The sequence below is a fragment of the Chiroxiphia lanceolata genome, chromosome 6 (assembly GCF_009829145.1).
Source record: "Chiroxiphia lanceolata isolate bChiLan1 chromosome 6, bChiLan1.pri, whole genome shotgun sequence".
NCBI classification, from domain to species: Eukaryota; Metazoa; Chordata; class Aves; order Passeriformes; family Pipridae; genus Chiroxiphia; species Chiroxiphia lanceolata.
This window is the reverse complement of record NC_045642.1, coordinates 699,663-961,017: the sequence shown is the minus strand read 5'-3', so window position 1 is coordinate 961,017 and position 261,355 is coordinate 699,663. Positions and strand designations below refer to the sequence as shown.

General features: G+C 54.8%; 19 protein-coding genes and 2 long non-coding RNA genes across 38 annotated transcripts in view; 9 read left to right on the top strand and 12 right to left on the bottom strand.

Moving 5' to 3' along the window:
• The window catches only part of LOC116788683, a 7,402-nt gene extending 2,148 nt beyond the window's left edge, over nucleotides 1-5,254 (bottom strand). The window contains exons 1-2 of one of the 4 annotated variants that reach the window (XR_004357715.1): nucleotides 4,888-5,252; nucleotides 318-447 (exon numbers count right to left, since the gene is read on the bottom strand). This is a non-coding gene — a long non-coding RNA (uncharacterized LOC116788683). Of the gene's footprint in view, nucleotides 1-310; nucleotides 448-4,887 lie in introns of those variants that run through there. The other 3 variants (XR_004357713.1, XR_004357714.1, XR_004357712.1) reach the window with 3 other exon arrangements.
• Nucleotides 5,255-18,054: 12,800 nt separating this feature from the next.
• On the bottom strand, nucleotides 18,055-42,907 carry RMDN3 (regulator of microtubule dynamics 3). 5 transcript variants are annotated; one of them, XM_032690923.1, is made up of 13 exons: nucleotides 42,382-42,907; nucleotides 40,954-41,123; nucleotides 36,172-36,373; nucleotides 35,103-35,249; nucleotides 31,247-31,520; nucleotides 30,409-30,511; nucleotides 29,261-29,321; nucleotides 23,157-23,232; nucleotides 22,313-22,390; nucleotides 21,984-22,082; nucleotides 21,319-21,372; nucleotides 20,241-20,321; nucleotides 18,055-19,524 (listed from the first exon to the last, which is right to left on the bottom strand). In XM_032690923.1, exons 1-13 carry the CDS (start codon nucleotides 42,885-42,887, stop codon nucleotides 19,471-19,473), a joined length of 1,905 nt encoding a protein of 634 aa, XP_032546814.1. In that variant the 5' UTR covers nucleotides 42,888-42,907; the 3' UTR covers nucleotides 18,055-19,470. The 5 variants fall into 5 exon arrangements, with proteins under 5 accessions (XP_032546814.1, XP_032546816.1, XP_032546815.1 ...); XM_032690925.1 differs by having other exon boundaries at nucleotides 20,256-20,321; XM_032690924.1 differs by having other exon boundaries at nucleotides 31,253-31,520.
• Nucleotides 41,948-48,958, top strand: GCHFR (GTP cyclohydrolase I feedback regulator). Its single transcript, XM_032691715.1, has 3 exons — nucleotides 41,948-42,070; nucleotides 43,343-43,437; nucleotides 48,109-48,958. The coding sequence occupies exons 1-3, from the start codon at nucleotides 42,035-42,037 to the stop codon at nucleotides 48,230-48,232; spliced, it is 255 nt and encodes an 84-aa protein (XP_032547606.1). The 5' UTR covers nucleotides 41,948-42,034; the 3' UTR covers nucleotides 48,233-48,958.
• A 257-nt stretch (nucleotides 48,959-49,215) lies between these two features.
• Nucleotides 49,216-65,403, bottom strand: DNAJC17 (DnaJ heat shock protein family (Hsp40) member C17). Of its 3 annotated transcripts, none has more exons than XM_032691632.1 (11): nucleotides 65,245-65,403; nucleotides 63,360-63,429; nucleotides 62,037-62,095; nucleotides 60,679-60,766; nucleotides 60,082-60,164; nucleotides 59,465-59,561; nucleotides 58,718-58,767; nucleotides 58,129-58,206; nucleotides 57,153-57,233; nucleotides 56,134-56,262; nucleotides 49,216-49,421 (listed from the first exon to the last, which is right to left on the bottom strand). In XM_032691632.1, exons 1-11 carry the CDS (start codon nucleotides 65,320-65,322, stop codon nucleotides 49,299-49,301), a joined length of 936 nt encoding a protein of 311 aa, XP_032547523.1. In that variant the 5' UTR covers nucleotides 65,323-65,403; the 3' UTR covers nucleotides 49,216-49,298. The 3 variants fall into 3 exon arrangements, with proteins under 3 accessions (XP_032547523.1, XP_032547522.1, XP_032547524.1); XM_032691631.1 differs by lacking the exon at nucleotides 65,245-65,403 and adding an exon at nucleotides 64,837-65,065 and having other exon boundaries at nucleotides 62,037-62,145; XM_032691633.1 differs by lacking the exon at nucleotides 65,245-65,403 and adding an exon at nucleotides 64,837-64,973.
• C6H15orf62 (chromosome 6 C15orf62 homolog) lies at nucleotides 50,912-53,301 on the top strand. The gene has a single exon (XM_032691692.1). The coding sequence runs from the start codon at nucleotides 52,076-52,078 to the stop codon at nucleotides 52,589-52,591; it is 516 nt and encodes a 171-aa protein (XP_032547583.1). The 5' UTR covers nucleotides 50,912-52,075; the 3' UTR covers nucleotides 52,592-53,301.
• A 1,390-nt stretch (nucleotides 65,404-66,793) lies between the features above and the next one.
• On the top strand, nucleotides 66,794-68,042 carry LOC116788624. 2 transcript variants are annotated; one of them, XM_032691640.1, is made up of 2 exons: nucleotides 66,794-66,893; nucleotides 66,979-68,042. In XM_032691640.1, the coding sequence occupies exons 1-2, from the start codon at nucleotides 66,816-66,818 to the stop codon at nucleotides 67,822-67,824; spliced, it is 924 nt and encodes a 307-aa protein (XP_032547531.1). In that variant the 5' UTR covers nucleotides 66,794-66,815; the 3' UTR covers nucleotides 67,825-68,042. The 2 variants fall into 2 exon arrangements, with proteins under 2 accessions (XP_032547531.1, XP_032547529.1); XM_032691638.1 differs by having other exon boundaries at nucleotides 66,957-68,042.
• A 777-nt stretch (nucleotides 68,043-68,819) lies between these two features.
• On the bottom strand, nucleotides 68,820-79,633 carry LOC116788248 (SITS-binding protein-like). The gene is made up of 12 exons (XM_032690907.1): nucleotides 79,553-79,633; nucleotides 78,717-78,866; nucleotides 77,440-77,923; nucleotides 75,517-75,688; nucleotides 74,596-74,800; nucleotides 74,274-74,424; nucleotides 74,003-74,182; nucleotides 73,293-73,561; nucleotides 72,707-72,843; nucleotides 71,542-71,663; nucleotides 70,207-70,386; nucleotides 68,820-69,731 (listed from the first exon to the last, which is right to left on the bottom strand). The coding sequence occupies exons 3-12, from the start codon at nucleotides 77,896-77,898 to the stop codon at nucleotides 69,558-69,560; spliced, it is 2,049 nt and encodes a 682-aa protein (XP_032546798.1). The 5' UTR covers nucleotides 77,899-77,923; nucleotides 78,717-78,866; nucleotides 79,553-79,633; the 3' UTR covers nucleotides 68,820-69,557.
• A 5,773-nt stretch (nucleotides 79,634-85,406) lies between these two features.
• Nucleotides 85,407-92,759, bottom strand: LOC116788627 (ras-related and estrogen-regulated growth inhibitor-like). Its single transcript, XM_032691644.1, has 5 exons — nucleotides 92,660-92,759; nucleotides 88,437-88,493; nucleotides 87,879-87,952; nucleotides 86,898-87,379; nucleotides 85,407-86,019 (listed from the first exon to the last, which is right to left on the bottom strand). Exons 1-5 carry the CDS (start codon nucleotides 92,754-92,756, stop codon nucleotides 85,809-85,811), a joined length of 921 nt encoding a protein of 306 aa, XP_032547535.1. The 5' UTR covers nucleotides 92,757-92,759; the 3' UTR covers nucleotides 85,407-85,808.
• Nucleotides 92,760-99,340: 6,581 nt separating this feature from the next.
• MRPL21 (mitochondrial ribosomal protein L21) lies at nucleotides 99,341-111,178 on the bottom strand. The gene is made up of 7 exons (XM_032691687.1): nucleotides 111,104-111,178; nucleotides 109,066-109,126; nucleotides 107,682-107,770; nucleotides 105,576-105,739; nucleotides 103,929-103,981; nucleotides 100,154-100,257; nucleotides 99,341-99,571 (listed from the first exon to the last, which is right to left on the bottom strand). Exons 1-7 carry the CDS (start codon nucleotides 111,132-111,134, stop codon nucleotides 99,507-99,509), a joined length of 567 nt encoding a protein of 188 aa, XP_032547578.1. The 5' UTR covers nucleotides 111,135-111,178; the 3' UTR covers nucleotides 99,341-99,506.
• A 240-nt stretch (nucleotides 111,179-111,418) lies between these two features.
• On the top strand, nucleotides 111,419-138,258 carry IGHMBP2 (immunoglobulin mu DNA binding protein 2). The gene is given in 25 exon segments (XM_032691718.1): nucleotides 111,419-111,496; nucleotides 112,567-112,736; nucleotides 112,963-113,155; nucleotides 113,794-113,891; nucleotides 119,519-119,682; nucleotides 120,431-120,631; nucleotides 123,530-123,677; nucleotides 126,310-126,435; nucleotides 126,438-126,477; nucleotides 129,300-129,319; nucleotides 129,962-129,985; nucleotides 129,988-130,068; nucleotides 130,071-130,132; nucleotides 130,750-130,867; nucleotides 131,945-132,042; nucleotides 132,343-132,466; nucleotides 134,555-134,901; nucleotides 134,904-135,035; nucleotides 135,037-135,093; nucleotides 135,095-135,350; nucleotides 135,353-135,376; nucleotides 135,789-135,866; nucleotides 135,869-135,936; nucleotides 135,938-135,961; nucleotides 137,814-138,258. Coding segments are annotated over 25 exon segments (2,925 nt in total). The 5' UTR covers nucleotides 111,419-111,422; the 3' UTR covers nucleotides 138,012-138,258.
• Nucleotides 137,191-146,667, bottom strand: SYT12 (synaptotagmin 12). The gene is made up of 7 exons (XM_032690963.1): nucleotides 145,918-146,667; nucleotides 144,359-144,552; nucleotides 143,685-144,077; nucleotides 141,806-142,021; nucleotides 141,585-141,705; nucleotides 141,243-141,376; nucleotides 137,191-140,556 (listed from the first exon to the last, which is right to left on the bottom strand). The coding sequence occupies exons 1-7, from the start codon at nucleotides 145,952-145,954 to the stop codon at nucleotides 140,383-140,385; spliced, it is 1,269 nt and encodes a 422-aa protein (XP_032546854.1). The 5' UTR covers nucleotides 145,955-146,667; the 3' UTR covers nucleotides 137,191-140,382.
• A 5,360-nt stretch (nucleotides 146,668-152,027) lies between these two features.
• On the bottom strand, nucleotides 152,028-188,098 carry PTDSS2 (phosphatidylserine synthase 2). 2 transcript variants are annotated; one of them, XM_032690951.1, is made up of 12 exons: nucleotides 187,827-188,098; nucleotides 178,631-178,732; nucleotides 173,456-173,538; nucleotides 168,071-168,138; nucleotides 166,218-166,352; nucleotides 164,073-164,123; nucleotides 161,961-162,074; nucleotides 160,937-161,055; nucleotides 160,139-160,253; nucleotides 158,252-158,397; nucleotides 153,971-154,156; nucleotides 152,028-152,910 (listed from the first exon to the last, which is right to left on the bottom strand). In XM_032690951.1, exons 1-12 carry the CDS (start codon nucleotides 188,012-188,014, stop codon nucleotides 152,766-152,768), a joined length of 1,452 nt encoding a protein of 483 aa, XP_032546842.1. In that variant the 5' UTR covers nucleotides 188,015-188,098; the 3' UTR covers nucleotides 152,028-152,765. The 2 variants fall into 2 exon arrangements, with proteins under 2 accessions (XP_032546842.1, XP_032546843.1); XM_032690952.1 differs by lacking the exon at nucleotides 187,827-188,098 and adding an exon at nucleotides 185,420-185,502.
• A 3,785-nt stretch (nucleotides 188,099-191,883) lies between these two features.
• Nucleotides 191,884-195,596, bottom strand: LOC116788699. The gene is made up of 4 exons (XR_004357736.1): nucleotides 195,193-195,596; nucleotides 193,496-194,102; nucleotides 192,750-192,902; nucleotides 191,884-192,076 (listed from the first exon to the last, which is right to left on the bottom strand). It is a non-coding gene; the product is annotated as an uncharacterized LOC116788699 (long non-coding RNA).
• Nucleotides 195,597-197,433: 1,837 nt separating this feature from the next.
• ANO9 (anoctamin 9) lies at nucleotides 197,434-207,944 on the top strand. 2 transcript variants are annotated; one of them, XM_032690921.1, is made up of 21 exons: nucleotides 197,434-197,549; nucleotides 197,748-197,797; nucleotides 198,040-198,098; nucleotides 198,309-198,391; nucleotides 199,598-199,732; nucleotides 199,842-199,938; nucleotides 200,242-200,302; nucleotides 201,265-201,347; nucleotides 201,612-201,716; nucleotides 202,492-202,656; nucleotides 202,743-202,779; nucleotides 203,335-203,446; nucleotides 203,625-203,682; nucleotides 203,855-203,952; nucleotides 204,128-204,294; nucleotides 204,773-204,925; nucleotides 205,206-205,308; nucleotides 205,975-206,094; nucleotides 206,298-206,391; nucleotides 206,495-206,607; nucleotides 207,174-207,944. In XM_032690921.1, exons 1-21 carry the CDS (start codon nucleotides 197,539-197,541, stop codon nucleotides 207,199-207,201), a joined length of 1,932 nt encoding a protein of 643 aa, XP_032546812.1. In that variant the 5' UTR covers nucleotides 197,434-197,538; the 3' UTR covers nucleotides 207,202-207,944. The 2 variants fall into 2 exon arrangements, with proteins under 2 accessions (XP_032546812.1, XP_032546813.1); XM_032690922.1 differs by lacking the exons at nucleotides 197,434-197,549; nucleotides 197,748-197,797; nucleotides 198,040-198,098; nucleotides 198,309-198,391; nucleotides 199,598-199,732 and having other exon boundaries at nucleotides 199,816-199,938; nucleotides 205,206-205,353; nucleotides 207,174-207,941.
• Nucleotides 207,945-209,509: 1,565 nt separating this feature from the next.
• On the top strand, nucleotides 209,510-214,779 carry SIGIRR (single Ig and TIR domain containing). 2 transcript variants are annotated; one of them, XM_032690967.1, is made up of 11 exons: nucleotides 209,510-209,737; nucleotides 210,208-210,314; nucleotides 211,509-211,633; nucleotides 211,898-212,084; nucleotides 212,175-212,305; nucleotides 212,485-212,625; nucleotides 212,719-212,862; nucleotides 212,940-213,042; nucleotides 213,122-213,272; nucleotides 213,901-214,081; nucleotides 214,226-214,779. In XM_032690967.1, the coding sequence occupies exons 3-11, from the start codon at nucleotides 211,627-211,629 to the stop codon at nucleotides 214,417-214,419; spliced, it is 1,239 nt and encodes a 412-aa protein (XP_032546858.1). In that variant the 5' UTR covers nucleotides 209,510-209,737; nucleotides 210,208-210,314; nucleotides 211,509-211,626; the 3' UTR covers nucleotides 214,420-214,779. The 2 variants fall into 2 exon arrangements, with proteins under 2 accessions (XP_032546858.1, XP_032546857.1); XM_032690966.1 differs by lacking the exon at nucleotides 210,208-210,314.
• Nucleotides 214,780-215,055: 276 nt separating this feature from the next.
• On the bottom strand, nucleotides 215,056-223,973 carry PKP3 (plakophilin 3). 2 transcript variants are annotated; one of them, XM_032690883.1, is made up of 14 exons: nucleotides 223,876-223,973; nucleotides 222,489-222,672; nucleotides 221,440-221,516; nucleotides 220,523-221,241; nucleotides 219,985-220,108; nucleotides 219,650-219,854; nucleotides 219,224-219,398; nucleotides 218,879-218,996; nucleotides 218,454-218,621; nucleotides 217,972-218,157; nucleotides 217,550-217,703; nucleotides 217,097-217,289; nucleotides 216,598-216,685; nucleotides 215,056-216,311 (listed from the first exon to the last, which is right to left on the bottom strand). In XM_032690883.1, the coding sequence occupies exons 1-14, from the start codon at nucleotides 223,885-223,887 to the stop codon at nucleotides 216,276-216,278; spliced, it is 2,439 nt and encodes an 812-aa protein (XP_032546774.1). In that variant the 5' UTR covers nucleotides 223,888-223,973; the 3' UTR covers nucleotides 215,056-216,275. The 2 variants fall into 2 exon arrangements, with proteins under 2 accessions (XP_032546774.1, XP_032546773.1); XM_032690882.1 differs by lacking the exon at nucleotides 223,876-223,973 and having other exon boundaries at nucleotides 222,489-222,711.
• A 3,691-nt stretch (nucleotides 223,974-227,664) lies between these two features.
• B4GALNT4 (beta-1,4-N-acetyl-galactosaminyltransferase 4) lies at nucleotides 227,665-250,255 on the bottom strand. 2 transcript variants are annotated; one of them, XM_032690844.1, is made up of 20 exons: nucleotides 250,100-250,255; nucleotides 241,218-241,327; nucleotides 238,808-238,918; nucleotides 238,630-238,725; nucleotides 238,263-238,353; nucleotides 237,816-237,916; nucleotides 237,468-237,535; nucleotides 237,021-237,099; nucleotides 235,564-235,630; nucleotides 233,724-233,867; nucleotides 233,413-233,522; nucleotides 233,062-233,162; nucleotides 232,693-232,775; nucleotides 230,853-232,071; nucleotides 230,410-230,717; nucleotides 230,163-230,316; nucleotides 229,765-229,837; nucleotides 229,527-229,680; nucleotides 229,034-229,160; nucleotides 227,665-228,514 (listed from the first exon to the last, which is right to left on the bottom strand). In XM_032690844.1, the coding sequence occupies exons 2-20, from the start codon at nucleotides 241,218-241,220 to the stop codon at nucleotides 228,400-228,402; spliced, it is 3,204 nt and encodes a 1,067-aa protein (XP_032546735.1). In that variant the 5' UTR covers nucleotides 241,221-241,327; nucleotides 250,100-250,255; the 3' UTR covers nucleotides 227,665-228,399. The 2 variants fall into 2 exon arrangements, with proteins under 2 accessions (XP_032546735.1, XP_032546734.1); XM_032690843.1 differs by lacking the exon at nucleotides 250,100-250,255 and adding an exon at nucleotides 248,483-248,641.
• A 725-nt stretch (nucleotides 250,256-250,980) lies between these two features.
• On the top strand, nucleotides 250,981-252,512 carry LOC116788641 (interferon-induced transmembrane protein 10-like). 2 transcript variants are annotated; one of them, XM_032691670.1, is made up of 3 exons: nucleotides 250,982-251,552; nucleotides 251,973-252,125; nucleotides 252,162-252,512. In XM_032691670.1, the coding sequence occupies exons 1-3, from the start codon at nucleotides 251,043-251,045 to the stop codon at nucleotides 252,174-252,176; spliced, it is 678 nt and encodes a 225-aa protein (XP_032547561.1). In that variant the 5' UTR covers nucleotides 250,982-251,042; the 3' UTR covers nucleotides 252,177-252,512. The 2 variants fall into 2 exon arrangements, with proteins under 2 accessions (XP_032547560.1, XP_032547561.1); XM_032691669.1 differs by having other exon boundaries at nucleotides 250,981-251,552; nucleotides 251,973-252,512.
• A 2,039-nt stretch (nucleotides 252,513-254,551) lies between these two features.
• Nucleotides 254,552-255,869, top strand: LOC116788668 (interferon-induced transmembrane protein 5-like). Its single transcript, XM_032691711.1, has 2 exons — nucleotides 254,552-254,740; nucleotides 255,434-255,869. The coding sequence occupies exons 1-2, from the start codon at nucleotides 254,552-254,554 to the stop codon at nucleotides 255,596-255,598; spliced, it is 354 nt and encodes a 117-aa protein (XP_032547602.1). The 3' UTR covers nucleotides 255,599-255,869.
• Nucleotides 255,870-256,632: 763 nt separating this feature from the next.
• Nucleotides 256,633-257,898, top strand: LOC116788667 (interferon-induced transmembrane protein 5-like). The gene is made up of 2 exons (XM_032691709.1): nucleotides 256,633-256,791; nucleotides 257,679-257,898. The coding sequence occupies exons 1-2, from the start codon at nucleotides 256,633-256,635 to the stop codon at nucleotides 257,895-257,897; spliced, it is 378 nt and encodes a 125-aa protein (XP_032547600.1). The 3' UTR covers nucleotide 257,898.
• A 1,726-nt stretch (nucleotides 257,899-259,624) lies between these two features.
• Nucleotides 259,625-261,355, bottom strand: part of PGGHG (protein-glucosylgalactosylhydroxylysine glucosidase) — a 7,605-nt gene continuing 5,874 nt past the window's right edge. For both annotated transcript variants that reach the window (XM_032690898.1, XM_032690899.1), the window contains exons 12-13: nucleotides 260,104-260,315; nucleotides 259,625-260,012 (exon numbers count right to left, since the gene is read on the bottom strand). In XM_032690898.1, coding sequence (XP_032546789.1) covers nucleotides 259,948-260,012; nucleotides 260,104-260,315 — 277 coding nt within the window. In that variant the 3' untranslated portion in view covers nucleotides 259,625-259,947. The remainder of the gene's footprint in view (nucleotides 260,013-260,103; nucleotides 260,316-261,355) is intronic.

The following is a 261,355-nucleotide window of genomic DNA, read 5'->3' as shown; positions in this document are numbered from 1 at the left end:
ACTCAGCTGGTGAGTTTTAGAAGCCAGGCATTCCTTGCTTACAACACCCTGCCATGATCCCAGCCCGCCGGGTGTCCTGGCAATCAGCTCCCAAAGGGCACACGGGGGTGTCTCCACTGCAGCTGATGGGAGGGGTCAGCACTACATGAGGGTTCATTTTCCTTCCCTGCATTCCTGTTCCATATTCAGGACATTTTCCAACACTTACTACCATACACACCTACCCTTATAAGGTTGCTGAGGGGCTTCCCAGGTCTTCTCTGTCTGGAGCCCTCAAAGTCCTCAGTGCCTGCCTGAGGAACCTCAACACAACTCACCTGCTTACACAGGAACTTGGTGCTGCTTGGCTGATGCCTTAGTTCCCTTCTTCCTTGTTTCTTCACCTCCCTTGCTTGGTCCCTTTCAATCCCTTGGCTCAGATCTGGGCAGTTTCCAGGCTACATCCCACTGCAAAAAGGATTAGCTCTTGTTACATCTCAACACTCGAACAGCATTCCACCTTTTTTCTTGACACCTGTCCATCAGGGCAGTGTCTCCTTATTTAAAGCATAGTTTGACTTCTCAGTGACAACAACTGACAGCCCTGAATCCTAACACAGGCTGAGACACAATCACGGATGGGAACTCTTAAGGATCCACTTTGTTCTGCTCACCAATCAAAAGGAGCTTTCCTAACTCAAGAAGAAGAGACCCCAGGTCCTTTTTCTGCAACTTCAGCTGCTATAAATGTGATCAACAAGACCTGCAAAGGCCCTTTCCCCTTCACCTGCAGGGCTGGCAGTGCCACCACTCGACACGGCCCCAGTGGCTGGGCAGGAACGGAGGGGCTGGGGCGTCCAATCCATCGGTCCAGGCGGCACCAGGAGTTCCTGGAGTTCCTGCAGGGGAGAGCCTCAAGTCATCAGAGAATTATGAACATCATTTTTTCCTTTAACAGGTATATCCCCTGGAATATGGGGAGTTGGACAAGGCCTACTGGGGCAACAAGGACACACACAAGGCTATCTATTCAAAGGATCTCCTAGCACTCCAAAGCTATCACTGTCCTTCTGTCAGGGGGAACTCAGCAAACTCTCTTTGCCAAGAACCTCCAGGAGCATTTCCAGCTTTTGGGGCTCCCTTTTAACCATTTTTCCCATCACTGTAGCTGGGACTATCACCTGCCCTACAGGGGGAACAGCCCACAGAGTTCACTTGCAGGGGTGCCATTAACTCAAAGTCCCTTGTCAGGGGGGTCACTGCACACCTTGGCCTTTCTTTGCCCTCCCCACCAAAGATGCTTCCAACAGTTCTGACACATCTGGCAGACCCAGAGCTCTCCTCAGGGAATGCTTCAGCTGCTTAAAGGCTGCCCTTGCACCATCTAGACAAGGCAGTAAATGCTTACAGGCTCTTCTTAAAAGTTGCCATAACAGTCTTACCACACCTCCAGAGGGAGCAATCCAGAGTCCAGCCCGTCCCACCATTCCCAGGGAGGCAGTTCCTGGGCTGTCTGGGGCTCAGGGAGGAGTCACGGGGCTTCTTTGCTTCCTTCCAAGTTTCTGGATTTTCTCCTGCAAAAGCAAAGGTTTCTTGGCTTTCCTTGCTCAAGGAGATGCAGAAAAGGCCATCTTTGCCATCTAATCCTGGAAACTACTCCAGGTTGTCATTTCAGGGGGGTTCTCTCAGGTCCTGCACTCATCAATCCACTTGGCCATTGGTTTTCTTGGCAGGTTCTTGCATTCACCTTCTACAAGCAAACCAAGAGGAGCAAATTTAGCTGTTCCTGCAGCCAATCCAAGCTGGCATTCTGATTTTAAAGGATACTGGCTTGGCCTGACCAGTACAGATCCCACATTAGAGGTAATACCTACAGGTTCTGCCCTCTTCCACTCTCCTGCAATTCCACTGGCCCACACCACAGGAACAACTGCAGCTGCCACTTCAGTCGGGACCTTGCTGCTGACAGGAGTTATTCCCTGCACAACAAGAGCTGCTGCTTGGACACATTAAGTTTCAGCAATTACAGTGTCAATAGCCCCAGTTTTCAATTCCATTTCTGCCTCAACTTCTTCAGTCCATCTCATCCTAGCAGAGGTTTGGGCAAATTTGGCAAATAGAGAAACTGAGGTTTAACCAATGTTTTCCCAGTTTAACCCCTGTCACACCAATCACCTTAACAGTGCCAGTCCTTAATTCTTCCTCTATTGTGTTAAAGACTGAGGAAGTTGGACCTGTGTCTGACCAGGACATGTGCAAACCAAATGCTGGGGACTGGAACACACCCCTTGCACTCCTGCAGCTCTTACAGTCACATTCCAGAGAAAACAGCCAATTGTGCCATCACTGCTCATTTCTTAATCCCAATCCCACCCTTCTTTGGCACTTGGAGCACCACTTTTATCACCCAGTTACAGCCCATGAGAGAGCTCCATGTCCAGCAGGGCCAGGTAGCCCTGGGATACTGTCAGCAATGCCTGAATCCATTGCAGGGACCTTGCTTTGAGCTCCCCAGGGCCGGGCACCCCGAGGATCTCCCCGAATAATCCTTTCGGTGCACGCTGGAGTCCTCGGGGTGCCCCAGCCCGGGGGGCACCAACAGCACTGTCCCTCCAGGGGGGCCCAATTTGGTCTTAAAATGCAGGGGGATCTTGCCTGTGTCCCAGACTGGTCCGGGGATCTGAGGCCCTTCCCGAGAAAATCTCGGTGCCGGCGTGAAGGCCCAGAGATCCCTTGGAGCCACGGGAGAGAAGGCACAGAGTCCCTCCTGGGGGCCAATTCTGCTGCCTCAACTCAGCTCTGCAAAGAAGCCTCTAAGGCTCAGCTGGTGAGTTTTAGAAGCCAGGCATTCCTTGCTTACAACACCCTGCCATGATCCCAGCCTGCCGGGTGTCCTGGCAATCCGCTCCCAAAGGGCACACGGGGGTGTCTCCACTGCAGCTGATGGGAGAGGGCAGCATTACAGGAGGGCTCATTTTCCTTCCCTGTATTCCTGTTCCACATTCAGGACATTCCCAACACCTGTTACCATATACACAAACCCTTATAGGGTCTCTGAGGGGCTCCATCAGGGGTCTCTGGTGCTCACCTGTGCCTGCAGACCCCAATGTTCTGAGTGACCACCTTATCAATTTCAAGACAACTTACCTGGTTTTAGAGGAACTTGGTGCTGCTTGGCTGCTGTTTCAGTTCCCTTCTTCTTTGTTTCTTCACCTCCCTTGCTTAGTCCCTTTAAATCCCTTGGCTCAGCTCCATGGAGTTTCCAGGGTACATCCCACTGCAAAAACTACCAGTTCTTGGTACATCTCCAAACTCAGATACCAGGGAGCGAGGCGGAAATCAACTAATCCAGGGCACTGTCTCCACTACTGGGACAAAAATACCATAACATTCCATGGCCTCCCTTGGTAAATAAACCCCAAACAGCTCAGACACAAACAATAACCTGCACACTACAACCATCTGGCTCTGCTGGTTCAACCAGGCCAAGTCAGTTGGGAAATTACAAATTACACAGGGTGAACTTTCTTCCCAGTTCCAGTTATGATACAAAAATCAGGGAGATCAGAGACTCCCCCATACAATTTTACTCTGAGGAGATAAAGAAACCAAAGCCATCCCCAGGGCTGCAATAGCTCAGGCTCACAAAAAAGTCCAGGGGCTGTGCTGGGGCTTTTGGCTGCCCCGGAGCACAGGGAGGAACACGATGTCACCACCCCCCTTGCACAGCTGAGAACCCAAAGAGCAGCCACACCAGCAGCTCCTGGAAGCCCTGCTGGGCTGGGCCTTGGGGAGGAAGGGTACTGACCTTTCTGCCTAGGAGGAAAGAGCCTCCTTGCTGAGAACTTCTCCTGCCACGGGCATCACCTCTGAAGATCCGCTCAGATGGGAAGTTCATCAAGTGCAACTTCTTGGAATGAGAAAGATTTCTGTTTCCTGGACAATCTCTTTCCAACTGAACTCAGAAGTACACACTAGAGATTCAGGTGTTGCCTAAAATTTCTTACAAGAACCTCTAAGACTCAGCTGGTGAGTTTTAGAAGCCAGGCATTCTTTTATTATTATGCTCTTGAATCATTCCAGCCTGCCAGGTCCTTGGGAATCAGCTCCCAGAGGGCACACAGAGCTATCACCACTGCAGCTGATATGGCACCATTACAGAACAATTCATTTTTGTTCCCTGCATTCCTATTCCATATTCAGGACATTTTCCAACACTTATTACCATACATACCTACCCTTATAAGGTTTCCAAGGGCCTTCCCAGGTCTTCTCTGTCTGGAGCCCTCGAAGTCCTCAGTCCCTGCCTTCGGAACATCAACACAACTCACCTGCTGGCACAGTAACTTGCTGCTCCTTGGCTGATGCCTCAGTTCCCTTCTTCCTTCTTTCTTCACCGCCCTTGCTTAGTACATTTAAATCCCTTGGCACAGCTCTGTGGAGTTTCAGGGCTACATCCCACTACAAAAAGGATTAGCCCTTGTTACATCTCAACACTCAGTTAACATTCAGTCATGTTAACTGCTATAAATGTGATCCACAAGACCTGGAAAGGCCCTTTCCCCTTCACCTGCAGGGCTGGCAGTGCCACCACTCGACACGGCCCCAGTGGCTGGGCAGGAACGGAGGGGCTGGGGCGTCCAATCCATCGGCCCAGGCGGCACCAGGAGTTCCTGCAGTTCCTGCAGGGATGCCATGAACTGAAAGTCCCTTGTCAGGGGGGTCACTGCACACCTTGGCCTTTCTTTGTCCTCCCCACCAAAGAGGCTTCCAACAGTTCTGACACATCTGGCAGACCCAGAGCTCTCCTCAGGGAATGCTTCAGCTGCTTAAAGGCTGCCCTTGCACCATCTAGACAAGGCAACAAATTCTTACAGGTTGTTGGAAAAGTTGCCATAACAGTCTTACCACACATCCAGAGGGAGCAATCCAGAGTCCAGCCCGTCCCACCATTCCCAGGGAGGCAGTTCCTGGGCTGTCTGGGGCTCAGGGAGGAGTCACGGGGCTTCTTTGCTTCCTTCCCGCTTTCCCCATTTTCTCCTGCAAAAGCAAAGGTTTCTTGGCTTTCCTTGCTCAAGGAGATGCAGCAAAGGCCATCTTTGCAATCTAATCCTGGAAACTACTCCAGGTTGTCATTTCAGGGGGTTCTCTCAGGTCCTACACTAATCAATCACCTTGGCCATTGGTTTTCTTAGCAGGTTCTTGCATTCACCTTCTACAAGAAAACCAGGAGGAGCAAATTTAGCTGTTACTGCAACCAATCCAAGCTGGCATTCTGATTGTAAAGGATACTGGCTTGGCCTTACCAGTACAGATCCCACACTGGGGGTAATACCTACACGTTCTGCCCTCTTCCACTCTCCTGGAGTTCCACTGGCCCACACCACAGGAACAACTGCAGCTGCCACTTCAGTCGGGACCTTGCTGCTGACAGGAGTTATTCCCTGCACAACGAGAGCTGCTGCTTTGACACACTGAGTTTCAGCAATTACAGTGTCAATATCCCCAGTTTTCAATTCCATTTCTGCCTCAACTTCTTCAGTCCATCTCATCCTAGCAGAGGTTTGGGCAAATTTGGCAAATAGAGAAACTGAGGTTTAACCAATGTTTTCCCAGTTTAACCCCTGTCACACCAATCACCTTAACAGTGCCAGTCCTTCATTTTCCCTGTGTTGTGTTAAGGACTGAGGAAGTTGGACCTGTGTCTGACCAGGACATGTGCAAACCAAATGCTGGGGACTGGAACACACGCCTTGCACTCCTGCAGCTCTTACAGTCACATTCCAGAGAAAACAGCCAATTGCACCGTCACTGCTCATTTCTTAATCCCAATCCCACCCTTCTTTGGCACTTGGAGCACCACTTTTATCACCCAGTTACAGCCCATGAGAGAGTTCCATGTCTAGCAGGGCCAGGTAGCCCTGGGATACTGTCAGCAATGCCTGAATCCATTGCAGGGACCTTGCTTTGAGCTCCCCAGGGCCGGGCAACCCGAGGATCTCCCCGAATAATCCTTTCGGTGCGCGCTGGAGTCCTCGGGGTGCCCCAGCCCGGGGGGCACCAACAGCACTGTCCCTCCAGGGGGCCCAATTTGGTCCCAAGGGTTCAATGGACATCCCAAAAGGCATTTCAAGAGGCCTTCTTGGGAACCCACCAACGTGTACGGGTAGGAAGCCCCAAGAAGGCCTCATTTCTAAAGGCAGGGGGATCTTGCCTGTGTCCCAGACTGGTCCGGGGATCTGAGGCCCTTCCCGAGAAAATCTCGGTGCCGGCGTGAAGGCCCAGAGATCCCTTGGAGCAACGGGAGAGCAGGCACAGAGTCCCTCCTGGGGGCCAATTCTGCTGCCTGAAAATCAGCTCTTCAAAGAAGCCTCTAAGACTCAGTTGGTGAATTTTAGAAGCCAGGCATTCCTTGCTTACAACACCCTGCCATGATCCCAGCCCGCCGGGTGTCCTGGCAATCAGCTCCCAAAGGGCACACGGAGGTGTCTCCACTGCAGCTGATGGGAGGGGTCAGTACTATGTGAGGATTCATTTTGGTTCCCTGTATTCCCGTTCCACATTCAGGACATTTTCCAACACTTATTACCATACACACTTACCCTCATAAGGTTTCTGAGGGCCTTCACCGAGGCCCTTCAGAGGTCTATTCTGTCTGGAGCCCTCAAAGTCCTCATTTTCTGCCTTAGGAACCTCAACACAACTCACCTGCTTACACAGGAACTTGGTGCTGCTTGGCTGATGCCTCAGCTCCCTTCTTCCTTGTTTCTGCACCTCCCTTGCTTGGTCCCTTTAAATCCCTTGGCTCAGTTCGGGGCAGTTTCCAGGCTACATCCCACTGCAAAAAGGATTAGCTCATGTTACATCTCAACACTCAGACAGCATTCCCCCTTATTTCTTGACACTAGGCCATCAGGGCAGTGTCTCATTATTTAAAGCATAGTTTGACTTCTCAGTGACAACAACTGACAGCCCTGAATCCTAACACAGGCTGAGACACAAACACGGATGGGAACTCTTAAGGATCCACTTTGTTCTGCTCACCAAGCAAAAGGAGCTTTCCTAACTCAAGAAGAAGAGACCCCAGGTCCTTTTTCTGCAACATTACTTGCTATAAATGTGATCAACCAGACCTGGAAAGGCCCTTTCCCCTTCACCTGCAGGGCTGGCAGTGCCACCACTCGACACGGCCCCAGTGGCTGGGCAGGAACGGAGGGGCTGGGGCGTCCAATCCATCGGCCCAGGCGGCACCAGGAGTTCCTGGAGTTCCTGGAGTTCCTGCAGGGGAGAGCCTCAAGCCATGAGACAATTAGGAACATTATTTTTCCCTTAACGGGTATATCCCCTGGAATATGGGGAGTTGGACAAGGCCTACTGGTGCAATAAGGACACACACAAGGCTATCAATTAAAAACATCTACTAGCACTCCTAAGATATCACTGTCCTTCTTTCGGGGGGGGAACTCGGCAAACTCTCTTTGCCAAGAACCTCCAGGAGGATTTCCAGCTTTTGGGGTTCTCTTTTAACTATTTTTCCCCATCATTGTAGCTGGGACTATCACCTGCCCTACAGGGGGAACAGCCCACAAAGTTCACCATCAGGGATGCCATTAACTGAAAGTCCCTTGTCAGGGGGGTCACTGCACACCTTGGCCTTTCTTTGCCCTCCCCACCAAAGATGCTTCCAACAGTTCTGACACATCTGGCAGACCCAGAGCTCTCCTCAGAGAATGCTTCAGCTGCTTAAAGGCTGCCCTTGCACCATCTAGCCAAGGCAGTAAATGCTTACAGGCTCTTCTTAAAAGTTGCCATAACAGTCTTACCACACATCCAGAGGGAGCAATCCAGAGTCCAGTCCGTCCCACCATTCCCAGGAAGGCAGTTCCTGGGCTGTCTGGGGCTCAGGGAGGAGTCACGGGGCTTCTTTGCTTCCTTCCAAGTTTCTGGATTTTCTCCTGCAAAAGCAAAGGTTTCTTGGCTTTCCTTGCTCAAGCAGATGCAGCAAAGGCCATCTTTGCAATCTAATCCTGGAAACTACTCCAGGTTGTCATTTCAGGGGGTTCTCTCAGGTCCTGCACTAATCAGTCACCTTGGCCATTGGTTTTCTTGGCAGATTCTTGCAGTGACATCATGCAAGCAAACCAGGAGGAGCAAATTTAGCTGTTCCTGCAACCAATCCAAGCTGCCATTCTGACTGTAAAGGATACTGGCTTGGCCTTACCAGTACAGATCCCACATTAGAGGTAATACCTACAGGTTCTGCCCTCTTCCACTCTCCTGCAATTCCACTGGCCCACACCACAGGAACAACTGCAGCTGCCACTTCAGTCGGGACCTTGCTGCTGACAGGAGTTATTCCCTGCACAACAAGAGCTGCTGCTTGGACACATTTAGTCTCAGGAATTACAGTGTCAATATCCCCAGTTTTCAACTGCATTTCTGCCTCAACTTTGCTAGTCCATCTCTTCCTAGCACATGTTTGGGGGAGTTTGGCAAATAGAGAAACTGAGGAATTACCCAATGTTTTCCCAGTTTAACCCCTGTCACACCAATCACCTTAACAGTGCCAGTCCTTCATTCTCCTTCTCTTGAGTTAATAACTGAGGAAGTTGGACCTGTGTCTGACCAGGACATGTGCAAACCAAATGCTGGGGACTGGAACACACACCTGGCACTCCTGCAGCTCTCACAGTTATATTCAAGAGAAAACAGCCAATTGCACCATCACTGCTCATTTCTTAATCCCAATCCCACCCTTCTTTGGCACTTGGAGCACCACTTTTATCACCCAATTACAGCCCATGAGAGAGTTCCATGTCTAGCAGGGACAGGTAGCCCTGGGATACTGTCAGCAATGCCTGAATCCATTGCAGGGACCTTGCTTTGAGCTCCCCAGGGCCGGGCACCCCGAGGATCTCCCCGAATAATCCTTTCGGTGCGCGCTGGAGTCCTCGGGGTGCCCCAGCCCGGGGGGCACCAACAGCACTGTCCCTCCAGGGGGCCCAATTTGCTGCCAAGGCTTCAATGCACAGCCCAAAAGGCATTTCAAGAGGCCTTCTTTGGAACCCACCAACGTGTACGGGTAGGAAGCCCCAAGAAGGCCTCATTTCTAAAGGCAGGGGGATCTTGCCTGTGTCCCAGACTGGTCCGGGGATCTGAGGCCCTTCCCGAGAAAATCTCGGTGCCGGCGTGAAGGCCCAGAGATCCCTTGGAGCCACGGGAGAGCAGGCACAGAGTCCCTCCTGGGGGGCCAATTCTGCTGCCTGAAAATCAGCTCTTCAAAGAAGCCTCTAAGACTCAGCTGGTGAGTTTTAGAAGCCAGGCATTCCTTGCTTACAACACGTTGCCATGATCCCAGCCCGCCGGGTGTCCTGGCAATCCGCTCCCAAAGGGCACACGGGGGTGTCTCCACTGCAGTTGAAGGGAGGGGTCAGTACTATGTGAGGATTCATTTTCGGTTCCCTGTATTCCCGTTCCACATTCAGGACATTTTCCAACACTTATTACCATACACACTTACCCTTCATAAGGTTTCTGAGGGCCTTCACCGAGGCCCTTCAGAGGTCTATTCTGTCTGGAGCCCTCAAAGTCCTCAGTGCCTGCCTGAGGAACCTCAACACAACTCACCTGCTGACACAGGAACTTGGTGCTGCTTGGCTGATGCCTCAGCTCCCTTCTTCCTTGTTTCTTCACCTCCCTTGCTTGGTCCCTTTAAATCCCTTGGCTCAGCTCTGGGCAGTTTCCAGGCTACATCCCACTGCAAAAAGAATTAGCTCTTGTTACATCTCAACACTCAGACAGCATTCCCCCTTATTTCTTGACACTAGGCCATCAGGGCAGTGTCTCATTATTTAAAGCATAGTTTGACTCCTCAGTGACAACAACTGACAGCCCTGAATCCTAACACAGGCTGAGACACAAACACAGATGGGAACTCTGAAGGATCCACTTTGTTCTGCTCAACAATCAGAAGGAGCTTTCTTAACTCAAGAAGAACATACCCAAAGTCCTTTTTCTGCAACATTAACTGCTCTAAATGTGATCAACCAGACCTGCAAAGGCCCTTTCCCCTTCACCTGCAGGGCTGGCAGTGCCACCACTCGACACGGCCCCAGGGGCTGGGCAGGAACGGAGGGGCTGGGGCGTCCAATCCATCGGCCCAGGCGGCACCAGGAGTTCCTGCAGTTCCTGCAGGGGAGAGCCTCAAGCCAACAAAGGATTAGGAAGACCATTTTCAACTTTAATATGTGTATCTCCTGGAAGATGGGGAGTTGGACAAGGCCTACTGGGGCAACAAGGACACACTCAAGGCTATCTACTCAAAGGATCTACCAGCACTCCAAAGCTATCACTGTCCTTCTGTCAGGGGGAACTCAGCAAACTCTGTTTGCCAAGAGCCTCCAGGAGGATTTCCAGCTTTTGGGGCTCCCTTTCAACCATTTTTCCCACCACTGTAGCTGGGACTATCACCTGCCCTATAGGGGGAACAGCCCACAAACTTCACATGTAGGGATGCCATTAACTGAAAGTCCCTTGTCAGGGGGGTCACTGCACACCTTGGCCTTTCTTTGCCCTCCCCACCAAAGATGCTTCCAACAGTTCTGACACATCTGGCAGACCCAGAGCTCTCCTCAGGGAAGGTTTCAGCTGCTTAAAGGCTGCCCTTGCACTATCTAGCCAAGGCAGCAAATTCTTACAGGCTCTTCTTAAAAGTTGCCATAACAGTCTTACCACACATCCAGAGGGAGCAATCCAGAGTCCAGCCCATCCCACCATTCCCAGGGAGGCAGTTCCTGGGCTGTCTGGGGCTCAGGGAGGAGTCACGGGGCTTCTCTTCTTCCTTCCCGCTGTCCAGATTTTCTCCTGCAAAAGCAAAGGTTTCTTGGCTTTCCTTGCTCAAGGAGATGCAGCAAAGGCCATCTTTGCAATCTAATCCTGGAAACTACTCCAGGTTGTCATTTCAGGGGGTTCTCTCAGGTCCTGCACTCATCAATCACCTTGGCCATTTTTTTTTCTTGGCAGGTTCTTGCATTCACCTTCTACAAGCAAACCAGGAGGAGCAAATTTAGCTCTTACTGCAACCAATCCAAGCTGGCATTCTGATTGTAAAGGATACTGGCTTGGCCTTACCAGTACAGATCCCACACTGGGGGTAATACCTACACGTTCTGCCCTCTTCCACTCTCCTGGAGTTCCACTGGCCCACACCACAGGAACAACTGCAGCTGCCACTTCAGTCGGGACCTTGCTGCTGACAGGAGTTATTCCCTGCACAACAAGAGCTGCTGCTTGGACACATTTAGTCTCAGGAATTACAGTTTCAATATCCCCAGTTTTCAACTGCATTTCTGCCTCAACTTTGCTAGTCCATCTCTTCCTAGCACATGTTTGGGGGAGTTTGGCAAATAGAGAAACTGAGGAATTACCCAATGTTTTCCCAGTTTAACCCCTGTCACACCAATCACCTTAACAGTGCCAGTCCTTCATTTTCCCTGTGTTGTGTTAAGGACTGAGGAAGTTGGACCTGTGTCTGACCAGGACATGTGCAAACCAAATGCTGGGGACTGGAACATACACCTTGCACTCCTGCAGCTCTTACAGTCACATTCCAGAGAAAACAGCCAATTGTACCATTACTGCTCATTTCTTAATCCCAATCCCACCCTTCTTTGGCACTTGGAGCCCCACTTTTATCATCCAATTACAGCCCATTAGAGAGCTCCATGTCCAGCAGGGACAGGTAGCCCTGGGATACTGTCAGCAATGCCTGAATCCATTGCAGGGACCTTGCTTTGAGCTCCCCAGGGCCGGGCACCCCGAGGATCTCCCCGAATAATCCTTTCGGTGCGCGCTGGAGTCCTCGGGGTGCCCCAGCCCGGGGGGCACCAACAGCACTGTCCCTCCAGGGGCCCAATTTGGTCCCAAGGGTTCAATGGACATCCCAAAAGGCATTTCAAGAGGCCTTCTTGGGAACCCACCAACGTGTACGGGTAGGAAGCCCCAAGAAGGCCTCATTTCTAAAGGCAGGGGGATCTTGCCTGTGTCCCAGACTGGTCCGGGGATCTGAGGCCCTTCCCGAGAAAATCTCGGTGCCGGCGTGAAGGCCCAGAGATCCCTTGGAGCAACGGGAGAGCAGGCACAGAGTCCCTCCTGGGGGGCCAATTCTGCTGCCTGAAAATCAGCTCTTCAAAGAAGCCTCTAAGACTCAGTTGGTGAATTTTAGAAGCCAGGCATTCCTTGCTTACAACACGCTGCCATGATCCCAGCCCGCCGGGTGTCCTGGCAATCCGCTCCCAAAGGGCACACGGGGGTGTCTCCACTGCAGCTGATGGGAGGGGTCAGTACTATGTGAGGATTCATTTTGGTTCCCTGTATTCCCGTTCCACATTCAGGACATTTTCCAACACTTATTACCATACACACTTACCCTCATAAGGTTTCTGAGGGCCTTCACCGAGGTCCTTCAGAGGTCTATTCTGTCTGGAGCCCTCAAAGTCCTCATTTTCTGCCTTAGGAACCTCAACACAACTCACCTGCTTACACAGGAACTTGGTGCTGCTTGGCTGATGCCTCAGCTCCCTTCTTCCTTGTTTCTGCACCTCCCTTGCTTGGTCCCTTTAAATCCCTTGGCTCAGTTCGGGGCAGTTTCCAGGCTACATCCCACTGCAAAAAGGATTAGCTCATGTTACATCTCAACACTCAGACAGCATTCCCCCTTATTTCTTGACACTAGGCCATCAGGCCAGTGTCTCATTATTTAAAGCATAGTTTGACTCCTCAGTGACAACAACTGACAGCCCTGAATCCTAACACAGGCTGAGACACAAACACGGATGGGAACTCTTAAGGATCCACTTTGTTCTGCTCACCAATCAAAAGGAGCTTTCCTAACTCAAGAAGAAGAGACCCCAGGTCCTTTTTCTGCAACATTACTTGCTATAAATGTGATCAACCAGACCTGCAAAGGCCCTTTCCCCTTCACCTGCAGGGCTGGCAGTGCCACCACTCGACACGGCCCCAGTGGCTGGGCAGGAACGGAGGGGCTGGGGCGTCCAATCCATCGGCCCAGGCGGCACCAGGAGTTCCTGGAGTTCCTGCAGGGGAGAGCCTCAAGCCATCAGACAATTAGGAACATTATTTTTCCCTTAACGGGTATATCCACTGGAATATGGGGAGTTGGACAAGGCTTACTGGGGCAATAAGGACACACACAAGGCTATCAATTAAAAACATCTACTAGCACTCCTAAGATATCACTGTCCTTCTTTCGGGGGGGGGGAACTCGGCAAACTCTCTTTGCCAAGAACCTCCAGGAGGATTTCCAGCTTTTGGGGTTCTCTTTTAACTATTTTTCCCCATCATTGTAGCTGAGACTATCACCTGCCCTACAGGGGGAACAGCCCACAAAATTCACCATCAGGGATGCCATTAACTGAAAGTCCCTTGTCAGGGGGGTCACTGCACACCTTGGCCTTTCTTTGCCCTCCCCACCAAAGATGCTTCCAACAGTTCTGACACATCTGGCAGACCTAGAGGTCTCCTCAGGGAATGCTTCAGGTGCTTAAAGGCTGCCCTTGCACCATCTAGCCAAGGCAGCAAATGCTTACAGGCTCTTCTTAAAAGTTGCCATAACAGTCTTACCACACATCCAGAGGGAGCAATCCAGAGTCCAGCCCGTGCCACCATTCCCAGGGAGGCAGTTCCTGGGCTGTCTGGGGCTCAGGGAGGAGTCATGTGGCTTCTTTGCTTCCTTCCCGCTTTCCCCATTTTCTCCTGCAAAAGCAAAGGTTTCTTGGCTTTCCTTGCTCAAGGAGATGCAGCAAAGGCCATCTTTGCAATCTAATCCTGGAAACTACTCCAGGTTGTCATTTCAGGGGGTTCTCTCAGGTCCTGCACTAATCAGTCACCTTGGCCATTGGTTTTCTTGGCAGATTCTTGCAGTGACATCATGCAAGCAAACCAGGAGGAGCAAATTTAGCTGTTCCTGCAACCAATCCAAGCTGGCATTCTGACTGTAAAGGATACTGGCTTGGCCTTACCAGTACAGATCCCACATTAGAGGTAATACCTACAGGTTCTGCCCTCTTCCACTCTCCTGCAATTCCACTGGCCCACACCACAGGAACAACTGCAGCTGCCACTTCAGTCGGGACCTTGCTGCTGACAGGAGTTATTCCCTGCACAACAAGAGCTGCTGCTTGGACACATTTAGTCTCAGGAATTACAGTTTCAATATCCCCAGTTTTCAACTGCATTTCTGCCTCAACTTTGCTAGTCCATCTCTTCCTAGCACATGTTTGGGGGAGTTTGGCAAATAGAGAAACTGAGGAATTACCCAATGTTTTCCCAGTTTAACCCCTGTCACACCAATCACCTTAACAGTGCCAGTCCTTCATTTTCCCTGTGTTGTGTTAAGGACTGAGGAAGTTGGACCTGTGTCTGACCAGGACATGTGCAAACCAAATGCTGGGGACTGGAACACACACCTTGCACTCCTGCAGCTCTTACAGTCACATTCCAGAGAAAACAGCCAATTGGACCATCACTGCTCATTTCTTAATCCCAATCCCACCCTTCTTTGGCACTTGGAGCACCACTTTTATCACCCAATTACAGCCCATTAGAGAGCTCCATGTCTAGCAGGGACAGGTACCCCTAGGATACTGTCAGCAATGCCTGAATCCATTGCAGGGACCTTGCTTTGAGCTCCCCAGGGCCGGGCACCCCGAGGATCTCCCCGAATAATCCTTTCGGTGCGCGCTGGAGTCCTCGGGGTGCCCCAGCCTGGGGGGCACCAACAGCACTGTCCCTCCAGGGGCCCAATTTGATCCCAAACTGCAGGGGGATCTTGCCTGTGTCCCAGACTGGTCCGGGGATCTGAGGCCCTTCCCGAGAAAATCTCGGTGCCGGCGTGAAGGCCCAGAGATCCCTTGGAGCCACGGGAGAGCAGGCACGGAGTCCCTCCTGGGGGCCAATTCTGCTGCTTGAAATCAGCTCTTCAGAGAAGCCTCTAAGACTCAGCTGGTCAGTTTTAGAAGCCAGGCATTCCTACACACTCGAAGATATTTTAGGAGCTTACTGAGTGAAAAAACATAAAGTTTTTATCATGGACAACTGACCTCCAACAGACAGTTCCTTTCACCTTTCAGTACAATATTATTTTCATGGGATCATTTAATAGGAAGTGCCCAGGAGCCCCAGACTGTGCTTTCTAGAACAGAAAACAAACAGAAGGGAGGATCTTTGCACAAGTGTAACATGCTCCAGAACAGATGTGACTTTAGTTCTACTCTTTGAGTTCAAATATAGCAGACAAAAGCTCCAGCAGGGGAGCTGGCACATGACCCATGGTACCCTGAAAGTCCATCTCACAAGGGCTGTAGGAAAATCACAGCTGTACGAGTCCCTTGTGCCTGCAGATACCTGGGGATCCTCTCCATCCACCTCGTGCTCTCCCAGCAGGAGAAAGGGTGACCTCAGGGACACGGTGGCACTCGACATCCTGCTGAGAGAGTAAGGAAACCTTTAGCATAAAGCTTGGGAGAAATCCAAAGCTTCCTTTGCTGGGAGTTTTGTGAAGTTTGCAAGTAAGAGGGGGAAAATCTGCATTTCCTTTGGTGCAGGTGTCAACAGAGTCTGACAGAACTTTTGCCTTTTCAGACAACTGTGCCCTTTTTGGCTCCCTGGCAGCTCCAACGGCACCAGAACCCCCTTCCTGCACACCCACAGGTGTCACACACAGGCACCCACACACCTTTTCTCCAGCCCACACGGGGTCAACATTTCCTCACCCTGGACAGCCCAAGGGGAGTATTTTTGCTAGAGAGCACAGCAACCACCTTGTCCTTGCAAAAAGGGAACCGATTCTCCTGGACATTTCTCCAACAGCCGAGATCTTTGGAAGCTGCTCTCATGGCACCAAACCTGCTCGGGGTCTCTCCCAGCTGTTGGCTCTCCGTGGAGTTAACAGGCACACACTCCATTCCATCCTCCCCCAGCCAAACCCAGTTCTCACCGGCAGGACGGGCCCTGCCCTTACCTGTCCAAGCTCCCGGGCTCGGCACAGCCGTGGGTACAGAGCAGCTTCCCAAGGCAGCTCCCGCCCGGCAGGAAGCACAACTCGCCACACTCCACCAGCCGCGGGGCACTGACCTGAGCTGAGCCCCAGCGAGGGCACAACTGCACAGAAAAGGAGCAAAAAGCATTAATGCAGCACCAAGAAACTGAGAGCAGTCTTTGCCTCCTAACCCTGCACGGGGAAAGGCTTTGGGATTCCGAGGCAAACCCTGAGACACCCAGAGAGCATCAGCCCCGCAGCCCTGCCACGGCTCCCCCCGGGGGCACCCGGCAGATAACGGGCTCACCCGGCACCCGCCACCCGGCACCCGCCGCCCAGCACAACGCGCCCCTAAACGCCCCCAGCTGCCCCGGTCCACAAACCCAGCGGCCAAGGCGCTCTCCCCTCCGCAGCCCGGGCAGCAGCGGGGCCGCACCCTCAGCCCTCACACACAACCGCCCGCACCTGCCCCGCCGGCCCTTATGTATCGCGGGCCGGCAGCGCTGCCCAATCAGCACTCGAGCGCCTCCGCCCAATCCCAGCCCGCCTGGCCCTGCGGCCCCGCCCCGCCCGCTCAGCCCGGCCCCGCCCCTCGGCGCGGCCCCGCCCCCCGTCCCCTCAGCGCGGCTCCCGCCGCCGCCGCAGCCCCGGCAGCGCTGCTGGGGCCGGGGAAGGGCGGGTGGGAGCTCCGCGGGCACGGCCCGGCCGGGAGCTCTCCCGGGACAAGGGGAGCGGGGCCTGCGGGGACAGCGGCGTTCTTGGGGGCGGGCAGGGCGGGGCCGGGCGAACCGGGGGGCCGGGGCCGTCGCGATCCCGCGGCGCTTCGCTCTGGGCTCTGGGGCTGTTTCGGGCTGGTTTTGGGTGCGGGTGTTGGGGCCCTGCGCACACCCTCCCCTGGTCACAGCCCCGCCCCAGCTCGCTGCGCTCCCCGCACCCCTCGCTCAGCTCCGCGGGGATTTGTGCCTCCTCTGAAGGTGACAAATGTCTGCAAAGCGAGTCGAGAAGCCGCTCCCAGTCTTCCTCTTCCAGCCTTTTCTGCCCAGCACCGCAGTGGTCGAAAAGGAAATCAGAAGAACAGGAAAAAAAACCCCCAAAACCGCACAGTGCCAACCCCCAGCTCCTCCCGCTAAGCCCAGGGACTCCCCCTGGAACAATCTTGGATGTTCCTTTGGCATCCAAGGACTGGCACAGCTCAAACCGATGCCATTAAATTCTCCATCTCCCAAATCCAGGTTCTCCTTTGCTGCGGAGTTTTTGTCTGTCCCACAGTCCAGAGGGACGGGACCTCTGGCAGCTGCACTGCCCGAGAGCTGCTGTAGGACTGCTGGGGAATGCACCACTGGAAGCTGTGGGAAAGCACCCGGAGGGATGGAGGGAGCACGATGCTCCTCTCCTCGCTCCATCCCCAGCACAGCCCTCGGGATACTCGGCCCCACAGCTGGCGGAGGGCCCTGGGGGTGCTTCTCTCCATCCCCATGGATCCTGCTGCCCATCCAGAGCCAGAACCACCTCTGGAGGGGGGATGAAATGCCAGGCACGTATGCTCGGCTGGAAGGCAACACGTCCCCAGCAGCACCCAAATTCCTGCAGCTCCATGTTTGCTGCTGCCCAGCTCAGCTGATCCCCCTCTTCAGCATCCCTGGACGTTGTCCAGCAGCACCTGCCCAAGGGGATGCGCCATAAAAATGCCCCTTCTCCAGGTAAAACTGCCCCCTCTCCTGAAACTTCTCCTTTGGGAAGGCAGCAACACAGGGAACGGCAAACATCACCTTTGGGATGTGCCTGAGGAGGATTTCCCGACTTCCCTTGAGAAACCCACACAGAAAACAGCCCAAAAACTTGTGTAATTATGCACACTCAAACCAAATGAATACTCAAACCAGGCTCAGGCCAAGGGCAAAAGGCAGCTTCAGCATCCCACGGAGGAACAGGAGAGCAGCTCAGGATGTATAGAAATGTCCCAAACACATCCCAGAATTACAGAGTTAGAGACAGGGATCAGCTTCAGCCCCTCATCATTTAGTTTTCCATTTATAAATACCAATTTTTATTGTTTTAAGCAAATACAGTTAATTGCACACATGCCTGGTTGGCAGGGGAAGAGTCCAGCACCAACATTTTAGAGTTTAATTTGGAGAGGGGGAAAAAAAAAAAGCTAAAAATTGCCAAATCTATAAACCAGGAAGTTTTTACACTTGAGTTTGCTGTATGTTTCCCTTCCAATGTTATTTTCAGGAAGTAACAAAACCATCACACGTGAGGGACTAAAAAGGTGATTTAAGGAATGTTTTACTCTCACACTTTCTCACTCTACCCCTCACAACCACCACAGCATGGAACAGATGCTCAAAAATCAGTATTCAGTAGCTGCCATTGGAATTTTAAAGGGGCATCGAGGAAGCCTTGATAAATATTTGGGTAATTTCTCAAGACGGGTTTTCCTTCTCCATCTGTGTCAGTGTCCAGCACAATTCCCTGTTCCTGCTTGGTCACCAGGAGCTGCCAGAGGAAATGTCAGTCGTCGGCTTCACCTCCTCGGCGTCGCCTCATTAGTCCAGAGGTTAATTAATTGGAAGATAATAAATCTGCTAAGTGGTAGGAGAGGATCACAGCGAAGCCTCAGCTCTGCCCCAGGATATTCCTGCTCCTGGAATCCGATCCCTGATCAGTAACTATCCTCCAAACTCAGTTATTCCAGCTAAACCACAGCAGCACAATTTGGAGGGACACAAGTTTTCGGCCTCGTGGGAGTGAGGGGAGGAACTTCTCTGGGAAGAAATCCTCAAGTTTAAAATCTTATTCCTCACTTCTCTGACTAACAAACCTCTTAAAATCCAGCCTGGATGGTGCAGGAAAGCTCCTTGGTCCCGCTTGGAAATTGCTCTCCCCTAAATACCTACAGAAGGCATTATCAGTTATTTCAACTGATTCAATGAATCATTAAGGAAAAGAGGAAACAATTAATCTGGAAAAAATTTTGGCTGAAGTTTTCCTCAGGAATGAGCTGGGAGATCAGCAGCAAGGCTGTCTGACAGGCAGAGTGTGTGATATAAAATATATATGTGCATACATAAATATATATATTAATATCACAAAGTATATATCTCACATATATCTACCATATATATACATATGACCACAAATATTTCTCTGTCACAAACTCTACCTATAAACTCCCCCACGCACACCTGCTTTCAGGAATGTGACATTTTTAGGGATCCTCAAATCAAACACATGCAGTGCTGTACGAGGGAAAACAAACCACGATTTTATCCCATTAAATCCAAGGTGTTCTCCTGGATGTGCTGCTGGGTGTGTTTTCCTGTAAGCTCTTTTGTCTTATCCACGAAGTGCACTCGGAATTGTCAGGATCATGAAACCCCTTTGGCATTTTACTGTCTCTGCAGTACCCACTGGGATGAGTTTTTCCAGAATTATTCCTTCCAGTCCAAGCGCATCTCCTCGAGATCCCTCTCGCTTTCTGCATCCTGGAAATGCAAGAAGGGAACAGATAAATGCACAGCTCAATTGAAACAAGTAAAAAAAGACAATTTCCCTTCTTTCTACAACCCTAAAACAGTTCTTAAGCGTATCAGAGAATCAAAGAATCCTGGAATGGTTTGGGTGGGAAGGGACCTAAAGCCCACATCCAGTCCCACCCCCTGCCATGGGCAGGGACACCTTCCACTAGCCCAGGTTGCTCCAAGCCCCATCCAACCTGGCCTTGGACACTTCCAGGGATGGGGCAGCCACAGCTTCTCTGGGCAACCTGTGCCAGGGCCTCCCCACCCTCACAGGGAGGAATTCCTTCCCAATATCCCATCTAACCCTGCCCTCTGCCAGCTTGAAGCCATTCCCCCACGTCCTGCCACTCCAGACCATTGTCCAAAATCCCTCTCCATCTTTCCCGCAGGCTCTCTTCAGGCACTGGAAGGCCACCACTGGGTCACCCTGAAACTTCTCCAGGCTGAACAATCCCAACTCTCCCAGCCTTTCCTCCCAGCAGAGCTGCTCCATCCCCGTGACCATCTTGGTGTCTCTCCTCTGGATTCGCTCCAACAAGTCCACGTCCTTCCTGTGCTGGATCCCAGAGCTGGATGAAGCGATCCAGGTGGGATCTCAGTGGAGCAGAGGGGCAGGATCCATTTCCTCTCTGTAACCAATTTCTCCCTGCTCATCCCAGAGCCCCTGCTGATCCTGTTACCTCTTTTGTGCTCCCTGGCAGCTCGGAGGCGAGGCTCGTCCAGAGTGCAGCAGCAGTGCTGTTCCCCAGGTCCCTGTAGCACTGGGAAGGGAAAAGAACAACAGGAAAAGGGTTAAACAGGGAAAAACAGGCAGCAAACACAACTGGGCCACTGCTAAGAAGACCTGTTTCTGCCTCTTAACCATTAGCACTGACATTCCCTGCAGTCTCCTCCATTCCTTAGAATCACACCAGATGGAATATTAAATATATTTAACTTCCCTTATGGTTTTGCTTGTTTGTTTTGTGGGCAAGGAGATTGGGTTTTGGTTGGAGATCTTAAGGTGCTCCCGTGGTTTTCATCATTTCCAAAGCTCTGTTTTGATTTCCACCTACTATTCCCTCACTCCAGTTTCACCACAAAACCTCTCTACTGAGAGGGAGCACACCGTTCTCCAGGCTGTTAAAAATGAGGCTCAGCTGCAAGCACTGTAATAATAAATCACATTTACAGGAGTCTCAGACTGTCAGACCAGATGCAAACTAGATGGGAGTCCCAGACATCCTCAAAGGCTTTGAAATCGCTGAATATCAGTAAAAATGTCTGTAGAACACAATGAATTTTTATTGTGAAGCTTGACCCATCAGAGCAGCATCTCCTTCCAAACAATTAGATCCTAAATGCCCCCTTTAAAATGTTGTGATGAAGGATGTGACCCAAAGTGACAGAGCCCGAGATTAGGGGAAAAAAATACCCTAAACCAAGTGGTCCTATTCACCTCTAAGGTAATCTGTACACTTGCAGAGTGTTTCTGGAGCTCAGTCACACCTGCCAGGCACCATGAGCCCAATAAAAACCCATCACCCCAGGTAGATCCCACACAAGGAACCCCAAATTTTAATAGCAACGCTGAAAGTCTGTTCAGGTTAAGACTTCCATGGATTTATTGCTGCAACTCAAAAGAAATATTGTGATCTTATAAAATCTGGCTCCTGCATGGAGTATTTTCCACCTGCTCAGCACTTTACAGCCAAAGATGATTTTTAATATAAACATTTCTTACCCTGGGATCTAAAGAAGCAAGAAGTGGGTGGTTACCTTCGCAATGTAAACTCTTCCTGCTTTGGAAAATCCTGGGCTCAGCTCCTCGACCTGCAGGAAGAGAGGGAAGGTGTGACAGGGACGAGCAGACATCAGGATATGCAAGGACACAGTTCATTCTTACATCAGGCTTATTGCAGCTCTTAAAGGAAAAAAACAGAGGGAGAAGGAGAAAGGGAGGAAGGGAGGACTCCTAATAAATAAAGCACTGTGCCCCTGAAACCTTCAAGCAGTTGTTTTGAAACGTTTGAAATGGAGAAGTCAGCCAGGCTTTTAATAAAATAATACCAGGGAAATTAAAATGACAGGATGGATCTCCGCGAGTGTTCCCAGGGATGAGCTCGGACAGGTCTGGGACTCTAGAAGCACAGCCCAGATGTGATTAGTACTGAGCAATTAATCACTGTACAGCTTTTACAAGGAACACTTTGGGTCATAATTCTGACGTCCTCAACATCCCAGTCTTTTCTCTGGCTATTCTGGAACGCAGGCTCCACAATTTTGCCTTTCACCAGCTTTCCTTCCACAGGTTCCAGGAGATGGAGAAGCATCACGGAGCACTGGGGGAGGGCTGAGGTTAAGCAGGACACAAGCACCCCCTCTCCATGCCTGTGACCCGTGGAGGTCAGTGATCCACCCCCTTTCCTGGCAGATTCCCTCACCCGTAGGAAGTTCTGGAGCGCGTCCTGCACCGTGGCCGTCGGAGGAGCCTCGAACAGTGCTGACACCGTCTTCTTCTCCAGCCATCCCAGGTGGGCAACCTGCAGAGACAGGAAGGGCAACCTGTCCCACCCACTGGAGAGCCAGCCAGGACCTGCCCAGCCTCTTGGAGCTGCTCGTGCTCCTGGGAGGAGGCCAAAGACCTCGGCAGATTCTGGACGAGTATCCAGGTCCTCACACCTGGTTTGCATCCACCTCTCTCTCATTCAGACATGGAATTCAGTTCCAAGGAGGAATTAGACAGCACTAAGCAGTAACAAAAGCATGTTACCTGGTAACACCACCTGCCCATGAGATAGTAGAGCTGGGGGTCCTCTGGCTTCAGCTCAATGGCTTTGTCAATGTGTTCCTGTGGGAAACCAGCACCAACACACGTCACACCTTCGTTAAAAGCAAGTGAACATCCACGAGAGCAGGTGGAGAAAGAGGGAAGGAAGGAATCCACAATTTAAGTGTTGTGATCAGTAGAATTACAGCTACAGATCCCCAGTTTTCTCAGAGTGGCTTCAGTGAGCACAGAAAAGCAGCACTTCACCAGGCTCAGGGACAGGGATTATTGCACACACACAAAAAGCGAGCTGCCCTTCAGTTTATTCCACCTCCAGAGCTCTGCCATAACCACCTTACTGGTCATGCCATGAGCTGATGGGACAATAACTACCTGTGGCCTGTTCCAGGTACATTCCCTTCCCCTGAAACATCCCCAAGGGAAATAAAGGAATGTGAGGCAAATTAAATCCTCTTGGAGTATTAGCTTTGCCCTTCTGGAAGGGTGCAGGTTGCTCACAGGCAGAGAGACAAGCTGGTGCTGTACCTTGTCACCACACGATAATTTCAGGTTCCAAGCTCTCTTTGTCTCATCATTTACACAAATTTTATTTGAAAGACTTCTTTTTTTCCCCTGAGATTATGGTGTGTAAAACTGCAGAGCCAGCCCAGTCACTCTCGAAAGACATTGCTGGAATCACCTTCCTCAGCCCAAAACACCCACTCATGGCACCTCTGAGACCTACTACTGCCCTAAACAAGACCTGGAGCCAATTTTCCCAACTTCCTACCACAGAAATAAGTGTTGTTTGATACTTACACAAACCTGGGATGTCCTTTCCACTCACCTTGAAAACACACCCGGCCTGGATGCGCTTGGGAATGCTCTCGCGTTCCGACAGCTGCCCACAAAGGATGGCAAACCTGCACAGGGAGACACCTGCATGAGCCAGCCAGGATTAAATCCACATTTCATCCACATTTACCTGCTGTCCATGTCTTCAGAAGGAAGACACACAAGTGTTCAAAGCCAGGTTGGACAGGGCTTGGAGCAACCTGGGATAGTGGAAGGTGTCCCTACCCACGGAAGGAGGTGGGACTGGATGAGCTTTAGGGGCCCTTCCAACCCAAACCATCCCAGGATTCTCTGAAGTGCATTAAAGCTCCACACCTTGCTGGGGAACACAAGGAATACTGGAAACCTGTAAAAACTGCAATAGAAATTCCGTGCCTAAGAGGGGTTTAGCTTGAAGGACGAGGCAAATCAGCAGGAGGGGTCTGACGTGACACACAAACTCGCTGCATTGATGGCTAAAAACCAGGAGCAGCACACTTCCACAGCTGGAATTTCTTCCCTAAGCAAGGAAAGTGTGACAAGACAGAGCAGTGAAAAGTGAAGCTATTGCAGCAAGAGCCAGACTACGAGCAGTTCTAATTCACTACAGGGAGCAGCGATCTCTGCATGCAGCAGCCCAGCTGCAGCACACAGGGCTCTACTTCCAGGGAAATATTGGGAAAACCTACCTATATCCTGCAGCTGGGAAAGAGAAGAACACGTTTTCAGTGCTGAAAGTGCAAAGCCACCCAGTTTTGTCCAGTAGGACATTGTGAGTTGTGAGCCTGAGAAGCAGGGTCCTGGCAAAGTTAGTTATTGCATGAGCCATGAAATTCAAGGAAGGTTTAACTCCCTGTGGATTTGCACCCTCCCCACACCAGTGGTTCAAGCCCTCCCTCCCTGAATCACTTCCCAAGAAACAATCACTCTCAGAGCTCTCAAGGGCACTGCTGTGGGACAGCACATACAGACTGAAGTTTGGTGTCTCTCATCCCACTCGGGAGAGAGCTCTGGGAATGGAGGACACTTCCATCCCTTCTCTGAGTTTGGCTCAAAAAATATTAGGTGGAACAGATGGACAAATGAATAACATCTCTAGTTCTTTCAAAAAATAAAGCTGAAAAGAAGAAAGATGCAAGTAAAGCTCCCTTTTACTACACCCATATTCCAGTGCTGCTGGATACTCTGCCATTGCTATCCCAAGGCATCCCTAGGGACAGTTAAACACTGCACACGTGCAGGAATCTGTCAGAAGACTTTTAAATCTCCAACTACACTTTCTCCAGTGTTATGAAACCCCAGGAACTCCCTCACACCTCACTGCTCCTGCCTGAGCTCCATTTCCAACGTCTAAGTTACAGCACAAAGTCGCATCTCCTGAATATTTACAATTTTGCCTTAAATCCCATTCCTTTACTTTGTTAATTTTCTTGTGGGAAAGCTCTGGTTCAGTTCTAAAATTCTTCTTTTTCATGGTAATGGCAAAGATTACCAGATCAATGTGTTACTGGATAAAAATCCTTTCCCCTAGTTAGAAAAGCCCCACTCTGATGGAATAAGTGTTTTTAGGATCTTCTCCAGTTTGTTTCCCAACAAAACATCAGCCTGGACCAAACATCCCCAACCACGACACAACTGGGGTTGAGAAATACAAGCCAATAAAAGGCTTATTTTCTACAATCACAAGATCAAACATTCCTAGACAATAAATCCCCACAGTTGCCTCATGTCAAGAAATATAAATTCCAGTTTTTTTTTTTTTTAACAGCCTAGTGGAATGTTGGTGAAAAAGCCATAAAAGCAGCAGTAAACTGTAAATTTCAGTTGTGAAATAAGCTAAAAAATGTATATGGGACGAGATGCCTGAACTGGTTTTTCACTGTATTCCCAGGAAAGATGATTCTTCCCAAACAGCTTTGCTGGTCCCAGGTCCACTGGAGGTTTTCACACCCACAACTCTGCATTCCTGGGATTTTAGGCTCTGATTTCTGCTGTTCTCTCCTCTGCTTGTTTAGCTTGGCACAGTGGAGCTATTTATTCCAGCTCATTCTGTGGAATGCCTCGGGATGAGAGTCACCAGAGACACTATGGAGGTGCAGGAGGGATGAGCAGCAGGACCAGGAGACCTGAAAAATCATGATTTAGGGGATTTTCATTCCCTGTGACCTCTGCAGCACTGCTCAGATCCATGTCTCAGCAGCCATCCAAAGCTTCCATTAGGATATCACTCAATTAATTATTAACCAGACTCCTCATTAAGCTGCTGACAGTGGGAAAGCTGCAGTTCCCACAGGAATCTCAGCTCAGGATTTCCCCCTTTATTAGAAAATAAACCCTGTGGAAACAGATACCCCCAAGCTGAGAGAGCCTGTTCTTCCAGCTTAAATCTCCAGGCTCAGGACTTCCAGGAAGTTCACTGGGATGCTGCACTCTGGCTGACTTCCCTGGAAGCAGGACTCTTGCCCATGGAATACAGTCTCCAGCACCTTCCCTCCGTGGTTAGGATGCTCTGCCAACCCAAACACAGCTCTTCCAACCATTTCAAAGACAGTTCTTCCAATATTTTATGAGCATTCCCAGCTTTTCACCTTCCTGTGCACACAGCAGATGTACGTCAGCCCCTCCGCTTGAGGGAAGGAGACACGGAATTAGCAGGCAGGTATTCACACTGCAACAGCCAAACATTAAAATAATCACTCACTTGGGAATTAGTACCCTGGGAGAGACAGCAGAATTCCCAACCTGAAATTAATGACCAGCTGATCACAAGGAGGTTGGGGGGGGGGGAAAAAGCTTTGGCTTTTCCAAGGGGAGACAAGATGGAAGGAAAAAGTGAGGAAGGCAGATGTGCTCCTTTCCTTCCTGCCCACAAACATCCACATGGGAGAGCTCCTGTGTTCTGGATGTTCAAGTTACTTCCTGAATTAACCTCCCAGGGCACACAGGTCAGGGGGATGCCACCAGGCAGCTCTAATCCCATGCTATTTTTCTTCCTCTGCATTCTGAAATATCTCCTAACTATTCCTACGGCTGCTGCTCCATATTGTCAGTAAATTCCCTGTTTAATCTGCCAATGGAGCAGAAAACACTCGGCTCACAAATCCAGAATCTGGCTCAAAATTGGCCAGGTCTGGGCAGTGACCCACCAAGAGTTAAATCCCGAAGCACTGCCAGTTGTTAAATCAGAGCTGTCTCCCGGGCACATCCAGAATGCCGTGACTTTTCAAAAATCCAGGATCTGCCCACGGACAGCCAGATGTACCCACGGAACTGAGAAGGGCTGGTGATCAAGTGTGCAAGATGTTCCACCAAACTGACAGACTCTCTAGAAGAAAGGGCACATTTTGGAGGCTCATCCAACCCAATCCCACTTCTCCATAACACACAGGAATAATAATAAGCCAAAGCTTATTATTCCTTCTGCAACAGTCAGCACTGCATTTCCAGTGTAAAATATTCCACTCAAACTAAAACCAACACCCACACAGTTTTCCCCAGATTTCTCTGAAATCCCTCTGGTTGCACTTCCAATATTTCTTTTAGCAACAGGAATGGGTGGCAAGGCAAACCTAGAGCTCGCTCTCCTTTCCTGATCCCTAAAGATGCTACTGGACTGGAAACTCTAAAAGGCCACAGTTGTTTCTCACTTCATTTGTAAGATGTCACATATTCGTGTCCAAGCAGCAAAGCACAGAGATTTGTACAATCATATTTCTATCATATTTCTTCGTATTTTGTATCTCTTCCACCCCTAAAAGCAAGAACAGACTTGGGAACTTGCTCTGTCCTACTCGTGGGCTGGAATCAGTTAAGGGAGAAATCAGTTTAGCTGGACATAAATTCTACCTGCTCAGAGATCTTTTTACAATTACAGCAGAGACTGATTTTGATGGCTGAATCCCACGTAAGAACCAGGTCCTTGTAAGTCAGGAGTGCAGGGGCTTTAGATCACTCGCCCCAATATCCCTCAGCCCTGGATGCACAAATAAATCCACTCCAAAGGTACTGAGTGCATTTAATACCCAACACAGCTCCCACACTTCTGTTCCTCCTCACTGATTCCCCAGCAGGAATCCTTCCCTTTCCCAAAGTTATTTCCTTTGCTTGTTGCTTTAAAATGTCAGCAATTACTGCAACAACCATGAGGCACCGAGGGGGAAAAGCTTTCCTTGCAACGATCCCTGAGTGAAAAGTACCTTCTCTCTTCCTCAGCCAATAAAGCTGGGAATGATTTGGGCAGAAGGAATTAACAAGCACAAAAGGCAAAAAAAAAAAAAAAAAAGGACCAAAAACCAGCACGATTTCAACTGAAGGAATCCTGATAAAATAGAGGCAACTGGTAAAATAGAAAGTCAGCAGGAAATAATGCACACACAGAGAGAGAAAAAATACAGGCCAGACCTGCACAACGAGGCTTCACACAGCCTGTGTGGAGAGGCAGGAAAAAAACTGGGAATATTTCTACTAAAATGGCCATTTGGGATGTAGTGGGAAAGAGAAGGATGATGTTTGGGATGCTGTATATGGAAGTAAGAATTCAAGGGACCATCCCATCAGCATCACACAAATCCATCCTGCTCCCACAGATTGTGTCCTGCACTGGATTCCCCCCACTTCTGTCTGGAAAAATATATGGAAGAGGGAGAATAATATGGGAAAGACAACGTGGGTAGTGAGAGATAATCAGTTATTCCCTATGAGAAGAGATAATAACGGATTAAGGTTTTCACAACAGGAATCAGGCACTGGAGAGAGAAATATGACAGAATAAAACTGTAATTTAAAGCAAGTGTGAACAATGTTCTCCATAAACCAAGAGCTGGGGCACCAAATCCACCCCCAAAAAGCTTTAAAGACTCTACTGGTTTTTTTCTCCTCCTCAGGATAAATTCAATTAGCATAAAAAAAGGCTGCAATTAAACCAGCTTGTGACCACCTCAGAGCTGGGAAGAGAGTAATTTCCTGTTCTATTCATGGCAGTAAATAATAATTTCGGTGCTGATAAAGGGAATTACATATTCATTCCCAAGAAATCCCACGCCTCCCACAGGCTGCTCTGCTGTTTCCTTTCTCCAGCTGCTCTGAAGAACTAAAAGCAAGATGTAGCTGTGCAGGAGCCTTATCCCTGTCTGGGAAAAGGGTCTGAGAGGCCCAGGACTGTCCCAAAATCTGAATTACAAAGCAAAACTACCAATATGGAACCCTGGAGTAGAACCTTGCTTTGTAAAATATCAACTTTAAGATCTACCCTGGCAACTAAAATCCATTTTTTCAAAGTGTTAAGCCAGCAGAGCCCAATACCATACTCTGCTGGAGATTTTCCTGCCCCAAAATTCATCCTTCCTATCAAAGCTTTAATTGAAAACAGCAATTCATTACTAACAACTGAAATACAGTCTTTTTAAGATAATAAAGGCACTTTTTCAGATGCCAGTAGTCCAAAACAACCCTCCAAATAAATCTGCTCATTAGAAGAGCGCAGACCTTGTTTGGTAAAGATACTCAGCATCTTGTTTTCCCAATAACTTCCATTAAAAAAGTAATTTCCCTTTTATTCTAATTTATGTGCTGTCAGTCCTTCACAGTAACTGCTGACAAACACTGTTCATGGAGGAATTCCCCAGAAAAGCACATTATCTTACCTCCACAAATATCTGAACCACTCCACAAACTCTCTTTGGGAGTCATTTTAAATAAGGAGAGCAATCCTTTCAATTTTATCCATGAGTTGGAAGCAGAGCCTTTAGGGAGTGAGCTCCTTCCCTGTCACCTCCCTCCTTACTGAAATCTGGGTATAAATGTTGGTCACAACACCCTGCTTGGCTAAACTGCAGATCATTTTCTCTTCTGTCGTGAAAAAAAAAAACCCATAAATTATCTTTGTTTAAATTAAAAGCAGAGCCACACGCTGCTGTCTCTCTTAATTTCCAAGCTTTTTGGATGGAAAATACCCTCAGTGTAGGACACTGCAAGCAAGAGCAAATAAGTGTTTGGGATTTTGTTGGGTTGGGTTTTTTTTTAATTATTACTTTTTTAACTGCAGCTCAGCTCCCAACAACCTCCAAGTTCTTTTCCTACACTTTTCATAAGCAAGAAGTGGAAAAAAAAATCACATACCACTGGTGGCACTCAGCACTTTGATCCCATTTCTGTAAGGCAAGTTCCAGCTCTTTCTTCCCTGGAAAAAAAAAGGTAGCCAGAGGTAAGAAATTCAGCTGCTTTCTCTCCTGACTTCTTTCTTTGAGGCTGCTAGAGTACAATAACAGATATACAGATATATATATAGGTATAAAAATATTTGTTAATTTTATACCACATGTGGTTTGAAAATGCCCTGTAAATAATTTCATCCTTTTGCAGACTCAAAAAGCTGCAAACTAAGCATTTACTGCAGACTAAGAGGACCACAGAAAACTTAAAATTCCAAGTTTAAATGGCTACACTGATTTCCAGAAAAGAATAAGTCTATTAGCTATAGTATTCATTGATTCAGTTACGCATGTAACAAACAGGGCAGAAGTTATTTAGATGAGTACCTTTTGTTGCACATCTCAACCTTAATAAAGATGATTTCTGTTCTACTGTGACTCACCAAAAACCTTGTGAACACATCTGAGGTGGTAAAGAACGAGGGAACGAAATTGAAGTGACTCTTCTAAGCAAACAGCTGTCTAAAAATACATTTCTTTTTTTTTTTTTTTTGTATCTGCATGTGCTGGCAACACAAAAAAATCAAACGTGTTGCAGCCAAGGCTTTTAATTTTTTTTCTGTTGTTTATTTTTGTTTAATTTTTACTTTTGTTTATTTTTATTTATTTTATATTTTATTTATAATAATATAGTTATATTTATAATATTATATATTATTATATATATAATATATTTATATTTATAATATTATATGTGATAATATGTCTATATTTATAATATTATATATTATTATAATAATATATTTATAATAATATTTTTATAATTAATTTTAATATCAGAGAGGATATGGATGACAGGTTAGAGAAACAAGCTTCTATGGCTTTCAGTAGGCCTTAGCCTACTTACACTCTTTCAGCGAGCATAAATTTTAAATTTATAAATAAAAAAACCCCATAAATTATATTTCTAGATTTATATAAAAGCCTCTGCTTGTATTTTGAGCATAAAACACTCCAGCACTGCTGCCCACTCACCTAAAAAAAAGCAGATTACAAGGCAGAACAATAAATGCCTCAAGTGTCAGCCTTCCTTTGCCTGGGCACAGAATTCCTTACCCTCGGAGGCGTAGGATTGCTTCTCCTCCTCGTCCTCCGTGAGCTCCCACATGTCGCTGTGAGCCCGGCCCAGGCGCCACAGGAATTCCCTCTGCTCCCCGTACTGCAGGAAAACGGGAATGTTACGGATCCAGGCCCGTCTGCCACGGGCAAAGGGAATTACAAACTGACATGTTAGAAGTTAGGGGGTTTTGGGGTTTTTTTAAACGTTTTTTTAAGCCTTAAAATGCCCCAACTGTGGAAGAACCGAAGCAGAACCACAGCAGAGAGAACTGAGGGGAGGCAAATTTATAACGAAGTGTGGGCACAGGACAGGGCAGGGATTCCACCTCAAATCCTGTGTCCAGCTCGTGGCATGAAGGATATCAAGGGGCTGGAGTGAGTCCAGAAAAGGAAACAGAGCTGGGGAAGGGGCTGGAGCAGCAGGAGGGGCTGAGGGAGCTGGGGGGGATCAGCCTGGAGCAAAGGAGGCTCAGGGGGGACCTTCTGGCTCTGCAACCCCCTGACAGGAGGGGGGAGCCGGGGGGGGTCGGGCTCTGCTCCCAGGGAACAAGGGACAGGAGGAGAGGGAACAGCCTCAAGTTGTGCCAGGGGAGATTCAGGTTGGACATCAGCAAGGATTTCTTCATGGAAAGGGTGGTCAAACATTGGAAGGGGCTGCCCAGGGAGGTGGTGGAGTCCCCACCCCTGGAGGTGTCCAAGGAAGGACTGGACGTGGCACTGAGTGCTCTGGGCTGGGGGACAAGGTGGGGATCAGCCAAGGGTTGGAGCCTCAGCAAAGAAATTCCTCCTGATGTCCAACCCGACCCTCCCCCAGCACAGGGACACCACAAGGCACCTTTACCGCCAGCTTGTTGTTGAGGAGCAGCTGGAACCCCTCTCTCCTGTCCTGCTCGTCCCCAGCGTGCAGGCGGTCGGCCTGCTGCAGGAGCTGCCCCAGCCCCTCCTCCAGAGAGGAATCCAGGGCCAGAGGGGCTTCATCCTCGGTGACCAGGTCCAGGGAATCCCGGCGCACCGTCCTCACTGTGTCACAGCTCACTTCATCCTCCCCTTCCTCGCTCTCCCTCTCCGACTCCCGGTCATAGTCGGACTCGGCGTTGGCCGTGGTGTAACTTTGGGAGGAAAAAAAAAGCGACACAAAATCAGTTTTGGGAGCTATTCCTAACAGAGGAAGAGGAGCATCTCAGCTTATCCTGCACGACACAAGTGTCTCAACCTTGGATTTCTTGGAACAGTCACTATTTCTCACTTAATATATCAAAAAAATCCGAAGGAAAGCACAGAATGCTGAAGGATGAAGGTCCCTCAGAACTTAAGTCACAAGTGGGTTTTGAGCAACATGGTCTAGTGAACAGTGTCCCTGCCCATGGCAGGGGGGTGGAACTGGATGAGCTTTAAGGTCCCTTCCCACCCAAACCATTCCAGGATTTTAAGTGTCCCCACCTCACTTGCACACCCTGCCAGCTCCTCTTAGCTCTTCTAACTGCAGTGTAACAGAATTAAACAGCTGAAAGCAGAGCCAGGACTATTCAGTTAAATATATGGATTACAAAGGAGAACTTCAACAATCCATCTGGAAAGTATAACCCGAGGGATTTAGCCTGCTCCAGGGAATTTTAGGCACAACAGCTCTCCTGGCAACACCTCATCCCTCCATCATCCTGGTCACCAAATGCCCCACAGCTCGTTCCCACTGCCAGGTGAAAAGGAGAAGAACAGCAGGAAAGCCACCAAGACTCTTTTCCAGCAGCAAGAAATCCAGCAAGGAGCAAGAGGATGAGCCACAAAGAGACACCACACGTGAAAAACCCAGGGAATGATTCACAGTTGAATTAGTCAAAAGAACCAGGACACGGTTTAGGGAGGGTTTTGGTGGTGCCACAAAACCATGGTTGGACTCTATGACCTTGGAGGTCTCTTCCAACCTCCTTGATTCTGTAAAGCTCAGATCCAAGCTTCTGAAAATGGCTAAAATTAAGCTCCCCCACCACCTAAGGTGGGAATTTAAAATTTAAACTGGCATCATACAGTGGCACCACTGCAGAGGGGGAGTCTGCTCACAAAGCCAATTTCTTTTAAAATAAGATTATTTGTCCCCCTCACACTGACCTGCAAGCTCTTAACTGCAGAACAGGCACAAATCAGGCAGTAATTTCAAAATTACTGCACTCTAATATGTGGATTTTGTTGATTTAGGTGAACAACAAGACGACTACACCAGTTCTGCCAGAATTAAATTCACTGCAGTCTGAGGGCACCGGGTACCTCCAGCACTGTGTCCTGGCTGGATTCCTCTTCCCAAGGAACAGCCCTGTGATCCTGCCTTTGTCTGGGGACACAGATATGTGCCCACAGCCTGTATCTGAAGGAGGCAGTGACAGCACTTCACCCACACCTTGATAACAAGACACATCTGGTTATCAAAGCTTCACTTTTCTGAGAACCATCCATAACTTTCAAGCATTTCCCTCTCTGGCAGAGGGTGAACCAACACCCTTGCTCAGCACAGCCTCCAAACCCTCGTCCAGAAATTTAAAACCCACCATTTCTGTACTGCAACATTTTAAGGCAGGGGATAAAGAGTCAGCAGAGGCAGGAAAGCAAGGATGCCATGCTGGAGATGGATAATGCAGCAACACAGGGGTAGGTGACACTGGCAGGTGACACTGGCTGAGCTCTGTTTCACATTAAAAGCTTCATTTCTTTACATTTCTTAAGATTAATTAATAAGATATTAATATTAAGGTGTTATTAGTTCTCTAGACTACCCCATTTTCAGTAGTTGGACACAAACTCCTGGAATTCCCAAACTTCCCCATCCTAACCCCCAACATTTTCCTGGTAGTTGCCAAGGTTTCAGTCCTTCAGCTCAAAAAAACCCCAAGTTTTCTCCCAGTTGCTGCAGTTCAAAAAGACAAGGAACAGGACAAGCTCAAAGCTTTGAGGGAGATTAAGGGATTTAGATGTTATCAGCCTCTTTTCCTGAATTTACAGTGATGGAACTGGAATACTTTAGGAGGACCTCTGGCTAAAGCACATCCTGAAGGAAAACAGAGTCTGGAACAAAAAAGCCCATGGAAAGGAGACGCAAAGAAGCCCAAAAGCCAAAGCCACACTGGGAAATTAAACAGCCCAAAACCTCTGAGAACTCGCTGATTTTTGGGAATTGTGTATGGAACAGGAGAAGCTGCTCATGTCCATGTGGTTCACAAAATAAAGCTGAAATGGGAGTTCTTTGTTCTGAATTCCATAAAAATAATTCAACTGTCAGCAAGGAACATCCAGATGAAATTTATCTCATTCCTCCTCCCAGTGGTTGCTCCAAAGCTTCAATTGTTTTTTCCAAAATTTACATTTCCTATCCTAATTTTAACCCTGAAAATGTTACTTTTCTATTACATTTACATCTGTATCAGACAATCCTGCACACTAAAGGCAGCTGGTCCTGACCAGACTGACATTATCCCTATGGTCCTCCACAGGGAGAAATTACATTATTCCAGTTTTTTTTTTTAAATCAGATGAGAGTTCTAGTTACAGATTTTAATTACAATGTAAGAACTCCTCCAACCATCACTGGATTCCCAATAAATTAATGAGGTTTTGTAGTAAAACACACCCCTGTCCCCTAAGGAGGTGCCTTTTCTGAACCTTTGAATTCCTGGCCTCTGCCACAACTTACAGTTTTCTATCAGCAGAGGACACCCCAGGCTGGGATCAAGGTGGACAAAACCCACCTTTTCCATCAATTTTACAAAAGCCACTGTCACCCTGATGATTCAGTGCATCTGCTGTCACCCAAATAGCAAATGTCTCGTCTTCAGAACCAACTAGGTATTTTAAAATCTGTTCTGCACCCTATTACACCACCATGAATCACTCACTGCCTCATTCCCCTCTCATTCCAACACCCACTCCGGATGAATGAAGCTCTACAACCCCAGTGACATCATCCCAGCTCTCTCCTGCCACACCAGCTCCAGTTAGGAGAGAGAAAACACTGCAGTGACACGATTTTAGGGCAGTCTAATACGAATATACCTAAAACCATATTGTCCTTTTTAATGATGTTCTTAAACTACTCAGTACTTTCCTGCCCTGTGCAGGGCCAGGAGTTGGACTTTGATGATCCTAATAGGTTCCTTCCACATCAGGATATTCCCTGAGTTTATAACTTTCACCTGATTTTAAACTCTAAGAACTTAAAACAATTGATCTCACACTGAGAAAAAAATCCCAAGAAATACCCTAGTTGAAGACATTCAGTTAACTGAAGACATTCAGTTAATTCATTCTGAACTCTCTCAAGTTTTCCAGGCACTCAAAAATATATTATTGTCTTGAAATTTTATTTCTAAACATTCTCACTTCGGTCCCAGGCTGGACTTCTACTTTCCTTCTTTCTACAACGTTCCTTAATCAAATTATTCCTTTAAAACCACCCTCCCCCCTTCTTTTATATATATATATATATATATATATATATATGATTTTTTTCTTTCTCTCTAAGTCAGGACTGCTGCAGATCTCTCAGTCTGGCCCTGGCAGTAACACATTTACTGCAATAAAAGCAAATTATAACAGGCTGACAGACACCCAGTGGGGAAAAAAAATTCCCTTAATTTCTGTTCTAAACTGCTCAGAGGTGGCACGAAAGCCCCTGAAAGCTGCCCCTGGCCTGGTGCTCTGCTTACCCCCCTTCACTCTCTCCATCATCTGTGTTGGCATTCCCTGAGCTGGCTGTGAAATAAATGGAGCTGGAGCCTGTGGAGTCACTTCTCTCCCTGGGATAGGGGAACCTCCTCCGGCGGTTCAGCCTCTGGGTTTCTTCCAGGTGGGACCTGTGAGGAAGGGAAAAGGAAAAAGAAATGAATATTTGGTAGTGAAAGAGCTGCTGTTTCCCTTCCCTTCTCCTCTCCAGCAGACTCCATCCAATTCCCTTTACATCCAAAGAATTCACAGGGTGATTTACTCCGGCTTATACAAACATCCCACTCCCAGGCAGGTTGTATTCTCCAGGTAAAGCAAGTCTTGGTCCATATACAATCCATATATAATCCATGTCTAATCCATATATGCAATATTCATCAGGTCTCTTTATCAGGAACTGGAGTAGCAGGACAAGGAGTAAAGGGTTTGGACTGAAAGAGGGGAAATTGAGATTGGATATTGGGAAGGAATTCTTCTCTGGGAGGGCGGTGAGGCCCTGGCACAGGTTGCCCAGAAAAGCTGTGGTTGCCCCTGGATCCCTGGAAGTGTCCAAGGCCAGGTTGGATGGGGCCTGGAGCAGCCTGGGCTAGTGGAAGGTGTCCCTGCCCATGGCAGGGGGTGGGACTGGATGGTGTTTAAGGTCCCTTCCCATCCAAACCACTCCAGGATTCTCTGAGGAACAACCAACCTTCCCAGATGAGAACATGAAGCAGGTGTCACTCTTGATATTCCATAAGGAAAATGCCAGCCCTGCCTGAACTGTTTTCATGTTGATCCCACGGCAAGTCAAGGCCAGTGGAAACTGGAGAGACTCCTTTTCCACTTTTGAATACTACATTTAACATAATCATGGCATCCCTGGGAGTGTCCAAGGCCAGGCTGGACAGGGCTTGGAGCATCCTGGGCTAGTGGAAGGTGTCGCTGCCCATGGCAGGGGGTGGCACTGGATGAGCTGTAAGGTCCCTTCCCACCCAAAGCATTCCATGACTGTGGGATTCTCTGGGTGCTCTGCTGTGCTGTGGGGTGAGGGAGCAGGAGGGGCAGGGCTGGTACCTGACTTCCCCCACGATCTCCACAGCCAGGTGCTGGAGGCTGTTCCGCAGCTCCTCCACCTCCTTCCTCAGCTCCACGAGGTTCCTCACCACGAAGTCCAGGCGCTCCAGCAGCTCCAGCTGCTGCTCCTGCCCCAGCAGGGGTGTGTGGGTGGCTCCATCCCCCGCCTCCGCAGGGATCAGCGCTCCGGGCGCGGTTTGGGCTGGAGGAGAGCGGAACAAATCCTTTAGACGCCCGTGGGAAAGGATCCCACGTGGGAAATCTGACTGCAGTTCTGCTGGCAGGGGACAGGGGACACGAGGCTTGATCTTGATAGGGCCACCAAGATGGTGAGAGGGATGGAGCAGCTCTCCTATGAAGAAAGGCTGGGAGAATTCGGATTGTTCAGCCTGGAGAAGGCTCCAGGGAGACCCCAGGGCCCCTGCCAGGGCCTAAAGGGGCTCCAAAAGAGCTGGAGAGGGACTTGGGACAAGGGATGGAGGGACAGGACAAGGGGGAATGGCTTCCCACTGCCAGAGGGTGAGGATAGATGGGATATTGGGAAGGAATTCTTCCCTGGGAGGGTGGGGAGGCCCTGGCACAGGTTGCCCAGAGAAGCTGTGGCTGCCCCATCCCTGGAAGTGTCCAAGGCCAGGTTGGATGGGGCTTGGAGCAACCTGGGCTGGTGGAAGGTGTCCCTGCCCATGGCAGGGTGTGGGACTGGATGAGCTTTAAGATTCCTTCCCACCCAAACCATTCCAGGATTCTATGAGTCTATGATCACTGTGAAAAGACACAGTTTCACTTTCTATTCCTGAAGTTTTGCACAGACGTGCATAAAACCCAGCAAGGTCAGGGTTCTGAACTGGCATCAACATCCCAACCTCATTTCCCCCATTCCAACCAAATTTCCCCCTTTCCCAACTGCATTTCCCCACTGATCCATCCCCCTTGCCCCTGCTCCATCCCCATTTCTCCTATTCCAGCTCCATTCTCCCTACGTTTCCCCCATTCCAACCCCATTTTCTCTATTCCAACCCCCTTTCCCTGTATCCCAACCCCATTCCCTCTATCCCAGTCCCATACCCTCTATCCCAGTCCCATTCCCCCCATTCCAACTTCATTTCCCCTAGTCCAGTCCCATTCCAACCCCATTCCTCCTAGTCCAGGCCCATTCCCCCCATTTCAGTCCCATTCCAACCTCATTTCCCCTATCCCACCCCGGTTCCTTCTATCCCAGCCCCATTCCCCCCATTCCGACCTCATTTCCCCCATCCCCTCTATCCCAACCCCATTCCTTCTATCCCAACCCCATTCCTTCTATCCCAGCCCCATTCCTTCTATCCCAGCCCCATTCCTTCTATCCCAGCCCCATTCCTTCTATCCCAGCCCCATTCCTTCTATCCCAGCCCCATTCCTTCTATCCCAGCCCCATTCCTTCTATCCCAGCCCCATTCCTTCTATCCCAGCCCCATTCCTTCTATCCCAGCCCCATTCCTTCTATCCCAGCCCCATTCCTTCTATCCCAGCCCCATCTATCCCAGCCCCATTCCTTCTATCCCAGCCCCATTCCTTCTATCCCAGCCCCATTCCTTCTATCCCAGCCCCATTCCTTCTATCCCAGCCCCATTCCTTCTATCCCAGCCCCATTCCTTCTATCCCAGCCCCATTCCTTCTATCCCAACCCCATTCCTTCTATCCCAGCCCCATTCCTTCTATCCCAGCCCCATTCCTTCTATCCCAGCCCCATTCCTTCTATCCCAACCCCATTCCGGTCCCATCTCCTCCATCCCAACCCCATTCCTCCTATCCCAACCCCACTCCTTCTACCCCAGCCCCATTCCGGCCCCATCCCCGCTATCCCAACCCCATTCCTTCCACCCCAGCCCCACTCCAGCCCCGTCCCCTCCATGCCCAGCCCGCTCCGGGCCCGCGCCGGGGCCGCTCTCCCCGCGCGTACCGGGGCCGTGCGGCGCTGCCGCCTCCCTCCAGCGGCGGCTCAGGGCCCAGAGCAGCCCGAGGCCGAGGCCGGCGCCCGCCCCCAGCCCCAGCACCAGGGCCAGGCGGGGCCCGGCCCGGGCAGGGACCGCCGCGGCCACGGACACCGGCACGGCCATGGCGGCTCCGGGCACCGGGCGCGGGCCGCGCGCACCGGGCGCGTCACCGGGCGCGGCCCCGAGCGGACCAATGGGAAGCGGGGAGCGTCACGGCGGGGCGGGGCCGCGCACGGCGTGGGCGGGGCGGCGGGGCCACGCCCACAGAGCGGGCACGTGGAGGTGCACCTGGATAGGGACGGGGACCTGGATAGGGACGGGGACCTGGATAGGGACGGGGACCTGCGGGGACACCTGGACACGGACAGGGATAGGGACAGGGACCTGTGGGGACACCTGGATAGGGACAGGGACCTGGATAGGGACGGGGACCTGGATAGGGACGGGGACCTGCGGGTACACCTGGACACGGACAGGGACAGGGACAGGGATAGGGACAGGGACCTGTGGGGACACCTGGATAGGGACAGGGACCTGCGGAGACACCTGGACAGCGACAGGGACCTGGATAGGAACAGGGACCTGCGAGGACACTTGGACACGGACAGGGATCTGTGGGGACACCTGGACACGGACAGGGATAGGGACAGGGACCTGCGGGGACACCTGGATAGGGACAGGGACCTGTGGAAACACCTGGACATGAACATGGACCTGGACAGAGACAGGGACCTGCGAGGACACTTGGACACGGACAGGGATCTGTGGGGACACCTGGACACAGACCCGGACAGGGACAGGGACCTGCGGGGGCACCTGGACACGGATAGGGACCTGTGGGGACACCTGGACATGGACCTGGACAGCGACAGGGACCTGCGGGGACACCTGGACAGCGACAGGGACAGAGACAGGGACAGGGACCTGCGGGTACACCTGGACACGGACAGGGACCTGCAGATACACCTGGACATGGACAGGGACCTGCGGGTACACCTGGATGCGGACATGGACAAGGACAGGGACCTGCAGGTACACCTGGACATGGACAGGGACCTGTGGGGATACCTGGACACGGATCTGGACAGAGACAGGGATCTGCGGGTACACCTGGACATGGACAGAGATAGGGACAGGGACCTGCAGGTACACCTGGACATGGACAGGGACCTGTGGGTACACCTGGACACAGACAGGGACCTGGACAGCGGCAGGGACCTGCGGGTACACCTGGACCTGTTTCTGTGCCTGTACATGCACCTGCACCCACAGTTACACCCAGACCTGGACCTGCAGTTGCACCTGTACATGTACATGGAGCTAAAGTCACACCTGTACAGGGACCAGTACCTGCAGTTACATCTGGACCTGTATCTGTGCCTGTACGTGCGCCTGTACATGCACCTGCACCCACAGGTACACCCGGACCTGGACCTGGACCTAAAATTACACCTGTATATGGACCTAAAGTCACACCTGTACACATACATGGACCTAAAGTTACACCTGTACGTGCACCAATACATGTACCTGCAGTTACAGCTGGACCTGTTGCATGGACCTAAAGTTACACCTGTACATGAGCCTAAAGTTACACCTGTACATGTACATGAGCCTAAAGTTACACCTGTGCTTGAGCCTAAAGTTACACCCGTACATGTACATGAACCTAAAGTTACACCTGTACCTGCACATGGATCTAAAATTACACCTTTACATGAACCTAAAATTACACCTGTACATGCACATGAACCTATACTTACACCTGTACATGTATCTCATTACACCTGTACATGAACCTAAAATTACACCTGAACCTGCAGTTCCAACCACACCTCTACCTGTACCTGCAGATACTCCTGTACCTGTGCCAAGTCCTTTTCCAAGGGAATAATTTCCGGAGAGACCCTTTAACGCCCTCAGAGCAGCAGAGAACACCCGCAGGCTGGGGGTGCGTGGAATGAAATCCCACTGGATTGGGTGTTCAGCTTCCAGCAGTAAGGGACAAATAAGACAGAAAATGGGAATTTGGGAATGCCCAAGTGGGGCAGGGTTTTTGTAGTGAGGGAGTTGTGCACAAAGCGACCGGTTCTTGGGATGAGAGAATGGATTTTAGGTGGAATTAGGCGAAGGAGACAGGAATGGCCAACAATCATCCCAAGCCTTTAGGGTTGGAATTTCTGCCTTCTGCAGGAAACACAGTGAACGCAGAGGGCACTTACATTCCTGGCGGGATCCCCCAAGAAGAACCTGTTTATCCCAGGATCATTAAAGCTAGAAATGCCTTTTTCTGGAAGATTCAAAGGATTCTTTAGGAAAGGAATGGGAAAATCAAGCCCTTCGTGTGCTCCCTGCTCCCGGGAGCATGGGTGACAGCAGAGCCAAAGAACCCTTTTCTTCCCTTTACCTGAATTACTGGGAGTGATTCCGAGCTGGGAATCATCTCCTGGTGTCTGAGCAGAGCTGGGAGCAGCCAGCTCGGAGCCAGGGCCAGAGCGTGATAAGCTGCTCTCGGGTGATGGATGGCACCACTGAGATCCATCATGCTCCAGCTGCCTCCCAGATTTCGGTATCTCCTCAGGAAATTCAATATTAAAATGCCGTGTGCAGCTCTGCTCTCATTTCCCTCTTTTTTCCTTACTTTTTTTTCCCCCCCCCTCCAAGAAAGAGCCGTGTAAGAGGCAGAGCAAGAGCTGGGCAGGCTGCCAGAACACTGGCTAGGTTTCCTTTCGTTTCTGGAAGGGTCTGGATTTCACACCCATGTTATTCCCTGAAGCCAACAGGCTGGTAACCAACAGAACACACATACCTGGTGGAGATCCAAAGGGCACATGGATTGTGGGAATCCTGTCCAAATCCAACCAACGTGAAAGGTGCCAGAGTGGTGGTGCTGTTGGTTCATTGGACAGTGGGTTTGTGCTGGGGCAGGAGAACCATGAGCAAACATTCCCACTGTTCCAGGACCTGGGGAAGAACCTCCTGAGGATGGGAATGATCGAAACGAGCTGATGTTTAACCAGTGGGGTGAGAGTTATCAGCAAAATTAGGAATTGACTGTGGTTTGTTAATCTGGGGAGCTGCATGGAGAGGGTTCTGCTCCAGTCTGGAGGCCAGGGAACTATTATTTGCTATTTATGGAAGTATTATTTGGTTTATGTACGGTTTTCCAGTTGGGAGGTTGGGTGTTGAGGGGGGAGGGGAATTACTCAGCACCTGCAGAGGAAGTGTCTCTGCCTGTCCCAGTCCCACAAAATGAGCTTCTCCTCAAATTGTGAAGGGATTTAAACCCCTGTGTTCCCCGATAAAAGCTTGACAGCTGGTAGAAAAATGGAGTTTTACCCAAAAATATTGGAACATGCTGCTTCAGGGGAGTGTTCGGTCGGAGGGTGGGGTGGGCGTTGTGATGCTCTGCAGGGCCCAGGGCTTCCCACCTGCCTGGCTCCTGCTCCATCATCTCCCAGTCCTCATCTCCCTGCTGTCATTTCCTGGTCCTTTATCTCACTGCTATTAATTTCCTGGTTCTTCTTCTCCCTATCCATCATCTCCCTGTCCATCATCTCCTTGTTCATCGCCTCCCTGCCCGTCTTCTCCTGTCCCCCACCTCCCTGGCTGTCGTCTCCTGGATCGTCGTTTCCCTGCTCACCATCCCCTGTCCTTTGTCTCTCTATCCATCACCTCCCTGTCCCTCTCCTCCTGCTCCATCTCCTTCCAGCCCGTCCCTTGTCGAGGGATCCGTCGGAGTCCCCCGGGGGTCTCCCGCTCCCCATTCCCGGCGGGGCCCCTCTGACCCCTCCGGGAGCCCCTTTTTCCCCCCGCGCTGCCCGGGGGCGGTGGCGCCGGGGCGGGACCGGGGGCGGCCCCGGAGCGGCGGCGGGAGCGGCGGAGCGGAGATGCCGTACCTGCTCATCAGCACCCAAATCCGCCTGGTGAGTCCCGGCGGGACCCCCGGGCTTGGGGAATTTCGGGGGGCGGGCAGGGACCGACCGGGACGAACGGCGGGACGAGCCCACGGGTGCGGTCCCGGGCTGGGCTGTCCCCGCTGCTGCTGGGGAGGGTGTTGGGGGGTGATGCAGGTTTGGGGGACGGTGCCCGGTGTGGGGTGTCCGGCACAAACCGCCCCCGCGCTCCGCGAGAGCCCCCGGTGCCCAAACCCCGGGGGTCGGGGCGTGGAGAGCCCCCGGTACCCACACCACAGCTCTGCTCCCCCCAAATTCTCCTCCGCCGAACAGCGACTCACTCGGGAAACTTGTGGCAGGATCCCAGGAACGCCAAAGGGACAGCTCTGCCCCCGCGTCCTCGCCGTCGTGTTCCCTCTTGTCCCCAAAGAGCCGTTCCAGGGTGGAAAACCCCGCCAAGGAGTGGACACGGCTGGCAGCAGGGTCTGGCAGGAGCCGGGTAGGGGCTGGGATCGCTGTCAGGGATTGCTGGCTGGGCACGATCTGTTAGTCTCAGATAAAACCACGAAGGAAATGTAACTCCCCAGTGCTTGGCAGCACACACATCCCACGGGGCAGCTGCTCCCCAGCTCCTGGCAGCCAGCACATCCTGCGGGATTCTGCGGGAGCCCACAGCCCTGTGCTTATCTGGGGTTTCCCTTTCCCAACCCGAAGGGGAGCCATCCGCCCCAAAACCCAAATATGCCAGCGTGGTTTGGGGCAGGAAGGGGGGACGGTGAAAACAGCAAACGAGCAAAGGGAGGGAGTCGGGTGATGGACGCTGCTGCTGCTGCTGGAGATGTCCCATTACACTTCCCAAAGGAAGCAGCAGTGGATTGGGAATGGGGACGTGTGGGGACGCTGCAGCACCGAAGCGCCTGCCAGCAGTGACAAACTGATTGAGTGATTATGGGTGAGGTACAGGAAAGGGCACATGTGCTGTTCCCTACCGGACTGGCAGCCTGGATCGGTGGAGCTCAGTCTCCCCTCTGGAGGCTTTGGAAACTCTGCTCTTTGCCAGGGCAAAGCAAACATTTCCAGCCTGGAACTTGCTGGGAACAGCCCGTCCTGGCCTTGCAGGGGGGAATGACTGTGTTTTCCTGGCAGTGGCCAGGGCAGGGCTCACTGAGGTCCCCTCCTGGTCCAGACAGGTGGTTCATGGCAATTCCCTTCCCAGTAAAGCTCTTACTGGAGCTGTGCTGGGAGTGGGAGCAGGAGCTGCACCCCCACATGTCGCTCACCACTCCCCTGCCTCTCCCACAGGAGGCTGGTCCCACCATGGTGGGTGATGAGCACTCAGATCCCAACCTGATGGACTTCCTGGGGGCCAGGAAGAGGAACATGCTGGGCAACAACTTGTAAGTCCTCTTCTTCTTATTTTCCTGAGAAAACGTGGAGCATTTTCACTCCTGGCATTTCCTACAGCACCTTCCAGCTGTACAGTTAATCCTGGAGCATGTCTTGTCCTGCCTGCCAATGCTCACCTGAGGAAATGCTGCCTGATGCTTCACTTAGTTCTTTAGTTTTTCCTTGCTCTGGCCCTGTTTTAGCACCTGACCCACCTTTCCCTCTCTCCTCACCCCTTACACACCAGGATGCTCCTGGCTGTTACCTGACACATGGCCCAGCTGGAACAAGACACGCATGGCTCCATCTGCCAACATCCCACCCCTCATCCTGAACGCAAACCTCCTTGGTTTGATCACCTGCAGCCCTGAGACACTCAGGAGCAAATGCTGCTGTCACAGCCGTGCTCTGCCTGTGGTGCTGAACCACCTGGAATGCTCATCCACAGTCTGTCCTGTCCTGCTCATCCACAGACTGTCTGTCCCATCCCATCCTGTCCTACAATCTGTCCTGTCCCATCCTGTTCTCCAGTGCAGCTTGAGGTTTCTCCTGAGCCAGCTCCTCTCAACAGCTCCCAAACCTTTCCCATGGGTTGCTGAGTGCTGTGGTCAGAGCTGCTTCCCGTGGTGTCCCCCTCGACTCCCACCCCTTCACCTGCGTGTTCCCAAACCATGGATGGATATTTGCCACTTCTCCATGTCCCATCTCTGCCCAGGCCGAGTTTGACCTCAGCCTTCAGCAAAGTACCATGTGGAGACGTGACCAGCATCTTCCTCATGGCTCGGCCCACTTTGTTTCCTTTTTTTTTTGCCCACTTGATATTCCACTCCTTAGTTTTATCTGGGAAAAAAACCCAAACAACCACAAAGCAAAACAAAACCCTAAATGCAGATGAACTTGACACAGAGAAGCAGCTCAATTCCTGTTCACGTCCCACAGCACAGAGGAGAAGGACCAGGTATTTAACAGAAGGGGCCTCTTGTCCCAGCATGTTCCTAAATTTCCACCTGAGGAGCTGGGAAAACCCCCCCTACTCAGCACGAGGGCTGGATCCTTGGCTGCTGCAGCCTTAAAATCCGAGTGGGGTGGGAGATTTTAAAGAATAAGGAGACAAAATATAAATACTGGGCCCCCCACTACCCCAACCGAATTTCTGGGGGGGTTTTCCAGGCTGATCCCTCCCAGTGCTGCTGTTCCCAAGACGGTGGGTGGGCAGGGATTGGCAGCAGCACCGGCTTCGTGCTGCCACCCGCCGAGCCCCGAGTTACGCAACGGGATGGGAGACACGGCAGGGGAGAAGGAGCACAGGCTCCAAGAAGGAAGAAGCGCTGCTGGATCCTGAGAGATTTGGGCAAGGATCCCTGGGATTCGGGTGGGAAAGGAAGGCAAGGACAGATAAGTGCCTCTGTGGCACCTGCCCCAGCAGCTGTGAGGAACCGGAGCACCACGCTCTGCTTGTTTGGGAGAAAAGATCTGAGGCTTCCTACGGGATCTCCCTGGTGGATTCACCACCTTTCTTCCCTCGTTGTGGCCTGGAGCATTTTGAGCTCCTCTTGCCCCACCTGCTCCTTGGCACAACCTGGTGTCATAGTTGGGAACTCCACTGCATCCCCGTGGCACATCCCTATGACACATCCCTTCAGAACATCCCCTCGGCACATCCCCATGGCACATCCCCGTGGCACATCCCCACGGGACATCCCCACGGGACATCCCCACAGCACGTCCCCATGGCACATCCCTTCAGCACATCCCTGTGGCACATCCCCGTGGCACATTCCCACAGCACATCCCCACGGCATATCCCCTGGCACATCCCTGTGGCACATCCCCACGGCACATCCCTTCAGCACATCCCTGTGGCACATCCCCACGGCACATCCCCTGGCACATCCCCATGGCATATCCCTTCAGAACATCCCCACAGCACATCCCCACGGCACATCCCCACAGCACATTCCCATGGCATATCCCTTCAGCACATCCCTATGGCACATCCCCACGGCACATCTCTATGGCACATCCCTGTGGCACATCCCCATGGCACATCCCTTCAGCACATCCCCGTGGCACATCCCCTATGGCACATCCCCACGGCACATCCCTTCAGCACATCCCCACAGCACATCCCCGTGGCACATCCCCTATGGCACATCCCTTCAGCACATCCCTTCAGCACATCCCCACAGCACATCCCCATGGCACATCCCTTCAGCACATCCCCGTGGCACATCCCCGCAGCACTGCACGTCGTCCCCGCGTGCTCTTGAGCAACAGGGAATTGGGAAAGTCCCCTGGCTGGAACGTGGCTGCTGGCACCCCGAGAGCATGGCCACGTGCCAGTGGGGCGAGCCCGGCCACCTCCACCAGCGTCCCAGCCAGGGCTGAGATCTCTGGGATCTGCACCACGGCCAAGTGGGATTTTCCCCAAGTCCTTCCTGAGCAGACACAGACGCTGCAAACCTCCCCCCTTCCTGCAGCACCGTGGGCCCCAAAACCTTAACCATGACCTTGGAGGGAGCCTGAAGGAAAGGCCTGAGCAGCACGAACCTGCTGGGAAACCGGGATGGACAGGTGAAGCACTTACCTCCCTGTAATCAGGGGGTGCACAGATCCTGTTCCGCAGCTCTGCATGGCCAAAAGGCCCCTCATTAAGTCCCACGAGGTGTGGGGAGCAGGCACGTGGTCCCTGCACTCTGGGCCTGTGGCAGAGCCCTGGGGGCAGCCAGGGGTGGAACAGGGAAGAGCCCAGATGTAGCACAGGGGCAGCCACGGCGAGGGGCAAATCCCTGACCCTCAGGTGCTGTGGACAAGGGGACTGTGGGTGTGCCCAGGTGGATGTGGGTCCTCGGCCTCTCCGGTCATTACATGCTCTCAGCACCCTTTGGTCTTCACTGCGATCCCTGTTGGATTTGGGAGCTGAGGGCTGAGGCACCTGCTGACATTCAGAGTACCTGTTCCTCCGGGCACAGCCAAACCCCGTCCTCGGGGAGCTGGAGGAGAGCTGGGCAGAGATCCCAGGAGCTTGGCTGCTCCAGCCCCGCAAATCGCCGCGTGCGGAGGACGCTCCTGCCCCACCCCTGCGTGGGCTCTCCTGGTTTGGCACACCTGGAGGCAGAGCAGGTGGAATCACACACCAAAACAGTGCCAATCTGGGATGACTTCTGTTTTCCCTGATGGTGTTTATCTGGAAGAAAAGGCTTTGCAGGTGTCCCAGCCCCTCCATCCCGGCTGGATGCACACGGAGACGGCAGCGTGTCCGATGCCCACACTGTGCAATCTTTGTCTCCCTCAACACAGAGCTGTGACAAAGCCCTGGGAACTCTTTCCTCCTGATTTTAGCCCAGCCACTCCGTTTTTTAGGTTCCTACAGATCCCTGCCTCTGCTCCTTCCTCTGAATAATGGGAATAATATTTACCACCTCCCACTGGGAATCTGAAGGATTATGTGGCAACCCTCCTGGAGAAAGCATGGACTTCAAAGACGTTTATAATAACACACATTATCTTTACACCACATCTATAATTACAGCCAAGTACAGTCTATCTTGAGAAACTGGAAAATCTCTCACATCTTGGGGTTATTTTGTGCTTTAAAGCACTCCCTGCTCCAGCACAGCTCTGCAACCCGAGCAGGAGCAGCTTTGGAAAGGCTTTTGGACCTTTTTTTATCGTTATTAGTATGAAAATCAGGAGAGTCTTTGTTAAGGTGCCCAAACTGGATCCCCAGTGATCCTGCAACCCGTCATTATCAGGCACCACGAGTCACCCAAGGGCTGAGCTGCCCTGGAACTTATCCCAGTTGCTCCAATGAATGCTGCATCCCAGAAGCTGTGTCAAAGGGAAGGCTGGCAGATCCAGTGCCAAAGGTTCTACTGGCCAGCTCAGCTCTGCTGTCCCCACCCAATTCAGACCAGTTTGTGTCTGGTCCTTTACTGGGGAGCAGTGTCACAGCCCTCAAGATTCCACAGAGGAGCAGGCTCTGGGATCTAGGGGAAGGAACGAGCAGCTTCTGCTCCACAGAGCCAGCACAAAACCAATGAGGAATTAGGGCCAGACAAGGATCCCGGTGTCAGTTCCCAGACTCCCAGGTACTGCTGGGGCAGAGCAGCCTGTGCTCCACTTCACCTGGCACCTCCGTGCAGGACAGACAACTCCTGGCTTTCCAAAGCTTTCCCACCTGACTGAAGGCAGCACCTTGTTCCAATCCCCAAATATCAGCACGGGCTCTCAAACCCACCCAGCTTACAGGCATGCTCCAACATGGGCAGAACACTGGGATTTCATTCCTTAGAAACACCTGAATCATTCCTCCCTGCTTGGCCCAGATTCTCCTCCTTCTCCATGAATTCCCAGAACTGTGTTCCCCTGTGTTTACCCATGAACCCTCTGCTGCAGTTTCAGCCCAGTTTCCGAGCAGCACGTGGCTCTGGACACCCAATCCCTGAGCCACATTCCCATTTAACCTGATCCTTCCCTCCTGGACAGGATTCCCCTCGGTTTGGCACCGGGGGCTGTGTCCTTCCCCTTGGCTTAACCAAGGCACTGCGTCGCACTCACCTGTGCCAGGTGCAGTCACTGGGCTTACCTGGGTTAGGACTGAGGCAGAGTCACTTCCACGAGGAAATTCCCGTCTCTTCCTCCCCCCAGCTCACTTTATTCCTCCTCTTTCCCGGGAGCAGCTGTGAGTACTACGTGAACGACGCGCCGCGCGTGGTCCTGGACAAGCTGGAGAAGCTCGGCTATCGCGTGGTCAGCATGACCGGCGTGGGCCAGACCCTGGTCTGGTGCCTCCACAGGGAATAGCCAGGAAGAATCCTGCCTTCCACCCGGCCCAGATCCTGCTGGACATCATCTCTACAGGACTGACAGCGAATTTTTCCCCCTTCATTCCTTCCCGTCCCAGACTCCCGGCGCTCGGGTGGGGAGAGGAGCGGCGCAGAGGCAGAGCTGGACCCAGTGGGATTTTGCCATCCTTGTTTCCCAAGAGCATGGGGAGGAAAGGATGCCCAAAAATCAGGCAGAGGGAACAGATGGCTCCAGCTCTGCCTTCAGCAGGATGGCAGTCTGGCAAATTCCAGCTTTTTACATTTTAATCATCTATTTAGCATGCCTTGGAGGAAGCTCAGTAACAGACCTGTCTGCCTTCTCTCGGGCTGCCTGGAGAGGTCCGTGCCTTTTCCCGGGCCAGGGAGGTTACAGGGAGACACCAGGCATGGAGAGCATCCCATCTCATCCCTGAAATCTGAGGGGGAACCACTAAACCTACCCAGTGGTCCGAGAATCCCTCCCTTGGCAGCAAGACCCGTTTCCATCCCACACAGGATTGTGGTCAGCAGCATTTCAGACTTCCAGATCCCAGAGTGCCATCCAAGCATAACACAGAGTTCCCAAAATAGCACAGAAAGGTGCTGTGAGCATTCCAGGTGTGGGCCCTAATCCCAACAGCAGCAGTTGCACTGATGGGATGTTTGGGGCTGTGTACGGATCCTGCTGTAGGGGTAACACCAATAAAGCTTTGCTCTAAAGACACCAATGTCCTTCTGTGGGTTGTTTGAAGCTGCAGCCAAATCCTTCTGGATGCACGGCTCCCAGACAAGCTTCCAGGGGTTAAAAGCTCCAAGGTTTGGTGTTCTGATGGCACCCCTCACACCCTGTCCCATGGGATGGGGCAGCTGCTCTGGACACACACTGACAGGGTAATACCTGCACACTGACGCCATTTCCTTCCCCCAACCTGGAAAGGGATAAAGGCCGCAGTCCCTGGGAGTTTGTATTCCCACACCAGCTTTAAAAAAGGAGGTTTATTGACTTAAATTAAGAAAGAGCTCAGGGTGGGGGGTGGAGGGGGGGGAGAATCCATACTGTCACGCTAAGTGTGAGACTCTTCCTCGTCTTCCCGCCGGAGCTGCTCGATGAGCTGCTGCCTCTCGGCTGCCTGGCGCATCCTCATCATCACCAGGCTCTCGTAGTCCCGCTCCGACACCACGGATGCCTGGCAGGGAGCAGGAAACACACACAACCCATCAGGGACAGTGCAGACCCAGCTCCCCTCTCCCCAAATCCCCCCTCACAACACGGGAGTTCTGAGGGGCAGGAAGCAGTTTGATCCCACAGAGATCGGGTGAGGTGTGAAAGCTGCCTGGCCACAGAAAACAGGCTGACGGGGAAAGCAGGACACACAGAGAGCCTGCATTCCTGAATTCCCCTCTTGCTGCCAGGGCTGCTCCCTGCTCCCCACGAGGCTGGATGAGGCATTATTTTGGATGATGAGCTCACCCTGCACCTGCACCACGCTGTGGCCCAAAGTCCAGCGTACACTTCACCCGTTATAAAGGCTGACGCCATAAAAACATCCAACCTCTGTGGATCAGTCATGGAACTGATAACTCCCAACCGACTGAGGGTGGTGAGGGCCTGGCACAGGTTGTCCAGAAAAGCTGTGGATCCCTGGAAATGTCCAAGGCCAGGGCTTGAAGCAACCTGGGCCAGTGGAAGGTGTCCCTGACAATGGCAGGGGAGCGGAACTGGATGATCCGTAAAGTCCCTTCCGACCCAAACCATTCCTGATTCTGTGATTGTAACGGTTGGAATTGATGATATTAGAGGTCTTTTCCAACCTGGAAAAAAATTCTAAGTGGCTGCGGAAAGAAAACCACCAGGTATGTTCCCCAACCTGACGCAGGAAGGGAATAGTTTTCCAAAGCTCCTGGAGCCTTCCTGCTGAGTGTGGCAGCAACTGTCACGTGAACCCAGCTGATTGCAGACTCTGCCTAATGAACGTGGGCAGCAGATGACAGCTGCTCCAGTGCTTTGGAACTCTGCTTCCAAAGCCATTCCACACGGGTAGGTGGCCGTGCTATTTTGGATCTATGAAAGCACTGCAAGGCTTGGAAACATCCATCTCATTCCTTGACAGTTCAAGCAGAAATAAGTGTCTTGACAGGAGGTGAATGGAAAAAAACCCAAACAAACCCTCACGTTCATTCTTCTAGGAACTGGGTTTAGTGGTGATTTCAGAAAGTCATGGAATCACAGAACGGTTTGGCTTGGAAGGGACCTCAAAGATCATCTGGTTCCAACCCCCTGCCATGGGCAGGGACACCTTCCACTAGCCCAGGTTGCTCCAAGCTCTGTCCAACCCGTCCTTGGACACTTCCAGGGATGGGGCAGCCACAGCTTCTCTGGGTACTTAAGGACATCTTAGGAAGCAGCAGGGATACAAAGGCAATAGAATGGCTAAGTAAGACTCTGCATGAAAATGGGGCAAGTGCAATTTGTTATCAAGTGCCAGCAAAGTGGTTCCTCCGGCTGTGAGGACAAAATAGAAGCCCCACAACAGATGAGGAATGTCGAGTGGGAAATTAGGAGTTTAATTGGTGTCTTAGGAACCAGATGAGTGAAATGACCTTTGGGTGCTGGCAGCACCAGTGTCTCAGAAAGCACTAACGAGTATTGGTCCTCAGCAGCAGAGCCAGGATCCTCCCCAGTCCTGTCCACCAACCCCAGGGATTTGCTGGGCTGGATGGAAGAGGCTGTGTGAGACTCATGCAGATGAATCACCCACACAAACCTGAATCCCCACCTCGCACAGGGATTGAAATTTAAAACAGACAAGAGATTATTCCCAGCCTGGTTTGGGAGCCCTGCTGACACACGGAGCCCTCAGAGTGGCAGGAGGGAGGAGAAGAGCCCGATCCAGGTGGGCTCCAAGCTGGCAGCTCCCAGCAGTCCGGGTGCCTCCGAGGAGCTCTCCTGCTCCTCAGGCAGCGTGGGCTGAGGCTTTGCCACTCCACACACCTACTTCCTGCAATCCTGGCAATTACCAATCGTGTAAAACCCAGTTCCTGACGTGGCTGACTCAGCAAGGGCTTGGCTCAAAACAAACACATCCGAGCAGGAGCTGCAGCCCGGGAAGAGGCGACGGGCGGCACACGAAGAGACGGCGGTGGCAGCGGCTTCGGGGATTTTTACCATTCTGGGTCCAACCTGGCTGAATTCCCGAACTCCCGGCTCAGCTGTCCCCAGACTCGCTCCTTCATCCTGGTGAGAGTGGCAGGCACAGTTCTCCGAGCGCTCCAGCAGCCTCTCCTCTGCGCCCTCGGACTCGGGGCTGCTCCGACACGGCGTAAGTCTCCTCTGCATTCAGCTCTCCCGACATTTGCCTTTCACGGTGTCGCCTTTTACATCCCCCTTCGCCTGTATTTCCTTGGCTCCTCCAGTGGGACTGAGTCACCGTCTCCTTCCCAACCACCCACTGGATTTTCCGGCGGTGCCCCTCCGCAGAAGGTGGCTGGTTACCATGGCACCCGGGTGCCCTTCTGTTCTAGATGCCAGATTAGATCTGTTCTCATGGTGACTGTGCCTTGCTGTTCCTCACCAGCACACGTTTAACGAGCTCAGACACCGTGTTCCTTCTCCACTCAAGGAGGAGACTACTTAAGATCCAAGACAAGCCAACTGCTCCTTACCACAGCGTGGAGTCTGCATTTCCTGCACTACCAGCCTCTCTGTTTTCCTTCCAGCTACGGGAACGGGGCAGGAAGAGGCTGTTCCTGCTGCGTGGCTCGCTGCTGATCCCGTGGCTTAAGTCCAGCACCTGCCTGTGAGGAGTCAGCAGGTCCCTTCTCCTCCCTGCCTTCCCTCAGCATGGATACCTGGCGCAGAGGGTCCATCAAGTCCACCACGTTCTTCAGACGTTTCTCCCTCAGGAGGCACAAAAAGCTGGGCAACCAAGTCATCATCCTGAACCAGAACAGCCACACTCTGGACACTGACGGCCAGAAGAGGGAAGGCTTGAGGGATCTGAAGGACAAGTCTGATTACCTGTCGTGCCAGAGCGAGCAGAACCTGGCCAAGGCACAAGCCCCTCCCAAGCCTCCCCGGCTGTACCTGGACAGTTCCAGCTGCCCCAACATCATCGACCACACCGACTCCCACTCCGACATCTCCTTTTCCGACGCTGCTCAGTACCACAAAGGCACTCAAACACACAAGGACCAGGCTACAGACCACGGGACCTCAGAGGCAGGTTCCCAGAACGGCACCACTCTTCCCGACCTGGCTGACCCCTTCCTGTCCTTCAAAGTGGATTTGGGGCTATCGCTCCTCGAGGACGTCTTGCAGACCCTCAGGAAACAGAACCCAAGAGATTATGCCATCTGAAGGTATTTATCATTCACCACATCCCATTTACCCGATGCTGCTGCCGGTCCCTCTGATCCCAGCGGGAGGAAGGATGCTGGAGCATGCCTGTCGTGTGTGGCCTGTTTTGTTGTCCTCGCCTCACCCACCACAGACCATCCCTGTCCTTGCCAAGGAATCCTCTGGAGCAGAGCTCAGGTGAGAGCACTGTTTCCACTCTTCACCCTGGGAATCTCCCACTCCGGACTGCGCGTCTCCTCCTCAGGGAAGAACAGCATCGTTTGGGAAAGACTTGTTATTCTGGGGATGTGGCTGTGACACTGCGGGGCAGGGACACACAGGGACTTGGCATGGATCCCTTGTGGGACAGCAGGCAGCCTGCAAGGAGACAGCAGCACTGCACCTCAAAGCCACAGGTGTGGCAAGGGCCGAGAGACGGGAACTGGGGGTTCTTCTCCCACCGTGTCTGGATGTGAAAAATCAAAGCTGTTCCTCCTTTTTTTTTTTTCTTTTTCTTCCTCCTTGTGGGTTTCTTTTCCCCCAGCTCCAGTGCAGCTGGCACTCCCAGCCTGGAAACAGGTAAGCATCCACTCGTGCTCGTGACAGAGCACCAGCAGTGGGTTTATCCTCCTGGTAGGGGAGAGGAGATGTCTCCACACGCTGCTGCCTCACGCATGCACTGAGCTCCCAGCTGTACAGACATGGAAGAATAAATGTATTTGTGACTGGAAGTGTCTGGTTGCCTCATTTAGTTGGTAACAAGCCACAGAAAGCCAAGGCACCAGGAGCACAGGGTATCTGGAGTGGCCCAGATCCATCCTCCCCGGCACTGCAGGTTTTTCTGAGGGAGGGGAAGCAGCGTGGCTCTGTTTTTCTGGGCTGGGGGAAGGAGAGAGCTGCTGGGACTTGATTTTCCCCAAAGGAGAGCTCACCCAGCTCAGGGCAAGACCCAGTTCTTCACCCCTGAGCTGGAGAGTGGGAAGGGCTTTGCCAGGCTGAGAACATTTTGGGCAGCATCAGGGCAAACTGTTGAAAGGACACTGCAGAAACTACTGCAGTAGTCACCAACTCTTACCTTTCTGATAGGCTAGATATTAGGGCTCTCTTAAAAAACAACAATAATAAAACCTCCATGCCCCCAGATAACCAGGAGCTTTGGCACTGGCTACAGCAAAGTGCAGGGACATTCCAGAGCCAGCACAGCCGGCTCCTACCCTGTTAGATTCACCTCTCAAAGCCTGGTAATATAAAACAAACTCTCTGAAATCTCCAAGGAGCTCAGCAAAGGTGCAAGAATGCCAGGCAGGAGGCTTTTCTCAGGGCTGAAGAGCACTGGCAGGGAGATCCTGCTGAAGGAACAGGGAAACCCTTCCCAAACCTGAGTGAGTGCTCCACGCCGTTGTAGCGGCAAAACAAGCTCCTCACTGCACTGCACAGCCACTGTGTGCTCTGAACCATCACACAGGCATTGCTCTCAATAGCCTGGAGTAACACTGGCCAAGACACAGCTTTTGTAATCCAAGGGGAAGTCGCCTGCTTGGCTCCAGCAGCTCTCCAGGAACTGCTGGACAACGTGCACCTGTGGCCGCAGGAGAACGAGTAGCCTGCGACTTATTGCCTCCTCCCAGCACAACAGCCAGCCTTGCTTCCACATGGGAAGCACTTCCAAACCCCCTGGGTAGGGTCTGACTGTCCTTTACCCACAGATTTTGGGCAAATATGAGCTCCTGGCTGCCTGTCCCAGCCGGGGAGCACCGGGATGACTATCCCAGAGGATGAGCGGCGAGCGCGTTGCCATGAGAACGCTGCGGGTCTTGGGCTGTTTGCTGAAGCAGAGCAGGGAAGGAGCTGCCTTTGCACGGGGTGGGAACAAAATGGGGGTGGATTCAGACAAAAAGAGGGGGGAAGCAAATAGGAAGCGAGGGCAGCTTGAATCAGAATGAGATTTGTGCAGCTCGGAAGCAAGAATGTGGAGTCTGGTGGCTGGGAAGCCGGGCTGGGTGTGAAAGGAAGAGGCAGGAGTAACAGGGATCTGGAAGCTCATCCTGCACAGCCTAGAGCTGGAGCAAAACAGCCAAGAGGAGCTATTAGCACACTAATCATCCTGTGGAAACATCCTGGCGGATGCAGCAGGAGCAGGATTTTGAGAGGGTCTGGAGCAGGCACTAGGAAAAGCGGGAAGCAGAAGAGAGCAGAGCAGCTTAGAGATGCAAGGCTGAAACGTAATCCCAGAAATTGCAGTTGCTTACAGAAAAAAAACTGCAGAAAGGACAGCCAAGCATCAGCAGTTCCTGGGAAGGATGCATGGCCCTGGCAGCAACTCCTCCCCATCCTGAGAACCAGGATGGGATTGAGGAGGCTGTGCTGGGCAGAGGTGGGTCACCATGAACCCCTCGTGCTGCTTCCTTGCTCTCCCTGCTGCCCCAACCACACTAATCCTTCACCACAGGCAGACACTGCACTTCCAAAATAACAAGCTCTGGGCATGGAAACAGGCCAGGATAAACTCAGGGATCTGAACCCACACAGGCTGGAATCCACCACCAAGCTCCAACTGCAACAGCAACACCCTTTGGCAGGAATGAGCCACTTCTCACTCTCTCCTAATGAGAAATTCTCAAACAAAGTGGTTTGGAATCCTTTTTTTGCCCCAATTTCCTTTCTACCACTCTGGTCCCTTCTCTGAATCTCCTGTGGCTGCAGGACTCTCTTGGATTCTACATGAATAGAACAACAACCAGGCATTCTGATGTATAAATGCCAATACTATAAACAAAGCACTGGCAAAAAAGTCAAGAGTGAATGTACTGAACAATCTCACAGGCTTAAAATATTTAGGGAGTGAACACACAAAAGGCTGATGGAGACACACAGCTTAAGGGCACCTGGACAGCACGAGGCAGGAGCCCTCTCAGCAATGAGATTTCTGGATCTTTATACCACAGGGAAGGAGGAGAGGAGGGTAAGTGTCATGTGAAGTTTGAACCAGGTCCCTTCCCACCTTCCCAGCCAAGGAACTGGCTAAGTAAGTAAGCCAGAAGACATGCAGCTTGCACTCAGAGTAACCACACTGGTGTGGAGGACCAAACCCAGATAATGAGGTCTCTAGAAGGGTATTTAGCTTGATATTGCTTTCTCCTCCCTCCTGCAGACCCTAAAATTAGAGGTTTCCTTCCACCACTGAAATTTCCTTCTCCTGTGAAAGCAGTGAGTAACCAAGACTGCCTAAAAAAACCTTCATTTCAGCAGCTCTCACCCAGAGAATTCCCACAGTCAACACCTATTAACAAATCCCAGCAGAATGGCATTGGAGGCTTTGGGCTGAGCAAGGAACATCCCTGTTCCTCACTTGGAAGACAGTGAGTGTGTGAAGATCCAGTCATCCAAACAGCTCCAGTTCTCTTTAAAAAAAGCCACTGGTCCAGCACAGAAAAGCTGGTGGGAAAGCCAGGCCTGGCATCAAGTGTTTCTTTGCAGCTCATATTTGCCCATAAGTACAAAGCACACCGAAATTTAGGCTGCTATAGCAACGAATTTAAATATCACAGCCCATGCCTCCTTACCTGTGAGGTCCTGGGCTGGCTGGTGCTGTCAGAGAGGACAGTGCTGGGGTGGCTCCGGGGCTGCCCCTCCAGCCAGGAAATCTTCAGAGGGTTGTTTATCAGGCCAACTTCATTCTTCACAGCCATCTCCTAGCAAGGAAAATATTCTTCCATCACCACCTGAATTCCAGGCCCCGCTCCCTCACAGGTCCCTAAGGATCACTTTCTCATCTCAGTCCGGCCTCAAGGCCAAGTGGGGCACAAACAAGGAAGATCCATCCCTGGAAGTGTCCAAGGTCAGGCTGGATGGACCTCTGAGCAGCCTGGGCTAGTGGCAGGTGTCCCTGTCCATGGCAGGGGGTGGAACTCGATGGCCTTTAAGGCCCCTTCTGACCTAAAGTGTTCTGTGATTGCATTTGTTAAGATCTGTTGCAATCAGATCATCTTTAAGGCACTTTTATGGTCCTTATCTGCATTGAGCACAGACAGAACATACCCCTGCCAGATCTTCAGATAAACAGGTCACACACAGCTCTGGGTTGGTTTTCCTTTTGCTCTTTTGGATGTGAGTGAAAGAACAGGTGACAAGGAACAGAGGCTCCTGCACAGAGTAAGTTGATGGAACTACTAAAATTAAGGGTGACTGAAGATTTCTGTTCCCACAACCACGTGAGTTACTAAAACTCACAGTGAGCCAGGACATTTTGATTTGTTTTTCACTGCAAATGCCTGGTATCACCCCTAAAAACACAAAAGCCCAACTCCAAGGTAATTCACCTTCAGTGGGAGCTGATTAAATGCTCGGTGCCTGATTTTTCAGGCACTGTCTCTTCCCTCAGCCTGTTCCACGCACAACCTGTTTATGTGCCTGGTCTGCTCCGGGTCTGTGCCTCCAGCTCTGCCACTCCCTTCATCCCTCTGTGCCTTCAGACTCTCATTAGCCTTCTCCACTGCCTTAATGACCTGGGTTGTCACCCTGTGACCTGTCCCCTCCTGTGACATCCCCCCCACCACACCCAGCTGGGGCTCTGCACACTCACTGCCGCCTTCACCGTAGCAAATTCCACCACTGCACTCCCAGTCTTCCTGCTGGAGATCACCAAATTGAGCACATCTCCATACTGGTCAAAGAAAGAAGGAAAAAAAAGTTAATTACAGACCCGGGAGAGACGTGGAGTTCATTTATTAAACGAACACAAAGAGAAAACATGTGTTTTCACAGGCATGAGGTTGAGCTGTCACCATTTCTGTCCCACGTGATGCTTCCACCAACCCCAACCTGCCATAATTTCTGTCCCTCCAGGAAACAATCCTAGAGAGGCACAGAGCAACACACTTGGCTTCCAGCAAGCCCCAGTGCAAGAGGGATGCTCAGCTCTGAGCCAGAGCTACAGGAGGCACTTGCAGGGAGGGAAAACAAAGCTGCCACGCTGGGACTAATCAGGTCAAAGGCTTGTCTGCTCCTGTCTCTGCACTTCCCACAGCAGGGCAGAGGTGTTAGCTGGGAAACAGCTCCCAGCTCATGGATCAAAGGATCAAACTCGGTTCAAAGGTTGGAGGTGATGATCTTGGAGGTCTTTTCCAACTTAATGATTGCATGAATGTGCTGATGATTTCTGAAAATTGCACGAGAAAGCTGAACAGAGACGAAAATCAGCCATCCCAGTTTATATCTCACAAAGGCCTGGAGTGACAGGACATGGGGGAATGGCTTCCCACTGACAGGGAATAGGGTTAGATTGGGAAAAAATTGTTCCCTGTGAGGGGGGGGGAGGCCCTGGCACAGGTTGCCCAGAGAAGCTGTGGCTGCCCCATCCCTGGAAGTGTCCAAGGCCAGGCTGGAGCAACCTGGGCTAGTGGAAGGGAGGTGGGACTGGATGGGCTTTAAGGTCCCTTCCAATCCAAACCATTTCATTGTTCCATGATTTTATGATATGCAGCTTCCCAGAATTCATTATCCTTATACCAGAGAGGAGGGGAAGACCCAGTAGTAGGAAAGTGAGTGTGAGATGGGACCTTTTGCAGGATCTGCAGCAGCACATCTTTGGAGTATCCCCCTCCTGTCTCATCTTCTTTCCTGCATTTCCATCTGAGCTGGGAAATAAAGACCAGGAGTTAATTTTGTCTGTTTGAATGCACTGCTGTGCTCAACGCTGCTCCCACCCCCTGCACATTCCCCACGTTTGCTATTTACAGCCACACTCCCAGGAGTGCCAAGACAGTGATCTCAGCACGGGAATGAGCACAGGGAACAAACTGTTTGGGGAACAGGCAGAAACTGTTGCTCACTGGAATATAAAAAGATCACACTGAAAGGATGCTGATGGCTCTGTCAGGGTAATTAGCAGATGTCCCCCTGTGCTTAAAGCAAAGACAACTCAATCTCAGGCTCAGAAATCTGGAGCAGACAGAGGAAAGGTGAGGGAGGAAGGGATTCTAAGGGCAAGGACAAGAGCTGTTCACGTGAGGATGCACATTCCACAGGGGAATTTCACCTCCACTGTAAAAAGGGATGAGCCAGCTCAGCAGGGTTGAAGTGTCCCTTCTGTTTTCCATCATGTTCTATAAGTTTACACCAAAATCCAGCTTTTTAAGAGTGTCTTACCTTGAGTTTAGGAGTTACTTTGCCTTCTGCTCCATTTCTTTCCTGCTTGCCTAAAGAGGGGAAAGGGAAAAGCACAGATTGAAAGGACATGGGCGAGAAAATTCCTCAGCATTTAGCACAAAATCTTCCCTGAGATCATGCATATGACAACAGCAAACACTTCTGGATTTCCACCAGACCATTCCAGCCCCAAAAGTCCTGTGCAACAGGAACTGCAGCACAGACTGAATATTCCATGGCAGCGTTTTTCCCTTCTAGGATGCCCAGACTTGCCATGATCAAGGCAAGAAACAGGTAAGTAAAAACACAAGCAGGAGACCTGGTAGCTTCTGAGACATTTTTCCCTGCAAAAGGAAGTTATCCTGGTGGGAACAACTGTGGAAAAATTAAGGGTAGACAAAAAGCACAGCCTGGGAATTTAATTTGGCCCTGCAATTAAATACTTTATAATGGTGCATTTATTGCAAAGGATCTCAAAGTGGCTTACACCAAGCAAAGTCTCGACATCCTCCCCCAGTTTGCGAAAATTGAAAGAAAAATGAAAAGAAAATTAAAAATAAAAGGGGGGAAGAAAAAAATAAAAAGATGTGAAATGAAGTTAAGAAAGGTAAGAAAACACAGGAAAAGCCTGAGGACCCCAAGGAGAGTTTCTGTCTCTGGGGTTCTGGTTGTTTTGTTGCTTGAACTTGCCAGATCAGGATTTTTTCTGGCCTTGTATGTGAGGGCTCTGAGCTCCTCTGTGCTCACCTTGGCTGTGCTGCTCCCTTTCCAGCCGGATCTGTTCCCTGATGAGCCTCTGCTGCTCCTCCAGCTGCCGGGAGCCCTCCTCCCGCAGGCGGATTATCTACGGCACAGGGAACACAGCACGGGACACCTGAGGCAATTCCAGGGCTGCTCCACGCCAGGAATCCCAAGGGGAGCTTGGGATTCCCTCCTGGGACAGCTCCAGCACTAAAGTGGGATGTTCCCAGTGACACCATCCCTCCCAGCCAGCATATAAGCAGGCAGCTGTTGTTGTTGTTGTCTGCTGGAGAAATAAAACCCCCAAATCAACACGTTTGCCAGACTGCCACAAAATCCCTTCTACATTCCTCTTTTTCCATGGTCAGGTTGGAACAACCTGGTCCAAAGGAAGGTGTCCCTGCCCACAGCAAGGGATTGGAACTGGATGAGTTTTAAGGTCCCTTTCAAACCCAAACCACCCTGGGAGTGTGTGATTCACAGAGCCCCTTAGTCCCAGAGCCTGAATTCCTGCAATCCAGAGGTTTGCTGCATCTCATCCCATAGATTTCACCAGGAAGGGAAAGAAGACTTTCAGCAATTTTTCTCAAAAGAAGCAGAGAAACCTAAGAATGAATCATTACTTCTTCTTCTAATGATCTCGTTATCCTGATCTCCTCCTCTTCGTTCTCCTGGGACTGGGCTTCTCGTTCTCTGGCCTCAAGATCTGCAGAGAGGGAATTAAATAAAAAACAAATTCATTAATAAAATGCAAAACGTTTAACAGAAATTAAAACAACCCAAAGAGAATTTTAATTTTTCCCTGTTGGCCAGGGGAGGAGGGAAAGATCAAACATTTAACAGAAATTAAAACAACTCAAACAGAATTTTAATTTTTCCCTGCTGGTCAGGGGAGGAGGGAAAGATCACAAACGTGGCTACACCTACACTGATGTCCTGGTGTCACTGCTACCTCTCCTCTACCCCCACACATAAAAGGAGTCTAACAGGCATCAACCCCCCAAATTCCCAGAGCAGGACCTAATTCCTTCCTTCCCAGAGCAGGGCCATGCCAGCCATGGCTGTGGGAGGAGATTCCAGGTGGCTCCTGCATTGTGCTGGGCACAAAGAACCCAAAGCCATCAGACATGGATGACAGCAGGTTGATCACTGGGGAGTTCCTGTGGGAGAAGAAATGCAAACACCCAGTTCAAGGCAACTGGAAGGTTTGGTTTTATTACCAAGCTTTACTTTCTTCCTCTTCTCATCGAGCTTCTGTGTCCTTTCTGCAGCCTGTTTCTTCGCCCTCCTCACCTTGTCATATGCTGCCTGCCAAGGAACCAGCACAACAGGGTGAAACTACAAGAATAGGGAGAGAAACTGGAAAGCAGAGAACAAAATGACATCAGACATCACTCCTAGAAGTGTTGGAAGTTAACACAAATATCCTGAAAACATGAGAAGAGGCCCAAAGATCTCCAGATGGAAGGGTGAGAAAGTCCAGGAATAACTTCAGCGTGTGCTGGAGAGAACTCTGACCCATCTTCAGAGGTGGGAAGAACATTCTGGTTCCCTGAACGTCCCAAAAGCAGCTTTAGGGGCACTGGTAACAGCCCAGGTCAGCTTTGGAGCAAAGTTTTACAACTAAAAAAAGATCTATTTGACATGAAATATTTATTCACAGACACGTTTGAGGTCCTATGAATGTATCAGATCAAAGAGCACCCGAAACCCTCAGCAGCAAAAACACACCAACATTAATTCAGCACTAGAGAGACCTAAGAACTGGGGTGAACTGGCAATTTCAATGGCACCTGCTTAAACCAGTTGCTAATGTGTTCCTCAGCCTGCACAGAACCTCTGTGTAGGAGGTGAGCACAGACTGCCTCTCATATTACCTGCAGAATAGTTGTAAAACTGTTTTCATCAACTGGAAAAGCTGCGATTTTCCCTTTTTTTATTCCCTTCCTGCATGGCAAAGGTTTGCTAAACAAACCTTTAAAAGTTTTTCCTTTTAAATATATAGAAGACCAAAAGTTCTTGGATGCCCAAAGCTGAATTCCCCCTTGGAGGGGGGGGATTACAAGCTTTGCCAGTGTTTGAAAAGAGAAGTTATTTCATGGTTTTAGCTCTTATCACCTGAAATCAGCACACGTCTCTCTTCTGAGCTTATCTGCAGAGAGTTACTGGCTCATTTTTGGTGTGTTTTTATGAAAAGCTTGGAGCCTCAGCAATCACATCCAGGTATTATTCATTTGTCAGCCCCTGACTTGGAGGGAACTGCAAATGCACTGTTGCCATGGGAATTTGGTGTCCCTGAATCGGGGGTGGTTATCACTGATGTTATTAAATGGGATATGCTCCAGTCCAACGTGTTATTAAAGACAGTATCTCACCCTTGGACAGAGCATCTGATCAGAAACAGAACGTTTCTCCCACCTTTTGCTTGGCACCTAATATTTGATCTTGTGGAGAACTACAGGGAATGACAGCTGAGACTTGTATTCACAGACTCTCCACTGGAGAACAGAGCAGGACAGACAGGAAGAGTTTCCAGCAACACCCCAAAATCCCACCCTTCCCAAGGGATGATCCTTACCCTGGCTGCTGCATCTGTGAGCACGGCCAAGGCCTGGGACAGCTGGTGGAAGATTTCCGCTGGGAAGGAGAAGAAATGAGGGTAAGATGCAGGAAACCATGTGAGGGATCTGGGAAAGAACAGGAAAGACAATTCCTTATGGGAGAGACCTGCGGGAATGTCTCTCCAAGAAAGAAGAATCATCTCTCCAAAGCCAACCTCTGCCGGGGTCACCTCAACCCAAAGGGCAACATCTGTTACATCTGCCTGAGAGTAAATAAGGAAACAAAACTTGGGATTGTTTCATTTTAAGAAAAATCTTGAACACATGAACCTCATTTTTCTTACTGATTGTTTTTATCACGGGTTGCAATGTCTCCTTCATGGCACATTTAGCTGGAGCTCATAGTTTTCTTCTTCCTCTCAGTGCTTTTCCTTTCACTTCCTCTTGTTTGTGTACAAATAAATCATCAAGAATTCCTGCTTATGTCGTATTGGAAATTGTTATGTTATATTACAGCCATCTAGCCTTTAAAAGTCTTTCCTTTGTCCTATTACAAGCACTGGGAAATTATTTTTGTGAAGATGAATTATCAGTAGTCTCGACGCACAAAAAAGAAACTAATTGCTAATTATGCAGTTTCCATCTACAACAACCACTCCCTCCCTCACTGCAGGCAGCTGAAATTCCCCCTTCCACACAAATCCCGCCTGGCACATCACCAGCTCTCCAGCCTGAGATCCAAACTTTTCATCTCACATCAACATTGCTGCTCCTCCTCCTCCTCCTCCAAGGTGACACAGATAAGCCTGAGGCTTCCCCACATCCTTCCCATTGCTCCTGCAGGCATCAAACCTCCCAGATTTCCCCTCAGTGCTGCTATTTTTTCCCCACAGTTACTCTGGGAAGCAGGGCAGCAGCAGAAGCCAGACCTTGCTCAGCCTGGGTGAGCTCAGCTCCACAGTCAGGGCCCTTTCCCCAACAAAACCGGGCCGTGCCCACAGATAAAACGTGCTGATGAAGTTTGGACTGTGAGAGATATGGGTGAAACCAGTGTCCAGCCAAAGGTCTGGGTTCAGGCACCACGTGGGAAGACTTTGAGAGGTGCATTCCAATTCCAGCACTTGACTCAACGCTGATGTTCCCAAATCCGACAGGGATCGCTCAGCCCTAAAAACCGGAGTTAACAGCAGTGACACCAACTCTGAGCCCCGTGTGTGTGCGTGTTCCAGGTGACAGGCACCCTGGCATTCCCTCAGGGACAGCGCTGAAGGGAAGCAGAGCTGCTTCCAAGAGCCTGGGGAAGTGAAAACTCCCAGGAGGAATTGCTGCTGGCGTCTCACCTGCCCGGGGGTTGTCCGGGTTCTTGTCCGGGTGGCACGTCAGGGCCTTCTGCCGGAACGCTGTCTTCACCTGCAGGGGCCACACTGGGAGTTACTGGGCTGGGACTGCTTTGGATTTGTCAAAAAAAAAAAAAAAGGCAGCTTGGAAAAACAAAAAAAAAAAACCTATCCCTGTAGTGAAAGGGAATGGGCCCGGGACACTTGCAGGGCGGGAAGGTGTGATTGGGGTGAGTCTGAGATGAGGAGAGAAAAAAGGGGAGGGGGAAAATAAGGAGAAAGGGAAAAAAGGGGAGGAAGGGAAAAAAAAAGGAGAAGGAAAAAAGGGGGAAGGGGAAAAGAAAGGGGGGAAGGGGAAAGAAAGGGGGAAGGGGAAAAAAAGGGGGAAGGGGAAAAAAAGGGGGGAAGGGGAAAAAAAGGGGAAAAAAGGGGGGAAAGGGAAAAAAGGGGGGAAGGGGAAAAAAGGGGGGAAGGGGAAAAAAGGGGGGAAAAAAGGGGGGAAAGGGAAAAAAGGGGGGAAGGGGAAAAAAGGGGGGAAGGGGAAAAAAGGGGGGAAAAAAGGGGGGAAAGGGAAAAAAGGGGGGAAGGGGAAAAAAGGGGGGAAGGGGAAAAAAGGGGGGAAGGGGAAAAAAGGGGGGAAAAAAGGGGGGAAAGGGAAAAAAGGGGGGAAGGGAAAAAAGGGGGAAGGGGAAAAAAAGAGGGGAAAAAAGGGGGGAAAGGGAGAAAAGGAGGGAAGGGACTAAAGGGGTGGAGAGGAAATAAGGGGGGAGAGGGGAAAAAGAGGAAAGTGGAAAAAAGGGAGAAAGGACAAAGAAAGGAGAAAGGAGAAAAAAGGGGAGAAAGGACAAAAAAGGGGAAAGGGGAAAAAAAAGGGGGAAAGGGGGAAAAAAAGGGGAAGGAAAAAAAAAAGGAGGGGAAGCTGCTCTGTCCCAGTGCCAAGCAATTTCCTGCTAAAACGAGTGGAGAAAGTTGTGTCTCGGCCCCACCTGGTGGACAAAGATCCAGGGATGGGAATGCACAAGGAAAGCGCTGCAGGTGACCCAACCTCCTGCGTAAGATTCCAGGCGAGGGAGAGACAACTCACTCCCAAACATCCATCAGCTGCCCAGCTCCCGCCGGGCTGCTCCGATCAGCGGGTGGAAAGGGCTTTCCTCACCCCTTATTTCGTGCTACAGAAAGTCTTGGGATCATTTCAAGTATTTCAGACCAAGGACTGACGCCCCAAATTCCATTTGCCGCTTTGTAAAGCTGCACCAAGGGCCATCCAGCTGGGAATTCTCTCATCCTCCCCTGCAGTGACCGGCTCAGCCGGGAAATAACCCGAGCTCACCCGAAGCCTTTTCAGCTCATCCAATCCAGCGTGTTACAACTGGATTGTTCCCGCTGGGTGCTTCTTTCACGGGGAATTTCCAGGGAGCGGGTTGTAAACCCCCAAAAATGAACCAGAAGCCTTACGGGCACCCACAGCACCTGGACCGACCTCTAACAGCTGGATTTTCGGATAAACATCCCGACTTTCCTTCTGGAGGCACATGAATAAGCAAGCGAGGGGAACAGCGTCGCAGACCAACTCTACAGCTCTCCCTCCCAGCCATTCCCTCCTCCAAAGGCGGGACTGAGAAGGCACAAGGGCAAATTGAGGGCAATAACGCCAATATCGGTAAACCCGGGATAAAATAACGCCGACACCGGCAAAACCGGCCTTTCCGCACGATTTCACAGCCCCGGCCCCGCAGCAGCGCCCCGGGCAGCGGGAGAGCACCAAGAGCGCTCGGAGCAGCCGCTCAGCTCCGCACCGGGCAGGGCGCGGCACCGGGAACATCCCGTTCCCGAGAACACCGGGACAGGGAGGGAAGGGGCCCGTCCCGAGCCGTCCCGCGCCCACGACCTCCTTCTCCGACGCCTTCTCGCCGACCCCCAGCAGCCCGTAGAGGTCCAGCTCCAGCAGGTCCTTATCGACCGCCATCTCCGCGCTCCCCGGTGCCGGTCCCGCTCCCGGTGCCGTTCGTTCCCTTTCCCGGTGCCGCGGCCGGGCCGCGCCGCTCGCTGGGAAACGTAGTTCCCAAGCGCTGCCGCGCCGCGCACCGCCACAGCAAATGGACTACAATTACCGTGATGCACAGTGCGGCCCCGCGGAAGGACGCGTCTGACGTGCGCCGCGCGCCGCGAGGTGCACCGGGTGTTGTAGTTCTCTTGCGGAGCCTGTGAGCGGGAAGAGGCGGCAGGAAAACTACAACTGCCGTCGGGCTGTGCGCGAGAGCCGGCGCGCCCGTGACAGCGAGTCCTTCGGGAAAAGCCCGTTCGGGACATGGAGTCCGAATGTCCCCCCCAGCACTGCCGAGCCCACCGCTGGCCGTGTCCGCAAGTGCACGGACACATCCACGCGTTAGATCCCTCCAGGGGTGGCGAATCCATCGCTTCTCCGGGCAGCCTGTGCCAGTGCGGGGCGCTGCGAGCCCAACTACAGCCCGTTCCCAAAAGCATCCTTGTTTTTGTTGTTCCCAAAAGCATCCTTGTTTTTGTTGTTCCCAAAAAGCATCCATCTCAGCCCAAGGCACGGCTCCTTGGGAAATTCCTCTTGTCTTCTTATTGACCTAAGATGCCTCCCCTTTTTTCCACACAGTTCTGAATAGGAAGCACTAGTCTATCCAATTATTCCATTACATAGGAGATGGAGTTTTTTCAGTCTTTATTCGATTATTGTAGAAGGATTTATGTCCTTGCTGGCGGAAGGACAAAGAGCCTTCAGACCATTTATTTTAATCAGCAATAGTAACAGACCTGAGAACATGAAGAAAACTGGGGAAATGTGAATCCAGCAAAGTGGATGTTTGAGAGATGTTTTCTAACCTAGCAGTGCAATGAAACCCAAGAATTCTGGGTCTGTCTCCGTGGAGCTTCACCCAAGGAGAGCAGGAGCCTTGCTGGTCATAGGCTCATAGAATGGTTTGGGTTCAAAGGAACCTTAAAGCCTGTTCAGTCCCATGGGCAAAGACACCTTCCACTATCTCAGTTTGCTTAAGCCCCGTCGAACCTGGCCTTGGACACTTCCAGGGATGGGGCAGCTGCAGGTTCTCCGGGAAATCCATTCCAGTGCTTCAGCACCCTCACAGGAAAGAATTTCTTCCCAGTATCCCATCTAACCCCACCCTCTGGCAGTGGGAAGCCATTCCCCCTTGTCCAGTGACTACAGTTCCTGATGAGTCGCAGCCCTGGGCATGCAGAGGGCACCTGTTGCCATCGTGGTGCCACCTCGGGGACCTCCCTCTGGGGCTCCATTCTGGAGTCCCCTCCTGTGACACCATCTCACCCTCGAAGGCACAAAGTTTATCTGCTGACACGTGTGCCCAAACCCAGCCACAGCACCCTGGCCCTTCGGGGCTGTCCCTTTGTGACACGGGCGTGTGACGGGGCCGACCTCACCCGTGACACCGTGTCCCAACATTCCATGAAATCAGGATGGGGGCACAGATCTTCAGTCAATCCCGTGGTGAGACTGGTGGGCAGCAGGCCCCGCGTGACAACACCGCTGCTGAGGTGTGGGACGGCTCCGAAGGGACAAGGCGCTGTGGGATTGTTTTGGGGGACCCGTGTCCGCAAAGAACCTTTGTGTCTCTTGCAGGGTGAGATGTCATCGAAGGAGGACTCTCCAGAGCCGGGCACCTCTGCTGCCAGCCCCAGCCAGGAGCCACGGGATGGCAGCGAGGAGAACCCCTCCTGCCTGGCCTGCCGGGACATCGACACCAGGTGCTCCAGCTTGTGCTGGCACTGCTTCTGCCGCCTCTGCCTGTGGGATTGGAGCCTCAGCGACACCGCATGCCCCCAGTGCCAGCGGCCCATCCGCCACACGTACCCCCAGCACGTGGCCCTGTACCATGAGGTGCAGGACCAGGTGTACGACAGCAAGCAGAGGCGGCTCGGCCGCTTGGAGCAAGGCACAGGGAGCTGCTCGGGGCACAGTGGCAGCAGCAGCCACGATGAGCCCCTGGAGCAGGGCCGAAGGAGGTCCTTGAGGTGGCACCGTGAGGGCCACCAGTGGTCTCAGCACGCCCAAGGGAGCAGCTTCTTGAGAAGGAGGAGGCGTCGGCGGAGAAGGAGGAGGCGTCAGTGGAGAAGGGATCAGGACAATGTGCCCGGCGAGGGACGAGCCCCAGGGTCTGAACGGGACACCTCAGACTCCTCGTGGGGGAGGCGATCCCAGGGCAGGTCCCACACGCCATGGGGCCGAGATCAGCAGGGACAGGCACGGGGCCACCGCAGCAGACAGAGGTGGAGAGGCAGGAACAGGGAGCGTTCCCACGGCTGGAACAGGCAATGGAGCAGGTCCCGCAGGCGACGCCGGGACACCCAGACATCGTCCTCAGGAACGGAGCCCCACAGTGACTCCTCGAGGCAGAGGCACTGGAGGAGCAGGAATGCTGGTGAGCGACGAGCTCCAAGGCACCAACAGCACATCCCAGACTCCTAAGGGAGGAACCGGTACCGGTGCAGGACCCAGAGCCATGCAGGGCACAGGACCCAGTAGCCCACCCTCCCAAGAGGGGAAAGGCCACACTCAGTCCTGGCACAGGACAGCCCAGAGTGTCCAGCCAGCCTTCTGTGATCTCCCAGCATGGAGCCACCAGATCCCCTCTGGGCATCCTGTTCTGGGGTTTGAGTCCCTCTGAATAAACAAATGTCACTTTAGCCAGCGCTTCCTTTATTTCCCTTTGTGCTTTTTGCTGTCTCAGGAGCCTCCACAGGTATTTTTGAGCACCCCAGGCTGTGGGGGTGCCTTGGGTTGCCCTCATGAGCCCTATCCTTTCCCTCTCTGTGCTCCCTCCAGCCCCATCATGTGCCTCTGTAGATCAAGGAAGGAGCAGGGGGTTCTCCCCACATCCCCACGGGCTCTTCCTCTCTCCGTGCCCCAGGATTCCATGGCTGAACTTGATTTATTTGGAATTTTTTTTTTTTTTTTGCTTTTCCTCCAGTTTTATCCGGGGAAACTTTGCTGGGAAAAGCTGGAAGCCCTTAGCATTTTTTCAGCGGAGCCACGCCTCGGTACAGGAACATTTTCCACAAAAAAAAAGGTGTAGCTGATACCATTCAGTGTTGGAGGTGCCTGAGCCCTGCCCCAGGGCCAAAACTTGCCTTTCGCTTCCCTCCCAGCTGTCACCCAGTCCCTGTCCCTAAATGCCAGCCTTTGGAATCACCCCAATAACCTGCGCTGTCCCATTTATCCCTCACTTGGGATATCAGTGTAGTTGATAATCTCCCTAAATGCACGTTCAGCATGTGGGACATGGATTTTGCCAATGGATACGTTCTCTGCTGGATGGAAGGAGGCTGATCACACTGGATCCCTCTTGCACTGCTAGAAATAATTGGGAACAAAAGCCATAAAATTCAACAAATGGTGAAAAACAGGAGCTGGGGCTCACAGGGCTCAGTGCTGAGCTCTGGAGCTTGTGGGCAAGGATCCTGGATGTCCACATCATGCTCTGGTAGAGCCACTCCTTTCCTTGAGTGAATTTATTTTTCTTCCACATAAACTTCCTTCAAATAGATCCAGAGTTCACCCATTTTCCCAGATTATCCTCAAAGGTGGGCTCTTGCTACCAGAGATTCCTGCAAAACACACCCAGTGTCCAGTGGGAGAAGCGAGGAGTGCTGGGCACAGGAGGGGGCCACGCACAGGAGCAGAACTATCCTGGTAATTTTTCCCTGGATTTACTTTTCTCATTAAATCCCAAACTTCCCATTTGGTGTAAGCTGAACAGAGCTGTCCTGTTTAGTTTTCCCTGGATTTACCTTTTTTTCACTCAGTACAAAACTTCCCATCGGGTATAAGCTGATGTTTGTTTATCTCTGGGAAAATCCACTCCCTGGCCAAGGCAGCCTCTCAGAGCACCTTGCCAGGGATCTGGAAACGCTGGATGTGTCCACCTAAACACACTCACACAAACATTTCAACGGGAAAACCCTGGAAAGATACAGGTGAGCATTCATTGTGGGTGGGTGGTGGTGGCAGAGCCATATTGCTGCTATTTCTGGATAACAGCCAGTAAGAAAACTCAAACAATTTCTCCTGAAATAAAAAAAAAACCAAAACAACAAAATAAAGGTTCTTGGGAAAGTGCAAACAGTCTGGAAGTGTCAGGGAAGAGCCTGTGGCCAGCGCTGCTCTCCGAGGTCACTGTCCAGGAGCTGCCCAGGCTGGATTCAGGAGGTCTTTACGAACACGGGCACCTCGGCCAGGCTGGCAGAGTAATTCCTGAGGATGGTGCCTCCATCAAACACACGGGCAGAGTTGGTGTCCAGCCAGAGGTGCCCTTCTCCAGGCAGGAAGACATCCCTCCATGTTTGTCCTTTTTCTGTTATCGGAGCAACCAGGACCTGCAGTGAAAAAAAAAAAGAAAAAAGAACTTTAGCAGGTGGTGGATTGGGCAGGATGTACGTGGGGGGATGAGATGGTCACCAGGGAATCATGGAATGGTTTGGCTTGAAAGGGACCTTAAAGCCCATCTCATTCCACCCCCTGCCATGGGCAGGGACACCTTCCACTGTCCCAGGTTGTTCCAAGTCCTGTCCAACCTGGCCTTAAAACTGTTTTCCCTTGTTTTACGGGAAAAGCGGTATCCAGCATTCTGAGACTATTTATTCCTGCTAAATCATTTCACTCCCAAAGCTGAAAGAGGTTTCCAGGGCCCTGAATAAGAGTTCTGTGAAGAAAGCCAAGCTTTTCCAAAAAGGAAAAACCCCAAACCCACATAAACCAGCTGCTTTGGCTTGGATTTAAATCTGCTTGACTACGAAGCTCTGGTTTGTGTTTCAGCAGAGCTGGGCTCACAGGATGGTGCAGAATTCCCACCTCATCTCCAATGAGAAATTCATCCTCTATGGTGAATGCAGTTGGATCCGTGGGGCTGAGCCACCAGGCTGGACGGAAGATGGGGTGTCCCAAACTCTGCCACTCCTCGCTGTATTTTAGGAGGAGCGGCAGCACAAAGTCCCAGTGCCTCTGGATGCATTGGCGGGTCAGGTTCAGGACCTGCAGGGTCAGAGGGGAATCCGTGAGGAGCCTGACAGCCAGAAACAGCAAAGCAGGCAGGGAAAAATGAAAACAAACAAATCAATAAAAATTATATAGATTTATATTCCCTTGGGAAGAGAGGTGACTGAATTCCGATGCCCTGGTCAAGTTGTGGCAGCCAACAAGGTACAAACAGGGTTGATATTGGATATTAATTTACGTGGATATAAATCCATTGATAATAGGTTTAACTCAATTGATAATGCATATGAATCCATTGGATTTAAATGGTTTGAATCCATTGGATTTAAATGGTTTGAATCCACTGATAGTGGATGTGAATCCATTTGATTTAAGTCCATTACCAATGGATACAAACCCATTGTATTTAAATGTATTTAAATCTTTTTATAATGGATATTGATTGGATTTGAATGGATTTAAATCTATTGATAATGAATATAAATCCATGGGATTTGAATGGATTTAAATCCATTATAATGGATATTAATTAATTTGACTTAAATGGATTTAAATCCATGGACAGTGGATGCAAATCCAGTGGATTTACATGGATTTAAATACATTGACAATGGATCTAAATCCATTGTATTTACATGGATTAAGATCCCTTGATAATTGATATAAATCCTTTGTATTTAAATTGATTTAAATCTATTGATAAGTGGTATAAACCCATTGGTTTTAAATCTACCGATAATGGATATGAATCCTCTGCATTTAAATGGATAAAATTCATTGATAATGGACATGAATCCATTGGATTTAAATGGATTTAAATCTATTGGTAAGTGGTATAAACCCACTGGTTTTAAATCTACTGATAACGGATATGAATCTGCTGCATTTAAACTGATAAAATCCATTGATAATGGATATGAATCCATTGGATTTAAATGGATTTAAATCCATTGATATTATATATAAACCCCTTGGACTGAAATGGATTTACATCCATCGACAATTGGATATGAATCTGTCAGTTTAGATGGATTTAAGTGGATTTAAATCCATTGATAATGGCTATGAATGCACCCGATTTATGTGCATTTAAATCCACTGATAACGGACATAAATCCTTTCCATTTAAATCCCTCGGATTTTCCTCATGAGAGAGCCGGTGTCGTCCTGGTCAGAGCGAGGGATACACACCCAGGAGTCACAGCAGAGCCAGGGTGGGGACCCGAAGGCCATCACGGGCAGGAAGGTCACGATCTGCAGCCACCGCACAAACAGCTCCGGGTCCCCTGCGGAGTCACCAGCCAGGCTCCCTCCTGTGGGAACACAGGCCTCAGTGGGGCTGCTCAGGGGCCTCCCACGGGAAAAGGCAGCTCCTGGGAACACTTAGAGCCCCTTCCAGCGCCTAAAGCCCCCCCGGGAGCCGGAGCATCCCTGGGAGCCGTTGTTCCGAAAACCTGCCACAGCTTCCCTAGAAACGGCACCAGCCGAGGGCTCTCCCAGCCATCCACAGATGCCCATTTCCCCCAGAGGCTTTTCCCAGCTTTTGCAGCTCTCAGAATGTTGGGACACAACCCAAGGGGCCACGTGCCCCAAAAGCAAACACCCCAACCCTCTCCATGCAGGGGGACCTGCGCTCCCATCCTGCTTCCCTGGAATAAGCCGAGGGGTTCAGCGTCCGTCGGGGTGGGAGCTGCCGTGCTGGGATTGCCTGAGCCACATTTTCTAAGGAAAACAGGCTAAAAATAGAGGCCAAATTGAAAAATTGCTTCCAACCCCTATTTCAGGGCTGTTATTTAGCTCCATTCTCCAGGTCTGAAGCCCCGTCCGCTCCAAGAAAAGGGGCAACAATCCGCTTGGCCCTGACCAGAGGTTGTTTCTTGCCTTTTATAACGTGTTTATTTAAGGATTTCTCCAGCCATTGTGCTTTGGGGCAGAAAGGCAAACTTGGAGCAGAGCTGCTTGAGTTTTAGGAACATCCATTCCCCAGCCAGGAGCCTGGGGATGTGAATCCTGACTAAGGGCTCCCTCCTGGCTGTACCGGGTGGGATTTAGCCCAAGCCAAGCCCTGTGGGGGTGGGTTGTGGTGGAGCTCTGCAAAGGGCATCCCCAGAGACCCGGCTGCTGATGGGGCTGCCTGGTAATATTTACAGCATGTTCTTTTGTTTTTAATTCCTCAGCTGATTCCCTGGTAACGTTCATCCCAACCAAGCCAGCAGAACAGAAAATCGGGGAGCAAAGTGCTCCAAGCCTTCCCATAGCACATCTAAGGTGCAAATGCACCTCCTGCCTCGAAAAACTCTGCAAAAATCACTGCGGAAAAGGCAGAAATAGGGAAAAAACCCAAACAAATCCTTACCTACAGTGTCAGGGATGAAGAAGTTGTAGCCCAAGAGGCTGTAGTGCAGCACGGAGGGGATCAGCCCCTTCAGCCCCCCGTGGCTCCAGTCGGAGCGCAGGGGGCTCATCTGGACGAACAGAGGGAGGTGACTGGAGCTGGGGAGACAGAACAAACCCTTAGAGGTGCTTAGAGGGCTCACAGGAGCCAAAATTCCACAACGCCTGGCTGGCTTGGCAGTCACTGGAGTCAGATAGAGAATCCTGGAATGGTCTGGGTTGGAAGCGACATTAAAGCCCATCCAGTCCCACCCCCGGCCATGGGCAGGGACACCTCCCACCAGCCCAGGTTGCTCCAAGCCCCATCCAACCTGGCCTTGGACACTTCCAGGGCTGGGGCAGCCACAGCTTCTCTGGCCAACCTGTGCCAGGGCCTCACCAACCTCAGATCCCACATGGATCATCGACTCCAACGTGCTGCCCTGGACCACCTCCATGCCACTTCCCTGGGTGCTGAGCACTCCTGGCATCCCAAGGACATCCCCTCAACCATCCCCCAGGAACTCACACACCCCTTGGCTCCAGCAAAGCGTGTCCCTGGTACCCACCCGGCCCCGGCGCTGACGACGGTGCCATTGCCCAGTGTCGCCAGTGCTGCCGCCAACACCCTGGTGTATCCATCACCTGCCAGCTCGGCGGGAGGTGGGACATCCTGCTCCAGGAAGGAATTACCCTCGACTCCCTCAAAGGCCACGTATGTGGCCCCCAGTGCCTGCCGCAGGCGCCGGGCACGTGCCAGGTACCAGGCCAGCGCCGCCTCGCTGGTGACGTTCAGGCGGGCACAGAGCTGCCCCTTCCAGGTGGTCAGCAGTGGGATCTGCGGATGAGGATGGAAGTGGCTGTTAGATCCATAAAATATCCTGCTAATTCCAGAGTGTGAGGCTGGGGAATGCCACTCTGCCCCTGCACTGCAGCGCAGCATGTGAAGGTGAGGAGTTAACCCTCCCTCAATTCCCCCCCAAAGCCCCCCAGTGGGTGGCAACGTGGCTGATCATTAAACTGACCACAAAAAAAAAAACAAACAAACAAAAAAATGGAGTTGAGGGATTTTCTGAACACGGGCAACTTTTTAAAATCTTTTGGAAGTGGGAATTTCCAAGCTGCTTCCGCAGGAGCCAGGAGAGAAGCTGCTCCCCACAGCACTGCTGTGCCCCAGCACAGGGGCACTGGGCTGTTCCCCCCGTAAGTAATAAACCCGAGGGGGTTTATCCAGTGCTAGTTTTGGGTTTAGGGTTGAGGGGGGTCCTGTATCCTGTACCGTGCTGCCCCCAGTTCGGGGCTGGCGGCTCAGCCAGTATCCCGTGGCCTCACCGCGGTGCAGGGATTGCAGGAAGAGCGGGGAGGTGATGCTGGCGTAGGGGGACAGAGTGATGGAGAGCTGCAGAGGCTCCACCAGGGCCAGGTCCTGCCTCTTCCTGCGCTCCGAGGGCACGTGCTCCTGCGGGAGGGAAAGGCAGGGAAGGGTGGTCGGTCGGAGCGGCGATGCCGAGCTCTCGGTGAGCGCGGGGCGCGGGGGGACACACTCGTACCGCTGCGGCCAGGAGGGCGGTGCCGCGCTCCCCCAGGGCCACGACCCCCTCCTGAAGGCCGTGCCGCTTCAACCTCCTCACCAGCGACCTCAAACCTCGCTTGATTTTGGCGGCGGAACCCTCCGGGCCGTGGTACCGCCACATCGGAGACCTGCGGGGTGGGAAAAGCCGGGGTGGGGCGGGGGAGGTGTCGCGGTTTTGGGCCGGAACAAGATGCTCCGGGCAGCGACCTGGGGCTCCTGGGAGGATGCCCATCCCCGGGAGGAGGGAACACCCACCCCAGGAGGAGGGAATACCCACCCCGGGAGGAGGGAACACCCACCCCAGGAGCGCCGTGTCCGGCCGTGCCCGTGCCGGCCCCGCCGGGGTGTTGCCCCGGTGCCGGTGGGCGGCCGCCACGTCGGTGCTGATGCAGAGCAGGTACCGCAGGGGCTCCGCCCGGCCCGCCGGCGTCTCCAGGCAGAAGTGCCGGTGGCTCTCCAGCGACAGGAGCAGGGGCACGTCGGGCGCCACGGTCACCGTCACTCCTGGGGGGAGAAAAGGGGGAATTCGGTGTCTCGGCGAGCGCCCGGCTCCTCCCAGTCCTGGCGCTTGTGTGCTGCCAAGACCTCCCCGACTGATCCCACCGCAGATCCAGCCGTGCCAACCGTCCCCGTTCTGTTCCTGCTGTTCCCCTGTAGCCTCCAAAATGCCTTTCAAGGGCTAGATTTCTCCCATTCCTGCCTTTTTTGCCCAGCATGCAGTGGCTGCAGCGGTTCAGGGCAGCTGCGGGTCATTGGGTAAATTTGTGGGAATACCTGAACTTCGGTGTTCTGCAGAATAATCCCAATATCCACCCAGAAACAACACCAGCAGCTGAACTCCTGCCTGAATCCAGCATCCCACAGCAGCATCAGGGAGCTGTGAAGCCGCTCAGGCGGAGATAGGGGAAGCAGCAATGGGCACAGACTTAAGAAAAAAAATCCCAGACACGAGAAGAGTACAGGATGTCCCCGGGGTGACTTGGACCGTGCCATCCTCAGGCACTCAGGTTCAACATCACAGCCTTTCCCCCAGGGATGAGGCTGTGTGGGATCCAGGCAGTGCCGTGTCCTGCTTGCCAGTTGTCATTACGTTTGTAGGATATTTAATTCTCAGAAGCACGTACGCTGCTCTTAAACCAGGTGCTTTAGAGGTGAGGAGGGGGATGGGGAAGCACAGGGACTGAAGCCATAGGACAGGGGCCAGGGAAGGCTGTGATTACCTGTCGAGCCCAAGAAGTACCTGTCCAGGACAGGCCCGAAGCCGTCGGGGTTGGTGCCGAGGTCTCCGCTGACGAAGGGCTGCGCGGGGCTCTCGGCGCCGTTGAGGGGCCAGCGCTGGGCACGGATGCTTGGCCCACCGTACCAGGAGACATTGGCCATGGAAAAGCAATCCTGCAACCAGGAGAGCATCGTTGAAGAGCAAGGAACGCTCAGGGTGAGGAAGAAAGGTCAGGTTGGATGAGGCCGGGAGCAAACTGTGCTAGTGGAAAGTGTCCCCTGCCTGTGGGATGGGGTGAGCTTTAAATTCACTTTCAGGAGCCCAGCTGGGAAATTCTGTTTGGGTTTCTTGGTTTGTTTGGGGTTTTTGTTTGGTTGTTTTTTCTTTCTTTGGTGCTTTTTCTTTGTTTGCTTTACTTCTAAGTTTGTTTTACTTTTAAAGACATTAACCTTTCTATCCACTTTTCCCAGAGTTTCTGGCACGAATTTACAGCTGCAACTGCCCCCACCTGAGGGAGGTTTTAGCCCTCACCTCGATGGCACCACAGCATCCCTGGAGGGACACCTGCTCTCTCCCAAGGCACAGCTTCCCAAGGGCTCATAACAAGAATCTCCCTCAACGAGACTCAGTTCGGGGGATCTGGGACACTTCTCATAGGGCTGACAGGACCCTGTGCCCGGGGACATCCCCATCCTTGACCCGCCTCCTGCCAGAAACCATCAATTTTCGCTTCAAAGCCTCTAAAACTTTCTCCTTTCTGCCAAGTCAAGGGATCAGCAGGACTTAAGAGTCCGCGTGACTTCCCAGGCGGGACGGGTTTCCCCGAAATCCCGAGGATTTGGGGCCATGGAAGGAGACTGGAGCAGGCAGAGGAGAACTGAAGAACCCCAACTCAGCCCACCCCGTGTTTATTCCCAGTCCCAAGGCTTCAGAGCCTCCTGGAGTCCTGAGCTCGGGGCACAGAGAGGTTAAGTCTCTCCAAGGGGTGGGGAGAGGAGATGTAAATTATTAAAGTGGAAACCCTGGAGGCTCGGAATAGCCATACCAGGTGTCAGCTGAACTCGTTACACCAGCTGGAAAAGAGGGAAAACCAGCCTGTCCTAAACTCAGATTCCGCTGGATCATATTTTCCAGTGGTTTGGTTTTTTTAAAAAAAGTGGGGAAAAGCCTCTTCTGTCTTGCTCATCCTCTCGTGCACCCCACACCAACACCAGCGAAGGAGACCCAGCCCTGTACGCCGGGCTTGTGCTCAGGCAACACCTTCCACCCACCCAAAATGGTGCCAACAGGTGATTTATGGCTAAAGGGGAACAACCCCCCGTCCCACACCACCCCATCCTGCTTTCCCCCCTGTCCTGGGGGCTCCCCACAGCCGGACACCTCGCTCTGGCAGGGTTCCTCCTTCCCCTCCTAACGCTCCTTTTCAGAGCCTGCTTTCGTTTAACCGAGGGACAAAACAGGGAATGATACCAAAAATAAAGCCCCCCCTCAGTGTTTGCAGCAGCGGACGTGGGTTATTCCCCTCCCGTGGCAGCTGCCCATTGTGTCTGCCTTGGAATGGACCTTCCCGAGGTTCTCGCCAGCATTGTCTCCAGCGCTTATTTACTCCGTCTCCATATAAACACAGTGCTCCCACCCCGGGGTCACCAACACGGCACCACCGCGGCCCCCTGGGGTTTTGGGGGGCTCAGCATCGGGTCACGATGCTGCCAAAAGGCTTTTCCAACGTGGCACCGGCCACAGCCCCTCGGGGTTTTGGGGGGCTCAGCATCAGGTCACGATGCTGCCAAAAGGCTTTTCCCACCCAGTCGCTGGAGGCTGTGGGAGCTGGGGAGCTCCACAGGAGCCGGGGAATTCTGCCAGGCCTGCTTTGGCTCGTTGGGCCCCAAACGACGCCGAGCTGGGCAGGGGGGGTCCCCGTTACCTTCAGCGTCACGTCGGGGCGCAGGGGGGTCCAGCGGACACCGTAGCACTCGGTGCCGGGGGCCGCCGGGGGCTCCAGGGAGAGCCGGAGCTCGGCGTCCTCCTCCCAGGAGTAGCAGAACTGGCCGCCGTCGTGCCAGCAGTGGTCCCGCGGTGGCGGGGGCTCGGCGGCCGGCACGCCGCCCACCGCGATCGCCGCCACCGCCCGCCCCGCCGGCAGCGCCCGCAGCACCAGGGCCCCGCGCCGGCGCTCCCACAGCATCCCACCGGCCCGGCCCCGCAGCACCCACTCCTCCGGGGACTGCTCCAGGGCCTGCCAGGAGATGATGCCGATGGTCATGGCGAAGAAGACGGCCACGCCGAGGCAGCCGACGGCGCCTTTCCAGGGCTCCGTCATCTCCCTGAAGCCCAAGGTCCAGTTGGACTCCGGGATTTGGCCGGTGTGGCGGGAGAGGGGCATGGTGATGCTCCGCTTCTCAGCCCTCCTGCGGTGGCACGAGAAAGAAAAGCCTCTGGGGTTGCTCCAAAAGATTCCCTGGGACCGCTCCAAAAGCGCGTACAAAAAATTAATTCCATTAAAAAAAAAAAACGGTTTAAAAGAAGGAAAAGCTGCAGCTCTGTTCTCTCCGCACTGATCCGAAGGTAAGAGGAGTCCCTTCCACAGCCTCCTCCTCGGCAGGTCCCGCTGCTGGGCTCGGTGATGGAGGCTCAGCTCCCAAACCCTGTCCTGGAGCCAGCTCAGCCCTTTGGCACGGCTGACAGCACCCACACAGTGACACTGAGGAGGAGGACACGCGTGGCCCAGAGCCCGGGAGGGAGATGGGGCCGTGGCCGGTGGGAAGCGGGGCTGTTCTCCAGCCTCTGCTGATCCCTGGGGTTTGGCATCGAGTCACTGCTCCGTTATTGGAAGCAGCAGTAAATAGCCAGGGGTGCAGGAAAATATCACAGGATGGTTGGAGAAAGGAGGCGGGGGGATGCAACATCCTCTTTCCATCTCCTCTCTCTCTTCCCTGGAAAAATATTCGGATATTGCACAGAGCCAAAAACACCCATGGGCAAGGTCCAGGTGCTGGGTGAGCCCAAGGGAAGGGGCACCTGGTGCTCCCCCAGGTAAGGGGTCACCTGTGGGGACAGCGTGGGGTGGCACTGGTTGTTCCTGCAGCTCAGGGTGCCCCTCCATCCCGCTGCCCGACGGCAGGTTGGGAATGGTGCCGTCTCCCCTGGCACAGCACACCCACCCCTACACCCCCCCACCGCCCCCTCCCCACATTTCTTTACCTGAAGGCAGCTTCAGAGATGCTGTTGCAGCCTCTCAAGCCTCCTCGATGTTTTTCCCGCTGGTTTTCCCACCAGCAGCAGGTTTTCCTGCTGTTTCCCAGGGCAGTTTTCCCTCCTGGCTGCGTCCGAGCCCAGGCAACTTGATCCAGCCTAACCCAAGAGCGTTACTTAAGACCAGCTCCCTCCCTCCCACCCGCTCCCCTGCAGCTTGCACGTAGCCACAGGTGGCTGTTCATCAGAGACAGGGGCAGGAAATTAAAAATAATAAGTTTTAAAGGCTTTTCTTTATAGGGGAATAATTTTAAAGGGTTTGGTTTTTTTTTTTTGCCAAGTTTTCGAGGTGGCTCTGGTTGAGCCTTTACCACGCACCTGTGAGTCCACATGTGAGAAGCCCTGGCAGCGCTGAGAACTCCTTGTTCTGCTGCTTTGGATTTTGTGGTTGTTATTGGTATATTTTGGGGGATTTTATCCCTGTTTTTTACCTCACACAAGCCACTGGACACCCCCTCAGATCATCTCCAAGGCTGCCAAAATGGGAGCTGCAGGTAAGGGTGCTGCCTGCACCCAAAAGCAGAGGGAAGAAACTTCCTGGGACACTTGCAATCCCCATCAGTGCAAAAAACTGGAAATCTGGGATTTCCATCCATTTTCCAAGCCCCAGTCACCGTTCACGCTTATCCCACCCTGCCTTCAGGTGACCAGGGAAGACCTGGATTTTCCAAGCAATATTACAACCTGTTGGCTGCCAAGATATAAAAAAAATTGGGATTTAAAAGCATCCAGGCCAAACCCCGACAATCCCAAGCCCTGAACCCCAAGGCCAAAGCTCTGCTCACCTCTGATGTTGCTCTTTGGGAGAATCCCAGGACAGCCAAATCCACCAGGAAAATTCTCATCCGTGGCTCAAGTAGTGCCCTGGAGGGGCCTTTCCCCATCAGGATCAATTTTTCATTCCAGCTGGGGTGATATCCAGTGTGGGATGGAGGGAAAATGGGTGGATGGTATCGGGACAAGCATCTCCCAGGGCCTCCAGAGCAGGAGAGAAGGATGGATAAGGAGAAAGGATGAGACAGGCTGCCCCAAAAACTTGGGTGTGAGCTGTGAGACAGTGATGCCCATCCCAAAAGAGGCTGGGAATCCCCTGGGAACACGGGTCAGGAGGGGTTAAGCAAAGCTGCAGGAGATAGAGCAGGGCTGGGTGCAAAGCACTGAATGAGGAGGTCACAGATCCCGTGGGACCCTAAACCAAGTTAAAATGAAGGGAAAAACATTCAAAAAAGAAGGAAGAAGAGGTGCTTCTTCCACCGGGGAAGTTACAGGTACTCGGGGTGCTCAACACACCCCACGACCTGGAAAAGGGGAACAAGTAGAAGTGAATAAACCCCATCGTCATTCAGAGATTTCACCCACAGCATCAGCTGGAGCTGATGGAATTGCTGGTGTGGGATTTACCACCATTTTATGGGGCTTTATAGATCCCTGGCAGGGATCGGTTTGGCTGCAAAACCTTCAGAAATGGGGCAGTGGAGAGGAAAAAAAAAAGATCTTTGGGATGACCTGGAGTCCTGGTGCACTGGGAAGGACTAATCCTCTGTCCGGGGGAAAGAAGGGAATGCAGGAGCAGCGCCCAAAAGCTGCACAGGGATCTGCAATTCCCTGTTTCCCACTCCAAAACGGGCTGGGAGGGGGGCTACTAACGGTGGTGTTTGGCTGCAGCAGCTCAAGGCAAAGCTCTGTCACATGGCCCACGATTAAATCGCATCCGTGGGATGGCAGAGGGGCCCCCAAGGTGGGATTAGAGAAACCCCGGGATGGCAGGTCCAGTGCTGCGGATGCAGCCGGATAAGGGGGGGAGGGGAGGATTGTGGAGTGGCCAAACCCAGGTGGGATCTCAGGGAACAGGGGGATTTTTTAAAAAGCTTTTCTTAAAAAGCATCTCAAATCCCGGGGGAAGAAATCCTGCTGGAGGTTTCAACAAAATATTTGGCCAAGTTTGGGCACACCCACCCCACCCCCCCCAGCGCTGCACATGGGCAGGGTTTGGGCTGACCCCTCTTCCCTCCCAGAACTCCCGTGTTTTGGGAGGAGGAACAGTTTTGGGAGTTTTCCTGCCCGTCACAAATCGCAGCACGAGGCGGCTCCCGCGAGCAGCAGGAAGCCTCCCTTCATCTTCCTCACACTGCCAAGGAAAACCACTTTGCCTTGGCCCGTTACAGGAAAAAAAAAACACCGTTTTGGGGTGGCTCCCTGGATGCCAGGAGAGTGTCCTGCCCCCCTGCTTCCAGTAGATGGGGTTTTGTTATACATTAAATCTCCTCCTATGCAAAGTGGAGCATCTTTCCCCCTTCCTGACTTTGCAGGGCTGAGAGGACCTTAAGGTTCCCTTTTAATATCTGAAGGGACTTTCCAAGCTCCAAGGATGCTGAGAGGCTCTGGGAAACCTGGATAGTGGAAGATGTCCCTGCCCACGGCAGGGGGTTGGAACTGGGTGGGCTTTAAGGTCCATTCCAAACCAAACCATTCCAGGATTCTGGGATTTGCCAGCCCCTAGACTGGGATGCAGCACCTGTGGCTATTGGTCTCCCGGGAAGGACGGAGTGGGAGGCTTGGAAACACATTTAACCCACGAGCACCAGTAAGCAGAGCTTGGGAATCCAAGCTTTTTTGGTGAAACGCCCAGAAAACAGGGACTAAGGGTTATTCCCGCTGGGATTTAGGATCAGTAGCCCCTAAGAGAAGCTTCCTTCACCACGGATCACACACCACATCCTTTAAGAGTCCTGTTACCACCTTTCAGTCTGGCTGGAAAAAGAGAGAGCATGGAGAGCCACAGGGATTTTCCACGTGTGTGGGGTTGCACTTGGGAAGGACCAGCCCTTTCCATCAATATTTTCCTACAGCCTTGAAGCACCAGCAGTCACAGCCACAGCTTCCCAGCAGCACGGCCAGACCCTCCAGGGGAGGCTGGTTTGGGGTTTCATAAATATTAATGTTTAAAAAAAAAGTAATAAAGGAAAGCTGTGTGGGTTGGCCAAGAGCAAAGGAAAACTGGTGGGAGCAGCAAAGCCCTCCAGGACTTGGCATCTCTCCTTGGCTTTCCCCAGTCAAGTGGAGCAGCCTCATCCCAAACTCTCCCTGGGGGGATGGATCCTATGGTACCAAAAACCCACTGCACCAAAGCCCCACTTTTTGTCCATTTTCCCATGATATCCACAAGCTGGGAGACACAGTGGTGAGACAGGGTGGATTACCTGAAGCTGGAAGCATGGATGTGCATGGATATACTGTCCTCCTGCTCTCCCAAGGTTTGTCTCATGGGAGAAGATGCCTTCAGAATCCACCCTGGGAACAAACCAGCTGATGTGCTGTGGTGGGTGTTCTCCATTGGTTTTCCTTCCCGTTGCAGTTCCCAGTCTTTCCTTTCAGTGCCAGCAAAAGCCTTTGGCTGTGCTGGAGTTCTCCATGCCTTAGGAAGCCTTGTGCTTCTTATTCAAGCTGGGACATTTATCGCTTTAAAAGAAAAAAGAAGCAAAAAGGGTGATACGGCTCCAAAACACCCAAATCTCAGACCAGATTTCCTCCTGGAAAACAATCCCAGATTTCCATGAACTCCACAGCTATTTATAAAGCAGCAAATGAGCAGCAGGACTTGGAATGACAACAGGGCTTTACCAAGAGGAACAGCCCTTGGAAGTGACTACAGGACGACTGTCCCTTCCCATCCCTATCATGTCTCCCAAACCAGGAGCACCCGGATACAGGGGGCTCTTTGTGTCCATCCACAGCCCATCCGTGCTTTCAGGGAAGTCTCACATGGAGCAGCAGATTTTGGGGAGAGGGTGGGCTGGGGGACAGCCCAGAGCACCCACAGTGACCAGTGGATGGATAATTTTCTAGCTGGAAAGTCCAAAGCTCCAGCTGCCAACTCCGGTTGGTGCTGATGGGATAGGAAGAGCCCCCATGTGTCCCTTGTCCCCTCTCCCTCCAGGCACAGCCCGATATTTTGGGGATACCCAAGGTGGTGAGGAGGCAGGGACCAAACCCTAATGCACAATATTCTCTAAACTTGCTAATGTGGGGAGAGAGGAGCCCGCTGTGCCAAGGAAAACCCCTCCATGGGGCACTCACCCCTCTTGCACTCCCAGACTGAGCCCAGGCACCTTAAATCCAGGGATTATTGTAGCATTCAAACACCTTCAATGTTCCTGCTCTGAGCTCAGATCCCTCAGATGGGGTGGAGGTGCTGATTTGGGGTGTCCAAAGGCAGCACCTGCTTGGGAGGGGCTGTTGGCAGCTCCGCTCTCCCCATAACCCCAGGAACGGGGCTGGAACTGCACCAAGGCCAGATCCATGTGCTGCTCCTCCAGGAAAAGCCTTCAAAAAGGCCAAACCATCTATTTTTTTTTCTTAAAACAAGGCACAGCTGCTGATAAAAGCTGTGGCTGCCAAGAGAAAGCAGCTGCACCCCATAACCTCAGCCCGTGATTTTGGTCTTCCAAAATCCCTTGGTTTTCCAGCAAACCCTTTGGCAGAGGGGTTAAGGGGGGATAATGGGGAGGCTTGACATGCCAGGGAGCTGCTGGAGGTGACCACAGGCGAGGGAGCTCTTGAAAATGACCCTTCTGCTTCATCTGCCTCTCCCAAGCTTCCTAGAAACCTGCTGAGCGGATTCGCAGCCCACGTGCTGCCAAATCCAATCCCGGCCACCGTTTGGGTGATGAGATCAAAATTCTTCCTGTGGAGCTGAGCCATCACAGGCTGGAAAGGTGCAGGACAACCTTCTCAACACCCACGTGTCCCCAGAGGAGTGACACTCCCCAGCTACACACAGAACACCCACCCAGGGGACCACCTCGGGATACCCCGGCTCCGTCCATCCCTCTTCCCCGTGGGGGTCATTAGCAGCCCTGAAGCCCTAAAAGTGCTCCCTAAGGACAGTCGTGGTTCTTTTGGGAGAGCTCCAAGGCACACCAAACCCCAGCCCTCGCTCCTGGCTTCCATCCCAAAAATGCCCTGGGGTGCAGTTTTAGTGGCACGGCCCTGCTGGGCAGGGAGGAGGCTGCAGGTCGCACATCCCCACGGAACCAGCGGCTCCGAGGGGCTGCAGGGGAGCTCTGGGCTCCTCCTCTCCAGGGAACTGGCTTGGACTCACCTCCCCGGGGCTCTGAAGCTGCAGGCTCTGCTCTGAGGAAGTCACAGATCTTCCTCTTCCTCCTCTTCTTTGTCTTTTTCTCTTCCTCCTCTTCATTTTCTTCTTACTTCCCTTCTTTTTCTCCCTCCTCCTCCTCTTCTCCATTTCCTTCCTTGCCCAGCTCCTGCGCACCCCCCACCCCACCGACTTAGGATTTATGGGGTTACCCCAGTGCTGCCCCCCAGGATCCACACAGAGGGAACCCCCCCAAACTTCTCCCCACCCATCACGGATGCTGCATCCTGAAGATTTTATACCCGGGAGGGGAATCTCCCCCCCCCCCGGAGAGCCAACCAGGGGGGCTTCCAGTAATTAGCAATTACCAGCCCTGGCGAGCTCCCCTGGCCTCTCCCAAAGCAGAGCCTGGCACTAATGAGGTTTTGTGCTAATTATAGTGGGCAGGCAGGGCCAGGAGTCCTGGTGAGGGGCTGCAGCAGCTTTTGGCTGGAGACCTTTCTGGATTCCTTGGGATATAAAACACACCGGGGTTAATCCGGGACAGCAATCCCAGCCATGCCCAGCGCTCCTCCATTCCCAGGAATACTGGGGGTGCTGTTCCAGCACTGGCCCTGCTTCCTGCTCACGAGCTGGTCCTTTTTCATCCATCTCTTGGAATAATTCCTGCTCAATATTGCAGGATTCTAGCTGGCATTGCACCGACCTGGAGATTGAGCCAGCAAAGGGAAATCCAGCCCTTTGGACAAACCTTGGGGATATTTGGGAACTGAGGCACCCAAAGCCTGTTCAATGACAGATTTGAGCATGTGTCCAGCATCCCAACAGGGCTTAATCTTCTTAAACTCTTCTCTCCCCATCCCAGCAGCTGGCTCAGCACTTCCCAAATCCCAGCCAGGGCAGCAACACCCACCCCAGCTGCTTGATCACAAACCTCAGCCCAGCTCCCACCATTCAGCTCCCTTGGGAATGCTATAAACCCCCTAAGATTAAAGAAAAAATCCCAAACCTTGTCCAGCTCTCCCCCTACGCAGAGCCCTGAGCAAACTTTAATTCCCTAGATTAAATATAAATCAATAAAATTGGGATTTTAATGAAGATGATGGGAAGGAACAGCCACAAATTACTGGCCTGGCCTGGCCCCTCATGGGGCTCCTTTTCCCCCCAGGGTGTATGGACAAAGGTGGGATTTAACAAACCCCTTGGAGGGAAACCCCTCAGACAGAGCCAGGCAACGCCAGGAAACACTTTTGGAAGCTGCAGGGTGTCCAAGTGGGTTCCATGGCAGGTTGGGGATGTGGGATAAGTGGCTTCCCAGGCTGTGATGCTCTGGGGAAGCTCTCCCAGGCACACATCCAGCCATTCCCATCCCTAGGGATGGAGGGACCCAGGACAGTGCGTGGTGCTGGGGCGTGGCTGGAGGGTACAGGGGGATGCCCAGCCCTAATTTAAGGTGATCCCACAACATGCACCCCTTTGCTTCTCCTCCCTGAGAGGGACCCAGCACCCTAAAAATAACCCATGGGAGCGCCACAGGTGCTTGGGAACTCGGCTTTTATTGTCACAGGACGCAGCAGCAGACAATGGGGTCGGTCACAACAGGGGGGACAAGGGGGAGGTCACCCCACAGGGTCCCAGCACAGTCACCTTGAACAGCCACAGAGCCCCCAGCACTGGGAGGGAGGGAGGGAAACATGAGCTGTGACCTGGATCCTTCCCATGTATTTCCTGCCCCATCCCTGTGCAAACAGACAAATTCTCAGCCCGTGGTGATTCTCCCCTTGGGAATGGGGAAATTAATGAACAGACACAGAGGCCCCTGCAAGCAACAGCATTTGTACCTCCTGGAATCGGCTCCGTCGTGTCCTTGCAACTGAGTGGCAGGGCATCAACGGGAGAAGCTGCCCCGGGAATGCTGTTCTGGGATGGAGAAGTGGGATCTGAGCCTAAGGGCTCAGTGTGCATCCGAAATCTGGGCAGGTCGATTTGCCTCCCCCAGGGATGGGCTGCCCCAGCGAGGTGGAGGTGTCAGGCCTGGGGTGACTTGGAACCTTGGAAAGCAGGGAGCAGGTGGTGGATTCAGCAGGGATGGAGCATCTGCTGCCCTTCTTCCAGGGTTTATTTACAGTCTCACTAGAGGAGAGCAAGCCAAGGGGCCTGAAATGTTAAGAAATGGCTTTCTGGAAAAGCCAGGGATTAACAGATCCCTGTTTGCTGTAATGTGCCCGGGGTTTCAGCCGTGTGCAGCCGGTCGGGAGAGGGGCTCCAGCAGCCCCTCCACAGCTGCTTCAGTTCACAAATCCAGGGAAAAACCGGGATGGAAGTTCAGCCCTGGCCTCTGGCAGGGGCTGGAGATGGGCAAAACCAGCTGGCCTGGTTCTTTGGGGGACAGCAGTGGAGGCAGAGAGGGACACAGCCCCCTGCCACCCTCTTCCGTACGGTGGAGGGTCTAGGGGCACTTAGGGGTGCGTGTGGGCAGGGATCACCCCTGGAGCAGCTGGATGGGCTGGCAGGGTTTGAGAATCCAGGGGGTTTTACCAGCCACAGCGGGCAGCAGAGGCAGCAGGGTCCCTCCCCAGGGCAGGGACAGCTGGTGGCATTCCAGGAGCCAGTGCGGCCCTCAGGGTCACCCATTGTGGGGGCTGGATTTGGGGCACAGACAGACACAGCTAGCTTAGGGCAGTAAGGAAAGACCCCCCAGATGTGTCTGTGCTGGGTCTGAGCCTTGCCAAAACGCAGCTGAGCCTCCAAAGGTCGACCCAACACCACTGAAGTCATCATGGGCCAAGATGCTGCTGACTGCAGCCATGCAGGAGGGGGAAGAGGGAACAAAGGGGTCAGAGGGATGAGGAACATCTTCCCTGCTGGCACAAAGCCTGTTTGTAAGAACCCACGGGCTCTTGTATCCCAGTCCCACCCTCCCCACTCTCCACCTTCCCCTTTGGGGAGCCGGCACAGCCCCAGCAGCCGCCCCCAACCCCGGGGCCAGAGCAGCAGGATGAGCCGTCCCGCCGTCCTGGAGCCAGGACACTCACTCAGGGATGTAGTCCCTGAAGGAGTTAAAGCTGAGGCTCCGGCCCACAGAGTTCAGGGTGGAGCTGGCCTGCATCTTGGGAATCTTCTCCATCAGCTTGGACACTGTCCTCCTCTTGAAGGAGCCCGGGGAGAAGTGCCCCTGCCTCAGCAGCTCCTGGTAGAGGCTGCTGAACACGGCCACCGGCTCCTCGTAGCTGTCCCGGGTGGAGATCTCGTAGAAAGGAAGCTTCAGGGCTTTGGAGAGGTTCTCACCGTCCTCCGTGGACACCATCCTGTCGAACTGCAGGTCCTTCTTGTTGCCCACGATGACGACGGGGGGCTGCTCGGCGCCGCCGCTGCGCTTGGGGCTGGCGTGGAGGTGGTTGATGAGGAAGCAGAGCCGCATCACCTCGTCGAAGCTGCACCGGTCGGTCACCGAGTACACCACGGCAAAGCCATCGCCCCACTTGATCTTCTCCTCGATCTGCAGGGAGTCCTCCTCCTGCCGGGGCAGACGGGCTCCCGTTAACGCCTCTGGAATTCCAGCACTGCCGGGCTGCAACCCGGAAAAACCTCCCGAGGGCCCGTCCCCGTCCCCGGGAAGGTTTTGGCTGTGGGTTCGCAGAGAGCAGTGACCTGCAGGCAATGCCTGGGGCAGGGGCGTGGTGGTTTGGGCAGCGTGGCAGATGGGGACGGCCATCACCCCTGTCCTGGCATGGGTAAGGGGGGAATCGCTGCTCCCTGGAGCCACCAGGATGCTCCACCGGCAGAGCGGTGCCACGCACCAGCAATGGGAATGTGGAAACATTCCCCTGAAGCCACACTGTGACTGACATTAGAGAGACATAAATTCACCAAAACGTCCTTTTTCTGAGATGAACACCATGAGGAGTGTTCCAGACACCACGGATTAAGGCCAGTGGGAGAGCGGGGGTGGCCTCCCATGGCAGGTTGCTCTGCTCCAGTGGTGTTTTCCCGGGCTCTGAACGGCCTGAGCTCACCTGTCCTGCCGTGTCAAGGATCTCAAAGTGCACCATCTCCCCGTCAATGACAGCCACGTGCCTGTAGATCATTTCTGGGGGGGACAGACAACAAAGGTGTGTGAGAGAACCCCAGCGGAGCAGCCACAGCCCGGGTGGCTGCGATGGAGCCGTGACGGAGGAGTGGATTTTCACCTACTGCATCCCACAGCCCTGTGGCCTCTGTTTCAAGGCCATATCTTGAACCAGCCCGTCTCCCCCTGCCCAGGAAGGGCAGCCCTGTGCTGTGGCATCAGGCCCAGCATCTCCCATGGCACCAGAGACCCCAGGACACCTGGATGGCTGCGGGGGCAGCAGTGAACAAAGTGTGGGAGCAACATGGGGTCATGGAGCAGCAGAGGGAAAACAGATAATAATAATAACAACAGAAAGGGAAAAAGGGATTCAGGAACCAGGCAGAGGTCAGGATGGCTGGGGGCTCTGCCCACTGCCAGTCTGGACAAGGAGGAACAGGAGGGAATGTGGTGAGTTTGGGACAGTTCACTCTGTGACAGCACCAAGGAAAAGGAGTTTCCCTACCTAGAGTTGGATCATAGTCTCCAATGAACCTCCTGGTGATGAATCGTACAGTCAATGCTGGAAAAAAACACACAACAAAGCCTGTTATGGTTGTCAGATCAAGCTGCAGGGAAACATCAGCTGCCTGAGGCAGGAGGGATGGAGGATGGATCTGTGCGAAGGATGAAGCAGGGACATGCAGGAGGAACAGAGCAGGAACCTGCAGAATGGATGGAGCAGGGACCTGTGGAAGGGGTCCCATGAATTTCAGCCCAGTCTGTTTAACCTGACCCAGACACAGCATGTGGAGAAGGGAAGGCTGCTGGCACCGAATTTCATGGAATTCACCAAAAGGCCAAAGTGAGAGGAGCACAGGGCATGGCAAACCAGGATCTCCTCCCTAGGCCAGCCATGCCTTGCAGGAAAGCAGCACTGGAAGTGACACCAGGAGCTGGGAGGGGAGCTGAGCCGGTGTCTGGAGGATCAGCCCATTCTCGGTCCTCACATCCTCTCCCTGCTATGCCTGAGCCTGGGAATTCACATCCCTGGGATGCTGGGCACAACTGCGGACCAGTTTCATCCTTGCAAGGCCTCCAGCACCCCAGCCCCTTCTGATGCTGCCACAGCACCAACACAGGGATCTGCTCCTTTGGAACAATTTTTCCTCCTTGCAAGGGCAAGGATCAGCAGGAGCAGCCACAGCTCGGGCAGTTAAACCCCCTCATCCAATTACAGGTTTCCCTGTGCCAGAGCCAAGCCAGGCAATTCCCAAATTGCTGGCAGGGCGAGGGCTGCTGGTGCTGTAGCCTTGCCCAGCCACTCCATCAACACAGCAAGGGCTCTCTCCTGGCTACCTCTCATCAATCCCAGCCAGCCGGGCTGAGGGATCCAGACCCTGGCTCCAGAGCAGGGCTGGGAGGTGGGCAAGCTCCCTGGGCACTGCAAAAGACCCCCAAAGGCTCCTCAGATTTTCCTGTGAGAGGTAGGAAAAGCTTTGCCCGTGGTGCAAAGTCTCCAGACAGGAATTTCCAGCGATGGGGAGAGTGGCACCGACGCCTGGGGGGAAATTTGTGGTTGGGAAGCTGACGAGAGTTCAGAAGCACGGGTTGAGTGGAAGTGGTTCCTGAGCCCTTCAAAGTGTTAATGATGGTAATGGAGATGGGAGTGAAAGGCAGTGGAGAGGCTGAGAGCTGGCTTGGAAAGGCAACAGGAGTGGAGAGGGAAATTAGAGGAAAATAAGTGGGAACAGGGGAAAAAAGAACAGCCAGAGCAAGGCAGGAGTGCGGATCCAGGAGGGAGAGGATGGAGAAGCTGCACACCAGGTGCCAGCGCAGCGGGAGGAAGGGAACAGAGCAGGAGTGTGACGGGAGAATAAACCTCAGCAGAACCAGGATGTGATGAAAACCTCTCCAGAAACACAAGGGGGGGATGTAAAAATCCAACACCAGGCCAGTGCGACGCTCCAAGCTCACCTTCCCTGTGCAACCTGGGGTCAGTTTGTCCTATCTGCCCATCAGCAGATATTCCCAGTGTCCTGCCCTTACAGACCCACACCAGACCAGTCAAGATCTGTGTGTTTGTCCCAGGAATGTGGCATCCCACCTAAGTCAGGCTTCCTGCTCCACCAGCCCCAACAGCTTCTCCTGCCTCTCACAACCTGCCTGGCTCCTGTTTGGGGGATTCACCATCCCCTCACCCCCCAATCCGCCTGTGGGTTTAAACCTGCCCAGCAGGGAAGGGATTTGATGGGAAAAGCAGGTAATTTAGCCAAACTGCTGTGAGGAGATAACCAGGGATCCCTGCAGGAGGCACCTATCGGCACCTTCAAAGAGGTGATGGAATTATCAGGGGGAGTGGGAACGAGCCAGGCTCGGTCTGTAGAAAGCACCTGATTGTGTGTCATATGTCAGGCAGCCACCCAAAGCTGGAGCACATGCTGTGGGATGAGAAGAGGAGCCAATTAGATTGATTAAAAATTGGCTGGAGTGCAGGAACAGGAGCGGAGTTGCCAATGGGGGAAGCGGCCGCAGGCAGAGCAGCCGTGGCCACCCAGCCTTATAAGGAGGTTTCTTTCCCCATCCTGAACATCAGTAACCCCGGGGAGGGCTCTCTGAGGAGAGCCCCAGAGCTGAAAGGGTTAATTGTGTATAGAACCTGGGCTCCAGGGATGGCTGTGGGCTCGGGGCTGATTTACCTGCCACAGGGAGGGCTGGGCACCTCATGGTTGCTCTGAGCGCCTGCCCACGTGCTGCCCTGTTTGTGCTGCTGTGGAACGGTGTCCAGCACCGATCCATCTTCTGTCCACGTGCTGCAGCAGAGCTCTGCTCTGGATTATGGCAAAGTTTACGCTGGGCAGCAGCAGCAGAGGATAACACAAGCCCTGGCTGGGCTGCGTTTCCAGCTCCCGAGGGTGAGTCGCACAGCCCAGATCCTTAAACCACAGGGCTGCCCCCAACCCCCATTCCTACTCGGAGGGTCTGTGACCTCAGATCACCACACCCTGAAGGTTTCCAAACTGCTCCAAAAAGACCCAAACTCTTTCTGAGAATTAAGGAGGATTTTTTTTTCCCTCTTACAGCTGCCCAGATATGAGCTACCCTCTGGTTGTTCCCACCCCTCGGCTCTCCCAGCCCGGTTCTGTGTCCTGCAGGGTGGATGCAGCAGCTTGTCCTGGTGATGCTCCAGTGTGGGGCCCACTCACATCCTGGGGGCTGCTCCCTGTTCCTGGCACAGTCCTCTGCAGGAGCCACGTATCAATGACCTCCCTGTGCCCTGATTCCATGGCCTCTGTCACCATCAGGTGGGCAAAAACCCCACTCCTGGAGGACACGAGTGTTGATGGCACCAACAGAAGCCACAGCTGAGCCCAACTGGAGGAACTTTTAAAGACCCTCAGCATGATCCCACCCAAAGGAGGAGGCACAACAGCCCCTCAACTGCCTGCAGGAAGGGCCCAAAGCTCCCAGGAATCTGCTCTGTGCCGGGTGGGATCGACACCATCAGGAAGACACGTGTTCAGGCTGGGGTGGGGGTGAGCCAAAGGCTCTGTGTGTGCTGCACAGGCTCCATCTGCTCTGTCGAGGCCGAATACTGCCCTGGTGCTCTGGGTACTGCAGAGCTGAACCCACCCCGTGCTCCTGTGCTGCTCGTGGAGAGCTGGGAGCTGCCTCATCTGATTCAATCAGGGAATTATAATTTTTCACTAGTGCCAGTTGCTGTGCACGGAAAAGCAACTCCAGCGGCTGCAACAGCTGCTGCTGCTGCGGCACCTGCACAGGTGATGCCTTTTCCAAAGGGGCAGGACATTCCCTTTCCCCGAGGACGTGGCAGCTTGGCCGTGTCCCAGAGGCTCCCCCAGGCTCTGCACGGATCATGGACCATTGCAATAAACCGGTGTGGATCCACATGAATACACACCTTCCCCTGCCTCTGACCCCCTCCTGGCACGCTGGGTGCCGCGGAGGGCACCTTTGCCCCCAAGTGCTCGCAGCCCGGGATAGAGGAGTGGGAAGGGGGTAAGGATGATCCCCAGGAAGGAACACGGTGAAGGAAGGAGCTGAGATGCTCCCGGCAGAGCATCCCGAACCCCCACCCCGACGGGCGCAGACGGAGAGCGCCGGGCAAGGCGCAGGGAAAGAGAGTTTTCCTGAAGGAAAAAACACACGGCCAGGCGCCGTGCAGGAGGCTCCGCAAAGCCGCTGCGGGAGCTGGGGACGAGCAGCGAACTCCCAACGCCTAGGAAAACCCAAACCCGAGCCCAGCTTTTGGGAAAGCTCTCCCGGTCAGCGATGTGCCCCCCGGACCCACCACTCCCGCTCAGCCGGGGACCCCTTGGGCACGGGAAAACCCCCCGGTGGGACGAGCCCCGGCTGCGAAGTGTCCACGCGGGGAACTCGAGGGGAGGGAACCTCAGTGCCCTCAAACGCCGTGGGCTGGGGGACACCGGGGTTATGTTCCCCATCCCGGCTTTCTAAGGGACACGGGAGGGTCAGTCAGTCTGCCCGGGAAGAAGCCAGAGGGGAGACACCGGGGGGACGCCTGGGGATGCCAGGAGGGTACCGGGGAATGCTGGAGGCATGCGGGGGACGCCGGAGGGATATCGGAGGGATGCGGGGATGCCGGAGGGATACCGGAGGGATGCGGGGATGCCGGAGGGATACCGGAGGGATGCGGGGATGCCGGAGGGGTGCTGGCGGGAGATGCCGGGAGGACACCGGGAGGATGAGGGGGAAGCCCCGTCCTACCTGTCTTGCCCACGGCGCTCTGCCCCAGCACGACGAGGCGCAGGGTGCGGGCCGGGCTGAGGCTGACGGAGCGGCGCAGGGGCCGCGGGAAGCTCATCCCGGCGTCGGGCCGGGGCTGCCCCGGGCTCCGCCGTCGTCCCCGGCGCTGCTGCACCGGCTCCGCCCCGGGGGCCGGGCTGGGCTCAGCCCCGGCTGATGCCGCCCTCCTACTCCTCGTTCTCCTCCTACCCCGTCCCGGAGGCTCTTCGGGAATCGTAGCTCGGTTTTCCCGCACGCAGCAGCCCCGGACCCCTCGGAGCCGGCCGGGAGAGCTGCTCACCGCAGAGGGGCAAAGCCAAGGCTGGACGGGGCGTGGAGCGACCTGGGCCGGTGAAAGGTGTCCCTGTGCATGGCAGGGGGTGGAACTGGGTGGGCTTCGAGGTCCCTTCCAACCCAAATGATCCTGTGATTCCACGAGTCTGTGAAAGTGAGGAAAGAATGGAGAAATGGTGCAACAACGCCCCAGCCAGGCAACCACGGCCAGGGTGCTGCCTGTCCCCAACTCCCAGCCTGAAATCACGATTTCCTCCACGTTTGTGCATAAGACAAATTAATAGAGATGACAGGAGGTGGGTCAGCCTCAGCCTTTCCCCTCATCTCCCCTTCCCCTCAACCACAAGCAGGGAAAGGAGTGAACCCCGGCTCCAACACAAACCACCCACTAAAATCCCCGTGGATATCAAAGAGCAAGGAATTCACACCAGGCCTGGAACCAAACTTTGTGTGTTTTGGTGCAGCAGCATCACCAGGCTGTTAAACACCAGTGTAAGGGTGTACCCAGGAACAAGATGTGCAGGTAACGAGTGCACAGCTCAGAGCAGTACCTGGAGCGGGCAGGGATGTGTGTTGGGTGTCCTGGAAAAAAGGGAAAAGCCTGGCAACACCTCAGCTGTCTCCATCAGACTCCAGGACGCCGCTGGCCTGTGGGGTGCAGATGCCAGGTGACACCAGTGCTGCAAACACCAGCAGAAGGGACCTGGCCAGGAGTGTGGAGCCCTCAAATGCCCACACGAAGGACTCAGTCCTTTTTCCAAGGGCTGCACCCCTTTCTGTGGCACAGGGATCTCTGTCTGCCCATCTCGGGTGACTTGGCACTGGTGCTGGAGGGAACATGAACCCACCTGGTATTTATAGCCCGTGTCAGATGTCCAAAGGGAACACTGCTGGTGCCTATGGAGACATCAGCACTCATCCAGCCCCAGAGGGTTATCAGGAGCACGGCTGCCAGCAGGATTAGTGCTGGAGAGGGGCCCTGGATAACACAGGGGCTGCTGTGGGGAGCCTGGAGAGGGAGCAGACCTCACCCAAACCCCCACTTTGCCATCACGTGTGTCTCCCTGTGTATCAGCCACTGGCAACAGCCCTGCTCCAGCTTCTCCAAAGGCTCATGGCTACATCTGGGGCCCAGAAAACACCAGCAAGGCAATAAACCTCGGATTTCGGGACAAAAGCTGATTCCCAGCTGGGGAACAGCAGGGTGTCAAGAAAAAGAAGTCTCCGTTATGATCCTTCCCTATTTTTAGCCCCGTTTCCTACGGAAATGAGATGTCTGCAATCAACTCCTCTTCTTGCCTGATCCTCTGCAACGCCAGTTTTAATACATTGCCTGATTTCAGGCAAATGAGGGATAAGCCACAGAGAAAATCCTTTTCCTGCAAGTTGCGTGACAAAAAAATGGCCAAATTTCGTGGAAAAGCAACCCCTGCGCTTTTTGGAAGGCAGGAACTGGCCAGCAGGTCCCTGGCTGGGGGAATCCAGAGTAACGATTCCTGCTGCTCCAAGGGATGCTGCCCTCGTGCTGGAAGCCAGGCAGTCACACCTGTACACCTCTGCCTGCCTCAATTCCAAGTGCATCAACAGGGCACAGATTTGCAGGGATGAGGGAACAAATGGACAAGAAGCACGGAGTTAACATGGAAGCCACCTTGGGAAAATCACTTCACCTCCCTTTACACCACCCCCAGACCAGGCTGGGTTGGATCACTGGGTTGGATCACTGCTCCAGAAAAAATACACCCCTGGATTCTTTAGGGAAAGGTCAGTGTGGGCCCTGCAGCTGGGAGGGGGTTGTGTCCCTGACAGCACATCTGGGGACTACCCAGAGAAACTCCTGCTCCTCACGCACGGATCTCCCTGGCATGGTGGGAGCCACATGTGTGTTCCCACAGGAACACTCAGCGCCACGTCCCACGTTTGCCAGGGAATGTTTGGCTGGGTGACAGTGGAAACAGGACTTTATCATCTGCCATCACTGAGTAAGCCACCTGTGGCAGAGCCAGGTGGGAGAGGTGCAGGGGATATTGTTTTCTGCTGAAATATTTGTGGCCGGGCCATTCCATACTTGCTGTTTTATAAAGACATGATGGAGTCTGCTCTGGGAAAGAGGCCAGGGGCTCCCATGAATCACAGCCCTGCAAACAAAAAAAATCAGCTGAAATGAAAAGTTGGCCTAAAGCAAAGAACCAAATCTCCTCAGGCTGCAGTCTCAGATCAGGGGGATCCTGTTCTGTGCTCCAAACCACTTCCCTGTGGATCATCAGCTATTTGACAGCTGCCAAAAAAATTGAACTTCGTTGCTTCTGAAAGACAGCAATGGTGTGGTTTTATTTAGGAAAGGAAAATAAAATAACAGCAGTCCATTTTCTCTACATTAGTTGATCCAAAGGCATGGGATGCCAGCAAGTCCATGCAGGAGCCAACTCCAGTTTTCAAAAATGACCAAGGCATCTCAAAGTATCTCCAACAAGGTTTAGCTCCTCTCCTGAGCCTCCATTTCAAGGGCTCAAACCTGTTTCCAGCTCACCCATCGCATTTAATTGTCACTCACTGATGACTGCACAGACATTCCCGTGTGCGGCTCGGCTGCCGGGGGAGTTAATGCCAGATGGAGCCATCAGGGATAAAACCAAAGCCGTGCTGCCCTGTCAATAAACACATTTTGGGTTGTTACAGCAAACCCAGCACCCCCAAGGGTCCCCCCAGCCTTCAGGCCCTCACCTTCCTCGTGCCCTCCGTGGACTCGCCCCGTTCCTTCCGAACCCGATCCCTGGCCCTGCTGCAGCCGTGAAACCACGTTCACATCCAGGGCGAGGCACAGGAGCAGGGACACGGATCCCAGTTGCTTCTCCACGTGCTATAAATAGCAAGAGGGAAAACAGATGAAAGCCCCTGAGCCCCAGCACTGCCCAGGCGCTCCGGCTGCAGCCGGACTTCTCCGTGCGGGATTCGCATCAGCCCAGACCCGCTGGGGAAGCATTTCCTTTATTTTATTAATAAAAGGATGGTTTTTAGGCCACAGGAGATGATAAAACCTCTAGCACAAGAAAAATCCAACCAGCACGGGTTCCTGGTGTCCCGTTCTGTCTGTCACTGAAGCGGATTCCGAAGCGCGTCCGGATCACGCTGAGAAAATAAATCTGGCTCCGCGTCAGAGTTCAAAGACGCCTTCACGAAGCCATCAGGGGAAAAAAAACACACGGAAGGGACAAATTAACAGCATTTCCCCCCCGCCCCAGGGCCTGAACAACATGTCCCAAGAGCTTTCCAAGCTGCTTTGCCACTGGATGAACTCCGGCAGCTCACGGGGCTGGCAGACCGTGCGATCCACGTATCCTAACGGAGCTGCTAAAATCCCTTTGCTGCCCTCTGGGTCCCCAGAGGAGTTTCCTGCACTTAGTTTTTCCACAGGAGCCAGCTGTTGGGAAGGAGGGCACTGCCACAGACCACTTCTGCCACGCTCCATCAGGCTCCACACCGCAGGAAGTTTCCCACCACGGGAATGGCTTTGCTTGGGAAGCTGGTTTTAGAACACAGAGCAACGTGCCCAGGGAAGGGAGAGGAACCCCATCATGGAGGTGATTTAAACCTCCAGAAATGCTGCAAAAAGTGATCCTGTGGGATGACCAGGAGGGGCTGTTTCCCCTTCAATCACGAGGACGATTTCACTGTCAGGATGCGAAACCCCAAGTCCAAGCCCCTCAAAGGTGCAACATCTGAAGCACAGAGGGGGGGGGTGTTGGAACAGGATCAGCCTTTGAAATGATGGAAACCTCGCTCTGAAGCAGCTGGACCTGAGGGGGGTGGAAAAACCTGCAGCCACAAATGAATTCAGTTGCCTCAGGCCACTCCTGAAAGGGCAGAGGAGGAAGTCAGGGCTGGGCTCAGCACACAGGAAATCAGGGATTCAAACACCTCCCTTGGCTCCTCCGGAGAGGGGAGGGCAGGAGGGACTCTGGGAGGACATGCACCTGGGATCCAGGGAGCAGCAGGGCCAGGGATCCACTCAGCTGCACCCGGGTATTCCTGCCCAAAACGGGGGGATGCCAGAGCAGAGCCGGCAGCGCAGCAATGGCACCTCCTGAGCGATTTCCGACAGCTATTCCCAAGCAAACCTTGCAGCTGGCAAGAAAACAACGCTTCCTCAGTATGGGAAATGTCAGAGCTGCACAGCCAGTTGTCCTGCTGCCTCGGAGTGCTGCCGGAATTCTTGGAAAGCACGAGAGGAGCAGCACAGGCAGTGGCTTTGTGGCCAGCGGGCAGGGATCAGCGCTGGAATTCGCTCAGATTCCCAGCAGATGCCCTCTGCTCCGGCTCTCCGGCCTCCTTCCAGGGGGGACAGACGCCACAGGGGTGGCCAGAGCCCAGGCCTGGTTCTTGTCTGACCCACGTGGATCTAACTCTGGGCAAAGGATCTCAAATTCCACCCGGATCCGACGTGATGTTCTGTCCTAACAGATAAATTCCCACCATGAATCAGTACAAACCCGCTTTGGTGAGAAATTCCTCTCCTTAACCTATGTAAGTGCTATTTAGCACCAGGAAGAGGGTCACAAGGATCAGTCCCCAACACATGAAGCCACATGGAGACCTGTGACTTCTCCATGGAAAACCTGGGATCCCCGCTTCCACCTGGAATTGCAAAAAGCTTTTTTTTTTTTTTAAATTCCCCTGAAACAAATGTTAAAATAATCCCCTTTTCCCTCAGTCTTAATGAGTAATTCCAATAAAAAATGAATACATTGCTCTAATTTTGTATTAGATTTTCAAACAAAAAACTTTCTGATAGTGGTTGATTTTCTCTTCCCGCATTTTTCTCCCCCAAAACGCTGTGCAACCACCCTGATTTTGTACAGTGTCTCACTTGGATCAGAATCACATTCCCAAGGGCTTTTTTGGGGATCAGTTTTACAGAACTTAAGCCACTTGGCTTTTCTTTTGACTCCACACGGGCCTCTTCCCTCCATGTTTCCAAGCCCTGAATCTCTTGTTATTTCCAAGCGTTCCTTCCTATCTGGGAAGGACAGAACATTCCTGCTACATCCCCTTAAAGCCAAGACATGCTGTTTCTTAGCCCCAGCACCTAAACACAGAGGGACTGAGGGTTTCCAGTCCAATTCCTTCAGCTGCTTCCGCCGTGGATCAGGAACAGCCTGTATCCCAGAGGAAGGCACCTCGTGCCAGCCCACAACAGCCTCTGCCTGCTGCTGGGCTCTGTGGGTCCAGTGTGGAACTGGAATCACACCTGTGGGAGAAGGGGAGAGGTGGGAGATGATTTTTGTAGGGGTCTCCCCACCCCTTCAGTTTTAAGAGCTTGGGAACGATGATTCAAGCCATCCATCAGCTGTTTAAAACTGGGCATCCAACCTCAGCAGCAGGGAAGGAGCAGCATTCCCAAGGCCTATCCATGCCAGAGGATCCCAGATAGGAAGGGGTGAGTCAGCCTCTGCAGATCCAGCTCAACCCAGGCCCCATCTGGATCCTTCTCCAGCTCGAGTCAGGCAGGTGAAAAGCAAACTGGCACCTCAAGTGATCTCCCGAAGGAATGGTGAGATTGGACACCCAGGACAAGCCCCAGATGGATCAAAACCTTCACTTCCTTCAGCACAGGGTTCTGGCAACCTCGGTCCCAGGAGGAGCCACCGTGGTGGGGCACAAGGACACCAAACATGGATCTCCTCCCAGCCTGAAGCAAGATGTTCCCTGGGGAAGTGACCAGGTGAGCAGGGCCTGTTATCCCTTCCCGTGGGACTGTAGGGAATCCCACAGCTACCCCCAAGAGCCTGCTGAGAAACCCCATGAAAATCCTTCTGGTTGATATCCAGCCCAGAAACACCTACAGACCCTGGCTGGATACACCTGGCCTTGCATGTGCTGCTCAGAAAGGGACAGTGCTCAACACGCAGGCAAGGAAAACACCAGGATCTAGACATGGAATACACTCAGTAGGTCAAAACCCAGCTCTGAGATAGGCACAAACCCCTCCTGAGCGACTGGTGTCTTATTTTAAAGTGTTACACACGCAGACAGTGCAGTGCTGCTCACCTTCAGGAGGGCAATTTTCCAGCTCCATTTCCCACTGCTAATCCTTAAGAAGGATTTTCACCACTTGCCACGATCTGGGAGTAGATTTTGGGGCCCTGAAGTCACCTTGTTTCACAGCTCTTTACAGTCCTGTGGGCATTCCCTGAAGCCACACAATGCTGGGAATTACATGACCAGAGCTTTTAGAGGGCCTGAATTCCTAAAGCTCCCAGAGAGGTGTGGAGGCAAAAGGATGCACCAGGCACGAAGGGGCTGGGCAGCCAGCCATGGATCCCAGGTGTTTAAAACCTCCTGGCAAATAAAAACCATCGAGGCTGGAACGACAGTTCAAAAAATATTTCATTATTTTGAAAAGACAGCACGCAGAAGTTTCCATTTCCCACTACAGCAGCAAGTCCAGAACTTTGCAATGCTGAGGCAGTTTTGTTTCCATGATTGCCTGGAGCAGTGATGATTCCCAGCCACACCTTCCCTCCCCCCCCATCAATCAGGACAAACACGGGTAGATTTCGATGGTGTTGATCCGCAGGACGGTCTGGGGGTTCCTAATGACTGGAAAAGAAGGAAAAGAGGAAAGAAAAAAAAGGATTAGGATCAGGTGACAGCACAAACCTGGTGCCCACCTGGTCCCAGGGCTCCTGGAGGGCTGTGCTGGCAGACAGCAGCATTCCATGGGGATGGCATGGCCAGGAGGTCCCAGGGCTCCCGTGGGACTGGGGCAGCCCGGTCAAGGCTTTACCATTCATTCCATACAAAAACAGCCATAATTTCCCCCCCCCCTCAGAGAAGGGAGAGTCATTTGGCAACCAAAACCTGCCACAGGACCCTGTCCAGGCTCGCTGGTACCTGTGACAACACATCCAATGTTTTAAGGCTTTGGGAAGAGAGAACAGGATTGCTTTCCAGCCCAGGAAGTTTATTGCCAGCAAGGTCAGGGAACACAAGGTGTGTTCCCTGGACTGAGGGGATATTAAATCCTGGTGCTCCGTGGGCACACTGGGGGCGGTGGGCTGGGCCCTGAGGGGCTCTGGGCACACGGAGAACAACCTTCCTCAGACCCTTGTGCCATAGTACCTCCCCCTCCCACATCCAGCACCAGCCAGCAGGGAAGGAGATGTGTTCTTTCCCTCTTACTTTTCTTCCTCTGATAGTTGTGCCTCTTCCAGAAGCGCATGTGGATTTTGGGCCACGACTCCGTCTTCTCGATCACTGTGGCCTCCACACGGACCAGGTCTTTCCTTAAAAATGAGTTAAATAACAAAGTGATGCTTTTAATATTCCCCTTCTACTGGGAAAAGAGACACAGGGATAACACATCCTGCCTGACAGAGCCAGATCCTGCCTCCACAGCCCAGATCCGTGGAAATTAGAGGGTCACCACAGGAGGACAAAGGCAAACCCAAAAGCCTCCAAGGTGCTGTACCTGGCTCAGGTGATGTGACAGTTCACAGAGCAGAACTTGCCAGTCATGTGAGGGATGAGATCACTCCACCTGAGGGAGGCAGGAGGGAGAGGAACCTGCAGGAACTTGCGGGATTGTAGCGAGATAAAACTCCCCTGGCACCTGCAGGTGATCTCACGTGTCCTGCTTTGCTTTTGGGACAGGTTCAACCCCCACCCACAGCCCCTTCTCCTGGTCAGTAAAAGAAATCCTTCCTCCTCGTCTCCTGGTCACCACACAAGTCCTTCCTCCTTCTCTAAAGCATCACAGACAGCTGGAAAAAAAAAAAGTCTCACCTGAGGAAGTCATGGCAAACGTTCAGTGCCCTGGGATTCATCCCACTGTTTCTGGCAGGAACAACAGCCAGTGGCTGCTGGAGCAACTCCCTTCTCCTCCCACACACCTCTTGTGCCTCCCACTTCTGGTCTGTCCTCTTTGTTTACCCCAGTTTGGAAGAGCAGATGGGGACTCACTGAGGATTCCAGGTACAGCTCTGGGGGAGCTCAGGTGAGATCCCTCAAAGGCTCAAATTATTGCTGGATCTCATTTGTGCACGCGGCAATTCCCAGCCAGTACACACCCTTCCTCCCTGAGCATGGAGACCAAGGGAATACAGCCTTTACTGCCTTCACAGGTGAGGAAAACCAGAGTAACTGGACACACACCAACACCTCCTGCCCACCCAGGGGTTTGCAGAGCTCAGAGAAGAGAAATCCTCCCCATTCCTCCCCCCCCCCCAAAAAAATAAAAGAGCTCTGGGCTGCCCAGCTGCTCTCTGAGAAACTCCAGGTCTGGAAAATAAGGTGGTGGAGGCAGGACCAGCTCCCTGTCTGCACAGCTCCTCCTCTCTGGGTAGGTGAGAATCTCCAAAAAAGAGCCAGACTGGAGCTCTGGCCCGGGGGGGGGTTTAGTCAGAGCCGCAGGGGAGGAGGAGCAGCCACCCTTCCGTGCACAGCACTGCAGAATGCCATTAAAAGCTCGTTAACTTTGCCACAGGAAGACATTTAAAGACCATTTTGCTGACAAACTGCTCTGTCTGCACTTGAGGGGGGCAGAGGGGGAAGCCCATCCAGCCTAAATTGTTCCAGCAAGGTCACTGGGAGGCCAAAGGCTTCAGACAGTCGCAATCCCTCTTAAAATCCACACGGGGGGGGGGTGTGATTAAATCAGAGACTGAATCCTGGAGGGAGGAGGAAACCGATATATCTGCAGTTAGTGACTAACCCAGAAGAAAACAGACAAAAAAAAAAAAAATCTAGATTTTAAGAGACCAGTGGGTGACCCTGACATCCCAGCTCCAGGATGTGATCCAGATTCAGCACTACTGAACCACACACAAGCCCTGAAACGCTGAGGGAGAAACCAGAGAGTAAACTGCACTCACAGCCGTGGTTTACCACCGTAATTTGGGAGCTAAACTTCCTGGATTCAAGGCCCTGGTGAGTCCTTCTCTGTTGGACACAGCACCAGGAACTGCTGGTGAGAGGCTGAAGCACAGCAGAAACCAACTTGCTAGTGAAGAGCACGTGAGCAGAAAAAAAGTTCTGAGCCAAACAGAGCCCGAGGAAAAAAAATAAAAATAAAAATCTCTATCAAATGTTTTAGGTATGACTGGAATGTCCATAAAAATAAGAAGGGGGTCACACATTTCCCAGAGCCCGACACAGCTGGGCCTGCTGTCTTCAGCAGCAAAACGTTTCATGGCAAAGCACAGGGGTGGGATTTTTGCAGGAGGTGAAAAGAAACCCACGCCTGAAATCTCAGGGATCTGAGCTGGGCTGAAAGGTGTTGTCGTGAGGCAGAGAAAGAAAAAAAAGATCCAGGCAGGCTACAACCCCACGGGATCATAACTCTTGGAGGTCATAATTCCAGCTGCCAAGCTCGCTCCCTGCAGGACTGAATCCCAGCCTGGCTGGCTGTGACAGGAACAGCTCCATGGACTTCAACATTTCCACTGCAAAAAAGGGCAGGGAGGAGCAGAAACAGGTTCACCTAGAGGGAAAAATTCCCCATCAGGTGTATTTTGCCGAGAAATAATCCAGACTTTCTCATGGAGGCACCTTTCCCTCCGCTCAGGTCTAACACGGGCTCGTGCCCTTGTGCCAGGCGGGGCATCCACAGACCCGGACAAACAGGGAGCCCAAGGGATTCCAGGGATTCCAGGAGCCAGCCAGGAGCTCTCCCAGAATAGCCTCCACCACGCAGATATGGGGTTGGGGCACTGCTGCTTTTTCGGGGTTTAAAGGAGTGTCATCCTGGGAGGAATCAGAGAAACAAACCACAGCCAGCTGTCCCAAACGGGACACGCCTGGGAGCTGAGGGGGTGAAGTGTCTCAGGCACTGTGAGCACTCACTGGGGTGTTTATTTACAAAACCACAGAAAAAACAAAACTGCCTGTGATCTCATCCAGCCTCTCCTCTCCTCTCTAAAGTGTCTGTGGTTCAGGGAATTCTGTGGGAAAACTGCAGCTCATGCTGCTGGTGACACCCTTCCCTTCCTCCTTTCACCTTTCCCCTTTCCTTTCTCTCTTCTCCCTTCCCCTCTTCTTTCTCCCTCTCTTTCTTCTTTCCCCTTCCCTCAGCCATAACTGTACCAATAACTCCTAAATACCACCAGCTCCCCCTGAGAGAGACTCAGCAGTGAAACCACCTGAAAACCAGGTGGTTTTTCTAGCCTGAACCTAAAAGCCACCAAGAAATAATTCCCAGGTGTCCAAGTCCCTCCTCACCTGGCTGTTCTTTGCCACAGTTAAAGCCAAGCCCACAGCCAGGGCTTCCAGGTACTCTGAGCACCTGCAACGCTCCTCATCCTGTGTGTTTTCCCACTAAAACCTCCTGTCCCAGGGAGAACAACAGGTCAGGACTTTGCTTTTGCTGAGTAATAGCACCTGGTCCACATCCCCCTTCCTTTTGGGAAGGAAAAGGCTGAGGGAGCAGGGATTCTGTACAGCAAGTCCTACAGCACTGGGAAGGAGACAGTGCCAAGGGATAAACTTCCCACAAGTTCTCTCACTGCTGGATTATGTGACTAAGGGGAAGGGAAAATTAGGAACGCTAAAATTAAGATTAAGGCCTGCTGGGGCAAGGCAAGGGCAAAAGGAAACAGGTTAAAAACTCAATTCAGATTAAGGGATGGAAAAGGATTTCTGGGGTATTTCAAGATGACTGCCACCAAAATTAGGGTAAGGGAGTGAACAGGTTGCAGAGCAAGATTTCCTGATAGTTTGTGCAAGGAGGAAAAGATCCAACTGAGGTGAATATCCCACAGTTACCTCAGAACTGGGACTTGCTGCTCTCTGGGCACTGGGGAGGGAGAGAGTCAGCAGAGGCTGGCAAGCTGTTTTATTGGTGACTCTTTCAAATGGGCTGGGAAAAAGAGCTGATAAATCCCAGTTTCAGAGAGTGCAGAGCCCTGAAGCTACAATTAAATACAAAAATGTAAGATAATTCCTTTATGAAGCATCTTACCCCAGCAGTGGCCTTCCAATGAGCGTGAAGTCGTCAGCACCAACCAGCAAAACCTGGGGAAAATAGATCAGCCATAAATCACTGCTCGTTGTCCCAAGAGAAATGCAAACAGGACCTTCCAAATCCTACAGGCATAAAGGAGTCAGGCTGCTTAAAAACAGCAGGCCTTCCCACATTTCAAACCTGACACTAACTAGAGGGGTGGTGGGGAGAGAGCTGTTAACAGGCAAGAGACAAGAGTCATTAGTCTTCCAGAGAGCTCATCCCACTAAAACATACTGCAAAGTATCTTTCTCCATGACCAGAACACACTGAACCTCTCTGTCCTGGCTCAACAGCAGCTGTAAAAAATATGGAAAGCAATCAGGGATGAAGAATAACTCTCCTCCTGTGGGATCTGGACAAATGGCAGCTCCTAAACCATCAGATTTTTATAGCAATTTTTATAGCAATTGCTACAAATCCCAGTGGAGAAACATTTGCCTAATTCCCCTCCATAAGGCCTCAAGATGAGAAATAAAGAAATGAACATCTGGAGGATTCACCACCCCAGGGACCTGCTGATTTGGGGCATTTCAGTCACTATCTCAAGGAACAGGCAGGATAAGAGAGGATACAGTGGGAAGAGGTAGCATTTCACAGAATCATTGAGGCTGGAAGACCTTCAAGGTCGTGTAGTCCAACCATCAACCCAGCACCACCACAGTCCCCCCTAAATCATGATCATGTCCCCAGGTGCCACATGGAGAGCCATTTCTCCCCCAAATCCTCTGGCAGCCGTTAAAACCTGCACAGAAATGGTCCAGAGAAGTTCTCACTCTGGTTTTAGACCAGATATTGCCAGAAAAATCTCCAAAGGGTTCTGGTGTTAGGCAAGTTCTCACTCCCATCCAGAGCTTTGCGTTCCAAGCTGGCTACACCACACAAGTCCCTCCTCTCTGTTTTACAGGGATGTGGGACACAGCTGAGGACATCCCTAAAAAGGTGCCTCAAAACTGGGCTTCGAAGCAGTGGATGAGCACAAAAACTTCCTTAATTACCTGCTCAGCTCTAACAACCAACAAGAACATGAAGGTAGCAGAATTCCACTCCACAATATTTCCTTCCAGTTTGGATTAATGAGCCCCCTGCAAGATCCTGCTGGTATCCAAGGCTGAGGATAAAGGTATGATTTGGATCCTGGCAATTCTCATCCCTCCGCCTCCACCCAGCCCAGTCAGATAAGGATCTTGCAGAGCCCTGAGGAGTGACAATCCCCCTGGGAGCCCTGCAAGGACTTAAGAGGTTGGACTCTATGATCTTACAGGTCTTTCCCAACCTAAATTATTCTGGGATCTGAGGTGCTGGCGTCTCAAGGCAAACAGAGGCTTTTGCTGCTGTCTCTGGAAACAACAACCGTCATTTTCTTTTTTTTTTGGAAGAAGTTTGGACAACAAAAATCTGTCTCCCCACAGAGTCTGGCACGACTCTGCTGAACAGAAATCACAACAATATTATCACTAACTGAAACTGGAACGAAACTAAGGGATTGGAACAGAGCAAAGAGCTGGAGCGAGGGCGGGAGATCCCGCAGGGATGCGGGTTTAAAACCGGCGATGGGTTTTTGCCTCAAGGGGTGCTCACAGGGAATCTGCCATGGGACATCACCTTTTCCAGCCGGATCCGGTCTCCACACTCAGCCTCCAGCACGTTGTCCATCATGATCAGGTCTTCACTGGTGACCTTCCACTGCTTGCTGGCGAAGTGGACGACGGCGAAGAGCCGCCCGTACTCCCCCGCGGAGATCATCCCGTTCACCTTCTGCACCACCTCTGTTGGCAAACCACGGGGAGGGAGCAGGGCAGGACCCCCAGGGAGGTGGGAAACGCTGGTAAATACTAACCCAGCCACTCTGCTCTCCTCCCAGAACTCTCATCTCCCGGGAATCTTTCAGCAAGGACCAACGGCAATGTTGTTTCCCAGGCGCGCTTTCTTAAAATCTTAAAATCCCCTTTCCTAAAATTGATGCCCTATTTGTATTTTAGGTGCTGGCAAACCCACACGTGAGTAAACACCTGGTATATACACTGTGTAGCTACTCTACACTGATGACTCTCTGCCTATTCCTCAGGCATCCCAAAAATTACTGTACTTAGATATAAAGCTCTTGTCTATGATGCCCACATTTGGAGGATTTCCTCCAAATTCTCTCCATTTTCAAGTAATATGCAGAACAGCCCAGCCACTGACTAGTGTCTAAAGCATGCAGGAACATCGGGAAGGGCTTGGCAAAATACCAGGGAAAAGGGCTCCAGCATATTACAAAGCCTGGCCTGAGAACTTGTACCTGCAGCGAGGACAAGAGAGAGCTGTCCCTCCCTCTTTCCCAGAGAAAATCTCTTCCCACATGCCCACAGAGTGGTGCCAGGAGCAGGACAGATGCCAGAGACCAGGTCCTGCACATGGATAAACGCTCTCCGTGATCAGCTTCCTGGGCAGTGGCTCCAAACCCAATTTTTATGGGAACACCAAAAGGTGTTGCTCAATGACACCATCCCACTGCCAAACAGCAGCTTCTCACCTTCCCGGGCTGCTCAGAAAAACAGGTTTTGCCTCACTGTCCTAAAAAGTGGCTGAATCTTTTCTTTTCTTGGAATGTAAACAGAACATCCCTTTGGGACAGGCAGGAATCCAGCAGCCAGGCAAACCCAACCCAATCCTTACAGGAACACTCGGAAAGGGTCCAAAGTTTCAAGCCAGAGGATACAAACTGTTAAAGGTAGAGGCAGGAACACGAATTATTTTTGCTGCAGGGCAGTAGTAGCTGCTGCAGCTCCCACCAGGATAAAGAGTTGTTGATAACTCTTCCAACACCTCCAGTGCCAGGAAACATCAAGTGATTCCTGGCTTGGATCTCGGCGCCACGCGGAGCGACCCTTCCTAAAATACCCACAGCCACCAGGAAATAAGAGGCAGAACTGAAATGCTCTCACTGCTGTTCCCTTTGGATAAGCCCAGCCAGGAGATAACGATGCAAGGCTCATCAGCAGCAGGAGGGATCCCATGAGAACCCATCAGGGATGGGATCCTGCTCCCCACAGGGCTCCAGGGGCTCAAACTGAGCCGTTCGTGGTTCACTCCTGGGTTATGTCACACACAGGGACAGACTCCCATCTGTCACTCGAGCGATCCCAGGAGCACAAAGGAGGTAAAAATCAGAATCAAAACAGCCTGTGAGGAGATACGGAACTCCTTTCCTTATGTCCCATCCCTGCAGGTCTGTCCTGTGCCCACCATCCAACTGCTCCTCCTGGCTGGATGTTCTGTTTTATGCAAAAATATACACCAGCTCTCCATGTGCCCACCATCCAACTGCTCCTGCTGGCTTTGATTTAGCCAGTAAATGGAAAATAACTGGTTTCTCCTGTCCAAAAAAAGGTTTCCTTCATGCCTTTTCTGTTTTTTGTTTGTTTGTTTGTTTGTTTTGGTTTGGGGTTTTTTTGTTTTGTTTTGTTTTTCAGATATTGTTTGATGTTTCCTGCCACGTTATCACATCAGGTAAGATTTCTCTGGGAATGCTACAAGCTGTCATAAACTAAAGGCAAATCATATTGTACCCAAATCTCCAAAACCAGCAGCTGGAGCACAATTCCAGTGACACGAAAACGTGTGAGAAATAAGACAAAAATGTGAATAACACAAACTAGCTCCAACAGAATTTATGCGCAATCAGGCATCAAGGCAATGCTGGAGGAATAGACTTGAGACTTTTACCTGCATGATACTTGGCTTCTTCCACTGGATCTGGAAGTTTTGGCACTTCAGGCCACGGGGGTGAAGACAGGGAAGTTTTGGCAACAAGACTGCAAACGACAATTTAAAATTTCATTGCAGCAAACAGATACTGCCAAGAGATGTAAAACAGGGAGAGGAAAGAAGGTAAAAGGAGTGGAGTAGAAATGGATTTTACTCACAAACACCTGACCAAAAGGCATAAGATTATACTTAACAGCTAAACAAAAATCTGTGATACCACAAAACCAAACTTAAGATTTCAAGAGGAGGGAGATTTGCCCTGGAAAAAGTCCCCGAGATGACCACAAGGGCCTTGGTTTCTGAAATCTGAACGTTTAGTAGATTAAGTAAATACCACAGTATTTACCAAATTTAGTAAACACCATCCCAAAGGAAAAAGTAAACACCATCCCCACCATGAGTGGGCAGTTCATGTTTTCCTGCGTGCCACACTTTGTATAAACAACACAGGATGCACCAACTGCAAAAAATATTCAGGAATAAACATGAGATCTGGCAAAACTGACTCAAAAGCAGTTGCATTCTACTGATTTACTCTGCAACACCCAGCAAAACATCCCAAAGGGCTTCAATTTAACAGGAACTCACAGTGAGCACATGACCACAAGCACTGAGGCCTCACGGGGTTCAGGGAGGATTTGGGGTGCCATGCCAGAGGTGGAGATCCAAGGATCTCTGATCCGTGAGGATCAGCGGGAACATGCTGCCTCCCATGGAGGGAACAGTATCTCCTGCTATTCCCTGCTGCAGGAATTCTCTGCTCCTGCAGTGTCCCCTCCTGGTCACAGCCAGCAGCACTCGGTCCATTCCAACACGAGGAATGGAATAAAGGCATAAAAACCAGCTCCCAAAGGGCTGGAAACAGCCAAGCCTGGAGCTTCCAGGTGTCCTGCAGCGCTTGGGCCCTTAATCCCACCTGACTGTGCTGCAAGTCTGGAATTCAGCGGGTATCACACCCGGGATGATTTGGGTTGGAAGGGATCTTAAAGCTCATCCAGTCCCACCCCCTGCCATGGGCTGGGACACCTTCCACTAGCCCAGGTAGCTCCAAGTCCTGTCCAACCTGGCCTTGGACACTTCCAGGGATGGGACAGAAATAAAAAATAAAATAAAAATGAAGGGAAGAATCCTTCTGGGAAAGGTGACTGAAGGTAGGCAGAGTCCAAAACACTGGGAAGCAACGGAGTGAGCAAGGGGCAGATAATCTTCCCTCCCAAAGGAGAACCAGCTGCCCTCCCCACCCCACTGAGACAGATCAGCATCCCAGGTGGGAAGAGGCACAGTGACATGACTCCAGATCAGCATTCCAGGTGGGAAGAGGCACAGTGACATGACTCCTCACCCTTCCTGTGGTGATGTGCTCTGGGAACTCCGGTGCCGGACCGCGGCCGAAAGCAGGAAGGCTGAAAGGGAGACAGGGAAAAGAATTAAAACAGGCAGCAGCTGCTGGGCTTTTGCAGAATCCCAGAATCACTGAGGTTGGAAAGCCCCTTCCAGCCCCTGACAAGCTTCCCAGCCCAGCTGGGAAGGAGGAGGCTGATGGAGTCTCTATTCCCCCCATCTCCTGGATTTTGCTGAAGGGTTTATACCAGCCCAGAAAAACTACGTCAAGCTGATTCTCCTTTTTGTTCCTCTGCCTGTTGGGCTGTTCAAGGCCGATACTGGGAAAGCTCTGAGCGGCTCCTTCCACCTCTGCAGCGGGGAGAGCTCCAGGGCTCATCCATCGGGTGCATGGCAGGGATACACCAGGGCCAGGAGACAACAGTGGAGACCCTGATCAGCCTCCTTCCTTCCTTCCTCCATTCCTTCCATCCCAGCAGCAGAAAGAACTTTTTCCTTCCTTCCATCCCAGCAGCAGGCAGAGCAGCTTTTTTCCTTCCATCCCAGCAGCAGGCAGAGCAGCTTCTTTCCTTCCCTTTATTCCTTCCATCCCAGCAGCAGGCAGAGCATCTTCCTTCCTTCCCTTTATTCCTTCCATCCCAGCAGCAGGCAGAGCAGCTTCTTTCCTTCCCTTTATTCCTTCCATCCCAGCAGCAGGCAGAGCATCTTCCTTCCTTCCCTTCCTTCCATCCCAGCAGCAAGCAGAGCATTTTCCTTCCTTCCCTTCCTTCCATCCCAGCAGCAGGCAGAGCATCTTCTTTCCTTCCCTTTATTCCTTCCATCCCAGCAGCAGGCAGAGTATCTTCCTTCCTTCCCTTTATTCCTTCCATCCCAGCAGCAGGCAGAGCATCTTCTTTCCTTCCCTTTATTCCTTCCATCCCAGCAGCAGGCAGAGCATCTTCCTTCCTTCCCTTTATTCCTTCCATCCCAGCAGCAGGCAGAGCATCTTCTTTCCTTCCCTTTATTCCTTCCATCCCAGCAGCAGGCAGAGCATCTTCCTTCCTTCCCTTTATTCCTTCCATCCCAGCAGCAGGCAGAGCATTTTCCTTCCTTCCCTTCCTTCCATCCCAGCAGCAGGCAGAGCATCTTCTTTCCTTCCCTTTATTCCTTCCATCCCAGCAGCAGGCAGAGTATCTTCCTTCCTTCCCTTTATTCCTTCCATCCCAGCAGCAGGCAGAGCATCTTCTTTCCTTCCCTTTATTCCTTCCATCCCAGCAGCAGGCAGAGCATCTTCCTTCCTTCCCTTTATTCCTTCCATCCCAGCAGCAGGCAGAGCATCTTCTTTCCTTCCCTTTATTCCTTCCATCCCAGCAGCAGGCAGAGCATCTTCCTTCCTTCCCTTTATTCCTTCCATCCCAGCAGCAGGCAGAGCATTTTCCTTCCTTCCCTTCCTTCCATCCCAGCAGCAGGCAGAGCATTTTCCTTCCTTCCATCCCAGCAGCAGGCAGAGTATTTTCCTTCCTTCCATCCCAGCAGCAGGCAGAGTATTTTCCTTCCTTCCATCCCAGCAGCAGGCATTTTCCTTCCTTCCATCCCAGCAGCAGGCAGAGTATCTTCCTTCCTTCCCTTTATTCCTTCCATCCCAGCAGCAGGCAGAGCATCTTCCTTCCTTCCCTTTATTCCTTCCATCCCAGCAGCAGGCAGAGCATCTTCCTTTCTTTCATTCGCCCCTTCCTTCCCAGCAACAGGCAGAGCTCCTTCCTCTCCTTTCTTCCCCACTTCCCAGCAGCAGGCAGAGCATCTTCCTTCCATCCTTCTCCACTTCCCAGCAGCAGGCAGAGCATCTTCCTTCCATCCTTCTCCACTTCCCAGCAGCAGGCAGAGCATCTTCCTTCCGTCCTTCCTTCCCTCCATCCCAGCAGCAGAGCGTCTTCCTTCATTCTTTCCTTCCTTCCTTCCCAGCAGCGGGCAGAGCTCTTTCCGTTCATCCCAGCAGCAGGCAGAGCTCGCTCCTCTCCTGCTCCCTCCCCCGTCCCGTCCCGTCCCCGGTCCCCTCTCACCTCCGGCCCGTCGCGCTCCCGCCGCCGCCATCGCGGTGACCCCGCGCCGGACACGGAACCGCGCGGCGGGGCGGGGGGCGGGGCCACGGCGGGCGGGGGGCGGGGCAAAGGGAGGGCGCGAATGAGCGTTATGGTGAAGGGGCGGAGCCAAGGCGGGCAGTGGGCGGGGCAAAGGGAGGGCGTTAATAAGCGGTGCGGCTAAGGGGCGGGGCCACGGTGGGCGGTGGGCGGGGCGAGAGGCGGGGTGAACGAGCGGTGCGGCGAAGGGGCGGGGCCACGGCGGGCCCGCGGCCGTTGTGGGCGGGGCCTCGCGGCGGCCATGGCGGCGGAGGCGGCGGAGCGGCACCTGGAGCTGCTGCGGGAGGAGCGGGAGGCGGAGCTGGCCGAGAGCAGGCACGGACCGGGCCGGGGAGGGACCGCCGGGGGCACGCGCGGCCGAGGGGAGGGTGGGGACAGGCACCCGTTGTCACCCGTGGGCACCGGAGGGACCCTCCCCTGGGACCCAGTGTCACCTACGGAAACACTGGGGGACACTCCCTTGGGACCTGCTGTCACCCGCAGGAGTCTGAGGGACCCTCCCCTAGGACCCACTATCACCTTCGGAAACTCTGGGGGACCCTCCCGTGGGACCTGCTGTCACCCGTGGGCATCGGAGGCACCCTCCCCTGGGACCCTCATTCACCTGTGGAAACACTTGGGGGACCCTCCCGTGGGACCCACTGTCACCTATGGAAACACTGGGGGACCCTCACCTGGGACCCATTGTCACCCGTGGGAATCTGAGGGACTCTCCCCTGGGACCCTCATTCACCTGTGGAAATCCTGGGGGACCCTCCCGTGGGACGTGCTGTCACCCGTGGGAATCTGAGGGCCCATCACTTGGGACCCTCATTCACCTGTGGAAACCCTGGGGGACCCTCCCGTGGGACCTGCTGTCACCCGTGGGAATCTGAGGGACCCTCCCCTGGGACCCTCATTCACCTGTGGAAACACTTGGGGGACCCTCCCGTGGGACCCACTGTCACCTACGGAAACCCTGGGGGACCCTCACCTGGCACCCATTGTCACCCGTGGGAATCTGAGGGACCCTCCCCTGGGACCCTCATTCACCTATAGAAACCCTGGGGGACCCTCCCTCCTCTGGGACCTGCTGTCACCCTTGGGAAACCCTCCAGTCACCCATGGGAACGCAGGTGTAATGCCACCTTTCTAACCAGCCCATCCCAGTAGGAAACCACCCCACAGGGCTCTGATCCATGGGAAACCCTGCTGGACTCACCCCTGTAGGACCAGCTGACCTGTAGCCACCCTTCTTAGACCCCCGTGTCGAGGGTGCAGACCCTTACCCAGCCACGAGGACGGAGGTACCAGGAGCCAGGACAAGGTCATTCCACTCTGTCACCTGGAGCTTTGACTGTCGACCTCATCCCCATGGTGTTCTCACCCCTGTGTGTGGTTCCCAGGGCATGGCAGGAGAGCGTCTCCCTGAAGGAATTGCAGCGGAGGGGCGTCTGCTTGCTCAAACTCCAGGTCACCAGCCAGAGAACCGGCCTCTACGGGCGTCTCCTCGTGACATTCCAGCCCAGGAAATGGGATTCGGACTCCGAGCTGCCCTCCAACAGCTTTGGGCCTGGTAAGGGACATTCCAAAATTAAAAAACATATCTCAGAATCCTGGAATGGTTTGGGTTGGGAAGGGACCCCCATCCAGTCTCACCCCCTGCCATGGACAGTGACACCTTCCACTATCCCAGGTTGCTCCAGCCTGGCCTTGGACACTTCCAGGAGTGGGGCAGCCACAGCTTCTCTGGGCAACAACACGTTTTCCGCCCTTCACGCTCTCCAAACTTGCCTTTGCAGGGGACATCGTGGGGCTCTACGACTCTGCTGGGCAGGGTGATCCAGTGGCCACTGGCGTCGTGACCCGTGTCACCTCCAAGGCAGTGACTGTGGCCCTGGAGGAGCCCCGGGATGGGGAGCTGGGCCTGGACCACGAGCGCTCCTTCCGCCTACTCAAGTTGGCCAACGATGTCACCTACAACAGGCTCAAAAGGTCAGGGCTCCCCCGGGCTCCCCCTCTGCTCAGGGGTGGGGGAGCCACAGGAGAACTGCCAGCTTTACTCCCAGACACTTCCCAGTTCGTTCACTAGGCTTGGTTTCTCTCCTTTCCCATCTCATCCCTCTTGCTCCTACAGCAGCTCCACTGAGGGGAGGCACCCGCCTGCCTTTTTGTGCTGCCTGCTGAGGGAATCCATTCCGGGATAATTCAGCTGGATTTGTCATGCTACAGCCTCATAACAGCCTAAATTCACCCAGCTGCTGGCTGGTCCTCCTCTTCCCTTTCCCTCTCCCAGCTGTGTGTTTTGGTCTGGTTGTATCACCTCTGGTACTCCCCAGGTTCTGTGTAGGGCCTTTTCCATCCTGGCAGGAGGAGTGAAGAGTTCTTTGCTGGATTAACATTCTGAAAAAGCGCATTTGGCTGCACCAAGCTGGAATAACGGGAAGTGGAAGCCTGACCAGCGCAGGGACACGTGTGGGAACATTGGGGGATGCAGGAATTAGGTGGGATCAGTCTCATGGGGTAACGCTGTTCAGCTCTGGAATAGTTCCATCTGTGCCCACAGCCTGTCTCTGGGCCCTTGGGAGTCTCCAAAGGAATTCCTGTAACCTGGATATTCCCTTCTTTGACAGAGCTTTAACTGCACTCAAGCAGTACCGTGGTGGTCCGGCCTCCGACCTGATCGACGTCCTCTTCTTTGCCTCTGCTCCCAGGGCGTCCAGTGACACAAGTAAGGATCCTCTTTTTCAATCAGGTTTTATGGGTGTTCTTGGGAACTGCCCGTGGGAACACAAATAACTCGTGCTCCATGTACAGTTTTTATCCACACGTGCAGTCACTCGGCTCCAGGAAAGACCCGAGTGTTGAACGTGGCCTTGAACACTCCGTGTTCATACTGGTTTATACTGGGCACGTTTCCCTCATAGAAGGAGCCTTGGAAGAGGCTCTTCAGCTGGTTAACGCTCCCTTTTCTCAGAGCATGCCAAGGAAAACGGAGTTCTGGTGTGACAGGCAGGATTTGTGACGGGGGAATCAGTTTGCACACATTCGTGAGTCTGAAATCCAATCCAGTTTACGAGGAATTTCTCATTTGCTTCCTGCCCCAGTCCCATCCACAAACTCCAAAGATGAGAAACTGCCAGTGCTGCTTCTCTGTTGAAAATCCGGTGACTGGCTCTGTGGGAATTGAGTGGCTGTTTGGAACAGCATGGGAACACTTGGATTTTTATTTTTACAGCCTTCTCGTTGCGTTCAGTCGAGTTGGAGCTCTGGTTTCATCAAATACTTAATGCTTCACAACTTGGTTTTACCAACAGCTGTCCAAAAAAATGGATATAAGTAGAATTCCCCTTTGTTGTGAGTCTTTGGAAAAAAGAAAAAGTGAAATTACACAGCTTAACCTTTCAGAGAAACCAAGGGGAAACCAGTTCCCCTGATCAGCTGCTGTATCAAATACCAACAGCTGCTAATGAATGTTATCCCCTGACAGAAGGGAGATATCCTCTGGACTGCAAAACTCTGGGAATGAGGGCAGAGGGTGGGTTAAGCTGCCCAGCAGGCCGGGCTGGCAGTCTGGGTCTAAGCCAGGTACAGAGCTCAGGTCCCTCCTCTCCCTGCTCGTGCAATCCATCCCTTCCAGGATTCCCTCGTTTTCCTGCCCCCCCCAGCTCCCTGCACTGTTCCTCTTCCTTTGATCGTGGATTTGGCTGCCCTCAGTGGTTTGCCCTCTTGTCCAAGGCACGCTCCTGTTCCCTCCAGCCAGGCTTGGCTTCCAGAAGGATGTACCAAGGACAAGAAACGGATATTAATGAGTCATATCCCCGTATCTCTAAGCACTGATCCCTGTGTGAGTCTACCCTTTCGGGGGCCTTGGTGCACTCACAGTTTTTAATACGAGATAAAAGAATCAAATTTTCGTCTTTAACTTTCTTAGCAGCTCTGCTTTTACCCTTGAGGGAGCAGAACTGCCTCTAATGAAGGAAAACTCCTTCTCACCAGGTTGCCAAGCAAAGCAGAGATGAATTTTACATCTCCCCAGCCCAGGCAGTATTGATGGATAGAAACATTCAGTCACATTAGACAGGGAGAGGAGATGAAATATGAGAAGGCATCACCTGAGATCAGTAGAATACTCTGGCAGGGTACAAAGGCCTTCCAGTTACTTACTCCCCTTAGAGCTGCTTTCTTCCCAACTAGAGATATTATTTTTAATTTAGATTAATTCTAAGTTAAAATAAATTAGATTAATCCTATTAATTTATTAAAACTGTATGTTAAATAAAAAATGTTAATAGCACAATGTAATAAATGATAAATATAATAAATAATATATAATATAGCTTATAATTACATTGTACATGATATGTTATATTGTAATATAGAACAATACAATATTAAATAACAATATAAAATACTAATATAATATATATGTATTATACATATGTATTATATTTTATACATAATATATACACATATATGTAATTATATATAGGTATATATTTATATTAATATACATAAAAATAAACATAAAATAAATAGTAATAATAAATTACTATTAATAATAATTATTAATAAATTAATTATAATTAATAGTAAATATATAATGAATATTAAAATAAAATATAAATCATTTATTAAAATAAAAATATAGATGATTACATTTGTATGTGACATTTTAAATCATAAAATTATATCTTCATTTCAAAATTAAAATTAATTAGATTAATTTAGATAAACCCCTAGCCAGGAATTAAATAATAATAAGTTCAAATAGGTCCTTGAACTGCCAGCCTGCACTGAGCTGAAGTGCTGTGACACAGGAGGACACAAAAAGCTCCCAGGTGCTTCTCCACATCACAGTGTCTCCTTTCATGACCCAGCACCCATTAGCCTGGTTTCTCTGGGAGATGCTTCCCTCCCTCTGTGTCATCCCATCCATTACCCGGTCTCTAACAAACCCATCAGCAGGCTGAGTCAATAAGTTCTGTACAGCTCCTAAAATTGCCTGTCTAGACACACATCTGTGTCAACACCATTCTGGGATGTGATACAAGCTCGCTGCAACCCAAAGCCAGAAAGCCATAGGAGGGAGTGAGGGAAAAATCAGCTCCAGTGAGTGAAACGTGTGGCAGCAGAAGCCTAAACTTGATTTTTTTATTTTTTTTTTTTAAGTGTGGGATAAAAATTAGAAGCCTTTTTTTTTTCAAGCAGGACTTTTAGGTGGGTTCTGACACCGCTGTGCATTTTAGCAATTAATTATCAGACACCAGCAGCCTAACCCAGCACAAGGGCCAAGTCCTTTCAAGACACTTCAAAATGCAACAGTAAATATCCTTGTCCTAACACAAGAACACGAGACAGGCTGTGGGAGGAATAACCTCTGGGGCAGTCAAAAGAACAGGAAGGTGTCACCACTGGGTAGCTGGGATCTGCACCTGAGAGTGGGAGTGACACAAAGCACTCCCACAGCTCACCTTACTGCCTCCAGAAAGGTTCCAGGTGGGAGAATAAGCTTTCCAAAAAGGCAAACTCTGAACTGAGCAGGATTTTTGCCCTTGTCAGACTCCCTGGGAAGCAGAATCCAGGTGCTCATCCGTCAGAAATGCTCTGCTTGTGTCTCTCACACTCTGGCCTGCATTTGTGGCCCTGCTGGAGCTTCCACACCCAAAATCTCCTCCAAGCATTCCTTGCCCTGCTCCCACCATCCATGTGGGACTCCTGGACCCCAGTATTTTGGGAATGGGGAGAATGTGGAGAGGCTTTGCTTGCCAGCAGAGGCCAGCATTGCTCTGCTTTGCTGTGCTCCCCACGGTCATCCAAGAGGGGCACATCCTTCTCCCTTTGGAATCCTGGTTATACCTTACCTGTGCAGGTCACCAGTAGCTGCCAGCTCTCTCCTGTGATCCTGGGCTGGAGAAAGTGAGGGATGTTCATTTCTATTCCCAGGAACTGGCTCCAAAAGGCCTGGCTTGTATTTAAACCTTCCTGTGGCTGTAAAAAACATTTGAAAGGAGAAAGAAGGAAGGAAAAGGCCTGGTTAAAAGGCAGGAATGTCCCCAGTAAAAGCCAGCTTGGCTTCCCTCAACTGGGGAAGCACCAGGGATTTCAAGCAAGACTTCCTTGGGCTTCTTGGCACAAGTCACTTGCAAAAAATCCTAAATGCCCCTTGTCCTTCAGCCACGTGACACCTCCTATGATCACAGGGGCCCTGGAGAGGCCCTGAGGATTTCTGGGGGAGACTGAGCCACCCAGACAACTCAGATGCTGAATATTTCCTGGGGAGAACAGGGAAGGTTCCTGATTCAGGCTGAAGTACCCACCTGGATTGTGTCCAGCAGCACTGGCTGTAGTGAGGTTGTGCTGTGGAGGAGCTGCTGGTGGGGTCTGGTTTGCTCTTGGTGCCTCCACACGCTGATGGTGAGGAATATACTGTGAAGAGTGCACTTTCCCCATCTCTTTTTGGTGCAAAGACCCCTTTTCCTGGGCTTGAATATCACCCTCCAGCCCTCTGCCTCCCCAGAGCAGCTGGAACTGTGCAGAAAATCACCTCAGTCCCTGGAAATGTTGGAGAGCCAACCCCGATGGCCAAGGTGGTTTGTTTTTTCAACACTACACCCCCTAAATCACGCTGTGTTCCAGGGCAGAATCAGCTGGCCACCAGTGAGGCACGTCCCTGCCAGACCTGAGGGTGCAGATTTCCATCCCTCCTCTCCATGGCCTGGTTGGGATCTGGGATGGACAGCCTCGGGCAAAGCAGGAGGCAGCTGTGCAGAGCTGATGCCCAGGGGTAGAGCTGGGCTAAGAGGTGCAAATCCTAAGCCAATTCCTTGTGGAGTCCTCTGGGCCAGCCCTGCTGCAGTGGATAACACCTGCAGTTCTACCTGGAGCCCAGCTGGTGGATGGAGAAGAGTTTGGAGGAGCCCAGCATCCCTTAAGAGGCTCTTCCCTCCTCCTCACCCCTTTGCCCAGCCCAGGAGAGGCACATTCCCAGCCTGCCCACACAGCAGCTCCTGGAAGCATGTGTTTGGAAGGGATGAGGGTGGGCACAAGCTTGGAGAAGCTCCTGAGCTCATCCTTGAGCAAGGAAACATCAATGACTCCCACGGCCCGGCTGTTCCTTCCTCACTGTGGGAAATGCCTTGCAGTTTTTAAGCTATTCTTGCTGCTTCCCCAGCCCATGGGATGTTTCCTGGTCTTCTCTTAGTCGTTAGCACACTCACCCAAAAAATTATATATAAACCAAGAGGCAGATTAACATCAAAAAGTACCTTTGGCCCCAATTCTCCCTCCCTCACCGCCTTTTTAATGGGAGTTTTTTGTTTGACCCAGACACCTCATTTAACTGTGCTGCTTCAAAAGCCAGAGGTCCCACACAAAGTTCACCTGCCTAAAACCAGGAGAAACTTCCCTGTTTTTAATCCAGCCCTTAAAGCAAAGAGAGGGATAAACCACATGATGCCCAGCAGGGAACTGTGCCCAGAGATGTGTCTTATATAAGCTTTTGTGGGAACATTATTTTCGGGAAACCTCAGTGTAATGAGTCATCATCTCTGCTGTAATTAACTCCCATAATGAACAAGGAGATTAGCAGCAGGATTAGGGGGGATGAGAATAAATTTGGGCCTAAATGGGATAAATCTGGGAGGTTAAAAAGCAGCTTGTGAGAATTGGGTCTCTGCAGTGAAACCAATTCTCCTCCGATACAATTTGCATATTGTTTTCTCTTTGTTCCCTTCCTTATGAAAGCTGAAACCAATTTTAGTTTTATCATTTAAATTGCTGTTCTTATCTTTTCCTGCCTTCCTTGGTGACCAATACAGGGCTGCTGTGTTCTGCTCACAGACTCTGTAGGTTTTCCTGCTGCTTTTTCATTAGTGCTGTGTCGGGTTTGACTGGAACGGGTGTCATTTGTTCCCAAGATCAGCTGTTTCCCTCCCAGTTTCCACTGAAGATTCCCTAAATATGCTGGCTAACCTGTGAAGCAAACCCAGAGCCCCCTCCTCAGCCAGGAAAACCCTCCTGTTTGATGTTAGAGCAGCTGAATTCCTCTTTAAACACTGGGAATTCCAACACAGACTGGCTGTGTTCACAGCTGAATGCAAAAATATCAAGGATGGAGAGGGAATGGGGAAGGCGTGGATGCAGGATGGACAGCTAGTTTGTTTTGGGAGCATAACAAGCCTTACTTTTACGTTCTGGGGTCTTTTATCCCTCTCAGTGCCTTCGTCCCAAATTCCTCCTCATTATGAAATGGATTTGGGCTGGCTGCGGAGAGCTTCTTGTATTCCTGGATTTGTGCTTCTCAGCCAGCTCCCAGTTAGGGCAGAAGTCCCAGTGACCCTCCTGCTGTGTCCCCAGAGCCTCTGAAGTTTTTCAATACCTCACTGGATGAATCCCAGAGGGAAGCTGTCTCCTTCTCCCTGGTCCAGAGGGAGCTCGCCATCATCCACGGACCACCTGGCACAGGGAAGACCACGACCCTGGTGGAGATCATCCTGCAGGCTGTGCAGCAAGGCCTCAAGGTGAGGGGCAGTGGCAGGGCTGGGGTGACAGTGACCACCTCTCCTTGTGTGGAGTCCTCACAACACCCCCCAGTATCAGAAGGGACCTGCAAGGAAGCTGGAGAGGGACAACTCATCAGGAACTGGAGTGGTGGGACAAGGGGGAATGGATTCAAACTGAAAGAGAGGAAACTTAGGTTGGATGTTGGGAAGGAATTCTTCCCTGTGAGGGTGGTGAGGCCCTGGCACAAGGCTGCCCAGAGAGGCTGTGGCTGCTCCATCCCTGGAAGTGTCCAGGGCCAGGTTGGATGGGACTTGGAGCAACCTGGGCTAGTGGAAGGTGTCCCTGCCCATGGCAGGGGTAGGACTGGATGGTGTTTAAGGTCCCTTCCCACCCAAACCATTCTGGGATTCTATGATTATTGTGCACACTCAAGGGCTTTGTGGCAGCTGGAGCAGCTCCCACAGGAGCTGTGCTAATCCAGAGCCTGGTTGGGCTTGCAGGGATCAGGGACTTTCCCACCAGCTCAGGTTAGGTGCTGATAGAAGCTTCAAAGCCTAGATTTGCTGTTTATTGTGGACTCTACACTAGTGCTGCAAAGCAAGGTGAGATTTACCTTTGGAGCCCGGAGGCCCTGGAGATGTCAGTGGTTTATTCCCAATAGGTGCATGTTGGTCTCCCTCTCTCTGCTTCCTCCTGCTTGGACACTGCTGCTCCAGGATTCTGGTGCCCTTGGAGGTACCAAGCAGCTGGTCTCTTCCCTGGCAGGTGCTGTGCTGTGCCCCTTCCAACGTGGCTGTGGATAACCTGGTGGAAAGGCTGGCCGGCTCCAAGGCCCGGATCCTGCGGCTGGGACACCCCGCTCGCCTGCTGGAGCCCATCCAGCAGCATTCCCTGGATGCGGTCCTGGCCCGTGGGGACAACGCCCAGATAGTGGCAGACATCAGGAAGGACATCGACCAGGCCTGGGTACGTGTCCCTGCAGCTCAGCCCACAGGTATTGCCTGGCTGCAGCACCCGATCCACAGTCCTCCCTAAAATAAGGGACAGCTCTGCCGCTTCCTAGGTACCTGTGCTCCGGGTTATCCCAAAAATCAGCGACTAGAGGCAAGTCAGTGACTAGTCCTGACATCATCCAACCTGCATACCCTGCTTAAACCAGGTATTTGGGGGTTCAGGACACCACGAGGACCCAGGGATGCTCATTTTGGATCCTCCTGTACCCAGGCAGGGGGTTTGTTGGTGAGTCTGCCTTTGTGGCCAGTCAACAGGACAAAAGGACACTTCAGGGGCAAGAAAAATAATGGCAAAGCTCAGGGGACTAAACAGCAAGAACTGGGAATGGATCCAGAGTGGCCTGGATTAATCCCATTTACTCTGATTGGAAGAAAATTAGATATTAGGAAGAAAATCTTCCCTGTGGGGGAGGCGAGGCCCTGGCACAGGTTGCCCAGAGAAGCTGTGGCTGCCCCAGCCCTAGGAGTGTCCAAGGCCAGGTTGGGCAGGGCTTGGAGCAACCTGGGCTAGTGGAAGGTGTCCCTGCCCATGGCAGGGGGTGGAACTGGATGGGCTTTAAGGTCCCTTCCCACCCAAACCATTCTGGGATTCCGTGATCTTCATCTGCTGGAAGGCAGAACTCCTCCTGGCTGAATCCCTCACGGAAATGAGAGAATCACAGTCCCTGCTGCTGTGCCCTGCCCCTCACATCATGTGTCTGGCATGGTTCCTGCCCTCCTCTTCACCAGAGAAACATTCCCATCATTAATTCACTTCCTAATGAGCTGTCTGCCTGTCCTGACACTCCCTCCCACTCTCAGCCACCTCAAGTAGAAAGCTGAGCATATTTAAAAATGCATCTTTTAATTTCTTCTTTCTCAACCTAGTTTTCCTAAACTTAACTTACAAAGTAGCTCCATTCTTTGGGATGAGGTTTTGATAATAAGTTATTTTCCCTCCCCTTCCGGTGACAGCACTGTCCAGAAGCCATTTTTTACTTCCTAATTTATTTTCCAGTGATTAATTCTGGTGATTAATTTTGCTTTTCCTCTCCTTGGGAGACATTTGGAAAGCTGAGAGGTTTTTCACTGTTGATTCTCCATAGTAAAAGGGAAATTAGGGAGAAAGCAGAGCCTTCAGTGCTGAGGTCTCCATCTGCTTCCTCCCTAGGAAGAGGATCATGGGGATGGGAGGGAGGAACTGGCCACCAAGGCTTGTAGTCCAGCTTGTTTTGAGCTGCTCACAGTCAGGTCTGTCAGAGAACATGACCCTGACTCATTCCATCTCTCTGGGCTGCAGAAACCTCACCTCTGGGGTCCTGGCCTGTGTTTCCCTCCTCCTGCCTCAGTTTCTCCCCTGCCACATTCCCTACTTGTCCCTGTAATAATTTCTTCCTTTGTAATTCCACATTTTGACTCTTCTCACTCCTCCCCTTCCTCACAACCCCAAACCACAGGAAGGCCAGTAACAGAAATAAAACCCTGTGCTCTCTTTGGGCACTTCCTACCCCTTTGTGCCTCCTACCCTCAGCTGGCTTCAAGCTTCCCAGGATCTCAGCTCCTGGATGCTCTGCACCAGCAAAACTGCAGCCCCACAGTACCTGAACAAGAAAGGCAGCACAGGTCCAGGTCGAGGTCAAGGTCCAGGTCCAGAAGGATGAAGCAGGTAATCCAGGAAGGAAATGAGGCTCAGCCTGGCCTGGCCTTAAATACAGCTTCCAGACCAATGAGTGGGTGGGTGGGGGCCCAGATGAGACAGGTGGGGACAATTAGAGCCTCATGGCACCCATGGAGCCCTAATTAGGAATGGGTGAGATCCAGTCTGACCCATCTGCCAGACACCATCCTGTGCTCTGTTCCCTCTGGACTGTGCTCCCTGCTCCCTAAGCTGCTTCCAGAGCCCAAAATCAGGCAGATGTTTGGATCTGAGTGTCACAATCCATCATCAGAGAACAGTTGCTGTGGTTAATTTATTCACTGGACCTTTGCAGCAGAACAGACATTCCCCTTGGCCCTGCTGGCACTCTCATCTTGCCCCTCTAATATTCCTGGTTCCAGCAGGGAGGAAGTTGATGCTCATTTGTTCCTTCAGCTCAGTCCACCTGTCCCTCAGATCCAGCTAAGGAGGAGGTGCCTGTGTGGTCACAGATCTGCCTCTCTGTCATCTCCCACCTGGAATTTCTCAGCCCATTTTCACTCCACTTGACAGACACGTGGAGGTTTCAGAGTTTTAAATACCCACAAGTTCAACAGGCTGAGCAGAGGCTGCAGCATGAGCTGATCCACGTTAGACCCTGGAAAATCCATCCATCCAGAGCGTGACTGTAGGAACAATCAAGCCTTATTGGTTTGGCTCCACGTAAAAGCTTCTGTCTGCAACACTTCATCTTGATTATCAAGTCATTACCTCCAGGGAGATTATCCCAGTTTCCCTCTGGGATTGCTCAGGGTGCCTGCAGCGAGCCATAGCTGGGCTGAGGTTTCGTGGCTGCTGGTCTGGAAGTGCTGGTGCCCAGTGCTGGTGGTTTGATGTGTTAGATACATTTAATAGTGCTGCTAAAATAAGCCACGGGCCTGTCTAGATGCTGCTCTGACTCACTCAGAGCAGCTCAGAGTTGCTGGTTTGAAGGGGCAGAGTTGCTGCTGTGGCTTGGGGAGCCCTCCTGCTTCCAGGAGCCAGAGGGGCACTGCTTCCCAGAGCAGAAGGAGATAGGAAATCCCAGTTGCCCTCACCCAGCAGAGGCTCGAGACCCCTCTTCCCAAACATTCCCTCCTGCTCCGTGTCCAGATTTGGCAGGTCACAGGCTTGGCTGTTGGACGGACTGAGCTGACCAGGAACAGTTGGTTCCATCCCGATTTTTCTCTTTCCTAGGCAAAAACCAAAAGGGCCCAGGACAAGGGAGAGCGGAGCCATTTCCTGGGTGAGATAAAGACCCTGAGGAAGGAGCTGAAGGAGCGAGAAGAAGCTGCCATGGCCTCAGCCCTCAGCCACGCCAGCGTCGTCCTGGCCACCAACACAGGTGTGGGATCCCCTTGTCCAGGATTTTACCTCCCTTTGCCAGGACTCGAGCAAACCACGTGCCCTGCAAGGGCACCTGGGGGAGCTTATCCTGCCCCAAGCCCTTGGGAGCTCCCAAAGCCCTCCACAGGGGGATGCTCCCAGTTTTCACTCTGGCACAGGGGGTTGTTTGGCACAGAATAGGTGTCTGGAAGGGCCTTTGTTAGCTCTGAGTAGGAACTGAGAGTTCAGTGAGTAAACAAGAGCTGCTGGAGGTGTGCAATCTGCTATTGATTGCATAAATCACATGGAATTGCTTCCCTGCTTGGATTGTTTCCAGGAATCCAGCACGTGTTTCCAATGCCTGCTCTCAGTCTGCCTGTTGTTAGTTCTGTAATCACCCAAGTGATTATTCCTGAAGTGGGGAGACATAAGATAAACCTTAGTCCCTCTTGGCCTCACAAAAGTCCTTAAATATCTGTCTTTAAAAACAGAAATTATATATATTTATTTTATATAGTATATATATATTATATACTTCATTATATATAATATATAATAAATTACGATATATTTTATAATAATTATAATACATTTATATATTTATTTTATATAGTATATATATTATATACTTCATTATATAAAATATATAATGAATTACGATATATTTTATAATAATTATAATACATTTTTATATATTTATTTTATATAGTATATATATTATATACTTCATTATATATAATATATAATAAATTACAATATATTTTACAATAATTATAATATATTTTATAATAATTATAGTAATTATATGTATTATAATTATATTATGATTACATGTAATATTATATATTGTAATATTATAGTACATTATATGTTATATAATATATAGTATGTTTATATTTGTATATATATTATATTCTTATATATTAATTTTAATATAAATTTTGTATATTTATTTTAATTTATTAATTACTCATTAAAAAGAAAGGCAAAAAAGTGTAGTGTGACACAGGACTTAGGGAGCAGATCCAGGTATCCATCAGGCATCTGCATCTACAGATAGGAAGGTAATACCCCTTGCAGTCAAGGGGGATGTGAGTGGTTAAAGTTTAACACACATTAAAGGGCTTTTCTAGCTCAGATGTTTAATACTCCACTTATAATCTTCAGATTTAGTTGCTCAGGGATCATTTCCTGAAGGGAAACATCAATAATTTTAGGTCATAAAAAAGACCTCATGGGGCAAGTTTACTGGGGTGAAGGTTAATGGAAAGACAAGTCTTCCCTTTATTCCCTGGGAATTGGCCTCTCCCTTCTTTTAACCTTGCCTGGAAAACGGGGAGGTTTCCTTTTTTTCCGGCCAAACTGGTATTTTTGGGGATCAGCTGTGATTTTCTCCTGGGGCTGGAGCTTCCCAGCTGGGGGTCTGGAATTCTGCTTCAGGGAGAGGTGGTGGGCAAACCAAGGGGTTGGGTTTTGTTAAGCAGTGGTGGGATTTCTCTGGACCCGTGGGCTTGGTGGGAATTCTGCAGCCCAAGTGCTCTGCCGGTGGCTTCAGCCCAGAGAAAATCTAATCATGGCAGCACTCAGGGACATGAGTGGCCTTTAATTAATGGCAGTTCAGTAAACCCAAGACTGGGAGGGAAGAAAACCAGGCCGTGCTGGTACAGGCTGGTTTAGACAGGAGGAAACTTCCATTTCTTCCCCTTGCACCCTCAGCATGGCCAAAGGCAAAAGTCAGGTTATCTAAGTGTGCCCCTCTTACCAGAGTGGATTCATATAGGCTGGAAAACAGCTTTTAAAGGAAAACAGGGTGTCTTAGATGACAAACTGTAACATCTGAAGTGATGCAGAGGTGTAGAGGCGGCAGGATTTACGGTGGCAAAGCCAAATCCCCCCTCTCAGACGTGCTTTCAAAGGAGGAAAGCAGGAAGAATAGCACAGGAGCTTTGGAAAAAAAACCCACTTCTGTGAATAAAAATCTTCTCTCCTGGCATGCTGACTTCTTAACCCTGCTCTCCTCCTTTTGCTTCCTTTTTCCTTATGAACTGGGTGAGATTTTGATGCCCCTGACCATCCAGATTCTGATCAATGCATGGGCCAGTATCAGGTAGGTTTGGGTTAGAGCAGGTTGTGTGCCAGGGTTATTTGTTTGATGTTACAAATGGGCTTCTGATACTAAAAATTAGCCCTTGCTGTGGTGGCCTGGTTACTTCTCCCGTGCTTTCCCTTCTCCCAGTGCCATGAGGAAGGACAGAGTGGCACAGCCAGGGGGTCAGCAGGGCAGAGGAGTGGGGCTCAGCCCGTCTCTCCCTCCTGGCTGTCCCCACTTCTCAGACTGGTGGACCTGCGGTCCCTCACCCTTCCAGTGTTGGTGATGAGGAGTTTTGTTTGCACTGGGGGGCAGCAGGAAGGTGGGTGTTCACTGCTCTGCTCTGGGCATTCCAGGATCTCGTTCTCTTTGGCTGCTGTTTCCAAGAGACTTGGAAGCTCTGGGCCCAGATGCCGGGGGGGAAAAAAAAAAGGGGACAAACAGGAATTGGCAAAAACAATCCTGACGTACACATATCAATGTATACGTGCCTGGCATGGGCTGCAGAGCTGGATTTCTAAATCCCTGCAAAGAATATCATTGTACCTCCTGCTTCCATCAGGTGCCTCCTCCGACGGCCCGCTGAAGCTGCTGCCCGAAAACCACTTCGACCTGGTGGTGATTGATGAGTGTGCTCAGGCCCTGGAAGCCAGTTGCTGGATCCCTCTGCTGAAGGCTCCCAAGTGCATCCTGCCGGGGATCACAAGCAGCTGCCCCCCACCATCGTCTCCACAGGTACATTCCCGGCTCCTCCTGTTTTTTGCAGCCGAACGCTTCCGAATCCTCACCTGTGGAGATATTTCATAATGGGATTATTTGCTGGATCTCCCCCCCACACACAGCCCAGGAGCTGTCATGCTGCTAGAATTCCATCAGAGCTGCGTTACAGACGGTCACTGCTGGAAGTTTCATGTGGCTCCATCCCAGCAGGTTTCTCCTGGGAAGTGGTGCCTTTACCTGTAGCTTATCCCAGACACAGAACAGGGAGAGGCCCTATGTCTGCTGGGCAACTGCCCCGGGGCTTCCAGGGCTCTGAGTTAGCAGCCAGGGAGAGCAATCCCACAGGAAGCCTTTGGCTCTGCTCTGGGGTTGCTGGGAATTCTCAAAGGTGTGTGTGCCAGCACAGTCCCTGCAGACCAGGAGAAGCAGCACAGAGGCAGATCCCTTCCACCTCCTCCTGGAGGTAATTCCGGAGCTCTCCTGAAGGCCCCAAATCACCTGCCACCTCCTCTTTGGTTCAGGGAAAGGGATGAGCTATTTCCAGGGATGATTCATGCGGAGGACTCCAACCCTTCCTCCCACCTTCCCCTTCTCCATTGATGACAGCGGGCCTGGAGTGGGTGGGCTCCTATTTTGGGGTCTAAAGTGAGCCGGGCTGGATCCAGGCTGGCAGGAGGCTCGGCTGTTACTACAGCAGGGAAAGTCAGCCCTGCTCAGGCAGGAAGCTCCTGTCCAGCAGGAATGCCAGGGTACTCCAACTACCTTCCTGTTGCCTGCTTTTGCCTCCGTGGATCCAGCATTTATCACTTATTATCATCAGGTTTTTTCCTCCTTGACACTTAGGGAATGTTTGGTGGAGAGTCTGAAGGGTGCTCCTCTTGCTTTCTGACACATCTGGGGCTACCCCAGGATGCAGAGGGTATCCCACCACACACCTTGCAGTCCACTCACCTGCATCTTGTCCGTGCTAGTTGGTTTTCTTCTGAGAGCTCTTCCCAGCATGCAAATTCCAGCCTCCTCAGTGACAGCAGCTTCAGGCTCCATCTGGATTTTGGCCCTGTCCCAGTGGGCACCTCAATGCCAGGACACTTCCTGCAGTCTGACAGGAACATTTGTTTGCTGGTGTTCATTCAGCCTTCATTCCATCCTTTTCTGGCAGCCCATTAATTCATCTCCACATCGGGGCTCTGATTATAACTGTACTCCCTGCAGATATCAGCAGATATTTATCAAGCCTCTTGCTCTCACAACTCATTCTTAGACAAACACTGGAATGTTTTGCTGCTTGTTTGCTAATGGTCAGTCTGGGTGTCTGCACCATCCCAAATCCTGTCAAGACTGAATGGATCTGCTTTCACTTTGCCACTGAAGAGCAAGTGTCAGGCCTTGGGTTTCTCTGCCGGCTTCCACAGCTGGAATAGACATGCTCCCTTCCTCCTTATATTGCAAGGATTAAAAAAAAAAAAAATCCAGAATATCCAGGGAAAGGGGGGATTCTGCACAGCCTCACAGCTGCTTTAACCTGTCTGTGAAACCTCTTAAAGCTTTACCCGGATGGGAAAAACCCAGGGCGCAGAGCAAATACTTTCCACGTCCACAACAGCCTCAGCCTGGTTTTGCCATCCAGGAGCAATGGATGTGCTCCTGGATGCACATCCATTAATTAACCCTGTTAATGTGGAGTTCTCGAGGCAGGAAAACACAGTGACATCCTTCTCCAAGCTCTTCCATCCAAATTCGGTGTGTGCTGCAGAGATCAGTCACACCAGCATCTCCTGTCTCAGGGGTGAATAAGAAAAGGGCACACTGTGCAATCGTGTCTGTCCAACCTTTTCTCCCAGTTCTCTTTGTCTAAAGCATTGATACGTAAAAAAATGTCTGCTCAGGGCACTTAGGATTTGTTGGCGTAGAAATCAACTGCTGTGGGAATTAATTGAGGGTAAAATAATAGAATTATTAACAGGTGAAATATTCTCAAGCAGTTTAATTCCTCATTATTAATTCAGCATGTAACATCACATTAGAGCCCTGTGGTGGGAATGGAGCTGGAAGGGTATGGAAGAGCATTATTCCTGAGGCTTGCTGGGAGTTTATTGGCTGTTTCACCTGAGTGCAGGCAGCTCTCCCTGCTTAAATTCCCCCCTTGCCCAGGAGATTCAGGGTCTGTGGGAGGGATCAGGCGACATGACAGCACCTTCTCGTTCAGGAGCAAAGCTAATTCCTGGTACTGGAATGCATTTCCCAACCCCCCCATCCTGCTCTGTCTCTTCACCCAGCCCACCCCTGGCAATCTGCTGCCTCCCACGTCCTGCAGCTGTGTCCATTCAGAGGTTATTCCCCATTTTTTCCCCTATGATCCAGCAGGAAGGAGGGCTAATGGAACCCCGCTTCTTGGAAAGATCTGTCCTTATTTTCCCTTCTGCAGGTTTAATGACTCTGCAGTTCTCTGGTCGTATTTTCCTAGTACCTGTTGGGAGCGTGGCAGGACTGGCCAGTACCCACAACAATCCTCACTGTGGGGGCTGGAATTCCCACGGCAGGGATTGGATGTGTGCTGTGGCCCTTAGCCTTGATGGAAATCATTCTCCTGAGCTGTCCTCTATCATTATTTGTCATCTTTGTGCTGGTTCATTGTGTCTGGCAGCAGCCAGCACCCCCTCACTGTCAGGCACAGTATGAAAAATCTCTTCATGCTCACAAAATTCAGGCACAACGACTTCCATCCTTCTTCCTCAGACGGTGCCTCCGGCTGTGCTTCCAACAAACCCTCTCTGTCAGCGAAGGCAAGCAATTAGGCTCCCGAAAGGCTAATTTCATTAGGGTTAATTTGTGCCACAGGGCCTCTGCCAGAGGTGATGGGGTTTGGTGGGTGATGAAACAACGATCCCTGTGTTAGCCTGGGGAAGATGAAGACGCTGGAGCAGCAGGTGTCTGGGTGAAACATCAGCAAGGGCTGGCTGTGTGGACACCAAGCACTCCAAAATTTGGGGTTGAGCTCTGACCCTAACGCGCTGGGTGATGCCGACGCCGTGGCTGAGCTTGTAGTAATGCCAGCGTAGCCTTATACTGATGGATCACAGAATCCCAGAACCGTTTAGGGCTGGAAAGACCTCCGAGGTCTTTGAATCCAATCTGTGTACAGATTGTCACCCGGACTTGCCACATGTTGTGCTCCTCGAGCACCTCCAGGGATGGGGACTCCACAGCCAGCGCTGCACCCTCCTGGTACCTGTGGGTGAAACAGGTTGACAGTGCACCCCAGCGGGGCCAGTGAGGTCGCTGAGCAGGGTCTGGAGTAGGTGCTGCAGGTGCTCCAACAGCATTCCGACTTACCCATCGGCAGCATTCCGACTTACCCGCCGCACCGGCGGATGCCGTTCCCGCCGCGGTTGCCGTGTCTGTCGCCGGGTGCTGGTTGAGCTCAGCCCAGCATGGTCCTGCCCGTGCCCCGGGACCTCTCTAAGGTGGTTCTCCCCCGCAGGGCCGCGGCCCAGGCCTGTCCCTGAGCCTGATGGAGCGCTGGCACAGCACTACGGGGAGCGTGCGGTGCGGATGCTGACGGTGCAGTACCGCATGCACCGGCTCATCATGGACTGGGCCTCCTCGAGCTCTACGGCGGCCGGCTCAGCGCCACCCCCTCCGTGGCACAACACCTGCTCAGGTGGGTCGCTTGCTCCTGCCTGGCCCCTGAGCTGAGGTGTCCTCCTCATCCCGGTTTGCCCCTTCCCCGGGGGGTTTCCTGTTCCCGCTGTCCCCGCGGTGGCGTTTGCGTTTCGTCCTTTGGTGCGCTGAGGGAACGTTAATTGAGGGAGGTTTGTCCTTTTTCGCTGCCCGACCAGAGGTCAGGCAGAGTTCTTAGAATCATAGAATCAGCTGGGTTGGAAGGGGCCTCCCATCAAGTCCAACCCTTGATCCACTACCGCTGGCGGTTACTAGGCCATGGCACTAAGTGCACATCCAGTCTCTTTTTAAAAATCTCCGGGGACGGAGATCCACCACTTCCCTGGGCAGCCCATTCCAGTGTCTGATCACCCTCTCTGTAAAGGTTATCTTGTGTGTGTCCTCCTTTGGTATGGTAACGTGGAATCCCAGAATGGTTTGGGTGGGAAGGGACCTTAAACACCATCCAGTTTCCATGGGCCCACCTTCCACTAGCCCGGGTTGCTCCAAGCCTTGTCCAGTCTGGCCTGGAACACTCCCAGGGATGGGGCAGCCACAACCCCTCTGGCTATTGCCATAACATCAGCGTTGTTACCTGTCCCTTTCCCAAACCCTTGTGCAGGGACCTGCCGGCGTCTCCTCCACGGAAGAGACCACCACTGCCTTGCTGCTCATCGACACCGCTGGCTGTGGCCTGTTTGAGCTGGAAGAGGAGGATGAACAGTCCAAGGGCAATCCAGGTACCGTCGCTCGGAAAATGCCTTTGCCCAGAATGGACAGTCTGAGTTGCTCGCCCTCCACATCCCAGAGGTGTCCCCCTTGGGGAAGGTGGGGATCCAGGGAGCCTTGCTCAGCTTGAGGGATCATCCCCCTCCATAAATCCTCAGGCTCAAAGAACTCTGAGCTGGAGCAGAGTGGCCACGGGGCCGTGGTGACAGTGTCCGGCGTGGGGTGGCCAGCCCGTGTCCCCTTGCAGGGACATTCTTCCATGCTGAGGACTAGGACAGGGTGGAGGATCCCTGTGGTGGATGCTTTACACCATGGAAGGGCAAACAGCAGCAGACAGAGCACAAACCTGTGTTGGGAAGGCTGTGGCAGGGCTCGAATTCCCTCCCAGTCCTCTGCTCCTTCCATGAAATCCTGTCTGGCTCTTCTCCACGGATTTTCCTAAGACATCAGGTTCCTGGCTGCTTTTCACCTTGAAAAAAATAGGTTTCATTATGGAGCTTGAGCATAAAGTCAGGCTAGAAAATACAAGGACAGTTTTACCAGTTTAAATATCTTTTACCCCCTCGAACCCCACCAGCATTAAATGCCTCATTTTTCCATGCACCATTCCCAGGGCCCCACTGAACAGTGACAGGCTCTTGTCCCCTCACAGAGAGCCCAAAAACCTTGTCTGAGAGAACTCAGGGATTTGGAGCAGGGGATCAAAAGCACAGCTCCCCAGATTTGGAGGCAGCCTCTTGGCACAGCTCACTGCAGTCTTGATGTTTATTGCTGTGTTTTGCTGCAAAGCAGAAGTCCAGCCAGTGAACCAGGGAAATAATTCACATTTGATTTAACTTGTCCCTTTAGATCCCTCTGAACCAGGCACCAGTCTGTGGCAGCCTTTCCTGCTGTTTTGGCAGAGCTCTGAGGCTGGACCAGGGTGTCCTGAGCCGCTCCTGCTGTTTAGGGGCTGGAGCAGGGGTCTCCCTGAGCCTTCCAGCCGTTTAAGGGGAGGGAGCGAGGTCTCTCTGAGTTTTTTCCGCTGTTTTATGGAAGCTGGACACGTTTCTCTGGCCTCTGGCCCTGTCACGCTCTGTTCTGCCCAGGGGAGGTCCAGCTGGCCGGTAGCTGCACGTCCAGGCCTTGTGTGGACGCTGGTGTGAAGGCCAAGGACATTGCTGTGGTGGCTCCCTACAACCTCCAGGTGAGCTTGTCCCTCTCCTGGCATTCCCCCGCTCCCTGCACACGGAGCACCACAATGTCCCAGAGACTGGCAGAGCTGAATTAATCAGCATTTGGGCCACTCGCTCCACATTTGAGCAGCTCGAGGCCAATGGGGGGAGGAGATGTTAGTGAGATGCACCATTCCCACCCTCAGGAATCATCACCTGACCTCCAGGAGGTGCAAGCAGGTTTGGGAGGAAGGGATTTCCCCCAGATTGTGCCATTTTAACCCTTTCACCTCTGTCTTTCCTTTAAAAGCTGCCTGTGGCCTGTTTTCCAGGTGGACATGCTGCGAGAGCACCTTTGTCACAGCCACCCTGAGCTGGAAATCAAATCAGGTTGATGGTTTCCAAGGAAGAGAGAAGGAGCAGTGATCCTGTCCTTTGTCAGATCCAACAGGAAAGGTAGAGCTCGCTGCTGGAGCGTGGTTCCGTGGGAATGGGAAGGAAATGGGAAGGAAGTCGTGCAGCCAAGCACTGTGGCTTGATTGCAGTGCTCTAGGACTTGGCTCTGAATGGAATTACTGGCAAAACCCTTCCTCTTCAGCCTTTTTTGTTTAATTAATGAATATATTTGCTGTCAGGGTTGCAGAGGAGGCTCCCATGGTACAGCAGGTTCAAGGGGACCAAGACTGCTCAGTTTGGAGGTTTCCTGCTCTTGAGGCCTCGGAAATGATTGAATGAAGCAATAAGAATGATGATGATGATAATAATATTAATAATAATGGTCACATCCCATTAGCCCCACATTTGCTGGAGTTGGGGGGTAATTTCTTGGGTTTGGAGCCAATTCTGGGTCGGTTCCCTGCAGGAAGCAAACAGGAGCTGGCATCCCAAGTCAGGCACGGAAAATGCAGCTTTTGGGAGCAAAATCTAGAGCGGAAAATCAAGTTCTTTCCTATCAGCAGCTTCAGAGAAAGTTAATAGCTGGAAAAAAAGCTGCTGCCCTGGGGGCACGAGGCTCCTGTGGGGGAGTGGAAGGATTTTGTGGAGAGCTCCAGGACCCCTCTGTCCCGTGCAGGGATCACTGCCCTTTCCAAAGCCACAGGAGACACAGCCCTGCTGCCCTGCCTGTGCTGCTGAAGGTGAAATGCTGAGTGCTGATGGCAGGAAGGGGGGGAAAAAAAAAGGAGAGAAAGTATACATGGAAGGAGGAGGTACCTTTTTTTCCAAGCTAGAGGAAGAAAAGCAGCGTTGTGGGGAGAATGAGGTGGGGACAGCACTAAGAATAGTCCTTATCCAGGAGTGACTCACCCCGTGCTGGTGGGAGCTGGTGTCCCAGGAAGGTGGGAGTCCTCAGCCCCTTTCCCTGCACAGGAGCAGCCAGAGCTCAGAAGTGGGGCAGGAATTGCCTTCCTGGGGGCACAGGGAGGCTTTTCCTGCATGGGGTACAAGAGATGATATTGGTGCCCTCTGAGTGCCTTGGGAGAAATCCATAACCTCTTGCAGCTGCATTTCTCCACTCAGAGCAGGCCAGGGACCTTGACCTGTCCCTCTGCCACCATTCCTGATCCAGCAGGAAACCTTTTTCTTCTTTTCAAAGGAAATTCTTCCCTGTGAGGGTGGGGAGGCCCTGCCACAGGTTTCCCAGAGAAAGCTGTGGCTGCCCCATCCCTGGAAGTGTCCAAGGCCAGGTTGGACAGGTCTTGGAACAACCTGGGCCAGTGGAAGGTGTCCCTGCCCATGGCAGGGGGTGGGACTGGATGGTGTTTAATGTCCCTCCCAACCCAAACCATTCCAGGATTCTCTAATTCCCGGATCAAAGGAGTTGGACTTGCCCCTCTAGCCAGGCTAAACCACATCAGAGGAGCTGGGAATGGTTCTCTGAGCTGCAGAGCCCAGAGAGGGGCTCACCCTCACCCCATCCCTCAAAGGCAGCACAAATTGGGCTGCTGAGGCACGGCAGGAGCAGAGCCAGGCTGGGCACAGCTCCGGTGGAGGCATTAATCTCTTCCTGACTGGCCTCCTCTCTATTCCCTGGAGCTGGAAGCTCGGCAGCCGCCCACGCTCCCCTTCTCGCTGGCTGATCCTCCCTGAGTCATCCCAGCACTGCTGCTCTGTGAGCAGAGGAGAACCTCCCCAAGCTCCTAAATGGCTGTTCCTCTAGACCCTCCAAGGACGAGGCAGCTGTATAGGACAGGGGAAGGTTCTTTACCTGCAGTTCCTCCTCTGTCACAAGGTGAGCCTTTTCCACCGCTGCTCCATCGCTGCATCTGCTCCCAGATCCAACCTGGTCTCGTGTTGTGGCCAGCCAGGGAAATATTTCTCCTCTCCACGTGCCTTCCATCCTCTTCCCTATCCCAGGGTGCTCAGTGTGGAGCCCTGGCTCTGGCTGCAGGTGGCGAAACACAGGTAGAAAGAGGAATGGGACGGTATGAGGGGGGGGACCCCGTAAACGCCGACTCCCACCCTTCCGCCAAGCAACCCTTGGGTCACTGGGACCGGCCCCTCGCCTGGATCCCTCCCTCCCACGGCCCTTCGTGTCCTGTCCAGGTGAGGTGGTGTTCCTGGCGGAGGAGCGGCGGATCAACGTGGCGGTGACGCGGGCACGGCGCCACGTGGCCGTGGTGTGTGACAGCCACACCGTGGGCAGCCAGCCCTTCCTGCGCCGCCTCCTGGACCACTTCTCCCGGCACGGCCACGTCCGCTCCGCCTTCGAGTACCTGGATGACCTCGTGCCCCAAAACTACCTTCCGGGAAGGGCCGGGGAGAGCGGGCAGCAGGGCCCGAAAACCGCCCAAGGCATCCAGCCCCAAACCGCAGCCAGCGCCAGGCGGGAAGCAAAAAGCAGAGCCAGCAGCCGAGCTGGGAGCCAGAAACAGGGAGCACGTTCCCTCCCGGAACACCAGCAGAGCTGGGAAGAGAGGACTCGGGGGCAAAGGATGCTGGGGACAGGTTTAGGGCCATGCTGGTGGCGTTCCTGGCGAGCGGCGATGTGCAGCTGGATTTCCCGCCGTCCCTGAATTCCCACGACCAGGATGCTGGTTCACCTGCTGGCAGAGGAATACGGGCTGCAGCACCTGAGCTCCGGTGGAGGGCCGGGACAGGTACATCAGTGTCCGTAAGAGAGACCCTGTGGAGCCCCCCGAGCTGCCCCCCGAGCCCCCACGGCCCCTTCACAGCCTGAGCATACCCAGCGGGAGCACCCCTGTCCCCGCGGAGCCGGGGGGGAGGAGCGAGGGCTCGGGGAAAGTGGACCTGAAATCCCTGCACCTGGAGAGAGTCCAGAGGGAGAAAGCCAGACGGGAGGAGGCGGCCAGGAAGGTGCAGGAGCCCAGCACAGGCAGCAGGAAAAGGACAAAAGCGAAGCCAAAGGTAGTCAAAGGCTTTTCACAACCAGCACATTAATGGTCTTCCTTGAGCGAATCTTAATCCTGTGGGTTTGCTCCAGACCTTGGGATTTGCCTGTGTGCATGAGGCATGTGGCTCTTGGAAAGCTCCCCGTGCTTGTCAGAGGGGTGGGAACTGGCAGGAACGTGCATCAGTTGGCTACAGCATCTGGGAGAGGGGTTTGGGTACCTGAGGCACATTCCTTAAGTCAGAAGAAAAACACTGGGGACCCTTTCCCGGGAAGGAGGCTCAGGGGTTCCAGGGGAGACTCCCAAATGTAGAGAGAAGAGCTAAGGGGGGGCCCACACTGAAGGAAGCAGAGGGAGCCCAGGCTGTGGCTGTAGGTGGGTGGGTTTGTTGCCAGTCCCCATTCCAGGTGTCTGCTCACCTTTCCCAGGAAAGCCAGCGGTCGGGAGCGGAGCAGGAGAAGATTTCGACGCTCTGATCTCTGCTGCCATGGAGGCTGACAGGACCTGTGCTTCCCCCGCTGCAAAGCATCTGTCACAACCCTGGGCCAGCTCTGCCACCACTGCCACCGGTGCTACCTGCCTCAGCCACCACATCCCTGAGGTACAGCAGGGCGGGCTTAACCTGGGAATGTTCCCCGTGGAGCTCCCTGGGCAGGGTTTCCTTGCAGGGGGTTTCAGCAGGGCCCTCCCTGTCACACTCTGTGCTGAGCTGCAGGTACACAGGGCTGCCAGGTGCCACGCCTGGGCTCTCTGCTCACCTCTTCCCTAAAGCTTTCCTTCTTTTCCTCTCACTTTGCCCTTCTTTGCCGTTTTCTGGCATTTACAACCCTCAGGCCATCGAGGCAGGGAGGAGAAATGGAGAGGCACAGCTTAAGGCAGTGACTCAGGGGAGCCTGGACTCGATTCCCAGCCCTTTGCAGATTCCATCTGCACCCCAGGGGTGATTTCCAGCCCTTTCCAGATTCCCTCTGCATCCTGGGGACAGGTCCCCAGCACGGAGAAGTGCTGCCTGGTCAGCAATTCAGAATTCCCTGTGCCCCTGACCCTCCTCCCACAGCTCCCAGGCGCAGTTCCGTGCCCTGTGGAGCCTCCCGGAGCTCAGCAGCCCTATAAATCCTTGGCACAGCTTTTCCCCCTGTCAGGAGCTATCTGTTTCCATGGCAAAGAATAGCTGTATTTATGGTCACTCACCATCCGGGGGGATGTGAATTTATATCCTGCAGAATCGCCTCGCCCTGCTGAATTGTAACGAGCCTCCAACGAGGAACAGTTGTAGGGATTCAAATCCCTGCTGGACAGTTTCCCTTGCTTTTTAAAGCCCATCCCTTTTCCCAGATGTTATCAGGCTTCGATGTGGAATAGCCCCAGGGCTTTTGCCACGGCTCTCTGGGACCCCAGTTGGTGGAAACATAAATGACTTCGGGATGGACCAGGAGAAGGGGTCAGATTTTAGGATCTCACCCGTGGGAGATGATTCTGGTGTTGGATTTGGCTCCACACCCCTCGGACACGGCCAGGGCTGGAGCACAGGCTGGGCTGGGAGAGCTTTGCCTGCACAGAACGAGCTTTATGAAGGTTTTTTTAATTCCACTGCAGGAGACAGATCAAATTACATGAGAGGAGCAGATCCGTGGCTAAAAAGGTCTCTTATTCCCCAAATTACTTTTCCCAGTTCACTGGAAAGGAAGTGGAAGGAGCCACTTGAAACATCCCAAAGGATGATTTACTTGCCTGGGCAGAGTCCAGTAGTAGAAAAAGCACCTTTATATTTTGTGAGAGGAGCTATAAATGATGGTTTAACAAAATATATAATAATACATAAGTATTATATTAAGCATCAATTTATTATTAAGAATAAATAATGATAATGAATAGCAAACAAAAATAAAAATTAATACATAATAATATAAGCAGAAGGAGCCACTTGAATCATCTCAAAGGATGATTTGCCAGCTGTGCAGTCCAGGAGAAGAAGAATCCCCTTTATATTTTGTTCTGAAGCATAAATGAGGGTTTAATAAATACATAATAATAAGAAATCATTTATTAATAATAATAAAGGTGGATTATAATTAACAATAAATAATTATTATAACATCTGATAAATCTATAAATTCATATAATTTAAAAATAACAATAAAATATAAATATTAATAGAATGAAAATTAAATTAAAGGCTAAAATAAACAAATCTATGTGTATATATAGTATTATATATAATATATAATGATATATAATACATAATGTAATAATAATAGATAATAATAAATATAGATAATAAATAATAATTAAAATAAATAACAATGTAAATTATGGTTACTAATGATAGGAGGTGGTTTTAGGAGGATGCGAAGGTGGAAGAGGAATTCCACGCTCTGGGAACGAAACCCCCTGGTTCCCGGGTGGGTGATCCCTGCCCTGCTTCCCAGCTGGTGTCCGTTCTCCCCCTGCAGGTCCACGGCTGTGGGGACAAGGCCAAGGCCCAGGCGCGGCAGCGGATCAGCAGGGAGGGGGTCCTGTATCCCGGGAGTGGCTCCAAGGACAAATCCCTGGACCCAGCCAAGCGAGCCCACCTCCAGCGGCGCCTGGACAAGAAGCTCAGCGAGCTGACGAGCCAGAGGAAGGGCAGAAAGAAAGACAAGGAGAAATGAGGGACCTGAATCCCGCTTTTTTAACCTCAGAGCCGCCGCTCAGCCCTCCCGGGCCGGAGCTGCTGAGCCCTGGGGGGAGTGGGGGGCTCGATTCTGGGGGGGACACAGCCTGGAGCCAGGGGCTGGGGAGGGATCTGGGCAGGGAGAGCTGCTGTACTGTCCTGGTTATCCGTATGGACACGGTGATGGATGTTCCCAGAGACCGGAGCTCACGGTTACAACAGGCATTAAACACCCAAAGCAATGAGCTGTCACTGTCACGTCAATCCCTGAGGCAGCAAAAGATGGATGTCTGGGAGCAGGAACGTGGGAGGCACCAGAAACCCCGGGTGACCCTCTGCTCCGGGAAGGGTGACTAAGGAAATGGATGCCAGCCCAGCAATCCTCCGGCACTGCTCGGAGTGACCCAGCGTGTCCACACCGCAGCCAGCACAGCCCAAACCCCTCGGGGCTGCCCCATCCCCTCACACCCAGGAGCAGGGCTTGGCAAGGGGCTCAGCCCCGCTCTGGGATTGCATTGGGATGGGCATGGGGAGCTCCTGGGACACCAAGATCCACTGGGAACCCCACAGCAGTGAAGGCAGTGCAGCCCTCCTAGGCAGGAGGGAGCCTTGTGTCCCTCCCAGACCTTTTCCCAATCCTGTACCCCCAAACTAATCCATCTCTCACGTTGCTTCCTGCCAGTTGATCCCCATTTCCAAAGCCTCTCTCCATCCCCACACAGACCCTGCCCTATCCCCTCTCCTTGCTGACTCCAGTCCCACTCACAGGGTCCATCCATCCCCCCCCCAAAAAATAGCTCCAGCAGCATTTTTTTGCCCTCAGGATGAAGGAAAAGGTGCTGAGGTGCCTTGAAAGAGGAATGTCCAGAGAGGGGCACAATAAACAGCCGCAAACCACATGTGCCCCATCATTTTGGGGCTCAACATCACCGATGTTGCCCGGGGTGATTCCAGAACCTGTGGAAGTCACCTCATCCCGAGCAAGGCTCAGCACTTGGCAGAAGCTGCAGGACAGCCGAGGATTTCTGTGTCTGTCCCTTCCCAAATGCTGGCTGCGGTAGCTAATAAGAAAATTTTCCCCCAAACCTCGGGCCCTGTGAGTACTGGCTGTGAACAACTTCCCAAAAAAGCCTTCCTCAATCCTTCAGAAAAGCTCATCCTTCCAGCCCCTCCATCCTTGGCTTGTGCCTCGGTGCCTGGGGCCGGCCGTGCGTCAGCCACGGAGCGATGGCACCGACTCACCTGGCAGCAGATGGGACAGGGGGGCTCCTGGAGGGGGAAGGTGGGGAGGAGGAGGAGTTGTAGCATGGGAAAGGGAAATCTGGGCATCAGTGAGCGGAGACGGGCACGTACGGGAAAGGAGCCGGAGCAGAGGGGCGTGATGGAACAGGGACATCACAGCCGTGTCCCAAAGCAAAGGTCAGGCAGGGCAGACGAGAAGGGAAAAGTGTCACCAGCTCACGGGATAACTCACCTCGGAGTCACCTTTAAGCAGGGGGAAAACGGCTAAATGGCTCATTCCCTCCTTTTCCCCCAGGCAGCCACATCCCAGTGTGTGCTCGCCCCGCGGCGCTGCTTTCCTGGCACGCGGCCCCCAGCTTTCCCAGCCTGGCTCCCCACCAGCTTCCTGCAGGCAGGGAAAAGCCGAGGCTCCAGGCAAGGGGGGATGCAGCCCCAGGGCATCCCCTGCCACGAGGGGCTCCAGCAGAGCCCTCTGCCTGTCACCCTCGAACCCAAGAGCTTGGAAACCAAGTCCAGCCCCCTCCTTGCAGCCAGCGGAGACGGGCAGGGATTTACTGCGTGGGAAAACAGATGGAAGGAGAAGCCATATGTAATAACAATTGCTTTTTCTGCTCTTATTGCTCCCTTTCTCCGTTTTCACTGGAAACGTTCCGTCCCCAGCACGACACACCGAAATCCCTCTTAAAAATCCCCCCAGGATGGCCGCCCGCACTGAGAGGAGCCACACTGTGCTGGCATTTATCACCCCCCTCAAAAAAACCCACATTCCAAAGGAATCCCCCCTCTCCCCTGCAGCCTTAGGGTCCGTGTCTGAGGATTTTGAGGCCGCTGGGATGCTCAGCCCAGCCGTCTGGGGAGGTTCTGGCTGGTTTTGGTCCGTCTGGGCTCCTTGCCAGCGGGTCTGTCCATCAGTCCCCACGCGTGGAGGAACCAGGAGGGCAGAGACGAAGCCACAGAGTCGCTCCATCCATCCTCGGGGTGTTTTAGGCAGGAGCTGCCCCTGTGAGGCGCCGGCAGCTCGGCCTCTGGGGTGTCACAGAGTCCTGCTCGGCCCCTGCCCGGTGGCTCTGGGCCCCACAGTGCCCGGCAGAGCCGGTGTTGGGGTGCAGCCCCCCCCAGGAGCCCCCCTAATTCCTGCGGAGTGGGTGCCACATGGACACAGGCTTCCTCAGCGTGGCCAGCATCTGGTTCCAGTGTGTGGTGCCCATCCCGCTGGCAGTGGGGCCGATGAGCACGTGGCCCGTGTTGTCACCCCGTCCGTCCTCGCCGCTCTCGGCCACCGTCACGCGCAGGGACAGCTCCTGGGGGGCACGACAGGGCTGTCACCACACACCGGCCCCCAACCCGGACATGTATCCCTGTGCTCTTCCCGAGTGCACACACACACACACACACACAGTGCCAGACCATCTGTACTCCATCCACCCCATAAATTCACCCCCAAAACAGCTGTACCCCACATACGGCCCTCTGTGCCCCCACCCTGTTCAAAGCCACTCCCTGCACTTGAAACCTCCCCCAAATCCCCCCATACCGCTATATATACACACCCTCTCATACCCCCATACTTACACATCCTCCTATTTTTCCCACATCCCCTAAACCCAGATATGCCCCTGTCCACATACACAACCACCCCCCCATACATATGCACACCTTATATACCAGCCCACACGTCTATATCCCCCCACAAGAGTCCCCCACACACATCCCCCCCCTCCAACCATTTCCACACATCTACATCCCCTCCAAACAGCCCCCCCCACCAATCCCCTAAAAGTCACCCACACCCACATCCCCCCAAAAAGCCCCTCCCCATGTCTGCTCCACGCCCTGCCCCACTCATACCCCCCCAAACCATCCCTGCACACTCCTGGCCCCCACAGCTCCCAGGATCCCCCCAGAACCCCTCGTCCTCCTGGAACTCCCCGCTGGAGGATCTGGGGAGCTCGAGGAGCGACGGGATGTGCCCCAAGCTGGGCCAGACCTGGAGCACGATGGCCGGCACGGAGAAGATCATGGCCTCGTTGAACACGGGGTTGGTGTCCCCCCTCTTCACCGCCGTCTTCTTCTTGCTGATCTTCCTCCCGTCCTGCAGCAGGTACACCTTGACGAAGGGATCTGCTCGAGAGGTGGGGGAGAGACCCCAAGATCAGTCACATGTGCCCCCAGGGACACAGAGAAAGGCGGGAGGGGACCCTCTCTAGTGGCCCTTCCTCAGCGGGAGCCGGTCCAGTAAAGATCTGTGTGGTCAGTGGCACAAACCAGGGCAAACCTCAGCCCACCACGGGCTCCCCGTGCCCACCCGGCCCCCCCCCAGCCCGCTCACCTGCGGTCACCTTGCCGTTGGTCCACACGAGGTTCTTGGCCTTGACCACCACCACGGTGAGCCGCTCGGCCGTGGGCAGGTAGCTCAGGGAGAGCAGGATCTCCCCCACCGTGTCCACGGGCTGCGGGACACAACGCCCCGTCACCCACCGACCCCTGGGACAACCCCCCCACCCCGAGACCCAGGTGGGAGACAGGACACCCCCCCCCGGCCCCGCTCACCTTGCTCATGTCCTGCAGGTAGAGCCAGGCGTTGAAGGGGCGCGTGGCCAGGTCCAGGTCGGAGAGCTTGAGCTTGGCCACGCCGGTGCTGACGCTCCTCTCGTCCTCGTCGATGCCGAAGACGGAGAAGCGCAGGCTGTTCTCCTCCAGCGCCGCCGGATCCAGCGGGATGGAGAAGCGCTCGTCGAAGGCCACGGAGTAGGCGCTCCTCTGGATCTGCCACGGGGAAGGAGGGATTGCCCTGGCACCCCTCGGGTTTAGGGGCCACGTCCAAGACCCACCTTGTTTCTCCTCACGGGAGCTGCGAGGAGCGCGTGGCCTCGGGGGGCGAGGGCATCCCCGAGAACAAGTCAGGGAGGGCATCCCCAGCCTGAGGGAGCTGGGGGGTCCCAGCCTCCACGTGGATGAGTTATTTCCCACCCCACCTTACAGCCACTCAGCGACTGGGGCAAAAATCAGGGCTATGACCTGCCCCTAGAGCCTTTTTTAATTAAAAAAAAATCGAGGTTGGTCTGGTGCTCTCAATCCATCCCGGCGCCCTGAGAGCTTGGATGTGCATCTGGCTTGGCCACATCAAGCTCCAGGGTTTTGCTGAGGGGGTGTAATCCCCAGCCCCACTCCGAGACGGAGCTGAACCAATCCCTGGATGTGCCCAATGGGAATGGTGCTGTTTGGCTGACACTGTCCCCGTGTCACATCATTCCCTGGGAGCAGAGGCAGCAGCAGCTCCCAGGGCCCATCCTGAAGGTGTTGATCCCAAAGCTGTCTTTTCAAACCCCTCCATAAGCACCACCAAAAGCTCTGACTGGGCCTTCATCTGTGGCCTGGGGGGCAGCCGAGGACAGAGTGCTGGTGAATTATAAATAATGATGCTAAATAATAAATACCTCCAGAGCAAAAATGAAGAGCCTGAGATCTGGATGGAAAAACGGTCTAAAAGGGCACTGTGGAGGGCATTTTGGAGGCAGCAGAGGGTTTGTGTGGATGGAGCAACACCTCATCCCCCACAGAGGGGTTTCTTGGTGGGATGAAGATTCCAAATAAATATCCCGATTAAATCAAACTGGCTGACCCTGAGCTCTCCAAAAAGCAGCTGCTGAAGGAAAACTGAGGCTCCTGCTTTCTGAGACCAGTTTTTGGGGTGCTTAAAAGGAGAAGTTTTGCCCCAAATCCACCCCTGGTGGTGGACCCGACATTGCAGCCACATGGATCTTTCTGCATGGAGAGGGAAAAGCTGTGGGAAGGAGAGGGATTGCAGGGCCTCTGGGGACTCAGGGGGGCTGTGGGGACTCAGGGGGCTGTGGGACCATGGCAAGACACCAAGAGCACCTGCCCAAACTGCCACTGCCCCCCAAGTTCCACCCCAGGTCACTTCTTCCACCTCCCACAGCATCCCCGGCACTTGGAGCAGGGCAATTCAAGCAGGAAAACCTGCCACCAGCCATGCTTGGAGATGACAAAGTCAGCCCAGATCCCAGCCAAAGGGGAGACACCTCTGTCTCTGCCAAGCCTCTGATGTGCAAACCCACCTGGGACACCCCCCAAAATCCTGTGCCAACTGCATCCAGTCCCGACGCACTGGGAGCTTCCTGCCCCCAAACCCCTGTCACTGCCCTGGGAAGCTGAGATCCCCAAAATCCCATGCCAACCATATCCAGCCCTGGCATGCCTGAAGTCTCCTAATCCCAACCCCCAAACTTCCCACTGCCCCGGGAAGCTGAGACCGCCAAAATCCCGTGCCGACCGCACTCGGTCCTGATGTGTCCGGAGCTCCCTGCTCCCAAACAAACCCCCACCGCTGCCCTGGGGAGTGTGCCCAAGGGATGCTGCCAGCCAAAATCCCACGTCGGGGTTCCGCGGGGGACCTGGGGGCACTCACCCGGGAGATGCCGACGATCTGCTCGGCCGGGAGGAGGCTGATCCGCATGAAGCAGGACTCGAACCGCGCGTCCTCCTTCTCCAGCAGGTCCTTGCCCTGCAGCAGCGTCACGTGCAGGGCGGCCGCCTTCCCGTCGTACTCCATGGACACCTCCACCTGCCCCACCGTGAAATCCTGCCCGAAGTTGTTCCCGATGGACGAGATGGAGTTGAGGGAGTCGGCCGAGATGGATTTCTTCAGGGGGCCGTAGTGGGCCAGGCCCAGGTCTCTGCCCATCAGCTCCAGGCTGCCCAGCTCCTGGATGCTCTCCAAGGTGTCCTCTGCCCTCAGGCTGCTCCTGCGGCTGGCAGCGCTCTGACCCGGCGTCCGCTGCGAGCCCGGGGCCAGCCCTCGCTGCCAGGGAAAGGAAACCAGGCGATGCCATCCCGTCCCTCCAGCTGGGCTTCTCCGGCGCCTCTTTGGATGCCTCCCGGCCCCTGCCTGGCCCCAAGCTGCTGCGGCAGCGAGCCCGGTGCCTCCCGCAGCTCCCAGCTCCACCGATCCCCCCAAACGCTCCACCAGCACCGGGTCGCCGCCCGTGGCCGTTCCCGCTGGGAGCCAGGAGATATTTTCACCCTTCCAGCATCCCACATGTTGCAAAGGGAAGGAGACCAACCCGACTTTCCCCCTTTTACCTTGTGCCTGACGTCCGGATACGCGGCTCCGTACTTCTGCTCCAGGTACCGGTAGTCATAGTTCGGGAAGGGGGAAGGGGCCGGGTAGCTGCCGGAGCGCCAGAGCTTCCAGAGGTTGATGGCTGCGATCCCCAGCAGTGCCAAGGCGCCGGCGGCATAGAGCCCGATCTCCCAGCGCGGCGGGCTGGAGGCCACTGGAGGGGACAAGGGGCTCCGTGAGCTCGTCACGACCCCCGGGCTGAGCCTTCAGCCCCAGCCGCCTCCATGCCAGGAACTCGGCTCCGAGCCCCGAGGACGGGATGGGCCAAGGGGGGGATAAACCACAGCTCCCACCCGGGGCAGGCAGCGGCTTTGCCAGCCAAAAAAAATTACAGTCCCGGCTTGGCTTTCTCGGGAGGTGACGTGCTCCTGCTTCCCAGCCCCGCTTCCCAGCGAGTGGCTGCATCACTCCCGGGGTGCCGGGGGTCCCTTCGCCAGCCGCGGCTCCGTCCCACCGACAGATGTGCCCCGTGCGCATCTGCATCGCCCTCGCTGCTGCCTGGGTCCCCACGGGCTGGGGATGCCAGGAAAATCCAGAAATAGGGAAAAAACCAAACCCAAAAGCTGCTGGAAACGGGGGCAGAGCCCCCCGGGTGCTGCTGGAACGAGCGGGGAGGGAGCGCCGGGCTCGGCAGCGATGCTCCAGCGAGCGGTTCCTGCTGCATTGCACCAGCCTCCATCACTCCCGCGCGGAACCGACACCGACCGCTCCGGGGAGCACAAAAACAGCGGGAAAAGAAAGGATTTCTCGTCCCAGAGCGCTGCCGGGGAGCCCTCCGGCTTCACGGCGCGGCGCTCCCTCCTTCGGAGCCGGAAAAATCCCGAAGGCAGGCTGAACTCCCACATCGCATCCGAGCACAGGCACAACCTGCTGCTCCCCCCAGCCCTCCTCCGGCAGGAACAGAGAAAGGATGAGCAGAAGGAACTGACTATCTGCATCCGAAGCACCTAATCCGGGTCCCGGGAGCAGTCCAGAGGGATCTCGGGGGGTAAACCTCGGGGTAGGAGCCAGGCCCTGCTTCCTCCACCTCTCCTCAAACCCCATAAGGACTCTGATTTATCCCTGCATCCCGGTTAAGGATGCTGGGGGAAGAAGTCAGAGGTTTCCCGTGCCAGAGTTCCCAGGCTCCTGCTATGACAGAGGGGCAAAACCGGGAATAAAAATAAAACTGGTAGAATAATCCTTTACTGGCGCCTGCTTCTGAATAACTCCAGGTACAAAAATCCCAGCTGAACTGCAACCTGCTTCCTCCTCATTCCTGCCCCTTTCTGAGGGCTGAGCACTAAAACTTGGGGGCTTTAAGGGTTTTACCCTTGTTTTAGGAAACTAAACCCCATATCTGGGAGGCTTTAAGGGTTTTACCCACGTTTTAGTAAACAAAATCCCACAGGCATGTGGAGCAGAGGGTTCTCCTGGCGGGAAGAAGCAAGGACCAGCCACCCCCCCCCAAAAAAGACCTCGGTGTGAGCCCGGCCAGCTCTGCCCCAAACCCTCCCCGGGCTCTCTCGGGAGGACTCACCGCTGAAGCGGGATCTGCTGACGTGCCCGGTGTCCATGGCAAACGCTCCCCGCGAGCGGGACAGCCTGGAATGCGCGAGACACGGCGTCAGGATGAAGGCAAATCGTTCAAAAATCGAACGAACGCCTTGTGATTTTCCTGCAGTGAGTGTTCCATCACCGCTCCCCCTCCGCTGCTCCCGGCCTTGGCTCCTCTTCCAGGCGCTGAGCGAACGCGCCGAAGCCTCTCAGCCTGGAGGAGGGATGGAAATCTCGCTTGGGAAGAGGCAGAGCCGCTCGATTTACCTCGGGAGTGTTTAATGGGTGACATTCCCAACCGGAATGTCCTCCCTCCCGCAGCCCTTAAAGCCCTTTGCTGCTTTTCCAGCTTAAATCTTCCTTCTCCTCCTGCAGTTTGCCAGACCCTCCCGAGGCTCTGCCCCAGCCCCAGGTGAGGGGGGCAGTCCCACTCCCCAATTTGGGGTTGCTGCAGGTGATGCCATTCCCCAGGAATCAGCTCCTGCAGTGGGAAAGCTCCGCCACCTTCCCCCCGTGAAGGGGTTTTCCCAGTCGAGTCCCTAATGTAAGGAAGCTGCTCCTCCAGGCAGATCCCAGTGAAGGCACCCCGGATGCCGAAGGGGATTTATCCAGGACAGCTATTTCCTGCTATACAGAGGGGGTTTGGGATCCCCCAAAACACTCAGCAAGCAAATCTAACAGGAACTGAGCCAGAATGCTCCCTGGCATCCGAGCCAGGAGATCACAGCCCATGGGACGCTGACATGATCCCACAGACCCCCACAGGGACACAACCTCAGCACTGCACCTAAACCCTCTCCCCACCCCCCTCAGAGCTCCCCAGCCCCTCTCCAGATTTTCCACAGCCCCAAAGCCTACTCATGGCACGGGAGAAGGAGCTGGAATGGCCTCAGATGGATGATCCCGCAATATTTGGGTCTCACCTTCCAGCTCCTCTCAGGTGCTCACAGCTTTAAGTACTGTGGGGTGATCAACCCTCCCCAAAACCATCCAGGCTTGGATTTTAACAGGCAAAGGTGGGACTGTCAGCGTGTTATAGAGGAAATTATGAGCTGTGCTGGCCTGGCCTGGCCGGGGACCCTCTGCAGGGACACACGGCCCATTGTTGGGATAACAGGAGGAGAGGGGGTCCTAAACGCAACCCAAAGGGACAGCAAGGCTGAGGTGGGGCTGGGAGATGCCCAGCTCCTCCCCAGCCTCCTCCCACCGGCACAAACCTCCCCAGGCAATCGATAAAACAGGAACAACCTGGCTGAGAACGTGCTGAACTCGTGTCACACGTGGGCTGAGCTCAGCTCAAGGGATGCTCTGCTGTTTGGTGCTGAAAGCTTGACATCTAAACAGAGCAACACGATGGAGATTTGCCACCTCTTTCTGTGCCCTGAAAAGCTCCCATGCCCAAGCAAGGGGGCTTCGCTCCTTTCCACGTTTCCCAATGTTTGGGTTTTTTTTAATATGAAAATAGCGAAGTTTTCATGACCGACTTTTCCTGCAGGAGGACAAACCTCCTCCATCTCTTCCCAATTTCTCTTGGAAATTAAAAAGAATTTCTGATTTGCCTTTTCTTTCAGAGCTTCTCCCCCCCAAACCCTCCTTTCTCTAAGCAGCAAGTTAAGCAGATTTCCGAGGCATCACCCGGAAAGAGACTGCGGTGCTCAGCTCTAGGACGAAATCCAGAGGTATTTTCCTGTTAGGAAAACAGCATCAACCTCTCCCGAGCAAGGAAACGGAGGTGGAGGTGCTCGGGGAAGGATTTATGGCTTTTTTTTTTGCAAACTAAGCTCTTCCCTGGAGCGTTTCACTGAGCTGCTCTGACATCCCCCTGACCTGCTGCTCAAAATCCTGGGAAATCAAACCTGAGGGATTTGGAAGGAACTGGCACCATTCTCCCGCTGCCGGCAGCTCAGGGATAGGTGGATTTCTTACCCACAGACCTCAAGACCAGGGTGCAGAGCCCTGGTTTGGGGTAGACAGCCCCAGAATGGGGTGCAGAGTCCCAGAACAGGGTGCAGAGCCTCCTCCATCCATCCTAATATCCCAATGCTCAGGGCCAGGGCAGCTCCGTTTTCCTTAGGAGCTGCTGCAGACCTTGGGTTCCTTTTCCTGCTTGGAGGGGCAATAAAACAGCTCCATGAGGAGAGAGAAACAGCATCAAAGCCGTGTGTCCCCCCCTGGAAAAGGGGGCTCCCCCCCAACCTTCGGGACTTGTCACCCGGCTGCTGTTTTGGCACCACCACCAGCTGAGGCTGCAGGCACAGAAACCAAATTGCTGGTCCCAGAGCATCGGGACCAACCCGGGTACGACCCCTCCCCGAGCACGCTGCAGTCCCCAGATGTCCCAGTCCAGGTTCCAGCCATCTCCCTGCTCATCCATCCTTCTCTGCCGTGCCGGGCGTGCTGAGCCCGGGCTAAACTCGGCTCGCTGGTGCCACTGGTCCTGCGGCTGTGCCCACCCGGGCGGGGCTCTGCCAGCCCCTTCCATCCATCCCCCTCCTGCCCTGCCTGGCCTCCATCCGCAGGGCACAGAAGTGGGATGGAGTTCGCTCCTGGCACAGATAAAAAGACGCATCCCAAACTTGCCAAAACACAAGGATTTGGGCTCCGCGCTCACCCACCGCCCTCCCCGGCCCCTCGCAGGGGACCCATCCCAGCCCCACGGGCACCCAAACCGGCGGCCCCCACCGCTGCACCCCCCGCACCCCCCGGTTCCTCCCGCCGCGCTTTACCTGGACAGGTACGAATCCTCGGGGATCTGCGGGGACCCCCGGGGTGTCCGCTCCCACGGCGGGGGGAACGCGGCGACCGCCGGGGTCCGCCCGGCCGGCGGTGGGGACCGGGCAGAGCCCCCTCCGCTGCCCGAGGGTCCCTGAGCTCAGCCCCGGGATCCAAGGAGCTCCTCCCTCCCTCCCGGGATGCTTCCCGGCGGTGGGTACCGGACAGAGCCCCCCTCTCCGCTGCCCGGGGGTCCCTGCGGGCTGGGAGCTCAGCCCCGGGATCTCCGCCCCCCCCCCCTCCCCAATCCGGGATGCTTCCCGGCCTTGCCAGACCGGGAGCGGCTCCGCTCCCTCGCCCAGCCCAGCCCGGGGCGGAGCCGGGCGGCACTGCCCGCTCATCCGTGCGATGAGCTGGGCGGTCTCTGCGCTCGCCAGACCCTCCCCGGGGTTTGGCTTTACCCGGCCCAAACCCCCCCCCCCCCCGGGCAGAGTGGAGCGGGGAGAAGCGACCTCCTGGTGTTGCGGGAGATGCTCTGCCCTGCCCGGGGGCGAGGGGCCTGGGCACCCCGGGGAGGGGATGCAGGGGTCTCTCACTCTCGATTTGCCTCCCAGGCTGGCAGCTTTCCTTAGAAAGTTGCCATAAAAACCCCCAAGATCCCACAAAAATCACCCCAAACCCCGCAAACCCACCCCAAACCCCAGCCAGGAGTGTGGAGGGACAATGCCAGCTCCCTCATCCCACACCAGAGACCCTCCACTGCCTGCAGGCAGCTCTGGGCACAGGGGGCTTCCCCAAATCCCACTTCCCATTGCCCAGGGACCCTCTCGCCCATCCCACTGCACCTCTGCATCTCCAGCTCCTCCTCCTCGTGGATCTTGATGAGTGTTTCTCTCCATGGGGTCCCACATCCCCTCCCAGTGCCCCCCAAAGCCAGTGGGACCATCACCCCAGAGCCAAATCCTCAGGTCCCAAACAGCTTCCAGCTGTGTGTCCCTCCTGGCCCTGGGGACACCTGGGGCCATCCAGTAAGGTCTGGGCTCTGGATGTTCCTGAGAAAAAAACCCATCAGATCCTCTCCCTCTGCAGCAAAAGGTGGAACCTTTTGGGATTTGGCCCAAAAAGCCCCTTGGGCAGTTTGGAGACCAAAGGCTCTGTGTCCACCACACCTGTGACACCGTGACCATCGGCCACACTGCCCCTACACACCATCCCCGGGGATCTTCCCTTTCCCTGCCTTCACATCCATGTTTTCAGCCACCTTACCTCAGGTGCCAGGTGACTTCCAGGGCACTAAGGAGCCGTTTCAGACAGCAGGAGAATCGCTTTGCTTGGAGAAAATGGAATAATTGCAACTTTGTGGGGAGAAAAGCCCACGCACCCTGAGTAAAGGTGGTCTCAGGGGCCACGGAGCAGTGTGACATTCCAGAGGAGCTGTAATTCCCAGGAACACCCACGACCGTCAGCTGCAGGGCCAGCTCAACCCCTGCTGCAGCTCCCTGCTCCGGAGGGAGGGCAGCAGTGGGAGAAGGTCCCACAATCTTCCCGGTGGGGAGTTCATTTTCAGGGAAAAAAAAGAGCAAGTTTCGGCTGTGCCAAAAACATCACCTGGCTGGGGGGAGCTGCCTCATCCTGCAGCCAAGGGTCCTTTCCATTGGGCTTCCTGGCCCTTCCTCTGGGTGTAGCTGGAAAAGAGCAGGCCGTGGTCCTTTCCCAGTTCTCAAACTTCCTCTGCATCCCCAATGATGGGACAGGGTGTCCCCTCCATGGCACAGCCCAGGACCCAGCACCCTCCTGCAGGGCTCCAGCCTCAGGGCAAAGGTAACTCCCCCCCGAAGCTGTTCCAGACAGGACGGGATTGGGATGAGGTCTGGAAATCTCCAAAGGCCCCATCTGGGCACCTGGATTTATCCAGCCTCACACGGGCACCAACTCACCTATTAAACACTCCTCCCTTTTGAAGCCAACACTTACCTTTGGTCAACATCATTACAAAGTCCGGGTGTAACCACAGGTGGGACAGACCTGTTCCAGCTTCCTGACCCGGGAGAGCTGGATACATCTGCGTGTGGAAGCAGGAGCCTGCCCCCTCTGCCCTCTTCACAGGGATGGTCCCATTTTAGGCCACCCCAAACGTCATTCCCCTGAGGCCTGTTGGCTTCCTTTCATCTCCTCCCCATGAGGCTGCTTGGAGCACCTCGAGGCGGTCACAAAGGGATTCCTAAACCCAGGTGAGTTTGCCGTGATCAGAGCACACCTTTTTCCCTGAAAACTTGGACATGTTCCTTACCTGGAGGCGCAGCATCCATCATCCATCCAGTGTGCTGAGGGCGGGGACACAGCCCGAGCCCCCTCAGCCCCCCAGCTCCATGTGTGAGGTGACAGCAGGGGACCCAAGGGCACACGCTGTCCCAAGGAACACGCTGCACACAGGGCTTTATTACACAGGTAGGATCCACACTACCCCTGGGAGCTGTCAGATGGATGCAGGCGAGCCAGTTTTTCCTGTATCAGGCAAAAAGCTCCAGGATATTTCGGGAACAGCAGGGATTCCTCACCAGGTGATGCCAGCGCAGGCCCTCTGGTGGGAAGGGTGTGCAGTAACAGGTCCCCCTGGGTCACCTGACCACCACCCCAACCGGTGATTCAAGAATTCCACACTGCCCATTGACCACTTTTTATGGCTGGGACGCCAAAGCTGGGAAAAACGCAGGTGTTGGTTGTCATTCCCATACGAGACCAAACCGGATCAAAACCGCGGATGTTCGCCGGGTAGCAGCCCTGCAAGCTCCTGCCACTTCCAAAATCTGGGGTTATGCCCTTGGAATTCCACTGTGGCATTTGTGTCATTTTCCTCTGGATAAACACTTCCCTGGAAAAGCACCCCTTGTCAGCCTGATTGGACCAGAGCATTTAAGCAGTGACAGGGTGACACCAGTGCCCGGGACGGCGCCGCGAGGGCTCAGAGCAGAGGGTACAGAATCCACGCTCACTGGAGCTCTTACATTTTGGGAATAACGACCTGGGGGATAAAAAAAAAAAAGCAGCCCAGGTTTCCAATTCTTTTTCCAGGATGCTGAGTCACCAGCAGAAACACTGCCTGGCTCAGGATGCTCACACCTCCCTGGCCACACCGCGTGTCACGGATGACACGCTTGGCCTGGGCCTGCTGCTGGCAGGGAGGTGGCACAGGGACTGCAGGGAACAGCTTTTCCAGCTGGACTCAGAGATTCCTCACTCTGGAGCTACCCCGGGAGGAACAGGGCAGTGATGAAGGGTGGCAGAGCCTGAGTGTGTCAGAGCCCAGGAGCGAGACCGTCCTGGTGAGGACACAAACCCAGCTGAGGATGAGGCAAATAACTTCAGACTGACGGAGCAACTCCCATTTTCTGCTTGTGACACATTTTACTCCGCAGAGCGAAGGCAGGTTGACCTTTCTCACTTCACCTTCCCTTACATTTAAGAGATGACCAAGACTAAAAGAGAAATTAAAAATAAGAGCTAAGGAGAAGCTGCCTGTCTCCCCAGAGCTGTAATACACCACAAAACTACCACAGGCCGCTCCAGGATGTTGGAAGTCAAGTCAGATCCCCCGTGGAGGGGCTGGACCAGCAGTGTAGTGTGGTTCATCCTGTGCAAGGAGCAGCTCGGTCACAGGGCTCAGTTCACCCGCGTTCATCTCGCTGAACACTTCGCCCAGTCCTCCTCCGCAGCTCCAGGTAGTTTCAGCAGGAAGGAAAGAACTCATTTCCCGTGCCTGGTCTCTGTACAGCCCAGGACGAGTGTTCCTAATGCCCGAACGCCTCGTGGAACTCCCGCAGCTCTCCGGGAATAGAGCAGCAGATCCCTGTGTGCTGTGCTCCGAGCCCCCGTCTCCACACCTGGTCTGGAGGACACACAGCACCCGCTGAAGGTCCCTGTTGTGCAGTGTTGGCTCTGACTTCCCTCCACACAGGAGGAGAAAGGGGGGGGGGTGTGTCCGTGCCATCCTTGCCCCCCCAGGGGATTCCCACACACGCTGGAACGCTAACAATGACAATTAGGAGTTAGGGTGGGGGTGGGACTGTGCCCCAGGCCCGCTCGAGCACCACGAGTTCCCGTCAGCCCCGTGGCTGCCGCTCAGAGTTTCCTCTCCCGGGGTCTGTTCCCGTTGGGCTCATCCAGCAGCGCCGAGTGCCGGTCCCCGTTGCTCAGGCATTTGTCCTTCTCGTGCCTGTGCTCCTGCTTCTGCCGCCGGATCTCCTTGTACCGCAGGGTGATGTCCCTGCAGCAAACACACAGCACACAAATCCAGCCTGCAGCACAAACAGTAAGGAAGTCTGCCCTCAATGAAGCTCCCTTGGGATAATTTAACCCACTGGAGCCTTCGGCTGACGTTTCTACAAGTGCTGATGGCACTGAGGCACTGGAGGTTTGTGTTCCTTGCTGGTGGCCTGGCTCTTCTCGCCTCTGCCACAGCTGCCTCCTGTACACATCACTGCAGTTCAAGGAGTCATGGAATAGTTTGGGTTGGAAGGGACCTTAAAGCCCATCCAGTTCCCACCCCCTGCCATGGGTAGGGACACCTTCCACCAGCCCAGGTTGCTCCAACTTGGCCTTGGACACTCCCAGGGCTGGGGCAGCCACAGCTTCTCTGGGCAACCTGTGCCAGGGCCTCACAGGGAAGAATTTCTTCCCAATATCCCAACTAACCCTGCCTTCTGGTAGCGTGAAGCCAGTTCCCCTTGTCCTGTCACTCCAATTCCTCACATGCAGAGTCCCTCTTCAGCTTCCCTGTAGGCCCCTTCTGATACTGGAAGACTACGAATTCCTTGAGCCCTGTGCAGCTGCTTTCCATGGACTTGCTCAGAGCAGCATCCAAACCAAACACACATCACTTGGTTCCCTTGTCCCGATGCTGGGACAGCTCAGACAACCTCAGACTGTTCTGGTAATGAAGCTGGAAACACCTCGGTCTAACTTGGAGGGAAAATAAAACCCCAATCCCATCTCCCACCTTCCCTCCCCTGGGAGCACTGGTGCAGTCAGGCACTTCCCTGCTGCCTCCTCCTGCAGCAGCACTAGCACAGGCAGGGCCACAAAGCTTCCCAGAACCCCAGACTGGTTTGGGCTGGAAGGGACCTCAAAGGCCAACTTGTTCCACGGGCAGGGAGAAGGTGATCCAGAAAGAAAACTTCCAGGGATCAGGCACAGGGAGCTCCCTGCTCATTTAACAGCTGCAGCCACCAGGAGTGCTCCCTCTCCAGTAACAACAGCACATTTGAGGAGGGGCTGTTGAGCAAAGCCCCCTGAAACCCAAATGCAGCACATCCCAGCCCACTCACCGGATGAAGAAGCGCCAGGCTGTCCAGGTGAGCACCAGGATAATCCCCAGGATCCAGCACTGGGTGATGTAGAAGGGCAGGGAAAGCGTGAGCGTGTAGGGATCGTACTTGACCACGATCAGGAACTCCGTGGCAGTAATAGCAGCAACCAGCCAGGCCTGCTGGCCCAGCTTCTTGTGGAACTTCCTGCCAAATAAACACACAGACAAGACATTTCCTTGCTGTCAAACGAAGGATTCGGAGAAACCTCCATAAAAGTACAGCTGGGAGAGCAATTTCAGTCAGCTTTGCACAGTTCTGCAAGTCTAGTTTGGATCACACATGCATTAAGACAACTTTCATGTTGGCATTGCTTTAGTTTCCTCTCAGAGGCTCTGAAAACACAGGAAAAGTTAAACTTCATCCCCACACGATGCAGGGAAGTGTCCCCATGCTCAGGTAAATCCACATAAATGAATTATCTGATCAGCCTGAGGCCAGCAGATGTTCAGGGTGCGGTACCAAACGGGAGCTCTGCCCCTGGATTTCCTCTGCAAACCTCAGCCACGCTGCCTTAAACATATTTAATCCTTCTGGGATTGCATTCTGGAACTTAACCCCTTCCTAAAAAAAAAAAGTGTTCGGTGAGCTGCCACTACTGATCTTGGAATGGGTTTTAAAGGAAAAACAGGTAAGATTCTGGGAGACCCAAGGACTGTGTTTCGCTTCCAGGACAAACCAGCCCTGGGATAAACATGTGGTTCCCAGGTTTGTTTTGAGCAGGCCAGGAAAGCTGTGGAGTCCAGGGATGTCTGGGAGCAATGCTGGAAAGTTCTGCTGCAGCAGCACCAAGGCATCCACTCCGGGGCTCTGATGTACTGTAAACTTGATTTTTTATTTTTTTTTTGTACATAATGGTAATTTTTCTGGTGGGATTACACTTCTGCCAGTGGTACAGAGCATAGTTTGTCTGAGGTGGTTGAAAATTGATGAACCCTAAACTAAACAAATGGGATTTCTGGTTTAGGAAGTCACACGTCCCTGGTGACAAAAAGGCTCTTTTCCTTTAAAAACTAAAAGCTTACTTGACAAAACACTGAAAGTAAATTTTTTTTTGGTATCCATCAGACACATCTGTAGTCATTTACACCCACCAGATACCAGCTTAAAGTTAAAAAAAAAAGAAACAAAACAAACAGAAAAAAACCCACAAAACATACAGTCATGTATAAAAAAAATCCATATACTTATACATAAAAAAATAAATCCATATAGTTATATATATATATATATTATAGTTGATAGGAACCATTTCCATTTGTTTTTGTAAGCAGTGAACTGGAAAAAGAAATGCCAAGTACTCCAAACAGCAAAGAAATACAGGATAGGAACTAAAATTTACTGCTGCAGTAGTAAAGAGTGATGGCTAAGTTTTATTATTACTTTATCTTGAAATACTAAAGAAAACTCTCATGCAGACTTTGCTGTAATCAAAATTTATGTAAAACTGGAGTCTAGGAAAGGCATCAGTTGTATTCCTGGTTATTAAAGAAGTAAAAGGTGATGGGAAGGTCTCAGGAAGCCTTTTTCCAGGTAACAGCCTGCACTAGAAACCTGGGAAAGCTGCTGACCTGCACCAGGAGGATCCTCCTCTTCCCTTATCCACCCATGTCCTTTTGGGGTTTTTTCACCCCAAGGCATCCATTCTGCTGCCTCTCATACTCCTGTTGCTCATATCTGCTCCAATCCCTTTGGACTGTCAGTGCCTGGGAAGGGATCTGAGCATGCAGATCCAACAGGGCTTCTCCTCCCTCTCCTGAATCCAGGGAGTCCATCTCCCACCACACACACACACAGAGCTTCTCACACACGAGGCCCAGAGTCAGGTTTGACACCAATGAACAGTTCAAACTACACCAAATCATCCAAAGGCACTGGGAAAAACAGGAAATAAATGAAGTGTAGGTGACTGCTGATGCAGAGGGGATGAGTGCATTCCATTTGAAAGGTCTCCTGCCTGGATCAGCTCGATGAAAGGCTTCAGAAACCGCTCCAGGGGGTTCAGCTGGTGTAGCAGATTAAATGGGCAAAGACCAGCCTCAACCACTGGCAGAGAGATAAAAGGAAGCAGCAGATCTCTCCCTGGGAATTCCAGCTGTTCAGATGATGAGGGCAGTTTTCTGTTCTCCTTCTTCCTCTGCCATCAGGGGAACAGACGACAGAGAGAATTAAAGGCAACCCCTACACAAAAGCCAGGCAGACCCTAAAGCTGCCGAGGAAGAGACCCGGTTTCCTGCCCTTCTACTCGTGGGAGATTTTAAAGAAAAGCCCTCTTTTCACGTGATGAGTGAGGTTAAAATTCCTGGCCTCTGTGCAGACTCCTTGGAAGCGACAGGAAGACTACAATCAGGAATGTATGACGAGCTCAAATGCTACAGAGACTGCTGCACCAAGACGTTCCTGGTCAGGAAGATTTCACACATCCAGTCCTCAGGAACTCGGAGGCAGTGTGTGGGTCAGTGTGGTGTGTAAGGGCTGGAGGGCAGCTTCAATCCCTCCTCCTGGGCTGTGGCAATTCCAGGGACTCCACCGGCACTGTGCTCAGCCCAAGGTCCTGCAAGCAAAGCCCCAGAACTGTCTGCAGATCCTCAGAATCCTGAGTGGGAAGAAGAGTCTCCATATTAGAATTTCACTGCTTTCTAGAGCCAGCATTGCAGGGTTGGCTGAAGAGATCTCATCCATTTATTCCAGACAATCCTGTCACCACCAGACATGAAGTTTCCAAAAGGAAAAGGTCAGGAGGGTTTCCCATGTGTTGTCTGCTGGGAGCCCCTGGTACAGCCAGCTCTTCCCAGCAGCTTCTACCTACACAACCACGGGAAGAATCCTAAATGATCCTGGGTTTGAAACGATGTGCAAGTGAAGCTGGTAAATGGGGGCAGATTTTCTCTGCCTGGATGGCCTGGAACACACAAAGGAATTGAAGGCTGGTTGCAAAATCCTCCTCAGAGAAGGTACCAGGTAAGACCAGGCGCTCAGTTCTGCAGGACCAGCCCGATGTCAGCTCTGGGGGGGGGGGCATCAAGCAGAGCCAGGAACCTCAGAACCTGGGGGGCAGTTCCCCACCACAGAACGTGGCAGGAGGTGGTGATGGCAATGATGTGGATATGCAGCTTGGGATGAGATTCTCCAGCTCGTGGAAAGAACGGCACCAAACGGCCCCGGCAACGAGGCAGCGGTGACAGACAGCTCTCCTAAATGTCAGTGTTATGCCATGTGGTTGAACTGAGGGCAGAGGAGCTTTTCCAACCCAAACACAAGGCCCAGAAGATGAATGGAGCTAAGGAGAGGAGCTCAGCAGCGAGAGGCAGAGACCTCTTCTTACCTGTGAGTTGGAGGCACGTCCCAAACCAGTAGGTCCAAGGGCAGGGCAGCTGCCACTGCGGAATGTCCTGAAATCCGACTAAGCAATGTGGGTTGGCCCTTCTTCCCAGTTCTAGGAGCCAAAGCCTTGCAAGGGGAACTGATCTTCAGAGAATGTTGGAACCCTAAATTCTGAACACAGACACTTTTTGGCGTTGGTCAGCGACAGACAATGAACACCCCTGGAAGCCAGGCGTGGCCTCGGGCTCGGGATGTGGGCTCAGGCAAGTTGTGACATTAAAAGAAAAGGTGATATTTGAGAAACAAAGCTTTCTCAGCTCTCACATGGTCTGCAGAAACAAAAGCAGCGAGGACAAATATGATGCTGGAGTGGGAACAGTCTGAAGAACATGCACTTGTGTGTGTGTGGTGCTTCACCTGCAGCACTTGCTACCGAGGGCCTCTGACCTGCAAGAGGATGCCAGGAATGCTCCGGAGGGCCAGGGACCAGTGGGAACACGGCTCAAGGAAAGAAGTGCCTTTAGGAATCCCATTTTTTTTATAGTTTGGGCCCTGATGTCCTCGGAGGGCACGTCCAAGGACCGCAGTCCCTGGCTCTCAGTCTGGAATTGGAGCGCAGCGCTGCCCTGCCCACGAGCCAGTGGCACTCCAGCTCCTTCACACATTCCATTCTCCACAGAGAGACCCTTTATGAAACACTGAGCTCAGAACAGCGCACACAGAATGCCCTTAACAACAGCTGCCCTCTGACCGGGGAGAGTGGGACCTCCAAAACAAAGGAACACAAAGCAGATGCTTTGGGATCAGGCCTTTTTTTGCCCCTGACAAGCTGCCTGAGATGGATGCCAACAAGCCGGAGCAAATTCCAAACAAAGCACGTGGAGCTGGACATGGGAAGTACAGAGAGGTTGGGCTTACGGGTCGTCCATGAAGTCGTAGATCTCCCTCATGGCCACCCCTCCCACGTTGACAAAAAACACCAGGCGCAGCAGGACCAAGTAGTGTTCTGGGGGCATCCACAGCACAAACTTCAGGTAAAACGTGTTCAGCTCTGCCAACAAAAACTGAGAGAAAGGACACCTTAATTACACTGAGAAAACTTCGGTGGGTGAAGCCTGGAATCCCCCCCACTTCCCAGTCCTGCTCCATGTCACCAGCAGCTTCAACAATCACCACCCACAGCTGGGTTTCTAAATGTTTTCACTGTGTTGGGAAGAGGCTCTAAAAACCCCAACAGAAAGCTGGGGAAAGCGCTGCCTCAAAACTTTGAGCAAGTTCTCGACCTCCAAATAAGGAGCTTGAACTACAAATTCTAAAGGCGACGACTTCTCCTTCCGCTGTCATTTAAAATCTGGCTGATGGATAACAAGGGGAATGAGCTGCACATCCTGGGGTGGGGGGGGGAACTGGTTTGTGGTTTGTTTTTTTTTTATACACAGTTGTACAAATGTCACCCTCGAAGCCAACCTAGTTTATAAATTAAGAGCAAAACGTGCCCTGGCAATGTGCTGAAGGGAGCAAAAGAGACACCAGATTGTCACTTCAAAAGGAATGATAACAAAGGGCATTAAGCGTTGCTTAAGCCAAAGGAGTGAGACAAAACCTGAAGCTGCTTAGAAACTGTCAGCTCAAGCTGAGTTTTGCTAAAAGAAACATAATCCCACAGCCCAGTATAAATTCACTGGAATCTCTCAGCTGCTGCAGCACCTAAATCCCAGCGTCTTCAGGGTGCAACCAGTAACCATTTGGGGAAACATCTGTTTTATTTATACACTCTTTTCCTTCTCCCACAAAGCAGGGGAGCCTCAGCAAGCCCGGTGTGCCGTGTGAGCTTGGCCAGTGTTCCCCTGCAGCAGAAACCAGGGACTGTGAGCTTGTTCTAGCAAGTTCTGTATTAAAAATACAGAGTTATGTCCTGAGCCACAGAAACTGGTTAGTGCCCTGCGTCACTACAATGTGTCACGGGGTGGTTTTTAGTTAAATTTCACAGTTGCTGGGTTGAAATAAGTTTGAGTTGCCCAGAGCAGAGCCAAGTGACATCCCCTGGATGGCACAGAGGCCAAAGTCCCCTGGGCTGGGAAAGGGGCAGGAGTGGGGAAAAGACACTCAAACCCAGTATAACCCAAATAACCCTCTCTATCAGTGTCATGTGGGTGATAACTTCTGTTTCACAGTCACAGGTATGAATTCCAGATGCTGCATTCCCATAATACAAATCCAGCCACTCAGGTGCTAAGTGTTCAGCGAGACATAAAAAAAGAAAAATCTCAGATAACCGAATTATTTAAGCCTGTATACAAATATTATTTATGCATATTATTATTTTAAAATTATACACAATATATATATTAAATATCATTATTTAAAATATTATCTTTTTAACTATTTAAAGGCTGTATAAACATACTACCAGAGGCAGTAGTGTGCTTCAGGAGCCCTGCTCTGGGGAGCTTGAGTACAGCCCTTTGCACAGCTGCACTGTGACCCGTACCTGCACAAAACTGAGGGAAATGAGCCACTCACACCCCAAACCAATGTTTTTGGGGGCAGAAACTTGCTGAAATACATGCAGGCCCCAGTTTGTATCGCTCACAGTGCCAGCAACAGTGTTCAGCAAATATCTGTGCCATGAACCTGTCACCTGTCCCAGAGACACGGACACAGACCCCAGTCCCGTGGGATTGGGAAGCGATCTCTTCTGGCCTCAGCTCCAGGAATAGCACCTCCCAGAGGTGCAGCCTGGGTCACCTCCTGTGCTACAAACCACGAAATCAAAGGGCAGGAGGGACAGAGAGGTCTCCTCACCACGAAGATGATGCCACAAACGGCGAGCCACCTGCGCAGGCTGGACGCCGGCTTCCACTCGAACTTCACCCAGCTGTAGGGGGTGAACTGGAAGACAATTCTCTTCATCTTGCCCCTGGGAAAAAAAAAAGCAAAACATGATGGTAGGTTTAATGAAAAGCAGGGAAGAGACACTGAGCAGTGCTTCCATTTCAGACACCAACTCGGGTCCGCAAAATGCCCGCGTTTACTCCATCAAAATCACAATTTAATGAGGTTAACTCTGAGTTAGAGAAGCTTGTTATTTTAACTATCAGTTTAAGCTTTAATACGCTACATCCACTGTTGTCAGCAGTTCTGCTCTGCTCAGCAAAGACACTACAGAGTACGATGGGTCATCACTGGTACATGACTACGAGGCATTTATTAAATTTTAATTCCCAGTGTCCCAGTTCCTGTGAAGTTCTGATTACCAGGGAATGCACAAAGACCAAGCAGATCCTTGCTGTGAATGAGAGTATGATCCCAACTTGGATTCCTGCCTCTTCTTTTAACAACTGCATTAAACAAGCTCACTTCCACAGGATGCCCTCGTTCCCCGACATCAGGACACGCAGGTGTAATTCCAACAATTCCATTCTCAGGTTAAATAAAACTCTCCAACAAGCCTCCCTGTAGCAACACACCACTGGATCCCCAAGCCATCTGAACACCCAGGAATTCTTTAATCCACGTGAAGCCAAACGGAACAACCAAGATCTTGAGCACGGGCCCCACCTTTGTGCTGTGCCCGTGGAGTTCCTTCCCCCCCCCACTTACTTGTAGGTGGGAATGTTCCAGAGTCCTTGCCACTTGTATGTTTTCAAGGAAAGCCAGGACAGAGTCTTCATCCCGCAGTAAATCCCTAACCCATTACACAGGATCACATCCATTATCCACTGGAAGGAGAAAGCACACAGTGATGCTGGGGAAGGAACAGGGAATCACTACAGGTACAGCTCCCCTTTCAAAGGAGTGGGGCACAGAGAGTTAATTCCACAAGGTTTTTTGAAGGCAGAATAGCTTTGCCTGGTGCCTTCATACATAATGCATCGACTTTTATAAATACAGCCACGGAGCAAATCATTCCAAGCTTGGGAAAGAGCTTCAGCTGCAAAAACCCAGGCAGGCACGAGATCAGGGCTGTGTGCTCTGACTGCAGAGAATTCTGATCACTCTGGCACCAATTTACATCTCACAGGAAAACAAAGCATAATTTAAAAGGGGTGCCCCTTTAAGCTTGAAGGCCCCTCTGGTTTGGAAAAATACACACAAACTGTATTTTAGGACAAGAATACAAACCGTAACTTGCAATGACCCCACAGTTCTTCAGTAAGGCCAAACATTTATCTCTTGAAAACTTTTTATAAACCAGATACATTCCAATCACTGTAATATTTACTGCTTTCAGAAAGGAGATGTTTGCAAAGAAGGAAAAGCTGGACAAAAACTCCACTGAGTCTGGTTGTTGGGTTTTTTTCCTAACAGGCAAGAAAAATCATCCTCCGAAACTTTATACACCAAGTTTTACCTTTCCCTGAATTTCAGACTTTATGGTTTGTACCCTCAGCAAATATTTGGAAGTGTTCAGCTTTAGATTCTTTCCCCGTTGTGAAACCAACCCAAACAAAATATTTACCACGTGCAAGGGCTTGAAACCCACAAAATTATAGAAACAGTGGCAAAAATGCTACAAGACACACACATACACGATCCAATTCAGCTCTCACCACATCCTACCCCTCCCTGTAAAATATATATATTCCCATTTAGTGAAATAAACCCTGATCCCTGCAGTACGTACGTGATCCCACCAGCATTCGCTGAAGTTTGGGAGCTGGTGTTCCAGGCTGTACTCCAGGAACTCAAACATGACACTGATGATCATGCACATCCACCAGTCCCGAATCATCAGCGTCTAAAGGCAGGGAAAAAAAAAAAAAAAAGTCTTTCAAACACCCGCAACAGCTGCTCAAAACCATCCCAAAAACGACTTGCACGGCAGAGAGAGAGAGCAGAACCAGGCACCACTTACCTTAATGCCCCTTAGAAACCTGAATAACAGAGCATTCCATAAATCCCGGCCAGACTCTGCTCAGATTTAGAGTTTTGCAACAGGGTGTGAAACATTATTACCTTTCATTTCCCTAACTTCCAAACTTCTGGCCTCAGAACACAAAGGACAGACACGGTGTGGGGGTTTTTTCACCAGTTATTTGTGCAGTTGAAAACCTTGTTTCCTGATTCTTTTCTGAACGCTGGAGACTCGGGACAATTTGATTTTCATGATGTGACGGTCCCCTGAAGCCAAATGCTCACAGGCCTCTCAACTTTACACACGTTCAGCACAAGAGACAAAGACACTGAGGGGAATTAACTCTCCCCCAGGCAAAACCAGAACATAAGTGGAGATGATGACACAAATCCCAGCCCACGAAAGAACAGAGACAGGTTAAGATGGGATCCAGCAGGAAGGGAATTAGGTAAATGCAGGGAATTACTGGGTGCTCGACCACCACAGGCAGCAAGGTTCTAACACCGCTCAAAAAAAAGGCTTTTCAGAGCCTTTTCACGGGCTCTAAATTACTCCAAAGCCCAAATAATTTCTGATGAATAAGGCACATTCATTCCCAACATTGCCATCCTGGTGGCTTTTGAGATCTGGGGAAAAACCCAAACACATGGCCCACCTCTGCTTGTTGGGACAACACACTCAACCCTCCAGCTTTTAAGAGAGAAATCTGTTAATATTTAGCATATTTAACAGGCAAATGTGTTATGACCCAGAGGAAATCCAGCAGCCAGTTTCTGTCTAGCTGAGCAGCCCAGGAAAAAAAACCCTGCAGGGTTCACCTCAATCTCAGCCTCTTTGACAAAACCCAGGCTTCTTCCAGACCAAGATAAGAACAGCTCCACTGGCATATGGAATTCTATCCCATTTCAGTGCCTCAGGAATGTGTTACTACTCCCCTTATGTCTTGTTGCCAGGCACTTACAATTTAGGCATTATGGCAGGGGTGGTTTTTTTTTTACAATTTAGGCATTTTTCCTCAGTATAATTTATCTGTAAAAATAACCACAGAATGTTAACTGAAATGCTATTTTGACATTTAAGTTTCTAATTTATTCGTCTTGGATGAGAAATATCCGAGTTTTCCAAATTTATCACTCAGATCATTAACAGAACAATCCACCAATAAGCTGAAGTCCAGGTCTCCCCATGCCCAGCAAACTCACCTTTGTTTATGGGGGAAACCCCAAACCAACCCAAACCATTTCCAGAACACATCTGCACTTTTGAAGGGAAAACACAAAGCTACAGCTCCAGTTTTGTTTTTAAAAGAGCTGAGCTTTGTCAGATTGTTATTTCTGGTGGGCTTGTGGGTAAAAACCCACACGAGGTCTGCAGGGGGCAAAATCAAGTGAGTTAGTAAGTCTGCTCTGGTTAAAAAAGATAATATTTAGACCAAAATAATCAAAGCAAACCACGTGTTGAATGTTTTGCAAGAGACAAGCTCAGCTGGAATTTCTTCCACAGTTGGTTGATACTGACTAAAAAGTAACAAGAATTAAATAACTGCCCATTTAATGGTTTAAAATCCTGATTTGATGCCACTGGGAAAGCAGCAGTGGCAGCCTATGAGTGTTTGGGAACAGTTTGGGACTGTCACTGCCTGTCCCACACTCCACTTCCAAAGGTCATTCCAGCATTTCTTGCCACAGGAATAAAGGTCTTTATTGATCTGCCCCAGAATGAATCCCAGTGGAGGAGGGAGCCTGTCCATGTAACACAGCTTTGGCCAGGAATGAGGTGGCCTAACATGGGCAGGAGAAAGGAAAAAAAAAAGGGGGGGGAAAAAAGGCTTTTCATGTATTCCAAACACAGCCTGGGATAACTGACCAAGGCCATTCTTACCTTCAGGTACCAGCCAAAAAAGTGAGCAGGAACAAATCCATCCAGCTTGTCCTGGAACCCAAGAACAGAGTGGAGGTCATTACACTACAAAAACAGTCATTTGTTTGTTTTGGTTTTTTTTTCCAAGAAAAATGCAGCAATGAACTTCTGTTGTTTCACACATAAACACTTGATGGATTTTAGGAGTGTTTGTTCCCAAGTACAGTGATGAAACAAGCTAAGACAGCAATTCTATGGGGCAGAAACTGGGATTAGGATAGCATTGGTAGAGCAGAGACCACCTCTTTAATGCTGAACGTCCTGTTCCTTGCCTGATGTGAGGACAGAAGCAATCAGAGAGCTGCAAATAACCATAATTGCCTTGCACCCGAATTTAAAGTCTTCTGTTTGCCAGCAAAAAAACAACAACCTGATGGCTCCTGGCACTCAGAAAAGTGCAGCTTATGTTGCTGGAGCAACCTGGGTCAGTGGAAGGCACCCCTGCTGTAGTGGTTTGGACTTCATTTTCCCCCAGAGGATAAGAAAAGTGGTAGACCCCAAGGGGTGGAAACCCCTGGAAGTTTTGAATTTCTGTCCAATGAGCGCTCCTGCAAAAAATGTAAACATATCACAACCAGACCGGAAGAGAAGAGTTGTAGTTTGGGGAGAAGAAGGTGGCCATGTTGTGAGCCAGGAGGAAGGGGCTCTGAGCCCCACAGGGGGGCTTTGGCCCCCAGCCCCAGCGGGGACCTGCAGGGACCTGGAACAGCATAAAGCTGGGCTAGGTGCCTGTAGTTATGCCGGGAGATGTTTTCTCTCCATCGTGGGCAGGAGTAGTAGCAGACGCAGCATCCGGAGACTCTGGTTAAGAGCCAGGACAGATAAGACCTGAACCAGAAGAGCAGCAGAAACAACATGCAGCACCAGAGAAAGAACTCCTGGAAGGAGAGCCGAGGAAGAGAGAGTCAGCAGCTGAGTTCTACAGAGTTCTTGGGGGTAAGAACTGATACCAGACCCCCCAAAACTCCTTTGAGACCTCCTGGAAGGAGGAAGTTGATAGACTCTTACTTGAAAGAGCCTTGAAGTGCAACATGCACTGCAGAGAGGAGCTGAGAGGCTCGGTCGTCCTGAGAGCTCAGCCAGGACGGTGTGGGAGGTTGGCCTTGAGGCCCTCCCTTGCTGCAAGCTACAAAGAAGCTCGCAGCCTGAGACAGGGCACAGAGGCCCTGCAAGGAGCTTGAATCTCCTGAAGATACCAGACCGTCACGAAGACCCCCTGTGCTTCGTGATATGACGTGGTGATACGACCTTGTCTGGGGTGACGAAGCCCACGGAAGACCACTCGTTTGGAGAGACGAGTGGCCGAGGGGGATACCCCCTCGTGTGTGCTGGCAGAGATCCAGCTATCAGCTGCTACAAGAAACAGAAGAGACAGAGAGAGCCTGCTGCCTTAGAAGATGCTGCTGCTTAGTGACTGCTACTCTGAAGAAGCTGCTGCCCTAAGAGACTGGAAGGGATCTGTCCTTCTTTCCCTCCTGGACTTTTATTTGGAGGGGAGAAGAGATCTGATCCATTGTAAATACTTATGTCATGGTAGAGATAGTTGTGGTCGTGTGTATAATGTATTGTAGTATTTATTTGTATAGTCATTGTAATATATTCCCTTTCCCCATTCTGAGTCTGGTTGTGTTTTGTCTGGAAAAAAACCCATCTCACATTGGGTTGAGATGTGGGAGGGGGGATGGAGCTAGGGAATTGGAATTTGGGCTATCTCAAACCATGACACCTGCCCATGGCAAGGAGTTGGAACTACATCATCTTTAAGGACCTTTCCAACCCAAACCATTCTGGGACGGACTTTGTGCCTCGAGGTGACTGAGCAGAAGATTCTTGAAGCACCCAAAGAAATCCAAACTTGACGTCAACAACCTGAGAAAGAGGGGCTGTCAAACAGTTCACCCCTGGGCAATCAGGTAATTAGGACCCAGAGACACATCTCCACCTGATGGACAGGGAAGGTCAAGAGAAGGGAAATGAGGCAGCTGAAGAGCCAGTCACGGCCTGTGCTGTGACTCAGCACTCAGACAGACTCCCAGCTGCACTCTGAAGAGCTCAGTGAAGCAATCTTTTAACAAAAAACCCAGACTCATCGAGTTTGTTCCTTACCCAGATGTTGTGAAAGGGATCGGTCTCATTGCCAGGGTCATAAACAAGGCAGTTGCCCCCGTAGTCTCTTTCTGGCAGAGGAACCCCTAAATGTGGGTCGATGTACTTCATAAACTGCCTCCCATCCTGCACAGTCTGCAAAGGAGCACACAAACAAGGGGTCCACGTGAAGGATTCGTGCACAGAAGGTACAAAGAGAATTAAGATCAACGACAATCCTCAAATTTATCTTTTTTCGAATTCGTTGCGGAACAATCCTTGAAATATATCCAGGTTTTGAAGCCTCACGGATATACCTGACTTTGAGCCTCTCCAACCCTACACAGTAAGGGGGAAATGCCTACAGAATGGCCTTAATATTTCTTAAAGATGAGAAATCAGAGATCCTTAACCCTGTTCCCTAAGGCGTTGCTCTGAGCCACCCCATCCCTCCCAAAACCTCCACACGGCTCATCCTTCCCAACACCCCTTTCCAGTCAAGGACGTGTGAGAGGCTTGAAGGAAACAGCAAGAAGAAACTACCCAAACGACCAAAACCTATTAAAATTTGCCTGCAGATCAGCCACACACTTGCTGAGCATTAACTTCCCAGTGAATTTGTGGTCGGGGTTTCACCCCAGAAGCACCGGGACATCCGTGATGGGCAGCAAAGCAGGACAAGGCCAACATTAACTGACAGAGCAATAATAAAATTACAGAATAAACCCACTGAGACAAGGCTCAGCCATGAGCCAGCTCGTGTTTGCTGTGAGGAAGTTCAGTCACCTGCAGACTCAGCAGAATTTCACCTTATTTAAACCTGGGCAAGGCAAGGATGTATTTTTAGAACGAGCTGAGCAACAACAGGGAGTTCCTTAACCACTAAATCTCTGGTGATACCACATGCTGCCAGGGGAAAAGCAATGCCATTCCAGGCTTTTCTACTGGAATTCACAGCTACACCAGTACAGGCAAGAAGAACGAGAAATGTTGGAACCAAAGGAAATCTCTGATGACATGGAAAGGGTTTGATCAATATTAAAACCTTGTTTGCACAGCAAAGGCCCCTTACTCCTGCAGCAGGCAGATCCCATACATCCCAATTCCAGCCTCACTTCCTCAGGTCACGTAGCCTCTAAAGGCAAAACTCTTTCTTTTTTTTAAAAAAAACCCACATTCCTCATCCTTCTCTCACCTAAAATGATTTTTAAGGCTGCCTGCTGAGTATATTGCCTCAAAACATTTCCTTCAACTTCTGCCCTTCTGAGAAGTGATGGAACTGTAAAAGTCAGGGGGAAATTCTCTTTACTAAAGGACAGGATATGGTAAAATGTGGTAAAAAAAGAACATGGTAAAAACTGCTTTATTTGGAAGCACCAATGGCATGTTTTTCTAGAAAAAGCCTCCTTCTCAGTTCCTGCCACCAGACAAAGCTGGGTGTGAAGGTCTGGTTTATTGCAAAAAACCCCAAATATTCTAAGCACCTGTCATTCAAGGTAAAAGGTATTTCAGAAGGTGAAACCAGATGAATTTCCCCCCCCCCCCCCCGCCCCAGGTCACAGCAGGCCCAGCAGAGCAAAGACTGGATGTGTGAAAAACCAACTCCTGATTGTTTGATCTGAACAGGAACCAGCTCATCTAAGAACACTTTACCCCAGTGTCTGCCCTGGGCTGAGGGCATCTGGGGGTCAGAGCAGGTGAAACATTTTTCTATCATAATTTCCCTCAGCCCTCAAGTCTCGTTAAACAGCCCAAAGATTCGATTTCACAAAACTGAAGAGCATCTCCTGCTGTCGGTGAAAAAAAACACACCACGAAGGGGTTGATCTCCACAATAAAGTGGCATTCAGGAACTGGAGATCTAAGTCACTTACCTGGAAGAGGATGAAGATGAGGAAGAGCTCATACACCACACTGACACACAGCCAAAACCTCCAGTAAGCTGCAGAGAGAGACGGGGGGGGGGGGGATGTTACAAAGTTTTCAGTAAACCAGCAGTTAATTATTCATTTACTGCAATACCACTAAACATGGAATCCTGGAATGGTTTGGGTTGGAAGAGACCTTAAAGCCCATCCACTGCCACCCCCTGCCACGGGCAGGGACATCTTCCACTAGCTCAGGTTGCTCCAAGCTCCATCCAACCTGGCCTGAAAAACTTCCAGGGATGGGGCAGCCACAGCTTCTCTGGGAACCAATTTCGTTTCAAGGGATGCTCCGACCAAGAAGTTACAAATCCCAGCTCCCAAGCACGGTGTTCTCCACCCCTCCTGAGGGATACAGCCAGAAAGGACCTTCAACTCCCACACAGGCTGCTGTGCAAACTTGCTGGAGTCGCTCAGGCACTGACCTGGATCTGGGAGGAGGGACCAGGTTCCAGAACACTTTCACCCAACAAAACACTTCCCAGTTGGGAATCAGAATCCAGCAGTCCTTGGAAAAGAACTAGATCCTTCCTCAACATTCTCCCTGATCTCAGGTGCCCTGACCTGTCCAACCTCGGCTCAACCAGACCGGGCAGAGCCACTTTTGGAAGCCCAGCTTTTGGCCTGAAGACAGGGCTGTGCCCTCACAGGACAGAAAGCATTTCAAAATCCCAAAGGACAATTTCACTTTTACTCGGAATTAAATTAAAAAAATGACATGCCAAAGGTTTTAGCTGGTTGCAAGGCATGTGAGGTCACCTGAAACTCTCCACAACAAACGTGATGCAAAGCTCGGCCCTGCAGAGCCCGGGGCTGCTCTCACCCTCCCCAGACCTGTGACTGTGGATCTTCTCATGCTCAGCAACACCAAAGGCTGCCCAAATTACAGTGTCTGCACACTTCCAGCTCCCTCCTCAGCACCTCAGATCTCCTGACAGGCTCAGCCCTCAGGTCACAGGCTCTCTCTGCCTGTCCTGGATGGAAGTTTTGTGCTCCGTGGGCTCATTCCTGCTCCACACAGAGACTGGTTTGGCCTCTGTTCCACCAAGTGATTTCTGGGCTCTGAACTCCCCCAGTGTTTGTCACCTGCCCTAAGAGGTCGATGCAGAGCCGGGGGGGCACACACAGCAGTTTTCCCCATCCAGATCCAAAAATTCTACACAAGGTAACTCAGTAGAACTTGACATTCCAAGTGGATATTTAAATTTAGAGCTTCTCAGGGGTTGTTTGCACCCAAACCAAAATGTGCCTGTGCCCAATTCAGCCTCAAGTACAAAACAAATTATAAAAAAACCCCAACAAAACAACAAAGAAGCAAAAAGAAAAAGAAGGAAACCAACCAAACCTACCGACAAATCCCCCACACTGTTAAAAGTAGTCCCTGACAACCTGCTTTTGACACCATCATTAAAATAGATCAAAATGTGACAAGGTGGGAACTTTTTTTTTTCAGCAAAACTGCTAAATTGGTGTCATCAAAATCACCTACTTGACACTTCTGGAAAATAAAAAAAAAAAAAAATAAAAAAAAAGGAAAATGAAAGAGGCAGGTGTGGCCCTCAGAGAACAGCAATTCAGAGCTTTCACTGAATTCACCCTCTTGTCTGCTTTCACCCTCTTGTCCTTCCAGAACACAGCTTAGGAAAAACCAAACAGCCAAAAAAACCCCTCCACTGGTCACAGGATTCTTTGGAAGAGAGGAAACTATTCCCAGGCTGGCACCAGGTTCAAGCCAGCAAGGAGAAATAACCTTTCATCACCACACTTCTCCCTCCAGAACCGAGCAGAGTTTCCTTCAAATGTCACTGCCAGATGCCTGAAAATGCTGCTTTTTCTAACCCATAAAGCCTTGTAGGAGAGATTTTAACACTGCTCACAGACAGGAATGTGGGTCTGAACCTGATGGAGGCTCAGAAAGCAGAGGAACCCAAATCCTTATCTGAGCTTTTCTTCCTCTCTATTCACATGGTTCTGGCAGCTGCTGAATATGCTCAGCAAAAATCCACAATTAAAAACTAAGATCTGGCTCTGCTTTAGTGCTGTGACAGAGGTCCCTGAGAAGTTTTCAACACACTTTGTATCTGTACCCCAGAACCATCATGTTTCCAAGGCTGCACAAACATTGTTCTCTCTCTTCCTGGACCAGCTGTAAAGTTATTTTTGGCAGATCTCTTAATACTTGTTTTCCTTAAATTCACCTGCCATTTTGCCTCCTTCCAACCAGAGCTTTCCTTCCAGTTAAGGAGGCTTCTGCTAAGCATTCACACACCTGAAAACCCACTGATTCCTGGGATCCAACACCAAACTGCTGCCACTGCAGGGATTTGGGAAGAGGACATCAAAACGTCCCAGAGAGCAGAGGGCACAACCAGCCTCTTACCTGCTTCTGGTCACAGCTCGGCCCACACCACCTGAAGGGCTAAATGAGTAAAGAAATCCCAAAATCCCAGTTTGGGTTTGCCCAAGCAAAGCAATCCTGCTGGAGCTGTGGATGCTGAGCAGAGGTGGCGCGGGACTGGGCCGCTCCAACTCCGGCTTTTCCCCAGGCAGCTGAGGTTCAAAGCACCACCTGTGGGAGCTGGGAGCTGCCAGGACTGGGAGGTGGGGACACTGATTCTCATCCCAGCCTGGGAGGGCCGCTTTATACTCTTAAATGTAATGTCTGAACACATTAAACGCTGCGTTAAGGCAGAGAAAAAATCTGAGTTAAAGGCTCGGCTTGCCCTCATTTATTCCACCCAGAACAAAACACTCATGCAAAACCAGCAGTGAGCACCCAGACTCCTGAATTGTCACAGGAGCTGTCAGGAAGGGGCAGATCACTGCTATTCCCCCGGATAAAGTCCTCATGAAAGGATTTTGCACAATTACAAGGCTGCTCCTTCCAGTGCCACCAGCGGCCTGTGCTTTGTGCCCACCTTTCTGCCTGCTCATTCCCAGCTATTCCAGCCCTCCACCCCCATGGGTTACTCAAGAACCTCACAGTTTACTCCCCAAACAGCTTGAGCTGTCACACACGATGCATTAAGTCCAAATAACTGCTGGCAAGGGCTGGGAATATTAAAAGCTACTTCTTGGGGCACTAATAACTGTCATGGAAAAATTTCTTCGGAATGACAAATGCGGGCATGTTATCTTGACAAAGGCAATAAAGCATCCCTGAGCTCCTACAACACCAGGTTGTTGGCACGTTCACAGCTCCAGAAAGGAGCTGACAGTGAGAATGAAGAGTATCTTTTATTTGCAAATACCAGTGAAACAGGCTACTGGTGCTGACGGCACCTGTGATTAATTTTACCATTAAATTAATGCCAATCCCCAAATTTGGCTGTTCAGCCACCAGTAAATGGACCCTCAAGCAGAGCTTAAGATCTGTCCCCTGTGCAATTCTGCTCCCTGGGGTTAAGGGAGTTGTTCCTCCTTTGCCAGGGGGTTTGGATGGAACCAAACAAAGCCGATGGTTCACAGGAAGGAAATGGAAAACGGGGTAAAAGCCGGGTAAGTTGGTAAAGTCTTGCCTAAACAGTCAGAGCTACTTATTTCCATGACAGTCCCACATTTCTGGATTACAGTCAGGCCATAATGGAATATGCCCATGCAGCAAATTATCAGTTAAACTGGAGAAAATGGGGGGTTGTGTGAAATCAGCAGGAAAATGGTAAAGCTGGATGGGCCCCTGGTTAAAGCTGCCACTGCTGGGAATCCTAAAAGGGTGGCCAAAAAAAGAAATAAAGCCACCACTCTGGACAGATGCCACTTAGGTGGTGGCTGGGATCAGTTTCCTTAATGGCCTTAGTGAAAAGTAGGTTAATGACACACAGCAGGGAAGGCAGGGACAGCAAGGAGAGAACCAGATGATCCCGAGGGACTGGAGTGACAGAGGAGCTCGTAACACAGCTCCACACTCCGGAACCAGGAACATTTCCTGCCACCTCATCAGCTGAACCAGAAGGATTTGGGATCACCTGCCAGTCACCGACACCCAGCCGTGAAAGCAGCACATGGAACGTGAGGAGGGACATCAAGGCTCTGCCAAAAATACTTGGGAAGCATCACACCATCCCAAAAATCACAGCTGCAATATCCTGCAGGTCTGGGGAGCCACTTGAAAGCAGAAAACTCAAAGCACACAAAGGAGGACCGCCAAAAATGTTACACTTGAAGGGGAGACCAGAAGCCAAAGTTGTTGCTTTAGCAATATTTTTTTTTGCCTCAGCAAAGGCAAAGGTGGGCTGTGTGTAAATAAATCTGGTGGATAAACCCCAGTAAGAAGAGATATTTAAACACAATAACAAGATTAGACAGAAAACAAACCAGAAAAAATATAAACCATCTCTGAGCTAGTCATAAATTGTACTTTCCCCATGCAATTTGTACTGTTTTGTTCTGGGGAATAAAACCAGCTTCCATCCCAAACCCACCGATGTTCTAACCCTGAATGCACCCAAATACCATTGGTGCCCTTAAGGTGAGCAGTTTATTTTATAGGAGGAACCAGAATTAACTGTAAGGGGAGGAAAGATTAAAACCTGCTATTTAATAAGGCCCCAGAAATGCAAACTTAATAACCCCCCCCCCAGGTTTGCAGAGGGCATTGCTCTGGAACCACTCCTGCTTTGCCTGAAGTTTTCTGAGGTGTCTGCTGGTTCTCGTTCCTAAACTGGAGGGTTAAATTTTTGGCATAAAAAACACTTAAAGCCTCACTGGGCTGTAGGAGAGCCCAATGCTTTCAGGAATATTATTTAAACCTATATCAATTCCCTTAATTCTTTCTTTTTCAACGGTTCACATCTAAAAATAGGCAAAAGATCGAAGATATTGAAATATTTTCATGTTTCACCCGCTGCCACATTACGTGGAAGAGGTTTGTGTTGGGCTTTCTAATGCTTTCAAGACTTCCAGTCTTACAAGAAGTCTTTAAAATCATAATCAAGGGCTTCTGATCTCCCAGTTTCTGTGGATAATGGACACGGAGCAAAGGGAGCAGCGGATACACGGTCACGAGTGTAATCCCAGCACAGAGAGGAGGAAAAAAAAAAGAAAAAAGAGGATAAACAGGGGGAAGTTCAGGTTTCAAGAGCCTGGCAGTTCACACAAAGCTTTTCACTTAACAACAGGAAGCCAAAAGGGGAGATCCAAGCAAAGGCTCCGTGCTCCTGGCAGCCTGGAAGCCCGGCAGGATGGAGTGGAGCCGGCGTGATAAGTGTGCAGTGCTGATGAACCCCTGGGATTGCTGAGGTTACAACTCACCTCCTCTGCAGGCAGCACAAACACTGACCTCCCCCACAGCTCGTCAGAAAGCTTGGAGTGACCCAAGGAGCAAGGAGGATTTACCTGGGTGAGGCCTTGAGAACGGTCCATCTTTAGCTTGGGTCACCCCGAAACACAAGAAAACCAAAATGCTGGCGACGATACCTCTGAAAGGGAAAACAGAACAACCTGTTTTACTGCTTCATCCTCCTCACCCCGTGTCCTTTGATGGGAGAAACGTCTGGGCTTTTGTTTTTGAACTGCTTTTGGTTTTGAACTCCATCACAAATGGATCCAGAAACCACCCAGAGAAAAAAAAAAACGACCCAAAAGGGCAGTGCCTGAATCCCCAGGAGTCAAACACCTCCTTGGGTCTGTGAGCAGCTTTTATTCCCACCAGGTCACAGAGACACTCAGGGTTCAGCAGTGAGAAAGCTCTCACCGCTCCACTAGATTTCCATGAGATTTAAAAACAAGCTGTTAGACTTGTCCCCACTCCAAAAACAGCTTCTTAATCAAGCTCAAGGCAAGGGGGAGCTTGCAAGACCACACCAGCACTGCTGCTGTTTCAAGGGCTGCAACTGTAACACAGAGCCTAAAGAGCATGACAGAGATATCAAATAAAAACAAATTATCGGACCAGGAGCCCAAATATACCAAAGGCCCACAACCCTGGACATGTTCCATTGGTTTTAATGGATTAAGTGGCACAAAGCGATCCAAAAATGCTCTTTTTAATACACCTCAATTCCCACTAGATCCTTGCTGTCTCATATCACCTGCCTAAGTGCTGGCTGAAGGGATGGATAATTGGGAAATAGCTCATTCCCTGTTTGCAGCAAATGATGCAACCCCTGACTGCAAATGAAATGGCTCAGCCTGCAGGAGCCGCAGAAAACACCCAATAATTCCACTGTCAGGGAGAAAATGTTGCAAACCAAAAGCAGTAGGAGACTGCTCACACTTTAAACCTGTCAAAAATTCCATTCAAAACAGAAAACTGAAGGATTTACGACACTTATTTTGCAACATTCACCTCCGAGGACAAACGTTTGTGCTTCCTGAAAATAAATACGGGGTTTGGTCCACAGATGTAACTCAGTTATTTTGCTTTTGCTTTAAACACTGGGAAGCTCACCAGAATTAGCTGCTGAATGGACCTGTGAATAGACAGTTCCACGGGGATTTCCAGAGGTCTGGGTGGCAAAACCCTTTCAGCTGATCTCAAATAACGAGAATATTCTGCATTTTGAGTCATAGTTGTGTTTGGAAGCACCGGCACTGGGAATTGTCATGGAACAGCCTGCATTGTGTGAGGTGTGACAACCCCATCCCTGCTCACAGTCTGGACCCCCCAGTCCATGGGTCGTTTTCCCAAAGCTCAAATTCAAATCCTGAATCCAAACCACCACAGGAACTTGGTTGTGCCCCTTCTAAAACCCGTTCTCAGCCCATAAAACACGCTGGGGATTCAGACATATTAATTTACTTCAAGTTCACCACGGCAAGTCTGGAAGCAAATCCCAAATTCGCATAATAGCCACATCATCTTCATTATATTTTGGGGTTTTTTTTCCAGTGGTAACTAAATTTTCCCCCTTAACATCATTAATCTGTCTCCTCAGGAAGCTTCCAGGGCCTGACCAGCAGCCTGGCCTAGAGGCAGGAAGGCTCCAGGACCTGAGAGGGGGTTTCCTCTCCTCGCCTGGACGGACACAGGCAGTGGTTTTTCCTGAGCAGCAGACCAGGAAGGCACGAAGCAGTAAACCTGTGCCTGCAAAAATCATTTTAGCACTCGACCAAACAATAAAGGGAGAACCTGGCAGCAGCTTCACTGGCACAAACAAGCTCTTGTTTGTGCTAAGAGTCGATTCAGAGACACGGGACAATGAAGCCTGTCTGTGAGGAGCTGTGTAAGGTCCTTTGTCCTGGCTCCCACTCCCTTGTCCCCTCCTGGGCTGGAGCCACGCTGGCACAGCTGGTACGACCCACAAGCCCTGGAAAACGGGCACATGGAGGTCTGGTCTTTTTGGTACCTCAATTCCTCCGTGGGAGTTCAGCCACAGCAGCTGGAGATCACCCACGAGCAAAACCACAGATCCCTGGATGCGTCCCCATGGAAGGCAGGGACTGCCAAAAACTATATAGAGACATTTCATGGCTTGAAAGTCAATGTACAACCCTGGAGCACACAGGTGCTTTGGAAAAGGTGTTTTTAAACCTGAATGTGTTTTATATGGGAGAAAAAAAAATTCATTTTTTTTCCCCAGGACGCCCTGCTCAGCATTCGAGATATTTGGGGGCTGTGGATTTCTTCCACAGCCATGGTGTGCAAAAGGGGTGCTGAATGTTCATTTGGCTCCTCTCTGAGATGGAGCTCAGCCCTGTCCCTCCCAAGTGCTTGAACAGAGGACAAGGGGACAGTTGTCAGTTGGGATGGGCTATTCCAAGGAACTGGGGGGAATAAAAGTCCCATGGATCACACAGGTCTCTGCAGCACAACACCTCTTTGCCTAACAAAGGAAATGTTCCACTGTCCTTACAACAGAGGCAGTTTAATCACATATATAACAGGGTCACGTGTGGGATCCTAATGAACTCCTGATTAGATCTACATATAAAAGATTTCCATAAACCTTACCATTAAAAGAAATAATCCACCTCTAATTGTTTAATTGCCCTGGCCTGCTGCAGGAAGGAAAATGTCCCTGGGACATCAGACAGATGCAAACACAAACCTCAGCTACAGACACCACACCCCATGAGCTCAGAGGTCCCTGCCCTCACGTGGGTTTTGTCCATCATTTCTCCTGTGACTTATTCCATGACTCCACCACTCATCCTGCTCCTGTCAGTGACTGGATGGAGCACTTTTACAGGGTAAGATAATCCTGATTTTACAGGGGAGAAGGTGGGAGCCTCACACGACTCCAGTCCGGGAAACTGGAGTTTAGTGCCAGCAAATTTGGGAACTTCACCTCAATTTACTGCTCTGAGCACCTTCTGCACCTCAGCCAGAGCATGGAGACAAAGGAGGCTGGAGTGCTTGGAAGTGTGTACTTAGGATCTGCACCTACCCCCGAACACTGCTCCACTGTCAGTGTGCAGGAGGTGGAAATAAAACCCCATGACAGCTCCAGACCCTGCTCAGTGGTGCCAAAACCTCTCCTGGTCATTAGGCAGCGAGTGTTCCCATGAAGTACCAGCACACAGGGACAGCCTCGTGCCAGCCAGGATTCGAAATCAAAACACAGCTCTGCATCAGGACTGACAAAGATCTCGGGCTGGGATAAGGGATTTTGAGTTATGGAAGCAAAAATAAAAATTCTGTGAAAATTTGGGGCTGTGGATATACTTATGCACGTTGTGACCAACTTATCCTGCTCTGAAATGCCTGGTTTTGTTCAGCTATACACTTAAATATATCTTTTTCTTGTTCAGATTTACACTTGAAGAGCCAGGAACACTCTGAGAGCAGCAGGCTCCCAGATGCTGGAGAAGGGAAGGGACAGGGATTGAGCTGGAATCCTTCACATAGGATGGTGCTAAACTTGTTGTAGCACCTCAGAGAGCACAGTAAAGAGGCTCACAGAGGGACTGGGATTGGGGCTGTCCTGTGCAGGGCCAGGAGATGGACTTTGATCCTTGTGAGTCCCTTCCAGCTCTGGATATTCCGTGACTCAACTGAGACGAGAGTTCCCTGAAAGTGGGCTCGGCATAAGGAGCATGTGGAACAGCACAGCCACGTCCACTCCTTCTGGGAAGCAGGGCCAAGGCAGCAGGTAAAGCCTGGGAAAGGCCCACAGGACTCATGGTTATGCCTGCACTGATCTTTAGCTTGGAAAAAGGGATAATCTGGCCAAGTTAACTACTCTGCCCATGGGCACGGAGCTTGAATGGCTGACAACAGCACAGGGAGCAGCACGAGGGGGAACACAGATGTATAAAACACGGAATAGTTGGAAGACCGTGTCCAATCCTCAGGATGCTGCTTTTCAAGGATTTTTTTTTTGTGACAGGCGGAATTCCACGGCCAGAGCAGCAGAAGTGACCAAAGCCCATTTGCTGCCCCCTTCCCTGGTATGATGTTTGTAGGTTGATTTTAACAACCGGGCACATCATTCCCCTCGCCGAACAGGCAGAAAACAACTTGTGTTTCCTGAGAGAACGGCTCACCTGCTGGACTAATCTTCCCTGGGTTTGTTTTGATTAAGGCAGTGAAGGCTCTAAGCTCAATAATAAGATATTCCACTGAGTCACCTCAGCTCTGCATTACTCCCTGAGGATGTGTTATCACTTCTCCTTCAGCTTTTCCCCTTCCCAGCTTCCAAAGGCCATTCCACAGCATGTCACGCCTCCAGCCTGGACTCCCTCATTTAGAAAGGGGGAATAAAATGGCATTTGTTCACACAGAAGCCTTCCAGAACCTTTCCCAGCCCCAGACAGCTTCCAGCTCGTTCCATTTCACCCCCACGTGTAAAATCCCAGCACTCGGGGGGGCACAGGGCGAGTTCCACCAGCCCCAGCTCTTGTGTAACTGCCAGAACAACCAGGATTATCTCAGGAAATACCCCAACTCCTGCATCTCCAGGACAACAAATGCTATATCCTGAGTCACTTCAGAAATGTACAAAAATAGGAGGAAACCCTTTAACAGCAAGAGGAAAAAAACTGTTATATTTAAGAAACCAGACTGGAAGAAAACAACGATTTTCACATTTCTAGCAAAGATGCTTTGCAGTATATTTTTAAAACATACCTAGTCTTTTAAAACACCACTTTTCTACATGGTATTTCTTCCCTACTGTATTGAAAAAGAGGAGAAATTCAACCACATTGAATCAGTTTAAATTGCAGTAGAAATAGATCACACACGTAAGACTCATCTCATTCTTGTTTCCCTTTGGGCTACGAGTCCTCATGGCAATTTTCAACAACAGACAGCGATCTGTGCTGAAATCTTGAACATCATTTTAAAAAAAGGCACTTGAGTCAGAGAAATTTAGTCATTCAGAAGCGATGGTTATTTTAAGGAAAGGTTATTTTAAGAGAGGGGGTTTTTAAACCCCACCACACGACGGCCACAGGGGTGACAGTGACACTAAACTGCTTAGAAATTACATTCAGTGGTCAGCATCAGAGGAGCTTATGGCCTTATGATCGGTTTTGTAACTTTGTAAGGGTCCAGGCACTTCAGTGAGGGGAGTGCAGAGGTTCCAAAACCACGCCTGAGAACCCCCCCTGCTCAGTTATTTTTACCTCTTGGTGTTGTAGGCTGTGTCCTGGGGAGTCTCCTCCAGCAAGGTCACGTAGCCCAGCGCACACGTGAGGATGAACAAGACTGTTAAGGTGTGAGCTCTCCTAAAATCCAAAAGAGAGAAGACTGGCATCAAAAAGCAGAAAAGACTTACATCTCCCCCCGCTGCCAGTGCAGCCTCAGGAGGCCAAATGCACAGAGAGCAGTTAGGAATACTGAGGTTTTCTGTATTTGTACAGCACAGGGAGCTGAATTTACAGTGGCACTGCATGTGAACTGCAGCAGCAACTTTGAAAACAACAGCACTGGATCTAAACACCTCCGGGTCTCTCCTCTGGTTTGGCAGGTCCATACCTGACAGTGCTGCTCTGTTTCACAGCCTACTCATAAAAACTGCAGCAGAGTGAACAGACCCTTAAGATATAACCAAATTCACTCCAAACGTGGGAATCACGCAAGAAAAACCAGTCAATAAAAAACCCAATTATTTAAAAATCTCTAAAGAAGAACAGCTGCAACTGTAAGAATTCCAGTGCTGCCTCAAGATGCCTGATTTCCAGGGATTCCTGCAGTTTCAGCGCACTGAGCACTGAAAGGGGTTTGTGTGGGAACAGCCTTGTCAGCAAAGCTGGGTGGTTATTCCACACCAGTAAACCATCCCCATCCATAGGTTTATATGGATTTTGGCAAAGCACTCAAGAAGAAATTCTTCTGGCACAGGTTACCCAGGGAAGCTGTGGCTGCCCCATCCCTGGGAGTGTCCAAGGCCAGGTTGGACGGGGCTTGGAGCAACCTGGGACAGTGGAAGGTGTCCCTGCCCTTGGCAGGGGTTGGAACCGGATGAACTTTAAGGTCCCTTCCCGCCCAAACCATTCCAGGATGACACACAGCCCCTACACCCACCGATCACCACACAGTGAGTACTCTGACAACATCCACGTCTTCTTCCATTTAAAGTTAAAAATTCCCTTCCTAATGAGAAGCCATTCATTGTTTTCAGTGGGAAACATCTCCAGTCATAGATGGGAAGCATGGGAAGCCTGGGCATGTAAACACGATGAAGACTTGAGTTCTGGCTTAAAGGACCACAAGATCTGTTATCACAAAGGATTAAAACAACCCAGGTATATAGAAGAAGCTCAGAAAGGAGAAAAAGTGTGAAAGAAGGTGCCTGTATGTGGCATATTTGGTTCTATTTCCATTTTCTTTATATTTTATAACAGCAGCTCACATTCCCTTTCCATGTCACTGCCAACAGACCAAGGCTGATATATTCAAGTCGTGCAGACAAACCCGGGATCACCGGGAATTTCCAAGCCATCCACTGACTTACCTTCAACCAACCCCTCAGCAACCCACCCAAAACTGCTCTGTAAGTCATTTTGAATGAAAATTCCACCCTCATCCAAACACCCCAGCCACTCTCACACCCTGGAAAATACCTCATAAGCGGACACAATCCTTTTCCTCCACTGCTAAAGGAGAGCTTGGCATTGAACACTGTCCTTCCTCACGCTCCCGAGGGCACGGAATAACCAGCTCCAAATAACCAGGACCAAAAACAAGTCAAGGATCCGCAAGTGTTTTCACAATTAGCGAGGACTCAACGTGTGAAAACCCAGGCACAAAGGGGTTTGGAGCCGTGAGCTCCCGCTCGGCAGCTGCATCTTCCCGGGTGCCGGGACAGGTGATTCAGCCATGGAACACTCACGTGACGTGATGCCTGTCCTGGATCCTGCAGGAGCTGGAAAACTGAGCACCCTCCTCTCCCAGGAGGCAGGACAGCCGGGACTGAACTCACGCTCCAATCACACCACACTCTGCTTTTATATATACGTATATAATTGATGCAAAATGCCTGTATTTTGATCAGCGGAGGGGTTACGTTAACTCAAGGCTATTTTTATATTTTATATGCCTTGTTTTATTGCTTATTTTTGAAACTCGTGTCTAAGAGGTTACAAAAATAAATCTGGGAATGCTGTCTCACACCTTACCATTCCACCACCTGAACACCTACACAAAATCAGTTCTTTTTTCCAACGTGGTGAGTGTCGCACAAATTGCCAAAAAAAAAAAAAATCAGTTATTACATGTCCTCACGTGGATAAACACCTTGAGAAACTCCTCTACCAGCACAAAGATGATCTAGTTCCATTCCTTGCCTGTGGCACAGAGAAGGGTTGGTGCAGGGGAGCCTCATACACCCAGTTTTCCAGCTATTTTTGGTGCCACAGCCACCAACCTGAAACCCAACCAGCTGCCTGATTTAGGGAGAAACAAGAGGCTGAACTCCAGCTGCAGCCAGATCCCCTTGCAGCAGGTTTTCAAGGTGGTTGGTCAGCCATGGAAGGGTGCTTTCAGCACACGAAATCCAGGGTTGAAAGACTTCTGGAGATGGGTTTGTCTCCTGGGAAGAGAGTAAGTTGGCAGCTCTGACAGAGAGCTGTGAGTAGCGACACAGCGATGAGAGCCCCACATAAACCTACCTCAGAGGGGGAAAAGCATGGAAATACAGAGGCACACCATGTCTTCCCACAGCCTGGGAGGTAAAAAAAAAAACAAAACAAAAAGGAGCAGCACGTGGAAGTGCTCGTCCCAGCGAAGCCGGGATGGATTTCACCGCACAAAGGGATTGTTTTCATCTCCGCACACGCTGTAAAACAACACACCAGAGGAAGACAAGCTGAGAACATCCCAGCGAGGTAAGCACGGCAGGAATTACGTGGAAAGGCTTATGTTCTCCTGGCCTGGAGCCCGGGAGGCTGAAAAGAGCTGAGCTGGCCAGACCGGGAATCTTCCCCTCGGGATTACACAGGAGTTCGGGCAACACGCACGAGGCAAAGGGGGCACAAACTGCAGCCAGTTCTAGGAGGTTTCACGCCCAAAACCCTGCACACAAAAATATGTAAGGCCAGGGAGAGGATTGACAACAAACACCAAAGTTCTAAAAAGCTGGAAAATTAAGTAGCTTAGTTTCCTGCCTTTCGGTGCTGCATATGTGTCTCTTTCCCGCTCAAAAAACTGGGACATTGAAGTGAAATAAATTAGGTTTGTTTTTACAAAATCCACTTGCCCTGCTCATTCAAACACCCAGCAAGAGCAATTTCAGCAGCAGCAGCAGCCAAAACACCTCTCCCACACCGCTGCTCACAAAAAAAAGTGGGTTTTTTTCCCCCAGTTAATGGGATTAAGTTTGATCCCAACTTCTCTTTTACATGCTAAGTCATTCTCCTGTCACACTGAGAAACTTCGAGGAAATGACTATCAGCGCCTTTGTTCTCCAAGTGAAGCCTGTGACACCTAAGCAAATGGCTTAAATACCTCTTTTTTGGGGAGATTGGGGCGGATCCCTGGATGGAAAGGGGGGAGTAACACCCCATTGGCCTCGTTCAATCTCCCACAAAGTAAAATCAGCTCGAGCAGGGGCCACACCCTTGTTATCCACCTCTTGTTTGTCACAAATGATGCAACAACTCCATTAAACACAACAACAATCACTGGAACACCATGCAAAGAATTTATTTATTAATATTTTGGTCGGTTCTCTTAAGTGGAACGAAATTCCGAAGGAGAGCCAGTCTAGTTTGCCCCTTGGGTTTAAAAAGTTTCCTTAATTGCTGCTGCTGGAGAAAGAATCTGTCAGCAAACTCAATCAGTCCCATCAGCAACTTTTTCATTATTTATTTCTTCATTCCAAATAATGACCGTCATAAAAGCATATCTGAGAGAGATTTTATTTTTATTTTTTTTTTTAAATGGATGTCAGAGCTCTCTGTACCCTCCACAAACCAACACAACCAGTTGGGAATCCTAAGAAAATATGGCAAACAGCAGAACAAACCCATCCCTCCAACAGCAGCAGAGGGTTTGTGTGAAGAATAAGACACGGGCAAACACACCAAGAGTTAGAACCAATTTTAAACCAACCCATATTTTGACATGCAAAATTAAGATCACAACTGAAACTGCTGGGACAGAGAGAGAGTGTCTGGAAACCTCCAACAGAAATCCAACCACACAAACATCCCTGTTGGTTTTAAGCTGCAGGCTGCCGTTTTAAAACCTGTTTAAACTCTCAGAGTTAACAAAACAGTCCCTATTCTTAGAGCAGCCCCACGTCTTGGGCACGTCCCTGGAGTCACACGACGCCGATTAAATTTCCCTACGGACTCGGGACGCTCCAAAATAGCACCGGGCATTTTCCTTGCCGTTGAGTCAGTGCCTCTCCTCAAACAAACCCAGGGACAGGGGCCTCCAGAGAACCAGGACCACGGGACAACAGCAAAGCTCTGGCAAATCTGGCGTTTTCCTTCTAATCAGGAGGAAGGACCAAGTTCTCCGACGTTTCCGAAGTTCTACAGAGCCCAGAAGTTCCCCAGATGCTCCAATTTCAATTATTGAGCATTTTCATATTTAAACCTACAGAAACCTGTGTTCCAGACGTTAGTTTAGAGCAGTCCCACTGGGACAGGTGACCAGGAATTACAGGTAACACACTTTAAGCACATTTTTTCCCTTAAAACTTCGGGAGCGCGTTTACAAAAAAAGCACAATACAGAAAATTAAGGCCCAGGTGGGGCATTAAACTCTCACAGGTTCTCTGCACAAAGATATTCCATCTGCACTTCCAGCTCACTTGGCAGAACTACGCAATCCTGTCCTTTCAGGAAAGGGCAGTGCCATTCCCATATAACGCAGTTCCCAGGACAAAGCTCCCCTCATCCACGACCAGCTGGCGAACACAGCTCAGTGGGATTGCACAAGGCCTGGATGTCCCAGCTTCCCTGGCCCTGCCAGCATATTCCCACAGGCTGGAAAAGCACGGCTGGGTGACCCAGGGCTCCGGAGCAACGTTCCCCTGCTCCAGACAAGCAACGTGCTCCAGCGTGGTGAATCCCGAGCAGGCAGCTCGGCACACATGGAATCCCAAAACCACGGAAACCAAAAAGCATGGAAAACCAAAAAGCATGGAAAAATCCACACAATGTTCAGTTCCCAGCAAGCTCAAGGAATGCTGTCTTGGAAGTGCCACAGCCAGCCTCCAGGAGAGGCTGAGGAACTTCTCATGCCCGCCTGAGGATCTTCTGCCTCCCTAACCTCTCTTCCGGATAAATCCCCACCTCTTCCTCCAGACCTGCCCTTAGCAAATCCTGAGAGGTGTTTCCACAGATAAGAACAACCTCCATAAGGAATGTTTTGGTTCGAACACCAATCCCAAAATCTTTCCAAAACCAGCTGGTTTGCCCACACACATCCTCATTTCCAAGGCCATCTAGGAAGACTCTCACAACACCAAAAAAACCTGAGAGGAACACGCCGGCAGAGGCTGCCTCTTCCTTGGCTGCAAATTCCATATTCTGTGCACCAAACAGGCTGAAATAATTCCCACAAACACTGTATTAGCCCAGAGAATCACTGCCATTCCCTTTTTTTGCCTTCTTTTCCTACTTATTTTAACTTCCTGAGCTCCACAGATCTCTGCTGCCACACCACAACCGCATCACGCCCGTGTGACAAGCGATATGGAATTATTAATGTGAGAGATAAAAACTCATCCATAATCAAGAGGTGACGTTAAACCAATCAAATCCAAATTAAAGTAAGGCTCGGGAAAAGCAATTAACCCACAGAGTCACAGCGTGGTGGCAAAGGCACATCTGGCACCTCCCGACATCCTCAAATCACGGCTGGGTGGATGTTTTCCTGGAAGGCCTGCTTTTGTTGAAGACAAGCTATGAAATATACACAGAAGCCAAGGTAACACAGAAGAAATACATACAGAAGTCAAGGTTGGTCAAGAAATTTTAGGAGAAAAGTCATACACAATGTCCAACTGCGTGATCCCTTCATCTAAATGATTCCTTCCCTCGGCATTTACCAGCGGCAAAAGGAGCTGCCAGGCCACACTGACTGAGCAAGTTCCCCCAATGGAGTGTTTTCCAGCCCCGAGCCATTGATGTGGAATAAGAACAGGGATATTAGCACACAACTGGTTTTCCAAAGTTTCAAACAGATCTGAAGAGCAGGAAGCCAGCTAGGAAGCTCCACCTTTCCCAGTGATCACATTTGTAGCAGGAAAATCGCCTCTGCGAACTGAACTGCTCCAGGAATGATTTCTGTTTACAGGTCCCAAATCCTTTTATTCTTCCAAACAGAGCAAGCCACAGGGGTAACCTTATCCCTAACTTCTGGACTTCGAAGAGAAGGTACATTCCATACTTTTCCAAAGTCAGAGCATCCTCACAAATTCCCCTTTCCTGCAGCCACCTCCACATCACGAGAAGAGTCCCAAGGGTCACAGGAAGAAAATAATTTCTCTGGATAATCTTTATACTTGTACACTTTAAGAACTGAGTCATTGCCAAAGGATACTCTGTCATGCACAGGGCAAAAGGAACACCAGGAAAAGCCTTGGGACTTTTCCAGGTGTTTAAACTCCTGCCTGCCAGCAAAAGTTACCAGGGAAAAGAAAATCAGATAAATAGGGAAGTTAAGGGACAACTCGACACGCTTGTCCCTGCTGCCCTCCTGGAAGGGACCACCCGACACAGGGAAGCTCCTGAGAGAACAAGGCACATCCAGATTTCCAAATGAACAACCCACATGGACACACCGACTGCATTACAGCATTTATCCTGGGATGACAGACAGCCCTGCCACCGCCACAGGTGCAACGAGGTGAGATTCTACAGCAAAAAAAAAAAAAAAAAAAAATCAGCATTTTAGGGCCTCACAAAACACCTGGCAAGAGCCACCTGAAGCAGAGAGTAAGGAAAGGACACTTTTACCCATTTTCCATTTATAGGATGGCGCCAGGACCCAGCGATTCACTCAGCCTACATGTGCTGTGCTCTCCAGGGAAGGTCCTCTTGTCCCCAAGACCACGGTGTGCCTCGGCTACACCCGCCTGTCGGGGTTCTGCAGAGATCCCGCCGGGATCCAGCAGCATCCCAGTGCCCCTTTGCAGCTTGCACTGGCAGGAATGTCACCTACTTCATCGGGATCAACACCCTCAGCGCCGCTGCTGCCCAGATTGGCAGGGTGAGAGCCAAGTGCCCTCCCCTCCCGCTCCTCCACCACAGGCTCCAGCCAAATCCCATCGCCCTCAGCTCGTATTCCAAAGGAGCCTCTGCAGTGTCAGCTTGGTTTCCTTCACCAAAAAGGACGTGTGTTCAGCACAAGCAGAAAAACCCCTGGACCCGCACACGTGTGTGTGCAGAGGGGATTTGTGGAACGACTCCAGCAAGGACAGGGTTTAGGAGCACTTCTCCAGGTACAAACACACCACTTCCTGCAAGGACTGAACGCAAGGACAAAAAGCTGGGTTTCTCTGCTGGCCCAACACCGTCAGCTGTGGGTTTCTGCACCCGTTTTATGGACCAAGACACACGAAAACACAACAGGACTGGGGCGCGACAACTTCGGCTGTCTGCCAGGATTACTGGGAAGAACACGGATGGAAAAAAGCCTCTTCCAAGACTGAGGGAGGGGGGAGAAGGAGGTGGGGTTCGCATAAACAATGCTGGTAGCTGGAATCAAGCAGAAATGCTTGCCTGCAGACAGTGGGCTCCCAGGGTGTTGGAAAACACCTCCACAGCACTCGCCGAGTGGGATAGGGGGAAGATCTAAGGGTCCTGCTCTTGGAGGGGCTGGGACCAGGACTGGGAGAGGAGCCCCATTAAATTACCAGGAAAACACCCTTAGCCTATTCCAGCACCAGTGCCAGCTAAGCCAGAGCAACGTGAACAGCGGAAAACGGGCAGTAACTCCTTTAATTTCCCCTCCCAGACCCCCTGCCCACATCCCATACTTCAGGCTCCCATAGATACCCCATTTCTCAGTGCCCCCCCCATAATCCCTTCCTCAGCCCCCCATATCCAATTCTCCAGCCTCCCCTATCCTATTCTTGTGTCCTCCTCATATCCCATTGCTCAGCCCCCCTCTATCCCATTCCTCAGTGTCCACTGGCCAATATCCCACTCCCCAGACCCTCTCTATCCTATTCCTCAGTGTCCCCTCCATATCCTATTGCCCAGCCCCCCTCAGTGTCCTCCATCCTTCAGACCCCCCACATCCCATTCCTCAGTCCTCCCCCTATATCCCATTCCTCAGTTCCCCCCCATATCCCATTCCTCAGTGTCCCCCCTCCCACATCTCACTCCCCAGCCCCCCCTCTACCCTACTCTGCAGTGTCCTCTCTCTCGTATTCCCTTGCTCAGCTCCCTCTCTATCCTATTCCTCAGTGTCCTCTCCCATATCCCATTGCTCAGGCCCCCCTATATCTTATTCCTCAGTGTCCCTGCTCCATATCCTATTGCCCAGTCCCCCTCTATCCTATACCTCAGTGTCCTCCATCCTTCAGACCCCCCATATCCCATTCCTCAGTCCTCCCCCTCTATCCCATTCCTCAGTGTCCCCCCTCCCATATCTCACTCCGCAGCCCTTCCTCTATCCTACTCTGCAGTGTCCTCTCTCCCATATCCCCTTGCTCAGCCCCCCCTCTATCTTGTTCCTGAGTGTCCCTGCCCTATATCCCATTGCTCAGCCCCACCTCTACCCTATTCCTGTGTCCTCTCTCATATCCCATTGCTCAGCTCCCCCTCCATCCTGTTCCTCAGTGTCCCTGCCCTATATCCCACTGCTCAGCCCCCCTCTATCCTGTTCCTCAGTGTCCCTGCCCTATATCCCACTGCTCAGCCCCCCCATCCTGTTCCTCAGTGTCCTCTCCTATATCCCATTGCTCAGCCCCCCTCTATCCTGTTCCGCAGTGTCCCTGCCCCATATCCCACTGCTCAGCCCCCCCTATACCTTATTCCTCAGTGTCCTCTCCCATATCCCATTGCTCAGCCCCACCTCTATCCTATTCCTGAGTGTCCCTGCCCTATATCCCATTGCTCAGCTCCCCCTCTATCCTGTTCCTCAGTGTCCCTGCCCTATATCCAATTCCTCAGCTCCCTCTCTATCCTGTTCCTCAGTGTCCCTGCCCTATATCCCATTGCTCAGCTCCCCCTCTATCCTATTGCTCGGTGTCCTCTCCCATATCCCATTGCTCAGCCCCCCCATCCTATTCCTCAGTGTCCTTGCCCCATATCCCATCCCTAAGACCACCCCCCATATCCCATTCTTCGTTCCACCCCATCCCCGCGGAGAAGCCCCCGGCGGACCACCCCCCACCCCCGGTGGGGCGCCTCTCACCAGAAGAACGTGTTGGTGCCGTCGTCGTACACCTCGGACTCGGTGCTGCGGCGGTGGCCGCTGCCGTCCCGCTCGGCCCCGGGGGCTCCGCCGTTGGGATGCGGCGGCGGCGGCGGCGGCCCCGGCTGCTCCTCCAGCGCGGCCTTGCCCAGGGCCCCGCCGTGCACCCGCCGGTCGCCGCGCCTCATGGCGGCGGGTGGGAGCGGGGTGAGGGGACAGCGGGAGGGGACCCGGGGGACACCGGGCGGGTGCGGCGGGGACCGGGCAGGGACGGGGTGAGGGGGGCGGGGGGGGGCTGAAAGTGACGCGGCACGCGCGCGACCCCGCGTCGGCGCGTGCGCGGGGCGCCCCGCCGGGGGAGGGCGGGGCCGGGCGGGGCGTCCCCCCGTTGCTGTGGCAACCGCCTGGCGCGGCGCCACCGGCGCCAGGTGACGTGTGTCCCGTCCCCACCCCCTCAGGCGCCCCCTCATGGCGGGGGTCCCGGTGCCCCTCAGCCGCCCCTCACAGGGGTCCCGGTGCCCCTGAGCCGCCCCTCACAGGGGTCCCAGAATCCCTCAGGGTGGGGGTCCTGGTGCCCCTCAGGGTGGGAGTCCCGGTGCCACTCAGCCGCCCCTCACAGGGGTCCCTGTGCCCCTCAGGGTGGAGGTCCCGGTGTCCCTCAGCTGCCCCTCACAGAGGTCCCGCTGCCCCTCACAGGGGTCCCAGTGCCCCTCAGCCACCCCTCACAGGGGTCCCTGTGCCTCTCAGGGTGGGGGTCCCAGTGCCCCTCAGCTGCTCCTCACAGGGGTCCCGGTGCCCCTCAGCGCCCCTCACAGGGGTCCCAGAGTCCCTCAGGGTGGAGGTCCCGGTGCCCACTCAGGGCAGGGGTCCTGATGCCCCCTCATATGGGTCCCCATGCCCCCCCTCATGGTAGGAGACCCAGTGCCCCTCAGGGCAAGGATCCCATTGCCCTTTATGGGGGGACCACCAGTGCCCCTCAGCCGCCCCTCACAGGAGTCCCAGAGTCCCTCAGGGTGAGAGTCCCGGTGCCCCTCAGCTGCCCCTCACAGGAGTCCCTGTGCCTCTCACAGGGGTCCCAGAGTTCCTCAGGGTGGGGGTCCTGGTGCCCACTCACATGGGTCCCTGTGCCCCCCCCTCATAGTAGGAGACCCGGTGCCCCTCAGCGCAGGGTTCCCATTGCCCCTCAAGGGGGGACCTCCCCATGCCCCTCAGCTGCCCCTCACAGGGGTCCCATTGCCCCTCACAGAGGGACCCCTGATGCCTCTCAGCCGCCCCTCTCAGGGGTCCACGTGCCCCTCAGGGTGGGGGTCCCAGTGCCCCTCAGCCGCCCCTCACAGGGGCCCCAGAGTCCCTCAGGGTGGAGGTCCTGGTGCCCACTCAGGGCAGGGGTCCTGATGCCCACTCACGTGGGTCCCCATGCCCCCCCTCATGGTAGGAGACCCGGTGCCCCTCAGGGCAGGGGTCCCATTGCCCTTTATGGGGGGACCACCAGTGCCCCTCAGCCACCCCTCTCAGGGGTCCCTGTGCCTCTCAGGGTGGGGGTCCCGGTGCCCCTCAGCCACCCTTCACAGGGGTCCCTGTGCCCCTCAGAGTAGGAGACCCAGTGCCCCTCAGGGCAGGGGTCCCATTGCCCTTTATGGGGGGACCCCCAGTGCCCCTCAGCCACTCCTCTCAGGGGTCCCGGTGCCCACTCAGGGCAGGGGTCCTGATGCCCACTCACGTGGGTCCCCATGCCCCCCCTCATGGTAGGAGACCCGGTGCCCCTCAGGGCAGGGGTCCCATTGCCCCTCAGGGGGGGACCACCAGTGCCCCTCAGCCGCCCCTCACAGGGGTCCCTGTGCCCTAAGGGTGGGGGTCCCAGTGCCCCTCACAGGAGGTACCCCCGATGCCTCCGCACCCTTTCCACGAAAACACACAGATGAAGGGGGAAATAAACGAATAAAGAGAACAGCCCTTTCAGCTGTGACAGCGTTGGGCTATGAGTGCACATACTCGGCATTTGCAAATTATGCCAGGGTTGTTATTCAATGCTAAAACTCTGCATCTCTCGGCAAAAGTAACCAAAGAGTGCTAATTAAAGAAAACGGCTTCCTTCTGCGCTCACTCGCTTGAATTATTCAGGGAAAAGTGCTCTTTGCCAGACTGTCGTGTGGCTTTCAAGTACCCCAGACTGTGCTTTCCCATTAGTCCCATCCCTGATGCCGCGTCCGTCCCAGTTCCCACATCTTTGTGTGATGAAACATTAAATATGTGGCCAGATTTGCGTTTGCAGAAATGTGTTTTTCTGGTAAATGTTTTTGTTCCGCACCTGGAGAGTTCGAACGCAGGGTGCTGCGTGCTCCTGTGCCCTCAGATCTGATGTGTTCTTAGAATTCCTCAGCTCTTTCCAGATTTTTCTTGGCCAGACTCCTCATGCAGAATGTGACATGCTGGTCCCGGACGGCTGGAAAGATCCAGCTTTCTGGAAAGATCCTGACACAGCACCAAGCACCACGGAGGGAAGAGAACACTCTGCAGGAGCAGACAAACAAAACCATGAAAGAAATGAGAGGAAACATTAACAAGGCTGTAAGTAGTCAACATGACCTTTAAAGGTCCTTTCCAACCCAAGCTATTCTGTGGTTCTATGACATACTGAAAGACAACAGGGTTAGATGGGATATTGGGAAGAAATTCTCCCCTGTGAGGGCGGTGAGGCCCTGGAATGGATTTCCCAGGGAAGTTGTGGCTGCCCATCGCTGGAAGTGTCCAAGACCAGGTTGGACGGGGCTCGGAGCAACCTGGTCTAGTGGCAGGTGGGGCTGGATGATCCTTAAGCTCCCTTCCAACTCCAACCATTCCCATATTCTAGGATTCTACAAAATAAAGGAATTGGCCACGGGAGGGCAGCAGCCGGCTGGGTTCAGCTATCGTGAAGCACCAGCTCACAATCATCACTCATTTGTCTGTGAGGGGCTTTTATGGGCTGGCAAAGCCACGTTTCTGCCTGTTTTCCCTCTCAGATACAGCACAACTTCCGTAGTTGCCGCATCCGCGCGAGAGGGGTTTAGCCAAAGATTCCCCGAGAATCTGGGAAACTCCTGCCCTTGGAGATAAAACCAGTAAAACACAATTTTGGGACGTATAAGGGACATTTCTGGCTGCTGCACAATCCCCCCTCAACCTCAAACACTGGTGACCCCGTGATGCTTTATGAGACCTGGAGGCACTCACCTTGTTCCAAGAGATCACAGAATATCCCAAGTTGCAAAGGACCACCACAAGCTGCAGTTGGAAAGAATAGTTTGGAGCTAGGAGAGCCTTTATTCTGAGTTTCTCCCAGAAGGATCCTCTCCTTCTAAGTCAGGTACAGAGGAGAGCAATTCCCTTTTTAGGCTTCTCCTGGGTGAAAAAAAAAAAAAAAAATTAAAAATCCAAGATGCAGGGAACTGAAAAGAGCAAATAAATCTTTTAGCACCATCCTGAATTAGGGAGGTGTTCCTTTGGACACTCGGAAAGCATCACTGCCAGCTGAGGTGGCCAGGCAGCCTCTGTGGCTGGAGTGGTTTCACACACAAAAAGCCTCAGTGGTCTGTTACCCCTCCTTGGGTGGGAGTTACCCTCTCCACATCCAGCCAGGACTAACAGGTCAGGGAGTGCTGCTGGAGCTGCAGTGCCAACACGCTCAGCGTGGGTCAAACCGCTGCCCCAGGCGGCCGGAGTCCATCGGTGGGTTGGGGTGTGTGACCAGCCCCAGCAGCCACGGAGCTGATCAGACCTTAAGTAATTCTCCCTGCTCACACAGGGTTTGTGTGGCTGCAATACCTTGGCACAGGTTCGAGCCGGAGCTCCACAGCACCTCACGTCAAGAGGATTTTTCACCAGAGCCTGGCGGGTGCATCATCTCCCTCCCCGATTCCAGCTTTTCATGCCGCCGTCCTCGGCCCCGGGCAGCACCACAGAGCAGTAAATGCAGAGGTGGTGCATGGCACGAGGGGAGGGAAGTACTGAAAGAGGGACAGCATCGACCTGGTCACCTGCCTTGCTGCAAAAGCAGATAAATCTTGCCCAGGCAAAGCCGAATTCCTCCTATACAGGAGCAGCAGCAGCACAGTCTCCTCTGAGCGCCGTGAGATGCTGCAGGGGATGGATACCTCGCCCAAAGCCAACCTGCGGGCACACACTCGCCTTCCCCACCGGCTGGTAACGCCCACAGGCTTTCAGGACTGCTGTTGGATGCCCACACTCTGGAGAGCAAAGTCCTCCCACCCCTGCCCAGGAGAAAGGAGCCGGAGCGTGGGTGGAGCGACGGGGCTGTTCCACCCACAGGTAATCTCGTTTCCCTGGAACCAGCCGCGCTCACGCTGCAAAGGTCTTTGCTCTGCTGGCAGGTGGAAAGCGCTGCCTGACAGGGCTTCGCTCTCTGCAGGTAAACACGCACACACACGCTCCCACACCCAGGGAGAGCTGCTGCCCGTGTAGACTGTTCTCCGCTCCAGGCTATCCCTGTGGATCACTCCTGGGAGGGTAAAGGTCTGCCCCTGCCTTCCCTCTGCACTTGGTTTCACACACAGCAGGACATTTGGAAGACAACTCTTTTTTTTCCCCCTGTTTAATAACCCACAGGTCTAGTTTGGGGTCTGTTCAAGGCACTTGGCAAAGCCACAGGGTGGTGGTGGCTGGACTGGGAACACCACTCTGGACATGCTGGCTGCCTTTCCTGTCCCAGGACACAGCTGCATTACCCCCCCAGGACTTATTTTAGGGTAACCCACAGCAACGCTGTTGGAGTGCACAAGGGAATCCAGAGCAGTTACTGATCTTCTTGCTATTCCCAGGAAAGGCAGCTCTTCCTATTTGGAAATTAAAGTAACAAACCCCCCAGAAAGCTGGTATAAGGGGAACTGTGAGACCTGGCTTACACATAACCACCTTTTCACTCACCTTTTGTGAGAATTCATTCCCTGCTCCAAGCCACAGCTCCAGATGGGAGGTGATTTTGCCTCTGTGCTCTGCTCATGTGAGATCCCAACCGGATCACTGCATCCAGCTCTGGGGGCACCAGCACAGGAAGGACATGGACCTGTTGGAGTGAGTCTAGAGGAAGGACACCAAGCTGATCAGAGGGTTGGAGCACCTCTGCTATGAGGAAAGGCTGGGAGAACTGGGATGGTTCAGCCTAGAAAAGACAAGGCTTCGAGGTGACCTAATTGTGGCTTTCCAGCACCTGAAGGGAGCCCACAGTGAAGCTGGAGAGTGGCTTTGGACAAGGGCCTGGAGTGACAGGACAAGAGGGAATGGCAAGTTTAGATTAGATATTGGGAAGGAATGGCAAGTTTAGATTAGATATTGGGAAGAAATCCTTCCCTGGGAGGGTGGAGAGGCCCTGGCACAGGTAGCCCAGGGAAGCTGTGGCTGCCCCATCCCTGGAAGTGTCCAAAGCCAGGTTGACAGCACTGTTACAATTGGGGGGGGGGAAAACAGCACACAGCTTCCAGAGCTGCTTTACCAGCCAGTGAGGCGTGAAGAGATTTCTAGAGCTTTCTAGAGCTTCTGCTGATAGGTGCTTCCTCCTTTTGGCCCCTCTGTGGCACCTCTTCGGGGATGTTGCAGGATATGACACTGGCATGGAGAGGGGCAGAGGAGGGTGGCAGAGCCCTGGGGCCGCAGGAGGATCCCGGCACATTTACCTGCCCCGGTGCTGGGCGGTTCTGGGCTTGCCACTCCTCTGAGCGAGGGTGAAGGGCAGCTTCCTCACCTCCTCCCGATATCAGCTCCCTCCCAAGGCAGACGGGAGTCCCACACGGAAGTCAGGGCGCTGCACATGAGTCCTCGGGCAAAGGAGCTGGGGACGGAAACCACGCGACAAGGAAGCCCAGGAGCCTCCAGCCCATCTTACCTGTGGATCTGCCCCGAGGAGCACCAGGACAGAGGAAGGCTCTCCGCTTCACCATGCAGGTAGGAACAGAAACTGCTCCAATACTTCCAGGGTGTTGCTTTTCAGCACCTCTAAGCACCTGTGCCTTGGAAACACGGGATGAACTAAGCTCTGATCTCTACCGCTCATCTGCTTCCAGCCTTTGGGGTATTCCAAAAGCAGTACAGGGGCAGCGCTGCCGTTTTTCTTCTCTAGACTGGAAGGAAAGATGCGGTTTCCTTCCCTTGAAAAAGCCAGGCAAATTCTCCTGGATCAGGGCAGGTGGTAAAGGTCCAGGTGTGCCATCTGCCTCTCCAGCTGAAGGCTGTCCCACTTCTCTCAGGAAGCCATTAGGTAACATGGAAGTGCTCCAAGGGAAGCTGCGTGAGAAACATCCCGGAGAGAAGAGCAATTTGATCATCTCGGTGTGGGTGATGGGAACAGCCCAAACCCTCACCAATCCATGACTGGAAAGGAACACAAGGATGCCGGATCCTATCCAGGTCCTTGGCCTGAGTTACTCACACAGGTGACCCCGCCCCCAGCCCAGGGGTGCCTGTGGCCATTTCCCTGAAGGAATGCTCAGGGCAATGGGTTACCTGGCCTGTGACAGGGGGCAAGGACCACTGATATACCTGGAGGCACCTCAGGGCACGGAAACCCTTTTTAACATTGAAATTCCTGCTTCCCATTGTGCCAGTCACTTCTCCTATGCCTTTGCACAGTGGCACTTCCAAATCCCGCTCTGACCACAGGGCAGGAGGGAGTGAAAGTGTCCTCCCTGAGAGCAGGGATAGAGTCCAGGGTTCATACAACCACTGCAGAGCCCAGGTGGCCTCACCTGCTCATGATCCAACTCCCTAATCCCTGGGACAAAAAAACTAGGTGTGGGAGAATAACAGTGATCCGAAGTCCCTGCCCTCTGCAGCTGTCCCTGCCTACACATCTCTGCCTTCCCATCAGGAACTGGAGTGACAGGACAAGGGGCCATGGCTTCAAACCGACAGAAAGTAGGGTTAAATGAGATATTAGGAAAAGATTCCGACTGGGGTCAGCAGCAGCAGCAGGAGAACAGGAGGTGGCATTTAGGAACGCCCCAAGACCGCCCTGTCCCCAACAGGTGGCTTCCCCTCCACAGCCCCGTGATCACAGGTGGTGCTGGCAGGGAATCTCTGCAGGACGAGGCTGGTGCACATGGAGGCTGTGAGAAACCAGCCAGGCAGGCATGAGCCCACACGACAGGGGAGAGCTGTGCCAGGCCAGATCCGTGCCAGCACCAGAGTGTTGGCAATAGGGCAGAGCCCAGTGAGGCTCCCACTCCCAATCCTCTGTGCCCAGATGAGCAGAGCTCAGCCAGGGACAGGGAGAACTGCCACACCCAGTCCTGCCCCCCAGACCTGGTTAGAGCTCTGGCAGAGCAGGTGACAACACCATAACCCCCCCCTCTGCCTCTTGCCCTAAATTGAGTACCTTTTATCCAAGAGAAGTTCTGGCTCTTGTTACAACAGCACCTCTGGGTGAGAACATTCCTCTTCTTGAGCATTCCCACTTTGGCTTCCTGGCTGTCAGTCTCCTCATGGCTCCTGTGCTGTGGCTGATCCATGTGAGCGAGGATCTGGTGGAACATTTCAGCCCTTTCCTCATCCTGGCCTCTCCTGCATCCATGGCCTCATTCTCCAGTGAAAGCTTGGGATCCAGATCTTACATCAGGGCACGGTTTCACCACCACGGCTCTGCTCCCAAGATTACAGCTGGAGGAACCCGTCTGGCTGGGCTGTCTTTCAGGTCACAGTGTCTCTGGTGACCCTGGGTGACAATACCCCCATCCCTGGCAGCTTCTTCCCTCTGCTGCACTGCATCACCAGCCCTCTGTGCTGCTGTTTGTGGGGACACACCACGAGCCCCAGCAAAGCTCAGCAAAGAAACCCACAGGGCCACCTTATGGCTTAAGCTGAAGGGGGGTAGGGCTAGATGGATATTGGGAAGGAATTCTTCCCTGTGAGGGTGCTGAGGCACTGGCACAGGTTGCCCAGAGAAGCTGTGGCTGCCCCATCCCTGGAAGTGTCCAAGGCCAGGTTGGATGGGGCTTGGAGCAACCTGGGCTAGTGGAAGGTGTCCCTGCCCATGGCAGGGGGTGGGACTGGATGGGCTTTAAGGTCTCTTCCAACAAAAACCGTTCCAGGATTACCTGCTTTGTGCTCACCCAGAGCTGCACCCTTGGGTATCCAAGCGTAATTCCCTGTAAACAGGAAGGTGGGAGCTGCCTTGGCCCCTGCACAGCTGTTCTCTCCAGAACCAGGGACACACAGGAGGGAAAAGCCAGAGTTCCAGCAGCATTTGGACAATGCTCTCAAGCACGTGGACTTTTGCGGTGGTTCTGTGCAGTGCCAGGAGCTGGAGTCGATGATCCTTGTGGGTCCCTTACAACTGAGGATATTCCTTGATAGTGTGCTGCAGACTGAGGCATCCAACATGTTTTCCAAGGATTTTTTTCCCCCTGCTCTGCTGCAAGGCTGTGCCAGCCTGTCTGTGCCTCGCTCTCCCTTCACTGGAATTTAAAAGTACCTTCCCCACCCTCCCCAAAAAGCCAGCAGTGCCCTATCTGACGGGAACAACAGACGAATGGAAAAGCCTGATTAGAGCCCGTAAAATCCACTGTAGCATGGAGAGACAGGGTGAAGTGTTGACACTCTTCCAGTACAAATGTCAGGGCATCAGGTGAAACAAGAAGGAGCAAAGTCCGGAGCAGACTGAGGTTTTTTTTCTCCTGGCCAGTTCCCTCACAGCCCCGGGGCACCGTTGGGCATCGTGAGTTCTAGAGGAGGCTGCACACCCTCACAGGGCAGCGGTCCCTCCATCATCCTAGAACACAAATCCCCAGCTGGCTCAGGAGAGCCCCAAACAGGCAACCAGGAGTGGGTAGGAGAAGGTTTTGGACAAGACTGCTCTCACCTTCCTCCCTGGGCATCCCCTCGAGGCTGCTGGGAGAGAAAAACGCAGGATGTCCCAGGGAGCCCACTGAAGCCTTCCCTTCACTGGTTTTCTTTTCAGCATGATGAAATTCTGTTGACTCCCTGGAGGGATTATCCTGTGGAGGACACGGACCCCTTCACCCCCCCGGTAAGCTCTGCTCCCTCTGCACCCACAGCGAGTTCAGCCAAGCTCAGAGAGGGGAGCAGGGCAGTGCCAGGGAAGCAGCTGCCTCAGTTTCTCCATTCCCTTGCTCATTCCCAGTTCCCCTCTACGCAGCCACAATGAAGGTCCAAACCTCTCAGAGGCTGGAGCTGGGGAGGGAGAGCTCTCAGCTTTCCATCCCTAATAATTCCTTGGTGGTTTTGTGGGTAGAGTGAAGAGAAGTGGGATTTCGTTCTGGTGAGTGACATCCATGAAGTGGGCAGTGAGAAGGAGACCAAGAGGAAGAAGTTCCTGGATGAGCTGAGCAAGAAGGGGTTCACCATCAAGGTGAGGGGCTGTGGGAGGAAAAGGCAGCAGAAACTTGGCCTGGCTCGGGTACCTGCATCCCAGGAAGTGAACCACTGAGCTGATCACCACATCAGTGCTGGAAAATAAACCTCTTGCTCAATCAGAGGAGAGAGACCACAGCCCCTGGCACAGCCCCTGGCCCTTCCAACTCTGCCCCTTCCCTGCCCCTCTGCTCTGTTGTAACAGCCCCTCTCTTCCGCCCACCAGAAAATTGAGGACACGAAGCTATTTTATGGAGTCCGTGCCCCAGAGCAGGTCTTCCGGAAGTACCAGTGTCTTCTGGGGAACCCTGACAAGAAGCTCCAAAATGAAAATTCCCCCCAGGACATCCCAATGACCACCAGGTGGGTGCTGAGCTGACTTCCAGCATCCTGCACTCACTGTTCTCCACACCAGCATCCATTATCCAGCTCGGCTCTCCCCATCTTCCCTCCATGGATTCTGGTGCACACCTTCTCCCTTCCCTGCCCTGCTTTTCCTGGGCCACACAACACAATTCTGCGTCCCAGAGCAGCCTTTAACCACAATTTCTCCTTGTTCAGGATAAGGATCGTGCACTTCATCCTGCGGAACACGGTGACACCTGACTTGGGTAAGGGAACGGGGATCACGGGGGTGATGCTCAGCCTGGATCTGCAGGAAGACTCCTGCCCTATGGTGGGCACAGGCCATCCCAGGGAGGATGTAAACAGGGGGAGAAAGCCAGGGTGCAGCTCAGACAAGTCAATTTGCTGCCACATCCAGAGGCTGGGAGATTTGGACTGCAGGAAGCAGCAGTTCCTCTGCTCCCTCTCCCGAAATCCCCAACCCTCTCCCCTTCTGCTCTGCTCCCAGAGAAGCTGCACGGCCTGATGAAGAAAAACGTGTTTGAGGCAGCGTTTCCCCTGCATGAGGTGAGGCTGAGCACACGGGGGCCTGAGAGGAAAATCCAGGACAGGTGGAGGAGCAAGACAGGGTGGGAGAGACCTGTGGGTAAGCAGGGCTGCCCCAGGAGCTCACTGGGTGAAGGGCATGGCAAAGCTCCTGGCAGCAGCCTCGGAGCCGGGCAGGGAATTGAGGGTGCACTGGTATTCCTGTATCCAACCGACTTCTCTGCTCTCCAGAAGGAAGCTGTAAGGGAATTCTCCAGGGACAACTGGGCTCGCTGGAGAGGTGTATTTAACCAGCAGCCAATTGAGAAGATCAGGTAACACGGGCAGAAGGGGCAGAGCTTTTTAACCAAGAGGTCCCACCTGAGACCCAGAGAGCTTGATGACCTTTGCCAGGCTCCTGCCTTGCCTTTGAAATCATCGCTTTGAACCTTAAAATCATACCTTTGAACAAGCACTGGGCTGCTCCTGAATCTCCCAAAGCTCTTAGCCTGAGGGTTATCCCTGCGGCTCCCAGCTCCATCTGCTGATCCTGCAGCACGAAACAACCCCCACGTCTGTTCGGGTTTTAATTAACCCAGCTGGTTTTCAACCACATTCAGAAGGCAGGAGAGGTGGGAATGGAGCATTGGTGCATCAACCCAGCCTGAGGCTGACCTCAGGGCAGTAAAGGCAATGAGAGGTTCCCACAACCACATTAAACCCCAGAGAAGAGCACAGCTCTTATTTTTGAAAACTAACTCCACGGGCAGGAGGGGAAAAAAGAACGTGTTGCTTCATAAACCTGTCAAGGGGCTCTGGTAGGGAGGGGAGATCTTAAAATGGAGGTGCTCTCACCTTCCTTAAACATTTTACATGTCTAGAAGAGGCACTGGAGACTGTGCACAAGCTTATTTCTAAGGTCAATGTGTCATGACTTGTTGCTATCACACAAGGATTAAAGGGCAGAGTATTAAATTGGGGGTGGTGGTATGGGGAGGTGTTGAGGTTTTTGTTTAAACAAAGGGCAGGGAGCACATCACCACCTCTGACTGCTGGTAGGAAGTTAATTCCCCTGGAATACAGGAGGGGAGGCTGGTCCCTCAGTCAGCAGGTACCATCATTTCTTACCCACACCTCCAACCCACTTCCAGCACCATAAAAACCAAAGTGCTGCCACCATGGGACATGGAAGCACTGCAGGGAGGTGACTGAGCCCAGGAGGAGGATTTGCTCTGGTCTGAGAAAGCTTGCACCCCACAGCCCTCCCATCCTCTTCAAGCCCAGTCTTTCTAAAATTAGAACTTGGTCTCTCAGCCTTTCTCTCCATTCTCAGCACGGGGCCTATTTGACACCACAGAGACATAAAATAGCTGCTCTGCCCACCTGGGCTGACTCTCCCCATCCCAAAGTCCCCAGACACTCAGACCCCCTGCCCCTCCCAGACCCAAAATCCCTTGGGGGGTTGAAGAGCATTTTTTAGTGACTCCCCAACCACCTGATCTCCTCTCCGGCTGCAAACCCCATCTCCCCTTTCCTCCCAGGTGCTATTTTGGTGAGAAGGTGGCCTTATACTTCGCCTGGCTGGGCTGGTACACCTACCTGCTGGGTTTTGCTGCACTGGCTGGGGTGGTGACCTTCGTGGCTGGGATTACTCTCTTCAGTTCCAGCCAGGTGAGGTAAGGCACTTGGGAATGCCAGACACGCATCCCGTTGACGAGTCTGTGCTCTGCAGGGAGCCCTGAGCCACTGTTATCCCCCTTTGCTTCCCTCCTGCTTTCCCTGCAGCAGGGAGATCTGTGAGGCCAACACCACCATCATGTGCCCGCTCTGTGACAAGAAGTGCCCCTACTGGGTCCTCTCCGACACCTGCACCTACGCCAAGGTAGGGAACCCCCTTCCCAAAGGCTGCCTCGAGGTGGAGGATGGGGAAAACACTCCCGGCTTGTGCTGCTCCCACACCACTGGAAAGAAAACTCATCCCAGATCACACTTTCCACCTCCACCGAGGGTGATTTTACCAGTAACAAGCCCCAGTGTCCATCACCTTCCTGCATTTTGCCCTCCTGCAGCACCTATACCTGTCTCAGGGGAGACCAGGGTGACAAGAGGGGGGCTGAGCACGCCCTGGGGTGCCACAACTCCTGTGCATCCCTGCCCCATCACACTCTTCCTTCATCTCCTCCAGGTCACTCACATGATTGACAACGAGGCCACAGTCCTTTTTGCCATATTCATGGCCCTCTGGGGTAGGTGCCAGTGTCTGGGTGCCCAGCACACACGGGTTGGGAGAGGGAGCAGGTGGTGGAAAGTGGGGCACCAACACAGCTTCACCATTTTTAGCCCTTATCTCTAGGGTTTTAACCCTTATCTCTAGATCTTCCAGGCACACCAAGAGACAAAATCACCCTGGTGATATCCTCCAGCTCCCCAAACACTCCTTACCTGTCCTACCTGAGGCTTCCACTCACCACAGCCTCCCCCAAAGCACCCAGCAGCCTCTGGCTGGACCTTTTTTATCAGCTGCCTGTTAAGTGGCCACAGCTGCAGGAAGGAGGGACCACCAGAGCCCTCCTCAGCCTTTCCAAATCACTTCACAGCCTCTTATTTGCTGTGGGATGATGGGATCCTGTCATCACCTTAGCTACAGACTCATTTGGCTTTGCCACAGCCCCCTCAGTTACCAACAACCTCCGGTGTGGGCTGGGTGCCCACAGGTCCTGTGTGTAGCCATGGGCTGGGTTACACAGGGTCAATCAGGAGGATCAGTCCAGATTACCAGGAGGGAAGTGGATTTGCAGGGGTGTAGCCATGCCATGGTGCAGTGCAGGACACCCAATCCACCTGAAAAGTGCATTTTTCATCAGTCTCAAATAACGTGTCTGGCTGGTGCCACGTGAACGTGCCCAGCGCAGCAGGACAGCCCTGGGGCTCGCTCTGGCTTACCCCAAATTCCCTATGGACACCAGAGCTGGCCTGACTGTCAGTGAAAGCTCACCTGCACCATCCCCATCCCCTCACTGCTCCATGCTCAGGGTCCTGCCAGCTCACTGAGCTGTAGAGGTGACCTGTCCTTCACGGGCCAAGGGCAGTCCAGGCTGGTTGGCATGAGATTGGATGGGACATGACTCTCTGTCTTGCTCTGTGGGACAGAGGGATGGCTGTCAGAGCCATCCCTGAGTGTCACTGCACTCTCTCCTTCCCAATCCAGCCACTGTGTTCCTGGAGCTGTGGAAGAGGCAGAGAGCCACTGTGGTCACCAACTGGAACCTATACGGGTGGGATGAGGAAGAGGTGAGGACATCATCTTTCTTGCTCTATGCTTTCCTTCTCAGGCATCACCTGGACATAGAAAAGACACATCAAAGGAGTTCCTTGCCCAGCTTGAGCTCAGTCAGGCTTAGCCATGCTGCTGTGGGTTGGGTGCTTATCCCTGCCCTTCCCCAGCACTGCTTATCCCATATGTCCATTGACACAAGGACCCCTGGGCACCGCTCTACTGGATCCTTTCTTTTCCATTTTTTTTTTTTTACTTTTATTTTTTTATTCATTTTTAAGGAGGAGCTGGCTATGGAACTGATCAATAACTTACAGCATGAACCCCGGAAGTACCAGCACTCCTACTTCCGCAGCACCATCATCCTCCTCTTGGTCCTGCTGATGGTACGTGACAGGTGACCACGGGAAGAAGGTCTGATTTAAGGGAGAGTGGGCTCCCTCCTTCCCTCCCTACTCTGGAGCACCTCAGAGCATCCTCTTGCTGCAGCGAAAGCAGAGACCAGGTTTTTAGGGCCGGTCTGTGCCCATTACAAGGATCCAGGGGCTCCCTCACGTTCACACCCTGCTGTGCTGATGGCTGGGGCTACGTACCCTTTGGGGGTACCTGGGCTGAAGGCTCTGCTCTGGCAGCAAAGACCAAGGCAGTGACCCAGAGGGTAGGAAGAGGCAAATCTCAACGTCCTCGTGCCCCTCTGTGGGTCAATGGAGAGTCCAGACTGGTTCAGATGGAGATGTAGAATCATGGAACCATAGAATGTTAAGGGTTGGAAGGGACCTTAAAGATCACCCAGTCCCACCCCCCCTGCCCTGCACAGAGATACCTCCCACCAGACCAGGTTGCTCAAATCCTTATCCAACCTAGTCTTGGACGCCGCCAGGGTTGGAGCATCCACAATCTCCCTGGGCAACCTGTTCCAGGGCCTCACCCCCCTCACAGGGAAGGATTTCTTCCCGACATCCAGCCCGAATTTCCCCTCTTTCAGCCTGTACCCATTACCCCCCTTGCCCTACTCCCAACACCCACCTCACGAACCTCCCGCCCCCAACTGTGGGGCGTGGGTTTGCCCTCGAGGCCACACCCAGATCCCTGATGGCCCTCGGGCGGGACGGGGGCACACGTGCCCTTCCATGCCCTTCTCTGTCCTTCCCTCCCCCGCAGATCCTGGTGCTGATCGGCATCGCCCACGCGCTCGTCATCTACCGCGTGATCGCCACGGCGCTCTTCGCCCAGAGCGGCCTGGGGCTGCTGCGGGAGCAGGCCGACACCACGGCCGTCATGACGGGGGCCGTGCTGCACTACCTCACCATCGTCATCATGACCAAGGTGCCGAGCGAGGCGGGGGGGGCCCCGGGGGTCTCCTCCCGGCCTCGCCGCCCCGCTCGCGTTATCCCTCCCTCTCTCTCCCGCAGATCAACAGGCGCGTGGCCCTCTTCCTCTGCGACCTCGGTAAGGGAAACCACCTGCAGCGCCCGGTGGTACCTGCAGCACAGCACAGCTCCCCTGCCACTCCCAAACGCACCCAGGCTCCCATCTCCTCCCCATCCTCTGCCATCACAAGGCATCTCCCTGGAAGCTCCAGCCGCGCAGGTCCCCGTGGGAGGCCAGCAGCCTCCCCAACACACACTCATCTGTGGCCCACGTGCTGCCAGCTTGGCTGCTCCACAGCCACATTTGGCTTGGTAGGGACCTTCACCCTACAGGGCTGTGACCCAGCACAAGCAGGAAGGCAACACAGCTCCAGGGGAGCTCACGACGTGGATTTCCTCCCAACATAGATTTCCTCCCAGCATGGATTTCCTCCCAGCTGAAAGGCCCTTTCTCCCCAGGCTCATGGTTCTGAGGGACCCCCCTGCTCGGATGGGCTCCCTTCCATCAGAGGGCTCAGGTGGAGGGCAGGGACACCTTTCCAACCTTCACAGAGATGCTGTAGCACCTGAGGGGGAGCAAGACAAGGTCCTACCGCTCTGTGACCAAGCCCCTGGGCCTTGCTCCCTTTCCTAGAGAAACCACGGAGCTTCTCGCAGCGGGAGAAAAACTTCACCATGAAGATTTTTACCTTCCAGTTCTTCACAAACTTCTCCTCGCTCATCTACATTGCCTTCTTCCTGGGACGGTGAGTGGCGGCTGGGGGGAGCAGAGGGCAGACGGGGCTTGGGGTGCATGTCCCCAACCCTCCCCAGGGCCCAGGGACAGACCCACCCCCCCGCCCTCCCTGCCAGGCACAGGGACCCCATTTGGGACTCAGGGGGCCATGACTCAAAGGGTATTGCTGTTGCTGCTTCCTCGCCCAGGATCAACGGCCGCCCAGGGCACTACGTGCGCATCGCCGGCCGGTGGAGGCTGGAGGAGGTAAGGCACTCGCCCTGAAGCTCTCTGACCCCACGAACAACTGCTCCTCTTCCTTTTCCTACTGCCACTAGAGAGGCTCTGGGAATCTCAGCTTCCTCCTCTAGCAAAGGGGTCCCGTGGGCCTGCCCGCCCTGCTTGCAGGGCACAACCCTTCTCCTCTCCTCCCTTCCAGTGCCACCCCAGCGGATGCATCACTGACCTCTTCATCCAGATGGCCATCATCATGCTGCTCAAGCAGACCATCAGCAATGTGATGGAGTATCTCATCCCGTAAGCTTCCCTTGCTGAAGCTCCTGCACAGCCAGGACACCGACCCGGCTCTCACAGAGAGGAACCCTGGTCTTTGGGCCAGGGTGTCCTCCGTTCCCTTCCTCCAGGCGTGTCCCAGCAGCAGTCCAGCCCCGCTGCCCTCTGCAGCAGCCACGCAAATCCCTCTGTTTTGCAGCTGGATAAGCCACAAGCTACGCAAGAGCCATAAGCGCCCCAAGAAGAGGAGTATATTTCTGGGAGAGGAGGAGGAGGCTGAGGACCCCTGCAAAAGGCAGTGGCTGAAGAACTATGAGCTCAATGAGGTCAACGTCTTCAGCTTGTTCGACGAGTTCTTGGAGATGAGTACGTAGGGCAGGGGGGCGGGCGAGGAGGGTGCTGGGGCAGAGCCACGTGTGCCCCTTGGCTGGAGAGTGCTGGATGCTGGGGAAGGGATTCCTGTAGGGAAGGGAGAGCCCTGAGCCCCACCTCCATGCTCAGCCCCACTCTGAGTGCTCTGGTACACCCAAGGAGATCATTCCCAAAACAGACGGAGCGGGCAACTGTGCTGGCCTCGGACCTTCCTCTCCTCCCAGGGTGATGGTTGTAATCCTAACATGGTCCCTCAACCAGTGCCCTGCAGGTCCCCACAGCCCCATGAGAGCTAGGGGTCCCCAGTGGGGGTGTGGGGTCCCCAAGGCACGTCTATCTCCCACTTCCACCCCTGCAAAGCCCCTCTCACGCAAGCCACAGAGCGGGACTAACCCAGACATCGTTCCGGAGCCTGGGGGACGTCTGCTCTGCAGTGGCTTCACACCAGCACCCGGTGTCTCCCCCTCTGCAGTGATCCAGTACAGCTTCACCACCATCTTTGTCGCTGCCTTCCCCCTGGCCCCGCTCCTGGCGTTCTTCAACAACATGTTCGAGATCCACATGGACGCCATCAAGATGGTGCGGCTGCACCGGCGCATGGTGCCCAGGAGGGCCAACGACATCGGTGAGAGGGGCTCCACAGGCACCCTCCTGCCAGCACTGCTGCCTGGGCCAACAGCACCAGGGCTTAGCCCCTTCTCCAGGAGCCCCTGAGCATCCCATGGAAGTGGGAGAGCATGGGGACAGCTGCAGGTCAGGGAAGGAGAAGCCGTTTCAGACCCTGAAGAGGCTGAGGGGCAGCTTGGACTGGCCATGCCAAACCTGTCTCTGAGATGGAGCTGGGTGGGGCTGCAACCTGCCAGTGGGGTGGCAGAGGGGCCTCACCAGCTGCTGTTCTCCTGCAGGGATCTGGCTCCAGGTCCTGGAGGCCATTGGCATCCTGGCTGTCATCGGGAACGGGCTGGTGATTGCCATCACCTCTGACTTCATCCCCATGCAGGTCTACAAGTACATGTACAGCCCCTGCGTGGGGGAGAACCGCACTAACGTGGAGTGAGTTCAGTCCCTGAGCAGAGCCCACCCGCCTCAGTGCCACTGCTGCAGGAGCACGAGGAAGCTGAGCTGTCCCCCAAAGTGGGGTGGGGGGAAAGGGGAGCAAGGCAGGATTTCCAGTGGCATCACCTTCAGCATCCCAGCTGGCCTCCCACTCACACCATCCCCAGGGTGGGTAAACTGGTGCCCTCACTGGAAAGGGCACTGTGTAACATGGGAGAGCTGCAGGACTGCCGAGATGCTGGCTCACGCTCTCTCCTGCCCTCCCCCTGTTCCTCCAAGCCTTGGCTGACTGACCCAGTGCAGTCAAACGAGACAGAAGTCTCAGAGACCTCCATTTCCCCCAGGCTGTGTGAAAATGGGGAGGGAGGGATGGAGGGAGGGGAAAGCGAGGCCCAGGTGGGTTCTAGCTCCCCCAAAATGGGAGGTTACAGTGCTTAACCACACCACGAGTCACCTGAGAATCCACACACCGGGGAAACCTTAGAAATGAAAGCTGCAGACAGATGGGTGTTGTTGCCATCTGGGGACCTCTGAGTCCACCAGAAGAGACAAGAGCTGCTTGGCTTAGGGCCTCCCAGAGCCCCCCAACATGGCCACAAACCCGGTCCTTCCCCGCAGCTGCTCCACGGGGTACATCAACCACAGCCTCTCCATCTTCCACATCCGGGATTTCGAGCCTGACATTGGTATGCCTGAGATGCTGCCAAACTTTGACAGGGACGAGATCAAGGAGTGCAGGTAAGAGCAGCCCCCCCTGCCCCACCACCGTGCCCCTCACCGTTACATCCAGCCTGCAGCCAGGGGACGGGGGGGTGATGGAGCTGGAGGCAGCTGGAGGAAGCTGCTGGGGCTCCTCTCGGACCCCCACGGAGGGAGCCAAAGCAGGGTGTGACACCTGGCATGGAGGAGCCCGGGCTGGCACCGACGGGGCTGTGCTGCAGGTACCGGGATTACCGGAACGCCGACGACTACTCCTACACCATGCAGTTCTGGCACGTCTTGGCAGCCCGGCTTGCCTTCCTCATCATCTTCGAGGTGAGCGCCCAGGAGGGCAGGAGAGGGCTGGGGCAGGGGGAAGGGACTGGGTGCAGGCCCCTTGCCCAGGCTGGGAGCCCCTGACTGCCTTTGCTCCCTGCAGCACGTGGCTCTGTGTGTCAAGCTGATCGCAGCCTGGTACATCCCCGACGTCCCCCAGAAGGTCAAGAATGAGCTTCTGTGCAGAAAACACACTGACCTGCGTAAAGAACTGAGGTGGGTGATGCCCCAGAAGGTGCCAGGGGTTTGGAGATGGTCCACCCTGTAGCAGGAGACCTGCAGGGCTGCAGGATCTGTCCATTCCAGAGCCCCTTTTCCTTTGAAAAAAGAAAAGCTCCAAGTTAAAATAAGGAGTGATTTTGCCCAACTTTTCCATCTAAACTTTATTTAATGTAAAAGGATTAAGTATTTTGGCAGGAAACTGAACCAATGTGAACAAGAGCCCCAGGCTGGGCCACCCTGGTGCTGCTGCCCCTCACAGACAGCCCCACTCTCGACAGGGCTCAGTCCCTTCATGGCCACCCTGTCCCAGCTGCCACCCATAATCCTGGTGGGAGCAGAGGGTGGGGTTGGGGAAGCACCACACTGCCACAGTTCAGCTTTCCAGCTCTGCCTTCCCCTTGTCTGCGGGGTTTCCCACAAACAGGGGTTTCCCACAAACAGCCTGTCATTTTTCCCCCCGTTATTTTTGGCAAACGGCCCCGTTCCCACTCGGAGTGTTTTTCCACACCTCCCAGTTCAGACAGTTTCCCTTCCCCAACGCCCCTCTGCTCTCTCCCCAGCATGATGGAGTACTCCACCGAGGTGTAGCCACCGCTCACCCAGGAGAAGGAGAACACGGACTTGAGCCCCCTCCCCAGCCTGGCAGTGCCAGGGGTGCTGGATGAACCCCCAGCACAGTGCCACGTGTGACTGAGCTGGACTTGAACTGGGAAGTGATGCCCAGACAGTGGCTTTGCAGGAGCAGGATGCTTTCCGACTTGGAAAGGAAGGACGCTGTGGCAGAGCTGGGATGTGCCTCCCCTGCACACGGAGTAGCTGGGACAGAGCTGTGGCGCTGGGGACAAACCTGGGGGCAGCACCCGGCTGGGCTGCAGGAGGTGACCTAAGTCCTCCTCACTCGCTGCCTTAAGCACAGGAAACACCAGTTACCTCATTCCAGGTTCCCTCTCCAGGCCTTTTTTTGCACTTTGGCCTCTTTTTCCACTGCCTTCCGTGACCTCCCCATTCCGCACCACTGGGGAACATGAGTCCCTCTTTCACTGCAGTCCTCCTCGGCATGATTCCCACGTGGCTGCAGCTCTGACCTGCTGTTTCCCTAGAAAAAATGCTGTTGTTATCCTGACTGAGTTTAGCTCCAGGCTCAGCCGAGTCCTGACAGTTGTGCCTGGCCCAACTACCACCAGCAAACAGTAAATAAACACAACCCACACGCGGACACACAGACTTTCACCTGCTGCCTGGTGTTGCTCCTGCCTTCCTCCTCTGCCATCCCCAACACCCAAAGAAACTGTGCCCCAAAACCTTTCCTTGTCTCACTGGGGACAATCGTGACAGGTGGGAGCTGCAGTGCCCATGGTGAGGGCTGAGTGTGGGTGCTGGCTGGTGGGACACCAGACCTTGGCACTTGGGCCGTGCATGGTAGGAAAAATGGCCTGGTAGGTGTGCCAGAATAATGGAAATACCTGGGAAAATCGGGGGAAAAATCAGCAAACCTGAAATGGTAGGGCTAGAAATGGTTATCCCACCTCTTCCCTAAGTGCTGGCTGGGTCTCCCCTTCTCTGACTGCTGCAGACAGAAGGGGTTTGTCTCCAGTGGCAGTGGGATCCCACCCCAGGGCTGCATGGGGGCCACAGCTCCAGGGGGATGAATGAGTGATCCAGAGGCAGAGCTGGGGAGCTCTTACCTACCACAGGGATAACCCTGATGGACAAAAAAGGTCTTATCAGCTCCCTATTTGATCCCAAACTTCCTCACACCCTTGCCATCCCCAGGACCTGGGCTTGTTCCATGTGATCTTTTACTATCCCACAAATCCAACAGGTAGATTTCACAACGAGTACATCACAGTGTCTGTGACGTGTTCAGCAGTGCAGCCCCCCCAGAAAGGGCTGCTCCATCAGCTGCTGCCCCAAACACACACAGCCAACAGCTGTGGGGCACAGGAGCAGGAGATTCTTCCTAGAGCTCCAGTGGGGTTCCCTCTGTTCCTTTTGCCCCCACAACAAGCCAATACATAATATATGTATTTTACATTATAACCAATGACGAGTCAGAGCCAGGGTGTTTTCCCATGTGAACAGGCTCACAGACCTACCTGTGACCTGTACCTGTCTATTCTGTGTATATATATATATATATATATAAACACATGCACACACACATTCACACACTCAGGGCCCTTTGCTTCCCTTTTTGGCCCCAAAGCACATGCCGGTCGATGCTTTTGCTGCTCAGCACCTGCAGTTCATGTTGGTGTTTCTCCAGAGGCTGGTGGTGCTGCCGCTGTGACCAACCTGCGCCTGGGGTGTGCTGAGGCTCTAATCACCTCCTTGCTAATTAGCTCAGTGATACCTGCTGTCCACAAGCAGCCACGGCCAGATCCAGCTCCCCGCAGGCAGTGCCAGCTGGAGCAGCCACCTCCAGCACCAGCTCCAACCAGCAAAGGGGCTCTAAAGTCACAGAGAGAAGGAAGCAGAGAAAACAGGAGACCCCACAATGCCCACAGGCACAGCCAACAGCCTCCCCCAGCTCCTCCCAGTAACTCACCTCCACGGAGCCAGAGAGTGCCGAGTTTGCCAGTGCTCAGCACACCATGACCCCAAAGGGCAGTCCCCAGCTCCAACCCATCCCCTGGAACACCCCCCCCAACATCCTCCCTGCCCGGTGCGGGGGGAAATGGGGCAGGTTTCATCTTGCCCTGACACCTCAGTGGGCTTTTCCAGCCACGGAAAAACCTGGGGTTCCACCGCGGCCCCCAAGCCTTGTGCCACCTGTGTGTGCCTGGCAGGCTGGCTGGGTTGTTGCTCCCCTCTTCTTTTCTCCTTTATTCTCTCTCTTCCCTTCCCCTGAAGCCAGATCTGTTGGATTTTTTTTTTTCCCTGCAGGTTCAGGTGGAGGTGGAGCAGCGGGAGGGAGGGACGGCCAACCCTTCCCACAGGCCTGGAGCCCAGGGATTGGGGCGGCGGCAGCACCCGGCCGAGGGCAGGGGCTGAACCGGGAGGAGAAATAGATAAATTATTAAAACAAAAGAAAAAGAGAAAACCCCAGCACTGATCTGGCCGGTCTGGTCGGCTCGAGCAGGAGGGGACAGGCAGGAAGCCTGAGGCCGAGGAAACTCCGAAGGTAAACGCAGCTCTGTTCCGCTTCCCTTTTCCGCGCCGATGCCGCCTCGGACAGGGTCAGCAGTGTTTCAGCCTCGCCCCACGCCCTGTGGTTCTCCTTGGGTTCTCCTTCACTCTCCCCTCTGTTTTTTCTCCGGCTCTCTATCCCGATTTCTGCTGCCCCACAACCCCCTGGCCACTGTGCCTCCCTGCCTGCCTCGCTTTCCCCATGGCTGAGCCCCAGGGAATGCTGCCCCCCAGCCAGTACCCCCTGCCCCATGGCACCCACCATCTGGGGTGTCCCCAACCCCAAGATGCGGGAAATGGGAGCTGCATCTGCCCGTTAGTGGGTGCTCCTCCCTCCCTTGCACTCAGCAGCCCCGGCACCCACTCCCCTGTGGGCATCCAGTGTCAGGAGCAGGGGGGGCTTTGGGACCTCCCCACACTCCCTGGCCAGGCTGAAGCTTGTTGGGGCTTCCTTATTCCAGCCAGCTAAGGGAAATGATTTAGGAGTGACCCATCCAGGCTGGAGTGAGCAGAGCTTGAGCATCCTGCCACCCTGGTGATCATCTCTCATCCTTTCTGCACGCGAAATCCAGGTGGGCTGGCTCTCCTCCACCCCTTACTCTTCCTTCCCTGGCCATGGAGAAGCCCAGTTAATCCTTTAGGTACAAATCATTTTGCTGCTGCTCAAGCTGAACGCATAACGTGCGTCTCCCGCGTACCTTGACCTCCTGTTTAACCCCAGGCTGGTACTGGGCTGTGCCAGAGGGGAGCACACCGTGCCCCCATCCCTGCTCTGAGCTGAGCTGCACCACAGACCTCCCCCTTCCCCTTCCACACCAGCAGACACAGCTTCTCCAGGCTGAGCCCAGCCCTGCTGCCACCCAAAATCAGGGTGCAGCCGTGAGTGCCAAAGCTCCAGGGAGAAGAGGCAGCTGGGAGAGGCTTTCCCCCCTCCTGACCCCCAGAGTTAGGCCGGGTGTTTACGATGGAAACACCAGCACCGTGATGTCCTTGAGACTCCCACCTCAGCCCTGGCACCCCCACCACCCACACCAGGGCTCCGTGGGTGTTTGGGGATGGCAGAGCCCGACCTTGCCAGGCTCTGCTCTGCCATCTGCTCCCGGTATCTGCCTCTTCCCACGGGGCCACGGTAATGTCACCGCTGCCTGTTGTGTGAGGGGGGGTCTCCATGTGTCATCCCTGTGCTCCCCACTTTTGCCTGGCACGTCGTGCAGCTGTGCCAATCCCTGGCCACAGCCATGGGGTAGCAACCGGACACGCCAGGAACACGGCACCCGCTGGAGGAGCTCTCCTGCGTTTCCATAAACAAACTGTCCTGCTGTTAATTAGCGAGTTCAAGGGCATGTCAGGCTGGAGGCAGCTCTGCAGCTCATGGCAGGCTTGGCAAGCAGAGGGAGTCCTGCTGAGCCCTCCCAAGGCAGGGATTCCGAGGAAGGTGCTGCACACCCTCTGGCTGAGCTCTGGCTGAGCTCGCTTCCCCTCCCTGGTCTTGGGTTTGAGCTGAAGCCGCATTCTTAACATCCCACAGCACCCGGTTGGTCATTAATCACCTCCCACCCGCAAATCCACTGTTGGGAAAGCCAGGCTAGGATTCGGCACAGGGAGGGCAGGTGACACAGTGGCCACCACGCCGTGGGTGGGACTCTGGCTTTACCACAGAGCATCACCCACCACCCCCAAGACCGAACTGCTGCGGGGACTGATGGGGATGGCCGGGCACTCCCGGAGCAGGCAGTGCTCACGGAGCCATTCCTGGTCTCTCCCAGGCCCAGCCCGCCCTGTGGCAGAGGCAGGTGGACTTTGCCCCCCCCCGGAAGACGCTGCACACAGGGGTGCACGCAGGGCCCTCGGGGATGCCGGCAGCGCCCGTCACCTGAGCACACCATGGCAGGTAGGTGAAATCCAAACTCTCGCATGCTCTCAGCTGGGAAGGGGCCCCGTGCAGGCACAGCTGGGGGTCCTGCTCTGGCTTCACTTCACGGGGTGGGAGAGGGTCCATCCCAGCCCCCAAAACTGGCTCAGCCTGCTGCTAACCAGCCCCGAGTGCTGCTCGCTGCCAGACCCCCACGGCAGAGCTTGTTTTTCCGGGATGGCTACGACAGCAGGGAACTGGATCAGCTGTCCCATCCAAAGCCCCTCCCTGCTGTGCCCCCAGACCTCTGCAGTGTGCCCCCCGAAATCCTGGTCCCGGCTGCCAACGAGACGCTGGACCTGGCGCTGGGGAGTCGGGTCGTGCTGAACTGCACCGTGCGCTGGGCCGGGGCCGAGAGCTGCCGGCCCGTCCCTGCCTGGAGCAAGGATGGGCAGTGGCTGGGCAATGGGAGCAGCCAGGACACCGCCTGGTAAGGAGCCGGCCCTGGGGACACCCATCCATCCTGGGGGGGTAGTTGTCACCAAACAGCCCAACCCGTGGCGGCCCCATCTCCCCTCAGGTCTGCCCAAAACACCTCGGAGCAACTCCTGGCCACCGTCCTGCACCTCAACCTCACCCACGATGACGACTTTGGGGTGTTTGCCTGCTGGCTCAGCAACGCCACAGCCACCTTCACCCTGCAGCGAGCGGGTAGGGACAGGCTGGGGACAGGGAGGAGACACCCCCGTGGAGAGCCCGCGTGCCATGGGGGATTGATGCGGGTAATAGGAGCACTGCTGCCTCTCCCGGGGTGCAAATCTTCACCAAACCCAGAAAACCCAGGCCAGGGCCACCGGCCACACTCACCGCGTCCTTCCCTGTCCTGGCAGAGACAGCGGGGCACGTGCCGGCGGTGCTGGCAGCCCTCCTGGTCCTGGCACTCCTGGTGCTCCTGGCTGTGCTCTACGTCCGGTGCCGCCTGAACATGCTCCTCTGGTACCGGAACCGCTACGGCGAGCTGGAGATCAACGGTGAGCCGGAGGGAACAGCTCCCCTGGGAACAGCCTCCCCTGGGTCCGGGGGCTCACAGACCCCTCCCTGTGACGCCCCGTGGCTCTCCCCAGACGGGAAGCTCTACGATGCCTACGTCTCCCACGCCACCGCCCCCGACGACCGAAAGTTCGTCCACTTCATCGTGAAGCCACAGCTGGAGAACCGCTACGGCTACAAGCTCTTCCTGGACGAGCAGAACATCCTGCCCAACTCAGGTAGGCACCAGCCCCCCACGGGGCTGGGCAGGGTGGTCACACGGGCGCCCAGGGGCTTGAGACCCCTTTGCCCACAGAGCCATCAGCCGACCTGATCATGAACGTCAGCCGGTGCCGGCGCCTCATCGTGGTCCTCTCCGTGGCGTACCTGGAGCAGGATTGGTGCAACAGCAGCTTCAGGTAGGAGCAGAGCAGCTCCCACGGGAGAGGAGAGGGGCTGGTGGGTCCCTCACCCCTCTGCCACGTACCTGTCTTGCAGGGAAGGGCTCTGGAGGCTGCTGGAGCTTTCCAGGAAACCCATCTTCATCGTCTTCGAGAGCCAGTACCGGGAGATCACCCACCCTGCCATCACCCTGCTGAAACAGCACCGGAGCACCGTGACCCTGCTGGTGTGGCGATCCGGCTCCATGGTGAGCTCCGAGCTGGATCCTGACCCACTGGCACTCCTCTTCCCTCCCCAGCACCCCTCTTTTTGTCAGCCTCCTGTGTCAGCCTCCCTGCTGCCCTCTGGGGCTGCTCCGTGGTGAGAGCTGAGCAGGAGCGATCCCAGCAGCACCCGACTTCCGTTCCCAGCTCCCCATTTTGTGTCAGCCTCCCTGCTGCCCTCTGGGGCTGCTCCCCAGGCTCCAATGCTAAAGAGCAGCTTGGGGCACTCGTCTTTTAGAGGCAATTTAAAAATGCAACCAGAACAGCCCTGGGTCTGGGTGCTTACCCCCAAACCCGCACAGTCAGGGCCCTGTGATGTTCCGGGGTCTCCCCAACCCCAACTCTCGGAGCAGAGTTTTGGCCCGCGGCTGCTCCGGCCATTTCAGGGCCAGGCTGGGAGCTGGAGCCCTGAGGAGTGTTCCAGCAGGTCGGGCAGGTTTCTCTGCCGGCGCGTGGGCACGGTGCCACACCGGAGCACGGCCCTCACCTTGGCTGAGCTCCCACCGCCTGGAAGAGTGAGCCGAGCCTGTGAAACTCTCTCCAGCACCGTGTGGGGCCAGGCTCGGCTTTGCTGTGGTCCCAGCGTGGCTCATCTCCCTCCTGACCCTGCAGACCCCGTCGTCGGACTTCTGGAAGGAGCTGTGCCTGGTCCTGCCACGCAAGGTGTCCTTCCAGGGGAGCGTGGGGGACCCGCAGACCCAGCTGCAGGAGGACAAGGACCCCATGCTGATCCTACACAGCAGCTACCTGGACAGCACAGGAGACCTTGACCCAGATGGGGACCTTGGCACAGGTCCGTGTCTGCTGCTGTTCCTCCTGGGGGGACAGATGCGTGCTGGAGGTCACCTCTGGGCTTTGCTACCCCTTCTTGTGGCAGAGCAGGCTGGGTCCAGCTCCTTCTCCCCGCCACCTCAATCCATCTCCCTGCTCCTGCCAGGCCTCCGAGGGCGCATCTTCGGGAGCCCCCCACCGCCCCGCCTGGGCGCTCCCAGCACTCCGGCTGCCAGTGGGACAGAGGACGCGCAGCTCCGGGACGGCCACAGGCCCGAGATCGACGTCTCGGACCTGGGATCGCGCAACTACGGCGCCCGCACGGATTTCTACTGCCTGGTGACAGAGGATGACATCTGAGCAGAGCCACGGGCCAGAGACACGGTGTTCCCTCTCCCTGTGGGGACACCCAGACCAAGTCATGGCAGAGGAGCCCGGGCGTTACGACGGGACCAGAGCCACGGTCGTGGTGGGAGAGCAGGAGCTGGCTCTGCGGTGGAAAACCGTCCCCAGGAACACCCTGCCCCAGTACCTGGGTGCTGGGCCCCGTCCCTCGCCGTGGGCGGTAGGGACATTCTTCCTGCGTGATGGACAAGCGCTGGGATGGGCGATGCCCTCCAAGGAGCAACTGTGCCCCAGCCCCAGGGAGTGCCAGGCGGGAGTGGCGGCGGCACCTCTGCCCCACGGGAACCCCGTGGCAATAAAAGGCTGCTGCACCCAGTGGGTCTGTCCATGGCACAGACAGGGGTGACACCAGGGGACACATGGGTGACACGGGGTGGGGGTTTCCCTACCACAGGCAGCAGGGTGGGCAGCTCTGTGCTGCGTCCCTCCCACACCAGTGTCCCTGTCACACTGACTCAGAGCCACACCAGGCACAGTGAGCGGGGTGGCACTGCGGGGTGAGCTCACCCCATGCTGGTTACCCCGAGGTCCTGGTGTCCCCGGGGTGCTGTCCCCCCTCCCACGTGCCAGCCAAGCACAGGGGCAGGTGGGCATCATTCAAGGCCTTTATTTCAGGGGTACACAGGGCTCGGGGGGGGTTGTACACTGAGAGCTGGGGAGGCAAACACCCTCTGACCCCCAGCCGGGACCGCGCCGGGTGCTGCTCACTGAGGGGGCCACACCAGCCCCGGATGCAACCCTTCTGGCAGCACCACCCACTTCCCCAAATCCTCCCACCCCTCCACCTACTCTACCTCGTTCCCCCCGGGGTGCACTGTGCCCCCCAAGCGCAGGGGCTCCCCCCAGCCCCAAACCCGCCGGCAGCCCGAAGCCACCCCCCAGCCCACCCGCCTGGCCGAGCTTTGGACCTGCTGCCCCGCCTGTGCCCAGCACCAAGGCAGCCGGGGGCACTGGGGGCATCTCCCCACCCACCGGGCGACGCCGCTCAGCAAACACGACCCGGCCGGCCCTGCCCGGATCCTGCTCCCACTGTGCCAGCCGGGCCCAGCCCTGGCAGCAGCTGGGGAGGAGCGGCAGCGGCGGCTCTGCCACGCTGGGACAGTCCCCACGGGGTGACAGATGGGCTCCAGGGACACCCCTGGTTTCCTGCAGCGAGGGCACGGGCAGCCCCAGTCACACACATCCCTCTACCTGCCAGCACCGGCAAAGGGGGCACGCAGCACCACATCCCGCTCCCTGCAGCCCCTGTGCCACCCCATTAACTGTGGGAAGCCACTTCAGAGCCCTCTAAGCCCCCCAAGCCATGCAAAGCCCCGTCCCCACCCAGCTGGGGCACAGCACACGTATTCCACAGCACATCCCACACTGGTGCGGGGCACCGACACCCACCCAGCTCAGGGAGCTGGGATGAAGCAGCCCTGAAAGCCCCCCTGACCCAGCATTGCTCTACAGGAGCCTTCCCAAATCCCTGTGGTTCCTGCCCCTCTGTCAAGTTGCGGGACAAGCCAAGTTTTGCAGCCAGCTGCCTGAGGGTGGGGAGGGTCCCCAAGGGGTGCTGTGAGGCAGACCCCTACTAATGGGGTCCCTGTGGGGCCCCACAGCAGAGTCAAAAGCAGCCTCTGGGTTTAAGGCTGGGCAGGAGGGAGGACACGTGTCCCTCAGCAGGGGAAGGGGATCCAGCAGAGGGGGAGGCGCACGGGATGTGGTGGGGACTAGGCTACAGAGGGGGGGTCCGATGGTGAGCAGCCTCCCCAGGGCGTGGCCGGCAGCACGGAGCATCCCAGCAGGGCATTCCAGCTCCCAGGGTGTCCTCACAGGCTGAGGAAGTCCTCCTTCCGGTACCCCTTCTGCAAGGAGACAGACCCCCATCACATGGGGCACTGGGAATGTGCACAGGGACCCCTCTGCTCCAGCACCCACAGGCCACGCCGTCCCCACCCCATCACCACAGGGACAATGCTCTGGGAAGTCCCCACCTCTCAGGAGGGCCAGGCATGGAGTGGGGACCCGCCGTGTGCCGGGAAGCACTGGGGTGGTGCGGCTCTCCAGGGTGAGTCCCCTGGCCTTGATTCCCTTGGGATGACCCCCAGATCCCCCCCACAGGATGCACGAGGCTCCAGAAGGGGTACCTACCATCTTGAAGTCCCGGTGGAGCTTGGTGTACTGCCACATGTTTCCCAGGAGGCTGGCTGCAGCTCGGGAGGACTTCTCATTGTCCGAGCTGGGACAGGCATAGGATGCAGTGAGTTTTGGGGAAGGCTGAGCACGGGATGATGCCCACCAGCTCAAGGAGATTACCCCAGAGGGGCCTGGAGGGACTGAGGGCTCAGCGTGGGTGGGGAGAGGCAGGAGGCGAAAGGTTGGAGCCCACTACAACGGGCAGGAGGGAGGAGAAGCATCCTGACGGGAGAACGTGGCTGCAGCAATGGTGGGGTGCCCTAAGAGGGTGGCCTAGGGATGACAGGAGGCCACAAGGTCACTCTGAGCCAGTCTGGGGACTCCCAACACCAAAGGAAGGGAAGGGAGACTTGTCGTGACCCTCTTCCACCGCGCTGGACCAGGGGAGGAAGCAAAGAGCAGGACGGGAGCCCAGGTGGGAGCTGGGACAGCCAGGAGGATGGGGAGCACCCACCTGTCCCGTCGCTTCTTGATGAAGAAGAGCTTCCTGAGGCCGTCGAAGTAGACGATGTCGCGGGCAGCCATGGGGCTCTCCACCACCAGGTTGTTGAGCACGGCGATGATGTTCACGATGACATCGGCGGGCGGTGCCTTGTCCCCCACGCTGCCGGGCAGCTTCTCGATCAGGTGGCTGACCACCTTGGTGGCTGCGGGCAAAGGGCACGTCAGGGCTGGTGGCCAGACCCAGGGGACACGCGGCAGTCCCCGGGGGGGGCAAGGAGGGGACAGAGGGTCGAGCCGTGTCCGGGAACAGGGGGTGGACCAGCCCGCGTGCTCAGCTGTGAGCAGGGATGGAGCAGGCAGGAAGGGGCTGGGGTTAACTGCAGACCAGGTCGAGGAGGAAAAGGTTGCAAGTCACCTGTTGGGCAACCCCCCGACCCCAGCCTCGCGTGCCCCCGGCACTCACACATCTCATCCTTGTTGCGGGCGTGGCGGGACAGGTTGCGGATGAGCCCGGTCAGCGAGCGCAGCTGGTGGTGGTCGGCGGTGCGGACACGGTCCAGCACGGGGTTCAGGATGCGCTCCTGCTCCAGCGCCAGCCGGCTCAGCACCCCTGCCCACTGCCGAGGCAAACACACCTGCTTGGAGCCTCCCGCGGGCACCCACCGCTCCTCCTCCGCTTCCTTCTCCTCTCCCTCCTCCCACTCCTCTCCCTCCTCCCCTTCCTCCTCCCGCTCCGCGGGGTCGGGTCGGGGTGACCCCTGCCCAGGTGATGACCCAGGAGAGGAGGTGCCTCCCCTCCCGGAGGTGTCCCCCATTCCCGGGCACGGTTGTGACGGCCACGCGGTGGAGACCACCAGGCTGGCCCCGGGCACCCCCGCGCCTCACCCTGCGGTCCCCGGCCGTGATGTTCTGCAGGGCGCCCGACGCCGCCTCCGTCGTGTGCTTGTTGAGCTCGCAGCGCTGCAGCAGCCGGTTGTAGATGCCCACGATCTGCGGGTTCCAGAGCCACTCCATCCCCTTGGGGTCCTTGGAGACCTCCGTGAAGGTGACGATGTCCGCGTTCAGGTAGTGCTGTGGGACGGGGGCACCGTTAGACTCTGGAGGTGGCCCCTCCGCAGTGTCCCTCCCTGCCGGTGTCCCCTCCTCCCTGCCTGGGCAGGGACCTGGCAGGTCACCCTGGCTGCGTCATGCCCCGTGGCACGGAAAAGCGGGGGTTCAGCACCCTGATTCACCCTCTGCTGAGCTCACCCGTGTGTCCCACCCACCCGAGGCTGGCGTCCACCTCCGCCCCAGCACCACCTCTGCTGCCAGCGCTTCCCAGCGCCAGCCCCGCCCCGGTGACACGGCCACCACATGCCCCCGCTGACCTCACGGGCTTTCTTGCTCTGGGGGCTGAAGCAGCCCACCAGCTCCCCCGTCACCGTGCCGCCGGCACCCCTCCTGTGGCCCTCGAGGCGCTGGAGCGAGGACGGGGGCATCTCGTCGTACAGGCGGTAGGAGAGGTTGCGCAGGACACAGACCGCGTTCTCCACGCTCTGGGGGCGAGATGGGACACGATGGTGCCATCCCGTGCCACCTGCCAGGTTGTCCCCAGCTGGCACAGCCCCTGGGGTGCGATCCCAGGGGGCTCCGTGCCCAGCCACAACACCAGCTGTGCCTGCTGTGCCCAGGGAGCCCGGATGGAGCCGGGCTGGTTCTCCCACCATCACATCCAAGACGTGCCTTTGCACCACGGCAGCCACCAAGAGAGGGGAGCAACACCTCAGCCCCCCGCCCAGCACCCAGGACTCACCTTGTCCTCTGACTTCCCCACTTCCAGGGAGCTGTTCACGTAGTGGATCATGGAGTCCACCAGCCCATGGCACTCACGCATCTTCTGCCGGGTCTGTTGGCTGGCGGAGCTCAGGTTCCTGCACGGGAATGGGGGTCCATCACGGAGAGAAAGGGATCCCCCACAGCCCCCTCCTGCCCCAGGCACCCCATGGAGGGGGCAGCCGCTACCTCCCCATGGTGCTACCAGACTTTGCCGGGGTACACAAGTGGGAGGGACCCCAGAAACAAGTCCTGCAGACCCCGCTCTTACGTCTCTTCCTCAGCCCAAAACTTTGCCCCCAGTGGGAGCACCCAGAGCAGGTACCTGAGGAAGCCTGTGGAGTTATAAAAGATCTCTGCCTCTGAGGGGTTCTGCTGGATGACACCCGAGCCCCCCAACCCAGAGAGGGGGACCAGGACCAGGTCCGTGAGCTGCTCCAGCGTGTCCCGCGCCAGGCGATCCTTCAGGTTGTCGCTGGAGGAGAGATTCCACAGGATCCCTGCACAGAGGGGGGGATCCTCAGTTCCAGAATGGCTGGAAAGCACATCCACCCCAACTCACCTCCCTGAGGGGGGCTTGTACCGACCACCCACAGCCAGGAGCAGCCGTGGGGCAGGGAGTGTGACAAAGGATGCAGAGGGGTCACCCCCGTGCAGCACCATCCCAGCCCTGCTCACAGGGTGAGAGGGGGGAGTGCAGTGCCACCCCTGGGGGAGGGGACCCCCTGCCCACCCCGCCATCGTCCCCAACCTGTGACGTTCTTGCGGAGCTCGTCGTCGGGCTCTCTCAGCGTGCGCATGAGCTCGTAGATGCCGTTCTCCTCCACCAGCGCCAGCTTGTTCTCGGCGTTGTCGTAGATGAGGTTGCGCATGGCGCCGGTGGCGTGGCGCTGCACCTCCTGGTTCGGGCTGTTGAACAGCTTCACCAGCTTGGGCATGGCCTGCAGGCTGCGGGCCTGGGGGACAGCCCAGGGGGTCAGACGTGCTGCGCTCCCAGGGCTCCCTCCAGCCCTTCCTCCCCCCTGGGGCGCCCGCCGTGCTGGAGGGGCCGGGACACCCCCTTCTCCCACGGTTCTGGGGGCTCACCTGCTTCTTGGCGCTGCTGTCGCTGTAGCACTTGTGCTGCAGGTAGGCAGCGCCCAGCACCTGCAGGTTGGGGTCGCTGGCTATCAGGTACTTCACTGCCGAGGGCAGGTCGATGTCGTCAAAGCTGGAAGCACAGCCAGGTGAGTGGGAGCCCCGGCACAGTGTCCCGCAGGGTTCTCCACCTCTGCACCCACCACATCCCGCTTCTCTGAGAGCCCCACCAAGCCATCTCCCTCTCCACCACGTCCCACATCTCCTAGGAGCCTCCCAGCCCATCTCCTTCCCACTGCGCTCCAGGGCGCGGGACTCCAGTCCCAGCAGGATGAGCACCTTCCTTCCCCTGTGTCTCAGGATGTGTCCAGGAAGGAGCCAAGGCTGCAGGCAGGACACACTCAGAGGGCAGCCCGTGCCACAGGACCAAGCCGTGCCCACCATCTCACCCCTCCTCCCACGTGCCTTGTGCCTGGTGGGAGCTGGTAGGGTTCACCCTCATGGGTGAATCTCATAAGCGTCCCCAGAGCAGCCCCGCGGCACTCACCCCCCAGCGTGGTGCCCGAGCAGCGTCCCGTGCCCATTGTACATCTCCATGGCGCGCGGCTCCGGGAGGTGGTGGCCGGACTCGGCCAGGCTGCGCACGGAGGGGGCGCGGGAGCCGTGCTCCCCCAGCCCCAGGAAGGCGCCCGTGGCGCCCGCGGACACTCCGCCGAAGGAGCCGGCGCTCAGCCGCGAGCGGTTGTTGCTCTGGAAGCGCTGGAGCGTCCGCATGGCGGGCGCGCGGATGGTGCGGCTCGGCGGCCCCTCGGCCCCCTCCAGCCACTCGCAGCCGGCCTTGGCGGCCGTGCCGGCGCTCAGCTGCCACTCGAAGGCGAAGGAGCGGGCGAAGCCGCCGCCGCCGCCCTGGCTCTTGTAGAACGGGCGGTGCCCCGGCGCGTCCAGCTGCTCCGAGAGGACGCTGTAGCGGTCGTCGGCGAGGCCGGGGGGCTGCAGGGGCCCGTCCGCCAGGCGCAGGGAGCGCAGCGACAGCGTGTCGAAGTTCTGCCGGCTGCGGTAGGTGCGCTCGTGGAAGGAGCTGGGCCGCGGCGAGGTGCTGGCCGCCTGCGAGGCCGCGTAGCCGGCGCCGTAGCCCCGGGCCTTGGCCAGGCCCCCGTTGCTGATGGTGGCCACGCGCTTGTGCGGGCTGAGGTCCACGGCCGAGCGGGACGACCAGCCGCTGCCCCGCAGGGTGCCGAAATCCTTCTTGGCCAGCGGCTGGTACAGCTGGGGGGGAAAGCAAGGGCTTAGGAAGGGCGAGAGTCCATTCCTCCGTCCCCACTGCGGGAGAGGAAAGGATGGAGCCCAGAGCCCTCCTCTTGGCACAACCAAAGCTACAGCCAAGGCTGGGTCTCTGCTGGCATCCCCAGCCAGCACAGTGATGGGCACCAGTGCGGGGTGGGGAATAAACCCCCCAGTACATACCGAGGCTTTGGGGTCCACACCATTGCTCTGGGAGCGGGAGCTGAAGGAGGGGTGCAGGGTCGTGCCGTACTGACCACCTGAGGGACAGCGACAGAGGGGTCAATGCAAGCACAGAGGGGTAAAAGGGAGTCCTAGGGATCAAAGACCCCCCCAGCTCATCCCAGGGGGACCTGCTGTTGGAGCCCTGGCAGCGCCAGTGGCTCTAGGGGGATGAAGGGGTAGGAGGAGGCTGCCTTCGTCTGCCCGCTGGCCATGGGGAGCAGAAGTGGCCTCCCCACCCTGCATCGTGCCCCGACGGCGAGGGCACTAATTGCCACCTTGGCGGGGACGCGGTGGCTCAGCCCGGTCCCCTCTGCCGCAGCCGGATCAGCAGCACGGGCAACCCCAAAAAAGACAGTCCTGGCTTCTCCTGGGATGGGACCCTGACGGGGCCTGGACACCCCACTGGGCCCATGGGCACCTCACAGTACCCATCTGCTATACCAGCGCCCCAGGGCTGCCGGCAGGACGGGATGGGGACACCGCCAGCCCCGGCGGTGCCGGGAGCGTGACTCACGCCTGCACCTCGGGCAGTCCTCAGGGGGCCAAGGGGGGTCTGTCCCTGCCGCCGGGGTCCCCCAGCACAGGGATGGGGGGCTTGGGGATCCTGCGCAGTGCCGGGCGAGGTAGCAGGGCGGAGGCTGCCGGCGCAGACATTAAATGGAGGAGCTGGAGCCTGGCCAGTGGTGCCGCTCAGGGCCGGGGGGGCTCTGCCAGGGCGGGAAAAACCGTCCCCCTCCCAGCCCAACGTGAAGCACGGGACCCCCCCAGTGCAAATCCCTCCTGAGGAAGGCGGGGGAACTGAGGCAGGACTCCGAGTGTGGCAAAACCAGGCCACGCTGGGGGCCGTGCTACCCCTGTCCCGGTGCTGGGGGTGCTCGGGGGTGTTCGAGGGGCTCGGCCAGGGTGGGGGACACCCCCAAACCCCCAGCCAGGGGTGTGGCCGGATCCCAGTGCCACCCAAGGGGCTCCCACCGCGAGTGCCCCGGGGGTCCCGACTGGTCTCCCACCTCTGCCGCCGTCGGCGATGTCCTCGGGGCGGGTGGGCGCCGCGTTCCCCCGCAGCATCATGCGGATGCGGACCTGCTCCTGGACGCGGGCGCTGCGGAGCCGCTGGGTCTCGGCCGCCTCCCGGCCACGCTCGTCCAGCTGCCGGTCCGAGGGCAAGGCCAGGGAGCAGACGCCGGCCTCGGGCTGCAGGGCCGACAGCAGGAAGGCGTTAGTCTCCTGCATGGCGGCGGCGCGGGGGGCCCCGGCCAGCCCGGCCGCCCTGCGCAGGTGAGCGGCGGCTCAGCGCTCCCCAGCCCTAGGGAGGCTCCGTCCCGGCCCGTCCGGCCCGCCCCGCTGCCACGCCTCGCCGCTGCCGCCGGCGGGAAGGAGGGGGCCCCACCGGGGCCACCGGCACCACCAGCACTGCCGCAGGTGGAGGAGCCCAGGGGCGACCTTGCGGGGACAAGGGCGAGAGAGAGGCGGGTGGTCCAGGGGTCTGGGGGGAGGTCGTACCTTGGGGAAAGCCAGGATCCCCTCGGGCAGCTGTCTCCTTTACCTCCTAGGAAAGCCCTGGACCCCCCAGCAGCCCCCCAGTTGATCCCCAGAGATCCACGTGGCCCTGACACTGAGTCCCAGGCCCCCACACTGTCCCTCCAATGAGCCCTGGGGTCTCACATGGTCTCCTAGAAGAGCTCCAGACAACATTCCCATTAACACCCAGAGACTCACGTGGCCCTGACGCTGAGCTCCAGACCCCTACATTGTCCCTCCAGTGAGCTTGAGACCCCCAGGGAACCTCCTAGGAGAGGCCTGGACCCCCATATGACCTCTCTGTAGAGCTCTGGACCCCTGCATTGTCCCTCCAACGAGCCCCAGACCCCCATATGGCCTTCCAGGACACCCCTGCACTCCCAGGAAGCTCCACAGCCAGCCCCGCACCTCCCACATTACCCATCACTAAACCCCAGTTATCCTCCCCAGGCACCCCCAGACTCCTGAGCCACTTTCCAGGGTCACTCTGAACCCCTCGGCAGCCCCACAAGGACCCCAAGCCCCCGGGTGCCCCTTGGGTACTGGAGGCCAGCCTGGAGCAGGGTCTCCCTGCAGTAATTCCTGGCCGGGCCCTCCCTGCTTTGCTTTTCAAATCAGCCGGGGAATTAAAGAACAACAATAATAAAAAAGGGGCAGCTGGGAGCCGCGGGCCCGCGGTGACGAACGCCGTGACTCAGCCCCTGCTGCCAGCACAGGTACTAATTAGCCTCACCCCACCTGCCGAGCCCAGCACAGCCGGACTGGGGGCCGCCGCGTTCCCCCACAGCCCAGCGTGCTTAGGATCAACCCCCAAAATCCCCCCCTCCCGCAGTGTCAGGTCGCGCCGCCCTCCCGCAGCAGCCCCAGCTCTCTGACCGAGCTGCTCATCCCTGCCCTGAGTTGCGGCCGTTCTCAGCCACGGCCGGGCAGCGGCTCTGCCCCTGCTCGGGGACACGGTGGCTCGTCCCCGGCCGGGCTGGGCGGTTTGGGGCGAGCGTGGCCACGCGGGCCCGGCTGCACAGCCAGCCCTGGCTCAGCGCTTGGCGTCACCGCGTTCCGGGCTGGGCCGGCTTTACAACACCCGGCGGATGACACCAGGTTTGCGCTTCGGTCGGGGGTGAAAAGGGCGGCTTGTCCCCGAGGAATGTGCCGCCGTCAGCAGGAACCGAGGCTGGGGCGGGGTGGCAGGAGCTGCGGGCCGGCGTTTCGGGGTGACAGTCCCCTGCTGGCCTCCCCAAAACCCTCTCGGTGCCACCGTCGTGCCAGGGACCCACCCCCCCGACTGCGGGGGGGCTCCAGCCTCGCGGGTTTGTGCGGGCCCCCCTTCGCTCAGGAGTCACCGCTGACCCTTTTGGGGTACAGCACGCAGGAAGAACCCCGAGGCTCCCCCCTCTTCTCCCACCTCGGGACCGCCCCACGGGCGCACCGGGTTTGGCAGAGCTCGGCGGGCGCTCCCAGCGCTCCGAGCCCGGATGAATCACGGGTTCCCCCCGCAGCGGGCGGGGACGGGGCGGGTCGCTCCCTCTGCAAGCCAACGCTTGCCCGCCCTCCCCGTGCCAGGATCCCGGGGGATCGGGACCATCCCGGGAGCCCCCCCAGCCCCAGGGGACAAAGGGGCTTCAGGGACACCCACAAGCCCACTGGCAGCCCCGCTCTCCCCGGCTCTACCTCCCGACAGTACCCTGCAGCTTCCAGGTGGAAGCTGGGGGGGTCTCGGGGGGTTTGGGGCAGGTTTGGAGCCGCAACGGGCAGCGCTCGACTCATCAAGCGGCTCCCTAATTGGGGAAGGGTCGAACGGGACGGGGATGCACCAAGGGACTTAAAAACAGCAAATCGGCACAAAACAAACAAACAAAACGCAACCAACCAACCAACCAAAAAAAACCAAAAACAAAACCAAAAAAAACCATAACAAAACCCACCAGAAAACAACACAAGACATTGGGAGCTAAACCGAGGGATTGCCGAGAGGATCCGACCGCAGCCAGAGTGATACAGAGTTAAACAAACTCAATCGGGGTGTCCTTGAGGCTGTTGCTGACCCTCCTCAGCCTGGAGGCACCTCTGTCACTCCCTCGTGGGGTGACAAAGCCACGTTCCCAGGGAGACCCAGCTCCTGGGAGCGCCGCATCCTCTCCCATTGCCCCCCGCCCCCCGAGCACCCCCGGGCACCCATCCCCACACCCGGGTCCCCCAGGGCTGGCCGTGCCCGCCGGTGCCATCGGCGTTTGGGCAGGGAGTGGCCGGCGTGGCTCACTCGCAGCCCGGCCACCGCACGCACGTGCCAAGAGCCACACCAGGGACACCGAGACACGAGGAGGGAGGGAAAAGCCTCCTGGGCACAGCTGGACAGAGTCTGGCAGCCGCCGGACCCGGCTGCTGGAGCCCCAGACCCCTGGCACCGGTGGGTGGGGACGGGTGGCAGGGTGGGTGGCACCGGCTCTCCGCGGGGACCCGCGGTGGGAACGGCCACTGCGACGGCCACGCGACCGACTGGCACGTACCTGGCTGGGCGGCCCCGAGGGGCCGTTGCCCTGCAGCATCCTCCCGGCAGGCAGGTGCACCCCTGGGTGCTGCAGAGGGGTGCGGGTGGGCGCCGGCGTCTGCGGCGGGCGTGGGGCGCGCGGGGCCCGCCCCGCACCTCGCCCAACCAGTCTCCTCGGCGAGGTTTTGCATGGAACCTGCTCGCCTCCCCACCGAGGCTGGGCTTTCGGGCCTTGCCGTGGCTCCTCAGAACCGCCGGCACAGCGGGAGTGCCGGTGGAGGGTCCGGGGGTCCTGGCCCTGCCAGTGCAGCCGCGTCTCAGCCGCGTTCACGGTGCTGTAAAGAGCCCCCGTGGCTCCCCACCGCCACCATGGCCGTGATCCAACGTGTCCTTCTCACCTCATCCCCGTGAATCCCCAGCGTGGGCCACCCCTTGGTGCAAGAGGGAGGGATCGGGGGTGCCAGAGGGAGAAGATGGAGGGGAGGTAGAGCTTGGGGGGCACACGGATTTTTTGGGATGCAGGGGGCTCCCCCAGGTTCGCAGGGAGCGTGTTTGTGTGCGTGGGATGGAGCAGGAGCCCTTTGAAGCCAGATAAGCTGAGAGAGAGCATTTGAAACGGGCCAAACCAGTTTGGGGGCCACCACTTACCCCAGCACCGTGGCGCAGGTCCCCCCACCACACCCCACACTCGCCGGGGGCTGCTGAGAGGGGACCCCCGGCAATGCCTGGCCCAGAACTGGAGGCTGCCAGGACCCTCCACATGGCCACTGCTGTCACGTGTGGCCTGTTCTCAGCCAGGGGCTGTTGGGAGGCTCCTGTGCTCCCTCCACCCTCCACAACCCCTTTGGTGGGGGGCAGCCCCTCGGTGAGGCCACTCCAGGCTAGCGTTTGCCTCTGCACCCTGGACAAACCCTGATGCTTTTGCAGTGTCCCTGCAGGGCAGGGAGAGCCAGGGCTGATCCTCCAGGAGTGGGGACCTGCCTGCACCCCGCTGTCACCTGGGGCTTCAACGCCCAGCCCGGAGAGACTCCCTGTGGCTCCTGCAATCCCCACGATCCCTGTGTCATCCCATAGCCACAGCTCAGCCACCACCTGAGAAACGAACCCTCCGGCGCTGTGCTGCTGGCCCTGCCCCAAGCAGACACCATCAGCCAGCCCCAAACTGTCCCCAGCATCAGTGGGGATGGCACTGGTGCCACCAGTCCCTCCCAGCACCAGCGGCAGCTTTGGAGTTTGGCTGGGCCCAGTGCCCATTCCAATGCTAGTGGCTTTTGGAGCTCTCCTGGCTGGGAAGCTGCTGGAAAAGCTGTGCCTAAGGCCAGGCACATTTTGGGATGCAACTGGTGGCCTGGGGGGCCACGGGGCCACCCGCTCTTGCCCAGCCACAGACCAGCTCCCGGCACAGCAGGCACAGCCCTCACCCACAACAAAGCGCTTCCAAAGTGCTGGAAAAAAACGGGAGCAGGGCAAGGAGAGGGGAGAAACAACCGCTGCCTGCCGGGACAGTCCCCTCCTGGCAGATCCTGGGGCCACAGGGACCGAATCTGGGATAAAAAGCCCACAGACCGCAGCTGTTTGCTGATGGCACGTGGGTGGCTGAGCCACCCATGTCCACCCTCACCCCAGACCCTGGGGCTGCTCTGAGCGAGCCCAGGGGATGTGGGGGAATGAAACACTTGGGGGGGAAACTCTGAGGCTGTTTCAGCTCTCCCAGGGGAGCAGCCCAGGGGATCTGGGGGGACAGGGTGACTTGGAGCCCGTGGTAGGTGGGACACGACAGAACCCCCGAGGTGCCACCGCAGCCAGGCACGGCCACGGGGAAGCACCAGCGCAGAGCTGGGGCACCGGTGGGCATGGACAAGTGTGCCAGGGCAGGCAGGAGCACACGGAGCCACTCGTGACTCCCCTCTGGCTGCCCTGCCCAGGGCAGCCCCCCATGGAGCCTGTGGGGTGCCGGAGGCTGCCCGGGTGGAGCCCAGGTGTGGGGTGGAGGCTCAGCAAGCCCGGGCATGTGGCTGGGCATTAAACAGGGTGCTGCCTCCTCCTTCTCCTCCTCCTCCTCCTCCCAGCACAGAACGCTGCTGCCTGCTCTCACCACGGGGAGGGGACCCTTAGGGACCAAGGGACAGAGGCCAAGCGGCAACCCTGCCCGCGTGTGGGGATGATGGAGCAGAGGGAAATCCCAGCCAAGACATTGATTTTATTTTTTTAAGAATAAAAAAAACCAAACCGAAACAGACAAAACTTCCTGAAAACAGCTTCCTACCTTATAATTTCACAGAAATTAGCTTGGAAACGTCATCTGCCCGTACCTGCTGCAGGCTCTGCCCTATCCCCACCCCAGCCCTATCCCCACCTCCCACATCGTGTCCCCAAATGCAGGGCACAGCCAGACCCTTCTTCCCTCCACAGGGGTTCCACAGGTCCTGGAAGGGGAGCAGGAGCATTAGGGCAGCCCCAGTGGGTTCAGAGGCCCTCTCACACCAGTGGGTACCAGCAGCCCCCACAAAGCTCAGCTCCCCAGCCTGACATAGGGATGAGGTACTTGGTATTTTGGGAGGGACAACAACAGGAAAGGGGCTGCAAAGTGAGCTCCAGTGGGGATCCTGGGTGACACTATTCCACTTCCATCATCCCCAGCCTGGCACAGCCTCCCAGGACCCAGCACAGCTCGTTGGGACCTGGCCCAGCCCCCCGGGACCCGCCATCCCAGCACAAAGGAGTTAATAAATTCGTTGCTGACTAAGAAATTAGACCCTTAAGAAAACAAACACCACCCTCCTCGGCCCTCCCCACTCCCCCTTCCCCAGGATAACTGCAGTGGGTGCTGGGGTGCCCTCCATGCCAGTACCGGGGTGTGGCAGTCAGGGACAGGGGGGCACCAGGGTTTTTTGGCTACGGGCCAGGCTCGGGTGCTATTCCTTGGAGGGCTTCTTGCTGCGGGCGTTCCACATGCCGCGCTTGGAGTGGTAGTAGTGGTAAAAGTTCCTGAGGCGCAAGCGCTCCACCTCCAGCCCACTCTGGAGCACCCTGTGGATGGAGGGACGGGGCTCAGGGAATGGGTGGACGGAGGGACAGGGCTCAGGAGATGGATGGGGCTCAGGAGATGGACGGGGCTCAGGAGATGGACGGACAGACGGACGGGGCTCAGAGGATGGAGGGACGGAGGGACGGGGCTCAGGGGCGGACGGACGGAGGGACAGGGCTCAGGGGCAGACGGACGGAGGGACGGGGCTCGGGGCGGACGGACGGAGGGACGGGGCTCAGGGGCGGATGGACGGAGGGACGGGGCTCAGGGACGGACGGACGGAGGGACGGGGCTCAGGGACGGACGGACGGAGGGACGGGGCTCAGGGGCGGACGGACGGAGGGACGGGGCTCAGGGGATGGAGGGACAGAGGGACAGGGCTCAGGGGCGGACAGACAGGGCTCAGGGGATGGACGGATGGAGGGACGGGGCCCATGGATGGACGGACGGAGGGACGTGGTCCATGGGTGGCTGACCCCGCTCCCTGGGGGGCTCAGGGGTTGCAGGACCCCCACGCTCACCTGTCCAGGAGCTCCCAGTCCTCCCCGCCCCAGCGGTCCCGGAACTCCTCCGTGTTCATCCCTCCCACGCGGTCAAAGTCCGACTTGTAGATGCCGAAGAGGCCAAAACCATTCACCTCCCAGTAGCCTGGAGGTGGGGGGAGCAACGAGGTGAGAGGTGGAGGGGACCCCCAAATGCCCACACCATCCCCTCTGCGCTCTCCCCAGCACCTGGGAGCCATGGGGATTCCCCATCCCAAGCCCTCTTCCCACTGCGAGTCCATCCTGTTTGCTGCCACCTCCCAAAGGGGTGCTCTGGGTGACAGCCCAGTTTTGAGGGGCATCACACCCCCTCGAGCACCCTTGGGCTTGAATACCACCCTGCCCAAGCAAAGCAATCCCGTTCTCCCCCACATCCGAGCCCGGCTGTATCCAAACCCTGCACCACAGCGCCCTTGGGCAGGCAGGGGATGTTTCCCGGCTGGAAAGGGGTCCTGGGTGAGGATCAACACACCGTTGGGCTCCCGGGGGGAGCTGCCACAGCTCAGCCTCATGACGATGGGCGCATAGGCCAGCTTCCCTTCCACACAGTGCTTCCGGATGCTGTCCAGGATGTTGGGTGGGAAATGGATGTGCAGGTCACAGAGGAACACGATGCTGTGCTCATCCTATGGGAGGGGCAGACACAGGCGGGGGGATCAAGGCACAACAGCCCCAGGAGAGAAGCCACTGCCAGAGCTGTCCCCGCTCACCTCCACCATGTCCACACCGGCCTGGAGCCCAGCTGAGCGCTCGAAATTCCCAGTGCGCCGCAGGTACTGGAACCTGGGGAGAGAGGACAGGGCAGGTAGCACTGGGGACAGACAGGGACACAGCCAGGAGGGAGATGGGGACCACCAGCGTGGGGAGGGGGCCTTCTCAGTAATGGCCAGGTGCTACAGCTTACACCAAGGATGTCCCCCTGCAGAGTCACAGGCTCCTGAATCCCCAACTCCCTGCAGAAAACTAGTCTGAAAGCCCAAAAACGAGGAGGAGAGAAGGAGCTGTGCGGGTGGGGAGGGAGCAGCAGGTTGTGTGAGCACCTGTCCCACCGTGGGGAACCCCGCAGACCCCCCGAGGCTGCGGGCCAGGACCCGTGGGGGGGGGTTACCGGGGCAGCCGGGCGTCCTGCAGGGCCTTCTCCACATCCATGTCCTCGCTGTCGAAGTCCACCAGGATGACGTTGAAGTTGGCGTCCCTCGTAGCCCCGTAGAGGCCGGCCATGTCCGAGATGAACTGCTGGACCCACCGAGCTTGGTTCTTCACTGCCAGAGACACGGCCCTCAGGCTCATGGGGGCTGGGGGGGGCTCCCAGAGCACCCCCTTCCCCGGGCAAACCCCGTCCTGCTGCCACCTACCCGGCACCACGAAGTGCACCATGACGTCCTGCCTCCAGCTGAGCCGCAGGGGCCGGCACAGGACGGGTTTTCCATAGAGGATGCTCCAGGCACTGGGCTGGGGCTCGGTGGCCCCCAGGGCCAGCCCGTCGGGGTTGGCCTCGGCGCTGTCGTCCTGCTTGCCCTGGTGCAGGAGGACGTAGACGTACTCGGAGAGCCGCACTGTGCGCTGGCCCCGCTCCGACAGCTCCAGCTCCAGCAGGTACCGGTTGCCCCGGGCTGTATCCCGGCGCTTCTCCACGTTGATGATCCTCAGGAGGGTGTAGATGCTACAGGGAAAGGAGAAACCTTGAAATCCCCATCACCCTGAGCTCTGCTTCCCGTGATCCAGGACCCACCGCCCAGCCTGGCCGGGTGCAGGCTCAGCCCACCAGACTCCCACTGGCATCCTCCTCCCTCCCTACCCTCCGTTCTTCTCGTTGAGCCTCTCCATGTACTGGGCCACCACGTCCACCACCTCGCTCTCGCTCAGCTGCAGGTTGCCCGACACGTTGCAGCGCAGGTCGTTCCAGTCCGAGCGCAGCAGCTCGAAGTCCACGGAGCTGACGCTGAACGTCCGCTGCCAGTTGATGGAGTCCTCCAGCCAGCCCTGCTGCAGCTCCCCCGCCTCGTAGGAGTAGTCAGACACCTCTTCCTCCTCCTCCTCCTCCTCCTCCTGGCCCTTTCCCTCCTCCTGCTGGGACGCCGTTGTTTCCGACATCTTCAGGAAGGATGTCACCCGCGTCCCCTCGGAGCGCGCGGCCTCGGAGGAGTTGTAATCGGCGGTGGCCGCTGTCCTGCCCGGGGCAGGGGTTGTGTCTTCGTGGGTCTCCCTGCTGAAGAGCCCCTCAGTCCCCAGGGCGAGGAGGCCAGGCAGTGCCCGCTGCTTGGGCGGCCGATCCCACCTCCTGCCACCTTTCCGCCTGGCAGGGTCCCTCTCCTTGGAGATGTTGCTCAGGAGCCAGGGGCTCCGGCGGCCGGGGATGGCTCGGAGCTTGCCGAGGGGAATGGGATGCTTCTGAGGGGTCCTGGAGTGGAGGTGGACTCTCTTCAGAGGCTTTGGGTGCAGGAAGATGCCGGGGAAGGCTGGCTCCTGGGCAGGGGCTTTGCGCTTCCCAGGCTGCAGCCGGGTCACATAGACCTTCTCCTGGGTTTTCCGGGGCTTCTTGTCCTCGCTGGGAGCCACCGGCCTGCTGGGACCCGGCGTTTTGGCTTTGCCACCAAAGATAGGCACGGAGAGGTGGGGCTGGAGGCTCAGGGCCCCGCCGTGCTTTGGAGACACCGGCAGCCCCAGCTCATCCTCCTCGTCCCCGCCGGGCTCCTGGGGCAGCCAACGGAGCGCCCGTCCCGGGCCCCGTTCCGGCGTGGCATCCTCCTGGCCACGGGGATCCTGGAGGGACACCGGTGGGCTGGATGTGCTCCACGTCCCCAGCTGCCCAGGGGTGCCCACTTCAGCCCGTGCCCGGCCCCGCTTCCGTCGGAAGCTGTAGTAGTCCAGGTCATCTCCATAATCCCCAGTGACCGGCAGGGGATCCTTCCCTTTGGCTCTGGGTGCCGGCCCAAAGCTCTGCTCCTTGGCCTCAGGAGGGGGGTCTGTGGGCTCAGGGCTGTCCACTCCTTCCTCTTCCTCATCCTCGAGGAAATCTGAGGAGCGAAGGCAGAGATAAACACCCTGCGGCCAAGACGAGGAGGCAGAGCTTGTTCCCAGCAGGAGAGGAACCTACGAGTGGCTGAGGTGAGGGAGCAGAGCTGGGGGCACCAAGGCATGCCCACTGGGGCTACCAGGGGATGCCTGTTACCCTCCCCAAACCTCAGCCGCATCTTGGCACCAATCCTACTTCATCTGGGAGCAAACTCGACCTGCCAGGGCTTTGCCAAGCTGCCAACTAACCAAGGCAGGCTCTGAACAGCCTCTGGTTTCTCCACGAGCACCCCAAGGCTCCACGGACATCCCCGGACTCCACACTGGGTCCAGTCCCTGCTGCCCACTGCCCAGGCCAACCCAGGAGATGTGGGTACACGGCTTTGGGGGAGCAGGGAGAGCAAATCCCAACCAAGTGTCCCGCTTCCCACATCCCACAGTGCTCTGTGGCCAAGCCAGGCAGGATGCTCGGAGGGATGCTTAGAGGGATGCTGCTCCACACGGCCCTGCCCTCCTGGAGCCCCCAGCACCGCTGGATGATCCCGATGAGCCGCAGCTCCGAGCGGACGGGCTGCTGGGAGCCCAGCGATCCCACTGCCAGGGGTGGGCGGGGGGTGACTCACTGTCGGGGCTGAGGAAGAGAAACGCTCGGTGCCGCGGATCCTCCTCCTCCTCATCCATCTTCATGTACTTATAGAACCCAAACCTGGGGACGGAGAGGGAAGGTGAGGGCCCGGCGGGAAGGGAGGAGCGCGCAGGGACGTGCGAGGAGGAGCGCGCCGGCTGCCAAGGGAGCTGGGGTTCCCAAATCCAGGAGCACTGCCAGCGCTCAAGCTGCTACGTGCCTGGGAGATGGGGAAAGAGCCAGCCTGGGGCAGCCCTTCCATGAGGGACAGGGCTTGGGGACACACAGCTGAGGACGCATCATCTCAGTGCTGTTGACATCAGCCCCCTCTGTGTACCACCCCCAAATTCCGGTCCAGAGCACCTACTTTTCCAGGTAGAGGGGGGATTCCCTGTAGAAGCACTTGTTCTCTGTCTCCATGTGAGTGAGGCGTGTGTAGTCGTTGGGGTACACGAACGAGAGGTAGACCTGGGGAGGCAACCGTGCTGTGTCACCCCAAGTCGGGGACCCAAGGCCACCACCGTGGCCCCCCAACACCTCAAACACCCCACAGGGCTTTAACTCCAACCCTCTCAGGCCAGGCTGGGGAAGCTCAGCCCGGCCCTCCAGCAAGGAACACTTTCTCCTGGATTTTAAGCGGCTGGAAACACCCCTGCCCTGGGCTCCGGCGTGTCCCCGTGGGAGTGTGACCCCGTCCCCGCCGCAGGGAGACACTTACGAACTGCAGGCCCTGGTAGCGGGCGATGGGGAAATCCTTCACCACGTAGGTGGGGCTGTAGGCACAGGGCACCAGCACGTTCTCCACACGGGAGGCCTCAATGGCAGGGGCTGCGGAGAAGTGGGTGCAGCTCATTCCCAAGCCGTGCCCAAGCCGCTCCAACGAGCCCCCCACGGAGCCCAGCAGACACCTCTGCCCAAGAGATGGGCAGAGAGCAATGATCCAAGTGCTCATGGCACCCAGATCCTGCCTTTTTCCTCCCCCGAGCCCCCCCCCCAGGAATCAGCAAGGATCCCTTCCCAGGCGCTTACTGAGGAAGAAGGTGTCCCTGGGGTCAGACTTGAGCATGTCGGCCCCGTGCTCGTCCTGCTGGGCCTCCCAGAGGTGGCTCCTGCTGTGGCTGGCCAAGGTCTGCGGGATGTGCTCCACGTGGTTCATCTTCAGGGACGACTCATCTGCAGGAGAGGGCAGGGGCTGAGCTCCAGGGGCACACCAGGAGCGTCTTCCACGGTGGCCCTTCCCAATCTCTCCAGCGCTCCCACCGAGAGGGCTGGGAGCACTGTGGATTCCTCCTGCTCCCTGGGAAGCCGATGCTGCCCTCCCATGCTGCCCTCCCAGCCATCCCACAGACCCTATGACTAATCAGCCTAATGATTATTGCATCAGCTAACGAGGACAAGGGCACAGCCTGATCCCAGCTGGGCCACCCCGCTCCGATCACAGCAGCCCCAAAAACAAGGGAACACTCCAGGCTTTAACCCCCAAGGACACAGGGATTCAACCAGGGATGTCCTTCCCTGCAGAGGTGCAGGTAACTGCAACACGAGCTGCTTTGCCTCCTCTCCAGGGACGAGGGTGCCATGTCACCCTTGGCCATCACCAGCCCCCAGGCTCCCACGGGAGCTCACCCTGCTCCGGTCACCTTGGCCATGCTCCGAGCTGCCTCCCACGGCTGCTCCCTTCCCAGGAAGCCCTGCCTGCTGCAGAGCCATGGGGAAGCAAGAGCCCCCTCCCTGAGCCCCAATTTCTCCTGCCTGGGGCAGGGAAAGGCTTCCCAAATGTGTCCCTACAGCTCGCTGAAGCTTGGCTGGAGCCCCTGGAAAAGCATGAAGGAAGGAAGGAAGGAAGGAATAAAGGAAGGAAGGAAGGAAGGAATAAAGGAAGGAAGGAAGGAAGGAATAAAGGAAGGAAGGAAGGAAGGAATAAAGGAAGGAAGGAAGGAAGGAATAAAGGAAGGAAGGAAGGAAGGAATAAAGGAAGGAAGGAAGGAATAAAGGAAGGAAGGAAGGAATAAAGGAAGGAAGGAAGGAATAAAGGAAGGAAGGAAGGAATAAAGGAAGGAAGGAAGGAATAAAGGAAGGAAGGAAGGAATAAAGGAAGGAAGGAGGGAATAAAGGAAGGAACTGCCTGCTGCTGGCAACCCCCACACCACAGGGATGGGCTCCCCATGAGTGACCTGGCTTCGCCCCAGGGTGCTGCTGGATCCACAGGAACTGGGAAGCGGGAAAGAGAAGCAGAAAGAGCCAGTGCTGACAGACAGCTGTTGGAGAGGGGGATTTATCTGCACGTCATCCATCTCATGGGCACTTGCATCAGCACCACCAGCACCCCTCATCCCTCTTTTCCCCATGGATCCTGCCTGCCCCCTCCTCCTTATTGACACCTTCCAGAGCAGGAATGATGACCACTCGGAACTCCGGGGCAGGACCCATCCATCAAGCCCTTTCCCGCTGCCAGGGCGAGGGCAGGAAGCAGAAGATCTATAGATTTAATTAAACCTTGCACCATCCATCCCCAGTTACATGACAGCTCCTCATAACTCAGGGCCAGGCCCGGGAGCCAGTGGGATCTTGGCAGCTGGGATGAAGCTGGAGCACTGGCAGGGCTGTGCTTCCATAGTGTGTTGCCTCCACATCCCATTTTTAGGAGTCTCAGCTTGCTTCCAGCATCAACCCTACCCACCACAGCCCTTGCATCCCTCCTTACACTCTGGAAAAGCTCGGGGTAGGGGAGGTGGTTCAGAAGCTGAGATCTCCCTCCAGGATCCAATTTCCCAGGCTCCAGGCTCTGGTGCCATCTCTCCCAGCTTCCAGCACATCCAGCCCCTGGAAAGCTTGCTGGCTGTGGCTGCAGGAGGCACCTGGCCCTTACCTGTGTACAGAGAGATGTAGGAGGAGTCGATCACCTCAAACTTCAAGCTGGGGAGGAAAACTCGCCACTGGGAAAAAAATAAAAGGAGACGGGGAATGAGCGGGAGGGTGGCGGGAGGGTCGGGATGCAGCTGCCCATCCCTGGCATGTCAGGATGGGTCCTCCCTGTCCACAGCTTTCAGACACTTCCCTGCAGAGGAGGAACAAGGCAGAGGACTGATCCTGCCCCATTGCCTGCCAAACCCAAAGGGGTTTGGGATTAGCAGGAATCCCTGTGTGGGGGAAGGCTCCCGGGGGCGGGATACAGGCTCATGTCGCTTCCCTCTGGGATGGCTACACGGCCACCCGTGGAAGGACACCTCTCCTCACTCCAGTGCTTCATAAAGGCTTGATTGAAGAGGGTCTTCAGAGCTGACTGCCCTGATTTAACTCTAGCATTTTAAAAGCCGGTCTGAAGCCTTTGTCGGGACAAGCCCTTCAATACCCCCGGGGAGAGACACATCAGGGTCCTGCTTTTGTTGTGGATGTTGTTTGTTGTCTCTTTGTGCACAGCTGAGAGGTTTTTCTGCACGGCTGAAAGGCTTCGCTCCCTCCCTCCAGCAAAAACATCCCATCTCAAAAACATCTCCCCCATCTATTTGTTTTCCCCGTTATTTGTTTTGCCCCCCAAAAAAATGCAGATCTTATCGGGATGGAGGAGATGGGGAGGAGGGAGGCAGCCAGCAAGGAAGGGGTGTTGTCGGCCTCCCCGACGCTTTGCTGGCACCGGTTTGACTCCAGTGATTCATGAGTTCTTGGGAGAAAAGAAACCTTTGCTAACGAGCCAACATCTTCCCCTCCCACCAGCCCCAACCCCTGACACACGCTCCAGGCTTTGCCAGGGCTATGCTGCCAAGGCAGGCAAGCTCAGATTTGAAACTCACAGTATTCCTAAGGGGAAAAAAGAAAACAGGGACATGCTCGATCATCTCGGCCACCTCTCCCACCGCTGACCCTGGGGATGCAGCCAGCAAGGTGGGACCTGCCTGCTCCTGATCTCCTTGCCCACGGGAATGGGCTCAGCCCACAGGGACCTCCCCCCTCTGCCAGCCCTCCGGCAGAGGCCAAGGAGGAGGGATCAGGGATGGGAATGGCCACACGACACTGGGAGTCCCGTCACTGCTGGAACCTGCAGCAAAGGGGCCGCTCCCTTGGCATCCGTGATGGGAGCACAGGGGAGGGACAGCAGGGTCCTCAACTCCCACCAGGAGGAAAGGAGAACAGCAGCCCATGTGTTCCAGCACAGGCTGGAATAGCCAGGGAAACAGTCAGCGACACTGCCTCTGGCAGCCACAGGAGGGGGAAAATCGTGGCTTTGCTCCAGCATAAAGCACTTTAACGCACACCAGGAAAAGCCCTGGCACTGGCTCTTGACAGGATCAGTCCTGGAATGAGCCCGGCATGGGGGAATTTACTCACCCCAACTTCCACGTGGTCCGAGCCCCGGTCGTCCTGCTTGTGGAGCAGCTCAAAGTAGTAGCGCCGGGAGGACATGAGGCTGCAGGGGAGGGGACACAGAGGTCACGTCCCCTCAGGGAGCCCTGCCAGAGGGGATATCCTGGGACCCCCTCCCTGTCCTGCCCACAGGTGAGTGAACCCTCCTGGAGAGCTGAGGTGGGTCCCTGCTCCCCCATCCCAGTGCTTTGGGAGATCAGGGGGGACATCAGGTGGTCTCCCCCTTGTCACCTGCGGCCCCCGGCACCTTCAAACCATGGATTTGGGGTCCAGCCCGGCCCCCACGTGCCTTTTGGGAAGGGACCACGGCCAGGGGCTCCTCCCAGGGAGGAGCCAGTGCTCAGAGCCAGCAATCCCACCAGCCTGATTCCATCCCCATGAGATGGGCAGCAGGATCAAGGACACACTCACCGCAGGGGCTTGGAGACTTGGGAGCTGAATTTGGTGAACTCTCCCGGCGCCGTCCACTCGGTGCCGAGCTGGGAAGGAAGGAGCAGTGTGAGAGCACCAGGACACCACCCCAAAGCCCGCCAGCTTCCCATTGTAGGAGGCGACACCAGGAAAATCCAGGAGCAAACATTAAATCTCTTATTCTGGGACATAAGCTGGTCTTTGGCAGCTCCAGCCAGGATAGGACCAAGGGGCAGATGGTCCTTTGGAGCCAAACCAGGGCTGGCCAGGGGCAGGGAAGGGGCCAGGCTGAAATAGCCTGGCATTCCCTTTCCCCTGGAGTAGAGAGGTGACACTGACAGCACATACCTTGCCCACGAATGCAGCCAGCCGGGAATTGGAGGGACTGTCATCAGAGCTGAGCCAGAACTCCGAGTTGTCATCCGATGCCACAGAAAACTGGAAATCCCCTGCAGAGAGCCAAGGAGAGGGTCTGCACGGAGGGACACGGGGACTCTGGTGGCATGGGCTCAGTCCCAGTGCCTCGTGGTGAGGTGGGGAAACTGGGATGGATGGATGGATGGACAGAGCCACGCCCGATCCCACATGATGGCTCTGTCCTGGATGGGATTACGGCTTCATCACCTCCCTTCAACACAACCAGGGAAAAGGGTCTTTGTTCCCAAAAAACCCTGGGAGCCACAGTTTGAGGACTGTCTCCAAAAGCCTTTCTGTCCTCACGTGGCTCAAGAAGGAGGAAGGAGGCAGCTTTTCCGCATCACTGCACGGGAGGAAAGGCCAAGCTCCGCCACTCACCATCCTTGAAGGGGTGGATGTAGCCAAAAATCCTCAGCCCGTAGTTCTTCCACTTGGGTGACACCGCCAGCTTCTTCACCGTGGTGCGGGTCTGTGGAGGAGGCAGGCAGGGAGCCATGGACACTCTATGCCTTGCTCCCACACCACCCAGCCCACCTCCTCTGTGCCAGCCTGGGGTCCCTCCCGCCTCCTGGCACAGAGGGGACATGGAGGTCCCATCACCACCTTCCGTCCCTGCTCTGCTTGGAATCACCAAACCCTGCAAGCAAAGGTCTCGAGGACCAGTGGAGACTGGAGACCCAGCAGCAGCCAGGGAGTGATGGGTGGGCCTGCCCTGTGACCCATCATTGCCTGGCCTGGGACTCACGTGGGGAAAGAGCGGGAAATGGAGGTTCTTCCTCAGGTGCCTCACGGCCCCACCACACCAGTCCTCGAAGACGTGCAAGTTTGCCTTCCCCTTGTACTGTGGGGAAAAGAGAGGGAGGTGAGCAGGGGGTTCCCCCCCCCTCCTCCAGCACCCCCTTGGCTGCTCCCTGTCCACCTACCTGCTCATTCCAGGGCAAAGCCTGCTTGGTCAGGTTGAGTTTGGGGTGGGTGGTGGCTCGGTCGGAATGTTGGCCTCTGGAAAACCAGCCATCCACATCCTGCCCATCGTTCTGCCAAGGAAGCAGGGGGAGAGGTGAGATGGGGGATCAGGGCCAGCCTGGCTGTGCTGCAGGATGTCTCCATACCATCTGTGGTGATGCTCTGGCAAGGGCTGCCCAGAGAATTTGTGGCTGCCCCATTCCTGGAAGTGTCCAAGGCCAGGCTGGATGGAGCAACCTGGTTTAGTGGAAGGTGTCCCTGCCCATAGCAGGGGTGTGGAACTGGATGGGCTTTGAAGTCCCTTCAAACCCAAACCATTCCGGGATTTTATGATCTTAACATCTCACTTTGGATGTTGAGCATGGCCAAACCAAGGTGAAACATTTCACAGCTCACAGCAAAGAAAAGCAGGAGGAGGCACAAAAATATTGGCAAGGTGTCCCAGGCAGCAGTTTCAAAATGCTCCAGCTCTGCTTGTTTCCCTTCCTCTGCCGAAACTTCTCCAAAACAGCGAGTTCTCTGTTCTCCCAAAATGTTTGGCTGGTCTGAGGGGCTGCCGGAAATGGAGCATTTTGGACTCCATTTCCAAAAGAGCAGAGGTGATCTCTGTGTCCTGAGCAGTGGAAGCAGGATGTCTCTCTACTCCCTCTCTTCCTTTAAAGGGGATTAGGTTAATCCCATTGCTTGTGTCTTGTAATTTAGAGGGATTAAGTGAGCATTCACCTACCCCCAGCTTGCTGAGAGGGTGACAGGTGGCAAGGAAAAGCCAGGCACTTCTGGAGCCCCTCCAGAGCATCCTCCTCTTCCTCAGCCCTGCCCAGAGCATCCTCCTCTTCCTCAGCCCTGCCCAGAGCATCCTCCTCTTCCTCAGCCCCTCCAGAGCATCCTCCTCTTCCTCAGCCCCCCCAGAGCATCCTCCTCTTCCTCAGCCCCCCCAGAGCATCCTCCTCTTCCTCAGCCCCCCCAGAGCATCCTCCTCTTCCTCAGCCCCCCCAGAGCATCCTCCTCTTCCTCAGCCCCCCCAGAGCATCCTCCTCTTCCTCAGCCCCCCCAGAGCATCCTCCTCTTCCTCAGCCCCTCCAGAGCATCCTCCTCTTCCTCAGCCCCTCCAGAGCATCCTCCTCTTCCTCAGCCCCCCCAGAGCATCCTCCTCTTCCTCCGCCCCCCCAGAGCATCCTCCTCTTCCTCAGCCCCCCCAGAGCATCCTCCTCTTCCTCAGCCCCTCCAGAGCATCCTCCTCTTCCTCAGCCCCTCCAGAGCATCCTCCTCTTCCTCAGCCCCCCCAGAGCATCCTCCTCTTCCTCAGCCCCCCCAGAGCATCCTCCTCTTCCTCAGCCCCCCCAGAGCATCCTCTTCTTCCTCAGCCCCTCCAGAGCATCCTCTTCTTCCTCAGCCCCCCCAGAGCATCCTCCTCTTCCTCAGCCCCCCCAGAGCATCCTCCTCTTCCTCGGTCCCCCCAGAGCATCCTCCTCTTCCTCAGCCCCCCCAGAGCATCCTCCTCTTCTACAGCCAGGGAAATAATTAGCCAAGTGCCTAAACAAACTCATTAATGTCTCAGAGGAGGGAGCAGTGCCCTTGGAAAATGTTCCGAGGGAGGTTTTGGTGCCACACTCACTGGAAGGATTCGCCCTCCTCCTAGGAAAAGCTGAGATGTGATTCCTGCTGTGCCCTCCATCCTCACCCAGCATCAGCCTGCGCCTCCTCCAGGCACCTCGGGCTCCCCCTTTGTCCCTCTGTCCCCCACTTCTGAGGAGCAGCAGCTCAGCAGCGTTGGGATGGGGCAGGGGACACCCCATGGCTTTCCCCTCCCACCTTCCCACCTGGCTGCCCTGCCCTGAGGCCTTTAGGTGACAACTGGTTGGGCAGGGGCTCAGTGACACGTTGGGGGATGAATGGACAGCAGGGTGTCTTTGTGGCTACAATTCCAGGTGCCTCCTGGGCTGTAGGCAAGGAGAGATCCCCCCTCCAGCCTCTGCTTGGAAGCTCCACTTGGGGTATACTAGGCCCAGTGTGGGGTTCCCCAGTCCAGGACAGAGGTTGGCAGGATGGGGTAGAGGACACAGGAGAAGGTGGTTTTGCCCAGCAAAGCTGGAATTGCAGAGCAGACAAAGCCAGAGCCTTCTCAGGGGAGCCTAGTGACAGGGCAAAGGCACCTGGAGCAGGGTGTGGGATAGTTGGTGGGATATCCCACCCAGTTCAGTGGGATACTGGGGGGTTTTATCCAACATGAGGGCTGATGGGCAGAACCAGAGGCTGTACCCTCCCAGTCCTCAGATCCCCTCAGCTGGACAAGGCTTGGAGCACTCTGCTCCCGGACCGGTGACCTCCACATTCCCATTCCCACCCCGTGCTCCGCTCGCTCCCCGTTACCATCGGATCCTCCTCGCGGCTCTCGCTGGAATCCTCGGCTTTCCTGCGCCGCACCGGGGCTGCCGCCGGCCTCCTGCCAGGATCCGTCACCTCCCCCGGCCTCTCGCCATCTGGGTGGGAGCAGAGGAGGGGTCAGAGCCCGGCCCCCCACCCCCGCACCGTTCCTCTCTCGGGGACACCCCTCTCCCTGGCACCGGGAAGGGCAGGCGCTGGCACCGCCCGCTGCTCCCAGGGGACCGGGACACGGAAAGGGGGGTGACGCTGGGGGGCTCTGGCTGCGATTCTCCTCATTACATTTGCACTAAGCAGCTTTGCAGCCGCTCAGCAGCAGCAGCAGGTCTAATTACACCCCCCGCAGCTCCCGGTCCTTTACGTTTAGAGATGCCGGGATAAGCTCCCGAGGGTCTCGCTCCCCGTCCATCCTCAGGGATGCATCCCAGCTCCCTGCCCCTGCAGCCCCCAGCTCTCCCGCAGCATCCCACAGCTCTGCCCAGAGCACACCGGCCCCGAACCCCCAGACATGATCCCCCCCAAACCACCTTCCCCCCCAGCACCGCATTAACACCGAGCCCTCGCTCCCAGCCCCGGCGGCTTTGTCACCGTGCTGATTATCCCCAACCTCTGATGGCCCTCCGCAGCTCCCGCCCCTTTTCCTTGGGCAGGGAATTTTAAACCAGCCCCCCTCCCCACAAAACAATGGTGCAGACTTGGAAAAGACATTAGTTATTCGGGGGGGAGGGCACGTCCTCTTTGTGTGCCGCCCCAAAACCCGGTGGGACGGAGGGAGTCTGCAGTTCAACCAGCGCTGCCGGCGCACGGCTCGGCCCCACAGTTCAACCCGCAAGAGGGGGAAGCTCCAGGCAATGCTCGGAGAGGTGGCTGTCCCAAAGCCACCGCCACAAGCACCTGTGAGCCGCCCCCAAAAACCAGTCACCCCCATATGGCAATGAGGGGGAGCCCCAGATGCAGCGAGCAGTGACCCCCCGCCATGGGCATCGCAGAAAAGGGGTCACCGACCCCCTCCCAAGGGTCTGCTGCGACGTCCCCATCCCCTCCACACCCTCCTTCCCCCCATCAGCAAGTCGTGGGGCCTCCCACCTCTCAGACTGGAACAGCCTCAGCAGCTGCCACAGCCGAGGAGGGGCTCGGAATGCCCGGAGCCCCCCACCACACGCCTCCCACGCCATTAGTATTCCAGTGGCTGCACAGCCGGCGTCTCCTTGGAGATGGCAGCACAAATCCCATCCCCACGGCAGGGACAGGAAATTAAGCTCTAAAGCCCCTTCTTCTGCTCTCGGCCATTCTTCAGCCGCTGGCAGCCCCGACCGGCTCCTGGCAGCTCCCCCGGCCGCTCCCTCCCCTCGCCCAGCTCCATCCCTGCATCCTTCCTCCCTCCGCCAGGAGGGTGATGGGGAGCAGGCAGGACTGGAGCCAGCACTCATCTCCTCCACTCCCAGACTCCCCATCACTCCTAGGATGCTCCTGCCGCCACAGGCAGTGGAATTAAAGCCGATCCCTCGCCGTGCCGAGGCCGCAGACGCTGCTGCTCCACAGACATCATTCCCCCCATGCTGCTCTGTGGATTAATCACGGCCACGAGGAGCTCAACACTCCCAAGGGACCTGCCCGGGGGTGGGATGCGGCCCTGGCTCTGTGGTACCCCCACAGGGAGTCTCTCCCAGCCTTGGAGGAGATAAGCCTGTCTCCCGTGGGATTTGCCAGCACCATCCCTGGCTGCATCCACAGGGATGCCTGGATGTGGCCACCCCTCTTCGCTCTCCTCCAGGCACCGTGCTGGGACTGGGCCCAGCTGCAAGGCACTGGAGGAGAGAACTGGGGGGAGACTGTTGGATATAAACTGGAGCAAAGGGGGGGAAAGCCATGAGGTGATCCAGGCTGGGCAGGCCCATCCTTGGAGCTCCCAGGACCCAAAGCCACAAGCCCCCTGCTCAGCCCCCATCCCTTCCGAGGGGCTCCCACATCCCGGCAGGAGCGAAAGCACCAGCAAAGCCCCTGGAAAAGCTTCCAGGCTTCCATGCCAACCTTCATTCCCGGGCAATTTAAGCATCAAAGAGGAAAGTGAAGGGCGGCCTGAGCCAAACACCCAACTGCTGGTCAGGCTGTGGGGAACTGGGAGCCAGGGAAGCAGTGCCATTGGGATAAGGGGTGGGGAAGGGCAGCACCTTGTGCCAACAAGCATCACTGCTCCCAAAACACCCGAGTCCCTTTGGTCTGAACCACAGCCCTGCAGGAGGAGTGGGCGAGGGGGAGGAGAAGAGGAGGAAGAAGGCAAGGAACTGGAAGTGTTCCAGTTCCTCCCAGCATCCTCACAGCCCATGAGCTGTACCCAGCATCCCACAGGGAATGCACAGGAGCACTGCTGCATCCATTCCCTCGGCCAGGCTCCCTCAGGGACCAGAAAGGACAGGCGAGGGACGGGGGAAGGTCTGAGGACAAGCAGGGACCCACTGGCTGCAGGATGGAGATGCTCAGGGAGAGAATGGAAGCACTAAAAGCTCTTCCCTGGAGCGACGCTGATGCTTTGGGAGCAGCAAGGAGGGGGTAGGAGGCACAGACCATCGCACGAACCATCTCTGAGTCACAGCAGCCTCCAGACAGGGAGCCAGGGCCAGGATGCTCATCCTTGGGATGAGGCCACGGGTGTGAGGGACCCACACGGGAGATGCCTCCCGGGGCAGAAGCGACTCCCCGTTACCACAGCCCCATAACCCGGCTCCAAACCGCCTGTGCTGCGCCGGGAAGCACAGAGAGCCTTTCACACCCCACCTCCTGCCTCCCACCTCCTCCTCCTCCTCCTCCCCAGCCCCGAAAACACAGCCCCTTTCTTCCATCGGCTTTCGGAGCCGGGGTTTCTCCTGGCCCCTTTCCAAGCCCTGCGACGGGGAGCGAGGTGACATTTACACCCAGACACAGCTGCAGCAGAGGTGGCAGAAGTGGCAGCACCTTTGGGGAACCCACAGGTTCCATTCCCAAGTTTTTCCGGCGCAGGCACAGCCTCAGAGCGGGAGCATCCCTGCACAAGCCTCCTAACTAGATATTAAGTGATTATAATTAGCCAGCAAGGAATCAATATCACAAACCCCCCTTTAAGTGCCACAAAAAACACGGTGCTGCCCACCGGGAAAAAATCCTGGAGCTGCCAGCAGTGGTGCCCGCTCCATGACAGCCCTCTCAGCTGGAGCGATGGAAATTCCTGTGGAATTGCTCTGGCTGGCAAAGGAGCTGCCATAAGACCCCTCAGGCTGACAAACACCCACCAGGAGAGGTGGCCCCAACACTTCCACGATTGGCTCAGGGTCCCAAATCCCTCCTGGGCATCGAAAACCCCCACATCTTCCCCATTTCCTTCACTCTGCATCCAGTGCCCATCTACTCCAGACCCAAAGTGAGCTGGAGCAACTTCCACGGGACCCTGCCCCCTCCCAACAGGGATGATGCTCACTCACAGCCCTGAGCACAAAGATTTTCCTTCCTGGGATGCAACCTCTGGAGAAGGTCACTGTGAAATGCTGGGAGTTTTAGGGTACGTTTCATCCCAACAACATTCCAGCCTCCGAGCTCTGTGTTGCCTGTGGGGTCACTCTCCCACTTCCAGTTTTCCAGCCTGTTCCAGCCAGCACCTGGTTTATCTCTACCAGCCCCAGGGGCTTCTAAACCTGGCACTGGGACCCCGTGCCAAGGCAGGTCCAGCCAGGGAAAACAGCCTTTCCCAACAGGGATAGGAGAGTGGGGCAATGCCAGGAGAAAGGAAAGCAGCTGCCCCACAAACCCCGCTGCCCTTCCTCTTCAAAGGGCACTTCTCATCCTCTTCCTTCCCTACCTGCTCCCAGCATCCCAGACCAAAGGAATGAACCCCAAGGCAGATTGTGGCGCTTCAAACTTCCAATTAAAATCAAAGGATCTGCCAAGACAGATCCCAAAGGGACACGTTTTCCCCCCACAGCTCGGGGGGACACGTCTGAGTATCACCCCAAACCTTCTCCCTCCTGCTTTCCCTGCATGTGGCACCCCCAAGAATGGGTTCCTTGAGGACAGGGCACAGAACATCCATCCCATCACTGCCTGGGGATCAGGAGTTTTGGGAGCCCTCTGGACCATGGCAGAGGGGTATCCCTGTTCCCACTTCCCCAGCCCCCAATCATGCCATGTCCAGCAGGCAGAGAGAGGCCTGGGTGGGTTTTCCTCCCCAGACAGCCCCGTTTCATCCATGAACTGGCTCTAGCACCCACAGCACCCATCCTATCCTCCCTCAATCCCAAAATCCTCCCAAAACCCAGCTCCAGCACCGCCAACACCCCTCCACCCCATGCTGAATCCCAGCCCCACACCCCCACACTAAGAGTCACTTTAGGGTTTCGTTATAATTTTTTCCCCTCTTCTTCTGTTTTTTTGGTGGTTTTTTTTTTTCCCAATCCTTTTTCCTCCCCTTTCCACCTGGTGCACCAGCGTTTCCACCCCATTGGCTCGGAGCAGTTTCCAGCCGGGAGAACACCGTAATGGCCTCATTATTTCCAATGAGGAATCCGTGTGTTCAATTAGGCAGAGGAGGGTAATTATCTGCTTGGAGAAGATCAGGGAAGGAGGGGGGGTGCTTTAGCAGGGACCAGCACAGCTCCCAGCTGAGCCCCTGGATGCTCCAGCTCCACGTGTCACCGCCGGCTGTGGGCTGAGGGGACACGGAGACCCCCGGGATAATCCCCCCAGTGCCTTCGTTGTGCTCCCAACCCCACTTGGCTGGATCTTTCCCAACTTTACACCCCCAAGAGCCACCTAAAAGCCTCGTGCCCTGCACCTGCAGCCTCCAGAGTGTCCAGCTGCTCGCTGACACTCAGTTTAATGAGTAATTAACCTTTTTCCTTAGTAATTAACCGGCAGCACCCCCGGCACAGACAAGGCTCACAGTGGCCAAATCCAAAAGTAATCTCCAAACTCCTTTTGGTGCACAGACCCTTGGGGTGATGATCTCCCCCAAAACTCACCCTTAAACCCTCGCACCAAGCTTTCTCTGGTTTTTTTTTCCCCTCCTCGGTTATATTTGTTATTCCTCCTTTTTTTTTTTCCCACTCCATTTGACATTTTTCCAACTAAACCACTCCCTGGCAGCAGCGGGATGAGGGTCCCTCTGTGCATGGCCAAACCCTTCCCCAGCCTCCACTTGACCCCTTTCCATCACCTCGTGTCCAAAGAGGCTCAGTGGGACCGGAGCTCTGGCTTTGCCACACCTTCACCCAGGTTTCAGGCGCCCACTGGAAAATCCCAGTGCAAGGAGCAGCATCTCCCTGGAGTCCTGTCCCAGACAGCTGGGTCCAGCCCTGGCGAGGCCCAGCTTTCCCTGGGGAATGACCCACCTCTCCACAGCCCAGCTAGGGAAGGTGCCCGTGTTCCCCATGGCACACAGCAGCCCAGAGCCATCACCAGGCCCATGGAAAACGCTGCTGGAGCACCAGGCATTTCCCAAGCCAGGATCCCCCTGTGCCATCCCCATCCTACAGGCACCTTCCCATCTCCCTCCCCACCTCCCACAGACCCTGCTCTCCCCCGGAGCCAGAGCTGGGGCCGGGCATCTCCTCGCTTCCACAGCAAACCCCGTGGGCTTCCCCTTGGAGCATCCTGAGGGGTCGGCTGGGATGCAGGACACGTAGGGAGGAGGTGGGGAGAGCAAGGATAGGCACCTGCCAGGTTCAGCACCTGCAAACACCCTGGCACGTGGCATTGCTGTGTATCCCTCCTGCAGCAGGAGCCCGGCTCACCCTCGCGCCGCTGCACCCCGACATCCAGAGGGACCCCGATCCATGGTTTTCCCAGCTAGCCATCCACAGGGATGGCGATCCCACCCGAGGCTGCTGATCCCGACAAGAGGCCAGACACGGCCCTTCCAAACACTGGGGACATGGGATAACCAGAGGGACACGGGGTAGCAGCTTGGGGACAGCCCCTCTGGATAACCGGGAACACAGAGCAGGGGCTCGGAGATAACGGGAACACAGGGCAGCCCCCAGGGACAAGCCCTCGGGCACAGCCGCAGGGATAACAGCGGGAACACGGGTCTGGGATAACGGGATAACCCCTCGGGGACCGTGCACACTCTGTCCCTTTCCCACCAAGGAGGACCCCGCGGGGAGCCGGGACCCGGCAGCCCCCGGTGCCCCCCCCTCCCTCGGAGGCGACGTTCAGCCGCCTCATTTCCTGCCTCGCTCGTTCGCATTATCCCGATTTCCCGATTTTACCACAAAGGCCCGAAAATTTGCAGGATCATCCTGCTGCTCCCGTCGGAAACTTTGGGTTTCCCAGCCGAGGGGCTTCGCCAGCCCCCGGGGGCCGCTCCGACTCACTCGGGAAAGCCTTTTCCTCCCTCAATAGCCGCTAAACCCCGTTTCCTTCCCATTTTTTTTTTTTTTTAGGGCAAAACGGGCTGGGCGAGGTCAGTCCCACCAGGAACGCTACGGCTTAAGTTTCGCCCGGCAAATATTCCCCGCCGCTTTGTGCTTCCCGAGCAGCCCCCGGGGGTCCGCGAGGGGAAGACCCGGGAGCAATTGGGCACGAAGCCGAACCGTGGGGCACCTGCCCCTCCGGCTCATCCCTGCGGAGCATCCCGGAATCCATCCCGGCGCTGGCCAAGGGCGGGAGGAGGAAGGAATTTATTTTTTATTTTTTTTTTAACAGTAGAGAAGCACCGGCCGAAAAAGTGTTGGGATGGGATGGGGAGGGTTGGAAAGGGATGGGAACGTTTGGAAGGAAGGGATTACCCCTTCCAGCAGCGACGAGCGGCTATAAATGGCCTCTTTGTCATCGCAGCCAAGGCAGCGGGTGGAAAAATGAGGACGGAGCCGCTCGAGGGGGGACAACGAACCCCTCGGCCGGTTTGGGGGGCCCTCCTGGGTCTCCCCTTCTCCCGAAGGTGCAATGCCGGGGCTCGGAGGCCACGGAGGGGTCCCGCTCGCCCCAAACCCACCCGGGTGATGCGGGACATTAAGGCAGCGCTGGGAACGGGGCGCCCCAGTCTCGAGGGGGTGCTCTGGGAGCCCGGCGAGGTGGGGGATCCCACCAGCCTCTGGGGAGGGCCCCCAAACCCCAAGCGCTCTGTGAGCTCAGCGTGCTGGGGGACCCCCACCGCCCCTCGGGGACCTTCAAGCCCAAAGTGCTCTAAGAGCCCAGTGTGGCTGGGGGCACCCACCGCCCCTTGGGGACCCCCGAGCCCCCGCTCCGAGAGCCCCCCGGGGCGCGGGGACCCCCCCCGTTATTACCTCTGCCGTAGGCGAAGGGGAGGCGCAGGGCGCGGCCCTGGCGCACCAGGCTGATGTGCAGGTAGGTGAACCAGGCGGCCGAGGTGAGCAGCGCCAGCAGCAGCAGCAGCTTCAGCTGCTTGCGGAGCTTCTTCACCGGGAGCCGCGGCATCCTGCCGCCCGCATCGCCCCCGCCGCCGCCGCCGCCGGGCTAACCCCGGCCCATGGGGCCCCCCGCCCGCCCAGCGCGCGCGCTCCGGGCGGGCCGGGCGGGCCGCGAGGGCCGCGGGGCGGCTGCGGCTGCCGGGGCCGGGGGTCGGTGCGGGGCTCGGCGGCCCCGGGCCCGGCCGTGCATCGCCGCGCCCGCGGGGGGAATGAATGGAGCGGGGCGCCGCGCGGGCCACGCCCCCGGCAACCGAGCAGCGGCGCCGCCGGCCAATCGCCGCGCCCCGTCGCGGGCCCGCCGCCAATGGGCGCCCCGCGGGGGCGGGGCCTGCGGAGGCGCCGCGCGTCTCCACGCCAACGGGCGGCAGCCCCCGGGGCGCCGCGGGCCGGGCCATGCGGGGCGCGGGGGGGGGAGGGATCGTGCACCCCGGGACCGTGTGTCCCGGCCCCGCTCCCGGCTCTACCCTCGGCCCTGCGCGGCGGCCAGGCGGAAGCGAACGGGATCTCACTGCCGCGGGGCCGGAGGGGTCGGCGCGATTGGTGACGCGGGGCTTCGGCGGGGCTTCGGCCCCCGGAGCCTTTCCCCCCCGCAGCGGGGATGGTGCGTTCCCCAGCGGCAGCGGCGGAGGCTGCAGTGCCCGGCCCTGTCCACCGGAGGGCGCGATTCCCGCTCGCCAGTGCGGGATCTGCCGCTGGATGCGGGATCCCACGGGATGGGGTGCGGGGATACCCCGGATCAGCACCCCCGCTGGGTGCGGGGATACCTCGGATGAGCCCTCTCGATGGGTGCGGGGATCCCCTGGATCAGCCCCCTCGATGGGTGCAGGGATCCCGCAGGTTGGGGTGCGGGGATACCCCGGATCAGCCCCCCCGCTGGGTGCAGCGATACCGCGGGATGGGGTGCGGGGATACCCCGGGTCAGCCCCCTCGATGGGTGCAGCGATACCGCGGGATAGGGTGCGGGAATACCTCGGATCGGTCCCCCCGCTGGATGCGGGGATCCCGCGAGATGGGGTGCGGGGATACCTCGAATGAGCCCCCTCGATGGGTGCGGGGATACCCTGGATCAGCCCCCTCGATGGGTGCGGGGATCCTGCGGGATGGGGTGCAGGGATACCTCGGATCATTCCCCCGCTGGGTGCAGGGATCCCGCGGGATGGGGTGCGGGGATACCCCGGATCAGCCCCCTCGATGGGTGCGGGGATCCGACGGGGATCCTGCGGGATGTGGTGCGGGGATACCTCGGATCAGCCCCCCCTCTGGGTGCGGGGATCCCTCGGGGAGCAGAACCCCCCAGGATCCTCTACACTGGGTGCTGGGGCCCCCATGATCCCCCTCGCTGGATGCGGGGATTCCATGGGTGCTGGGATCTCCAGGATCCCCCTCGCGGGATGCAGAGACCCCGGGGGGGCACAGCCCTGCGCCCCCCCAAGCCGCCTGTGCTCGGCCGGGCTGAGACCGGCCACAACTCACTGCACCGATGTGCGGGCTCGTTCTTCCCTCCGCAGCGCAGCGGCGAAAACAATGGAATTTTTCCCCTCCTCTCCCGTTCCACAGGCTGAGGCAGCGGCTCCCCCTCTCTGTAATCAGTTATTACGGGGAAAAATACACTCACGGCTGGGGAAACTAGAGGGCAGCCCTGGGCTGCGCTTCTCAGAAACCAAATCCCTGTTTCCAGGACCAGGCTGTCCTTGTTCGGTTTATTTAAGCACAAACATTCCCGGACTTGCCAGAAAAATGTTATTGCCTCCTTACAGGACGGCGTATCCGGCGGATTCGGGCGCATTAACGCAGTTCAAACGCTCTCACACCGTAAAGGCTGTTGGTGCAACAGCTGGGGAGGGGGAGTTCAGTAAGAGGAAACTCCAGGGGCCATGGAGCTGCATCCCAAGAATCCAAACTGTGGCAGCGGGCGGCTGGGGGTGCCAGAGGGAGGGGCCGGTGCCGTGTGGAGGGGACCCTATTTAGGGTCTGTTGTTCACGCACCCCAAAACGCTCACAGTTGTCCCCAGGTGACCATCCGGGGGAGGACAAGGACGGGGACAAAATAGTGCCAAGGAAAGAGGAGGAGCAAAGAAGGGGGTACAGAAAGAAGGGGAAAGAATGGGGTAAAGAAAGAGGGGGGAGGAAAAAGCGAGCAAAAAAAGGGGGTAAAGAAGGGGCCAAGGGAAGAAGAGGACAACTAAGAATGCAGAAAAAAAAAAAAAAAGACAGGGAAAAGAATGGGGTAAAGGTTGGACAGAAGGAAAGGGGACAAGGAAAGGGGTCAAAAAAGGGGACAAGGAAAGGGGTCAAAAAAGGGGACAAGGAAAGGGGTCAAAAAAGGGGACAAGGAAAGGGACAGGAAAGGAAGAGGACAAAGAAAGAAAAGGGAAAGAACAGGGTAAAGTGAAAAGGGGGCAAAGAACAGGTAAAGATGAAGACAAGGAAAGAGGGGGGCAAACGAAGGGGCAAAGAAAGGAGAGGGGAAAGGGGTAAAGAAAGGCATAAAGAAGGGGACAAGGAAACGGGTACAGAAAAAGGGATAAAGGAGGGGACGAGGAAAACGGGTCCAGGGTTTTTCCCGCCCTTACCGGGACGTCCGGAGGGGCGGCCTTTTCCCGCCCCATCCTCAGTCTTGAGGAAACAGCCGTCGGCGAGACCGCCCCCCCCTCCCCGTGCCACCTCCTTCCTCGACCACGGCGTTCTCCCTGTGCCGCTGCCCGTGTTCATGAAGAGCCTCGGGATGGAGCAGTCGCTGCCGCCCTACGAGGTGCTGCCCACGGGGGTGAACATGGACGAGCTGCCCCGGACGACCACGACCACGGCGGTGACGGTGGAGGAGGAGCAGCCGCCCCCCCGAGACCACCTGGTCTGGTCCCTCTTCACCACCCTGTACGGCAACATCTGCTGCCTCGGGTTCCTGGCGTTCTTCTTCTCCGTCAAGGTGGGGGACTCGGGGCGAGAGGGGGGGGGAAGGCTGGGGGTTGGGGGAAGGCACGGGGACCCCCACAGAGCCCCCACTGAGCCCACAGAATGCCTGACCCCAGGGAGAGCCACGGACCTCACAGATTCAGTTTGGGGGTGTCCAGTGGACCCCATAAGCCCCAGACCTGAGGGTGCCCTGTGGACCCCACAGAATCCGCCTGTCCATGGACTCCTGGCCCCACAGAGACCCCGTGGACCCCACAGAGCCCCCTCTCCATGGAGCCCTGGCCCCACAGCGTCCTGGAGTACCCCTGGTGGTTTGGGGGGATTCAGCCCAGGGTGGCAACCTCCGGCACCTCTCACACCTTGCCTGCAGCCTTGAGCCCCCCGGGGCCACCCCCTTCCGACCCCACTGACTCTCCCCTCTGCCTCCCCACAGTCCCGGGACCGCAAAGTGCTGGGTGACCGCAGCGGGGCCCTGAGCTACGGCTCCACGGCCAAGTGCCTGAACATCACGGCCCTGGTGCTCAACCTCAGCGCCATCATCATCGTCATCATCGTCCTCGCCGTGGTGTTCGGCGTGGCGAGACACTACAACCCAAACAGCTACAGCGACAACTACGGCAATTACGGCCGCGGCTAGGCCACTTAGCACCTCCTTGCTCCAGCGGCAGCGAGTTCCCCCAGTGCCTGCCAGGAGCTCCACTCACCCCTCAGCACCAGGGGATGCCCCCTGGGGCCCGCCGGGGTCCTGTCCTGCTTTTCTCACTGCCCAGAGCTGTTGTTGAGCCCTTGCTGATGCTGGAAGTGCCTGGGGACGGACACCCTTCCTCAGGTGGGAGCCGAGCACCCCCAAAACGGCTGTGACCTGCTTGCTGCTTTGCTCTGGGTTTGGAGCCCCAGCTGACCCGAAACAATCCCCGGGAGAAGCACTTTGTTTGGAGAAAACCTGGTTCGAATAAAGATTTCTTTCACTTTTGCCCCGGCTCGGTTTTATTTCGGCAGGAAGAGGTTCAGGGTCCCCCCCCCCACTGCAGCGTGGCTGGTTAAGAAACAACATGGGCAGCTGGAGGTGCCTGGGGGGGCGGGGAGGGAAATTGTCTCTAATCGCAGAAACAATGCTCAGGGACACACCCGGCTCCATGAACGTGGATACTGCACCCATAGGGTCACCCCGAGGACGGGAGGAGAACCTCACCTGTGCCAGGGTGTCACCCAGAGCACCCTCGCCCTCACCGGCCCTCGGGGAGGGCTGGGAGAAAGCAGAGCTGAGGATTAGCTGGACTGGGGGAGGCAGGATGTGCAAAGGGCTTGAGCGGGATGAACTGGAATGTGACTGTGCAGGACAGCAAGGCTGGAGAGGCTCCCGGAGGGAAGGAGGTGGTGGGTGCTGTGGCTCCATCCCGAGTGGCCGTGCTGCACATCTCCCGGGGCGGGATTTCCTCGGCGATTTGGGATACTGGTAAGGTTCGCAGATAGAGACAGCCCGGCTGTCCCAGGAACAGCTGCCATGAGGAGCGGGGAACAAATGATGTGTCTTGCTGGCGTGCACGGCTTTTGGTTTCATTGTTTCACCTCAGCACACCATCAGTTTCCTCACGATTACTCTCCCCATCCTGCGGGGGGGGGGGGTGGTGGAGTAGTGGGGGGGGAAGGGAGCCGTGCTTGGTGGAAGCCACATCCTGCGGTGAGGGGGGGGGAAGGAAGCTCTGCTCGGTGGAAGCCACACGGAGGGCCAGCCATCCCTGTTCCAGAGCCGGCAGGGAAGAGGGCAGGGCAGCAGGCAGCGATCCTCGCGCCTCCGGCCGCCCCACGTGCAGCTCCCTGCCTGGAGTGACCCGCGCAGGGACCGCGGAAAATCCTGGCCCGAGTCCACCTGGCAGAGCTTCAGCTATGCAGCTGTCCTGGCTTCCCCCTTCCCCTCCGTGCTCCTCGCCCTCCCCTCGGCAGGCCCTGGTCCTCCTCAGGGCTGGGGCCCCGCAAGGATGGGAACAAAACCCTGGTTTTCCCTCTCCCCAAGAACTTCGGGTTCCTGGCAGGACACCGCATTCGTAAGATGTCAGAAATCCCACTCACGAACACAGCGGGTATTTGTTGCAGGATCCCTGGCACTGAGGGCCCAGTGAATCATTTTTTTTTTTTTTTGCTCCGTTTCTTCCCGGAAAACACGGGCTCTTTACTGCAAACGGGGATGTGCTGCCTGCCTAGCCCCACCCTTGGCCTGCCCAAATCCCAGCACATCCAATGGGGAATTGGGACAACGAAGGCCACTGCTCTGAGATCCCCTCTTCCTCCTGCTCCCTGTTTTTATCAATAGCTTCCAGCACAAATCCAAAGTGCAGCCCCATACAAACCAACATGGAAAAAACTGACCCCTTCCCAGTCCAAACCAGCCACCAGCAAAACCTTCTTCCAGCCCGTGACCACACTGGGCTGCCATGGAGAGCTCCCTCCAGTCTGTCCACTCCAACCCCAAAGTCCTATGGACTCCACTCGGAGTCCCTAGAGTCCCCTCAAATCCCACTGGGGTTCACAAAGTCCCCTCAAATCACCTTGGAGTCCCCAAAGTCCCCTTGGAGCCCATAAGGTCCCCCGGAGTTCCCTTGGAGTCCCAAAAGTCTCTCTGAATTCCCCCAAAGTTCCCAAGCCCCCCTGGATTACCCCAAGTGCCCTCAGAGTCTCCAGGCTCCCTTGGAGACCCCTCAAGACCCCTCGGAGTCCCCAAAATCTCCTCAGAGTCGTTTCAGAGCCCTCAAGACCCTTTAAGCCCCCCAAAGTCCTCAAGTCCCATTGGAGCCCCGCTGGGTCCCCTGGAGACCCCAGGCTCCCCTCGGAGCCTCTTGAGTCCCCTTAAGCCCCCCCCGGTCCCCCAGAGCTGCCCTACACCCCCAGCCCACGCGGGGTGGGGGTCCCAGATGGCCGTGTGTCGTCGTCCCCCCCCCCCCGCGCGGGGCGGTGCGGGGCCAATCCCCCGCCCTGGGCGCGCTCCATTCCAGTTCCAGGAACTCATTCCCGGCCATGGAGACCCGACAGGCGGACGTGTCCATCCCACTGCAGTCCTCCGGCTGGGGGTCGGCTCCCCCCGGTCCCCGGGCGGACCCGCCGCCCCGGGACTATGTGCTCTGGTCGCTGCTCAACGTGGTGCTGTGGTGCGCGGTGGCCGGGCTGGGCTGCCTCGGCTTCCCCCCGCTCGTCTACTCCATCAAGGTGAGGGGGGCGACCAGGGACCCCCACCCGACACCCCGGATCTAGCCCTGATCGGCCCCGGGACACCTCATCCAGAGCGACCCCCAGCCAGCTCCTCCCAGGACCCCGCGACGGAGCCCGGCACAGGACCCCCGGCACAGGACCCCCGGCACAGGACCCCCGGCACGTCCCGACCTCCTCCCCGGCTTGGGATGCCCTGATCCAACCCAGCTCGGGATGCCCGACACGTCCCGACGCTCTCCCCGACCCAGGACCCTCCAAACCAGCCGGGGGGCCCCCGACATGTCCCGACCCCCTCCCCGACTCGGGAGCCCCCGACCCAGCCCGACTCAGACCTTTCCCTCACCTCGGGACCCTCCCGTCCTGTCCGCCCCGACCCAGCCCTCCCTGACACCACCCCGGTCCCCAGATTCCATCTCCCACTCTGGACCCCAGATCCTCTCTCCCATCTCCAACCCCCCACTTCCACCCCGCCCTGGGACCCCAGTGCTGTGTGCCACCCCCCGAGCCGGCACCCCCCAGCGCCGTGACTGCCGGGCGGGTGGAGGAACAGGCAGTGCCCGGCGGCTTCCCCCCCTTGCCCCGGGTGACACATCCCTGGGGTCCCAGCACAACCCCGCAGTCGCCCCCGGGGGCCGGGTTGGGGTCCCAACCAGTTCCCCCCATCCTGAGACCCCCCATTTACCTCTCCAGGCCCGTGACTGCAAGTTGCTGGGGGACCTGGAGGGTGCCCGGCGTCACGGCTCCCGCGCCAGGGTGGCAAACATCATCTGCTCCGTGCTGGCAACCCTCATGTTGGTGGGCCTCATCATCATCGTCATCATCATCTTCAGCAGCATCGAATTCGAGAACCCCTGACCGCCGCCTGGCCCCCACCCGCGAGGGGCTTCTCCCCCTCCTCCTGCCCCGCAAATGTGCCCGCTCGGGGCGAGGGGGCGAGGGGAGTGAGCCCCGTCTCCTCGCTGCTGCCCCCCGGGTGTCCCCGCACAGCCGCGGGAGGGGATGGGGCGGCCCGGCGGGGGGCGTGGGGGGCAGCCCCCTCCCCTCCTTTTCTCTGCTCTTGCGCTTCCTGGCACCTGCGACACACCTGTCAGTCCCTGCTGCCGCCAATAAAGCTCGTCCTGCCAAACCCCCTCGTCGTCACCTCATTCGCCACGGGACAGAGCAGAGGGTCCTCGCGCGACTTCGTGGGACCCTCCTCCTTCTCTTCCCTCCTCCTCCTCTTTATTCTTCTCCTCCTCCTCCTTGCCCTGCCTCCATCCCGCCGCAGGGCAGAGTGCTTCCAGCCCAGATCCCAAGGAAGTTCCTTTCCAGAATCTCAGGTGTGGCACAAGAAGGAAATTAAAGACTCTCCGTGATTTTTGGCTGCCCACCCCTCCACCACCCACCCCCCGCAGCGCCCTCTCCCCCCCCACTGCCAGGGAGCCCCGTGGATGCGGCTCTTCCACCTTTCTCTATTAACCTACCATTTCATCCATCCCGTAGCCCAAAGGTGCTGCCAAGGAGGGGTCAGCCCTGCCCAGCTCACCTGGAGGGTTGGGGCTGGAGGTCCCGGTGCCAGCCAGCGCCGGGGGGTCCTGGTACCGGGGGGTCTGTCTTGGGATGACCCTCAGACGGTGTTGGAGTCACCTCACGACTCCATGGCCATGCACTGCCCACACTGGAGCCATCCGTGCCCCTCATCCCAGGCAGGAAAGCTGGCTATAAAAAGCTTTCCCAGGCTCGCCATCCCAGCGCTTCTCCCAGCTCCCAGCCCGGCCTGTTGGAGAACCGCATCCCGCAGAGCTGCAATTTCCCAGGTTTATATTTAGCGGGGCAGGGCTATATAAGAGGTGCCCAGCCGTGCTGCTCCCCTCAGGCTGCTGGAGCCGCGGGTGCCCCTCTCCGTGGCCATGGACACCTCGTACCCGCGGGAGGACGAGCCGCCCCGCAAGCGGGGATCACCCCCCGCCGCCCCCCCGCCCCGCGACCACCTCGTCTGGGCCATCTTCAACACCCTCTACATGAATTTCTGCTGCCTGGGCTTCGTGGCGCTCGCCTTCGCCGTCAAGGTACCGGCACCCGGCAGGACAGGAGCGTTTGGGGTCTCCGGGAATCCCTCGCCACCTAGATGCCAAGGGAGGGATTGCCGAGGAGGCACAGAGCACCTGGGATAACGCCTGGGGGGGTGAGACAGGGGGGAGGGAGCCCAGCACCCGCCAGAGGCAAGGGACGCTGGCAACTGGTGAATCCTCCCTCCTGTGTTCCTGCCACCTATCAGGGACGTTGTGGGACCCCCCGGATAACCACAGCCCCCTGCCTGCACTCCAAGGACCAGCTGCTTCATCCTAGAAAGTGCCGTGGGGGTTGTGATGTCCTCAGGTCCCTGGTCCAAGCCCTTTGGCAGGAGCAGCTCAAGCTGGACTGGACCAGGGTGGAAAGATGGGGGCAAGAAGGAGCTGGTGCCAGTGAGGCTCTGGAGGAAGCAGGAGGGAAAATCCCAGCTCCAGCTTGACTGGACCAGAACAGAAAGATCCTGGGGGCAAGAAGGAGCTGGTGCCAGTGAGGCTCTGGAGGAAGCAGGAGGGAAAATCCCAGAGGCAAAGGAAGTGGGGCCAGAGGGGAACGGGAGCGTGTGGAGCAGGGGCAGCCTGGGACAGATGGATGGATGGATGGATGGATAGATGGATGGGTGGATGGATGGATGGCTAAACTGGGGGCTGCAAGGGGGCTAAAGCCCTGGAGCAAGGCTGGGAGAGGCACAGGAGGGGGCTGCAGGAAGGGGGCTGCGGAAAAGGGGGTTGAGGAAAAGGGGGCTGAGGAAAAGGGGGCTGAGGAAAAGGGGGCTGAGGAAAGGGGCTGCAGGAAACGGATGTGGGAAGGGGGTTGAAGGGAAGGGGGTTGAAGGGAAGGGGGCTGAGAGAAGGGGCTGCAGGAGGGGTCTGTTCTCCCGTTGCAGGCGCGGGACCGGAAGGTGTCTGGGGACGTGGAAGCCGCTCGGCACTTCAGCTCCAAGGCGCGGTGCTACAACGCCCTGGCCACGGCGGGCAGCGTGGTGCTGCCACTGCTGGTCGTCGCCCTCGTCGTCACCGGCGTCATCCACCTCTCCAAGCTCGCCCAGGACTCCGTCGGCTTCTTCACTTACCAGCTCAGCGGGAGGGACGACGAGGACCACTGATGGGGGCGGGGTGAAGGGCTCGTGGAACCTCCTTTGTGTTGCTGGTGGCTCCCCAAAAAAGGCCACCACCCCTCTCTGCCACCCCAGGCCACGGCCACCAGCTCTGACACGCACTGGGCACGGTGTGGCCGGTTTGGGGGGGCAGCTCCAGGGGCTTCTCCTCCACTACTGTGACCCCTCCCTGCCTGGCCTGACCCTCCTCCCCGCCACGCTTTGGGGGCAGAGCAGTTATTTTCATTTATCCTGTGGGGTATTTTTTTATCTCCTGTTATCCCCCCGTGTGGAGCTCAGCCTCCCTGCAGCTTCCGTGATCACTATTTAAATCATTAAACGTTTCACACAGCGTGAGTTTCTGCCTGTGGAGGGGGGGGGAGGGCAAAGGGGGGTGCCAAAGGAAAAACGTAAACAAGGATTTTTGGCTCCAGTCGGGCTCCCTGCAGCCAGGAGACGCTCCCCAGGACCACTGGCCACCAGGACCCCCGTGAGCAAGGAGGGGAGGGAGCAGAGAAGCCCCTTGGCCCCATGGGGACACACTGAAGCTAATGGTGTGTCACCCTCCCAGGGGGAGCTGAGACCTGCAAACTCATTGCAGCAACACAGACATCCCCAGCAGGTCCCCGTCCAGGACGGGGAGGTGTGTGTGGGACACACCCCCACTGCTCCCTGCTGTCCCTCCCCGGGCTGGAGATGGTTCATTTTGGCTAAACGGGACTAAAGGATCCCTTTTTTTGCTGCTAAACCCCCTTTACTGCCATGACCAGACCTGGCTCAGTGTGGGGCTTTATCCCAGCCCCATCCAAATCCCAGTCCGGGTGCAGCTCTCTGGGCTGGTACCGGAGCGAGGGGACGGTGCGTCCCTTTGTCCTGCCAAGAGCTGCAGCTAATTAGGGGCTGGTGGCTCTGATGAGGCCGGAGCGAGAGGCCGGGTAATTACACGGCTGGAGAGTCCCTGCTCCTCCCCTAAGCATTCCCAGATGCCGCGGGGCAGGGAGCGGCCGCGGGGCTTTATATAAGCCCGGCCAAGATTCCTGGGGTTGGTTTGGCGAGGACAGACCCCACGGGGCAGGGAACGCCTCCGGCATTCCCTCCTTCCACCCAGGGCTGCCCTGCACTGAGCCCCGGAGATGGGGAGGTGAGAGGAAGGATTGCTGTGAGACCCAGGGCTGGGGGTACCATGCCCCCCTCCCTGTATGGGCACAGCCCTTCCTTGGGGTTTCTGGGACACCAAAAACGCCCTGAACAAACCCGCGGCAGCGTTTTGCTCTCCCCGAGGCTGCTCATGACGGGAAAAACACTGCCCATGTCACCCATCTGACATGATAATATCATGGATCACTGATGTCCAGGCTTCCTGCAGCCCTTCAGACGCCAAGTTAGAAAGGATTTAACTCCAAAGCTGCTTGACAAGAGCGGGAATAATGTAGATGAGGGGTTTGAAAACACAGTAGAGATGTTACACACCAGAAAACAGGAAAGGAGCTCTGTGCTGCCAACATGGGGTTAAAAGGCTTTTGGCTGCGTATTTTGGACTGATATCAGTGCCAAAACACCACTCATCTGGTGAAGCAACAGTGGCTGAGGCTCCACAGCCCTTTGAGCCCACGGAGCAACATGAGGGGAAGTCAAGGACCAGGGCAGTACATGCTGGAGGAGCTGGAGTCAGGGTCACAGATCCGTTCAGGAAGAGACTTCTTACAAATGCAGATACAGAGAGCACAAACAGCTCCTGAGTGTTTAGAAAATTCATTTGAAATGGTCATTTTCAGGCTTGATTTCACCTCCTGTGCTGAGTGAGAGACGCTGGAGGTGCGTGAAGGGGATTCTGGGGCTCGGTGCCCCCAGAACAGACATGTTGACCCCCTGCCATGGTCACAGCTCTGTGGACAGCCCCCCCTCCCCGGGAACACAAGGACAGGTGGCACATTCAGTCCTGGGGGGCCAAGGGCTCATGGCACAGCCTGGGACTCCCCCTCTGCCCACCGTTACCTTCCCCCTTTGCCAACATCCCGGATCTGCTGCTCCCGCGGGTAAAACATGGACCAGCCAAGGTTTACGGGGTCCTGGTGGGTGACCTCTGGATCCAGCCGGGTGCCATAGGGAAGGAGACACTCTGCCCTGCAACAAAAACACCCTTGTGTGAGGTATGGGAATGGTTTCTCCCCAAATTCTTTATCTCGGGGAGCGGAGCCGGGTGCTGCTGCCGTACCCTCCCGCAGGGGAAAGCGGTGCCCCGACTCCAGCACTGCCTCCAGGGGAGATGCCAGAGGGTCCTGGGAGGTCTCAGTCACTTCCATACAGATCTCTGCTGTGGTGATGGTGAAATCCAGTTTGTTGCCCAAGTAGGAGATGCCGGAGAGCTTCAGCTCGGTGATGTCGTGGGGAAAGGCAGGATCGAAGCGGAGGCCGGACCTCGAGATCCTGGAAAGGCAGGAGCACGTCAGGGTGTGAACAGTGGGAGCCACAGGCCAACGACCTCTGGGGTGTGTCCACCTCTCCAGGCATCTCCACCTCGTGCACCCCGGAGGAGCGTGAAAGTATCCTGGAGTGCATCCAAGGATCTCTGGGCAAATCCCCAACACACCGATGGAGCATCTGCTGAGGAGCTACAGGGGCCATAATTTCACAGCCCAGCACCCAAAGACATTCCTGTCCCACTCCAGTTCCACAGTTTGGGCCTGGGGTTTCCTTAAGGTTGGATTTTATACTTTTTTTTAATTTAAAAAAAAAAAAAAGGAGAAAAATGTATTATTCTTTTCTTCTGGGGCAGCTCAGTTCCAGACACCCACCTCGGCTCCCACTCCCACGGTTTGGAGGGCTGGAAGTACAGCTGTTCGTGCTCCTTCTCCAGAGATAGTGGAGCAAACAGCCTGACACTTCCTCTAGCCCTGATTCAAAGCCAAACAGCCTGTGTGGGTGTTGGCTCTGGGTGAGGAAAAACAACGGTCACTGTTGTCTCCGACCCAGATCTTGGCACACGAGAGCTCTTGACCATCAACTCCAGCATGTTAAGAGGGACTGGAGAGGGCTCGAGGGAGGCTCCAGAGCCTGGAGAGCCCCAGTGCCAGGCAGGATCTGTGCCCTATGGTGGGAAGGGCAGGAGCATGGCCCCCAGGGCTGCACAGTGTCATCCCAACCTCTGGAAATTTGGCCAGAGCCCCAAAGCCCGTGGCTTGTGCCTGTCCCACGAGGGGCCCAATCTGACACACCCGGAGTGCCTGGAGACCTCCCAGCTCGGCCAAAGCCGAGGCTGAGGTTTCCAGCTGGGAATACTGCAGCTCACACCCAGCTCCACCAAGGAATGGGTGGGTTTTCCAGCTGGGAATACGGCGGCTCAAACCCCAGCTCCACCAAGGAACTGGTGGGGGTTTCCCAGCACCTCTGGCCACACACACGGAGTAAAAACACGTGGTTAGTGCTGGAAGTTTTCACTGGCAATCAAAAGGCTCGATCCAGCCTCA

Coding starts and splice junctions, on each gene's coding strand:
- GCHFR (XM_032691715.1), top strand. CDS start 42,035: ATGCCGTACCTGCTCATCAGCACCCAAATCCGCCTG. Junction 42,071..43,342: donor TCAGCACCCAAATCCGCCTG/GTGAGTCCCGGC, acceptor CCTCTCCCACAG/GAGGCTGGTCCCACCATGGT. Junction 43,438..48,108: donor AACATGCTGGGCAACAACTT/GTAAGTCCTCTT, acceptor TCCCGGGAGCAG/CTGTGAGTACTACGTGAACG.
- RMDN3 (XM_032690923.1), bottom strand. CDS start 42,887: ATGGGACATCTCCAGCAGCAGCAGCAGCGTCCATCACCCGACTCCCTC. Junction 29,322..30,408: donor GCAATCCTACGCCTCCGAGG/GTAAGGAATTCT, acceptor TTTTTTTTCCAG/GGAAGAAAGAGCTGGAACTT. Junction 19,525..20,240: donor TGCCAGGGAGCACAAAAGAG/GTAACAGGATCA, acceptor TTGCATTTCCAG/GATGCAGAAAGCGAGAGGGA.
- C6H15orf62 (XM_032691692.1), top strand. CDS start 52,076: ATGGATACCTGGCGCAGAGGGTCCATCAAGTCCACCACGTTCTTCAGA.
- DNAJC17 (XM_032691631.1), bottom strand. CDS start 64,951: ATGGCTGGGAGGGAGAGCTGTAGAGTTGGTCTGCGACGCTGTTCCCCT. Junction 60,767..62,036: donor TCACAGATGCAGCAGCCAGG/GTAAGGATCATC, acceptor GTTCCTTGGCAG/GCAGCATATGACAAGGTGAG. Junction 60,165..60,678: donor GAGGAAGAAAGTAAAGCTTG/GTAATAAAACCA, acceptor CCCTCTCTGCAG/ATCTTGAGGCCAGAGAACGA.
- LOC116788624 (XM_032691638.1), top strand. CDS start 66,805: ATGAAATCAGGATGGGGGCACAGATCTTCAGTCAATCCCGTGGTGAGA. Junction 66,894..66,956: donor GTGACAACACCGCTGCTGAG/GTGTGGGACGGC, acceptor CCGTGTCCGCAA/AGAACCTTTGTGTCTCTTGC.
- LOC116788248 (XM_032690907.1), bottom strand. CDS start 77,898: ATGCCCCTCTCCCGCCACACCGGCCAAATCCCGGAGTCCAACTGGACC. Junction 74,183..74,273: donor CCGCCCTCCTGGCCGCAGCG/GTACGAGTGTGT, acceptor TCCCTCCCGCAG/GAGCACGTGCCCTCGGAGCG. Junction 70,387..71,541: donor GGCTCTGCTGTGACTCCTGG/GTGTGTATCCCT, acceptor CTGACCCTGCAG/GTCCTGAACCTGACCCGCCA.
- LOC116788627 (XM_032691644.1), bottom strand. CDS start 92,756: ATGAGCTTCCCGCGGCCCCTGCGCCGCTCCGTCAGCCTCAGCCCGGCC. Junction 88,494..92,659: donor GAGCGCCGTGGGCAAGACAG/GTAGGACGGGGC, acceptor GTTTTTTTCCAG/CATTGACTGTACGATTCATC. Junction 86,020..86,897: donor TTCAGGGACTACATCCCTGA/GTGAGTGTCCTG, acceptor TTAACATTTCAG/GCCCCTTGGCTTGCTCTCCT.
- MRPL21 (XM_032691687.1), bottom strand. CDS start 111,134: ATGGCGGCGGCGGGAGCGCGACGGGCCGGAG. Junction 109,127..111,103: donor GGGAGCGCGACGGGCCGGAG/GTGAGAGGGGAC, acceptor TCTCCCTTTCAG/CCTTCCTGCTTTCGGCCGCG. Junction 107,771..109,065: donor AGCACATCACCACAGGAAGG/GTGAGGAGTCAT, acceptor TGTCGTTTGCAG/TCTTGTTGCCAAAACTTCCC.
- SYT12 (XM_032690963.1), bottom strand. CDS start 145,954: ATGGACACCGGGCACGTCAGCAGATCCCGCTTCAGCG. Junction 144,553..145,917: donor CAGCAGATCCCGCTTCAGCG/GTGAGTCCTCCC, acceptor TGTCCCCTCCAG/TGGCCTCCAGCCCGCCGCGC. Junction 142,022..143,684: donor AGATCGTCGGCATCTCCCGG/GTGAGTGCCCCC, acceptor TCCCCGTGGCAG/ATCCAGAGGAGCGCCTACTC.
- PTDSS2 (XM_032690951.1), bottom strand. CDS start 188,014: ATGAGGCGCGGCGACCGGCGGGTGCACGGCGGGGCCCTGGGCAAGGCC. Junction 173,539..178,630: donor ACAGCCTACAACACCAAGAG/GTAAAAATAACT, acceptor TTTCCCTTTCAG/AGGTATCGTCGCCAGCATTT. Junction 160,254..160,936: donor TGGAACATTCCCACCTACAA/GTAAGTGGGGGG, acceptor TTTTTTTCCCAG/GGGCAAGATGAAGAGAATTG.
- ANO9 (XM_032690921.1), top strand. Junction 204,295..204,772: donor CGACGAGTTCTTGGAGATGA/GTACGTAGGGCA, acceptor CCCCCTCTGCAG/TGATCCAGTACAGCTTCACC. Junction 204,926..205,205: donor CAGGAGGGCCAACGACATCG/GTGAGAGGGGCT, acceptor GTTCTCCTGCAG/GGATCTGGCTCCAGGTCCTG.
- SIGIRR (XM_032690966.1), top strand. Junction 212,306..212,484: donor CTTCACCCTGCAGCGAGCGG/GTAGGGACAGGC, acceptor CTGTCCTGGCAG/AGACAGCGGGGCACGTGCCG. Junction 212,626..212,718: donor CGGCGAGCTGGAGATCAACG/GTGAGCCGGAGG, acceptor GGCTCTCCCCAG/ACGGGAAGCTCTACGATGCC.
- PKP3 (XM_032690882.1), bottom strand. CDS start 222,711: ATGCAGGAGACTAACGCCTTCCTGCTGTCGGCCCTGCAGCCCGAGGCC. Junction 221,242..221,439: donor GTGTGGACCCCAAAGCCTCG/GTATGTACTGGG, acceptor TTTCCCCCCCAG/CTGTACCAGCCGCTGGCCAA. Junction 217,704..217,971: donor TCACGGCCGGGGACCGCAGG/GTGAGGCGCGGG, acceptor TTGCCTCGGCAG/TGGGCAGGGGTGCTGAGCCG.
- B4GALNT4 (XM_032690843.1), bottom strand. CDS start 248,633: ATGCCGCGGCTCCCGGTGAAGAAGCTCCGCAAGCAGCTGAAGCTGCTG. Junction 229,681..229,764: donor CCGGTGTGGACATGGTGGAG/GTGAGCGGGGAC, acceptor CCCCTCCCATAG/GATGAGCACAGCATCGTGTT. Junction 228,515..229,033: donor GACTGGGAGCTCCTGGACAG/GTGAGCGTGGGG, acceptor CTCCATCCACAG/GGTGCTCCAGAGTGGGCTGG.
- LOC116788641 (XM_032691669.1), top strand. CDS start 251,043: ATGAAGACAAGGAAAGAGGGGGGCAAACGAAGGGGCAAAGAAAGGAGA. Junction 251,553..251,972: donor CGTTCTTCTTCTCCGTCAAG/GTGGGGGACTCG, acceptor GCCTCCCCACAG/TCCCGGGACCGCAAAGTGCT.
- LOC116788668 (XM_032691711.1), top strand. CDS start 254,552: ATGGAGACCCGACAGGCGGACGTGTCCATCCCACTGCAGTCCTCCGGC. Junction 254,741..255,433: donor CGCTCGTCTACTCCATCAAG/GTGAGGGGGGCG, acceptor TTACCTCTCCAG/GCCCGTGACTGCAAGTTGCT.
- LOC116788667 (XM_032691709.1), top strand. CDS start 256,633: ATGGACACCTCGTACCCGCGGGAGGACGAGCCGCCCCGCAAGCGGGGA. Junction 256,792..257,678: donor CGCTCGCCTTCGCCGTCAAG/GTACCGGCACCC, acceptor CTCCCGTTGCAG/GCGCGGGACCGGAAGGTGTC.